The sequence below is a fragment of the Hippocampus guttulatus genome, chromosome 8 (assembly GCF_054856545.1).
Source record: "Hippocampus guttulatus isolate MCC_2025c chromosome 8, RoL_Hgut_1.0, whole genome shotgun sequence".
Lineage (NCBI taxonomy): Eukaryota > Metazoa > Chordata > Actinopteri > Syngnathiformes > Syngnathidae > Hippocampus > Hippocampus guttulatus.
The window spans coordinates 14,014,191-14,299,825 of NC_141268.1; the positions used below are offsets into that span (position 1 = coordinate 14,014,191).

Genomic DNA, 285,635 nt, shown 5'->3' on the forward strand with positions numbered 1-285,635 from the left:
GGCAGACAAATCACCTTCAGTTGTCTTGCAAGATGCCTTGATAAACTTGGGAATTCATTTTTCTGCCAGTGTTAGCAATGCGTCCAAGCCCTGAGGTAGTAATGCAGTTCCAAACCACAACTCCCACTCCATCATACTCGACAGTAGGGATGAGGTTTTGACGGTGGTTTCTCTCCTCACATACTGTTGTGTTCCTTGCAAACATGTCCTGCAATGACATCCATTCTTGTTTAATGTTCTTCTTATCATAGCTTTGCCAACAGTGATGCAAACGTCCATCCATCCATCCATTTTCCGAACCGCTTGATCCTCACTAGGGTCGCGGGGGGTGCTGGAGCCTATCCCAGCCGTCTCCGGGCAGTAGGCGGGGGACACCCTGAATCAGTCGCCAGCCAATCGCAGTGATGCAAACGTGTTTCAGAGAATTCTGTGAGTCTTTAGCTGACACTCTGGGGCTCTTTTTTTAGCCTATTGCGCCTGTAGTCAGGGTTGCTGATGGTGGAGTGCTCCACTCTCCTGACTTGTGTGTGGGAGTGTGGGTTCGGTTCCCACTCAGTGACAGTGTGAATGTGGGTGTCTATGGTTGTTCATCTCTACGTGTGCCCTGTGACTGACTGGCGACCAGTTCGGGGCGTATTCTGCCTTCCGCCCGAAGTCAGCTGGGATAGGCTCCAGCAACCCCCGCGACCCTCTTCAACACTGCTTATGTATTTATGGATGGATGGATGGATGGATGAAGCCTGCAGTCATCTTCATCGGACAGGAGTGCAACAACAGCACTGAAGACTTTCCATTCATAGAGAGAGACTCAGACAGTCTGACGGAGCATGCAGTGATGCACAGTAATGTTTTGGGAAATATTTGTGGCCCTTTCCAATTTAATTCATGTTAATAAATCTTAATTGCGTGTCTTTGGAAAACTTCTTTGTGTGTGGCATAGTTCACATCAGTCAATGCTTCTTTAAAATAGACAACTGAAACCTGGTGTGTGTTATTACACGGCAGAGCAGCTTTAACTAAGACCTCCAATCTCATTAGTTTGATTGGACTCCAGGTTGACTGACTACGGATATGCTCTTGGAGGGAGGAGTCATTAGTGAATGGGTTCACAGACAGTACTGTACTTTTCCCACGCTGAACTATGAATAGTTACATGGTGTGTCCAATAAAACATGAAGAATAATTCTGTAGTAAATTTAATTGTAATATATGTTCCTGGTTTTGATAGGTTGACAAAGATACTTTATTTGATATAGATAAATAATTTTCTGATCAATGAAGTGAAATTTGATATTTCCTATGGCACGCCTTTAGAGCTCTCACAACACACGAATGTGTGTGTGTGTGTATATATATATATATGTATGGGTGTATACATGTTATGTATACATGTGGACAGAAGGTATGTTGTTGGGAGTGTTTGCATGGCATAGAAAATACAGATTCTTCATTGGAGATGCATATCTTCTGCAGGTTTACCTTATTTTTGGACTTTCAATAGTGCTGTGGGGCTGCCGAATTTGTGCGAAAACGTGACAGCAATTGAGTGCGTCTTGTTGAATAGCCTACTTATGACGGACCTTTTGTGCACATGCATGATTGCCACCCGTAATTTTAGAGAGGGGTTGGGGGTGTATAAATTATGTCCGGGAGCCTGAAAGCAGGCGCCGCCGTGTGCTGAACGTGCCCAGCCTTGCTCTGTTTGTGCCATGAGGAGACCAACGTGACAGGCGGCACGCACCGCCTCATGACAACACAAACACACTCGTCCGCACACGAGTGCACGTGTCTGCACGGGAGGTGTGAGCCCTTGCATTTGATAATGAGGATGAAATGGCCTGCTGATATTGCGTTTTAGAGAGGAAGAGGAATTGGGAGTTGAACGAGTTCTCAGTTTCACTGAAACCTTTATTTTAAAAATGCCGTGTTATTGTTATATTTGGGTTTCCTGTCAGGTGAGCGAGTGTTTATACGTGGCTACCCTCTCCACGCTCCACTCGCGTCCAAATCAAGTTACAAAAACTGGAATAGCGGGTTTACCGCCCGCCATCACGTTTCGTTCGTCGTGGTTTTCCCTGCCTTGTTTCCACACACTTCAGCATGGCGGTACACGGGATCGAGCTCACCACGCCCAGTCTACTGACGTCAACCTCCTCCGCCCACTCAGGCGCCTTCTCCGTAGTGAGTAGGCGGGGCTTTCGACGAGAAGACAGCGCCGTTTGACACGTGAGCTTCATGTGACAGAGCTGGGTCAGGCTGAGCGGACAGAGTTTATTTCTCTCGTGGATCCCTTCAGCCCCAACTCCCTCTTGCTACCCATTCGGCCTGGAAGAGCCGCCTTTACACCTCTCAGCGCTCGGCGTTGAAAAAAAGAAAATATTTATTTATATATATCTTCCGCTTTGAATGACCGAATTGACGTTTATTTTAAGGAGCAAACTTGCCGCGTGACTTTTTTTTTCCGGCTGCATCTCATTTGTAAGTAAAAAGCGTCTCGAAAATGGAGCGAATCCCAAGCGCACAACCTCCTCCTTTGTCCAAGGGTGATCTAGCAGACATGCATGGGTAAGTAAAAAAAATAAAAAATACTACCTCCTAACTTGAATGCACATTCCGACAAATATTTCTTTCTGCAGCATGGATTTCCCGATGTACGCGTACAAATCCAGGCGAGGAATGAAAAGAGGAGAGGAGAGCAAGGTATGTTTTTTTTTTGTTTTATTACTGGAAAGCAATCGTACAATAAGAACAGAGTAGCGTTACTTTGAAGGGCGTGGGAGAAACAGGTCTGGCAGCAGTCGTGTCCTGTCATGCAATAAAAGCTTGACCTAATTCCCGCTATGACATAACTACTCATGAATCTTTGGGGGGTGGCGAGAAGAAGCCGCTGACTTTTGTGACGTTTTCTCCTAGGAGACCTACAAGCTGCCTCATAGACTCATTGAAAAAAAGAGACGTGATCGGATAAACGAATGCATTGCCCAGTTGAAAGATCTGTTGCCGGAGCACCTAAAACTTACGGTAAGTGTTTTTTTTTCTTTTTGATCTATCTCAGCCTCTGATTCATAATGGGCTTTATTCTGTTAAGGCGCCACCTAGTGGTCCGGCATCCGTATTACATTGGATGTGCAGCGTGCACTTTATAATAATAATAATAATAGATTTTATTTATAAGCGCCTTTCAAGACACCCAAGGACACTTTACAATAACAAAAAACACAAAACAATACGGGTTGAGCAGCGGCAGCCAAAACGCGCCAGCGTTCACTCAACCCGAAAGTCAGAAAGAAACAAGGGAGGGAGAGGGATGGGCCTTATATTTATACTCCACATAATTTCATGTGGATTTCGCATCATCTCTCCCCCAGAGTGTGGGAGCATGTCATCTCATACGAACCATCTTTGCAAAATGTGCTGATATGGTGTGCCTTGGTGTCTCCTGCAGACTTTGGGCCATTTGGAGAAGGCCGTGGTTTTGGAGCTCACACTCAAGCACATGAAGACGCTGAGCACTCTTCTGGAGCAGCAGCAGCAGAAGATCCTCGCCCTTCAGAGTGGCATGCATATCGGTGAGCAAACTGCATTCATCTTCATCATTTTTGACAAACCAGCATTTGAAAGGACACTGAGGAGCAACCAAGAAAACAGCATTCCAAATAAATAAATACATTTAAAGAATAATGAATTACAGAGCAAAAAGGGCATTGATCACGTATGAAACGAAGCGGAATCTCAATTTTCAGTAGCCAGTAAATGTGCAGAAAGGTTTGGAAATATTTGCATTGATGTGTGACAGTGGTGTCCAAACTATGGCTCGGGGGCCATTTGCAGCCCACTTTTTCTATTCATTTTTTTTAGCATATCCCATCTTCCCCAAATTCATTTTTGGAAAGCTAATTTTTTTTAATTCAATGAACATCTATAGACCATTTTCAGACCAATCTCAAACCTTAACTCTTGGAAAAAAAAATACAAATACCTATATGTACCTGGGATTGAATGTGTGGAGTCTGAGAAGACATAAGTAGGTCTTTAGGGATGAATGAGTTTTAATGATTCTAAAAACTGTCAACTTGGGACATACAGTATTTCTCTTGTTTTGATTTCATTGAGGAGATCAACATAATGCAGGGACGACTCTTCTCGAGTGGGTCACAGGGCTGCTGACCACCCCTAAACTGACTTAACTCCACGAAACCAAAAGCTGCGATGTAGTTTTAATTTTTTTTTTAAACAGCTCCAATTAATTAACAATACAAAATTACTTGATATATTGGTTTTATAATTGTTAATGTAAGGGAAGAATACCAAAGAGACCCTTTCATGCTTCTATTTTTCTGTGTTTGGACACCCCTGCCTGACTACGAGGCTGTGAAATCATGTGACTTCTCCCAACCAATCAGCACTCAAATGTAATACTGGTTTTATATTTATGAATTCAATGTAATTACCACGAGTAGTAATAGTAATGAAAGCGCCCTTAAATGAGTGTACTAATATTTTTCTTCTGTTAAACAGAAGAATCCACAAGTATTTTAACGAATGCCCTTTAGAGGGCTGAAAACTTTCCACGAGACAATGGCACTGTTTGTTCAAGTAAAACTCCTTAGAGGATAATGGTGCAACCTCATTTGCATATTACATGATGCGTACACTATTTGGCGACACATTGCAGCTGAGCAACTCAGCCATTTACCAACCCTGTGGCCCTTGGGTGACAATTTGGCCATTTGGTCAAACAAACTGGAGTTACAAAATCTAATATTACATTTGATGTTGTAATTAAAGTGTATATTGCACATAAAGGTGAAAATAAATATAAATTATACCTGAATAAACGTGTTCAAACAAAAAAATTGTCCTGAAAAGTTAAATACAACTCAAGTGTACTGTACCGGAAGAAAAGTTTGAGCCAGCATAACATCATGGAGTGTGAACATTTAAATCAGCAATTTATTTGTTTGTCACACCAGTAGAGAGAATCAGTGGTGGTATGCGTGCTATACTTTACCAACCAATTTAAATCAACGGCCATTTGGGGAAGGTCTAAAAAAGATTGCTTTTTGCTGTGCTTGTAGAGCAACCTTTGGTCAGCCAAGAGAAGTCGGAGATGTTCCGCTCGGGTTTCCACATGTGCGCCAAGGAGATGCTTCAGTATCTGGCCAGTCGCGAGAGCGACGGCAACTTTGCGCCATCGCACGTCATCAACCACCTTCACAAATTAGCCACTGAAGTGCTCCAAAGTCCAAAGCGACCCCACTCTCCCCTCAGCCCTCCACCTGAGGAGATGCCCACATACAGCCAGCACCAAAGCCACAAAGAGACACCCGCCAGCTTACCCCCTAAGCCTAGCGAGGGCTACGGGAGGGTGCCGGTCATCCAGCGGGCGCACGCTGTGCCCAACGGCGAGCAGAGCGGCAGTGACACTGATACAGACAGCGGCTATGGAGGAGAACTGGAGAAGATCGAGTGTGGCGCCTCACAGAGGCATCCTGAGTACTACAGCCAGGAGGGCAAGCTGTTGAAGCGGAGCGCAGCCGAGAGACAGAATTCCGACGTCAAACGGGAAGACGACGAGCCTAGGCACAAACGAGCCCGGGCGGAGTCGTCTGAGGATGAGATGCTCTCGGGCGGAGAATCCTCAGCGTCGTCCTCCTCCAGCGGTTACGGTAGCTACATGAGCGTCTCCCCCAACCATCCGCCTCCGCCCCCGCCCCCCCTCTGCATGCCCTTCTACCTCATCCCCCCTACTGCCGCCACCTACCTGCCTATGCTGGAGAAATGCTGGTACCCGGGAGCCATGCCCTTGCTGTACCCCGGCGTGGGCGGCGGCGCCACTGCCGTCCCCAGCGAGAGACCACCACAGATGGTCATGTCTCCAAGGGGAGGCTCTCCAGCGCCAGCCATGTCTCAGACGCCCATGGACTCCCCAGCACTCCTACAGGCACTAAAGCAGGTACCCCCCCTCAACCTGGAAACCAAAGACTGAGAAAACATGATCGCCGAGTTGCTACATGAGGAGGGAAAAGATGACTACGCCGTCCTGTCGTCCATTAAGTCATTTCTCGACTTCGCTTCTCATCTTGGAATTCATGAGAGACAGCTGGCGAAATGGTCCACGTGTGGATGATGAAAATGATTGAATGTTAAGTGCAAACGGACCTGCCCGACACACACACACACACAAGCACACACACGTTTGAATGTAAAGAAAGATGTTTCAGATGCTGCTGTTCGAGTCAAAAATGTTGACAACACTGGCGCATTTCACTTGGAGGTTTTGTAGTAGAGACATGACTTTTTTTTTTTTTTTTTGTACAACCATTGCACCAAATGTTAAGATTTCACCCAAAGTTTATTGCCTATCATCTGTCACCGGCAGCAGTATCACTTTAAAAAAAAAGTCTCAACACCGTGATGACCGCGCTGAATGCAAAAGGCGTTCATTCACACCGGTATGGATTTTAATGTAATTATTGTGGATAGACTTCTTGTACATTTCTATTTTTGATACCTGTTCACGCACTCTTGTCCACAGAGCTAGGGAGGAAGGAAGGAGTGCGAGGGTTGCGTACTCAAGAGTGTGTACATACTGTAGCACAGTGCTGGACCTGGTCTGCATACTCAACATCTGTTTCTGCTCAAGTCAAACCTGGCGTTTGTTCTTGCTGTTGCCTTTTTACTTGTGAAAAGCTGAGAACTCTCAGATGTTTATGCTCTGTAACTCATTTGAATCCCAGAACGTGGCGGCGAGGGGAAAAGAAGTGAATGTAAACAGATGACTAGTTTTCTAATAGAGAGAGGTACTTGAGATTTTATATTTTGGGACCTACGTGAAAGATGTTTGCTGTTTGTACATATTTTGTCTATAAATGTTGATATACATTATATAAGTGTATTAATAAAGGTTTTTTTTTCCTGTGGAAAATGTGTTGGATTCTCTTGTTGTACGAGTGGCTGAGTGACGCCATTCTGGCGTGGCCGGTGCAGCAGGCCCAGCACGTTCATGTTACGGAGGGACGCTTACGTAACCGTGCATTCACAGCCCGGATCTCCTGATCAACCGTCTGTGGCCACTAATAGAAGTGCGAGAGAACACACATGCTTGGAAACTACAACAAAGGCCTCGTGCCTTCATTTGACTTCTGCACTTGTTGACGTGCACAGATACGACTAGTGAAGTGCCAGATGGTATAGTTGCCAACTAGTGCAGTTTTGCCTCACAAGTAACACGTATTTTTTACCAGTGCACTAAGATAGCCTTAAGAAGAGCATACATCCACGGGCTATTCGGTGCACAATTACAATGTGGAAAAAAATGCAGCCTACGTCACCATTTTTCTCCAAAACTGAGGGGAATTTCCCATCGTGCACTCATACTAGAGGTCACCTTCTTTCTTCCTGTCATGGGACATAATTTTCATGCTGATTTTAATTGTACTTAATTTGATATTTAATTCATGTGTTGCCATGACACAGGCGCACTTCATACCTGTCATTTAGGTTCCGTTTCGATGGCAATTTTGTAACTATTCGATGGCTTACTCTGCCTTCTTGTGAAATACTTTTACTAAAAGTACTGTACCATTTTTTTATGGGTTTAAAAGATTCTGAGAAGGTGGCGCTCTCTGGTGGAGAAGTTAAACACTTACATTTAGTTTCTCAATCTCGAATGGTGCAAGGATATTTTGTGTTGCTTCCTTCATAAAGACAAAAAATAAGCCAAGAAGACAGGCCCCTTCCCAATACAACACCGAATTGCATTGTAACCAAAAAAAAAAAAACGCCACACTGACAGGTTTAACTAACTATGTTGCACCCCCACCGCCGCCCCCAGATCTAACTCCGAAAAGTAACTTGTTACTTTGATTAAATTGAACATAAATGGACACTCGTTTTTATAAAATGGTCTATATTTTCACGATATTTGTTATATTTTGACCTGACATATTCATGTTGTTATGGCACATTTAAAAGCTTTAAGCTTGCATGCGCTGCACTTTTTTAAAAAAACATACTAGCAGCGTACTTCAAGCTAGATAAAGCTTCATCAACAGTAAAGTGTGCAACGTACCTTAATATTTTCTTTAGCTGACTCGAACTCAAAATAGTGACTGGATTTCCAGCTTGAAAAGTTAAACACGACTCTCCCCTTCCCGTCCATTGTTATTTTTCATGTGGTCAAATCGTGAAATGGCACGTTCGTGACGTCACTCCCCACAGACAGGAATGCAAATGGTGAAGTCCCACAATGCTCCGCTTCAAGCTGTAAAGGCTTTAATTCCTCTTTCGTGTTATATAATGTAGTAGTTAGCGGTGTGTCTTTCTCTAATTAGGAATGGGGTCTCCTCCTGTATTTTCTTTGTATTAGTTTTGTTCCATGTAGACACCTGAGGGACCCTAATTGAAAAATGTGATCGCTATTCCTCTTCCGTATCCTCATTATCGCAATCCCTCCTTCGCTTTGTATTCCTCGGCTTTTGACTCAGCATGAGACTCGATTTTTAGTTTTAGTTTTTGTGCTTCCTAATGTCTGTTATCAATTTATTGTTTTATAGTTTGTTGTTGTATGAATTATTTTTGCTCCGTGTACAGCACTTTCTATACAGCGGTGGTTGTTTTCAAGTGCTCTACAAATACAGTTGAGTTTCTGTTTGAAAAAAAAAACAACGAAATATTAGACGAACGCGTTGCCCACATCATTGAACTCCATTTATTCAAAATTCTGTGATATTCTAGTCAAAGTAATACCTCTCTTAAAGTTTTAATCAAACTCGAGCATTATCTTTCTAAAAGTACAAGTCTTTTAATGAAATCTATTATAGATCGCGATTGCAGAGAAAATATTAGTTGCCTGAGTATTTAATAGTGTCGTATGCCGAAAGGGGGGGGGGGGTCATTTTATCAAATTTGAAGGGGAAAAAAAACCACATCCTGTACATTGTCATTTATATCTGGACATAGTTTGCATATAACGCTGCTTGTGAAATCTATAACTAGACTCAATTTGAAAGGTCTCCATAGGTTTTCGATAGCTCGGCAGCATATTTGGCTGCATGCTTGTGAGCCGCAGCATGGGGAGCTGATCCCGACAGAAAGAAGTTGCCCGGGCTGGGGGCCGGTAACAAGGCTCGAAAAAGGTCCTGGGAAGCAAGGACTTCCACAGGTGCGCTCCATGGATTGGTTTAATTGGAGATGTACATACAAGTGAAACACTGCAAGGGAGGGTGGTGCGAGAAAAGGGGACGCTCCGTTGGGCCAGTGGAGTTCCGCCGATGCCACGACTCACACTCAAACACTGGGGTCTCCTCCTGGGTTCAGCGTGGTCCTCCACCACGTGTCGTTCTGGTACCAAACCGGCATTGCGAACCACTGCTCTTTCCCGTTGTTCCCTCCTTGGAGGAGGTGTCTGCTGCTTCTTCTCCGGGGAAAGCTGCTCTTGTGCCTTGTCGCATGACTTCACTTGATGTTTACTCATTAGTTCATTGTCCTCGGAAGAACTCGTGTGGCTTCTTGCAGATTGCGTCGAGCGAGGCTGAGTAGAACGAAGCCTTTGTCTGCGCTTTGTAGATTTAGGCTTCCCGATGTGGTTTCCTTCCACTATTAGGTTCACTCCACTAAATTGTGGGGGTTCAACAGCAGGCTGACGGGGCGAGAAATCAAAATACAAAGAAATGGTATGCTCATTAACCAAAATATAAGTTACCCATCTGTTGATTGTGTGTCCAAGCTTGATATATCTATATTCACAATTCTCATATTCAGTTTTGTCAAATTTTAAGATGGACCTAAAATGCACTCGGACCTTTGCAAGTGAACTTCATTTGACCATCTCGTAATGTCTTTTGAACAACTTACTTCTGAACTTATTTTAATACTTTTGTTTTATTTATTTAAGCACTCGTGTGTCCTCTTGGGGGGCCTCCGCCCTGGGAGGTGTGGCGGCTGTCACTCAGCATGGATTAACTCCCCTTGGGTGCTCTCTTTTCCTCATGTGGCTACTCTGTGCCTTGCCACGTCTTTTTGAATCATCATCAGGGTATGCGTGCATGTTTTGTATGTTTGTTTGTGTGTGGGTGTGTGCTCAGATGAGAGCGGAAACGTTTTCTAAGAAAATCACAACAGCCCAGTTGCGACTGATTCAACGCCCCAAAGTGGAATGACCCAAATGAATGAGAATAGTCACTGACAATTGACTATGTCCATTCAAAAGTTTAAAGAATCAAATATAGTTCACTTGTAAAGATTGGAGAAAAAAATTGGTTTATCCGAAAACTTAATCCAAATTTCTCTAACCTTTGGTGAGTGCTGTAAGATTTTAAAAAAACCCACTGAAAACAGTTTTTTTTTTTTTAAAGGTCAAACTAATTTTTGTCTTTCTTGATACACTTCTTGTATGAATCTTATCGTAGACTGAGCGGTGTACCAAATCTTATGTTTTGTTCTGTGCCATATCACACAGTATTTTCTTGGCCTTGTAAGCCTGATGTACTTCGTCACCTGTTTGTAGATCAACCGGAAGCCTCCCGTGAAGGCGTTGGGGTTGTTTCGTCTGTCCAGCACCACCTTCAGCGTGTCCAGCTGCACGGCGGGGCAGAGGCGAGCTGTGACAACGCTGGTGCAGGCCATCGTGGGATTGGCGTTGACTTCAAGGAGCCAAGGTTTCAGATCATTTCCCAACATGAAATCGGCACCGTATAACTCAAAGGTTGCCTTGCGGCGCTCCACCTGGTCCTGCGCTGTTTGCAGGACGTGGACCACAGCTTGTTGCATACCCGGGACCACCACCTTGTCCCACTGCGCCCCACGGCTCTGCTGCTGTAGAAAGGCTTTGAAGTCGGAGCTGGACCACATGTTGTCCCTTGGCACGCTTGGATGGCGCTCATTTGATGGCTGGAGGTGCCTCTGGATGGCATTGTTGCACAGATGGACCGAGCTGATGAGACAATGATGGTGAGCATTCATTTAAAATGACACTTCAGTCCTTATTACATTGGTAATTCCAGAATTGGAGCGCTTTCTGAAAAACGGCAATGACTCAGCAAAAATGACGCCAAGCTAATTGCTTTAACCATATCAATGTCTATTTTTTCATATTTTTACAATACTTTCAACCACAACTTGAGAAAACCAAGACTAAAAGCACATTTTTGAGCTCCGTTTGTTCTTAACCAGTTAGCATAGCAACTAACCCAGCTAACTTGTAGCGTTATGCGAAATTTAAATTCGTATTCAAATCAAATGAAATGTTGTATATGTAACTATGAAGAGTTTATTCAACATTTTCTCAGAAATATTTTTTTTTCAGGACCGTGAGCGTCTGTAACAGCAAAATACATGCTATCACAAATAAAATGTCATAAAGCGCGCATTGTTGATGGTTGAGCTGGATACATTTCATGACCCTTTATGATGGTTAACGCCCATTACCTCACTTGAAAACTGCAAATTTCTGTCAAATAGAAAGTCCACATTTTAAAAAGGTAAAAATAACAATCCCACGAGGAGACTGAACAATAGTATTGATTTGTTGAAAAAAAATGTAATTATAATTGACCAGATTCACACATATGGTTTCAATCTGTCACAAATGAAATGTAAAATCATTCATTGTTCGTGTCCTGGCTGACCTATCAAGTCTCTTTGTGGAGTAAGGCTGTGTGGAGAACCTCAGGTAGCACTCCCTGTAGAACCAAACGGTCAGAGGGTTCCAGTCGGTGACGAGAAACCACTGACGCAGGTCAAACTTGGTTCCATTGACCAACAGAGGCTGTTCCAGGTACTTCTGAACCACCCACTTGCTATCTTTCACCATGGCTTTGTCTGAGTCTACCAGTGCTAAAATCTGATCCAAGCGATTCATGCAAACAATACCTGGATGGTGCCATGTAAAAGAAGAGATTAGATTGATTCGATTAGATTATTAGGATTTGGGGTTTCTTAATACTGTATACAGCAGCGGTCCCCAACCTTTTTTGCCCCACGGACTGGTTTAATGTCAGACAAATTTTTCAGGGACCCTTACACCAAAATAATATGTGACCTGCATGAAAACGGTGGTATTTTCTAAACATAATAAACACGAATCATGACACGTCCTATCTGTCCGCAACGCTCTCCGGTCGACATGTTTAAACATGCCTTCAAAATAAGATACACTGCAAATACAAAGTGCATGAAAAATACGACTCACCATCACCGCATATTACGCAGAGTGGGCTTGGTCTCTGAGAATCTCCCGTTGAGATAAATCCGTATTTTAAGTAGGACTCCTGATACTGTCGATTAAATGTAGCCCTTTTCTTGAAAGTCGTCTGCTACTCTTCTGTCTTCTGGCTGGGCCTTTTCCCCTTCCCAAAGAAACTTTCCAAAGGTGGTGGTTGTTTTTTTTACTTTTTTGCTAGCTCCTGGGTTTCATTTTAGCGGTAACCTATCACGTGACCGCGAAGCGTGTCAAACGTGACATACTGCAGACGGATCTAATAGAGACTCTGGTAATTTTCAAAATAAAACATCTTTCAGATTCCGAAATGAATAAAACAGAAATAATACACGTTATTTATTCTTTCTGTGCGGCCCCGTACCAAATGACCCATGGACTGGTACCGGTCCGCGGCCCGAGGTTGGGGAACAGCTGATATACACGATACATATACTGTATAGTGCCTTTTTCAAATAAAAAAAAATGAACTGTTAATATAGAGCAGGAAGAAAAGCCTCACCTCTTCCTCTTGACATGGCACCAGGTTTTATAATCCAGATGTTATTGACTCCATCCGTGTCCAGCTGAGGACACACTTCCTTCAGTCGGACCAACATGGCCTGGCAGCGCTCCACAAAACCAGCACTACTTCTGATCGATGCACCTTTACTACACAGTTAAATTATCATTGTTAGCGAACAAACTTAATCACAAAAAATGAAAATACGGTGGCTCAAAACCTATTCTGCTTAGACATTTTTGAAATCTGTGTCAAAAATACACATATAGCCACCCTTGATTAAAACTTGCTGCTGCCCAGAGTATTTAGCCAATTTGTAGATTCACTTCGAGGCGGCAAGGTGGTCAACTGGTTAGCACGTCCGCCTTGTAGTGCAGAGGTGCAGGGTTCGATTCCGGCTCCAGCTTTCCTGCATGGCAAACGTGCATGGTAGGCTAATGGAACACTCTAAATTGTCCCTAGGTGTGAGTGTGAGTGTGAGCGCCGATGGTTGTTCGTCTAAGCATGCCCTGCAAATGGCTGGCAACCAGTTCAGGGTGTACTCTGCCTACTCCCCGAAAACAGCTGGGATAGACTCCAGCACGCCTCGTGAGGATAAACAGATTAGAGACTACAAAATCCCTCAACAAAATACAAACCTGTATAATTAATCCTATTGGACAATCACAGGCCTTAACTAAGAGGAACCAATGTGTTGAACCCATAAAGCCGTATTCAAATGCACTCACTGCACAACCAAGTAGTACTTTTGCAGAAAGTGATTCCATTGATTTTCCTCCACGAAAGGCAGAGGTTTCACAGTCACATCGATGTCGCTGTGCGCTAAGGCACTCAGATACTCCTGACACCTCTGCAAGGCTGTGTTGATCACTCCTGCACTCACTGTAGGGGATAAACAACATCGGCCTCAGTGGCAAATGGCCGCATTCTTTGTTGCGCGTGTCAAACTCAGCATTCAGCCACCCACTTTACCTGCAGAGACGGTGCTTTCAGCTTTCCCCTCTACATCTTGCATTGGATCATTTGTCTTCATGCTCGTCTCCACAACGTGCTTCAGCAGACTGCTGCACGCCGTCCTTCTGAAGTCCTCTTTTGGCCACACGGAACAAAGAGCACGCGGAAATATTGAGGAAACAAAAAGGAAGTCTGCTTGTGCCAGACAAGTGTGACGGCAGTGTTGAGCAGACCGATGAATGCATCTCTCTCATCCTCGGCCCCGAGCCTGTAACATCTCGGAAAGAAGGTGTCAGGGTCTGCAGTGTCATACCACCTAAGGTTACGCAGGTTCACACAGAGACCCACCTCAAACAGCAACACAAAATACCGTCACTGGCACTCATCTACAAAAGGTTATGCATCGCGCATGTCTTCGAGGGTATGTTTTAAGAATTCAAGGGGACACCTTGGTGGTGAAGTTTGCGGTGTTGGCATAGTGGTTGGTGATTTGGTCCTGTTGAAGCGAACGATAGTGGGTGGCATCGTAGCGTGGGCTCCAGTAGAAGAAAGGCTTTTGATTTCGAACCAGGCGAGACTATAAACAGCAAAACAAACAAACAAAAAAAAGGTTGCCACAGTTCAATCATGATAATTAGATCACATTTTATTATTATGTATGACAGTACATACTGGCCAGCCCTTTTAGGTTTCCTGTATTTAGGGAAAGAGTCCTCACAAAAAGTTCATTCACTGTTACTGCTTTTTTTTGGGGGGGGGGGGCATTAATAAATTTGTGGTTCTTACTTTTTATATACTCACCACAACAACAATGAACAATTTGACACTGAAAGCATATAAAATAATTTTTTGTAATGTTTACTGCTCCTATCTCATCAATAAACTATGAAAAACCATTGAAGGATTTTTACTCTTTGAAAAAAAGAACATCTATCTTGTAACATCAAGAAACATACTTTTTATAGAATTATTTGGAGATTGTTCTAGATTTCGCATTTGACAATGTAAAATATACACCAATCTAGTTGTGTTCCACATGTACCGGTACTGTATTTTTAGTGGTGAAATACTGGCAGCTGCGGTGGCCAGGAATTTACCAAAATATTCACATTTCTGTTTTTAGTTATTTACCAGAGCAGGGTTTATCATTCTCCTGCTAAAATCTTGATATTCCAACTATCGTTTTTACAAGTAACTGTAAAAAAAATGGATACTCATTTTTTTAAAGTTAATTACAGTACAAATAATTGCAATATTGTATTTTTTAACATGATTTTCAACGAACAAAGCTGTTTTTACTGTAAAATTTAAGGCTGCCACACCGGTATATATATATATATATATATGTATATTTTTTTTTTCTGGCAACCACAGCTTTCAGTATTTTTTGTGGTTTTTTTTGTTTTAGATGTGATGGCCCACAAAAAAAAAAAAAAAGCGCAACAGGCTGTAGCCAAGTATGCTGACAAGTGTGCCACTAGTCTACACATTTACAACACACAATTAAAATTCTGTGAACTCTAAAGAGAGAAATAGGAGGTATATTGGGGGGTTCATGCAAACGTTCTCTTACCATGAATTCATACATGTCGTCAAGGTCGTCTTGCTCAGTGTCATCCCCTCTCTCTGAAAATTGATCAGGAAAGAGGTTGAACGTATCTGTAAAAGCACGATGAAACCCCCGCATCTTAAACAGTCTGAAAAGAAATGGCTGGATTGGGTTTGCCTGTAAATGGAACCGCGGCTAAATCATTGAATCACCCATCAAAAAAGACTCGTTTGGGTCTTTTTTTTTTCCATGAACAAGTGATGAAACTGACCTTTTATCTCACTGCAATTATATGCTCCAGGACTGGCATCATCTTCATCCTTGTCCTTTTCACTCTGGCGGGGAGACGTTGCATGGCCTGCGTTGGACAAATAACGCTCCACCCACCCTCTGGCCCGTAAGCCGGCACGGATCACAGGATAGCGCCCCTGCACTGAAAAGACTTTTTGCGCCTGAAGCCAACGGGGATAACAGAGGCGGTTAGTATACAGTCAAGTTTACGCGCAGGCTGTACTGTGGATTCATTCCATCTTTGTCATGACCTTGATTGCTTTCTCCACCAGGGCTTTAGCTGCTTTCATCTTCTCCAGCTTGGTAGTTGGAAAGCTACAACGTGCCTTAACCTCTACTGGAACCACGTCTGGAACAAAAAGGTCAAGTTAGCGTTTAGGACTGGATTTATGAAAGGTTCGCACAGGCAAAAAAAACGAGCGCAGAATTGATCGCTCACTCAAACAGATGTTGAGGCTGATCTACTAAATGAGCACAGTCAGGAATGCATCTGCCAGATGCGCAAAATTGCAGCACAGTTCATTTTGCGTGTTCTTGGGATACGCAGTGTGATTTATCAAACTAATGATTTGGCATATTTCACTGATGCAAACCAGCACTGAAAGAACGTTCCAGCTTAGTGCAGGATAAATAAAAAGATGCGGGGAGACCTTTTCTGCTGGTGTAAAAATGTTGAAAATGTCACGAATATGACTTATTGTTCATTGAGCAATGTAGTTTTGGGGTTTATGATGATGATTATTATCTCTGGTCTGAGCTGGAGTATACAACATACCCTCACCGCTTTAAAATAGAAAAAGACTTACAATTGCCTGTCAATGGTACAACATGCCGGCAAAACACTACATGAAGCGCCTCATTGTATTTTAACATAGTTCCTTAGCACTAAAATGCCACTAAAGCAATGCTTTAAAAGTACATTAGAACGGGCTTTCAGTAACGGATATAGGTAAAAAACATAATCAAAAAATAAAAATCTGCGTATAGGTCAATTTGACAGTAGCGAATCATGAATATGTATTGTGTAAATGTGCAAATATACGGTAAGTCATCGGGGAAAACACGGCAGGTCGCTCTTACCTGACATTGTTAGACAGGATTTCTTTGCAGGGTTGAGGTTTGGGGTCCAAAAGTCAGTTTTTTAAAATGGGGACAAACTAAAAAGAAGTATGTTGTTGTGAGAGTATGACGAGAATACATTCAAGCCATTAATTTAATATGTACGATGTAGTTGGATTTTGTTTGGTCAGAAAGAGGTACAGCGGGATTTATCACTGAAATCACATGCAAACATCATTATTGAGCTTCATGCTAAATACATTCATACAAAAAAAATCGGTCTGTTTTTCTGTCCGTTTCCAACCCATTTGAAACTAAATCCGCAGAGTCTGACATGAACACCTTTGTCACTCTTCCAGTGGGACTTCTCCGTCCTGCTGCCCTCATTGCGCCCACAGACTGTCACCATAACAACCGTGCTTGCACCCACTGATTTAAGTTACCAAGGCAACCGTACCACCCATGCACGTTTGACTCACTTTTTGCCTACACTAACAGCATCTATCAGAAATATGTTACACACCGTGGCAAGTCAGTGGAGCTTCGAGGAGAGAGTCAAGAGAGAGCAAAAACCCCCAAACTGTTACGCAATTAGCCTGATCGGGCCACGTGGCTTCGGATCGAAGGTCTTCCCCTTGCGGTGAGACCTGCGCGACACATGTGCGAACAGCTGCTCAGTTGGTCACCTTCTGATTCAATGTCAACTCATCATCTGTGACAACAAATCCCGTCTGATCGTCTAATAACGCGCAGGACGTATTCAAGCCAAATATTTCTCGTCACCGTCATACACGCGCATGAGCTGGATGCTACTTTGTGTAATTCCACATTTTTACGCACGGTGACAGCAACGCCCTCGGTGTTTTGCATTCTGCTGTCTCTTGACTGTATTGGATCGTTTTGACAGTCTCTCATGGTTAAGAAATAGCTAATCGTTTGAATGATTGTATTGTCATAATAATAATAGTAATAATGTGAAGCAATCGGTATACAAACTGTGAGATTCATATTCATTGATTCCGTATTACTCAATATAACTCTAGAGAAAACCTTTTTGTCATCTGAAAGGTATGTCTAAAATGTCGGCCCAAGTAAGGAACGCGATCAAACACCAACCACAATAATAAATTAGTTGTTAAATACATTTCGGTGCCATGATGCAGTTTGTGCAAGTCTTCCGTTGCATTTGGTTAGATTCTGCAGGCGTGAGTAACAAACACATTTGCTGGTAAAATACCTGTTGCACTACTTCGATATTGCTGGATTTGTGTAAGATGATGATAATGATGATGATAATGACGATGACGACTGCCCGAAGACAGCTGGGATAGGCTACAACAGGCCCAAGACCTTTGTGCGGATAGGAGGATTAAAAAATGTATGTACAGCTAATAATAATAATAATAATAATAATAATAGGCTCCAGCAAGCCCCGCGACCATTGTGAGGATAAGTAGATCAGAAAATGGATGGATGGCTAATAATAATAATAATAATAACGTACAGCTATTTATTGTGATTGAAATAAGAGACTTAATGTGATGCAATGCAAGATCGATACAAGTATCTTAATTGTGATTAGACGAGAATCAATAACATTCTAATAGTCTCTATTTGGCTAGGTAGCAGCGGTCCGATTTATCCTCACTGTCATTGGCTGGAATTCTGATTTCTTTGCTCCGATTGGTTGAGGCTGAACAGCGCCCTGTATGCTGAGCTGTGATTGGCTGGACCCGCAGCGACTCTCTGCATCCTGTTCCCACAGCCAGGACCAGGCACAAGAGCGCTGGGAGGGGGGAGCTGCAAAGCGCGGCCGGGAAAGCATCGCACTTGGAGGATGTGCAATATCATTTTCCTCATCCGGAAGAGATGTTGACACGCGACATGTTACCAAAGACCGAAGCGACCGCTGGGACCAATTCTCGAGGGTTTTCTTCTTAACGTCTTGTGCAGCAACAGAGCGAAGGTCCAAGACGAAGAAAGTGTCACCTTTACCTCCTCCAGGTCACAGCAAAGGCCACCAACATGCCCGTCCAAGAACCCGACAGCATCCTAAGCTACCAGGTACAGTTTGCCGCGTGTTATATGCTTTGCATGCATGGAATGTGTTGACTATTAACCTGCATGCGCACAACTGGTAACCAGACATGTCACCTTCATGAGATGTTTTTCGGCAACTTTTTAAGGACACTTCATAATTGCTCCATCAAGATTCGCCATACCTTTAAATGTTTTCTGTCCAAAATAAATGCTCATAAATCATAAGTTTAAAACCGACGCCAACGTGTCGGCTGCGGAGGACATTGTTGTTGTGCCACACGCACTCAAGTCATGCAGGTGTTATCGCGTTGCAACACGGTGACGTCACTGACGCTCGTTAATTGTCACGTTCTGCAAACGTGGTCGCCAGCGCAAAAACGCGGATTAACCAAAGTGGCTCGTGTCGTGGCGTGTTTCACATTACCCTCAAATGACCTTGACGCCATTCTCTCCCGCCGTCTGCATGTGCGTCCGGATTATTAGTCATTACAGCAGTGGGATGATGAAGTGGGGTTCTTAAGCATACTGCAGCATGCTGCACGATAGGATGCGTGATGATGTTTGATCTGAGCTGCGGCCAGGTGCTGATGCGAGGGTTTATTTGGTGTAACTGCTTTTAGCACGAATGATGTCACCTTATAGCCTGGAAATATATGAAGTCAGGAGATAATGAAACTATAAGTGAACTCATCACTGAAATCCATATGTGAAACTATTTTATAGAAATATCCTGCGAATCCCCCTTATAGTTGCAGGTGTTTGGGAGCCTATCTCAGCCGACTACGAGTACATCCTGGACTAGTCAACATCTAATTACAGGTTAACTGTAGACAAACAACCATAACAACCACCACCGAATAATGTGTTTTTATTATTGTGGCAATAATTTGTAGTCATGTTGAACTACTTTGCATGATAATGATAGCTTTTTTTGGAGGGGGTAATATTTGTTTTAGAGGAGGAGGAACCATATTTGGTAACATATTCTGCAGCCCGGACTGCTGGGAAGTAGGTAATTTCCCACTGGGAACCTCTATGAGCTGACCAAAGACTTCCTTTCCTTTCAAAGCAGAACAAGAAACACGGCCGATGACGGCCTTTGCCATTTGAGGTGCATTGCAGGCACTTGTGATGAAAAGTCCATTTACTTTGGCATTTACTTTTCATTTCTATTTAACATTTACCACGGCGCCACTATTGTTGTGTGACGTCAGATTTCTTAGGCTCAATCAAGCCGATTGTATCGTTGCTTCAACTTCTACGGGAGTTGAAACTACAAGAATCAGAGAAAAACACTCAAGTCAAGTGAAGTAAATGTTGTCACCAGACTGTACTTTTGAGTGTTAGAAAATGAGGTCAGAGGAAAGCCTCTCTGGAACTGAGACAATGTAGAGTACATTCACAAAAAAAAAAAAAGAAATAAAACTAATATGAATATTTGGACTGACTTTAGGTTGAATAATAACAACAGAATATTCACTGTGAGTCTCAGAGAGAAACAATGTATTGGTTTGCATATTGCATTCCGATCAATTACAATCTGGCATGATGCGTCGTAAATTTGTCCCCGTTTTAATTACCTCAGCAGTCACAGCTCTTCGCTCCTATTAAAGTAGCTCCATTTGGCATGTCTCCCAATAAACTTTCATTTTAATCAGTTTGATGACTCCGAGATGGGTTAATGCAGCCCATTTGGGAATTGGAATTAAATGTAAAACATTGCAGTAGCATGGGACAATGCCACTAGTGACATTCTGTTTTTTTTATAAGACGCTGTACCGCAACCAAATAACTTTTTCATCGGCATAGTTTGTCTTTCATCTAGCCATAAATTCACCCTTCATCATTTTATCCTTGCAGCAATGAACTCCGTACTAATTGTCGAATCGAGTGAAGCCGTAAGTCAAAGGGGGCCATTGGTCACGGAATCGTTCACAAAGCTGACTTTCATGCAACTCCAAAAAAAAAAAAAAAAAGCTAAACCGTTACGGCGTACTATTTTTGATTCATGTTTTTTCATCTGGTGGTACCGTGGTCAAGTGATTAGCACAACCCGCCTACAGTTCTGAGGTTGGGGAGTTCAAATCTGGGATCTTGTTTCCCTGTCTGTAGTTTGCATGTTCTCGCCTTTCAATACATAATCTTTTCTGAACCCCCCCCAAAAAAACAAAAAAACCCAAAACACGTTCTTGTAAAAACATGCTCAAGTTTTGTCGGTACCAAGCAGACGAATAACCTCTGATTGCCTGTCACTGATATCGCATAAAACGAAGTGTATTTTAACACTCCTCCAATTCTCAGTCACCGTTTCAATCCATCATGCAGCCACAAAATCCAACTAAACTAATCTTCGTCGAACTAAACCAATTAGAGGTGGAAGGCTGGAGAGCTGAATGGAACATGAGGCTTTGAGCGAGGTGCATGCAGTATGACTCATTCTGCCTGTGGGCTGAAGCAGTCGCTAGAACGGCAGCTCTCTCCTTTCCTGTCTCGCTGTTACATCCTGTCACGTATTGATGAGCGGGCCACTGTCACACGTCTCCAGTTATCAAACAGCTAGTGTGTAATGGTGTGATGTGAAGTGTGTGCGTGTGTGTGTGTGTGTGTGTGTGCGTGTGTGTGTGTGTGTGTGTGTGTGTGTGTGTGTGTGTGTGTGTGTGTGTGTGTGTGTGGCTGTGGCACGGAGAGGCCGTCATGGTTGTCCTCAGACATGAACCTCGGTCTGGAAGTGACAGGTCCAGTTGTTTGAGTCAAGATCTGCGTCCCCGCTGTCAAACCAGGGTGCTTCGTTGAGACGAGAGGGGCGGAAGACGTCAGCACGGATTAATTTAAAACACGTTCGTCGAGTGCTGAATTAAATAGAATCAGATCTGCCAGATACAGTTGGGTCAGCTTGTTGCCAGAGGAACGTTTTCTAGTAATGTGCTAGTCTATCTATTTAGTTATCAAGCTGCTATTATTCCTATAATTTACTCAAATGTGTTGATGTGTTACGTAATCTTTTTTTTCTTTTTTTTGCCAAAGGGAAGCATAACATCGACTTGCAATGGAAGGGCATGTTACGTGCTAGACCAGGGGTGTCAAACCCATTTTTCTCGCGGCCCATATTTTAGTTACTGTTTCCCTTGGAGGGCCGTTCTGACTGAAACCAGAGAAAAGGCGTCAAGAAAAACGCTTTATTCAACTGTTGTGTAATTCAGATTCAGAAAACTTTATTTATCCCCGTGGGGCAATTAAGTTACTGTAATGAGAGATTCGGTCAAAAGAAAAAAGCTTACAATATCTCTCTTATTTGTTACATATGAGAATTTGAAATGTTGGTACAAATTTTAATAAGCCACATGGAAGTTGATTTGCTTTCACGGGCCACATAAAATGATGTGATGGGCCAGATCTGGCCCCCGGGCGTTGAGTTTGACACCTGTGTGCTAGACGCTCAAACATTATTTGAGAAAATTCAATTGAAATACATAATCTGGAAAGTGGGTTTGGACATGGAACATAAAACCTAAAGAGGAGGACAAAATGGAAAAAAGTGACATGAGCGGTGCACTTTATTGAAGATTTGTTAAGCTTTGTGAAATTGATCATAAAAATCTATGGTGCATAAATCTATGATTTTGGTGCATAAATGTCTTCCTTTTCATTGCCCGATGTGTAGTTAGTCAGACAGTGAAAGAGTAAGCTGTCACGTAAATTTATAACATGACATAAATCATTTTGTACCAGCCTCCTGGATGAAAAAAAAGTTTTAGTATGTTTTTTTTCCCCCAAAAATGTTTCCCTTTTTAGTTGAGTTTTTATTAGTTTTAGTTTTTTTGGGGGAGTGGGGGGGTTCCAAGAATGAAAAACAAAACAAAACATTGTGCAGTCAAAACAACAGTCCGTTCAAATTCAATCCACAAATCAAAAATCAAGGTACTGCAAAACAGTCCACAGACTTTGAAGTCCAATAGGTGCAGTGAATAATATTGCCTCTCAAGTTCGGTGCATCACAACGCTAACGTCTTAAATGAACCTAGGATGCCCTCGCATTCCATCTTTTGTTTGACAAGTTGCCAAAGTGGATTTGTGGCTTTCACATAACACTATTAGACACTTTCCCACTGGCTTTTAGATATGAGTCATGATCAATCTGGAAGGATGGATAGATCGATGGGTAGAAGTGGTGATGCTAATTAGCGCTTTGGAGCGTTTAAGTTTCAATGCTTCATTTGTGATAAGCTTGACACAAAGTACAGGGACTTGAGGTGTTTGTTGTGCCTGGGGGGGGAAGAAATGAAAACAAAAAATGAGCTTCCGTGATGCAATATGTGCACTTCATGGCACCCAGCATGCCTCACGCCACCGCAGTCCCTAATGGAGCGACAGGGAAAATACATTGATTGACCTGCCTAATGGAAGAGGGCTTGGGGTGATTGGTCGGGGGCGAGTGCGACTGAAATCAGTGCTGCTCTATTTGTCCTGACAAATTCGATGTCTCTCAATGACAAGAACATTCATACATGCAGATGTGTGACAAGCTTGCTTCTAATCTATTCATTGTGTGACAAAAGAAATTCAAGTCAAGAATTTCTCTCGAAAGATGTTTGGATGTGAAGATTTTTGTCACATACATTTCGGTCCTTAAAAAGATACAGTGTTATCGGTACTGCTCTGTGCGTAGTGTGATGATGTCATCTAAATGTGGAAAATATGAGATTTCATTTGATCTTTATTTATTATTTATTTATTTCTTTATTTTGAGAGCCTGGCAATGTGATGTTGGCGATTCATTCGGCGTGGATGTGTCTCTGCATCAAATGGTGGCTTAACAGCATCCTTGAATAACTAGGACACTGTGTACGGCTGTTCTTTTTTTTTCCTGTCGTAAGAGTCGTAACATCCTTCCGGGATGCATTCGAAATAGCAGAAGACTTAAGGCATCTGACATCAGTTTGTTTATCAAACAAAAGGCGAATGATATCGCCAGTCTATTTTGGGCTTTGAACACTTCGGCTTTTATAACTCTTTTCAAAGAATTTATTAAAACAGTAAGACTCCAGCACTATCCGTGTCATCACTTGAGTGTTTTGTTTTTATATTTTGGGAGTGGTTATCTTCTTTTTGTACGTGTATGGCGATTGAAGTTGAGAATTCTGTGTTATTTGTTCTTTTAACCTAGCTACCACTAGAATTTATGTAGTGTCTGTGTGCATATACAGTGTCAAACCCTTTGGACTTTGCTCGATTTTTATCCAGGAAATGTTCATAAAATGTGACCCCATCCTAATGTGGTGTTGCTTAATTAAAGATGCCATGATGTATATAAAACACAAACCAGTTTCTCTTCTCAAAAAGCGTTGTCCCCTTTTAACCTAGCTACCACTAGAATTTATGTAGTGTCTGTGTGCATATACAGTGTCAAACCCTTTGGACTTTGCTCGATTTTTATCCAGGAAATGTTCATAAAATGTGACCCCATCCTAATGTGGTGTTGCTTAATTAAAGATGCCATGATGTATATAAAACACAAACCAGTTTCTCTTCTCAAAAAGCGTTGTCCCCTATAAACCATTCCTCACAAAATTGTTACGGTTCCAGAAGGGTCCGGAACAGAATCGGACTCTCAAAACATGGAGTCCGATGGAATTGAACAAAGAGTTTATCCATATTATCAACGGAAATAGGTTGTCGTGAAAAGCAGTGTTGTGTCCAAGGACCGGCAACCCGAGGCCAAGGCCAAGGCCAAGGACTTGACTCCGAGGCCAAGGCCAAGGCCAAGGACTTGGAAAATTTTCCGAGGCAAGGCCAAGGCCAAGGACTTGAGAAATTTTCCGAGGCCAAGGCCAAGGACCAAGGACTTGCCTCCAAGGCCAAGGACCAAGGACTGATTTTGAAGCTGAGGCCTAGCCGAGGACATGTATAAAACAATGCTATCATACCACTTGGCAGGTCTTCATGATTTGCAACACCCCTCCATCATAACCCCTTGCACTCCCTAACGCTTGAATGATGTGTTTTTATTCAAAGAGTAGAACAGTCAGGGTACGTGTTATTTATACTGAGAAAACTAAAAATAAAAGCATATGATATACATTTATGAATTAATGTTTTAGTGCAGTAGTTTCTTAATATGAAGTAAACCAACACTCAACAGGCATGACATGGCACGGAAGACAAGTTGAGAAATGACTTTGCATAGAAGTCAATCACTGAGTGCAGAAAAAGCGGTAATCTCTGCAGTGATAATTTTACAGTTTACCGGCAGCGAGTCTCAGGGACTCGCTGATCAGAAAAGTACGAGTCCCATTATGCATTGAGAGAGTCCCAAATTTTGAATTCTGAAATGGTCTACTTATTCAATTGCATATGATAATAACACAAACAACAACATATACATACAATTATAAACAAATGCTGCAAAAATTTAAATAATTCAGGAGCAGGCCTGAGGATTTCGGAAATTCATGGTAACCGTTTTTCGGTTCCCTCGGATTACCCAATGGGAAACCACGGTAACTAATGTTGGGTTCCGTAAACGTTCATCATGGGAACCCATTTTTCTATTTTGACTGATATTCATAATCAAGAATTCTGACACTCAAAAGTATAATGTTTCAAGGGTAAATGTCTCAAAACGATGCATTAACAATGAACATTACATCAGTAGCTGTGTACTCCAGGTTTATTCCAAAAAATAAATGGATCAAAAACTGGTGTACTCATGTGGCATCATCAGAGTTTTTTTTCTTTTTTTCTCACACTGCAAAGATTAATTTACTGGTAATCATTAATACAGGTAAGTATTGATGTGGCTTGACATCCTCTTCCCAAGACGATGCATGTGTACTCTACGATCAATTTGACGAAAGAATTTAACACACGTCATCATGAGTTCTACCAACAGTTAACATTAGCATTACTACACCTTGTGACGAAGGATTTATTCATAAAGTTACCATGCTCCAACCAGTAAATTATAGAATAACCAATACTGTTTCATAATATTTTTCATAACGATTAGCCTACAAATCTAATGACCAACTTGCCTCGTAATCGTGCCTCTCGTCGTATCTTGCTCTCGTGTTCTGTGCATACATTTCAGGTGAGTTTAGTGATACGCCCTTTGGACCATTCATACGAAAAATCAGACTGGCATTCCCATTTCTTAAATGTCGTAATTAGTAGACCTTTGTGAGTTTTTTTTTCGCCGCCATCTCAAACTTTCATCCGCGCAATTCCTCAGTTTGCGGACTAAAATACCCAGTCAGCAAAATTGGTCTGGCCCAGCTCTGGGGCAGACACGGCACGTACACTCGGCCCACATACCTCAATGAATGACGGTCCTGCAGTGGCCCACGTCTGGCATCCATGATGTGGGCCGCATTCGGCCCAGATCTGAGCCGCATTGTAAAACCATATCTGGCCCGACTCCGGCCCGACGCTGGGCCAGAACAGGTTCCTGATATCAGCCTGAATTCAACCTCAACGAAGCCACATCTTTTATGAGCCATATTTGACTCACATTAAAAAAAAGTCTCAAAAACGACTGTTATAAAAATATGTTTATTGTCATAATTTGTGAACCTCACATATAACTCCACATACACTGGAAAAATGCACTTTTCTTTATTTAACAGTGAACACCAAGTCCAAATTGGAATGCAGCTTACTCTTGAACGGTATTTTTCTGTCCATCAAATTGTTGCGCTGTCCATGTCCTCTTTTCTTCTCATGCTCTCCTTCCTGTCACCATCCCGATCAGGAGCCAGATGTAGCCATCTTTTGATTGTGACATCAATTTCCTGGTCTGAGGCCCAAGAGGTTAGACTGTTAGGTCTCACAGCGGCTGTAAGAACTGTTAAGAAAACAAGAATGGACAGTGTGTTAGGAAAACAAACATTTGTACATGTCATGAACAATGAATAGTCAGTAAAAATAACCCCTGAAATTTCTTATAATAATAATAATAATAATACATTTCATTTATAAGTGTCTTTCAAGACACTCTAGGGACACTTTACAACCAAAACTAAATTAGGTGTGACGCTGTTGGGCGGAATATTTGCCACCAAAAACTAAACGTGAATACATTTTAAATAGTTTATACTGAATTTGAATTACGTGAATTGAAGGTCACAACCATGAATAGTAAGGCGTTTTAACAAAAAAAAAACCCGACCATGTATAGTAAGACTGTCTTTTTAGACGAAAAAAAACGACCATGAATAATAAGGTGCTTTGAGCCGAAAGAAAACACCATGAATAGTAAGGCGTTTTAACAACAAAAAAAACGACCATGTATAGTAAGGCGTTTTTAGCCGAAAAAAACGACCATGTATAGTGAGGCGTTTTTAGCCGAAAAAAAAGACCATGTATAGTAAGGCATTTTTAGCCCCAAAAAAACGACCAATTATATTAAGGCTTTTTTAGCCCAAAAAACGACCATGTATAGTAAGGCGTTTTTAACCCAAAAAAAACGACCATGTATTGCGGGGCATTTTTAGCCCCAAAAAACGACCATGAATAGTAAGGCGTTTTTAGCCGAAAAAAAAAAGACCATGTATAGTAAGGCGTTTTTAGACGAAAAAAACGACCATGTATAGTAAGGCGTTTTTAGCCGGAAAAAATGACCATGTACAGTATATAGTAAGGCGTTTTTAGCCGAAAAAAACGACCATGTATTTAGTAAGGCATTTTTGGCCGAAAAAAAACGACCATGTATACATGGTCGCCGAAAAAAATACATTTCGCCGAAAACCCCCCGGTGAAAATGGTTTTCTTGATTGGCTGTCAGCCGGGTGAGGGTGCCCCCTTCCCTCTGCCGATGGCCCGAGGACAGCCGGGGGAGGCTCCAGCACACCCCCCGACCCCGACCCTTGTGAGGACAAGGGGATGAGAAAATGGATGGGAGGGTGGACGGACAACACCCATGCCAGCAAGAAGAGAACACGCAAGCGCGACAGGCCGGAGCTGGATTTGAACCCTGGACCTCTGCGTTCACACTCCAACGCACTAACCAGTGGGCCACGGAGCCAGCCCAGCGTCACACTCAAATGTATAAATGGCAGCATAAAACACCTTTATTTATTTTTTAAAAAAATATATAAGATCAACACAACACATTAAAAGTCATGATACTCTTAATTCTCTCTGTGTTGTCATTTCTTGCTCTTGTGCAGCTTTCTTGGCTTTGATCTTCTCCACCAGTTCATGTCGGAGAAAGGGGATATGTCATCTGACCATCTCAATCACAACAGGACATTTCTACCAATTCAAGTGGAAAGGTTGTCATTGGGTGCCAAACTTCCACTTGAATTGGTAGAAATGTCCTTTTGTGACTGAAATGTCATCAGCCATCTAAGTCACAACAGGACATTTGCGTTTTTGGCCCAAAAAAACGACCATGTATAGTTAGGCGTTTTTGGCCGAAAAAAAAACGACCATGTATAGTAAGGCGTTTTTAGCCGAAAAAAACTACCATGTATAGCACGGCGTTTTAGGCCAAAAAAACGACCATGTATAGTAAGGCGTTTTTAGCCGAAAAAAATGACCATGTATAGTAAGGCGTTTTTAGCCGAAAAAAACGACGATGGATAGTAAGTCGTTTTTAGCCGAAAAAAAACAACTATTACTATAAGGCGTTTTTGGCCAAAACAAACGACCATGTATAGTAAAGCGTTTTTAGCCCAAAAAAACGACCATGTATAGTAAGTTGTTTTTAGCCGAAAAAAACGACCATGTATAGTCAGGCGATTTTAGCCGAAAAAAACGACTATGTATATTAAGGCGTTTTTAGCCCAAAAAAAAGACCTGTATTGTAAGGCGTTTTTAGACGACAAAAAACAACCATGTATACTATAGTAAGGCGTTTTTAGCCGAAAAAAAGACCATGTGTAGTAAGGCGTTTTTAGCCGAAAAAAACGACCATATATAGTAAAGCGTTTTTAGCTGAAAAAAATGACCATGTAAAGTAAGGCATTTTAACTCGAAAAAAACAACCATGTATAGGAAGGCATTTTTAGCCGAAAAATACGACCATGTATAGTAAGGCATCTTTAGCCCCAAAAAACGACCATGTATAGTAAGGCGTTTTTAGCTGAAAAAATCGACCATGTATAGTAAGGCGTTTTTAGCCGAAAAAAAACGACGATGTATAGTAAGGCGTTTTTAGCCGAAAAAAATGACCATGTATATAGTAAGGCGTTTTTAGCCGAAAAAATTGACCATGTATAGTAAGCCGTTTTTAGCCGAAAAAAACGACCATGTATAGTAAGGCATTTTTGCCCGAAAAAAAAAAGACCATGTATCGAAAGGCGTTTTTAGCCGGAAAAAAACGGTGCAAATGGTTTTCTTGATTGGCTGCCAGCCGGGTGAGGGTGCCCCCTCCCCTCTGCCGATGGCCCGAGGACAGCCGGGGGAGGCTCCAGCACACCCCCCTGACCCCCCGACCCTTGTGAGTACAAGGGGATGAGAAAATGGATGGGAGGGTGGACGGACAACACCCATGCCAGCAAGAAATGAACACACAAGCGCGACAGGCCGGAGCTGGATTTGAACCCTAGACCTCTGCGTTCGCACTCAAACTCACTAACCAGTGGGCCACGGAGCCAGCCCAGCATCACACTCAAATGTTTAAATGACAGCATAAAAAAAATAAAATTTCTACCAATTCAAGTGGAAAAGTTGTTGTCATTGGGTGCTAAACTTTCGATTTTTTCGGCTAAAAACGCCTTACTATACCTGGTCGTTTTTTTGGCCAAAAACGCCGTGCTATACATGGCCGTTTTTTTCGGCTAAAAACGCCTTACTATACATGGTCCTTTTTTTTCCGGCCAAAAACGCCTTACTATACTGTACATGGTCGTTTTTTTCGGCTAAAAACGCCTTACTATACATGGTCTTTTTTTTTTCGGCCAAAAACGCCTTACTATACATGGTCGTTTTTTTTTCGGCCAAAAATGCCTTACTATACATGGTCGTTCTTTTTCGGCCAAAAATGCCTTACTATACATGGTCGTTTTTTTTTCGGCTAAAAACGCCGTGCGATACATGGTCGTTTTTTTCGGCTAAAAATGCCTTACTATACATGGTCGTTCTTTTTCGGCCAATAATGCCTTACTATATATATATACATGGTCGTTTTTTTTCGGCTAAAGACGCCGTGCGATACATGGTCGTTTTTTTCGGCTAAAAATGCCTTACTATACATGGTCGTTTTTTTTTCGGCCAAAAATGCCTTACTATACATGATCGTTCTTTTTCGGCCAAAAATGCCTTACTATACATGGTCGTTTTTTTTCGGCTAAAAACGCCGTGCGATACATGGTCGTTTTTTCCGGCTAAAAACGCCTTACTATATACATGGTCGTTTTTTTTTCCGGCCAAAAACGCCTTACTATACATGGTTGTTTTTTTCGGCTAAAAACGGCTTACTATACATGGTCTTTTTTTTTTCGGCTAAAAACGCCTTACTATACATGGTCTTTTTTTTTTTGGGCTAAAACCGCCTTAATATACAGTACTTGGTCGTTTTTTTCGGCTAAAAACGCCTTACTATACATGGTCGTTTTTGGGTCTAAAAATGCCTTACTATACATGGTCGTTTTTTTGGGCTAAAAATGCCTTACTATACATGGTCGTTTTTTTTCGGCCAAAAATGCCTTACTATACTTGGTCGTTTTTTTGGGGCTAAAAATGCCTTACTATACATGGTCTTTTTTTTTTCGGCCAAAAACGCCTTACTATACATCGTCGTTTTTTTCGGCTAAAAACGTCTTACTATACATGGTCGTTTTTTTCGGCTAAAAATGCCGTACTTTACATGGTCGTTTTTTTGGCTAAAAACGCCTTACTATACATGGTCATTTTTTTGGGCTAAAAACGCCTTACTATATACATGGTCGGGTTTTTTTCGGCTAAAAACGCCTTTCTGTACATGGTTGTTTTTTTCGGCTAAAAACGACTTACTACACATGGTCGTTTTTTTTTTCAGATAAAAACGCCTTTCTGTACATGGTTGTTTTTTTCGGCTAAAAACGCCTTACTACACATGGTCATTTTTTTCCGTCTAAAAACGACTTACTACACATGGTCGTATTTTTGGGCTAAAAACGCCTTACTATACATGGTCGTATTTTTGGGCTAAAAACGCCTTACTATACATGGTCGTTTTTTTGGGCTAAAAACGCCTTACTATACATGGTCGTTTTTTTTGGCTAAAAACGCCTTACTATACATGGTCGTTTTTTTCGAGTAAAAACGCCTTACTATACATGGTCGTTTTTTTTCCGAGTAAAAACGGCTAACTATACATGGTTGGTTTTTTGGGCTAAAAACGCCTTACTATACATGGTCGTTTTTTTTGGGCTAAAAACGGCTTACTATACATGGTCGTTTTTTTCGAGTAAAAACGCCTTACTATACATGGTCGTTTTTTTCGGCTAAAAACGCCTTACGATACATGGTCGTTTTTTTGGGCTAAAAACGCCTTACTATACATGGTCGTTTTTTTTTGGCTAAAAACGCCTTACTATACATGGTCATTTTTTTGGGCTAAAAACGCCTTACTATATACATGGTCGGGTTTTTTTTCGGCTAAAAACGCCTTTCTGTACATGGTTGTTTTTTTCGGCTAAAAACGCCTTTCTGTACATGGTTGTTTTTTTCGGCTAAAAACGCCTTACTACACATGGTCATTTTTTTTCCGTCTAAAAACGCCTTACTACACATGGTCGTTTTTTCGGCTAAAAACGCCTTACTATACATGGTCGTTTTTTTTTTCAGATAAAAACGCCTTTCTATACATGGTCGTTTATTTTTGGGCTAAAAACGCCTTACTATATATACATGGTCGTTTCTTTTTGGGCTAAAAACGCCTTACTATATATACATGGTCGTTTTTTTTTGGCTAAAAACGCCTTACTATACATGGTCGGGTTTTTTCGGCTAAAAACGCCTTACTATATACATGGTCGGGGTTTTTTTCGGCTAAAAACGCCTTTCTGTACATGGTTGTTTTTTTCGGCTAAAAACGCCTTTCTGTACATGGTTGTTTTTTTCGGCTAAAAACGCCTTACTACACATGGTCATTTTTTTTCCGTCTAAAAACGCCTTACTACACATGGTCGTTTTTTCGGCTAAAAACGCCTTACTATACATGGTCGTTTTTTTTTTCAGATAAAAACGCCTTTCTATACATGGTCGTTTATTTTTGGGCTAAAAACGCCTTACTATATACATGGTCGGGTTTTTTTTCGGCTAAAAACGCCTTTCTGTACATGGTTGTTTTTTTCGGCTAAAAACGCCTTTCTGTACATGGTTGTTTTTTTCGGCTAAAAACGCCTTACTACACATGGTCATTTTTTTTCCGTCTAAAAACGCCTTACTACACATGGTCGTTTTTTCGGCTAAAAACGCCTTACTATACATGGTCGTTTTTTTTTTCAGATAAAAACGCCTTTCTATACATGGTCGTTTATTTTTGGGCTAAAAACGCCTTACTATATATACATGGTCGTTTCTTTTTGGGCTAAAAACGCCTTACTATATATACATGGTCGTTTTTTTTTGGCTAAAAACGCCTTACTATACATGGTCGGGTTTTTTCGGCTAAAAACGCCTTTCTGTACATGGTTGTTTTTTTCGGCTAAAAACGCCTTTTTGTACATGGTTGTTTTTTTCGGCTAAAAACGCCTTACTATATATACATGGTCGTTTTTTTTGGGCTAAAAACGCCTTACTATACATGGTCGGGTTTTTTTCGGCTAAAAACGCCTTTCTGTACATGGTTGTTTTTTTCGGCTAAAAACGCCTTACTACACATGGTCATTTTTTTTCCGTCTAAAAACGCCTTACTACACATGGTCGTTTTTTCGGCTAAAAACGCCTTACTATACATGGTCGTTTTTTTTTTCAGATAAAAACGCCTTTCTATACATGGTCGTTTATTTTTGGGCTAAAAACGCCTTACTATATACATGGTCGGGTTTTTTTTCGGCTAAAAACGCCTTTCTGTACATGGTTGTTTTTTTCGGCTAAAAACGCCTTTCTGTACATGGTTGTTTTTTTCGGCTAAAAACGCCTTACTACACATGGTCATTTTTTTCCGTCTAAAAACGCCTTACTACACATGGTCGTTTTTTCGGCTAAAAACGCCTTACTATACATGGTCGTTTTTTTTTTCAGATAAAAACGCCTTTCTATACATGGTCGTTTCTTTTTGGGCTAAAAACGCCTTACTATATATACATGGTCGTTTTTTTTTTGGCTAAAAACGCCTTACTATACATGGTCGGGTTTTTTCGGCTAAAAACGCCTTTCTGTACATGGTTGTTTTTTTCGGCTAAAAACGCCTTTTTGTACATGGTTGTTTTTTTCGGCTAAAAACGCCTTACTATATATACATGGTCGTTTTTTTTTGGCTAAAAACGCCTTACTATACATGGTCGGGTTTTTTTCGGCTAAAAACGCCTTTCTGTACATGATTGTTTTTTTCGGCTAAAAACGCCTTACTATACATGGTCGTTTTTTTCGGCTAAAAACGCCTTACTTATTATACATGGTCTTTTTTTGGTCGAAAAACGCCCTACTATACATTGTCGTTTTTTTCTTCGAAAAACGCCTTACTATACATGGTCGGGGGGGGGGGGTTCGGCTAAAAACACCTTACTATACATGGTCGGGGGGGTTTTCGGCTAAAAATGCCTTACTACACATGGTCGTTTTTTTCCGTCTAAAAACGCCTTACTACACATGGTCGTTTTTTTGGCTAAAAACGCCTTACTATACATGGTCATTTTTTTTGGGCTAAAAACGCCTTACTATACATGGTCGGGTTTTTTTTCGGCTAAAAACGCCTTTCTGTACATGGTTGTTTTTTTCGGCTAAAAACGCCTTTCTGTACATGGTTGTTTTTTTCGGCTAAAAACGACTTACTACACATGGTCGTTTTTTTTTTCAGATAAAAACGCCTTTCTGTACATGGTTGTTTTTTTCGGCTAAAAACGCCTTACTACACATGGTCATTTTTTTCCGTCTAAAAACGACTTACTACACATGGTCGTTTTTTCGGCTAAAAGCGCCTTACTATACATGGTCGTTTTTTTTTCAGATAAAAACGCCTTTCTATACATGGTCGTTTATTTTTGGGCTAAAACGCCTTACTATATATACATGGTCGTTTTTTTTTTGGCTAAAAACGCCTTACTATATATACATGGTCGGGTTTTTTCGGCTAAAAATGCCTTTCTGTACATGGTTGTTTTTTTCGGCTAAAAACGCCTTTCTGTACATGGTTGTTTTTTTCGGCTAAAAACGCCTTACTATATATACATGGTAGGTTTTTTTCGGCTAAAAACGCCTTACTATACATGGTCGGGTTTTTTTCGGCTAAAAACGCCTTTCTGTACATGGTTGTTTTTTTCAGCTAAAAACGCCTTACTATACATCACTGGTGTCAAACTCATTTCACATGGTGGGCCACATACGGCCTCGATAGTTGTCAAGTGGGGCGGACCATTAAAATGATACCATACTTTGCTATAAACAACCAAAACAACATGTCTTTCCTTTGTTTTTGTATAAAGAAGCACAAGAACATTTGGAAAATGTTGAAATTTAATGAACGTATCTTTTACAAAACATTTCATGAAGCACCTTGCATTTCCTTCAACAAATGTGCAATTTACTTTTATCATTCACATATATGCATTGCAACTGATCCCATTGATTGTACAAACTTTAACAAGTAATTGGTATTGAAAAATATAGTAATGCACTTTATGATTAAACAAGATTTATCAAGAAAGTAAGTTTTAAACCATTTACACGTGCATATAAAATCTAAATGTAATCCCTGCCTACACCTTACAAACTAAGGAGAGTGCTATTGATAGCGTCTGCTGTCATGGGTCTGTCTCAGTGACGGACTGAGCCTACTGTTGTCTTCTTCTCTGGTCAAAACAGTGTCCCCTAGCGGATACTCAATGATCTGCACCTTATTAAAAATAACTTAAAGATATTGCAAGCATTATCTCATTACATACTTACGACATTAACTTAAACAATGGCTGAGCAAACCATTATGCTTGACTTCTGATTTCAAAACTAGTCATCCACCAATTTGTTGTGCACTGAATGTATAATATGTGGAGGTGATTAAACATTTATACGGTTTCACCAAGTTCATAGTCATGATCACCCTCTCAGGGAAACCGTAACTACAATGTGGCCCACGACAAGAATGAGTTTGACACCCCTGGTCTTGGGAATTCAACACTTGGAGACAAAGGCTTGGCAGCTTGATAGTCCCTAAATACATTGATATGAACATTTGCAGCAGGTGTGCATGCTGGAGGGAAGGCCCTCCTCTGCCACCTGCTGGAGACACGCAAGAACAGAATCATGACAACAACTAAGAGCGATTAACTTGCGACAGAGGGTCCCAAATCATATCTGAAAGCCATGATGGCCATCATTCCACAGTAAAACAGATTGTCTATGAATGTACAAAGTCTAGCACCGTTGTGTCTCTTCTCAGAGAAACAAATTTCTCGTTACATGACAGGATTTTCTTTTGCCTCGTCTCACATGATCTCTTTTCCACTTCCTCTGGCACTTGAAGGAGACGCAAGGACAAGACAGCCATTTTGCATCTGGCTGAGAGCCCTTTTCATGGAGGAGTGTCTCTAATCTGCATGGAGAATGAGTTTTTAGAATCATCAACTTTCCTCGGCCGCGTGTCACTGTAGTTCAGGGACAACGGCGTAGCAAAGGGTCGGTTGCCCGGAGATAGAAGCAGGCAGCCGAAATACACAGGATGTGCCCTGTCCGTGGAAACGCGTGCATGTGTTCACAGAAGTACGTGTACTCACCTGCAGAGAAAAACCTCTAGAGTATCTTGCCAGCCCCTAATTATGTGCAAGCGCCTAAACGTGACACAAGGGAGGTGAGTGCTGAATGATAGGGAACTATTAACCTGTGGATAGGAAAGAAAAACAAAAATGCTTACGTGAGTATGCAATGAGGCAAATCATAGCATGCGGACTAACAAAAGATCAAAAATGGCAACGTGGTCACGTGGGCTTTCATGTGTGTGTGTGTGTGTGTGTTTGAACCAAATAAATGCGCACTTGATGATCTGATGGTGCATTGCTATTTTTGGGACAAAGAACTTTCATAGTCTCCCTCTCATCATGTTCTCTTGTTTGGTGTTGATATGTTTGGTAAAGTTCCAACTCTAATGGTGCCTGCAGCTTGAGCCACAAACCCACACGCTGCATCGAGGCTTTCGCTTCAAGCCACAGCTGCAATGACTGATAGCACTGTTTGTTTGTTTGTGTGTGTGTGGGGGGGAGTGCGCACAAAATGTGTGGGAGAGAGCGAAACATCTTATCTATTTTAGACAAGAGATGTTATCCACATGAGAATACTGACAACAAGATCACAGACCTTTACTAAGATTTCTCAACTCCCCAAATCAATTGAGTGAGCACCTTTGACTGCGGTGTTGATATTTTCATCTATTTGCTCCAGAGGGAATTTTGAATACGACTAGAACTTTTAGGCGTGAGGATTATACAAAACATCAACAAATTGGAGCCTGAGTTGAAAATACTTGAATTAGTTTGCCTCTGCATAACATGACAATAGATTTTGAAATGAAGCAGTCAAGATATGACCGACTTGCAAGTAATAGTAATAGTTTGAATTCGGAACCGTAGAGGATCATTCTATGCAATGAAAATTCGAAGCCAATGGAAACAGCGTCGTAAAAAGAGCGCACTTCACATGACGCATGTTGCAAGTGAGCATCCTCAGCTGAGCGGCTTTTCGCGGCATCGCTGGGTTAACTGCACAATTCTATTTTGGTGAGAGAACATATTTCATAGCCGTTTTAGTCGCTGCTCACACTTCACCCCCTGCTTACACCAACTCAAATATTAAAACTAGGAATCAGTGGTTGGCCTCAGCGTGGCTTCTCCAATGAATGGCTTTTTTAAACACTGTTCTCTTTGGGATAAAGTCAACGCTTAGTCACAGACTGAATGATACGCTGGATTAAAAAAAATACATATCTATCACACATCTAATTGGCTTTTCCATTCAATTACCATTGACTTTTGTTCTTGTGACATGTAATTGTGACTTTCCGCGCATGAATGAGAAAGCATGTTTTCCACCGAGGTTTAAAAGCGGAATCTTGCGTCTTGACGCGACAGCTTCAAATAGTCTAATTTCCTCACTAATTCAGACTCACAGGCCTTGCTAATGACATTAGGAGGAAGATACATTGTGAACATTGCCCCCATTGAGCAGTGCATTAGCTACTCATTTAATAGCGGAATGAAGAATGACTACAACAAACCGCATGAAATAGGCCTGCGCTTTTGAATTTTGGTAGTTTAGTCTAAAAGTCTCCTGATTTAGCGCGGTATTTTCTATGCACAAGTTGGCAGCAAAAAAAAAAAAGTACCTGTTCAATGCCCTGAATGCCAGCTCTCAGAAACATTATTCATTAGGATTCATTGTTGTTGTGCGTGTTTGTCTTTCATTCAGCGGCCAGATGAAGAAGTGGTGATAGACCAGGGTGGCACCAGCTCAGTGCTGAACATCCACTATGAGAAGGAAGAACTTGAAGGTGGGTACAAAGAGGACTCCAACAATTTTCATTTGTGCCCTCTTATTGCTGAGACACAAGCTTTCCCTCTTAATATTTCCTGAAATGATAATTCATGATGTTTGATGTCACAAGGGCATTGACTTTTCTCAACGCTGATCAATTACAAAATATTTGGTCGATGGTGAGATGACAGACAGAAATATAAAGGTGTTGGACTGTCGGGACTTCAATCGCTTAGCTCAATCAAAAACAAAACAAAAACAAACAAACAAACAAAAAGATCTTGGTCTGTCTCTGTGCAGCCCGGTACCAAATGGGTCGGTGGTTGGGGACCACTGATCTTTGAGAAATATGGAACTCAGTCCTCATTTCCTCAACGCACATTTTCTTTCAATTTATTTAATAATACTCATATTATGAATGCTATGGTTAGACGCATTTATCTATACAGTGGTACCTCTACTCACAAAATTAATTGGTTCTGGAAGAAATTTCTTAACTAGAAAATGTTGTAAGTGGAGACGTGATTTCCATGTAAATGACCTAATCAGTTCCAAGCCCCCCCCCCAAAATTCAGACATAAATGCTTTCTAAAGCATAAAAATGCATCAAAATGTGTAACAAATACATGCTACAATTAGATTATTACAAAATAAATGAGAGTTGTGCATAATGTAAAAAACATCGTTTTTTGCCCTCTTTAGTTCATGTTCTCCATCAGAAGTGTTTTTTGCCTGACGTTTTGTAAAAAAATGATCCAAGGACTTTTGCTTTTGGCGGATTTTAACAATCCGTCGAAAAAGTCCAAGGCAAAACATTAGCATAGTGACCGATTGCCCGACTGGTGAACATTTTTTCTGTGTGATTCACAGTTACGTGAAATTAGCGGAACATCTCATGGCCCGAGGGGCGAATGACGAGGACGCTGCATAAACACATACCTATCCATCTACGCACATAGACACATATGGTAGAGCCCACCCCCCTCCTCCCCCCTTAGCCAATGGGATGACAGGATGATGCTCAGGAATAGCCAATGGCAGAGCAGCTATGTTGCGTTCGGGAAACTCGGAGCTGTGAGTAGTAGCCCATACTGTGTTTTTTACCTTTCGTATCTTGAAATTTCGTTCGTAACAAGAGGCAATATTTTCCTGTTGAGGCATTTTGTCACTTGAAAATTTCATATGAAGAGATGTTCGTCAGAAGAGGTACCACTGTATACATGTAATAATAAGCATTGTAATTCTTCATCCATCCCCCCCATCCATTTTCAACACCGCTTATCCTGAACTGGGTTGCGGGAGGGTGTTGGAGCCCATCCCAGCTGATTTCGGGCAAAAGGCGGTCTACACCCTGAACTGGTTGGTAGTCAGTCACAGGGCACATATAGAGACAAACAACCACTCAAACCCACATTCACACCGTCACTGAGTGGGAGCCGATCCCACGCTGCCTGCACACAAGTCAGGCGAGTGTGCCACGACACCATCAGCGACCCCATTATCATTATTACCTCTGTCACCTCCTTTTCAGGCCACAGGACTCTCTTTGTGGGTGTTCGGATGCCCCGGCAGAGCCATCGACACCACAAGGCTCATGGCTCTCGGCATCGTAAGAAAGACAGGAGGACGGGAAGCATAACAGTGCGAGAAAGCCAAGGGAACGAGAAGACACCCTGTCACGGTACGCGCAGAAACACATTTCCTCCATGGAATTACACACTGTAGGATACAATCTTAAATATTTTGGCACAAAGACCTACCAATAAATAATGTAAAAGTTTGACAAGTCATCTCATTTCATAGAAAGGCAAAATTGTGACTCACGTGCTGTCACTTTATCAGACACGCCGTCCCAGAGGGTGCAGTTCATTCTGGGAACAGAGGAAGATGCTGAGCATGTGGCCCACGAGTTGTTCACTGAGCTGGATGAGATCTGTGTGAAAGATGGCAAAGATGCTGAGTGGAAGGAAACAGCCAGGTCAGTATTTTCCCCTGGGATCCATTGGTAACAAAACCTGCTAATAAAAGCTTCTGGCTGCTCGGGCGGAGACGCAAATTCACATTTAGAGCCTACGAGAGCATTTCTTGACCAGGAAGAGCTCAAGTCCTCTCTCGCATAGAGGATTTCAAATATTTAGCTATTGGTTTATGTTTTGGCAGTTGACATCATTATCAGTCTAAAATGGACCGTCTTTCAAAAACAGACGCTCTCAATTTGCTTTGCGATGTGCTTCTCATTTGTTTAATCACCTTGTCTAAACTGTGTCTTGGTTTCAACGATGTCCTCTTCGTCTGTCTTCAGGTGGCTAAAGTTTGAGGAAGATGTGGAGGATGGCGGCGAGAGGTGGAGCAAGCCGTACGTGGCTACGCTGTCCCTCCACAGTCTCTTTGAGTTGAGGAGTTGCATCATCAATGGGAGCGTTTTGCTCGACATGCACGCTGACTGCATTGAGGAGATCGCAGGTGCGCATAAATATGACAACTCCATTTGAAATTCATCCAAAATGGACTCCTTTCTCTGTACCCGACAGCTACTTTAAATATGCTAGTACAAATACAGTGGTACCTCTACTTACGAACGTCTCTTCAGACAAAATTTTCAAGTTACAAAATGCCTCAACAGGAAAATATTGCCCCTCGTTACGAAAGAAATTTCAAGATACGAAAGGTAAAATGACAGGATGGGCTGATGGTCGTTGCTCTGAGTTTCTTTGAACGCAACATACTTATAGCCGCTCTGCCATTGGCTATTACCGAGTATCATCCTGGCATCCCATTGGCTAAGAGGGACCTCTACCGTATGTGTCCATGCGTGTCGATAGATAGATATGTGTTTATGCAGCGTCCTCGTCATTCACCCCTCGGGCCATGAGATGTTCCGATAATTTTACTCAGCATAAGTTAGCGATCGCTAACCATGCTGATGTTTGACTTGGACATTTTCAAAGGATTGTTAAAAGCCGACAAAAGCAAACGTCCTTGGATAGTTCTTTACAAAACGCCAGGCAAAAACCACTTCTGGGAGAGAACATGGACTAAAGAGGGCAAAAAAACGATGAGGACGCTGTTAAAAGTTAAATGACTATGCAGAGGCAATTATTTTTATTCTTTACTCAGTTTTTTACATTATGCACAATGCACAATTTATTGTGCAATCATCTAATTGTAGCATGTATTTATTACACATTTTGTTGCATTTTTATGCTGCATGAAACATTTATGTCTGAATTTTGGGGGGGGGGGGGGGGGGCTTAGAACGGATTAGGGCATTTCCATGGAAAACACGTCTCTACTTACAAAATTTTGTAGTTAAGAAATTTCTTCCAGAACCAATTAATTTTGTCAGAGGTACCACTGTATATCATTAACTAAGTGCTTGTGACTGAATGACCACTGTCTAGTTATCCAGACACACACACACACGCACACACACACACATCCACACCCATTCTCCGGTGAAGACACTGTTCATCTTAATTATTTGTCGCAATACTCATCAACAATGATTTAACAAGGTCGGAAACAATTAACCGGCATGAAGATGCAACACATTATTTCTACACTCCTCTTCAAGTGTTTGCAGTTTCGTATGATTGCTTTGACAACATTCAAAGGAAATCACAACACAAACTTAGGTGTGAACTGTGGTGTATTTTCAGCCTTGTTTCAGCCGTGTACGTGGTGGCGGTCCAATTAGCAGGGCTTATTATTATACTGGCACTCAACTCAACAAGTCAGCACTGGCCTTGAGATGTGCTCAGACTTAATGTGGGATGTGTGCGTGCGTGTGCGTGCGTGTGCGTGTGTGTGTGTGTGTGTGTGTGTGTGTGTGTGTGTGCGTGTGTATGTGTGCACATGCAGATTGTCTGACAGCAGTAAAAAAGTTGTCTTAATGACTCAGCATCTTGGAAAAGACAAAGTGGAAGACGAGGCAAGAAGATGAAGATGAGCCGGTGATTTGTTGGACAGTCTCATTATTTAACAACGTCTTGAGAAATATAACACCAGCAACAGAAATGAAAGAAATGAGTTCTTGTTAGAGGATTTATATCTCAAGTTAAGGCAAGCTCTGCATTCTCGCCTCTTCTTTCTGTGTGGGTCACAGACATGGTTCTGGATCATCAGGAAGCGTCTCACGAGTTGGACGACAGCGTGAGGGTGAAAGTGCGAGAGGCCTTGCTCAAGCGGCACCACCACCAGAATGAGAAGAAGAAGAACCTCATGCCCATCGTGCGCTCCATCACAGAGGGGACTCGCAAACAGTCCGAGCCTCACTTAACAGGTTGTTTTTTTTTCTGTACAGTTGATTTATAGTCAGCCATCGCAAGTGTCGGCCACCAAAGAATGTTATTGTGAGCACGAAACTGCAAACAAGTTTTATTGAATAAAAATTTGCTGCGTTTGTAACGGTCGTTGAGATACCAACATCGGCCAAAAATGTCGATTTAAATCTGTGGTTCTTTGTAAAAATATGGGATTTTTTTTCTACATTCAAGAGACCGTTTTCACTTGAGTTATCCTTATTATTGTCGACATTCGGCTAAATTCCCATGTGTCCATCTTGTAGACATATCATGCACTCCATCACAATTTCATAAAATACCATCAAAAGTACTGTCAAAGCTTCTCAAAATGAACAGAATGGGTTACCAAAATCGTTTCTATATTATTTATGTATTTTCTTTCCTTATTTTAGGCTTGAGGTTTTGGGGTTTGGGTATTTCTTTTTATATTTTTAATTAATTTTTGTATATTTTTCATGTTTCTGGAATGGTACGTACAAAAAGGTGAATTCAGTTTGACTTCCTGTTCGCCTGTTGTTCGCACACAGCTGTGTCAGCCACATCTCCTCAGCCTGCACCCCTTACAGAGCCACCTAAGAACGGCGCAGGACCGGAAGGGCATCAAGTGGACCTCAGCAAGGTAAAAGAGCAATTTGAGCAGACGTGCCAAACTCATTTTTGTCACGGGCCACATTGTAGCTACAGTTTCCCTTGGAGGACCATTATGAATTTTGGGAATTTTTTAGCAAGCATCATAGGACTTGACATGATTGATTTGCTTTCGCGGGCCACAAAAAATGATGTGGCGGGCCAGATTTGGCCCCTGTGCCTTGACTTTCACACCTGTGATTTAGAGATTTTTTTTTTGAATGGTCACGTCCTCCATGAGTGCTAAGTTCATATACACTGTATTCTTTTGTGTATCCCAGCACTTGTTTGCATATACAGTGTGTGAATAGAAAATTTGAGGTCCACATTTTAAAAATGAGAATTATTCGTCTGCAGCTCATCTGTTTTGTCGTCTTGTCATCAATCAAATGAATCCTGTGAAAGTAAAAAAAAAAAAAAGATATTAAGAAGCTTTCACATCAAAATAAAACCAAAACATTGATGTATTCTACCATGATGAAAGGGCACGTCTCTTAAAACAATTTCCACTCAACTGTTATTTATCAGGTGGACCTCCACTTCATGAAGAAGATCCCAGAGGGAGCAGAGGCCTCAAACGTGTTGGTCGGAGAGCTGGACTTCCTGGAGAGGCCCATTGTGGCTTTTGTTCGCCTCTCCCCCGCTGTACTGCTCACTGGCCTCACCGAGGTCCCGATACCCACCAGGTTGAGAGCAACGCCTTGTGACACTCACGTGCACAACACTTCCAATGGTGTACATTCGGTATAGTGTGGACATGATAGAGTTGAAGCTGTCACCTCATCCCTTTAGGTTTCTTTTCATTCTCCTGGGCCCAGATGGAAAAGCTCAGCAGTACCATGAGATCGGACGCTCCATGGCAACCATTATGACGGATGAGGTAAGGTTTGCCTTCAAAACAATCCCTTTGCTAAAGCTGAAGAACTCTGACGCAGCCGATATGCGTCGTGTGTCTTTTCTCCAGATCTTCCACGGTGTAGCTTACAAGGCAAAGGACAGAAGTGACCTCCTGGCTGGGATAGATGAGTTCCTGGACCAGGTGACTGTCTTGCCACCAGGGGAGTGGGACCCTTCTATCCGAATTGAGCCACCCAAAAATGTCCCATCTCAGGTACACTGTGGGGTTTTTTTCTGCTTTGATTGGTGAACTACAATCGCAATATGCTGAAGATAGCTGGCTTTGATTTTATGTGATCGAAGGAGAAGCGGAAAATGCCCGGCGTCCCGAATGGCACAATTTACCAAGTAGAGGAAGAGCAACATGCAGAACACCATGGACCGGAGCTGCAGAGAACCGGAAGGTGAATCCATGTCTGCCAGATAAACCTCACTGTGTTTCAAATTGTTACGCAAATGATATTTTTCGTTTGTGTTTCCCCAATAGCGATAGCGAGAGTCAGAATAATTTTCAAATCATCAACCTTTAAATAATATCGTGGGACGCACCCTTTAATCCCACATCGCTATTTTTCTAACTGTGTGTAAACAGTGGGCGGAAGGTATCGTTCTGTTCCGGCATGGCTGTGTCCCGACGCACGAAGCGAGATCCCAAAAGACGCGCTTAACGACCTTTGGGTTTCACTCAAAACTAAATGATTCCCACAGAGACACTCCAGAAGCTTGCACAATCTTCAGAATCTTCTTCCCCAGAAGAGGCACATTTTCCCTTTCTGCCATTGTAATGACCGCATGTCCCATTAGTTTTGTCCGTATAGTGTCGTCAAAAGGTCTTAGAGAGAACAAATGATGATGTATGTTGCCGGCATAATGTTCTCCCTGAGCACTTTGTTCCCTTTGTGTTGTGACCAGGTTATTCGGCGGTCTGATAATGGACATCAAAAGGAAGGCTCCGTTCTATCTGAGTGACTATAAAGATGGTCTGAGCCTGCAGTGTGTGGCCTCGTTCCTCTTCCTCTACTGTGCCTGTATGTCTCCTGTCATCACCTTTGGGGGGCTGCTCGGAGAGGCAACAGAGGGACGCATTGTAAGGGCAAACACTTGCACGGAATGTCTGCACAGAAACACATTTTTTCTAATGTTAATACATATACATATTTCCAGAGTGCCATTGAGTCCTTACTTGGTGCATCCATGACTGGAGTAGCCTACTCACTGTTTGCTGGCCAGCCTCTCACGATTCTGGGCAGCACAGGACCCGTGTTGGTGTTTGAGAAAATCCTCTTCAAATTCTGCAAGTCTGTATCAAATTAGCTGCAGTTCTTAGTCACTTTTTTTTTTTTTTTTTTGGTATGCTCTGCCTGATATGTGTTGTTCATTTGACTCTTTAGGGACTACAACCTGTCCTACTTGTCGTTAAGGGCCTGTATTGGCCTGTGGACGGCACTGTTGTGTCTGTTGCTCGTCGCTACAGATGCTAGCTCTCTGGTGTGCTACATCACTCGCTTCACGGAGGAGGCCTTTGCTGCCCTCATCTGCATCATCTTCATCTACGAGGCCTTGGAGAAGCTGTGCCACCTGGGAGAAATCTACCCCATCAACGCTCACAGTGATCTGGACAAGCTGACGCTAGCATAGTGAGGAACACAGTTTGTGGTTGTTTTTCTCTTGGCAGACTTTTCAGAATTGCGAACAAACTGACAGATAGAGAAGTGTAAGTAGAATTGCACGGGAGCAAGAGGGTGCAGCTTCTTTGAAAAGTTAGAGCAGCTGTCAGTTGTGACATTACACGAGTCTATTGGGGATTTTTTTGCAACGCTTACGGAAAAATAAATGGAAAAATTGTGGCTCGGAAATTAGGTGAGCATGCTCACATTCATATGCAACCTAGCTTGTTAGCATTGAGTAATTTTATTTTTGTTTTGACCCCTTTGAACCAACAGTGGTCAACTTCTTTTTACACTTGTTTGTGTGACAACTAGAAGCAGTAAAAAAAGAGAGGTGTGTGTGAGGTGCATTTGAAACGTGACCCGTTTACATCATTTCTGTACTAGAAGTGGCTAACTTCAATTTTCACTTTCACTTGAAACATGGACCATGACAACTTTTATACGATCGATACTGTACTTTCTATTCCTTTGATTTGCTATGGATTTTTTTTTTTAATTTAATTCAATTCGACCAGCATCCTGGAACAGATTGTCTTGGAACATCAAGAGCTTCCACTGTACATGATTCTTATTGTTATTGTGCTCTCTCTGACTTTAGCTGCCGGTGTGCAGAGCCTGATAGTCCGAGCAATAAAACTTTAAAACTGTGGAGCGAGAGAAACATCACAGCTTCTTCTGTTCCTTGGGCCAATCTTACTGTCAAGGTAACTTCATCGGGTCAAAGTATATAAACACACACACACTCATGCAAATACACACTAACAAGCAGAAAATGCATTTGTTAGCAAGCAACCTATCCTAACCTCTCTGAAGGTTAACGGCGATAAAGACATTTCATCGATTAGCTTTTCTTCACGGAGCACGACCAAAGTTTGTCTTGGGAACGCTCAATGGGCCTGACCGGCGCTCCTTCGGTCACTCATTCACTCACCGCAGCTGCTGTTTCACGTATTTCCCCGCCCCTCAGGAGCAACACAGTTCCTTGCAGAAGTCTTTGCTCAAACGACCTTGAGACAAACTTGTCCTCATTCTACAGGAATGCGTGAGTCTGCAGGGGGACTTTGTAGGGACGTCGTGTGGCCATCATGGCCCCTACACCCCCGATGTCCTCTTCTGGTCCGTCATCTTGTTCTTCTCCACTTTCTTCATGTCAGCATTCTTCAAACAGTTCAAAACGAGTCGCTACTTCCCCACCAAGGTAATCCGCAAAACGGTGATGGGGGCTGCGCACGCACACGCGCGTGCGCGCACTAAATTCTATTCATCAGATTTCGGCATAGGCGCAGATTAGTCATCGCTTTCCTTTGAGGGGTCTTTCCATATGCAATCAGGTGCGATCCATGATCAGTGACTTTGCCGTCTTCCTCACCATTGTCGTCATGGTATTGCTCGACTACATCATAGGAGTACCCTCCCAGAAGCTAAAGGTGCCCAGCAAATTCCAGGTAAATTGGGGAAAAAAATTCCTGTTAGTAAGATTCGATGGGGATTATATTTGCAGCTTGTGCGTATGTTTCTCCATTAGCCCACCAGAGATGACAGAGGGTGGCTGATCAGCCCAATCGGACGCAACCCCTGGTGGACGCTCCTGGCAGCCTCTATCCCTGCTCTTCTCTGCACCATCCTCATCTTCATGGACCAACAGATAACCGCTGTCATCATCAACCGGAAAGAGCACAAACTGCTGGTATTTGATCATGTTTGATGTTGATCGAACAATCCCATTTACGCATACAGTGGAACCTCAAGTCCAGATTTGTTCAAAACAGTTTTTTTTTCTCATTTTCCCATCGGGAATAATGGAAATGGAAATAAGTTGTCACCGTAATAAAAGCTTTATTAAATGTAAGTATTATTACTTTGTTACTTTTTTTTTTAGCTCTTCATTCTGCAACCTATTTTAGCAAGTTGCAAAGCAGCCCAGGAGCTCCATTTGATTCCGCCGGCAAAGCTGCTTATTAAATGCACATTTTGGGCCAACGTCTTCTCTTCTAGCTTCACACATTTGAATAGACTACTTTTGTAAAAAACTGTTTCAAAAGGCTAAAGCTATTACCCGCACAGTCTAATTTTTGATCTCGACTAAGCTGATCCCATCTAAGGTATGCTGAGGCCCTGCGTGACATTATGATGATTCTTGTGACGTAATGCTTGTCAATTTCGAAACCCTGAAGTTTAAAATTGAGCGAAAGACCTCAAGAACATTTGACTTGAAATGCTCCTCCATTTGTTTCCCAGAAAGGTTGCGGGTACCACTTGGACCTCCTGATGGTGGGGATGATGCTGGCCGTGTGCTCCATCATGGGTTTGCCGTGGTTTGTCGCCGCAACTGTCTTGTCCATCACTCACGTGAACAGTTTGAAGCTGGAGTCGGAAAGCTCAGCTCCAGGAGAGCAGCCTCGTTTTCTGGGCATCAGAGAGCAGAGGCTCACTGGCCTGGTCATCTTCTTGCTGATGGGATGCTCTGTATTCATGACTGGCGCCCTTCAGGTGAGTGCTGCCACCCTTTGGTTGGCACATACATTTCATCCAGAGCATTACTTGACTAAGATTTGATGAATATCTTTTCTTACTCAGTTCATTCCGATGCCTGTGTTATATGGTGTCTTCCTCTACATGGGAGCCTCGTCATTGAAGGGCATCCAGGTAAGGTGTTATGTGACATATACACTCAGCGAACACCTCATTAGGCACACCTGTAGTCTAAGTGGATCATCTACACAAATTCAGACGTTGACAAAAGTAGACTGTGCAAAACGCTATTGCTAATGCTAAAAAATTTGTTTGAGTTGTGGAGCAACTCATTGAAAATAACAACAATACTTGAATTCTTTTTCTGAAATGAAAAATATTACAGAATATCACTTTTAGTAAGAGAATAATAGCAATAGAATTATTCTCCATTTATTTGACTGTACTATACTGCCTCCTGGTGGCTAAGGTGGACACACCAGAAGGCGTTGCATTAAAGCATGACGCAAAAACTGTTTAACACTTTCCATTTAGTCATGTTATTAATCTACATTTTCCATAGAAAGTACAATATTATTGAGTGTTATTTATACTTATTAAAAAACACGAACAAAAGTTTTTTGGTGGGGTGGGGGGTGGGAACAAATCATTCTAATTTCCATTCATTTCAATAAGGAGAGATGATTTGAGATAAGAGTGTTTTGAGTCACAAGTGTGGTCCTGGAACAAATTAAACTCATATTTCAAGACACCACTGTACAACGCAAAAGGTGTACAGTGGTGTGGTAAAGAGTTGCTTTAAGCCCATATCTCGCTGAGTGGTCGAATGTTAATTTTTTTCGGGTTCCCTCAAGATCGCAAATGTCGCAAAGACGTGTGCCTGACATTCGCCAACAGTTTTGATGGTCGCAAACACTTTTTCTTCTTGCAAAGAAATGTTGAACATGTTCAACAATTTTTTTGCGCAAAAACTGGCATACGGCTTGCACTCATGCATTTGAAAACCTCATTGCTTGGCCACAGTTCTTTGACCGTCTGAAGTTGTTTGGGATGCCGGCCAAGCACCAGCCAGATTTCATCTACCTGCGTCACGTGCCCTTGAGGAAGGTTCATCTATTTACGCTCACACAGCTGACCTGTCTCGTGCTTCTCTGGGTCATCAAGACCTCACCCGCTGCTATCGTCTTCCCCATGATGGTGAGCTGACTACTCACGATGGACGGAAAAGAGAAATACTCTATTGTTTTCTGAGGGCCCTTCGACTCAAATTGCATGTTTTTCCTGCTCTATTTCTGCAGGTCTTGGCTCTGGTATTCATCCGCAAACTGCTGGACCTGTGTTTCTCCAATCGGGAGCTCAGCTATCTGGATGATCTAATGCCGGAATGGAAGAAAAAAAACCTTGATGATGCTTCCAAAAAGATTGAGGAGGTAGTTAAAATGCAAAATGTAAATGCTCCGTTGAAACACAAAAATAGATGCAAATATTGATCTGTGCATGTTGATGCAGGAGGCGGAAGTTATGCTCAGTACAAAAAGTGAAGACGCTCCAATTGTTCACATTCCTCTGGAGAGCAGTAAACCAGTGCAGGCCTCAAATGCCCATGACCCCAGGTGAGCGTGGTTATCGGGTCGATACCGGCCTTATTTTAAGGTACTCGTGTAGAATGCCGATACCAACCATCGATACTTAAGATAAATACATGAAAAAAAATCTGACAGTCCTCCTCGGCAGTAATTGGCTCTATATGTGGCAGTTTGACACATAGGTGAATCATCTTTATCAGAAGGAAAAGTCTTTGTTCACATTTTCTTTCTCGTCGTGTTAAATGAAATTTTAAATGTCAAAAGAACAAGAGGTGTCAGTCCTCTTTATGTAGGTTCAAGACCCAAAGCTATCAAAAAGGGGGGGAAAATGACGTAAAATGTATCCAGTGCTCTTTAAGGCATAATTTTCAAAAGAATTTCAACTGTGATATTCACGTCATTCCACATCTGTTATTTAGCTTGTCTTCACATTTATATTGCAAGTGAGCCTTTTTTGGAGATGGGTTTTCTCTAAGCTAAATGCTAAAAATGGCTTTGCAGCATGGGGTGAGAGCGCCACCTGTTTCTTTGGTATGCAACGGGCAGCCCGCAAATGTGTTCCATGTATGATTCAAAAAAAAAAAAGAAACAAATATAAATGTTTCATCCGTGTTTACGTGGACACAGTCTTGATTGCCTTTCTTTTCCTGTGCGTCATGTACAATATGTTGCTCTGTTTTTGGGTGCACCCTCTTTGTACTTAACACTGTGACACTTAGCACTCCCTCTCCCAACATCGATTTTGAGCTTCTTCTCTCCTTCTCACCTCCTCGCTCCCTAGGTGTGATCCCTCTGATATTAATATATCTGACGAAATGTCTAAAACCACCATGTGGAAATCTCTCAGCTCCAATCAAAAGGACTCTCGTCCTGTTTCCGCTAAGAAGGCAAGGCTAGACCCTGCGTGGAAACGCTCTCACCGCACTCACTCTCTTCCCTGTCTCTGCCCCCTTCTGTTATTTTCTCAGCTCCTCAGCTGAACTGTGCACACTGTTCTCTCTAAACCTGATTTGTTTGCTTTTGTAGGATTGAAGAGCTCGCCTTCATTGATGAGTAAAGATTCCTACAGTGCATGCAACTGTGCCACAAGGCAGTTAAATGTCCAGCTGGACCCCTGGGATGTGATTTGTCTGTTTGGGACCGTTGGCCACCGGAGCGATTTGGGAAAGTCTCTGTAATCACTATGAGCGCCACACAACACACACACACACGCACGCACACAGGAACACAGCCATCCAGGTAGAACTAGTTTTAAAGCAGGCTGACAGCAAGAGAATTCACAGTGGACCCAGAGCCTTTTCTGTTTAGAGTGCCAATGGGAACAATGACATGTCTGCAACATTTATCTGGATGTTAAAATCAAATTGGGTCTTCCTTGGCCATTGTGCCACCTCTAACAATTTTAAGGAAATCTGTAGTTTTTGCCTGATCCTGCTAACCTGACAAATAAAGCAAAAGACAACGACGAGTCGACTGATTGGTTAGTGTCGGAATCCGCACTTAACTTCATGTATTTCAAGATTACTTTTAAGTCTTGTGTCAATATTAATAGAGTATTTTATTTTGATGGTAATTTTATATTTGTAAAAATGGGAGAAAAAAAAAGTACGTTTTTATCCAAGTGCTTCACTTTCCATTAGAACTGTTGATCTCGATGCATCGTCGTCCTAGAAAATCCGGAGGGTTGACGATAAAGTTGGGACTTCACCAGAGAGTTTCACACTTTGTGTACAGACACGACATGAATGAAATTGTACAAAGGTGAAGCACAGCGAGACGCATTCCCAGCTTTATGCATGAGTGGATTCGTCAATACAACACGTCCACACTCCACAAAATTATATATTTGTCAATTCTATAATTTCATAGCTGTGAGGGTCAGAAGATTCCAGTTACCGGTAATTATTGTTTGAATCGATTTTTTGGGAGTAGATTAAAAATCAAAGTATAATTACTATGCGTCACTTTAAGCCTACATGTCCGTTTTGTGTCGCCTGAATATTACACACTCGGCATCGATGAAAACAGCCAAAAGTATCTATTATGTCTGTGCCCCAGACAAGCTTGTTAAAACTCCCGCAAGGCACTTTGGTTGGAGGATTTTGGATGTGTTGGAGGCTTTGAGTTGCAGAGCATTACTTTTGGAACTTTTGCTTGATTTTTGATGAAGTGTGGGAGGCGGTAGTGGAGGGGGTGGAGGATTATATAAGCAATAATTTACCCAAAGTCCATCTCGAATGAACTGTATGGATCGCAATTAATAAGTTTTTGTTAATCGGGGATCCCTTGGCACCATTGAACCCTTGATGAAACTTGAGTGACATTTTTAATTACATTCTGAAACAAGTCCACATTAGACCAGAGGCGCATTTTCATCCATCACACTAATTCTTCAATCACATGCGCTTCGTGTAAAGGTGAGGTCATACTTGATCCACGCTTAGACCTAACACTTTATTTATAGTAATATGACGTTTCATTTTTATTTTCAAGAGATCCATGAAGCAAAATGACTCTTATTGTAATGATTTATTTTCGCTAATGATATTCCAACCTGTTCTCCTGATTCTCTGTATATAGCTCGAGATGCTCGGTGGCTTCATCGAAAAGCTGATCGAGGCATTTCTCTGCCTCAAAATGACCGTAAATTCAACACGCTAGAAGAGTAATGTGAAAATGATGTTATGTGTCTTAGAATCTGCTTTTAATTCTCCTGTAAGTAGGAAATGCAATTTATTTTTTTGGTCTTTTGCACTGTGTATTTAATCTTACAGATTGCAGTGCATCGGCCCAGTAATCTCTCACTGTATCGTGTCGTCATGTTGTGACACTTTCTTCTTGGCCTGTGCGATAGTTTTTTGTCTATTCACGTCCTGTACTTTCAAGTATGTGTTGAAACATTTGAATGTTAATATTCTGTGTCGTCTACTGTACGAGGCGGACCGATAGCTGAGCTAATTGATGGTGTGCTGTAATACTCACACTACTGTACAGTACCTATATTCAAAGCCAAGACTGAGTTGAAATGCAATGAGAAAATAGTGATATATGGATAAATGTGAATATAAATATTTTGAAAAGGATCATACGCCAAAGCAAACTGTTCGGTGATGTGTGCTCTGAGCACATTTCTTTTACTCGTGTGTTATGTATCCCGATTTCACGACACAATAATGTATTTGTGAATGTATGGCTGATATGCAGCAGAATGTCATCAGATGTACGCTACTGGAGATCGTATTGTGTCGAACTACCGCCACCTCCCGTAGCATCATTATTGATTGTTCTCGAGCATCGCAAACTAAATCTTGTCACAATTAACTGGACTCTTCTTTTTCAGCATATATTACAGTACAGTAGAGAAGATGATCTGCTGATGAGCGCGTGTAGTGAAACTGTGCACCGTGGCCCTCTGCTTAACAGGCGACCAAGCTTCAAGGTCAAGGCAAGGTCGAGTGAAGTTTTCAGGGAGATGAGCGAGTGTCCTGCAATTGAAATGGAGCCATATAGAGCGAGTGCTCTCTCTACTTTCAAACACTCAAAGAATGTCTTAGAATAAACGACATGTTTTTATATGTACCTATATATAATGTTGATTTTTGGATGATGTAAAAAGAAAAATAAAGTATAACACAAAATAATCTCGTTTGTCTAAAGAAAAAAAAAAGCTAATTTTAAGTACATACAGTATTACCTTAAGTCATAATTTCTTGTCAACTGATTTCACTTTGAGGCAGCACGGTGTATTACTGGTTTGCAAGTCCGCCTCACAGTGCAGAGGTACCGGGTTCGATTCCAGCTCCGGCCTTCCTGTGTGGAGTTTGCATGTTCTCCCCAGGCCTGCGTGGGTTTTCTCCGAGTACTCCGGTTTCCTCACACATTCCAAAAAGATGCACGGCAGGATAATGAAACACTCAAAATTGTCCCGAGGTGTGATTGTGAGCATGAATGTTTGTTCGTCTACGTGCGCCCTGCAATTGACTGGTGACCAGTTCAGGATGCACCCCGTCTGCTGCCTGACGACAGCTGGGATAGGTTCCAGCACGCCTGTGACCCCGATATCATATCATGAACGTAGGACGTTTAAGTAGAAGGATGCATTGGTGATTTCCTCATCTCAAACAATTCATTGAAACAAAAGTTAACAACGGTGGGTACACCACAACAAAATATTTCAAAATGTCAATACTGTAACTCGTCATGTGCCCTTGAGCATCAATTACAACTTGACAACGACGTCTCACGGCTGTTCTGGGGTGCAGAGTTTCTAATCTCCACGGCGACTCAACTAATCCCACAGGTTTTTAATCGGATTTAGGTCTAGAGAAAGTGAATGCTATTCCGTTTGAGGTACACCAGTCTCCCAACAGCCGTTCGCTGATGATGCGACCTCAATGAGCAGGAGCATTGTCGTCCATGAAGATGAAATTGGGCCCCGGTTGTTCATGTAAGGGCACAATCACTGGATTAATCATGTTATTTAGGTCGTATGGGCTTGTCACTGTACCATTCACAATGTGTAGGTAAATTCTGTACTGACTGGACACACGTGCCCATACTGTAACACCGCAGTTTCATTCTTTGTGGATTTGGGCCTTTATGTTTGAGTGCTTGCTTAACAAGATAAAATAATGTGGAACATGCTATACTAAAACAAATGCAACACTGACATAATATATAAAGATAAACTTGGCTTTTAGAGAAATATAATTGCGTAAACTAAGTTGACAAGAAAATAATACACTTTAAGACAGTCACTCTATTTTTTATCGAGATTTTTGGAGGCGATGGGGGAAATTGATTTTTAATATAGTTCAGTTTTTTTCTGCCCCACTAGGGGGCAGCCGCAATCCTTTCAAGAACATTTTGTTCACAGACTGGGAGGTCATCGTTACGATCGTGTCCATTTCTCGCCTACCTAAACTGCAAGATCTCCTTCCATCTGCTTCCCTCCTTCCTCCTTGTGTCGCCCGCCCTCCCCCACATTTGATCCTTGAGGTGAGAGCATTGTGCACATCTGGAGGTGATCCTCGCTGCCGAGGAATAGCCTGTGGGAAGGCAGGCCTACCGGGTTAAAGATGCACAGCACCCTTTATGTATATCTAAATGTGCACGCCGCCAAGCCCGAGGGTGTCATGTGATCCCCACTCCCAATACTGATGATTACAAACAGCTGGCGGGGCTGTGGCCTCGTCCAATTACATGTGAAGTTGGCGGTGACATCACGGCGGAGGAGTGGGGTGCGCGGGACATTTTGGATGGCTTTTCACCTCTTGAGTTTAAACAGACACCGGCGAAGTGACGTGATTGACACTTTTGTTGCTGCAAGCCCCGTGCATACTCGCCATCTATCTATTTATCTATCTATGAAAAAAAAATAGATTTCACCTCACTTGAAAGCGGTTGTTGGGCTGTGTCATGATCATAAACATCCGACTTCTGCTTTTTGCTTTGCTTTCAAGGTGATGACACGTATTTGTGACGTCACACAGCATCAACGTTATTCTACCGCGCTCAGAAGACAACATTGCGGCCTCCCATCCAAATTAATCTTATTTGCCTCTTGTTCAATGTTGGACCCAGTGAGCTGTGGAGGTCCTTTCTCAGTGAACAGAGGCAAGCTCAGGGCTGGCCCTCCCCTTCATCAATCTCTGTCATAAATCTGTCACGCAGAGAAAAAAGGAACTGCTGAATACAGATTTGTCAGCAATTAATCTAAGCTCTATTACCGGGCCGGGATATTGTGTCCTCTAAATCGGAGAACAATAAGCCACTCTTAACATGGAGCATAACAACGCTGGTGGTGTATGTGTTTAAAAGAGAAGAGCACTCTTGCAAAGAACAAGGCCATTTTGTTGATGAAACACAGTGATTCAAAACTTCCTTTTGCCCCCCCCCCCCAGCACAATTCTGCCTGCTGTCGTCTATAATTGGAAATCATAAGAGACAGACCGGTGCCATTAAACCTCGAGGAGACGCAGAGGACTTGGCGAGTGAGTTCAACTAATTGACATTCTGCACTTGATGATGGGGAACGTGCACAAGAACGACATGGGCCTTATCCCGCACACGCGCTGTAGTTTGTGCACATGTTTGGATAATATGTATTTTTTTTGAAATACATATTTTTTAAGAATGGAGTTCCTATTGTTTATCTATATATGTAGTATTGTTTTAAGAATACAGTTCCTATTGTTAAGATATTTCAAACAAGCAAAAATAGAGATTTAATTCAGAGAGGAGAGCATATTTATTCTCTTTATGCACAAAACACATACCGAAATTGTACTGAACTATGGCCCCAACGTATGGACCGTATCATGCACTTTATATATTGAATCATGTTATTCGAGGTGTTCATAAAACATTTCTAAACGGCCTTATCATTTGACTGCAGTGACACAATGGCGCATTTCCGTTACATTTCCTCTTCGTTTATCAGGTATCCTGTTCCTGTTTGCTCGCTTCTTTTCTTTTGTTGTTGCGCACTTCACCCTTGACGTCACTTCATGTACAAAGACCGAGCCGGTGGGCACGATATTTGCGTGCAGGCGGCAGGTCCAGTTCAGAAAAAGATTTGTGTGTCGTGTTTAACCCCCGCCTCACCCGTGCACACGAAGACACACGCCGCCCCGCCCGCCCCCTTATTATAATTACTGGGACAGTTCAGTGGAGCAGTGGGCCAGTGCTCAGCTGCTTGAGACAGAATTAGAGTGGCAAACAGCTGAGCTTCTCTAGGGTACTATCATGTGACCTATCCCACCCACAGGGCCGATAGGACCAAGGGTTGAGTTACCATGTGCAGTTTCCAGCATGGCCTTGTGTGTGTGTCACTACATGTGTTCCAAAGTGCGTTTGCAGCACAAGGGCCACACCAAGCAGAGACAATTTGTGCTATGAACTCCAGCCTGCTGATAGGTCTGTCTTCGTGAAGAGGACATACCGGTACTCCTTTGTAGGCTTTATTCCCCCCACGTCCACCCAGCTTGTTCCACTGACCCGCTTTGGGCCACATGGCGACACACGGAGGTGTTTCTTCTGTAACAAGAGAGCACATCTGGAAGCTTCAGCTCAACGCTCCCTTATCTACGATGAAAAGAACAGCCCCTGCAGCACATTGTGGGATTGTTTAGATGCATTGTTTCCTTCCCTGGAAAACAACTGTGTTGCTTTTTTTTTCCTTTCTTTTTTCTAGTGTCTGTCAGCAAGCATGTAAAATGTGAAAGGTCTAATGGCAACCCAACACTTCCAAAGCTTTCAGTGGCGTCAGTTCAAGTCAAAGTGCTTTTGGACAAAAGCATGACATGACACATTGAACAGCCCCCCCACCCCACCCCCAATCAGGATGTGATGAAGACTGTAACTTGTAATTATTCATTCATTCATTTTCCGATCCGCTTAATCCTCACAGGAGGTGCTGGAGCCTATCCCAGCCGTCTTCGGGCAGTTGGCGGGGGACACCCTGACTGGTTGCCGGCCAATCGCAGGGCACACACAGACGAACAACCATCGACGCTCACACTCACAACTAAGGACAATTTGGAGTGTTCAATCAGCCTGCCTTGCATGTTTTTGGAATGTGGGAGGAAACCGGGAGTACCCGGAGAAAAGCCACGCAGGCGCGGGGAGAACATGCAAACTAAACTCCACACAGGGAGGCCGGAGCTGGAATTGAACCTCTGCACTGTGAGGTCGACGCGCTAACCACTGGACCACCGGGCCACCCAACTTGCAATTAGTGAAGTGATAAAAGAGTCTACGTTTAGACAGATTGGTTTCAAAATGTATTTTTACCAACAAACTGAATAGTGGAATCCTGCACTCACACAATTGCAAACCACAGTTTAATTAACTCATTCACTCCCAAAGACGTTTCTAAACATCTTTTTAGACTTGGTCTAGAATCGTCTGGTACTGAATGAGTTAAATACACGTAAATAATTATGAAATAGCCATCCCAGACTTCATTATAATACACGAGAGTTGGGCAGGACTATTACTGGTACATTAATGAAACCCGAGGCAAACACTCATATGGTGGTCAATATTACATGTTGTTGATATCAATCATGCTGGTGGATTGTTGAAAATGAGGAGTGTGACCAAATTCAATTTGCCCTTGAAGGCCACCATACTTCTTGGTTGATGCACACACTCTACAAATCGGGGGTGAACATTGAACATTTTACAAACTCGTACTATTACGATTTTTCAGCACTGCCAGAAGGTCCGTCAGTCTGTCTCTGACGGATTCCCGTTTTGCTGGTAAATAAAAAAACAAAACAAAACAAAAAACCAGGAAACGATATGAATAGACTGGGTAGATACGATGTGATCTTTTTGAGCTGCATGCGTACAGAGATGCTAAACCAACGTCTGTGCTTTCTCTGACCTTTGATAGAACTGTCGCCCCCGCTAACATGGCCGCCACCTCGACACGTGTTTTAGCCTGCTCTAGTCTCCTCTAAGTCTGAGAGCAGAGCGACCTGGAAACATGTGACCAGTCTCTGTCTGTCGATGGCACCGCATCACCGTTTCTGGTGAATTGCGGCCAATTCTGGAACTAACCGGTGGTTACTTAAGAAGGGGTGTTTTCAGTGGATACAGTTTGCATTAGATCGAGGTGCCACTGCATGTTCTAAATCCCTCTGGTAGCACGGTGAATGAGTAGTTAGCAACTCTGCATGACAGATTTGAATTTTGGGATTCAAACCAAAAGTCAGATGGCATGGGCTCCTGCTTACCCGTGACCTGAATGAGGACAAGCAGTGGCGGAAGTGAATGGAGAGATAATTCCCTCTTCCACCAATAATATTTTTAGTGGTGCAAGATTACATTGAGCAGCGAACATGGACGGAAGAGTGTTGACATACCGTTGAGCAATGACAAACAATGCTGAAATTAAAACCCTGCAGTGGCCGATTGAATGGAAATAATCATCTTCTGAAACAAATCTCAATTGTGTGTGCGCGTGTGTGTGTGTGGAGCGTGTACTGCTGAGCCGTGACCGTTTACAGCGGAGTAACATGAGGAGTTGACCGGCTCGTCCCGCCTCCACCATAACTCTAAATGCAGAAGGCACAGCTGTGTTTCCACGTTTTGAGGCGCAAGGCAAAATAGACGCCACCCGAGTGGGCTGAAGACGTGAACACGATGGAAATTAAACGCGGCGTGTTTACAGATACGAAGGGGAATGGATGGTGAGTTACAGGTGAGGAAATTAACCCACATTCAAGTCAAATGTCTGAGGCCAAAGCTGGGGGTCATTTGCTCTTGCCCGTGCATGTGTGTAGGTGGTGGGGGTGGGGGGGGGGGGGGATACATCAGGAATTAGGTAATATCGATCATGCTTGTCGCAACCCCACCCACCCGACAATACTAAGATCAATGCTACTGATCAATACAAGTTATTGACAAGAACTGAACTTCTCACGTGGCCAGCCGGGGAGAAAATTCACTATTTTTCAGTCGTGTATGTCCCCGTTCATGCTCATTCATCAAAGTGTTCAAAACAATAGGCGCGCGCGCACACACACACACACACACACACACACACACACACACACACACATGCAAGCATGCATATATTTATGCACTGCAGTGGGAAGGTGGCTCCTCTCTGACATAGCATGATTGCTCATTTCTCTCTCTCTCTCTCTGTTTTTCCTGCTGAAATAGTTTTAACAAAAGAGGGGGAGGGGTTTTGCAGTTGGGGGAGGGGATGTGTGTGTTGCTCTGTTGTCACTAGGCCGGAGAGGGAGGGAGGGAGGCTGAAGGGCAATCGAGGGAGTGGAGGAGAGAAAGATATGGTCCCACAACGGAGTGCACACGCACACACACTTCGCACACTCTCGGGCGCCCTGCTTGTTTTGTGGAATAGTGGATTACTTTTGAAATATTTGGCAAGCAGATCCCGGCATGATCAGGTCGGTAATCATTCGTGAACTCAAAGCATGAAACGGTCTTTTTCGGCTTGGACATGTTCTGCTCTGCACTCCTCTCCTCATGTGATATGATTTCTCCCATGTGTTGTAGGATTCTACTTTGCATGCTGTGACTTTTTCCGCTCGCAGAGTGCATGGCATTCCCAATAGTTTGCCCTGTGCAGGGAAAAGAGTTGAGATTGTAACTGGAAGAATTTACTCATGTTTTGCACATTCTTTAAAATGTCACTTTGTCATTTGCTTGAAAAAAAAAAAAGGGTCGGACGTATGAATGCGTTGTGGTCGTGTCGTGTGCTTTGCGGTGCGCTCGGTCTTTTCAAGGATTAGAAACTTACCTGCCGGCCGGCCGTGCGGTTTTGTGGTCAGAGTGAATATTACACACTCAGGACAGAATTGACAGAAACTGAAAGCATCAAAAAGGCTGCGTGCAGTTTACAAAAGACAATGTTACAGTCACTTTTGGAATTGTTTCAGAAAGCAACCCGCGTGCATATCTCCATCCCGTTCTTCCCCCGAGATCGTCAAAAACGCTTCACGTATAAAAAGCTAAAGGTCCACAAACTGCGATCAATCATCACTCAAAATTTATGTGCACGTCTCTCCTCATGCCCACTTCGACCTCCGAAAATATTCGAACGATCACACCAATATTTTGGATTTCCTCGACATCAAGCCTTTCGCCGTCTCGCTATAAAGAAAATGCTTCACATCACTTCACGTTGGAAAACGATGACCAATCGTCACCAACATATACGTGCGCGTCTGTACTCATGCCCGCTTCCGTCTCTGAAAATATTCAAATGATCCCCACAGCATTTTGGAATTTATGAGTGTTGAGTGTTTTCCTCACCGTAGAAAAAGCTCAACTGCGATCGAATCAAAATGTATGTGGACATTTCTAGTTATGCTCTCCAGTTACCTGATAATTGATCGCAGTTCTCTGACATCAAGCATTCCCCCGTTCCCTTGCAACGACCTGCGTCAAACCAAACTGACCAGCCCGGCTCTCCGTGTGTATGACGACTCTGACACTGGCCTGCGCGCGTTCCTCAGGTGGCCGAGGGTCCCGGCGGCCTCAAGGTGTGAGATGAACCATGGAAAGGTGCGGGGGTCCGCTCACTAGCCCAGCTCGCATCCGCCCAACCGACGGCAGCCCGGGGGGGTCCTGCGGCATGCAGCTGTGCTCTCACTAGCACCAAGTGGACCCGGTCCTGTCCTCCTTACCTGGGGCCAGGGCTGCAGAATGCTCAGTCCTGTCACCCCTTACAGTAAGTTTACACAAATACTTCCAAATAGAAGCCCCCACCCCCAAAAAATCTCTTAAAAACAAGCAAGAAAAAAAAAAGCGCTTTAGTTTTGCTCATCATCTGTTTTTGACCGTTATCTCATCCTGTGGCAGCAGAGGACATCAAGGGGTGGGGGGGGGGGGGTCATCTGGGAAGTCCTGTAGAGTGGACAGACATGCTAATGGTTTTTACAGCTGAGTCTCCAGGCTTTGCATTGAGGAATTTCACAGAAAGTGTGCAGCTTCTCTTTTTTTGCAGCCCCTCCGTGTGAATACGGTGCCGTTTGTTTAGACACTCACTCGCACAATAAGATGTCTGTCCTCGCAGGGAGGTTCACAGCAGCGGGTCCTTATTTTTTCAGGGGAGTCGGTTGTTTACTATACGGGGAAGGCTAGATTTAAAAAAAATAAAAATAAAAAAACGGATTTATTTTCTATGCATGTACAATCCTATAAAATCGAAAGCACCGTTCAGTATGCGCTTGTGTTAATCAGAAGAGGTTGCTATCCAGGCTGATGAATATGCTTCTATTGATTGACTGGGCTATTGATTGGGGTTAGCTTTAACGGGATTACGCTGCTAACCTGATTGGAATACTGCAACAGGAATTTATTTTCACATTTTCATTGAGCAATGCCAAGGAGAGGTGAGAAATGTAAAATGGTAGAAGGCTGCTTCAGGGAGGAGGGCCTTTTTTTTTTTTAGGCTAAACACAAGTAGCGCTAGCGTGCATCTGTCACATTCCTCCCTCCAAAAAAGACTCACATCTTCTTGTTAGATTTCTTCTCATTTCTTTCTTTTTTTTTTTTTTTTTTAGCCCTCCGCTTCTGTTTTAATTGCATGGTTGCACTCCTGTGCACCACCGTGCAGCCTCGAAGACTCCAAATTCTCAATGTGACATCGAGAGAGTGATGTTACTGTAGCTCCTTTTCGTGGCCATTTCCCAGGGCTGAAGCGCTTGTGTGACTGCAAGCTGGATTGTTAGTAAACTGGTGTCAACAGTATGTATTGAAGCATACATTAACACGCCCCCCCCCCATCCCTCTTCCGCCGCCTACACAAACACATTAGGCTTCTATTACAATTAAAGCAGCTTGTTAAGCAAATTGTAGCACATTTTAGGTCCTCATTAGGTGTCATGGCAAAGATGTGGCGCTGAAAGAAGCAAAAAGAGCACAGTGAAGGGCAGATGGAGAGGACGTGAGGAGGGACTGGTCAGCTGCAGCCTGATATATGAGTGGACACAATAAGCAAAAGGGGGCCAGGCCGGCCTCTGCCACATGTGTGTGTGTGTGTGTGTGTGTGTGTGTGTGTGTGTGTGTGTGTGTGTGTGTGTGTGTGTGTGTGTGAGAGAGAGAGAACTGAAGGGATGGGGGAAGGGAAAACTGACCACACAGGCTCGGACACGGTCGTCTTTTACAATAGTGCAAAGAGAAGGAGGCTGCTTTAAGAAAGGAGGGAAATGAAGCTCAAGTGGAAAATCGAAGCAATGGAAAGCAGTATTGATTGCTGTGAGTTGAATTTGGGGCCGTTTAAGTGCAAACGTTGAAATGATAGAGGCCCATGTGGAAAAATCCCAGGATGACATAATACTGTGGGAGTTTGGAGCAAAAGAGGAAAGTAGAGGGAGGTTGTTTATGCTCCTTCACTTCATTGGACTTTGCTCATTGCGTCCATAATCCAGCCCGCTTCACAAGCAACCAAAAGGAGATAACGCTGCATTAATATCCCAATCCTCCCCATTGATGTCTTCTATATGGCTTGACACAGTCGCGCAAAGTCTTTAACTAGCGCAAATGACCCGGTAATGTGCAAACTACGGGTGGGAGGTGGGGTCATTTATCAGCACCGTGTACAAGTACAGTCCCTCTCCGTCCGTGCAAGTGGACAGTACGTGCGCGGCGCATGGACACAGAGAGGATATGTGCTGTGTAAATAGATCGCAGGTTAGATTCCTGGCATTCCAGCAGCCTGACTCATCTGAGAGATGACCAGAAGTCTCTCTCTGCCTGTTTGCCGGCCGAACACTACGCCGCACCAAAAGGCACACTGCACTTGAGCCGCGCTTTGCAAATGTCCGTCCAGTCGGAGATGGAAGACTTTGTTTATCGGGAGTGGAGGACAAGCAACAACAACTTCCCGGAGGCTGTGTTTTTTTTCTTCCCCCCCCCCACTCCCACTTCTTTCCACAGCTACTTCTGATGCTTCACAACCCCCCAAATCCCATTCCCTTTCAGGCCCTTCCCCCCACATCTACTTTCATCTAATTAGCCCCTAATTACTCAAACTGACCATGCAGTGGACTGCGGGTCCAGTTTACTTCTGCAAACATCCCCGACTTGCATAACTTATTTGCTACTTAAGAGGAATTGTCATTTCAATAGACGTAATTAGCAGATTGCGCTTTAAAAGAAGTGCTTGCCTCGGTCTTTGTCGATCTCTGTCATTGAATCAATCACACGAGCAGGACGATTTAATGTGGTCGTATTAACACGAATGAATTGGTGGTCCGACTTGTATTGATGACTGCTATCATTCGCGCTGAGGTCAGCCTTCCAACAAAACCGCATGCGATAATGTAAGTGCAACTCTTCCAGCTCATTGAAACCGTTTCTGCTTCTCCTGCCTCAACATGTTCTGTTATCTTCTCAATTGTTGTAAGGCAGACGACAGGCTCGTACTGTTGGTACTCGTAGTCGTACGGCTGAACTGGAACTCAAGTCACAATAAATCGCATTGACGTGATTGCGGCTCTCGGTCTTTGAGGCCTTGATTAATGTTACGTAAAGGTTAACTGAGAACGCAAGATTATTACAAAGTATTGAATTCATGTCAATTCATTGTGTGAGGTGTCAAATTCAAGATCAAACACTAACATGAAACGTTTTTGAAAGGATTGGTTACGTAATATCACTGTTGTAACACCCCAAAAGTGAGAACGTTATTTATTTATTTATTTAATAAAATTGAAAACTATGATGTAGTCATGTGATCTGCAGCATGGATTAATAATAATAATAATAATAATAAATTTTATTTGTGATTACCATTTGTGCAGTGATTTAAAAAGGTGTATTTTCAATACCCCCTGATCAAATTTAAGAAAACATTTGGGGCTCATATTTGTGAGCCCAGTGCAAGCCTGGCACGAGGCAGCCTCTAAATCTGCGCAGGGGCAGACTAGACCGGATTTGGGGATTCTTGCAAAACCGTCCAAGTGGCCACGGCATGGTACATTTTTTTTTTTTAAAAAGGGCGTTTTGCGCCGTCATGGGCGTGAATACAGCCGACTTGATTCGCCGCTAATCAAAGCGCCTCTTCTCATTCCCTTTAAATGCAGCTCACAATCAACCCTTATGATGAGAAGCAGTCTAAAAAATGAATTGATGGATATCCATACTGTTCAGAAGTTAATTATCAACGGTCGGTTTATTTTAACAATGCATCAATCACCATGTACATATTTGTGTCTTTCTTAGAAAAAAACTTTAGAATAGTCAGCAGGATGTAGGTATATGTCAACAATCATAATTAAAAGAACAGAAAAAAACTATCAAAATAAACAACTTCTAGCAGGCTGAATGGTCAGATATTTATTATGACCTCCTCTTTGACTTTCATAGCAATAGTCGAAGCGCGCCTGTCCGAATCATAAATAGAATCCCGATGAAGCTTTTATACAGAAATTGCTGAAAGAAATGGCCGTTATAAGATTGAGCCCCAGAAAATGATCATATTATATTCCAAGAAAATCGCACAGCCGCTTGTACGCCCCCTAAATCCACGAACTGGAAATGACCGGAGTACACCGTGCGCCATTTAGTTCAAGTTTGCTGAACCATGAGTGGGTATTTCCCATAAAGGCGTCATCCATGCGCCCATAGATGTGTGATGTGCATCAAACTGGCAGTACGACTGTATGATGATCACACTGATTAAGGGAAGCTGTCACAGTACCAAGCCGGCTTAGTTCTCATCTTTGTCTGCTGCTAAGCCAAGCGTGGCCAAGAATGGAGGGCTCTCTACGAGTTCCAAGCCAACACCAGTTGCTAGATTAGGGCCGGGGCTCCCTCACTCATCCCTCCTAATTCCTGGGCTAACCCCCACCAGTCCCCCCCCCCACACACCCATACGCACCCGAATACCCTCCCTCCGACACAGATGTCTGATGCTCCAGCACACATCGGCACTTTTAATGGGTCACTGAAATGCCCAATACATTTCGCTCGAATTGGAAAAGGAGTGGATTCGAGCGAGAGAGTGCAGCTGTGGGAATTACAGTCTTAACGGTATAGTTGGTCGTTTAGGGAGAAAAACTAGAGTCAGGTCATCATGTTTCTTGACTTTACAGAGATCTGATCAACTGGATGGGAGCGGCGGATATTTTGCATTTCATGCAAAACACCGGTGATCGTTTGTAATGTCATAAGTTACCAACAGTCAATGACATCATTGATTTGATCTATTTTTGTTTTTCATTTGGGTAGGAGGGGTTTCCTCTCTTTCCATTTTTCCTGAGTTTCCCAGATTTCTGAGTTGAATTCTTTTTTTTTTTCCCCCGCGAATTTCGGCTAATCGTGGATGGGCCGGTCCCAATCCACTGCGATCGGGGGGTCGACGTTACAGCAAAATAAATAAAGTTGTTTTCATAGATTGGTTCATCTTCTGATCAGTCACTGATTGGTGATCAGTTAATCTTGATCATGTAATGCCTACTTTTTTAACAATTGATCAGGCAAGAAACGACAACATAAAAGGTTATGAGGGAGATTCCATTCAAGACGTGAAACAATTTGGCTTTGAGAAAGATTATACTGCCCCGTTTTGATTGTCAGAGAGGTACAGGTCTTTGTTAAGGTAACTGTTGTCATGGTGATGTTTTGAGCGGTTTTCCCTGCCTGCTAAATCTAGCGTGACATGATTTGTCTCCTGGTCACAGTTTGAGTTATATCTGGTCAATCTTTTAGCTTGAATCGACTGTAAAAGGTTGTGTGTGTGAGGCACATGCTAAGACAACAGCGCTGCGATGTAATGGTGATAATAAATATATGACATTAGATAATAATTGTCAAAGGCTCACTTGAAGTATTTGAATCAGTATCCAAGGGATCATTTAATGCTGCTAATGTCGATCCCTCCAATCGATCGGCGTATGTTGTGTTGTACCGCAGCATGATTCATATTTTGCCCGAGCTTGTCGCCATATCTCACAATCGCTTGATGGAGGGTTGCAAGCCCTCTTGTGGCGCTGGCGATGTCTTCAGTTTGTCTGTCTGAATGTCAGATTGGTGACACTATTGGGATAAAGAGCGTGTGCGCTAATCCTTTATTAGTCTGCTTTCCCAATCTGCACACACTCCAACTCCATCTCCCGGTGTCTGAGCTCTGCGATCCACTCCCTGTTAGTACATTCCATTCTGCTGAATTTTTGATGAGGATTCCAGGATCGCACTAGATTACTGTGCACAAATATGTCTTTTAATTGATTATGGGCAATCTGTTGAAGACCAGATGAGATTGGGACCTCTTTAAACTATTTGCCCGCAAGTGTTGATTAAATTTATGGATGAAGTACTTCGCTAAAATTTTGTATAGAGCTACAAAGTGGGACATCAAATGATAACCACTCAAAGCAATATCATTTATTTCGCCATCTTGCTCCCCAACACTACTTTTGTTCCTTTTTCTCTGTTATCTCGACTAATATATGCCCATTGAATAAAGACGATTGCTATGTGTAATACAATTGGACATGGGATGCAAAACACGTTTGCTGTGGACTTTCACAGCAAAGTCAAGTGCTGAAGTTGACTCAATCAATTCACGGTAATGGAAATGCGAGAAGACATCGAATATGAATGTCTCTTTTAATGGGGGGTGGGGAAAGGGTAAAGTTATTTTCTTACTCTATACTTCTGTTTGTTTGTGTGCATTTTTTGAGATAATTGTGCCCGTCTATCCGTCAGAGCCATGATCAGGAATTCCCTAGAGTGCAGGGATTTCTTCCATCCTGGGCGGAGCTTCCTGATGGCCAAGAACGCTGCCATCCTTGGATGGGATGAGCAGGATTATTGGGTTGAAGGATCATTTAATTTAGGGATCAACATGTGGACCGTTTAGAGGCCCATCTGGTGGGCCTGGTGGACATGTGACACGACCAGCACTAATCTGCATGTAGACAGCGGTAAAGTAGAATGAGCAAGTGTGTGTGTGTGTGTATTTATTAATGACCAGACTGCAGTTAAATTCTTTTTGAAAAAAAAAAAGCAACAAACTAAAAGTGGACTTCAGACACCCTCCAAAGTCAAACAGTCCTAATTGTGCACCTTTGTAGATAGCATGTATTTTGTCTTTCAGATTCATGTACAATTAGTAATTGGGAGGTTCACATGAACAAACTTCTTGGTAGAGATGGAAAAAATAAAAAATAAAAATTGCCAAATTAATTTGGGCACAATGAGTAAACATATTAAAGTACTCATTAAAGTGTAAGTAAAACACATGTACACAATCTTAAAGGGGAAGTCAACCCCAAAATGTTCTGTGTGATAATATGTTCCATGCGCCTTCACTACTCAAAAGAGGGCATTCTGATTAATATTGCGTATGTGGAGTATGAGTTAAGCAGCAAAATCCACCCATTTTTACCCATCTCAGGGGGCAACCATTTTGCCACTTTCTGTCAGATGAAACTGACATTGCAGTTGGTCAGGGCTCAGGCAACGACCAATCATGGCTCACCTGTTATCTGAAGCTAAACTGGGCAACCCCCCCCCCCCCCCCGCCCCAAACGGTGGATTTTACTGCTTAACTCATATTCCACACATGCAATATTAATCAGAATGCCGTGTTTAGAATAGTGGGGCTGCATATTGTAAAGAAAATTTTGGGGTGGACCTCCCCTTTAATAAGGCTCTAGTAGTATAATACGTTTACTTTAATAGTTACATTTACTTTTTCCTGTCAGAAGTCACCCGAGCCCAAGCCCGGGGTCAGTCCAGATTAAAATACTTCACAATGCCTGGAATGTCAGCCAAATGCTAGTCATGGAGAAACCAGTCACGGGTCCCTCTGCTTGTGGAAGTGTGTATAATCGCACACGAACACACTTTTTGGACTGCTGAATCAAATGCTACTGTCAGCATGCAGCATGACAAAGTACTGTGGTTCCCCTGCTACAAATGACCCCGCCCACCCTCGGCCCCCTCTCCAGCACACCCCTGAGGTTTGGGTTCGAATTAGATCATACGCTCGGTGGGGGTGGTTTTGTTGACTGGGAGACTCGCTTAGCGACAACAATGGCCTCAATGTGAGAGAGGCAAAGGCAGAGGACAGAGTTGCGGCCAATGGAGGCTTATCGCCGTGGAGACCAGGCTGGGGGCTATGTTGGCAGCTTCTCATAAAGATTAGGACAGTTGTCCCCCCCGCCTCAATGAGGTGTTGTGGAAGAGCACAGGCTACGCGCCGACATGATGCTCAGCTAACCATGGTGACTCTTTGCCTCCTAATCTCTCTGAGAGCAAAATATTTCCGTTTTAATCTGGAAAATTGAACCCTGGAATACATTTATGGTGGCCCATTGCAATTCATTATTATTCTTTTTTTGCAGAACACATGTCACAGCTTGATTCACACCATTCTCCTTTTTTTTTTTTTCATTTTGTGTGTTTAGTACATCCAGTACCTCAGATTTTGCCACGGTCAAAAATGGTATTTCCATCTTCCCTTTTTTTGTCATAAAGTATACATGTGAGTTTTTCCACCACGTTTGTATAAGTGTTTACAACTACCAGTGTATATAACACCTTTGTGAGGAGAAATCTTGAAATATTGCACACTATATACTGTATGGGCGTGGACATATTAATCATCAGGTTTAAAAACTCCATATGTCTCTAACACATTCACAATTGCAGTTTTTTAATATATTTTTTAAATTGTATAGTTTTTAGTTTTGGGCCTGCTATTGGTTAGCTAAACCGTGATGCTAACTTAGCTAGTGTACTGTAGCTGCATCAGTGGGTTTTTAAATGACAGATTAATTTAGACAATGTATTTGTTGTCTCTTATTTTTGAGTGGCAAACCTTTCATGCTGCCATTATGTTTTTCTTTTTTCGTTTAAAAACAATCCTGGAATCTCAATGTAATCGTCTTTGGAGCTTCTTCCATGATCCTTGCTTCATGAGGTGGCCTCAGCAAATCGCCTCATACGGTGCTTTGAAAAGAATCCACTTCTTTAAAAAACAAAAAGCTATTGTATATTTGATCATTCTGATCGATGACTTGTCATCTAGTGCAAGTCAAAGTCAAGTCAAATCTCATCAATACCAAAACCATGTCAAGTTTTTCATAAATTTAAGCAAAGCAAGTACCAACACCTAAAATTCGCTCTCACGTGACTCGAGCCCCCCCGCCTCTGCCAACTTTCCCAGCGACTACAAATACTCACACTTGCACGTTAGTACTCAGGTGTGATGTGTACAAAGATAAGTCGCATGCTAATGCAGGTATTTGTTATCATCAGACCAAAAGTTGCGTTGCAAAAAAAGATCTGCCCAAAGAAGCCAATGACAACATTGGTGATGTATCGCGTGACCTCACTCAAAATTTCAAAACGATAACTGCGTTGTTCAAATCCACCCATCCTTTTTTTTTTTATGTTCCTTATCCCAGTTGACTTTGGTCAATAGTTTGGACACATATTGAACTGGTCACCAGTGATTCACTGAGTGATCAAACTAAACTCCAGCTGCCAGAACCAAAGTCAAGCAAGTGTATGTCATTGAAATGAAACTAACTGCAGCGTTCTTCACAGGTCTATTGAAGATGCACTGGTCTCCGGATCACACCGCCCCTATATCTCAGTGGCCTGAGCAGCACCTTGATGTCACCTCCACTACTTCGCCCCCGTCAGTCCACAAACATGAGCCCTACGCCTCCGCCGCTCGCCGCAATTACGCTCACACAGGTTACCCGTGGGCCAGTGATGACATATCAGCCCTTACCGCTTCTTCGCTTCTCAAGCGCTATGCGGAGAAGTACTCGGGACTGGAGCTGCCCTACGAGCGTCCCGCTTCAGGGGCCTACCCGGAACCTGGAGCCTTTCTGAAGACTGAATCGGAACCCTGGGCTCTAAGCCAGGGCATTGAGTGCTACCCCGGTATTGAAGCGCTAACCGGCACCAAGGTGGGCTCCGGATCCGCGGGCATCCCGACCACAGGAAGCGTGACTGTCGTGAGCAGTAATTTAGCCTCGGACCCGGGCTACAGCGGTGCTGGCTCCTGCGGGGCCCCGTCGTCCCAGGACTACCCTCCTGCCTACAACAGCACCTACCTGTCTTCAGGATACTGCCCTCAGTCAGGCACAGCACTTCCCCCTGCCCCTCTTCACTCTTTGCAGGCCACACCCACTCTCGTGCCCAGCTACGGCGCTAACACTCCAGTCTACAACTACCCGCCGGGCTGCTACCCCCAGAACAGCCTCTCTGCCAGTTACGGCCACCCCAGTGCCTCCTACTTACCTCCGGGGATTAGTGCCCCGACCCCTCTGGCCCCCAGACCCACTATGGTGGGGAGCGGTTACAGCTACCCGTCGCACAGCCTCGGTGGGGGCGCCGAAGCCGGAGCGCCGCTGAAACGCAAGGCCTTTGAGATGGGAGAAGACGGACAAGAGGGAGGCGAGGTGGAGGGATCGCGCTACAGAAAATACGGCAACGGCCTCAGCAAAGGCAACGGCTACGACATAAGCGGCTCCGGTTCTGATCAGCAGCCCTATAAACCCGGGAAGCCCCTCATGTCACCCCCTTATCGCGGAACAGGGGATTACAGCCCCCCGTCCGGCCTAGCGGTGGAGAATGCGTCCGGGGAACATAGCTTTCCTCATCAGAGGATGCCGATGAAGATACCGCCATCGCACACGCGAGCCGAAGATCCCACCGGGGGCCACTGACGACCCTCTTGGCTTTCAAGACGATTTCGCTTGGATCCAAACACTTGCAAGTATCCCACAGACGTGTTTGAATGTCACTTGCAACCACAAGAGGGCACAAAATGAAGCTTGATTATACCTCATCTTTTTTCATGATCAATGTTTTCCCAAAGATACACGGGGGCATTTTTTTCTTCTTTTTGTCATGTGAGCTTGGAGAATCGGTGGAGTATGGTTGGAGCATTCTCTACATAGATAAAGAAACTCGAAATGTATGCATCTCTCAGGATATATTTATTCCTTTCTGCTACTGTGGCAGCACCGTGGAAATGTTGCTTTTTTTTTTTTTGTAGAAAATGACATAATTGTATGTGGCCGTGTTACCAGGCCCATGACTGCAATGTACTCTAGCAGCCCACAAAGATCATTTCTGACCAAAAAGTAAGGAGAGCAATAATTCAAAATTGCCGTACTACTTCAGCACAATCATACAGTAGCTGATTCAGAGGCTTTAGGAAATGAATGTCCTTATATATGCCCCCCCCTTTTTTTTTTGCTTCCTGCCTCTTGTTTTCAACGTGTTCAACGCTACTGTTGTCCTCTTTATCCAAATCATGCTGCTTATATAAAGCTGGCCTTTAAGTTGTTTGAGTACAGGATCGCAGTTAAAGTGTTTTTTGGCAGGATACTTGATGTATGCAACTTTGGGGCTCGTTGTTTACATGCAGATGCTCAAAAGAGACTTACTTATTCTGAAGCTTCCACAAGAATCCATCTTCTATTTTGTCTTAACTATGAGCAACAATCATGCAACATACTGCTGAATTTCCTGCAAGCCAGCGCCTTGTGGTCATGCGCACACGGTCATGTAAACGCGTGCAAAATGGGGCCTGCTTGGATTGACTTTACTGATAGTCATTGTCTTTATTTTTTGCCTCTCGAAAGGAAGATTTATCGTCATGTTACTGAATACTCAGGAAGAATATTGTTACCTCAGAATGATGATGAATAAGAATGTATGTTATTACCTTTGGAGTGCTTGTGGGGAGCCCTTTAGAGCAAAACTGGAGATGTCGAAAAGCAAAGCATACTCTGAAATCTTCAGGGAATTTACACGGCCTTTGACAATAACGGTAAAAATGCACACACGCACACACACACAAACACACACACACACACAGTTTTGTTGCTCTGGGAATAAAAGTGACGATAACTGTACCAGGGCATGAAATGTTGAATGTAATTCATATTGTCTTTTTTTTTTTTTTTTTAAAGAAAGAACAATACATGCCATAATGTACATCGACAACCTTTTTAGATAAATGAAACATATTTTCTTCATGTATAGATTCCCTTATAGATTTTGGTGGCGAGATGAACGATGTTATGTGTTAGTCTTTGTAGTTTGCAGCAAGACGAACGATTTTATGGACAAACCACGCAAGATGGATATCTGAAAAACAAACACGTTTCAATATATGCTCTCGATATGTTTTTCAAAACGTCTTAATGTCTGTTTGGTTTCTGTTTTCCGCAGCATCTGATTGTTAAATTGGCACCACCAACAGAGGAGGTTTATTGCGACGATATTGCTTTGTGCCATTTTGTTAATCAGCAAAACCAGATTTAAGAGCACGACTCGCATCGATTTTTGGATTTTGGTGATGGAGTATCTTTAAAAGAGGGCACAAAACGTGGATGAGATTCCCTGTGGGGAAACTTGTGACACACGACCTCGTCACACAGCTTCAAATTAAAATATGAGATTGGTAAGGTGATACACAACTAAACCCCAGTGCTTTAAAAAGTATTTAAGCGCTTAGCTATAAGAATTGAATGCTCTTCAGTGTCATACAAGCAATATGCTACACAAGCTGTTGTTCTCATTCAGCTAGTTCTGTTGAAACCCAAATGGATTTCAGTATTATCTTTTTTTTCTCTCTCGATGTTGTATCTTGTGCATTCACAATAACCATTTCTACCTCATTTTAAAGACAGACTTGGAAATATTTATCTCATGTCCTATCATATGACAGATTCTAGGAGCAATGTTTCTCTAGTTTGACTTGTTATAGTCTACCTCTGTAAAACTGTCATGTCATGAAAATTAAGATATCGTACCTGCACCCCCAAAAATCAAAATGTTGTTTTTTTTGTTTGTTTTGTCTATCGAACCAAAAATGTGTGATGTTTGAGTGTTGTCTTTCACTAAAATGTACAATGTTGACAACTACATGTGGCACTGGTGGTTTGTCTTCTCCAGCTTCCATTACATATTTTCAGAACATGTCATCACCGATCTTATTCTTGCATCGACCTTTTGTTTTTATTCCTTTCATCTAATGTCATAACTTCAATGATAAGCCCTTTAAATAAACACAAATAATAAACATCCAAAGTGCTATTCCAAAAAAAGCGTCTGTTTGATCACTGACCAAAGTCTTTTTTAAATCATCAAATTCACGTGGTCATTTGTCCAAGTTGCATGTCTCTCCTTTAAATCCTCACCTTCGTGCACTCCAAGTAGAAGCCAGATAGCAAGTATCACAGCGACACCCTCAGGCCACTATCGACCTTTAATTGGTGATTTTCCAACTTCCAAGCCAAGAAAAGAGGCAATCAAATTGCTTTGAATAAGGTATGCCTTTGAAAAGATAAGGCTTTTTGTAGAACAAAGTGTTTTTATTGCACTTGTAATTTACAGGATAGTAGTACCGGTATATCAAATTGAGAGTTTTAACTCCTATTTCGTTTCCTTGTTGAACCCCACGCCAGTACGTTCACTTCTATCTACAAGTTACAATGCAATAATCATCATTTTAATACCTTTCTGAGAATGTTAATCAAAGCTGAGCGTAGAAGTGTCTTAAAGTGAATGTATTTGTTTCAAAATACCACAAGAGGGCGGTAGAGACCTGGACAAAGAAGAATGATAAACCATGACCTGGCATAACGTAGATGCCAGACTAGGGCAACATTGCGTCTAGTATTGCTGTCTTGCAAAGGGCCCATGAAGTTGATAATGCAAGAATTCAAGATGACTTCTTACAGGCACTGTTGAAATGCTCTCACACACACCTGTGATCCCCAAAGCATCACTTACACACTCCCGAAAAACATTCAATTCCATTCATCCATTCCAGCCTCCCCAAAGAACCCAACAACAACAAAAAAGACAATCGTAAGTTAGAAAGAAACATAGTTTGAAACACCTTGTCCTCCTCCAAACAACTCAGAATACTGCAATATAATTTGGATCAGTTCACAATAAATGTTTATCTAACAACATGACAGAAACATTAGAGGCAAAAAAAAAAATCTATTTTCTTTTTCTTTGCTGACCAGAACTTGTTCATTAACTATGTAGTCGGAGCTACTTTAGCGCGCTCGGACGCACTTACTCTGAAAGTGCCCAACAAATCCTTTTCTGGATGATGACCAGTTACATTGTTGGGTGACTGACTTATCCTAACAATGTCCATTTTATTCATGAAAAGTCCGCCGAATGAATGAAATCTTCATCATGCGTGACAATCTGCCTCCTCTGCCACCGATTTTGCACATCGTGAGACTATTTACCTCAACCAGTCGGAGGATGGAAAAAAAAAGCCAACTTCACAGTATTCCTTTGCGAAGGCCAAATTTGGCGAATTTGAAATCTGATCGGTTAAGAAAAAACATCAATTGCTAATATAGTGAATATGTATTCAAGCAAACTGAGGCTTCAAATTTATGTTTTAAATTTTATTTTCACTTCACGGGGTCTTTAAACACTTCCTACTTTAAAAACCTAACTCCAGGGGGAAAAAAACTACTCAAAACCATAACCTTGTATAAAACCCTACTTTAAAACTCCTAGTTCAAATCCCTACTTTGAAACTCTAAATCTAATTTAAAACAATAACCCTAACCGGAGCTAATAGCCTGCTTTGAAATTCTAACCTGGGGTTGAAAACCTATTTTGAAACCCTAAACCCAGTTTAAACCCTACTTTAAAATCCGAACCGTAGTTTAAAACCCTACTTGTTTGCCGTCACCCTAGCTAATACCCTACTTTGAATTCCTGACCGTTGTTTAAAACTTTACTTTGAAACCCTACATTGAAACACCCAACCTAGTTTGAAACCGTACTTTGTATGCCGAACACTAATTCAAAACCCTACTTTGAAGTAGCAGCAATTGACACTAATCTATAGACATGCATGTGTGAAGGGCATGCCCATAGCACCCTACGCACAGTGTACTGGATTTCTTTCCATGCCGTTTTTCCCCCCCTCATCTTGAGTAGCAGTTCCCTGTGCTTGCCGTGGGAGGAAGGGAGTGTTAAAAAGAGACGGTACACTCTGAGGCTGCTGATTCAGCCGGGGCCACTGCATTCATACATCTGCACTGCAGTGCTGCTCCCTCTGCTTAACCCCCTGATGCCTTCCCCCAGTCCCTCCTTAGCATTCAGCCATTTTAGTGGCTGAAACGCTGTTATCATATGCCATTGCACTATGTCAAGAGTGTACACGTTACAAATTAACATGTGGTGAACCGGCAGCTGGTTTTACAGTCGTACCTTGACTTTCAAGATTAATACTTACGTTAGCTAACTTGAAGCTTAAATCAATTTTCTCTTGTATCAATTCAATTTTCCTTATTGAAATTACTGAAATGCAAATCATCTATTCCAGCCCTCGCTTATTTTTAATAAAGAACAACCTGCGCCTCATTGTATAAAAACCGACTGAAACATGTAAAGAAATTAAATGGTTAAAATGGTTATTGCACAGAAAGTTGCAACGGTTTTTGTGTTTCCCCAATTCGTGCAAATTGGGTTGAGAAATTCGATTTGATGCCCTAACTCTACACTGAGAATATAAGACTGCGAGTGTTTCGAGAAGCTTGCTTGGGTATTACTCTGTTCTGTGTATATCAGGGGTGCCCAATCTTTGGTGCTCTCTATTTTTAGAGCAATCAACCCCGCGATCGTGATGGACCCGAACGCATAGACACACACACGCGCGGAAACATGCCACAATGAGCAACAGCGACAGCATCCCCTAACATGAACGAAATCGAATAATAAAGTAGATGCAACAGTCTGTGAAAAGGAAATTACTGCCTACCTTGGTAGAGACTTGACGCGGAGGCGTGGGACACACTTTTGCAACGTTAACTGCATGAACAACACGATCGGAGCTCACGTTACCGTTTTAAAAATGCTTCTCCTGGCGCTCGATTCCTATTCTTTACCAGTGCCACCGGTGAATGGCAGATGAAACAAACTTTGGATGAGAAAAATAAAATAAAATAAAACAAGACATCGAAACAGGTCTGATCGCAAGCTTCAATTGCAGACTTCTGACCGCTAACAACTTCCGGTATCGCAAGTCACGGGCCACCGTCGGTGAAAGGTGACCTGCTTTTTTTGTTTTATTTTTTTTAAATACTTTTTTTCGTGAAAGTGAAACTGATAGGATGCTTAGGGTGCAACACATAAATGTATCATATTAATAACACGGACACAGACACACAAATATTTTTTTCTCCTCCTACACGTTTTGCGATCGACTTGGGACCAGTCTGCGAGCCCCCGATGTACAGTATATGAACACAACATCTTTAAAAACGTTCAAAGCATTCCTTAAAAGAGGAAATTTTAAAAAATGAAGCTATAGGGAGGCAAACCCTTCGAAGTACGTAGGAAGCTCACGTTGGGAAACTGTTAATTCCTGTGACAATTCTGTCGCTCCGCCCCTCTGTTCCGAGTCAACCAATCAGTGGTGGTGTAATAGTTACCTGTCGATGTTATTGGTCGTGATTGCGTTGTCCGCAATGAAGCTGAAGCTGGTGTACAATAAATGTTACAGTGTTATTTAGAAGCAGCAAGAAATCATCCACATTGGTCCAGGCAAACTGCTCGTCACTCCATTAAAAACGACACTAGTCACAAGGCTAACTGGAAGGCTGCTTTATTGTTTGGAAATAGGTTCGTGCTGAAATGAAGACATTTTTCACTGATTCGAACTGAATTGTCTCGTGGTTGTGCAACATGTTCCTCTCTCTGGCTGCATTAGTGGCAGGAGAGAATGACATTCAAAAGTTGTCCCCCGGCCACAACTACCCGCACCCAGTCAGCCTATTTTCAGCAAAAGAAAACAAAGCTTATCCCAGTCATGCTTAATCAAAACAATGGCCCCATATAGTGACGATGCAACTTTGACAGAAACCTGTAAAACAGAAAGAAAGCTTTTACCAGCCCAAAATCTTGTAAACTGAACACAGGGGACAACGATCAAGAGAGAGAGAGAGAACTTGTCATTTTATATGATTCTACAATATGAAGTTAGTCCAGACAATCTAACGTACACGGTGAGTTAGCAATATACCAGTTCATTTTGGACTGAATACATTGCTCCTATCATGCTCTGTTTTGAATCCCTCCAGTGGGGTTTTCGAGCTCCGTGTTGCCGACTTCAAAGAGAGACTAAATAGGAAGCTAAAAAGGCACGTGCCATTTAGGGATATTGCACCAGAAAGAAAAACACGGGCAACTAAGACGACCAACCCTGGGGTCTTTACACATACTGTATCGCAATGGAGGTGCTATCAGTGTGTGACAAACATGGCGGAGGGTGAGAGTTGTATTGCGCCAATGCTTCACACACAAGTGAGGGTCATACTTGATGCCAGCGTTATGAATGCGTGCGCGCAATGAAAATAAGGGGCAAAACATTGTCGCAAACGTACAAAACGGTATGCTGGTTAGTGCAATCCTCCCACCAAGCCAGGCTCCCCGATTCTCAGCAAGCAGCCAGTGCAACACCATGCATTACGCGCTGGCACCTTTGGGTGCTGGTAGGGCCACAGTTTTTGGTTATTGAAGGACTATACACACACGAAGAAAGCTGCATGGTAAATTGTGGTTTCACACCCTTGCAAAGAGTGGACAGGCGAGTTGCATCACAAACATTGTTCTAATATGCATACAGTGTATGTGTGTGTGTATATCTATTTTATGCATATATATATATATATATATATATATATATAGCTCTGTATATGAAGGTATTGATTAGTAATATAGATTTTTTCTATTAATCCCTTTTTTGTGTGAAAAATGAATTTTAAAAAAGTCTACTCTGACAAACGTGTCACAGCCTAACGAGTGTGACGGGTCAGAAGCTCGGAGCCATTGTATTTATGCTTATTTATATTTACGTGTAAGATTAATAGTTGTGGTGGTTTGTGTTTGTTTTTTCTGTAGTCCAGTATTTACCAAAAAAAAAAAACCTACGCGTGCCATTAAAATAAATGCATTAGGTTCTCATGAATGTTCATTTTTCTGCTTCAGAATAAAGTTTATACTTTTTATTTTCTTCTTTCAAATGAATCCACTTTTGAGAATGGAGTACTTCTTACATACACGATGAGGGTAGAGAGAATTTTTATGCTTATCATTCATGGTTTTATTAGGTCAACACCCACATTGATTTTGGAGCGCACATGCAGAAAGTGGACCATTTGCAGGACTTGGGAACACATGGGAATGGGGCGGGGGGTGTTTATCCATCCATAAACAGGAAGTGACATCACTGTACAGTGCTTAAGCTCTGCTGCGGCATGTGTGCTCGCACCGTGAGATAACGTCCAGTGCTCTGATAATTATTTGGTATTGAGTGCGGCGCGGATAGGGTCAGAGCGTGTGTAAAATCGTACAAATCTGCAACATCGCCTCCCAGTGTTTCCTGTGTGTACGTACTACTAGGGTGAATCTGGTTATTTTTGTTTTCCAGACATGAATGAAGAATTGAATTGAATCCACAATGACGTCCTCCTAAATGCAATCCACGAAAAATTTAACCAGCGCCTCTGCAAGCGAGAGCAAAAAAAAAAAAAGGGTTCTTTTTCCACTGAGATGCTTCTAGCCCTATAATTCTACGCGTCATAAGCAGGAAGTCCTACAACAAAATGGACCATGACTCCTATTGAAACAAGGCTGCCGGTTTCCCATCATCATCATCATCATCATCATCCTGGCATTAAAACCAAAGGCGTAAAATGTGATTTAATAAATGCGGCCATCACATTCACTTGCATTATGTAGCAGAGCTCGAGTATAATATCTCCTGAGAAAAAAGGGGAGGATTTTTTTTTTTCAAGCATTGCATACAATTCTCGGGTCTCTGTTCAGAGAAAAATGAAACAGTGTCATCAAAAATGAATGGACATCTAGTCATAAACGCAAACCCTCTTCACCGGTGAAGAACAAACAAGGCGGATCTCTTTGGCTTCTCCACACACTCCAATGGTCGCCTTTCTCATGACTCAATTTAAATCGGACAAACATGTTTCCCTCTTCTGAAATGAGACTTATAAAAACGAGAAAACAAGGGGAAGAACGCACACGCACGCGCGCGCGCACACACACACACACACGCTCGCGTGAATAAGCTTAAGATCTCCTTCCTCTCGGCCCTTTCGGAAAGGAAATGCATCACCAATAATTTAAAAAAAAAAAAGGCCATCCTTGTAAAATCTCTACTGACCACTTATAAACAATAAAAGCAAATGGAGCATTACACAGGTGCATAGAAACGTTAAATATAAGCTTCAGATTTTCTGACATCGCGTCCATCGCTCTTTGCACATCTTCGAGAGCAGCAAATAAGTATTCACATTACAACTGCGATCCACTAGCGCGTGTGTTTTAATGTACCAGCATTTTCCAGTCTATTTATAGAGGCAACAGTTGTGATGTCTTGAGTGATGAGACAAGGTTTCCGTTTCGGATGATCGACCCTCGTATCGCGCCACTGCAGTGTTAGTGTCTTGTGGACCATGAAAAGTTCATGCAAGAGTTCTGGTCAAAAAACATGCCATCATGCAAATCATTTCTATGCATCGAACAAGCACAATTACCTATGTAGTTGTTTTGGAAATTGTGTAAGTAAGTAAATGTACGTAAGCCCTTGGCCTGAGTTCACCCCCGTAATAGACAGACCCTGAACAAATTAGTGTGAAAGCCCATCATGTTCCAAACAAAAAAATAAATAAATAAACATTCGGACGTGGGTATAAATAATGGGACTTAAGTAGCATGGGCAAAACGATAAATAGTGTTCCTTTTATATTGGTTTGCATTTTTGCTGCTCACATGAACAATTTCTAGCTTGAACAAAAGGAAAATACTCCTGATGCGCTCGCCGATTTGTGTCTTTCGCGCAACCGCAGTTTGCTCCGAGAGACATTCCAGTCCTTGCGCAGTGCAACTCTGGCAAGAGTTCCTCATCGTTTTGTCCTCCGTTTGGAGCTCCTCGTCTCCTCTGTGGACGGGACTCATCGAGATACAATGACGTCCCAGCTGATTAGGAGAGGAGTTCAAGAGCCTTCAAAGCTGTCAACGGTGTGAGCGCTCCCCTCAGAAGCCTGCAACTAAAAAACGGATTCTTTTCTGTCTTGCAAATGAAATAATCTGTACATCCGTGCGAGTGTGATTTTCCTCGTGTTATAATTTGTGGTGTTATCTGCGTGATTATTACTATCCCATCGCCTTAACATTTGGATTCCCTGACGTCCTTTAGGTTTCTTCCTCTCTCGTTCCTCCCGCCCTTGCCCTCGTTGTCGTCGTCCTTCTCCTTGTCGGGTTTGGTGACGCTATCGTACGAGGGCAGGGAGGCGGTGGAGGGCGTGGCTTCCTTCTCTTGTTCCTGATTGTTGCCGCCGTTCTCCACTCTGTTGTTGGTTGGGATGCGCTTGCAAACGAAACCCCGCCTCGCCAAGTGGGTGCGATAGGCCCTCTGGATGATTCGGGCGGACACGTCCTCCTGCTTGCGCCTCAGAGTGGTGGTGATGGGCTCGTAAGAGACCTTGGAGGGATTGGCCGCCACAAATCGCTCCTCCATTTGCTGCCTCAACAAGTCCAACTCACCGCTGTCGCCCAGCACGCGTTTGGTGAAGGCAAAGAGGATGTCCAGGCAGTGTATGCGGTCCCCGCTCACCATTGGCATGTCCATAGCAATGAGTTCAATAGTGTTGGGCTTGGGGACTCGCAGAGGGTGCTCAAGTGCGTCCGCAAAGTCGGAAAGCTTGGCATAAGTGATGAACTGGGAGGCAGTGGGGTCAAACTTCTCCCAAATTTCATAGAAGGTCTCAAAGTCATCTTCGCTGAGCGGGTCGGCGCTCTCCTCCGTGGCCACGCTGAAGTTCTCCAGAATGATGGCGATGTACATGTTGACCACGATGAGGAAAGAAATGATGATGTACATGACAAAGAAGAAGATGCCCACGGATGGGTTGCCGCAGTTTCCAGTTGAAGGAGTGCCAGAATTCTCCAGCAAGGGGTCGCAGTCCGGAGGGTAGTTAAGAATGGGCAACAGCAGGCCGTCCCAGCCAGCTGACGTGGTAATCATAAACAAGATGATCATGCTGTTGCCGAAGGTCTCAAAGTTGTACATGTCGTCGATCCCGGCCCCGTGTTTTACGTAGCCAAAGTTGGACATGCCGAAGATGGAGAAAATGAACATGACCAGGAAAAGCAGCAGGCCGATGTTAAACAAGGCCGGGAGCGACATCATCAAGGCGAAGAGAAGCGTCCGGATGCCTTTGGCGCCCTTAATGAGGCGCAGGATTCGCCCAATACGAGCCAATCGGATCACCCTGAATAGTGTTGGCGACACAAAGTACTTCTCGATCAAGTCGGCGAGGAACATTCCTACAGTTGAAGGGACCAAAAATAAACAGGCATAGTATTACGTCACTAAAAACAGCACTTGAACTTCCTTGAACTGTAAATCCCAATGACGTTTCCTACCAACCGCTGATTTGTGATTGGATAGCTAAAAACAAGATAGAGCAGGGGTAGGGAACTCCGGTTCCTCGAGAGCCATATTCTGCCTGTTTTAGATCCCTCCCTTCTCCAACACACCTGATTCAATTGTTCATGATGGTTTTGGGACTCTACAGAGCTTGCTGATGAGCTGATCCTTTGAATCAGGTGTGTTGGAGTAAGGAGGGATCTAAAACAAGATTTGGCTCTCGAGGAACCGGAGTTCCCTATCCCTGATATAGAGCATGTATTCTCCATTGACCAGAATTCTAAATATTTATAAACAATTTAATGCCATTTGACATTCAGCTTCATCTGTTCATTGGTATAATCAGGAGAATTATCAAAAGTCTTCACATTGACCCCTGCGGTACACCATACCGTATGTTGTCCTTTTAAATGAACTGTATTACTTTTGTGAATACTGTAGTTCCTCATATAGTAGCCGGGGGTGTTTATTCAGTCAACTGCAGGGAAGAAGGGTCGGGGCTTTGTAATGCTATGAAATAATAATTCATCCACTCTCTAATCTATTTATCCTGCTAAGGATCAAAACGAGCTGGAGGTTGACGGTTCCGTTGAAATCAAAATGAGACGAGAGAAAATAAAGACCTCAAGTCTATTTGACAAATTCCAATCGAAATACTTCAAACGTGCACAACAACTCTTGTGAATACTTGCCCACGATGGAGAGGATGACTACCACGACGTCAAAGATGTTCCAGCCGTTGGTAAAGTAGTAGTGACGCAGCGCAAAGAGCTTCAGTAAAAACTCGCCGGTGAAGACAACGATGAAGATGAAGTTGACCCAGTAAAGCACATACTCTGTCTCTTTTGACTGATCGTCTGTCTCCACCATCATGGTGACCATGTTGAGGCAGATGAGGATCATGATAGAGATGTCAAACACTTGCTGGGTCACAAAGTCAAAAACCATTCCCTGGATTTTGTTCTGAAACCAAAAAAAAAAAAAAAAAGTTTAAAAGCAATTTTAGCGGAAAATGTACTTGCAAAGACTTGCTTTTATTATTGATTGATTGTTTTTTTTTTAACCTGTGGTCTGGGTATAGGCTTTTGTGGTTTCTTTGAGCCAAGTTTCTTCATGGCATTGTAGTATTTCTTCTGTTCTTCTGTCATGAATATATCCTGACCGCCAAAGTAAAGGGGCAAAAACAATGCGGTTACAATCGTGAAGTGGACAAGAAGGTGCACAAGCGAGGAAAATTCAACTTATCTTTTTCTTTTGCTGGTTGAAGTTATCAATGATGACACCAATGAAGAGGTTTAGGGTGAAGAATGAACCAAAGATAATAAAGATGACAAAGTAGATGTACATGTATAAGTTGTCCTCATACAGCGGCTGATCCTCCACCTAGAAAGTTGCAAAAGGGAACATGAATAATTGAGAAGGTTTTTAAAGTTAACGAAACCTGCCAAAAGAAATCAAAATAAAATTACAAGATATTTTCGTTAATGGAATAATGTAAAAGCAAGAGTGCTTTAAAAAAAACACAAATTAAAACAAATTATAATTAGAGCAAAAATGTCCTTTGTTTTCGACTTTGTCAACTAATTTCATAGATGAACATTCATGGTTTATTTTAAAAGTTTTTATTTCAGTATGACCGCATGGGCGTTTGGGAATTGGAGTTTACTTTATTATATGATAGCATTTATTTTATTTTATCTTGGACTTGACACATACTCCATTTCTATATGAAAACCCAAAAAACAAAACTAATACTAAAACAAATTTTTAAAAAAAAGCTAAAGGAGCATTAAAAAAGTGAATTAAACAAAAACTAACAAACCCACTCTAAAAAAAAAAATCTAAAACCTGAAAAAAAACCTAAAGTCAAAACTAAATCAAAACTAACGACAATGACAAAATCCTAAAGTGTTACAAACCAGCAAACAGCCCTACCTTTCTCGAATCTATTGCCGCATACATAATGTCCATCCACCCTTTGAATGTTGCCTGCAAGGTTGAGACGCAACATGTGAGAAAACACTTTGGCACCAGGAGAGACGACGCGTCGAGAGCGCCCCACTCACCACTTGCAGGAGGGCCAGGTAGCCCGCCCCCACATTATCAAAGTTGATCTTGACATTTTTCCACCTGACTTCAGAGTGGTTGTCGTTCATGAGCGCAAAACACTGCGTTCGGTTGTTCACCTCGTTGGGATGGAATATTTCCTCTTGCGTGTCATTGTAGCAGAAGTAGTACTTCCCAGCAAAAAGGTTCACGCCCATGATGCTGAAGATGAGCCAGAAGATGAGACACACCAGGAGCACGTTCATAATGGATGGAATGGCCCCAACCAAGGCGTTCACCACCACCTGAGGAGAAGAAGTGAGGACACGCTCAAATCACGTGCATTTGGCGCTGACCAGCTCACACAAACACTGGGGACGTCAACACACGTATAGATTGAAATGCACACAAGGGAAAATGTTTGCAGCAGTCTCTCGAAATAACGGGCAAGGTTATTTCTCGGCAATTTCATTGTATATGTATATAAGTAATAAGTAATGACTTTCTAAATTGCCTGCCATGAATTATTTCATTGGCCAATGCGTCAGGTCGAATTCCAGGTTGCTGCAACTCTGAATTTTTATCCAAACAAATCAGACGAAGGAGGTTGTTTCCTTTATTATCAGATTTATAGTTTTCCACGTATGTAGCCTGTCCAGTGGTTGGTACTGTATCGATTTGTGAACACACATGATCAGATGTTTGTATTGAAACCTAGCGTTTCACCTCTTTGACATGCAACTAGCTAAATCCAAACAAAATGTTGTGGTTCATGCTCAGATTGCACTCAAAAATATTTGTTGGTCTTGATAAAAAAGAAATTTCAGCATTTTTTGGCCACGACATTCATCAAGGGGGAGACTCTGTGCTTGGTGGTTGCGCCTTCTCGGCAGCATGGGTATACCAGCACTGTTTTTGACTGGGAGGAATGTCGGCGCCATTTGACTGTCGTTGCTGCACAGTCCCGGGGCGCTTGTGTCTTGCGCCTGAAATGGGCAGCATTTTTCACAACCCCGCTGTAAGTCTTGAGGAGCCGACGATGAGAAGAAAGGAGCGTTAGCGCGGCGCGCCGATGCGTCTTTGGAACTGGGAGTCGCGGCTTGGAGTTTGAAGCGGATTACGTGGGACAGGAGAAGTGAACTAATCTCTTTTCGTCAATGGACGCTACAGCCTCGTGTTTGCTTTCAAAACTTAGCTAGTAGCAGACGTGGGCACATTTTCAGCATGACGTCTCTGACCCACTGGTGAAAGGACACTTTGATCCTCTTTCATCTATAACTGCTTCAGACAACAAAGCGTAGGCAGAAAAGTGGTGAAGATTGCACGCCTGTCTGTGTCCTATGTGTTGTGTTGTGTTATTTTGACTTCAAAATGGCGCCGCGAGAGTGGCTGCCTTTCCAGCAGCTCCTATATTTTGTTGTTCTACTTCTTCCTTTCATAACTTTGCTGCTGTGAATTGGGAATTTCTCCATTGCGAGACTAATAAAGGTTTTCTTATCTTATAAAAAAAATAAAAATAGCAGGAGCTACAGCAAGTTGTAGGTAACATGAAAACCTTTAATCCAGTGTATAAACATTGTTAGAAGTTGTTCAAAATCAATTAAAGCAATTAGCAGAATCAAGAGACGAATGTGCATTTTAATCAACACAGGCTCTGTGATTACACAACCAAAGAGCATTAGGGCTACACACACACACACACACACACACACACACACACACACGAAGTATAATACTATGGGAAGTAAGTTGTCATACTACCAGAATAAAGTGCTCATTTTAGAAAAACAGTTGTAATATGATGAAAAAAAATTTTTTTTTCTTACGTCATTAAAAGAAGGAACATTTTTCAAGCATTAAATCAGAGATCTGTAGCACCGTATTGGTTAAAAGTGGTAGAAATATAGGATTTTAATATTTTAACAATAGAGATGTTAGCTTAAAGTAAAATATAGCATATTTTACTTTTTGCTATCTGCGTCCCTTGTAATACGTCTCCTTAAATCTGACCTTATTATACTGTAAGTAAAGCCAGGGTTTTCTGTTGTGGCTAGTTTATGCCCAATTCACTGGACACCGGACTTTATCCTGGTAACAACTTTATTCTCATAATTTTCCTTTTGGGTGTTGCCCTAATATTCCTTGAAAAACAAAAACAACAACAACTCGGGAAGCACAAACAGGAACGCTAAGAGCTTGCCAAACATGACACAATGCATCCGTATGAATAGCCATGAGATGGATGCCGAGCAAAGATGAGTGGGAGAGGGGAGCATGTGCAACCAGAAGTTTGGTGGTCTTCCAGTGTGGCGATAACCAAAGCCAAACTGCCATTAAGATCAGTGAACAGCACATTTGGTGACGGAGTGAACAGGCAAAAGCTTCTGAGCCTAACACATTTGTTTCCCCTTTGGCCCCAAAAACAATTGTGAGAAGCCCCACCCGCCCCCTCTTTCGTCACTGAATCAGGCTCAGAACATCTATCAAAACATTTTGCTGGAAACTGTCATGTATTATTTTGGGGAGCAGCAACCAAGTTCATGCACAAGCCAGTTTGGAGTTTATTTTGATCGTATAGGATGTCTATAGAAGTAGTTTGACCATCGGAGATGATCTGCGTCCATGCAAAAAAAAAAAAAGTTTACAATTTGCTCCATGTCATTTTCTAGCCTTTTCTTCCATCGGCATGCAGAAGCACAAGCCGCCTGGTATCTTGGGCCTTACCCTCATCCCTTCAAAACGTGACAGGGCCCTGAGGGGTCGCAAGGCCCTCAGTGTCCTGAGTGACTTAATTGGGCCAAGATCGGAGAAGCCCAAGGCATTAGCTATAAGGCTGACTATTGACACCTACACAGATAGGGACAGACAGGGGGACAGAGCAGAGGAAGAGAGGACCCACATGGTTAGAGGGGACAGAGCGAGAAGGTCGGGCCCTACTCAGACTGGAATTGTCAAAACATCAATCGACACACATGAACTGCAGCTTCTGTGTAGATACAGCTATGTAACTTTTGCTCAATTAATTGTATCAAACCCGAGCTTTCGTCTGTTTTTTTTTTGGGGGTGGGGGGTAGCTCGACGGCACACCTGGAAAGAAACTTGTGGTTGGCGCAAGTGAGAGGGAGAAAAGATAAAAAGAGTCCAACCAAGGGAGAAAATAATCGGAGGAGGGATGTTCTCACAGACACTCAACCAATAGGACACGATAACATACAGACAGGTACAAAACAATACGGTTTCAATACCAGAGGACATCTCACTTAAAAAGGACAAAGAGAAGAATGCGGAAGATTGAGGAGTTTCGGGGTGGGCACAGAAGAACCTGTGAGAGTCCCAGCACAGCAACACAAGCCTTACCGTGGACCCTCTGTCACGCTTTAACTTAAAGTGCATACGGGTGAGGCACCTGCTGTGAGAGACAAGACATTAGAGCAGAGAGTTGCATGAAATGTGAAGAACTGTTCCCGTGACAGCACAATTTGGAATGACTCAAAGGCTTCTAAATATGGTTGAAACCACACTTGTTCCGCAAGGCCTTTGATTCGTTCGGATTTTGAACTCCCTAGCGCCATAAAAAAAAAAAAAAATTAAAATAGAAAAAGACTGAACGTTGGCAATCCTAAAACAGAGTAACAGAGAGAAAGTCAAATTAAGTTCCCCTCTAAAGGTTACAGTGCATTTAAAGTTCATTCTGAAATTTCAGCCAAAGATGAAAATCCCTAACTTGTTGTGAGTCGTGAATACATTATGTATGAATCCCCACAACAAGGCAAAAAAATAAAAAAATAAAAATCCTGCTGCAACACGCACCATCAACATGGTGGAAAGGTTGTGCCGATGCATATTTCAAAATACAACATTCAGTAGTCCGGAGCTTAAGTCAAGGAAAAGCGCACGAAAAAGATGACAGTGGGCAATACTGTCTACATTGTTGATTTCTGCCGGTCGCACACAAATGTACTTACATCCACAATGAAGAAGTCCAACCAGCACCAGGCGTTGGTGAAGTACTTGACAAAGCCGTAAGCCACCCACTTCAGCAACATCTCCAAAATGAATATGTAGGTGAAAACCCTATCGGCGTACTCCAGAATAATACGGATGGTCTTCCTCTGCTCAATGTAGACGTCCTCAAAGGCCTACGAAGCAGTCGACAGGTTTTACATACGCTGCATGGACTGTGATCTTTTTCGACATTTCTACCCACATTCTATTCTCATGACCATGTAGAATAGACCATGACCATGTAGTTGGCCACGGTGCATTTGTTACGTATCATGGAGAAAGAGGAAGGAAGACCAACTTTGCACCATTTCTTTTGCATTGCAAGTGAATACTCGACAGCATTGAAGTGTTTTCATTTGGCCACAGGCGTCCTCCGGAAAGCTGAAACTGGATTTTGTCGTATTAAAGCATTAAGGCGGCTGCGTGGCTGTCCATTAGCAACAATCAGAATGTATAAGAAGCAGCTGTCAAGGAAACGCAGGAGTTGGTCTTCCTTGTACATCTCATAGAAAGGATGATTTGCCTTTAACCCTTTCTAAAGTGGACATCTCATCATGTTATCAGGTTACAGGGTGCATGAAAGGGTTTATCAAAGGGGAGCAACAGACCCTGCCCAACAGGTGCATTCCCTTAAATAAAATTTATTTGAAGGGGCAGTTTGCAGCCACCCCCCCCAAAAAAAAAATCACTAGTCCGTCTACTCTGGACCCATCTTTACCTCCAATTTAATTTTTAAGAAACCGCCATGCCCTCAGAAGAACATGCAAAGAGGGACAGAACATTTCTGCTCTTCAGGTAAGTTTTTTTTTTGGTTGCCCCAATTTGATTTTTAATTGATTTCACATTCCGGAAAATAAAACTTCAAAGTACGGTAATAACGTTTTGTGCTGTAGGAACAATTTCATATAAATATGTCAGGCTACCAAGATAACGTGGGTTTGTTTACAGCGCTAATGCTAGCTTAGTATTTCTAGCGCTGCTATTTCATTAGACAGCATTTTCTTTGACGACTATTTACAATGTTCAGTCCCACGCCATCATGAACAACAATGCGGAAAACTGCAGACTCCCCCTGATGTGATGTTTAAGCATAACAAACAGATAGCATTGGTAGCTTACCAGAGCTCCACTGCTAAGTAAGATCATGAAGATGATGAGTGTTTCAAACCAGTTGTGTTCCACAATCAGATAGCAGGTCTTCCTCAGGAACCACCAGTGCTTCCCCCAGCCGTGAGTGATGGGAACATCACAGCACTTGTATTTTGCCACACATTCTGGATGACAAATCGGGAGGCGAACCGTTCAATGTGTGTCACTGAAATGGCCAATCAATCTTCCTCGACGGTGTTTATATCACATACCGTCTGTCCAGCAGGCCTCCGGGTCAAGGTACTCCTCCACAACCTCCACGACTGCCACCTCCTCCACATCAGGCTTAATGTCTATTGTGCTGCCCTCAGATGAACTGGTGTCATCCAGCTAGGAGAAAGGCCCAAACACAGACACTTATGCGGGTGAGGAGTGCAGTCATTTTAATAAGGCCAATATGTGTTTGGATGAATCACTTGATTTATTGCTACTATGCTCTAAGTGTTGTAGTATTGCAGACTGCGCAGTGATCCAAACTCGCCGTGACTCTCTACTTCTTAGCGTAGAATCAAAAGGAAGCAATCAGACGAATGCTTTAATACTGTTATTGTGCTGTACAGTGGAACTCCACTACAACAAAACCTACATGGGCGAAAATACCCCCTAGTGTGAAAAAATCTTCATGCATTAACACCACTCCCACTCTCCTGCCCCCATACAACGAAAAAAAAAACCCTGTTGCGTTATACAAAATCTTTTTCTCTGCTCTTGCCTCGCGGTGCGATTTACTACAACGAAGTCTAATCCAACAGCGACCTCTACTGCTTCGTTCGGAAACAGCAAGAGCAACCACCACACTGGTTTACACATGCGCAGTAGTCCAGGAAGTATTTGTGATTGTTAGTTTCAGACGCAGCAAGAACGTTGCATTGCTAAAATGGCTACAAAACGGACCTTTGGATGTCAAGCAGCTAAGACAAGAATAGCTCTGACGCTGGAAGAGAGGGTAAAAGTGATCAAAATGAAAAACGGAGGAAGCAAAATAAAAGACATTATCCAAGAAATTGATGTAAGTGAAAGTGAATGCTGATCGTAAATTTCGCAATTTCTTTCCCTTTTTTTCTTTCTACACTGACTATATGAAGTGTCAAATAAGTTTATGCTCCTACTTATGCACTATTGGAATAAAAATAAAGAGTACACATACGTTTGTGTGTGTGTGTGTGTGTGTTTACATCTGATATCAAATTTGCTACAGTGAAAACCCCTCTGTTGTGAAAACTTTCTAGCTGCAAACATGATTTCGTTGTAGAGGAGTTTCACTGTATTCATAAATATCCAGCAGAGATGAACAGATTTTTTTGTTTGAACGAGTTGAAGGCAGTGCTAAAACACATGCTTGTTCATTTTCTCTCTCACCAAGAGTTGCTCTGATAATTGATAGAAATGAATTCAAAACCAGCACGCTATGAACTTAAAAGTCATCCTACACGTTTGTGGACCTGCAAACGCAAAGCTAATTCAATTCACGGGCAAGTCATACTCCACTTTGTAATCTGAATTTGTCAGCAAAAAGCTACATTTAAAATTGCTTCTGCGCTCGCTCTCATCTCGCTTGCTCTACAAACATCCGGACGAGTCGTTGCTTTTCTGATTGGTTGGTGGTAGTTTTGTGTGGCGTCGCTTCCTGCAGTGGCTGGCTATGGTGCAGCGAGAGGCTCAGGGAGCTCGGTGGAACATAAACCTGATACATCCCCGGGGGGGCGACCTGGTAATATCTATTTAAAAAAAACAAAAAACTGAACACTAGTGTTGGCACCTTAAAAAAATTACGATTGGAAAAGTATGTGGGAGTCCACTGTATACTTGACCTTGCGCTGTCCATTCTCACATCGGTGTGTCCGACTTACATCCTTGCTGTTCTCCACATCCGATTCACTGCTGAAGTCCTCCGTGTTAAGGTTTTCAAAGTCCGACTCTCCGACGGCAATCGGAACACACACAGTCAGGTTGGGGTTGTGGATGAAGGACATGTAGTCTTCATCAATCATGTACTTTCCGACGCTGCTCCCGATGCCGCTGGTGGTACCGTTGCCATTTTTAGCAAAGTCCAGTTCACGGTTGATGTCCACCGAATGGTTGGCTATGCAGTTCAGCTTTTTCTCATACAGTTCATCCAGAGGTTTTTGTTCATCCTCGACAGGCTGTAAGTCAGAGTGACAAAAAAAATCATTTGTATCACATAACCTGCTGTCTACGCTTTGTGGCTCAAATTATGGTGTTTTTTTTGTAATTACTGATTGTACCTTTTCTGACACTATGCGTCAAAGCCAAAAGGCAAGCAGAGCTGCACTGGGTTATGTTAAATACAGAGGTTAGCATTTACTTCTTATTACGGCACATTCTTGATAGTTGGGTGAAGGTGTCGTGGTGGTGGTGAAGATTGAGGGGAGGGGGCTATTTGTCACTGGCAATTAGTCGGGTGCATGCACCACATACACAGATCCACATGACAAAAGTAATTGGGTGTCGTGCTGCTATTGTGGAAGCTTTCATGCACTTGCTTTTTTTAGACTCCATCTCAACAAGTTGCCCTCTCCTAGCTCTACTGCCCCTAGTCATGAAGTAAACTAAAGCCACATAGCATTGTTCTCGCAGTATAAGTACATTGGGAATAAAGTATGCTTTAATTTCTTTATTCTTCGGCTATTTTAAGAAAAGCATGTCCCAGGGCATGTTACTCAAACATCTCGTGAATGTTAAATTCACATTGTTCTTCATTTAGCGTTAGCTCACAGTGTCCACAGAGATTTTGTGTGTATGTGTGTGTGTGTGTGTGTGTGTGTGTGAGAAGAACGCGAGCCACTTTTTTGTGTAAGTACATTTGTCCTCATAGTTAAAATGCCATTCAAAAAGAGTTTCATTTGAGCTGACCTCAATATTGAAACCTGATTGATGAATCTGCTGACTTTTATGGTACATACAGTGTGTGACAGTATAGTATATCATCAAGAGTTAGGGGAAGGCAGGGTGGGATACATTTGAGCGCGCTACGTCTTTGCATACCTTCTTGAGCACCGTGGCAACAAAGAGACGCATGTGGACCTTGATCCAGGCAATGCCTATCTTGATGCGAGCGACAGCGAGCTGGAGATTGTTGGGCTCGCCGTCATCATCTGTGGCGGCGAGGTTGTCCGCACTAAATGAGCTCAGCAACAGAGCCAGGAACAAGTTCAAAACCTATGAATGATTGAAACTTCAATAGGTTGCGGTCTTTCAAAAGCTTCGACATGATATCACTTGGAGAGCTTTTGTTTTTTTTTTCCAACTTACCACCAAGTTCCCGATGACCATGACCATCATGAAGACTATGAGGCACATTGTCTGTCCCGCCACCTCCATACAATCCCACATGGTCTCAATCCACTCCCCACACAACACTCTGAATACAATCAGGAAGGAGTGGAAGAAGTCATGCATGTGCCAGCGAGGCAGCTTACAGTCATCCGCGATCTTGCACACACAGTCTTTGTAGCTTTTGCCAAACAGCTGCATGCCCACCACAGCGAAGATGAAGACAATGATGGCCAGCACCAGGGTCAGATTACCCAGCGCCCCCACCGAATTACCAATGATCTTGATCAACATGTTGAGTGTGGGCCATGATTTGGCAAGTTTGAACACCCTCAACTGCGAGAGACACGGGAAAACAAAATTACTCCAATGTTTGGACAATCACGCCTGCCTGTATCCCTCATTGATCACGTAGCTGCCTAATGTTCAGAAAAGGTGGGGACAGAAGAAGGCTCGCACTTACCAATCGGAAGGACCTGAGCACGGACAGACCCTCCACATCTTGGAGTCCCAGCTCCACTAAACTCAGAGTCACAATAAATCCATCAAAACAATTCCATCCTTCTTGAAAGTAGTAGTAGGGATCCATGGCGACCAGTTTGGCAAACATCTCCCCGGCAAAGATGCCTGTGAAAACCTGCAGGCCCCCAGAGAAAGTCAGATTGGTTTGAATTAAAAAAGTTATGCAAACAACAACAAGAATGCATACAATGTTAAGCATTGGTCAAGATATCACTGCTGTACAAGGTGTGACGGAAAAGTTTCAGGATTGGTGTCACACAAGTGATATCTCGAGTTTTCGCCATCAATGTGGACCAGTCGATGGTCCAGCACGTCCATCAAGGGATAATGCAGCATTTGACAACTAGTGCCTGCTTCACCATGACGACGCGCCCGCTCACAATGCCCTGCCGCGGTGAAGCAACCCAATCTAGAGCTGTGTGATCCCCCCCCCCCCCCCCTTTCCCAAGCTTGAGAGGGTCATCAAGGAGACCTGTTTTGAAGATGTGGACGAGATCAAGAATGTTCTCAATCAAGGGAGCTGCTGAGGATCACGTAAGAAGTGCGTTCAAATACAGGGATTATTTCAAAAATTTGGGTTTTGCATTTGAAATATCTGAATATCTTTCATGACAACAGTCTTGGGATTTCTCTGACACACCCGTATTTATCCCTCAACACATTTTGGTTACCGGTAATCCCATTTCCACCAAGCAGAACACTTTGGTTTACCTCTGTATGGATACACCATGCTCACACTCTCATTGTCAAACATTGTGAGCACACTAAAATAACAATTCTATATATTTTTAAAAAGTGATATGTGTTACGTTTCTGTTGTGTGACACGGGATTGTTAGATTCCCATTGACAAGGACCAGTGAAAACAATGTAATATTCATGCCAGGGCATTAGTTGATGGTGCACGATAGAAAAATGATTTCATGAGATTGAGGTCAGAAAACACTTTGGTCACATAACTCACATTTGGCAGAATTCGTCCGCACCTTTATCACATTTTACATCACAGCGCTTTGTTACAGCCGCACCTGTTGTGAAAGTACTTTATAAATAAAGATGCACTGTACTGTATCGTATCAATACAGAATCCTGTGGTGAAGAGAAACACCCACTGAGTCATACTGCACCATCCTCCACCAAGCTGACCTAATTTCCTGCACTGACACTGAGTCAGGGCTATTGCCAAAAGAAGGCTGTTGCTATCTGACAGACAGACAGAAGTGGTCGTTTGCTACAGATTCAGCCAATCAGACACAAGGTGCTTTTTCTCCCCTCTCATTATTTCAAGGCTTTAGACTGGGTGCTTGGTATGAGTGTATAACAAAGACATTCCAGCAGAAGTTGAGGTAAGCAAGACACAACGGAAATTGGAGCCTGAAATGAGTGTGGGGGGGGGGGGGGGTGAGTTGGAGAGAATGCGGCCTGGCTACATTAAAACTGAGCTAAATCTTTAATGAGCCCCCATCAAAGCCCTATATACAGTATGAATGTGTGGTCTTAAGTGCACATATCAAATTGACGCATGCGCAAAAGGGGCTAACTTGCAATATTTCCGCCAACTCGGCAACGGGCCGATTAAGAAGGAATACGAAAATGCGTTTCTTCTCACCAGATTGCCTACGAAGAGGACGCCCTCAAAGTGTTCTGTCATTGGATAGTGCTCCATGGCCATGAAAAGGGTGTTGAGGACAATGCAGATGGTGATGGCCAAGTCAACAAATGGGTCCATGACAATCAAGTAGACGATATGCTTGATCTTCAGCCAGTTGGGATGGCACTCCCAGATTAGAAACGTGTTGGCAAATTTGTACCAACAGGGGGGGCACTTCCGCTGAGATTCTTCCAACTCTGCAAAATTACAAAGATGGAAGAAAAGTGCAAAAGTGACAGGATGCATGAGCTGGAAACCTGAGGAGTAACTTTTTCTCGACAAAACCGACATTGGATGTTTGACTTCTAATTCTGGTTTTATGAGGCTACACTAGACCATGAATGTAGCACAACACAGGCAAGCCATGATAGAAAATTGTTGATATACCCTCCAACAGAGTGTTGGTGACGACGCTCATCTGACTGTTGGCGCGGTTTTTTCCTTTGAAGGAGTTGAGCTGGTCCACAGATAGCATGAGAGAGCCAGAGTGCTTCTTCTTAATTTCCACGTCTGTGGTCTGTACTCAGAAAAAAAGACAAACGCGTCTACTTATGAATAAATACACTATGACAGATAAGGATGTCCTGATTAAAGGCTTTCTCTATCAAAGAGCCACCAAAACTATATTTCAACCCGAACTGATTATAATGAAACGAATTTAAGTTTATGTATCATCTTCGTTATTTGTTGGCACGATTACACACAGTGTCAAAGTGTAGCATTTCCTTTTAGTTAGCGATTTTTACACTAACCTTGGCATGCGCATCCAAATGCAAGGTCCAAATTTGTAAGTAATCTGAACAAGCTAGCGCCTCATGTTTTACACTCTAAAGCAATGACGGGCAGCACAATGCCAGGAAAAGTCACAAAAAAAAAAAAGAAAAAAAAGAATGAACTTACTTCAAAGCATTGGGTCATGACTACAAGAAATTGTTAGCCTTTGATATGTAGTGTAGCAGCCTGCTTGGTGTCGCCTTCTTCACAGCCGCTGATGTTAATACTCTACATGCTTCGACGTACTGATACGTCAATAACCCCTATAACAAAGCTTTAATGTAATTCCTTGTGTGACTGACTCTTACGTGTAAATCAATGACGATGAGAACGAACGAGCCAGGCTAGCTTGTTCAGGTGACTACAAACGATAGCTTTTTAGCAGTGAAAACCTGCAACATATCGTCATTTAAAGCCTAAGCCCATCATTTACTCGGCATAACATAATGACAGTCTACATGCAACGGCATGCAAGTCATGTCGAGAGAGGAATTCAAGTCATTATTTCCTGCGATATACCATGCTACATTTGGAGAGAGTTAAAAACAAACAAACATACATGTAGGTTGGTTGACAATACAACCGAGCTCTTATCATGCTAGCTAGAATGAGCAGGGATATTGTCATAGAGGGGGAAGTATCATAATTAATCTTGCACCATCCAGTGGTTCAGCAGCAGTGGATAACTGAGGAAAATGTTACGGGACTGCCTAAGGAACAAGAGGAGAGCAGGAAGGGGAAGGAGGTAAGAAGACAGAGCTCAAAAGAGGGACAGATTGAACTAGCATGACCTCAAACCAGGAAAGACGCTACAACTGAGGATGAAGTCAACTTAGGAACGATGCTGCCTGCATTTACGATGACTGCGGCGTAACCAACAAGTGAGGAACAACAACAATCGATTCATCGCCGGACGTCGATGTTTTCCTTCTTTGGATGCAATGTCATTAACAATGAATCAACAGAGCCTTTCTTGGTTGCAGACAAGACACACACCCTATTTTTGCGACCTTATGACGTCAAAAACAACCACCAATTGCACATGAGAGAATTCCCAACGACCAACATGACCTGCACTCAACAAAAGTGTTGAAGTTGTTTGGGAAACAATGAGGGCTGGATATGATGCGGGTAAACGCCAAATCTACATTTTATTCAACCTGACAACCTTGTGACAGTTTTTACAGCTCAGCCGTCTTTAGCTTGCTCAGCTGACTCCGGCGCTTCTTTGACAAGCCATTTCTGCTATGTGAACCACTAGACTAGCCAAAAGCTGCCATACGGTAGCTCTTCAAGAATCTGGTTTGACAATAAAAAGGTTTTATGAGATTTGAATATATTGTATTGGTCGGGAGTGGAAGAATAGGAAACGACAGAATTCAGGAGAGAGAGAGAGAGAGAGAGAGAGCGCAGCAATTGCCATGGGGAAAGGAGGTTGTGAAGGAGAAGCTGCGGTCGCCACCATCATGCCTAATCTGTATCGGTGTCCCATGGACGTCCTTACACTGTCATCAGTGGCTGCCTTATCTATTTTCACCTCAGGCAGAAGCCGTCTGCCAGCCCCCGGGCCGATGAGAGACACCACGCCATTGCAGTCCACCGTGCTGTTCCTCTTTCCTCCTGAATGAGGCGCCAGCGGGTGGATGCGTGACGAGCCTTGGCTGTAGCCGCTGTAGCTGTTCCGGCGGAAAGGGATGAACAGGGAGCCCCGGCGGTCCTCACTCTCCTCCACTGTACTGTGCTCGTCGTCGGCAAACTCGTTTTCCGAGCCGATGTCCTTGGAGCGGCCTTTGAAGCTGAAGATGCTGCTGCGGCTGTTGTGGCGTGACATGAAGGGCGAGCCCGGGATGCTCAGCAGTGACTGGAGAGGGACAGAGACAGGCAGGCAGGAGTCCTTGAATGTTCATGTTTGAAAAAAGGAGAAGTTGAGGAGGGCGGTTGCAGTTCCACGTGAACACAAAAGTACAATCAAAGAAGTAAACACTGTATATACCCGTGCAATGTAGTAAGTAATGTTTGGTTCATTCACTAGCATCCACCCATGCATTGATTAATACTACACGATTGACTGTATGCATAAATTGGCACTCTCATAGTTGTTTTTTCATATCCAAGCAGGTACTGAGACAACAGAATGATAACGATGAACAGAGAATTTTCCTCACGAGGGTCGCGGGCGTGCTGGAGCCTATCCCAGCTGTCTTCAGGCAGTCGGCGGGGTACACCCGGAAACGGTTGCCGGCCAATCGCAGGGCACACGTTGATAAACGACCATCCGCGCTCACACTCACATCAAGGGACAATTTCGAGTGTTCCATTAAGCTGCCATGCATGTTTTTGGAATGTGGGAGGAAACCGGAATACCCGGAGAAAACCCACTCAGGCACTGGGAGAACATGCAAACTCCACACAGGAAGGCCGGAGCCGGGATCGAACCCACGACCTCTGCACTGTGAGGCCGACGTGCTAACCAGTCGACCACCGTGCCACCATGACAAAAATTTGTTTTGACACCCCTGGTCTAAAATAGTCTCTCCTCCAGTGCAAGGCTCTACACTCCTTTTTCCACTGGAAGCACTGATGCAATCAACTTTCCCCACGTGATTTGGTCGCACCCTTTTTGGGCGTAACAGCATGATCATGCATGTTTATGAATAGCTGTCTTAATTGGAGGACCATAGTTTTGCTCGTGATATCTGGAAACAACTGTCACTATGATGCAGTACGGTTGTACGCCGCTGCAAACTACAACCAAAATAACACACACATTGTTGAAGAAATACCGCTGTTTCAATCAGAAATGAGCAAAATGTTCTTGGAATTTGTGGAAGTACTCTTGTCTCGACTCTCGTTGGATCGTGCAAGGGTAGCTAAATGTGCGGTCGATGTGAATCGTACAGATTGTATTTATGTTCCTTCGTACTTTACCTGGTTCATGATCGACGTCTTCCTGCCCAGACGGCTTCCCGGGAAACGAAGGGTACTTCTCTTGCTGCCGTCATCCGACTCCGACTTGACAACCTTCTCGCTGTCCCCCTTCTCTTTCTCCTGCTCTTTCTGGCGCCATTTCTTCTTGCGATTGCGACGCTCCTTGGCACTCTTGGAACTCAACTTAGAGACTTCAGAGGAACTGCGGGACAGATGACCGCCTCCCTCATCCTCCAAAGCGACCTCCGAAACAGTGCCCGCAGAGGTCACCATGGCCGCCGCCTGGATGGGATGAAAAAAATCCAAGATGATCAACTGTGGATCGCATCAGAGGCGCACAAGGCATCCCGTGCCAACCTGTGTTTCTTCCTGCTGCTTTTTGAGCTGCTCCAGCATGGCTTTGAATTCGGCCTCCTTTTGCTCAGCCTCTTCAATGGTGGCCTGGTTCTGTTCCTCGTAGGCCATGGCCACCACAGCCAAGATGAGATTGACCAGATAGAAGGAGCCCACAAAGATGACCAGCACAAAGAAGATCATGTAGGTCTTGCCCGCCGCTCGCAGAGTCTAACACAAAACACAGACAAACAGTGATTTCCCTTTTCCAAACTCAGTCTTGTCTTGTATGTAGTTGATCTTTTTTCAGTTTGGTTCATGTCAGGGTCCGTGATGGCTGTTGCTCAGCATGGCATGCGCGCGAGGTGAACGTGCTTTATTCTGTTCAGTTGTGGGTAAGCATTATTTCGCATCACAAAATAGTTGACTGGATGTCCTTTGTACAATTTAAATCCCGGAAAACAAAAACTCAGATTCAATTCCATTTCAGATTTGTTTTTCCCAGGAGCATAACACACGAGGATTGCAACTTTGATCTGTGGCGATCTTGACGAGACCGTGGCCACCCTGTTTGATCGTAAATCAATCGCAGGGCACGTTTTGAGACAGACAACGCTTCACGCTCACGTTTCGTGACGCCATCACTCAGTGTGAACAGAAGCCTGCTTTATTACCAGCATGTAGAGATTTTCCCAGAAGTCTTGGGTCATCAGACGAAAGAGGGTGAGGAAGGCCCATCCGAAGCTGTCAAAGCTGGTGTAACCATAGTTGGGGTTCCTTCCGGCTTTCATACATGTAAAGCCTTCGGGACATCGGCTGAAAGTGAAGCGAGGCAAAACAAATGCATGACCTTTACATCGCAAGAAACTGATACCCACACATCAATTCAAAAATGATGGCGTGTTGGAGGTGGGAAACATCTAAAACATGCGGGGGAGCAGGCCTCGAGGACAAAAATTTGCCCTCTGTACCGTACTCTATCAACTGAAGCTCTTTTAATAATTGAGTAACTGTATTTCAATGTGGGGCAAAAATAAATTAGAAACAACTGTCAGTGCACTTCTACAGCACTCTAAAACACAACCACAATAATAAACAACAGTTACATTAAAAGCTCTGGGAAAAAAAAAAGAAGTTCTTTTGAAAGGCTGGATCTAAATGAATTTTGCAAGTACCGGTAGTCAGTTTATGTCGACATGCATCAAGTGAATGAAAATACCAACTTACCCCGAGTCCGAACTATTACCACATAATAGCGCATCACCCTGACCTGGGTAAAAGTAGAAGTTAGCTGTGGGAAGATCAAAAAATAAAATGCCGTCATTAATTACAAGTCAAGTACATCCATGCTGCGTGTGACCTGAAATGGCAAAATAATATTCGGGAGAAAAAAAGAAAAAAAAGAAATAAGCATTGGCGGCTATATTGTTGTCATAGTATTTCATGAAGTAATAGTGTCATGGTGACTCACTATCATTCATAATGTATTCGTCCCAGTCAAAGCCCTTGGAGCCATTGGCCAGGTCCAGGTTGGTCACATTGACAGGCCAAAAGACACATTTTTGCCGCAAGTTCCCCATGAAGAGCTGCAGGCCGATCAGAGCAAAGACGCTGAGGCAGAAAACGGTCAGGATCATCACGTCGGAGAGTTTCTTCACAGATTGGATCAAGGCGCCCACAATGGTCTTGAGGCCTGGCAAGACACAAACAAGAACACGCATACACACGTGTGCACAAGTACGCTTACATTAAAAAAAAAATAAAAATTAAAACAACTCAGGAAAACTCAAAGATACAAACACACAGATAGAAATGAAAAAAAAATGCTCATATAAATTACCGTACATGAAGTAAAATGCTCTTTTGAACACTTGTGGCTTTTGTGTCAAGAAGCGAGGTCATGGAAACTTGTCATGTACGCTCTCATTAAGCGATGCAACCACAAAGGAAACACATTTTTGTTCTGACAATCTAATTGAAGTTCTGCGGACTGATCGGAGTTAGGGATGGGTACTGAAGACGGTACTTTTTTGGGTTGTGGACTGATTTGAGTCAGGTCGACCAAGCACCCCTTTGCGTGAAATTAAACAGTGCCATATTTCGGTTCTGAAGTATTCTGAGGTGTCACTGTCCGTGAGTACAAGAGTTGTCGATTTTCCACGGCGCACAGGAACGCAACAGTGTCCGCACACCAACGTAATGACGTCACCCAGTTCACGCGGGCCTTCACCCATGCTAAAAATACATTTCCATTGGAAATTTTCCAAGTCTAGGAGGGAGTGAGATTTGCCCGCCACTAAGACAAATAAATAAAGTTTGTGAAGAAGTTTCTTAGCATGCTTTTGTTGACTGTAGATGGGTGGACTTTTCAGTCGCTGAGAGGTCCGTCCGTCTACCCGAATCGAATCGAATCACGCTGGAAGGTGCGCGGCTTTTCCCCAGTTACAATCGGTTTACATTGCTTTTTAGAACGATACTTACCCATGAGCGCATTTCGAATTCCATGCGCATCAAATAGCGAAAGATTGTGGCCAAAATGTAGCGACCATTATGTACCGTTTAGGGTACATTGAAAATAATGAATTAGATCCAATTATTCTCTTTGGTCTCGTTCACGTCCTCCACTAATTTCGTCTTAATTTTTTTTTATGTTTCAGTCAAGCTGGGTTCAAACTCATGGTGCATGCCCTGCGTTCTTGAAAAACAACTGGACAAAGGATCGAAGACAACACTAATACAATTATTTATCTTATTTCCTTGTTTAACTTCATTCCTTGTGTGTTGTCTATTGCAAAGAACTTTGCTTCGTACTTTGTAGTTTGTAATATTAATTTATTGTTTGCCGTTTCCTGCGTCCTTTCATGATTTGACTGCATTTTTTTTGTGTGTGTGTCTCCATCTGTTCTTGTCAGCCGTGTTCCTTGTAACAACCAATCAGCTTATGTCACATGAGTTGCAACTTCATGTTTCCCCCTGTATCGGTGATTGTTTTGGTTTTGAGTTGGGTTTGTTAATTTTGTGTTTGGATTCTTCAATGTGCCTTATTTATTTTCTGGAAAAGAAATACTTTTCTCCAGCTTCCCTATTTTGCATTCGCTGCATTTGGGTCCACTCTAACTTCCACAACACCACCACGAAAACTCCACAGCCGTGACAGTAGTCAAGTGTAAAGATGACCAGATTTTGATCACTGAACAAGAACGTTAAGAAGGTATCAAGTTGTGTTGTTTTTGTTGTCACTAACAAAGATGCCGCTACACTGGGATGAAGCAGGGCTGCACACAACAGAGAGGTTATAGATGGAAGCACAGAATCTTGTGAAGCATCCAACATGGAAATCTCTGATTTCTAACCATAAATAATGGAAAGAGAACAATAAAAGCGTAGCCTGTGGGTGTGTTGGCAGCTTGCGGGCTTAATATTTGAATGCGGGTGTGACCGCATGCAGTCCTGCTTCTCAAAATCTTCAGTTTGTTTCAGGAAATTGTCCTTAGCCCATATTATTTTGGAAGTGTGCACACGAGCGTTATGATAGTTTGGGATTTTTCTTTATCATTTTTTCATGTTATTATTATTTTTTTTCAAATTGTCTTAATTCGTTTTAGAGTCAATTTGTTACTTTTTATTAGTGTTTTTTTTTTCGAAAATGCTTTGTTTTGCTTTTATTTTCAGATGTTTTCAGTTTTTTAATATATGGAATATTTTTCGAGCAGAGATAAAGTGACTATAAAAACAATCACTAGGTATTGTGTAATAGAGTAAAGTCTAAAAAACAGTAAAGTCAATTCTCAAATTGCCTCTTTTTGGATGGAAGTAAAGCAAAACCGAATAAATGCAATTTCACTTTTATTGTAGTTAGCTTTAGTTCGCTTGATTTTATAAAAAGCATTTTTTGTTATTTTATTTCATCAACAAATTGATTTTTTAAGTTCAGTGTTATTTTGTTGGTTTTCGTTCACTATAATAACCTAGGTGCAAACAACATAAGAGAACATGTGCCAAAGTGTCTTCACTTTCTATATATGACTGCGTGTGAACATTCAATCGACAGTATTCAGTTGCTTTTAGGTTAAAACATACAAAACCAAATAACTACAGCGATAGGGGATGTTTCCTCGAGGAGAAAATATCTTTTTCCTCCGTATGCGCCTTGAATGTCATTTGAATTGCTGACCGGGCCGATGGCAGTCAATGCGTCAAATAAATCAGTGGATCGTATTAGGAAACATCCCTTATGAGTTGCAAGTGAACAAAAATAAACTCCATTCATAATCACAGCGAGGGGGCAGAGCAGGAGGTGAAGACGAGAAAGAGAGGAAAGGCGAGGAGGAGCAATGACAAGGTGTCATGCAGGTCATTTAAACGCCAAGGCTGAAGATGCTCACTGTGTGTCATCCGTCTGTAAAGTGGAATTAGGAATGTGCCTTCCACAAACTTTTCACACTCATGCAGAGGCCCAAGGCTGATTTTGCTGGATCCACTGGTGATATACGGTGGATATAAAAATTAAAAAAAAGTCGACATACACTTGTTCAAATGCCAGGTTGTGTGATATTTCAAAACATTTCCCACCACTGATGTGACATATAACCTTTCCGACTCAATTGAAAAAAAAATGAAATTAAACAACTGAGATCATCTGGATGTACGTGAATAACTGGGGATGTGCCTATCATTAGAATTATTCTACATTCAGACTCATATTGAATGAGGGTCATCAGCACACGCCTGCCACTGCTTGAAGTGCCTCTGATTCACCCCCAAATCAAGTTGTTATGTTCTAGTGGGCTTTTTCTGACATTTTTGTGGTCACATCTTACAACACAAGCCCATCGTCCACGAAGAGTTTCCACTGCATGGCAGGGATCTCAATGTTTAAACGCGCCAGTCGCGAGAAGGCTACAAAATAATTTCAAAGGTATTAAATATGCCAGTGAGGTCAGGAGTCGTCAATCGTAGGAATTATGTTGCATTTCCAAGAACTGACCGATTTTCCCGAATTGATGAAAAGAAAGAAAACTGGTTCGTAAGGCTGTCAAGAGGGCGAACGCAACATGAAGCCTTTCAGGGACAGCGGTTACTACAGCGGACGGCTTATCACGTTATCAGGTTACATGGTGCATGAAAGGAGCTGCGGGAGTTTCTAACGAGTATTGGTTGATGAGTACATGTGACACACCCGTCTTCATCATATGTCTGGATTAAGAGGAAGGGTGGGGTGGGAAGACGGAAACCTTGAACTCTCCCAAATGCAAAGGGGAAAATGTGTGATGGTCGGATGAAGATAAGGTTGCAATGATGGACCGTAACTGTAAAAGGTATGTTGGGCGTAAACACAAGACCGAAAGCCTACTCGAAAACATGAACTGTATTTGGGGTTAATAGGAGGCGCGTTAAATTCTGGGAAGTGTGTGCTGACTCCTATTTAAAATATCTTTGAATGTGATTGACCAAATTCCGCAATTATAAGTGGGTGTGGACACTTGCGCAATGACATTTTTTTCAGTTTAATTCCACTCACAAAAAAATGTCTATATATATATATATATTATTATTATTTTTTAATTCAATTGAGTCGTGCAGTGTAGAGATCACATTATAGGTGGGAAAAGGTTTTGAGGTGATTTAGCCTGGCATTTGAACAAGGGTGTGGAAACTTTATATATGCACTGTATATATGTGCGTGTGTGCCTCATGCTGAATTCATCTCATCTGTCATGACATTTCTAAAAGAGTCTGCAAAAAAAAAAAAAAAGGCAACGTTTGGTGTCTTGGAAATAGCTCAGTAATTGCTCTTGAAGCCAAACCTGTAAAGAGCATGTGTCTCCAAGCATCATGCGGCATTGATCTGCAGTCACATTTAGGCTTGGCAGTCTCAAGGAATGTCACAGTCTTTGGAAAGAAGGTTAAAACAAAACAAAAAAAAAAGAAGAAGAAGAAGAAAAGAAAATATGGGAGTAATACGGTAGATTTCAACTTCTCAGACGGAGCTGAACAGCGGCGTCATACGACGTCAGAGGAAACAGTGTTATTCCCAAGGCACATTTCTAGTCATCAGAAATGGTCCCCAGGCCACCGAAGCTGAGATTAACATTGGAAATCCCACATTGGTGTTAAAATGTTCCGACTGCCAGTAGACTGCTAAGCCTATCAAAAATGTATTACTACCATTTTTGATTCGTAAAAAAAAAAAAAAAAAAGTTATCCAAAAGTTGTTACATTCGCCTCTCATAAATAAAAGAATGAGAACATGAAGATGGCTAATAGCTAAGCTCAGCCTTAGTGTTTAAATGCGAGTCTCACCTGGAATGACAGAAATAGTTTTCAATGCTCGGAGAACCCTGAACGTTCTGAGGGCCGACACATTCCCAAGGTCCACAAACTCTGTTATATATCTGTAATGAGGTAGGACGACACAAAGAGCAGAACTCCATGACACACAACACACGACACACCAGAACGACACGCACGCATGGACGTGCAGGAGCACGACAGCATCACCACCATCGAGGACCAGGAGGGGACACCACAGCGTGAAAGAAAGAAGGAAAGAAGAAAGAGAGACGCCCGGTCCAACTCGGGCTGAGGAGGAAGACGAATGAGCGAGAGGAAAGGAGAGGCAACCCAAACAAAACCACAACTAACATCAACCCGGCGACACGCCCTCCCGCCCACACAAACACCTCTTACCTGGGATAACCGATATTGTTTTCAAAGCCCTCAGAACCCTGAACGTACGCAGAGCTGACACATTGCCTAGGTTTACAAACTCTGTTATATACCTGCAAGGTGGATCAGACACAGGCATTCAGCAGTCGTTCCCAAAGACTGGAACCACAGAGAATGTTCACATCATAAGCAGTACGCATTTGGCCGCATGGACAGAAGTCCCGAAAAGAATATTTTACAAAACGGAAAAATTGCGCCGAACAAAAGTGTGCTGTCCCCCATTGAGCCAGAACAGAGTGAGGAGAAATTGGCTGAAAAGTTACAGAAGAAAAAAGTCTGTTATGCCTGTAAAATGATATAAGAGTCTTAAATGTCAAACTCACAATTTTAAACAAAAGCCGATTTGAAAGGGAAAATCGATTTTTCATTAAAAAAAAATAAAAATTCATAAGCCTCCAATCAAACCGAATCGTTACACCTTGAAATATTCGAGTTACGTTCGAATGTCCTTTTATTAAAGAGGTACATCTAAGGCAGAGGTGTCAAACTCATTTTTGTTACGGGCCACTTTGGAGTACGTCTTCCCTCGGACGGCCGTTAATCATCACGTTGTGTTGTTACTTAAAAAAAGGCGCACTACTAGTTTTGAAATCAGTCAACTATTTGTTTGTTGTTTGTTCAATTAGTATAGTGAGTGTAAACCAGGTCACAAAATGATTGCAAAATGTTACCGTTATTTATTACGTATGACAAATTGAGATTTCGGTACAGATGTAAGCAAGGATCATGGAAGTTGACATGGATGATTTGCTTTCGCGGGCCACATAACATAACGTGGCGGGCCAGATCTGGCCCCCCAGCCTTGAGTTTGACACCGGTGATCTAGGGTTTATATAAGTAAATAGCACATTTACAGTACTGACGTGTTCATTCAAATGGATGCAAAGTGTCAACAAAACAGTCATCGCATCATACCGTCTCAAAGAAATGTACCATCATCCCCCTGGGTCGAAGCAAATCGAATATACATTTGTTTCTCCAAATCCTCCTTTAAAAGGTCGTAACACTTACGCCATTGAAATGACCATGAAATCCAGCCAGTTCCATGGATCTCGAAGAAAAGTGAATCCATCGATGGCAAAACCTCTGGCAACAATTTTTGTGAGTGACTCAAATGTATAGATACCAGTGAAGGTGTACCTGGAAAGAAAAGAAAAAAAGTAAAGGTTATGGTAAAGAGACAAGATGAGTGTATTTTTTTTTTAATGTTAAAATTGAAGTGTGGTACTTACTCCACTTGTTTGGACCACTCTGGTGGGTCGCTAAATGTCATGAATATACAGTTGGTCAAAATGGTGCACATGATGATCATGCTGAATAACGTGAGAAGGCGTTAAGGCTCAATAGACACAAGTTCGTGCATTGTCTGCGTGCATGTCAACTTATCACACACGCAGAGCAAATGAAGCATTTAAAGCCACAAAAAACCTTGACGTTGAAAGGATATGAATGTATCAAAATCTTAATTGCTATTCGCCTGAATATATTAAAAGGGCTGATGATGTACAGGGAGGGCGTGGCACTAAAGCGGAAGATTGTTTTCCCTTTGTTTAGCACTATGAATGTCTGCAGAAAGAAGGGAGAGAGAAAAACAACGAGTGTGGTCATTTGGGCAAACATATGGCATGTATTACAATATTTAGGTCCAACATTTTTTTTTCTGAAGGAAAGATCGGCTGACTGACTCATGAGATTATGTCTGAGTCACGAGCCTCTGCTGCATCGTGTTCCCCCCTCCGGACCCAAAATGGCTTTTTCCAATATACATGACATGTCTAAAGTGTGTATAGATGATGGAGATTTTTTTTTCCCTGAATGTCCCCCCAATGTTACTGTTTTACACATTGTATTCTCCCTAGTATTTACCCTGGCTGCTGTGAGAAAACAGAGTGTGATGTAATGGCCCTCCCCTTTAGAAAAGAACGCGGCACAAACACAGCACAGAGGTGCCGCTTGCATCAGTCCTGCAGTGCTTCCACCGTGACAGAGGCAAGAAACGGAGGCATGTGAAGCTCCGCTGCGCGCTTGCCAAATGAGGCTCTTCAGCCCAGGTTTAAAGCGTTTACTGGAAGAGAACTGCAAATGCTGTCATTGATCAGTGGCAGATCTGCTGACTCCATGCTCTCGGCAACCACTCCCCACCCATAAACGGCAGTGGGCCAAGTGGAGCTGGGCACTGGAGTGTGAGTGTGCATGTTTTTGGGGTGCGCTGTGACATGACAGGAAAAGAAAAAACATATGACCATGATAGAACAATTATTTTGAAAAATAAATGCAGTGGTAGCTTGAGACAAAAGTTGAATCGACCACGCTTGTCACATATAAGACTCCTGACTCAAATCATCTTTTGACAATGAAATGAATGGAAATGCCAATAATCCGTCCTAGCCTCCCTGCCCAGCCCCCGCCCCACCGCCCCGAAAATGTGTTGTTAATGTATATTGTTATGCGGAAGAGCACTCCTTGATATTGTACCTTAGAAAAACATACAGTAAATACATAATAAAATTGAATTACAAAGAATTCAACCACATCAATAAAACGGGGCCCCTTCTGTGCCCCTTGGCCGCTTAGTGGCAGTATGAGACAGACAGACGGTTATACTGGTCCTTGCAGCAGGGCGTCTCTTGCCTAGGGGGGATGTCTCACATCCTCTCTGAGCTCATCAGTACAGCACTGATATCAGTCATTCTATAAAGAGGATAAAGAGTTAAACACTGAGTACTGTTTTGTTGTCCATCTACATGTTGCGGAACCATGTGTTCAATCCATTTTTAATCGGTGTTAAGACAAATGCAAACAGTTTTAAAGAAAAGGTCAAATAAAATGTGAAGCAACTATAGATTGCTGTTCTCACGATGACAAAAATCCTTGATCCACAATCTGGATTCTTGACCCATGCCGTACTACCATCAGTTTCATCATTTCAAGCGACTTTGCTCACACACACAACAAAGGCAGGCAAAGCAATAACATCCTCTCATGAGCTGTGTGAACGTAATAATAAAAACTTTTTTTTTTCCGAATATGCAGCCAAAATACCAAATCTAGAGGTTTGCTTATAACGTCAGCTTATAACGTCCCAGCACCTCTCGGCTCACCTTTCATATACTCTGCTTCAGTCTTGGCACACGATACGAATAATACTCCACACAATCAACACATGATCGAAATTCATGCGTGTGTGCTGTGCCCCAAAGGTCAGAGGAGTTTTGATGACGAAGCAAATGCAGTGTGTGCATGGAAGGAGACATGAATAATGAGCAATTTTAAAATGAGCAAGAAGATATGAACTGAAGGTATAAGCGTCTTTGGCATCATCAAACTAGATTTTTTTCAACAACGAGATTTTTTTTTTTTTTATTGTTACTAGAAAGTCTTATTGTCACTGGCTTTATTTGAATCACTCCCGAAAAAAAAAGATCCTTTGGATTTACTTAATTCGAACATGTACATGGGTTGCACATGATGAAAATGGTGTAAACTAGTGCAATTTTCCGAAAAACAAAAATAAATAAATCAACTCATGATATCTGTTAGTTTAAGACGTTTTAATCATATGCCACTGAAAATTAAGTACCGGTACTCCAAAATGGGACTGAACAACAAATTCTGCGATTTGTCAAATACCAACACTGCTATCAAACAAACATCTGTTGCGCTCGACAGAAGTATTTCCTTATATTTTGCTCAAACGTCATCTTTGCTCGGGCTACTTTTTTTTTTTTTTTTACACACTGTCCAGGTCGTCCACGGAAGTTTTGTAAATTCATGAAAATGCCAGGATTTAATTTCTTCTCACGGGATCAATTAGCATGTGTTTAATTCAATCCCAGCCATTTTCACTGGAGCAACCCCCTCAATCCCAGCGTTTTACTGGATTTTGACTGATCTTGCAAGGACCATAGAATATTTGGTTCTAAGGCTAAACATGGTATATAACCCTACCAAAATAAAGTTTGGACTCTCTTCTTTCAGCAGAAAAAATAATTTTGTTTCTATCTTTTTCCATTCTTCAGCAATCGGCATTATAAAATGGCTAAATTTCATGAAAATGACGATTCCTGGGCAAAAAAAACGGAGAAAAAGAGCTTTTTGTAAAAGCATGCATTTCAAGCACGTGAGGCACCACTGCCACCTACTGGTCGCTTTTTTTACATGATTTACAATGCAAACGCCTTATTCTCGTTCACAGATTGCATCAGACTCTCCTCCTCTCTATGATGCAAAAAAAAAAAAAGACTTGGACGTACAAGTACATCCTTGGTAGGTGGGGCCTAACTTTAAAAAGACCTACAGGTACGTCTTGTGGAATGAAAGAGGTAATTTCACTGACAAATGAGAGGTGGTGTGCTTTTTTATTATTATTATTATTATTATTTTTTTTTTTTGAATGAAAGGCGGAGTGCATGGTTCTCGGTGTGTGTGACGTAAGGACTGACGCGTGGAGAACCGGGAAAAGAAGCCAGTGGCGGTAAGGACAAGTGAGTGTCAAAATATTGGCCGCTGAAATGGGACGCAACGAAGCTCCAGTTGAATAAGCGAGCAATACGAAATCCCGTTCATTCGTCTGTGTTTCACCACTGTTGATGAAGTCGCTGGGCCGAGAGGTGCGTTAGGATTACGGTTCGGGGCTGAGGACAGTGGCGACACACGTAAAAGGTAACGGTGTGCAAAGCTCGCACGTATATATTTCAATGTCTAATAAAGGTGCCTTTCGGTGATCCCAAAGCTCATTTCGACACAGAAAAACTTTTTTTTTTTTTTTTAAAGCTGTATGAGGAGAGTTTCTCTAAAGGTGACCGAGTTCCTGAATTGTCAGACCCCGGAACACAATTGCGAGGAAGAAAACCAAAGACTGAAAGTGACTTTTTTTCCTAAAATTAATTTGATGAATATCTTTGTGAGACTACCGTTTTATTATTTACATTATTACATTGAGATTATTTTGTTAAATATGTATAGATAACCAGTGACAAGAACAAAGGCGCTCAATGAGGGAGGGGTCACTTTTGCCTGAGGCCGAAATGCGTCACCAGACACAGTTTTAACCACGCCCCCCAAAAAACGTGAAACAAACCCCATTAATGCTGTATCTCTACAATTGAGTACAGTACAGCACACCTTTTCAGCAATTATCTTCATACTGTGTCATCTATTTAGAAACAAATCTCTGGAACTTCACGAACAAATCTAATTTATTCCAAATGATACATTTTAAATAAAAGCAATATTTTGCTTTTTAAATAAATAAGCAGCTGAAGCTACAGTAGCTCATGCAGTTTCATCACAATACACAAAAAGACATCAAGGTTGCCTTGTCCCCCTGTCCTTCAACACTGTATGCGGTGACTCTGTGACTAATATTTAGCGGTAAGTGTCTGTAAGTGATGAATTCTGCACTTATCTCATTTAAAGAATGTACCCTTAACAAAGACATTCCATCAGAAGGTCAATCTTTATCAGCCTTATTTGTTGCGAAGCAGTCAAATTAAATTCTGCATGTAGCATTTAGTATAGAGGGACAATTCAACAATTCGTGGGCAAAATGCAGCTTGCAAGAAGCGGAGAAGGGTAACAGAGAGGAGCTTTCAAGTGAGGTGGGACAGCAGGAAAGCGGTCCGAAAAAAAAAAACAAGAGGTAGGGCTGAGATAAGTGTTTGTGATGCAGAGCTGTGGAGGGGTACGAGTCAAATGTGGGATGGATGGATGGATGGATGGATGGAACGTGACCGGAGCCTTTTCGAATCAGTTAGCCTATTAGCATTCATCATCAATACATATCTTTTCAAATGATGAAAAATGTCGGCGCGCGTTTAGCTCGTCGTGACTCGCAGCATCGAATGACCTTCACAAAAGAGTAGCACCATGCAAATAACTTCCACACAAGCCCGCTTTGCAGAACTATAACATGATGTATTGGAAAGCATCGACATGAGTTGGATTGGAGCCCATGCTGCCATGAGTAGCTGACAGCGGTTCCTTAAATCAATTTTGCAGGCAGCAAAAATTCAACATGGTGGGCTAAGAATGCTTTAAACGCAGAGATGGATGCTTCCGACGCTCAGACTGAATATACGCCGTGCCTGCAAATGATCTAAACATTCATCCGTCTAAAGCGTCACCTGAACAATTTGATGCAAAACCCCGCCCTCCTTTGTTATACCAAGCACCTAGCACGCAGTCACAGTCACACGCACGCACACACACACACACACACACACACACACACACACACACACACACACACACACACACACACACACACACACACACACACACACACACACACACACCACCCCATCCCTCCCTCACTCAGTGCAGCAGGATGCTGTGTCATCAGAGACTGAGGACTCAGACAGAGCACTAAAGCCTGGCCCTTGCTCTAATTTACTCCACCCTGAAAAAAAAAGAACAGAGGTGGAAGAGGTGGGGGGGGGGTGAGAGAGTAAGAGACGACGACTTTTGATTGTCAGGTATTGTAAGTAACGTGCTGAGAATAAAACATACTGTGACCAACACTGGGCTTTTCGAGAGCTGTGTCGTTCACAGGAAGCAGCGCAATTACCGAGTCGGGAGCCTTGTTGTAACTCTGGATATCTGAATCTTGTGCACATGAGTTAAAAAAAAAAAGCATGCTGCCACATCCATCCCACCCGAGCCAGCTCGGCCTAATCACATGAGGCGTTTGAAAAGCCCAGGCTGTCTAGGAGGCATCACAGGGGGAAAAAACCGAGAACTGCAACGCTGCATTTCTCCTCCTCCTCACCAATGGCCCCTCTTCCTCTCTTTGTGATGCACGAGTGCTGTGATCAGGTTTCTTGCATCTGACCGACACACACACGCACATGCACCGCACACACACGAAGACAGAGTGATGCTGCGCGATAGGACGACTGTCGGTCAAATGTCGAAGATGGTCATCCCAGGGAAGTGTGAAAACAAAGGGAGCAGTGGGTGCTTCATTTTCATTTAATTTAATTGTATTAATTTGAAGGCCTCGAGGGGGAAATGACATTTTACACACGGCGGTATATTTTTGTTTCACCGCCACGCGGACAGCTCGCTCAGTGACCGCATAAGCAGTGACAGTTACACATGAAGTTATTTAGTCGTCCTCATGGTCTTTAGCATTTTACAGGTAAAAAAAAAATGCATTTGGAAGTATTTCAATTAGCAAACTAAAGTAAATGAGTTATTTTAACCAGAATAAGTCGGGGTATAATTTTGGAAGGCTAAGTAAGCTGTTACAGTCATATTATTCATCTGCAGCAGGACTCGAGCGTGCGACCCAACAGTCCTCAAGCAAACAAGACCGAGCTTCTATCCAAGTTCCTGCCGCCCACATACGTGTGAAAAAGTCAGCGGCAGCGGCAAAAATAGAGAAATATGAAACAATATCTTTTGAAACCACACCAGCGCAACTGGTCCAAGAAGTATTTGTGCACTGCATCTACGTTTTGAAGTCAGGACTTGATGTTCGTAATAAGAGCTGGAACTGGAGCTCTACCTAAGAGAGAGTCACAACTTGTGCTGTGCCGTTAAGTGAAAATACATTTCTGTATGTTGAGCCACACATTCAATGTGATTCGCATCTTGAGTTGAATGGGTTGTTAATTGCTAGATGCATCACTCTTTGAAAAAAAATTTCAGGCGAGTGTATGTTGCTTTGTAGCATCATGCCTGAGCAACATTTCATTAGCCTGATAGTTTAATTGCTTAAGTCAGATGGACTGACGATTACAGTGGCAATAAAAAAAAAAAGATACCAATGGGCTGGCTAAAAAAAAATGCCATTGTCCGAAATCTTTAAAATGCAATTTAGGCCCACTATGCTAGTAGGCTAATGATATCGAAATCTTTCCGACAAATGCTAATCGAAACAAAACCTCACAACTTTGTACTTGGCAGAAGAAGTAAGGCAGGCAAACTGCAATCAACAAGGACTACTTCCTCCCATGGCTCATCTGCACTAAAAAAAATTCCAGGCACATGCGTCTGTCATGACCTTTCCAATTCCTATCCACTATTTTTTCATGTTTTCTCCCTCACTAACATACATTCACTAAAGTCCAAAGGCTATCTTCTACATTTCAATATTCTTGCCATTACGTTGAAACAATATTTTCCATTTCAAAGCGCCTACTCATGAAGCATGTTAGATTGAAAACCAGTCAAAATGAGAAATTCAATCTATCATCCAGTGCTCCCCCCCCCCCCCCCCCAAGGTTTAGCTCAACTTTCTGCCACCAAATTGTCACTCCGCCAAGCACGTCATACAAAACTCCCTCTGTTGCGCCTGCTCGCCCAGTTTGGCGGAAACCGGTTGGCCATTTTTTCAAACAGCGAGCCTTACGGTGATAAGAAAATCGATATCCGCCTGCAGTTATGCCACGGCGGTGCAGATGTGCTGTCCAGATGTGTGTCGGTCTTTCCATTTTAATAATAAATGTGGTGAACTGCTCTTTACACTTGTGTGACAGTTTTAGTTAAAGTGTATTGTATTTTCCGCACTATAAGGCGCTTCGGAGTATCAGGCGCAGCTTCAACGAATGGCCTACTTTAAAACTATTTTCATATGTTGGGTGCACCACATTTCAAGGCGCATAGAATAGAAGCTACAATAGTGGCAGCGGTTGCGCTATGCCTCCAGTAGATGGAGCTACGCTAAAGGGAATATAATACAATACGACTTTATTTATGTGGAGTTTTCACAACCGCTGCAGCTGTAACAAAGCACTTTTGTGTTTCTTGCAGAACACTTAAAATACGAGGTCCAAGAAATTAGAATATTGATCCGTATATAAGGCGCTTCGGATGATAAGGCACATTGTTGGCGTTTGAGAAAATGGAATGCTTTTATGTGCGCCTTATAGTGCGGAAAATACGGCACCTTAAAAAAAAAAATAAAAACTCCTGTGCAGTCAATACGTTTGATGATGTCAACAGTGGGATTTGAAATGTATTTCCTGCAAGAGACGGCGGGGGGAAAAATAGACAGCATAGGCCGCAATGGCTGAATGTGAGTGAGTGCTTAACTAACTTTCTGGTTGATATAGAAGGGGTCCAAATCCTCTAGCGGTGTGGCCACCATGCCAGCTGGAATATCACCGTAGATGAGCGGCAGGCTCTTGCCAGCCTCCAAGTCCCTGTTGGGCTTGGGCTCATTCTCGTCTGACGTGTCGCGGTGACTGCTGTCCGACCTGGGCTTGGCTGGTTTCTTGTTCTGCTCTTCATTGATCCGCTTCTCGATGTTAGCGAGCGACTCCGGGGTAAACTTCTTGAAGCTGTCAGGTCCTGGGGGTGCAAGAATGGGTGCGGCCATGTTTTCATCCTGCAGCTATTTCTTCTTTATTTGTTTTCCATAGCAGACATCCGGCTCTGAAAGACAGAAGCGTTGATTAAAATGAGAAGAATTTACAAAGATCAGAGATTTGTTTTTGAACACACAGGCAAGGTTACGCGTATGACCCCAAGCCATTCAAATCAGCTGTTTGTTTCATGTTCATAAAATACATGTATTCAGTATGTTTGTAAACATTTCTTGAAAGTGATTTTTCTTCAATTATACATGTTAAGCCAACCTAGCAAGTTGTTTTCTGATATTGTTTTAATTATAATCACAATGCGGAGCAGTGGTGCATGCGCATGCAGGATCTCTGTTTGAATCTCAGCTCAGGCGCAAACTTAAATTTTCTTCCTGTGCTTGCGTGCGTTAACTCCGGGTACTCTGAATTACTACCGCATTCCGAAAACAAGCATGGTTGGTGAATTAAAATCTCTATTTTGCCAATTAGCGTGAATCTGAACAGCTTGTATGTCCATTCATTCCCTGTGATTGATTGCCGACCATTCTGGAACGGACTGTACCTCCAGCTAAGAAAGGCTCCAGCTCACTCGTGACCCGAAACAGGATACACAGTAGAGAAGGGAACGATATATTCAAGTAGCTCCCTTTGTGAGAGAATGTTCTCCTTCGATAAACGGGACTGAAAACTGAAAACAAGTCAAATAACTTGATTCCTGTAATTAGTCTTGTCCTGTAGGACAAGGTAACACTTCAATCATAGCATGGGATACAATTTTTTGCTACCCTGCAAGGTGCCTTAATTCAACAACACAAAACACAATATTCATACGGACTGACACTCAGTGTCACATAATTTTTTGGCGTATTATATAATGAATGTACATGGCCACTTCTGGGGCAGGACAACCCCAACATGGCTCACGGCAGCTCATGTGGGACTGTCACAAGGAACGAAAGCATCTTTTATTGGTGAGATGCACACCCTGAGGATGAATGCATCTTATATCATGAAAAACAGGCCACGGGGTGTATTCTACTCTCTGGAATGACTGATGAGACAAGAAATATGGTAAACACACCTGGTTCATATTTGTGCAAGAGATGATCAGGAGTACAAACCATTTGATAGAATTTTTTTTTCCCACACACTGAACAAATGCAATGTTGCAGGACCCGAAATTCAATCTGCAAGAAGGAAGTCCACGAGCAGATTGATCCGACAGTTGAGTACTCGACAACCATCACCACCACCCGGAAGAGGAATGAACTGTGCTTCAAGTAACCCAACCTCGGCGCAACCTCCAAATATCCTTCCGCCCATTGATCTACTTCCAAGGTGATTCCAAGCAAGGCGCAGAAGCACGGCCAGCAGCGCATGTACACTGTGCAACTTTACACCATTGTGGAAGTACGGAAAGGCTAGTAGGCTCATGCTTTTTAAAGTCAATACGCTCATTCGTCCAGAGGACAACACGTCACAATGCAATTTGACCTCTGCCTTTTTTGATTACAACCTGGGCAGACGGATAACTCTACAATGATTTATCAATAAAAAGCAGTCTTCAAACAAAACGTATTACCAGTCATGTTGGTCGGAGACGACAAAGGGAAAAAAATTGCTGAGTCTCGTTTGTCTCCCAAAAGCTTGTCGATGTTCTGTGAGCCGCTGTGTCCTTTGCGCAGGGAAAGACACACAGGCGCACCCCGCTGTCTGCATTCCATCATTTGACATATAGCCACTTCACCCACCACCCCCACCCCACTCCCCTTCGTCTAATTACCTAACAACTGATTGGAGTTGGTCCGATTTGGTCCAAAAAAGGAAGATGCGCCATAGTCACTTTGATCAGAGAGACACACACACACACACACACCGCCCGCAATATAAAACGCTGATCTGTCATCTCCTGCAGTCATTTCTCATTGCTGCTGCCACCAGAAAATGCAAGCAGTGAAGGGCAAACTTAACTCAAGTTGTGGACTTGAGGATTGTGTTCCTAACTTAAGTCAAATTCGCATTTGGCTTATAATTGAATTTAGCCTCACAATCATGAGAAAAATTATTCACATTTCACTTATGAAAAGATTGAGAACACATTTTGTGTACTTGAGACTTGTTGTCAAATTTGCACATATTGGATCCTTACATAGTCCAGACAATTCCAAACTTGACCAACAATTTGTGAAAGATTTGCCTAAAAAAAGATTTTTAAAAACAATTGCAAGTCGACAAGATCATCACGTGAGACATGGGCAAATTGCACAAGCCCTTGACAAACCGTGCATAACTTCTGTTTTCGCAGGTGAAACCGTTTAAATGAGATTTTATCATTGTTCTGAACTCCTGTTTTAATGGTCAGGAAGGCATAATGCTGTCAAGAGGAGTGTGATCCCACGGGCTTTGGTGAATGTGGGTTCGATGTCGATTGTCGAGAATGAATCAATAGCGCCTCTGCTGTTGCAGAAAGGTAGTGCACTGCATTTGCACTTTTTTTTCAAGGGAAGTGAACATTTTTCTTTGTATGTACAATGTGCCACCACTAGTCAAAACATGGTATTTTGATTAATATTAAGTTTATGGAGTATAAATGAATGAGAAAAACCCACCCGTTTTCATGCATCTCAGGTGGCGGCCATTTTGCCTTGTACTGCCACTTGCTGTCGATGAGAAAATGACATCATAGTGCCTACGGGCTCAGGTTGCGAACGTCAATCCCATTTTTTTTTCTGGATTTGCTCACATAACGTTCGCAGGAGGAGCCCTTGGGCACTGTGATGTCATTTTTAATCGGCAGCAAGCGTCAGTACAAAGCAAAATGGCTGGCCGGAGATGGATAAACACAGTTGGATTTTTCTGCTGAATTCATATTCCACAAAGGCAATATTCATCAGCATATATCTTATCTTATCTTATACCGTGTATAGACTAGCGCGCACAAATAAAACATATTATTGGAAAGACAATTTGTGACTTGACTTCTCATTTAAGGCACAATTAATCAACCATTAGTGCCAGGCAAATGACAAAAATCTTGATGGGCAGAATGATCAATAAATCAACCTTGGCGGTTTCGCAACAGTTACGACAGCTTTCACAACATGTCATCATTAGTAAACAATTAGATCATAACCAAAGCGCAGGTCATTTCAATCAATTATTCCCCCAACCCCCCAAAACACACACACACACACACACACATTTCACTTCTTCAGTCATCACACCGCTGTATTTTACTTAAGTCTAACAGGCCTGTGTCCAGCATCACTGATAAGACTGGCTGCCAAAAATTAAAGGCCTCATCTAACCTCCCATACACACTCATATGTGTGCATTTTCATTCATACACAAACCAGAAGCTAAGTTCTGAGCATCAGAGAACTAACATACATGACGTGAAGCATTAGGACATTATCGTCCCCTCGTCAGGAATGATAACCATCTCCTCACCTTTAATCTGTACCCAAACAGACATTCGATAGCGGCAAAGTGTCATACAGCTCAAGTGGAAAATGACCTACTGCAGTGTGGTACAGTACAGTATATTGCTGCTATGGGACCACACTAACTCATATAGGGCACCGATTACATCCTGACGACTCAAAGCAGCCCAAATCAGCGGAACCAGCTCCACACCGCAGAGAGCATACATTTATAAATAATCCTCCTCAGGGCTATTTACCACACCCCAGCGGAGAACATGAGAGAGAAATGAACAAAAGGGGCTGCCACTGTCCCTGTGAGGACTCCCAAAGTAAAGACGCATCTTTTTTTGGGGGGGGGGGGCACAATGGTGCAAAGATGGAGTGCTGAGTTGCATCAAAAAAAATGAAAACTAATAATGATTGAAAGGCATCATCTAAAATGGAAACAGGAGAGTCACTGTAGCCAATGGGAGAAGTTTGATCACACTTTGTATCTGCGTATGTTGTGTGGACCAGTCTCGTGTCTCTCCAAACATGCAAGGCCAACACCCCAAACAACATGCTGACTCTCACTGTATCCCCGGGAAAAAAATAGATGGCCGGCAAACGCGCGCTCGTCCAAGCGACGTGATTGTAATTGTAGTATAATAAGAGAGTTTCGTGGGAGCCGGCGCCATTCCTCCGTGGGAGCCAGGAAGGATGCTGAGAGGGGGAGCGCTCTGCGGCAATGGGATGCAGTCAGTGGCCAAAGTAGAACTGCGACCCGCGCGGCGACCGAACGATGACACAAAGCGCCAAAAACGTGTTCGCTACTTACTTCCCAGCTCTTTAACAAGAATCCGCACGCCGTCCGGAAAAATGCAGGTGTAGCAATGAGTGTGGGGCAACTGCGGCTGTCGCCATATTGATGCCGCCGCCGCTGCCGCTGCTGCTGCTCAAGCCGCTGCCGCTATCTTGGCTCGGCGCGCGCGAGGAAGCCCTGCATAATTGATGACTCTGGGCAAATTGTTAGGGAGTGTCGGCAAATGCCTGCAGTCTCAACAACGGACGGAAGACCGCAGCAACGCAGGCGATACAAGTTATAAATGCGCTGAGTACTCTGGACACGGTCGGGAACGGTCAACGTAAAGATGGATTTGGTTTGAGCATCCCTCAAAAACGAGTCTTACAAAGTTAAGGATTTGATTTAAATGTTCTTAACCAGGCAACAGCGTTACAAGGTTGCACCTCCCTGGATCAAAGCGTGCAGACTTTCCGTACAGTAGAGGCTCTGCATTAACATGCGGGCGATGGCCCACCAGGTGACGTTGTTTGCCTTTCTTCTAATTTGCATGTTTTATTTAATACAGAGCCTGTCACCCAAAGTCATCTTGAAAAAAAAACTTTAGTCACTCGCGAATAAAGATGAGCCCCAAAGAAAATGATTGAACCCAGAAATTAAAAAATACAGAAAAAAGGAAAAATAACTGAAAGTTACCGATTTAACAGTTAATTAAAATCTACGGGTTCTTTTTTTTAATTATTGCAAACGAGACATTTTCTCGTAAAATTAAAAATTTTACATGACAAGGGCAACATGGATGAGTAGTTAGCATAGCCGCTTCACAGTTCAGAGGTTAGTGGTTCCAGCCCATCCATGTGGATTTACTCCAATTTACATTCCCAAAAGATGCATATTAGGTTCATGGATGACTCGGAATTAACCAAGTGTGAATGGTTGTTTCTCTATACGCACTGTGAGTGACAAAATCAGCTGGGACAGGCACCAACTCAATCGCCACCCTCAGAGGACAAGCACTCTACAAAGTGTGTGGATAACTGGAAATGTTTTAAAATGTATTGTTAAGATTATTAGATTTATTTACTTAATCTACATGGTGAGGATAATGGACGGATATTTAATTCAGAACAGTGAAAAACAAATATCCCAAAATATGTTTCGATAGCATTCAACCTCGTCTTCACCATATCGGCGGTAACCTTGTGGAGTTACACTCGAAACAGCACAAACCCTGATGTTTCCATCCATCCATCCATTTTCTGATCCGCTTCTCCTCACAAGGGTCGAGGGGCGTGCAAGTGTACATACACACACACACACACACACAATATATATCTATAGATAGATAGATAGATAGATAGATAGATAGATAGATAGATAGATAGATAGATAGATAGATAGATAGATAGATAGATAGATAGATAGATAGATAGATAGATAGATAGTGGATTCATGGTCATGGTTTATCTGAGCTCTTTCGCCCTCCAGTGGCCATAAAGAACAGTACACTTTTCAATTTGACGCTTCCCAAAGAGCTTCCGATTGTAGTAGTGGCGGTAATATTATATTATATTTAACATTATATTAAATGCAGTATCGATTGCTGCAGTGCAAAACATACATATAAACAATCTGGAATTCTTTCACAGTGTAACCAAGCAAAGGTGGTGAGAAGTAACATTCCTATAGTCGTTAACGTGTTGTAGTGTTTTCTTTTGAAATGTCACGAGCATTTGCGACATTGTTGACGGGGTTTAACTTAACTGCGCAGCCATCTTTTGACAGCAGGCGAACCGGACTGGTCTGACACCGACAGGCTCTAAATGGCTTTTCTGATGACATTTTGTACTTTAGTCGTCAAAGTGTTTTGTCTGCCTTTGTACCTACTGCATGCCATAGGCTTGTACAAACTCTACAAACGTGTCTTTCCGTGTTGCCTTTATCGTTTGTCCAAGCTGTACAACAAGAAGATGCACGAGAGGAAGAGGGAGCTGTTCGCGTGTCTATCCGAGTTCAAGCAACCCGGAAATCAGTTAACCATCTTGGAGGTCGGCTGCGGCACCGGTTCCAATTTCCACTTTTACCCAGCCGGTTGCAAGGCAAGGCAACTTTAGATGTATCGCGTTATTTCATACACATGGGAGTTCAGTGTGCGTCATCTAGTTCAAAATACAACATACAAAGTCATTTACAAACAAACCAAAAAAATTGAAAGAAAGTACATTTAAAAGCAAAGTAAATAAATAAAAGTCGTTTAGTTAACATATTACAAAGAATGTACAGACCCCCCACTAAAAAAAAAGATTTTGAAAACAAATTACCATAATCGTAGGCTGCTTTGAAAGTGCTCTTTAAATGCAGTTGAGTTGAGTTGAGAGTAGATATGAGTTTGGAAAAAAAGCTTAGTTTTTAACCTGGAATTAAACTTGGGGCTGCATTCATCTCACTCCATTTTCCTACGGCGGAGCTACGTTCTCATCCTCGTGAGAAACATCTTTCCCCGCTACCGCTAGCTTATTTAGCTTCCTGTGAACGGTAATATAATAATAATAATAATAGATTTTATTTATAAGCGCCTTTCAAGACACCCAAGGACACTTTACAATAACAAAAAACACAAAACAATACGGGTTGAGCAGCGGCAGCCAAAACGCGCCAGCGTTCACTCAACCCGAAAGTCAGAAAGAAACAAGGGAGGGAGAGGGGGAGAAAAAAAAAACCACGCTCGAACTACCCTCATTTGAGGATAATTTGAGTGAGGCAAAAAACTCCTGCACAAGCATATGACAGTTACAACAGGTCACAAGACATAAACAATGAAGACGGTGAAACAAGGGAATGTATGAGGGAGGGGGTGACGGACTAGCTTCCGTGCGTACTTTCATCAGGTAGTCTATTTACAGCCTGCTTCCGACGCCAAGGGGTCGGCATGGCAGTCCTTTTAACAAAACAAAACAAAAAAAAAGAGCCAATAACATGATGACCAACAGGTGCAATGCTGGAGGAGAACCGCTCTAATGCCACCTGTTGGTCACAAACCGAATGGAACCATGACGCTAAACTATGAAACCAAATCTTATCTAAACAAAAACAGATTAATGACAATTCTACAGCTGACATGGACCCAGTGTTAAGCCTGTAGGACCTCAGTAATAATGTATGTTTGGATCTCTCTGTGTAAGGTGATCTGCATGGACAACAATGCACACTTTGAGAAGTACCTGCACAGGAACATGCTCGAGAACCGGCACGTCACTTATGAGAAGTTCGTGGAGGCCTCGGCGGAGGACATGCGCTCATTCGAGGACGCGTGTGTGGACGTGGTGGTGTGCACGCTGGTGCTCTGCTCCGTTGGCAATGTCCCGCAAACTCTGAGGGAGGTGCGTCGCGTTTTGAGGCCTGTAAGTCCAGCTCCTCTAATAAGATTATAAACTTATATGTCTTGTGATATTACATATTCCTGGATTTGAGATAGTATGTTCAGGGTTTCATTACGTGCGCACAAGGCTCATTTGAAATAAAAGCAAAAGAAGAGGGCCTTTCCCAAAATGTCCGCCCATCCATTTTCGAATCAGCTACTTGCTTTGCAGTTAGTGAATATAGCATGAGTTAAAATGCTACTTTCCAGTGTTTCCCCTTTTGTTTAAGTCACTTTTTGAATACTGTATGAGTGCCTCCTGTTGGTCAATGCCGAAGAACCGATCCAAAGACGACATAGTACATGTCACACTATGCGCCAAGACGAACAAAAACTCTGACATGCCAGACTTTGGGCATCGTGGTCGTGAAGCATCCCAGACGCCTCACGACCAATCGTTTAGTATGTCACACTACACGGGCTACAATGAATCAAGACACTCAAAATGGGTTACGAGACACCATGTTTGTCGGCGACACCTTGTGTCAGCTCAAAATCGGGCTACATTCGTGTAGTCTGACGTCTGCATTAACCAGATGTACTAAATTGTCTTAGTAGCACAACTTGGAAAAAAACCCAATAACCTTTCAAATAAATAAATGATTTACGCTAACCGATATTTGCCTTGCAGGGTGGAGCCTTCTTTTTTCTCGAGCATGTTGCCGCACAGCCGTCGACGTGGACATATTTCTTCCAGCACGTCCTGAAGCCTGTGTGCTACTACTTGGGTGATGAATGTGAGGTCACCCGGGAAACATGGACACATCTGGAGGCTGCCGGCTTCTCTGACCTCAAACTACGACATCTGAACGCGCCAATTATCTTCTTCAACAAACCACACATCATGGGCTATGGTGTAAAATAGATTTGTGGCCCCCCTCACCTGACACTAGAGGCCATCTATCGTCCATTGCCAGGCACTCTGATGTTTGTTTTATTTTTCTAATCAAGGGATTCAGAGCACTTTTTTTTTGATGCACTACAAATCCTACTCATCAAATCTGTCTGTAACTCGGCTCTTTACAGTATAAGGCAATGAAGCATATTTGCGAACACGTCCTAATGGAGGCCACACATGTAGAATGTGATTTTTTTTTTCCTCCTCAGCCAATACGTGAAGAGAGTTAATAATAATAATGTAAATAATGAATGAAGTATCTTTTACTGGACCCTGCGGCTGACTTTGGGGGATAAACAGGGTACACCTGGGACTGTTGAAGGATGTACCACAAAAAAACTCAAGAGAACACCTCTGAACTGCGAAGCAGGCATCACGTAACATTTCTCATTTGCACCCTGGATCCCCACACTCTCATTTGCTGCACGGCAAGCAAGAGGGCCACGGATATACCGTATGTTACCCAGTGTTTAAAAAATAAAATATTGTGTTTCAACTAAGTACTTTATGTCTTCACACTTTTGAGGTTTTTAAAAGAAGGCCATGGTATAAGCAACGTCACATCATTAAAATCTTATGGATGCTTCAGGACCCCCCAAAAAACAGCAGTAATTGCACTCACTGAGGCAGATCTCAATGCTAACTTTCTATCTCAACTTCTGAACTTTTGTAGATTCAATCCAAACAATTTGTATTTACAATGATGGGACTGATTGTGAGAGATTATTTTGAAGCCAAAGCACTTTTGTCCATACTCTTATTTATTTTTATTTTGAAGGTGGGCAACGCAGATTGTTGGTATGTCTCGTAAGCAACCGTTGTGGATGCTGGCTTGACTTTGTCGTTTACTCTGAGGGCTGGCCTGACGTCAGTGAACAAACAAATAAATCAAGTTTGAACTCCAGTCAAAATTTAGTTTGTTAACAGTGATGGCAAGGTGCTATCGCGTGGTTAGTGAAGCGCGTCACACATTAGGCGATTAGTTCGTGAGTAATCTCTTAAGAGGCATTATTTTCTTTCATTCTCGCAAGTCTCTCAAGGGATGTGAAGTCCCACCAAACATGAAATCTTGTCTCTTGAAAGCGTGCAGGTTCCTTTGCCTGTTCTTGATTTTGCCTTTGCGACTGGCCGATGCACTGGGTTTACGCGGCGTCTACAAACGTCTCTTTCCACTGCTCGTCTACAACATCACATTTTCGTATAACGACAAAATGAACCGCGCGAAGAAAGAGCTCTTCCGGAACGTGTGCGGTTTTGCCAACAGAGACGGTTCGCTGCGCCTACTTGAGATCGGCTGTGGCACCGGGGCAAACTTCCAGTTCTACCCGTACGGATGCACGGTGCTCTGCGCGGACCCCAACCCGCATTTCGAGACTTACCTGCGGAGGAGCATGGACGCCAACAAGCACCTGAGTTATGAGGCCTTTCTGGTTGCCTCTGCGGAGGACATGAAGGAGCTGGATGACGAGTCTGTGGACGTGGTGGTGTGCACGTTGGTGCTGTGTTCTGTCAGGGACGTGAAGCTGGTTCTTCAGGAGATCCGGCGTGTGCTGAAAACTGTGAGCGCCCGCTTCTGCAAGAAATCCAGTTGTCACATGAAGTCTTTTTTTTTTTTTAACTGGGCAAAAGTTTATCACATTTGGCATTTAAAAAAAAATTAGAACACATTTAAAAATACTGCTTTAGAATGAAATCACAAGCCATGCTCACAGTTTAAAAAAAAGCAAAACAAATAAAGCACAAATCATGACTTTATAATGGAGACGAAACAGGCAAGCCTGCTTGAACGACTTCCATGTTTAATTAACTTTAGCATTTTAAATATTCATATGCAAATCTGCATGTTTAAAAAAAAGAAAAACATTCTTTTTGTTTTTCAATTGAGTTGTACAGATCATGGTGGAAATACCGCTGAAATTATTTAGCTCTTTGAAAAGGGGTGTGTAGACTTTTAAAAACAGATGGACAAACTGATACTCTAGAAAAAAAATCGTGGGGTCATAACCTTTTTGAAATCAAGGGCTAATAATGATTCATGTGAAAGGGTCAGTTTGATACACACTTGTGAAATAACACATTTGCTCCAATTAACCTTTAACAACGTTATTTTGTTATCAAAAATAATGAATATTCATTTCCGTGAAGCCACTCATCTTGTCAATGATTTCTCATGATGATTAGCAATCAGAAAAATGTCTGTATGCAACACTTTTTCATATTGGCCTTTGCCAGTGTTTCCATTTGAAAATGGTCATTTTTCCAACACTACTGGACAATCACTATGTCCGAATTAACTAATAATCACCCCAGTGGCCATCAAATCTGATAACTTTTTTTTTTTAATGTAGAAAACAACCACAGTTTTTCCACGATCTTGACACTGAATAGCCCGAGTGGTTTGATTAACCTTTGCCATCAACACGAGGTTACTTTAAGGAACAATAAAAAAACTGATTTCTGACTGCCTTCTACAGACAAAGCTCAACTTTATTTCATTCGGTGATGGCCTAAATTCTGTTTGCATCAACGTCTATTCCAGCTCTGTGTGAGAGATGTGTGTGGGGCGGGGGGGGCATCTTAGACTGGAGGGAATGTCAGGACTGACAGACACTCTCATTCATACCCAGTGCCAAATGTAGTCTTCAATGCAACCAAAATCTTTGTTGGCTTTGGACCGTGGCACAAAAATCACACAAGCACAACATGAATTCAAAGGATCAAAAACATTTGGTTTCGCATAGTATTGTGAAGAAAAAAAAATGTATAAACACGAATATTGTATTTGTCTTCCAGGGCGGAGCCTTCTACTTTATGGAACATGTGGTGTCAAAGCCCTCAACGTTCACCTTTTTCCTCCAACACACCATTGAACCTTTGTGGTTCTATATTGGAGATGGCTGCGTGATTACAAGAGCGACGTGGAAAGATCTCGAGTCAGCTGGCTTTTCTCAGCTCCACCTTAACCACTTTGAGGCGCCGGTGACTTCAGTGATACGGCCCCATATTATGGGCTATTCCGTCAAGTGAAATTTCAGACTATTCTCATCCCGAAAGTTATAATCAACAAACAAACCTCTGAGCATTTTATCCACTCCACTATTCAACTTCTACACACAAACAAAAACTTGGCTAAGCAGCAAATCATTTGACTCCAAAATGCTCATCTTACTGACGAATACACCGATTTATTTATTTGTCGATACGTTTTGTATGACTTTCTGAAAAACGGCCCGACAGTAAAAAGTTGCCTGGCCCTCGCTGAGATGTTCACTTCTGTCAAAAATGATTAGCAAATACAGTGTGAAAATATATATTATTTACTTACATAAACAGCAACATTTCATACACTGTTCCACAGCCCCCTCCCCTTTCCATGAGGAAAGAAAATATCACCCTCAAGACACTGTGCAAAAAAAAAAAAAAAAAAAACGTGGTCCAGATTGTCTAAGACAGTAAAGGTCAATGAACAATCACACATTATTTCGTTTACCCTTTATGTCCCTTTGCACAAAGATAAGGAATGAAAACTGTAACATTTCCTTATTGGGAATACGAGAAATTTCTGTGCAGCAAACATGTTCTCATGGAACTAATACAGTCAATTCTGTAAATGCTGTTGGTAGAAAAAAAAAAGGAAAAAAAAAACACACACACACACACACCAAACAGCATTTTTTTTAAACAAGAACATTTAGAAATTCAACAACAACTTTTAGAAATTGAGAGTCAAAAAAAGCAAAAGCTCATCATTTCAAACCTCCCAGTTTAAAAATATACACAACTATAAATGTTATAGTATTAGTTAATAAAAAAAATAGCTGGAAAAAGTCCAAATTCGTTTAGATATAGGTATATATCATTGCTATATCGAGCCGAGTAAAAAGATCGTGGATCTCAACCTGAAGCGTTCCCAGAAACATGAGCGTGTCAAAAAAAAAAAAGCCGAGAGCGGTTCCCGCTGACACACAGTCTCTGCACCCGCGCAGCTTATCCCGTTTTCACGCAATACAGTTCCTTTAAGCTTTTGAGTTCCTCAATCAGGGTTTTGTTTTGGTTCTCAAGCACTGCCACTCGATTCTCAAGGCATTTGACGTATTCCTTTTTCTTCCGCCGACACTCCCGGGCCGCTTCCCTGTGACGAGCGAGAAGGGGCAAAGTAGTAAGTCCAACTAAAAAGATCCTCCCCGCCACCCCAAAATAAGCAGTGACCAAATGTTTTTGGTTGTTTTGTTTTGTTTTTTTTTATGTAAAATGAAGTACCTGTTTTTTGCAAGCCTTATCTCCCGCTTCATAGTTGGATCCTCGCTTTTGCTCTGAGGCAGTCCCAGAGACGAGGCCATCACCAAAGCCTGGGGTAGTGAGCCTGACGTGGGCGTGGAACGAATCTGGTACGTTTGCACTTCTCCCCCTGCATCTTAGAAAAAGAGCAGCGTGACTGTGGGCACTCGTGTGACGGCTTAAGAACGGCTGACATTTTTGGTACGCTTGCGCGGGATGCAAACAAATCATTTGAATATGTCATCCTAGGACGAAATCAATCAATTCATTTTCAGATGAGGGTAATGCAATCAGCTGGGGGGTGGTTAATTCAATCATTCTGTTGATTAATTTAAGTTTTGGGAAAAACGTAAACAATTTGAGCAGCTTCCGTTCAAAGCGCAGCCTCGCTGATGTGCACTGCTTTCACTAACACAGTCCTTTTTAATCTCGGTGAAAGTCCTGAACCCTGCAACCTTTGGACATGTTACATTTTTTTCTCCCCTTTTGCAAATTCAAATCAGGTACAGAATGTCTCAGTGCACAAAGTGAACCAGGCCCAAGCTGCAAACCAAATCACCGTGTTCAAAAACAAATTTACTCCAACGCATGCTGACTGCAAGTCAATGGGAATGTTTGCTTCCTGCTAATGTTTGTTCAATGCGATCTCACTTGCAGTGCTAAGTTTGGAAATGCGCAACTTCAACGTGCTGAATGCCACTCAGATCATTTTCACAACAAAAATCGTTTCTCTTGAATTCTTGTCTAACACCCTCAAAAAAGGAGTGCTTACAGAGATGGCTTTGTGTATTGAAAGCGCAAGTCAAAATGTTCTGTGTGCCCGCAACTACCGGTAGTCTAAACACGGCATTCTGATTCTCTATTGCATTTGTGGAATAAGAATTAAAGAGACAAATCCACCCTGTTTTCAAGCATCAGCCACTGCCACATGCAGTCAAATGACATCATGGCTCACCCTGTACAACCACCTGGTTACTTGGTACCAATATCTGCTGGCCGTCAGGGGTCTGAGCATACTGGAGGATCGTCGTGCCCTGCTGGCCTCCGGTAGGGTTGGCCATGGCAACCTGAAGTTCCTGAATGCCATCGGGTCCGGGATTCGTCAACTGGATGGTTCCATTCGGAGTTACGGTAACTGGAATGACGGCAAAACGTTTGCAATCAAAATCAGGAAACGTTTTGTGGCGCAGTCGAGCTGACGTGTTGTGCAATAGAGGAACGTTTCATACTATACTGGCCGGTGGTGGTCTGATAGATGGGGGCGGGTATGGTGACGCCCGTCACTCCCGTGGTTGTCGAGCTGTCCTTCCCCTCGCTGTGCGTGACGCCCTCGGATGAAAGTTCATTTAGGATTTTCCTAACGAGTGATGAACCAAAGGAGCATCAGACAGTGAAGCTCTTCTGACCGATCGCGTGTCGAGTGGGAGGTGCTTTTGGCTTTCTCACCTGTATGACGGTCGCCTGGCCAGGAGCTCTCGGGTCTTTTGCGGTGTGGTTCCACTTTCTGACGAATCCTGTGAATCCTCACTATCTGAACCCTTTGGCAGAAAAGCGTGGGCGAGTCGTCAGCACTAAGAACAAGACTGATGGTCTGCTCGAAACCAGTACTGTACATTGAACGATTTTGTCTTATGTATTGTGTTGTATTATTTTGACTTCAAGATGGCGCCATGAGAGTGGCTGCCTTAACAGCAGCTCCTATATTTTGTTCTTCTACGTCTTCCTTTCATAACTTTGCTGCTGTGAATTGGGAATTTCTCCATTGTGAGACTAATAAAGGTTTTCTTATTCTCTCTCTCTCTCTCTCTCATAGTGCCATATTAAAAACCTCATGATATCATCGAAGGCCTTTGCAAAATCATAACGGGCCACCGTTTTGCCGATGAAACACAGACACAGTGTTATTTTCGTGCCACAGTAAAAGCTGTTCACTAGGTATAGGCCGGAAGTAAATGGCATGCGCGGTGGGGTGAATACTCTTCTCTGTGAAATTACCGTATATTCCTTATCTATCCTCTCGGGTGCACATTAACCCTTTCAGGGACAGCGGTTACTACAGTGGACAGCTTATCATGTTATCAGGTTATTTGTGCATGAAAGGATTAAGATGCAACGTCTGTCAGTGTGTGTACATTTATGTTGATAAAGTGTACATTCGTGCTTAGACAGCATTATAGGTGTGTTGCTGGCAAAATGGAGACATTTGCCAACTCAATTTGGGTGCAAGAATGGCTCGGCACGGCTGACACAAAGTTATTCGGTGGGTATTGCATCTTTTTCCGTCCTCTCATATTCCCGTTGAGATGCAATGTCCACAAGTATATATGTCGGACGAGGATTCTATTCCTGCTTAGTATGCATTATTAGTGCTAAAATTGGCGTTTCCCGTTTCAGATAAACTCTTTCTGTACTGTACATCATATATTTCAAATGCAATTTTTACATGTTTTGACGTATGAGAAAGACAGCTCTCTCTCTTTTTTTTCCCAAGCAATCACTTCCTGGCAAAGAAAATGACTGGGTCGAAGCAATTTGATTTTATGCTGAAAGAAATCCCTGCCTGTAACTTCATTCATTATACTGCTTCTGTACTGCTGACATTTAGAGCCTAAATTTAAAGACAAACTCATCAGTTGAGGCGCCTTTGCATGTACTTGAAAATTCCTCTCTGGTGTAAAGCAAAACAAATACAAAAGTAAAGCTAAAAAAAAAATACAAATCAATCAAATCTTCAACCTGTGATTCATATGTTGGGTTGATAGAAGAATTAAGGGTCCATAAAATTTTCTTTGGTAAATAACAGGCCAACTGATCAGATTTTTTTCTCGCCAAGTATCAAAATTGCGGGCGCCTAAATAAATAAATAAATAAATAAAGTAAAACAAAACAAAAAACGTATCAGTCGGGCCCTAGATCAAGTTACCGGTGTACTTATTCAGATGTTCCTATCTCTGTTTTGAAACCGACAGTTTTAAAGCATATGTATTGAATACAAAACATACAAAAATATTCCAACAATTTTTACTCAGCATTACAGCAAACGTAGATAATTACAAACGACCAATGAAGTGTAGGAATCAAAAAACGTATCACCATGATCGACCTGAAATTTAGAATGATCACTAATCAGGATCATAACAATCGCTGCTCGTGCGCACAAAAGTTTGCCCGAGTCTTCATGCACTCCCAAGTTTGTGATTTTTGGTATCCCGAGTGATATTTGATGCCCTTCACCTCAAGGCACGAAATGAACATTTCATAAACAACGAATGAAGTAGGACGTAACTTCGTGGTAGCAATTTTATATCGGCCACTCATTTACGGCACTGTTCGTGGAGCGTGAATGGAAACGGCATGACAAGACGCGGAGCTTAGCGGACAACCAAGTGGAAACTCAGCCCAAAGAGTTGGCGCTGAAAAGAGGAAAAACAAAATGCCACGGTTTGGTTTCTTGCAACTCGGAACATGTCTTTTTTTTCTATGACCTAAAGACAAAACAAAAGAATTGTACAGAGACAGTGTGGAGTTGCAACAAAGCAGCAAAGTTATATAAAAAACACAAAGTGAAGGAAAAAAAAGTGGGGGGTGGAGGATTGTCTTTTAATCATAAAGTTACGCATCAGTTTGTTTCCAGCCTGTCACTTGAAGTACTTTGCTGTTGTTATTTAATTGTTTGTCCTTCTTTCCATTCCTTGAAAAGTGGTGCCAGATATTTTGGTCATTTGGTATCCTTTCCTATTTGGTTTATTTATGTATCTTTCTTTTTTTATTATTATAGTTTTTTTTCAATTTGTTTATAGCAATAATTGTCGAAAATCAAAGCTTTCCATTCATTTCATTTCACATTAAGGAAAAGACTATTTTTGGATCGATATTGTTATTGAGATAAAATAAGAGGAGCTATATTGGGATAGAAAATGTTGGCATGTCAAAGTAGCCATGGTCTGACCTGGGAAGTCTGCGTCTGTGGAGCGTGAATGACCGACGACTGTGGAGACTGGATCACTCCTTGAACCTGTAGCTGGCCCCCTGGCAGCTGGACGAGGGTCACAGGAGAACCACCAAGTGACATCTTAAAAAGAAGGGAAAAAAAACAAACAAACAAACATCCTTTGTCTTCAAAACCTCATTGATTACTTTGACACTTTGTTCAAATGGTGTGATGAACAGTTACCAGTTTACCAATTAACCGTGATAACGTTTCGGACTGTCTGCGTGTTTTTCAACGTTTAGTTGTTGGTATTGTATTGAGCAATGAGAGAACTCCCACAACAGCACACAAACTGAAATGAGGAAGACGTGAGTCGTTGCATAAGGAGAAGAAAATAAAGAATTTGCGAATGAGGCCGGGAAGCAGTGAGAGGAAAGTTATATTCTGAGCAACCCAGAAGACCGCAATTATTTTCATCTTTAGAGTAAGTCAAACGTTTTGTTTTCAGTGAAAGTTGTATCTGGTTAAAATAAAAACCAAAACAACACTAGCACTTGACAACCATCATTATTGTTCTGCTTCGAGTGTGAAACTCTTTGCTTAAGGACAAGTTATTCTTCCTTTCGAAAAAGTGTCAAACAATCCAGGAAGAAGCATAAACGAACAACCATTCGTGTTCACACTCACACCTTGGGACAATTTCAAGTGTTTCGTTAACCTGCCATACATGTTTTTGGAGTGTGGGAGGAAACCTGAGTACCCAGAGAAAATCCACACAGGCTCACTCCACACAGGAAGGCCGGAGCTGGAATCGAAACCAGCACCTATGCACTGTGAGTCGGACATACTAACCAGTCACCTCACCGTGCAGCTCACTTCAAAGCATGAAAACAAATTTAAGAGGTATTGATTTAACATCTTTATTGATAGATTGAGTCGTTCACCGATGGGAATAATCATTAATGTTCAGGGGCAAAAGTAATGGCAATTATTTGTTTTCCATGAATGTCATGCAAAAAATAAATAAATCGTACAACTCTTGAGGTATTCAAACTTGGAAGCACCACTGGAGTGGAAATTCTCCTTAAGGGAGACGAAAGGGTAATTATTTTGGTTGAAGGGTCATTTGGAAAGTTTTGGCAGACCTGACCTTTGAAAATAATTCTCAAATCACTAGGAGCTTCAAAGCACCACAATGCTGAAGTTCACAGTAGTAACCAGATTTGAAGAAACAAAATGGATGGATGCATGCGATAATCTTTTGAGGGGAAATATTATTGAGGTTGTTGTGTTGGTTCAACTTAAGACCATTTCTAACAATAATATAATGTTGTACTTTAAGCAATAATCCAAGTAATAGCATGCACCACTTTCAAATTTGGCACAAGGGCAATTTTCCAACCACAAAAAAAAAGGTTTTTGAATATATCGGCAGTTACCGGCTATCAAATAAGGTGTTGCCCATTCGATTAAGTTTAAGTATTGATCGTTTTGACCCACAAGAGTGCCTTCCTCATCGGGCGTTCTGGGGAGTCTATTTTTAATGGTCAACTCCGGACCCTTACATCGGTAGTAGGCCCTACACTCTGTGACGTACTTTAAGAAAACCCCCCTTCGCCCTGTTGACAGTTGGTGTGTCCAACATTTGAAAAAAAGCGGACCACAACAACTGAAAGAGAACGTTCGCAGAGAAGCTTTCATATAATCTTGTGACGGCGTCGATTTTGCCCCGCTAACGTTCGTTGCAAAAAAAAAGGACAAAACAAAAAAAAGCAGATGTTGACTCTTTAAAGCGCTCAAATCAACAGTTAGCGAAGCACGCGCAAGACAAGTCCCGCCACTGTGCTTCACAGGACGGACGAACTTGTGTAAGTCTCTGGTGAGCCAATGTGTGCAACTCTGTCACTGGCATTCGGTTGGCCGCGTCAAGAGACGTCAGCGACACGGGGGAGCCATTAAGCGAACTCCACCTTACCTTATTCGTGAGGCGCAGCGGAGTTAAACGAAGCAACAGCCGCCATTACGACCACGGCGGAGAAGGCGGCGACCGAAAATGCAACAGCCGGGATCGACTTACCTTTCAAAGGCCACCGAACAGCTCCCGATCACGGGGTGGGCTTCGGAGAATTCGTATTTAGACTTTTACACAATCAACACAGAAGAAAGTTACTCCGCGAGTTTGGTCAAAATCCCCTTTAACACAAATTTATAAATACAACCAGATACACTAGGCTTGTATCCAGCCCGAAAGTGTTCACAAAATATCTATGATCAATAAGTGTCCGCCAGGAAAAAAAAAACTGACGTCATAAATTTAGGCCTCGTACGGCAGAGTCTCTGTGACAAAGTACGTCACAGAGGATGGATCACGTCACCCCGCCTTCCGCCCGCCTCCTTTTCTTGTTCCTTGCCGTTGAACGGCAGCTCACGCCCACGAAATTGCAGTAGCGCCTCCCTGGATTAACTCCGTCACTACACACGTCATTTGTCAAGTACCATCCATTCATCTCACTCCATCATTGATCTGAACCGTTTATCCTCAATGCTTCCTGATTGAGCCAAGGCACGAGTGGTATAACAGTTTTGGGTCTTTCGTTATTTTTTATTGTGTTTTGACTTTTGTTTATTAAAATTCAGTTTGCTTAAATTCATTTTTAGCACATTTTTATAAAATCGTATGGAAAAAACTGCTTCGTTTAGGTTTCGTTTCTATTAATTTTAATACGATGTTTGTTTGTATTTTTTTTAAATATATGGAGTATTTGTCAAGTGCAAGAATTAAAAAAAGTATTATAGTAAAGTAAAATACAATTCTCATATGACAGTTTGGCCGCTATACATTCTTTCAGTAATTTTATTTATGATACTTTGATTTTAAATGTCTTCAATTATTTTGCCTTTTAATATTGTGTTATGCCTTTATTTTAACGGCGGCATGCAATGATGTGGGGGGGGGGGGGGGGGGAACTCCAGTGAAAATGCTTTGTTTTTGCCATACTACAATAAAGTGTAATGCACATCCATTACAGCAGTGACGCATTTAATTATTTTTTTTAATTCAGGCAAATCCAGGCCCTTCAAATCTTTTCTAATGTAGACTAAAAACTAATGTTAATAAAGTCATTCTTTGTTATAAATTGATCTGTAATAAATTTTTCTTTGTTTTCTTTATTGTTAATACGGATACATTTTTATGCAGATGTGTACTTACAACAATTTTATAGACATACTATTTTTAGTTGGGGAAAGAAAATGTTTTACCTGATGGCTTATGCTGAGCAGCTTTGAGGGGATTTGTGGAGAGACTGATGCTGCTGCTATTGCTGCGAAAATGAGAGAACAGTTGAGGAGGCAAGTATTGATCGCAGAAAGTATGCAGTGGAACTGGCTCACTGTGAATAACCTGTTGTACTTCTGATGGTTTGAAGCAGGGGCGGACAACATGCTAACCTCATCTTTGTCCAAATTATTTTTAATGTATTGAGAAAAAGCATATTGTTTTGTTTCATGTGTAGAGGTATTGTTATACTTATACAAAAACAACTGATCAACACAATTATAAGCACTGCATGTGTCAGCTCTCTAACTATATTGTAAGCTGTTGATGGCACTCTAAAAACTCGGTGGCTACATCCTGTTTGAAGCCTCATAATGTTGATCACTTGTCAGGTGTGGTCTTGGTCTCATTATGCTAACATATAAACAGCATGACAAACAGGATTGTTTGAATTCCAACTCTTAATTGAACTTGGATTGCGCGGCTCGTGGATCAAAACACCATTTGTGAATTGTTGCCATTTAGCTCTTCGATGGTGAATGGCAAGTTATGCAAGAAGTACTGAGAGATTGAACAGTTGGTTTAGAGAAGGTCAAATTAAGTTCATCTGTCAAGGTAAGAGCGCATATTTGGTTCACCTTGAAATTTCACCAGAAACACTATTATCAGTAGCTTGTGGTGAGTAGTGTTCCATATATTTGCTTGAGCAAAAGATTCATTGCTGAGATTTGTCAACTGCAGTTTGGAGATGGAAATACTAAATTTAACATTCAAAACTTAATGAGATCATATGAATGATTCCCAAGCACGGCGTTGCGGTACATGAGTGTGTCATGAGAATCTGATGTGATTCCGGAAACAATGATCCTGTTTCATTCAATCAGTCCGAAATGATTTAGTACAAATGAGTTCATCCATGCAAGGGACAATGACAGAACGATTAAACGCTTTTCCACTAGATGGCAGAAGGCAGCAGTCCCCAACCTTTTTTGCCCCAATGGCCGGTTTAAAGACAATATTTTCAGGGACCGGCCTTTAAGGTATGGCCGATAAATAAATGACCTGCATGAAAACTGTGGTATTTTCAAAACATAATGATAAACAAGAATCATGACGGAGGAACGTCCTATCTGCCCGTAAACTCTCTGGTCTCTGTGGTTACGTTTAAACATGCCTTTAAAATAAGATACACCGCAAATTCAAAGTGCATGAAAAATACGACTCACGATCGCCGCATATTACGCAGAGTGGGCTTGGTGCGTGGGAATCTCCCGTTGAGATAAATCCGTATTTTAAATAGGACTCCTGATACTGTCTATTAAATGTAGCCCTTTTCTTGAAAGTCGTCTGCTGGTTGGGCCTTTTCCCCTTCCCAAAGACGTTTGCTTTTTATTGATTTTGCTAGTTCCTGGGTTCCATTTTAGCGGTAACTTATCACATGACCAAGAAGCACGCTTTAACTTGCATGAAGAGTGACATACTGTAGATGGATGTAACAGAGAATCCGGTAATTTTTCAAAATAAAACATTCCAAACTGAATAAAACGAAAGTAATGTAAGTTATTCATTTTTTTTTCTGTGTGGCCGAATCCAAATAACCCACGGACTAGTACCGGTCCACAGCCCGAAGGTTGGGGATCGCTGGCATAAGGTACCATTAACCTGTGTATCCACCAATTAGCTGTTGATACAAAAAAAGATAGCTTTATGTTCTTGAGACATCCTTTCAGCATCTCCCTCTCTCTCTATATATATATACATATATAGTTTGTGTGTGTGTATATATATATATACACACACACACACTCGTGTTGTGACTTTTTTTCCTGTGTTGTGCCGTGAGATTTTGGTCCTGAAAAATATGGAATGCCAACAGACGTATCACTGCAAATATCAGGACTGAACATAAGTACAGACCACTGCACAGGATCGCCATACATGATTAAATGTTTTTCTTTATTATTGTTTTGTTTCGTCCAACTCTTACAGTATAAAACAAAAGGACAACTGAGCAACTCATAAAATAAGAACAAACAAGGGGTGTACCACCTGGATTTCTAGACTACACTGACTTCAACTGCATCCTTTCGTGTCATCACATTTTCATGGACCAGTTAAGAATTAATCAATATTTAATATTTAGACAACATGCTGAGGGTGCATACACAATATCAACAGAACAACTCGAGATTAATACCGCCTTAAGTACTCTTGAAACGTGATCAGTGACTTCATAGTAATTAAAAATTTATGAGCATCGTTGACCAGACTGTGCAAGCTTGAACAAAACTGCACAGTCATCAGGTTTGCATAGTGTGTAAGAACTGACAAAGAAGAGCAGGAAGTCAAAATAAAACATGTTGATACCTTAGCAATGCGGGTAGAATGTATACGGACAGTATCTGCTCCTCTTTGTTCATGAACTTTATTCAAAATTTAATTATTTGCACCAAAGGACCACCTGGTCCATCCCTGTATTAGCTGAGTTTAGTTCCCTGAATATATACGTACATATCCATGATAGCCTGACTATTTCTATATCTCGTTCGCACTTCTGTCTCAAGATGAGACGCAGCTAACATTATGTTTGTGCCATGCAAACATTCTGCTGCCACAATGGCACACATTGTCAAAGCAAAGAGTGAAAGAAGATGATTTCTTCCATCTGGACTTCAACATGAGGTGAAGCCGAATGACAAGTTTTGCAAACTTCGAAACGCATTCCATGAAACATGAAATGGGGGATGAAACACATGTTATCGACAGTGCAAAGCGCTGCTTTTCCAAGGGCATATCTTGCAGTGATATTGCCAACATTGTGTTAGGCGGGTTGTAATGCGACGTCGAAAAACATTATCTACATGTAAAAAGTTCATCACCAAGATCATATCGTCCAGGACAAAGTTGCTACAAATGATGGCAAAGAAAAGCACACAATTGCAGATCATTGGCACACGCCTCTGAATGCAAATAATGTCCGTCCTGCACCAGTTCAACGGATTTTAGTCAGGCTTTGCCACAATAGCGCGTACAGATCCAGATATTCGACAGTGAAGAATACATGACTTGCTGCTGACCACCCCAATAAGAAACGTAACGGAACTGCAAATAAACCTTCACAAAGTTCCACAAAGACGACACATTGAAATGACTTTAAAGTGGAGGAGAAAGGGTGCCGTCCTCGACTGTACTAATATATAACACACGCTCTAAATTTGGTGCACTTATTTTGAAAAGTAATGACAAAGTAACCCGGCAGCCTGTAAACCGTCATTCGATGGTTTCTCCCATTGTCGTGACCCGTCTGACCTCTAATTGCTCCTGATGCCGCGTCATCAGCGTGTGCACAAGTTGGTTTGTTACCTCGCTCATCGTCAGCGTGCGATTGGCTAAACGAGGCGATGGCGGAAAGCGCTTTCAGTGCTGGGAAGGTAGAAAGGCGCATTTTTAGTGTTGCTTGTTTATAAATTTTAAAAATACTTTTTTTGTTTTTTTATGGCCTTAAAGCAACAGCCCTCCTGGTAAACTCATGAGCCACTCATGTCGGATAATATGTTCCTGAAATGGTACTTATAATGCTTTATTGTTGTAATAAAATAGATGTTTTTGAAGAAAGTGCAACGTTACAAGTATCGTGTCTATTGATGATTAACAGGTATTTATTTGGACCCTCTGTCACGTGACTAATATTGCAAGTTCCATCAAATTGGTTCACTCTTATTTACAGTCTTCTTTCTGCGACCATCTTGCAGCCGAGTCAACCATCGAGGACATTTTTTTTTATACATTTATACACTTAAAAGTATCTTTACAGTTAGAGTATCGAAAATACAAAGAGGCTTTGAAGTGCAGTACAGGCCTCTTATTTGAATCCTTTGGCTGTCTATCAGGATTGCCAATAAAAGCCAAAGGAGAATAAACAGCCATTCAAAATAGATTTTTTTTTCAAAGGAAGAAGAGGAATGTATGGCTGAAAGTCTATAAGGCAGGAAATATCGTATATCAGGGCAGGAAAGCTGTGAAAACATTTGGCTTCAATATCATTTCATCTAACTAAATGAACACACAAGCGCTTTGTTACAAATGCTGTCAAAGCTTAATTTTAAAAAAAAATCATTATTAAGGGAAATGACACCGGCTCAGCACATGCATGTGTGTGCATTTTTTTGAAAGCTGCATGTAAAAAAAGATTTCAAGTTGAGTAGTAGCTCTTTCAATCAGTGTCACCACTATGAGGAACGTGTTTCGAGAGGTTTGTGGACATTATTCTCTTTTTCTTTTTTTTTTCTGAAAGGCAATAAACAGAATTTCAAAAGTGGCCTCATGTGGTCGGCCTAACCAAACTTATAAGTCAACGAGGACTTTTTGTCGGGGGGCCCTTTGTAATCAAACACTCCTGGCAGCTTGGTATTGCTGCTTCGGAATGATATTCATAAATCTACCAATACAACACAGTGAGGATCCAAATATGACAGGTCCAGTCACAGACATGCAGTGGGGTGTCACTCGGGGGGTTCTGTGACGTGCGCGCCAACCAGGCCGAGATGGCGACAAGTGCTCACATATTGTAGGCAACATAGATGGGATCCAGCTGGTCTGCCAGGAACGAGTCACGAAGGTGCATGCGTTGCTTCTCCCCCCTGGAGTTAATGGGTATGACCCCGGGGTCCACAATGACAACCACGCCCACGATGAGGTGGTGCTCCTCCAGGACCACGTTTGTGATCAGAGGCACCAGGTCCAGCGCGTCCTGCTCTGAGCCGCACAGCTCCGACACCACCACCAGCAGATTGGTCCATGTAAACACAGCACTGGGAACAACGAGAGTATACTTGTTTGTTTCCTGCAGTCCTCTGACTAAGGCTATGTAGACATCCACCCATCCATCGTCGAATCAGTTTATCCTCACAAAGGTCGCGGGTGTGCTGGAGCCCATCCGAGCCGTCACCGGGCAGTAGGCGGGCGACACCCTGAACTGCTTGCCAGCCAATTGCAGGGCACACAACCATCCGCGCTCACACTCACACCTAGGGACAATTTAGAGTATTCCATTAACCTGCCACACATGTTTTTGGAATGTGGGAGGAAATCGGAGTATCCAGAGAACACCCACGCAAACACGGGGAGAAGATGCAAACTCCACACAGTAAAGCTGGGGCCGGAATTGAACCCCACACCTCTGCACTGTGAGGCCGACACGCTAACCGGTCGAAGAAGCGTTTCACAATTCCTTTAAGTAATATTTGCAGAGGATAAAATAATATATTCCAGTGAATATTATTTGTCTGTCGCCACCATATATATGGTATTTGTTCACCCATATAAGGGAGTTTTAAATTGTTTATTAGCATTAAGCTAAGTGGAAACACTATGTGGTTCTTATAAATAGACATTTAATTATTTTTCTTCAGCTTTTGTTTTCTTTTTAAGAAGTGTTATCCACCATATTGCTAGGGTTAGGTAAATCCTGTAGGTCAAAGGCCTTCTCACCTCTCAGCGATACTGCGATGGGCACGAGAAACCGATGTCTCAATATCGATGGGGTGGTAGCGAAGCCCTCGAAGCTCCAAAGTCTCGTCCAGTGAGCCCACCACAAAAAGAGCATCATGGCGATCTGAACATGCAGACACACGTGTGTGGTATGATATTATCTTCATGATGTATGTTGTTAATGGTTTTCAATGAACAGTGTGAGTGACTATTTTACCCCCACTGGCATCCAGAAGCTCTGTCCTCTTTACAAAGCCCAAGTATCCAGTTCTGGCCCACAAGGTTTGCGGGTCTCCGAAGCTGAGCTTGGTATTAAAGTGGTCAGCCTGTAGACTCTCCTCTCCATAGATGGTGTAGTAGCCACTGGCATTGTGAGGGCTGTTCACCCAGATCTGTGAAAAAAGAAGCTCAAGATTGGTCCCAGGTCACTTTCATTACCAGTGGTTATTAGAAAAACTAAAAAATGAAAGTTCAGGCTACTTCTCCGAGATGCGAGTCTCCAAGTGGCCCTCTGGTCTCTGGATTTACGATTATGACACGGACGCCTGGTAATATCTGGGGGAAGAAGAGAAAAACATGGTCATAAAGTGCATCATTTTGAAGGATTTTTTCTCCAGGGCTCCCCCAGTACTTGTGTAGTTTGATTTCCTTTGCGAAATCCGACTAACTCAATAGTGGTAAACATAGTGTGTCATTAGAGATCATCCGGAGTGCCCGTAGGAAATCATCCAATTTCATTTAGATGTGCCAGGGTTCAATAAAGTCTAGGAAACAGTGAACGAGTAGACAGGAACTCACTCACCTTGCCAGACTCCATCAGCGGAAGACTTTGAGGTGCTCCTCTCTCCACCAGCCTCACTCTGAAACGACATTGACAATATACTGTAGATGGCATTTACGGTGATATCATTGTCAGATATGAAACATGTTGCCAGGGCTGTTGAATTAGTGTATTGAAAACAAATCAACATTAACGTTTTTTTCAGTGCAGGTTGAAAGGCTGAGATTATCCCTTCATAAAATCAATGTTATGTAACTGGCAGTCCACGTGGATGAAAACGCAATGCTGATCATGGCAAAGGTTTAAGTTGAGGGTCCCTTAAATTGCAGGGGCCCCAAAAGGGCTGTTATAAATAATCCTTTAACTTCAATGTACACCAAACAGCAAAAAAGCGAAGCTGAATTTCGATGAAAGACGAATTGATGACATCTGACCGTGGTTTGCCTTTCAAATAGTACTGTGACAAAATACTACGTGTGACTGAAGCCTGGGGGTTAGTGCTGATGTTACCTGTCATGGCGGAGGGACTTCATGTCCACATACACTGTGCAGGGATCAGGACCAGTGGTACCCTACCACAAACACATACACAGCGTTACATGAGTTCCATGACGCCCCAGATTGTTGTTGACTGAAGAAATGGCGCAGATCTATTGACACCGGGTGAAGTTGACACACCTGCAGGCAGACAGCCAGGTTAACCCTGGAGCCAAAAGCAGTGCTGACGGCTCTGGTTGACAATCCCAGATCTTTAAACAACTTGGAGAAGGAATGCGTGAGAGCCAGGCGAGGGCGCTCCTCTGCAATCACGACGCAACTCCGTACGCATGACAAATTGACCCCACGGGCCTGGAAAAAAAAAAAAAAACATGCAGAAAGTCTCTCAGTTCTGAACACAAGCACACGAGTTGTACTCTTCTTCTATGATATGGATGGCGGCCTGCACCTTAAGCAACTCTGTTTGCGTGCCAAGCCCTTTAGTGCAAAACTCCATGACGGAGTAAGAGCAGAAGGTGTCTCTGACGCGGTACTGACTGAGGGTGCTTAGCCACAGAGACAAACAGCTCTCCAGCTCAAAAGGAGGTATGAGGATGGATTGGTGACCTGAGTAAACACTGCAGGGCAAGAAATCAACAGGGCAGCGTTAGAGGATGGCTCACAAGACCAACTGAAGGTGTCCGACAGGTTTAATTTACTGCACCTAGCGAGGCACCACAAGACGAAGCCCAGACCGCAGTAAGGATCCAGGCAGATGGCAATTTGGCGAGAAGAGTAGAGCTCACACTGCAGCTTTATGGAGCGGCACAGAGCACTGACGGCTACATGCGAGATCTGAACAACAAAGAGACAGCAGTGAACAACACAGCACTAAACGGATGTGTCTATTAATAGTGATATAGATTGGATGGGCCTAACAATTGAGCTGCATTGTGGCTCTGCGTGCATTTGTGAGTTAATAAACAAATGACTGAACAATTAGAGCACTAGCCGCAATCTTTTTCCATTTGGATGACTAGACTCAAGACTGGTGGGTGTGAATGGTCGTTTGTCTCTATATGTGCCTTGCGACTGGCTGACGACCACTTCAGGGTGTGGTCTGCCTCCCGCCCGAAGTCAGCTGGGATCGGCTTCAGCGACTCCCCGCGACCCTGTTCAGGATAAGCGGTGTTGAAGATGGATGGGCTCAGACTGCACCATTTGTCATGAGACTCAAGAGTACAGATTCTTGCACTAACCGAGGACTCCTCAACCAGATACCACCTTAAAAAAATACTTAACTCCCAGGTGTTCAACAGAAACAAGGCACCACCATCATACTATGCACAGTTTGACCATTGACACTGCAATTAAATACAGGAAAATACAAAAAAAAAAAAAAAAAAAAAAAACGATTTAACTGAAATGTATTGTACATAGACTGTACCTAAATAACAGTTTGAAAAAAACACAACGCTAAAAGATTCACTACTACATGTATTGTACTGCACCAAACTTGACTGAACAAAAGTGGTTAACTGGACTGAAGAAAATGCCACTTTAATATTCACAGGGAACATTTAAAAAGTGATTCTTTGAATACCACTAGAGGGCACCCGCGTACCATTAGTGTGACACAAACTACACTTGACGAATCACTGCAACTGGACAGAATATTGTGACAACTGTCCATTACACGCACAGGAAGTGAAAAATCAATAGCTTGTGCAAGCTTTGTTACTACAACAGTTCCCTTTGGACCGTGAGACAGCCTGTGCAATTTATTTTTTTATTTTTTGGTCCATTCATCCAGAAATACTCATTCATGTTGGACCAGAAGGGACCTAGCTCAGGATTTGCCTTATAATTCTTCCCCACAAATCCTTCCGAACGCATATTTGTCCACCATTGGAAGAAAATGTCGTCTTGTTTCACCTTGACCCCAGTGAGCATGCCTGTTGTGGAAACGCTGAAGTCCAGATACGCTATCATCTCCGCTGTGGGCGGCTTATAGATTTGAGGAGGCCGACGGCGAGGAAGGTCGTCTGCGAACAACCACAGACAGAGAAATTTCGCAAATACGATACGACCGAAAATGAAATATCTTAAATGTGGAAATGAACTGTTGATTGTGAAAAACTATGGTCATTCAAAAGAAATAAATAAATAAAAATAAATTTACATTTTTTTTGGAAATTTAATTGACTGTAGGAATCAGGCACAGTTGCACATGCTTGGGTTGCATGTAGCTTACCGGTGTCAATGATTGTTGGCCATGTTTTAATGTTTACAGATGCAGCAGCCTCCTTGGAGCGCAGTATCCGCATTAGATTTTGAGTGGTGAGGATACATGCCGCTTTACTGACCTGGTGACAACCAGATGTTAAAATCAGAGCTAAATCCATGCAAAAAAGATCTTTTTCAAACTTGAACAGAGTTGAATTTATCCTTTATCTAAACACTCACCAGTTCCAAAACTGTTTAGTTCTACACAAGCTCAGATCAAAGATAAAAAAGGCCGTAATGGAGAATTACAGTGCAAGCTTAATTAGCAACAGTTAATCAGATGTTATCTTAGAATTTCTTGAAGGGAGAGGAAACTTCCCATTCACAAATGGTTGGCCGTGTAAACCAGCAGAAACGCAAATGAACACACAAACTAACTTACATCAATGATCATACGGACAGTGGGCAGCGTGGCCGCCAGGTTCTGAGGGTGTGGAGGTCTGACGTTTACGGGGACGCAGCCAGCGTAGAGGCAGCCATAAAATGACGCGATCAACTCAATACCTTACAGAATGAGATGAAGAAAAGTCAGCAAATCAATCCATCAATCAAATCAATTGGGATAACAGCAGCAGGACCTACCAGGAGGATAAAGCAACACCACGTTCTCGCCAGTGTTGATGCTGCCTTTCTCCATGAGCGCTGCGGCAATCTTTTCGGCTCGCTTGTGAAGTTGAACGCAGGTCGCCGTGCTCACTGCCACACCCTGCAGGATGGGAAAGAAATCACAGAGAGAGAGACAGAAAAACAAAGTTGAAGAGATGTAAAACAGGTTCATTATTATCATATGATTTGTCAGATCAAATAGTTTACCTTGGCGTTAAGAAGCACGTAGAGAACATGATCTGCATCCGTCTGCGCCCGCCACTGTAGCGCCTCTGTCAAGTATTGATGCTGGGGAAAAAAAAAAAGGTTTTCATTTCACTTGTAGGTAAGCCTTCTTACGTTAAATACAGAGGGTAAGGACACTCACCAGCCACGACATTAGGTACATCGGCACAAAATAATGCAAACTTAAATTCTACAACGCATTCAGTTTTGGGGTGCACTGTCAGAGCGGTATTCATTGAACAAAATGTTGATTATTGTGGTTGAGGTTTGCAGTGGTGTAGAACGACATCATGTAGCATGTAGCTACTGTATGAGAAGTACCAAAATTGAATGCACGACAGCGGTATGATACCGTGCAATTGATACCATTGCAGACTGCAACCGCTATATTAAACATCATGTTAAACGAGGACTTTTCTGAAAGCAAAATATGTGCTTGTCTCGGATCCCGTTCGAATGTGGAGGCGTACGAAAGGAAGTGTCCAGTGAATCTATAGGTGGGGCTTTGGCCTGGATGGAACTAAACCTTATACACCTACACAAATAAAGACTTGCTGCATTCCTGAACATACAGCCACATAGCAAAAACAAAACAAAAAAAATCCAGCTTTTCAATAGAGAATTGAAAATATAAAACAAAGGTTATAGTACATGACATGAAAATGCACCTAGTTCTGCATGTGTCAGGCAAAAACACAAAGCAACCAAAATTCAAGCACAATACAGCACTGGTTAGAGCGTGAGAAAAAAAAATAAACGGGTATGAGGAAAATAGTGGACGGGGCCATAATTCTTACCATGACGGTGGGCCACATACAGAGCTAAATACACAAAGACAAGTAAAAACAGAGAGAGTAGTTTTTTGTTGTTGTTTTTTTACAACTCAGTCTGACCTGTGGCCTATAACAGTATCTCTATGCTGAACCATCAGACAGCACTCTGAGCATACTGCGTTGAACATGCATGTAGTCGATCCTCGGAGGATAGGTTAAAGACATTTAAAAGCAGGCAGCTGTTTTAAAAGTGGAAGGCCAAACTACCTTCCGGACGAGATCCTGGTCATCGATCATGCCAAGCTCTCTGCCCGCCGCCTGAGCAATCCTCTTCCCTGCCACAAGATTTCCCACCATCACAGAGGCTGGCCCGACACCAACTACCGGAAATATTTGAATGAGTCAGTTACATCATGCGGTATTTCATGATTGTATTTTAAATGCTATTAAGTCCACGATATTTGAAGGAGCCGATGGAAAAAAAAAAAGCTTAATTATGAGCATATATTTTTCCATTCAGTGCACATTAATTAGTTCTAAATTTTCAAGCTGTCTGGTATTAATGTGCTGTGTGAAGAATCTATTCTCAAGGGCATCCAAGCTCAGATACTTGAGGTCGTTGGGGTCGAAGTAAAAAGTACTTTTCTTACGAGTACTTTGCTCCGTAAATGGACCAGTTGTGTTTACTTTGGCACAAAAAGAAGTTACTGATCATTTCCTTCAGCCAAGTTAAAAAAAAACAACACACACACACACACACACAGACACACACACACACACACACACACACACACACACACAGACACACACACACACACACACATTTACCTGGCTGCTTCTGACGGGGTTTAGGGAGGTTGGTGACACAAGTGTGAGGACACATGAGGATGTTACAGGGGTGGAGGTTGCCCTCTAAGAAGAACTGCTTGGTGTCTGAGATGTGGATGCCCCCAAGAGGTGTTTTCGGTAACGTGTTGGCTGGGACCAGCGCCAGGCAGTAGAGGCCCACCTGGTGGATACTGTCAATTGCCTGTTACAGTAAAGACGGAGAGAATGTTGATCACTCTTATCTACAGCGGGCTCGATTTTACAGAACATGTAAATCAAGACAGACTCAAACATCTGGGCTGGGCTAATACCTGAAGTACTCGGCTCATCCACTGGAAACTGTCCTCCTCGCTAGCGTCTGGCCTCTGCTCAGCCACGATGACGACTCTCTCATCATAGAACACAGTGACTGAAAACACAGCAATCCTGATACAAACAAGGACACACACACACACACACACACACACACACACACACACACACACACACACACACACACACACACACACACACACACACTAAGTGGGAGTACAATCATCAGAGTCCTGGTTTTAAAATGATTCAATATTAACAAGCAAGCAGCTTATTCCCAAATTGATACTGCAGCGAGCATCTTCCTGCCGACTCGGTCCACGGTGACCCTTAGATTTTACGGCTCCAAACCAACACTGTTAAGTGTAATATTTCATGGGCAGACACACATGACAGCACATGACGGAAATGTTCTTTTCCGTAGCCTCTAAGGTGAAAACGATTGAATGGGGTGCCAGAGGTTTTGTGACTCTTCTGACTGTGAAACACATGCTGTTGTTTTCACATGTTTTCACATAAATCAGCTACTTTGAAAGCTTTGCAGAGACACCGTGTGCGGTCATGCCACTACCTGGCTCTATTCAGCAAGGTCGAATGGAATCAAACGTTGGACTGGCGAAACCGAGTTACGTGGCTGTGCACGAGGCAGAAGTCTCTGACAAGGCAAAATTAAATAGATGGCGAAGAACAATAGAAGCAAGGGGGGTGCAGCTAAATGCCACAGGATAAAACGAATGGTTCTTTGTCACAAAAGTGAAAATTGTGTTGCATTAGAACTACTCTGACAAGTAAAATTTATCCCTGAATGTACTGATGTAAAAGTACTGGAGTAAAGGTAGTACGTTCCTACCCAACTCTGTTTTGTCTAAAACATTCCAAAGAGAATTAAATGATGTTGAAAAGGTCAAAAGAAATTAAAAAGCGCCTGGCGGACTTGGACTTATGTCTGATTCTGTACAACGCAGCGTTTTGACTCCCCTCCTGCGCACGTACACTATAACATCGCATGTACAGTAATCCCAAATAGCATTTTAGTGAAGCAAGTATGGAGAATGCTCACTCACCTCCCACGATACACAGTCTTGACCGGCTCCACGGCAAGTGCGGTGGCCACTAAGTCGTCAGCGTTGTGTCTCCGTCCGCTCACCTGGAGGAGACCCTCGATTTTGCCGACGACAAAGATCAGACTGCCCTGTGAATGCACAGTGGGGTTGTTAAAAAAGTAAGCAAGGTTTGGGTCATGTAAGGGCAAATGTGATCAAAATAGTCCAACTTACCGGCCCAACAAAACCCAGGATGCCTGAGCGCACAAATGGGATCTCTCCGATGGGAACGCCGTTAGCATTGACTGGTATCACCTAAGCACAAGGACAGAAGGGCTTGTAAAACACTCTGTCAAATAAATGAAGTCATTTATGCAGGAGGAACTTTCAACTCCGGTTTTATACCTCAAAGGTGTTTTTGGTGACCCCTGGCAGGCCGTAGTACATGGTGCCACCAGCCCTCGAGTTAATTATGATCTCCCCTATCTCGTCTGTTTTACACAACTGCGGGGGCCCGTCTGGTCTGACGATGCACATCAGAGCTGGACACATACAAAGAAGAGAGGGGGAAAAAAGTTCATTTTCATAGCTTCCTTGAGCTTGTTCTCCTGTGCTTTAATCTCACCTCCTGGCATGACGTGCCCTACGTCCTGCACGGTGAGGGCAGAATTTTTGTCCTCTGTGTTGACCCTGATGACACCGTGGCTCAGACCACCCAGGGAAAGGATGGCACGGGCAGGAAGTGGTGCACCCGGTAATCCAGGTCTACATGAATGAGCGTTTGATCAAATATCATTGGTTTGTCAGTAGCAATCAACTAAATCACTGCCTAATAGAGAAATAAAAATTTGAATTGAAGCAGCATGATTTAAATTTGTGCCCCGAAGGTCATTATCAGTTATCAATTACGTGGGTTGTAAAAACTGGCACATCAATATTTTCATCTAAAAAGATGCCAAAAGTAGGGTGGCACGGTGAGCAACTGGTTAGCATGTCCGCCTCACAGTGCAGATGTCCAAGGTTCGATTCCGGGTGTGCCTGTGTAGAGTTTGCATGTTCTACCCGTGTCTGCGTGGGTTTTCTCCGGGTACTCCGGCAACCAGTTCAGGGTGTATCCGACCTATTGCACAAACTCAGCTGGGATAGGCTCCAGCAAGCCTGCGACCCTCGGACAGAACATTGTCCAAGTTGTTGGCACCTACGCCTCACAGTTATGAAGTTAGGGGTTCAAATCTCAACTCTGGCCTTTGTGTGTGGACTTAGCAAGCTTTTCCTGTACTCAAGTGGGTTTTCTCATGTACTCTAGCTTCCTCCTGCAATCCAAAAACACACAATCTACTATAGGGTGAATGTGAGTGTGAATATTTGCTAGTCCATAATGTATGTGCTTTGCGATTGACCCTGCCTCTCGCCCAATTTCACCTAAGATTGGCACCAACTTATTCGCAGGTCGAATGAGGACAAGCGCGACGGAAAATGGATGGATGCAAATGTGGGTCAGTCAAATCATACCTGCGTATTGCCACTGTCATGGCCTCGGGGGACGTGGCACAAGGACAGATGACCTCAGGCTTCAGCCCATGGGATTGAAAAACGTTCAAGAAGGCATCGCAGGAAGAAACGGACCCTAAAATAACGACACAAGGCAATGGGCAAGGGCAAGGCTCAAGGCATGACTGTGCTGTTTGAAGGGGAAAAAAAGGATTTCTCACAGGGGTTGGCGCCATCAGCAACAATCAGCATACGCAACGACACCAGGCTGATGTCTCTCTGCTCCCGGTGGGCCATCATGGCCCAGTGCAAATCCCGACACTTGACCAAAGCTAATCGCGCTGTGGACCAATAGTTTACATACTGTCGCACCTTCAAGCGTCTTGAGCAATTAATTCTCAAAGGGGGGCTAAAAGCGCTTTTACCTTTGTGGATGTGAACCCTCTGTACCCAGGAGAGAGGACACGCCTTCATGACTGAATAGGGAACACTGATTGTGTGGATCCTGTTCATCACGGCCTGTGAGCAAACCACATTTGATCAAGCACTTAACAAAGCACCCAAATAAAAATCATAAATAAGGTCAAGAATTAGACCGATATGTATATACAGTATTATGAACAATGTATTAGCGACAGAAAACCAGAGCAATCAAAATAACATGTTCTTTCTAGAATTATTGTAAGACTATAATTTGGTCAATTTGTTCATTTGAATTATTGACATTGATAAAAAGCGATCCGCTGTTTGTGCGGCAAACACTTGCACATCTAATGAAATCAAAGAGATGGACCCAAATTTCTGTTAAAGGATATATTATGAAAATAATGTGAAGTTTTAACAATACGTTTGATACTGTGGTCATCTTATTTAGCAACATGAGACAAACCACTCAGAATAATGGAGGGAAGTTGGACAGCGCTTGATCAAATAGCACCAGAGAATAACCGTACCAATCTATAATTTAAATATTAACGACAACAACAACAAATGATTAATTATTTATAATAACACATCCAGAACAAGACCATTTTTTTTCCTGAACTCCACACGTCATGCTTCTGGTGCAATTGCGCATAACTGTGAATGGACAGGTTTCGGCCCTGTCATTTGTCATCAAGTGCACATTACTGTACCGTATACCTGCATACTCACCGTGAGCACCCCATGCCAGAGACCCATGTCCTTCTTACAGTCTAAGACATTCACTAATGTTTCACCTGTGACAGACAAATATCGGACATTTAAAACCTCGGACAAAAGTAGAAGATTCAGAAAGTCCGCGCTCAGTCACCCTCGCAGTAGTTGCAGGCCTGGGTCAGCGCCTGGCAGTGGGTCAGCATGGCAACCTTAGACACCGCCACACCGACCACGGTGCCCTCTTTATTTGCCTTGTACTGAGTAAGGAGGGAGAGAAGGAAGAGCATAACATTTCTGATGAAGAGGGACTCCTATTTTTGCACCCGTTTATTGTCAAGTCTGAGAGGTTTTAGCCCTGCAACTGAACAAGAGCTAGAGAAAATGGACACATGGATATTTCAAGAAAAGCGACTTTGTCACCTCGATATAGGCGGGGTCTGTGTTGGCCGTCGGGATGTGCGGCTGCCAGTCTTTAGAAGGTTTGGTCAGGTACTTTGAGTCCGTAATCACCCACTTCATTCGCGGCCAGCCTGGCAGACAAGGGCACCAGTGAAGGTAAATGGATGGAGGCGTCATTTGAAGATGATGACATCAGACTGAGATCATGCCCGGCTGGAGTCTGTTTTTCTTGCAATATTTCTTGGTTGAAGAATTTGGTTAATTGTGTGGAATTGCTCGGTGACGCAGCCATCAGAGGTGCGGCCGATTCAGTCCCGACTCGTTTGTGGCGAAAGAACAGCAACTTGACATCAGCTAATTCCTACATCCACACGCACTTTTGCTAACTAACCTGGACAGCATTAAACTGCTCAGTACGACACCGACATCGAAACGGGAGTTCAGAATATATACAGAGACTCATCTATGATTACAGCTGACATGTCATTGGTGATCAATAGAATGTAGTCAAATAGTCTTCTTTAATGCCATTCTGACTTTACAACCTTTGAACTGCATTATTTCTCCAGTGGGGGTCTTGGGTAGACCCTTCAGACATATCTCGCTGGTCAGCGCAAGGCCCACACCACAGCTACCGAGGAGAAAGCCCACCTGGCTGATGCCCGCATCCTGCATGTCCAACGCGCACACAAACAAGCACACGAGTGCAAATGTTACAAGTGTTTTCATTCTTCAGGGCCAAGAAGCATTTACTGGAGAAACACCTCACCTTGCGAGAGAGTGGCACCTCTATCGGTACTGGTATGACCTCAGCGAGGAGGCAGCCATAGAAGGCCACCCAGAACATCCCGGGGTCACTGTTGGGGTACACGAGTGCCACCTACAAAGTCATTAAATGGACATTGTGTTGTTGTTTTTTTTTTAAAAACATCAAAGGCTAGTTAGCTGAATCGCGACATTCTTCAAGCGGATTTTGGAAAGCCCTATTCTGTTTGTTTGTTATGTGGAAGGGAACCTGTTGTGTACTTCTTGCGTAGTCGTGCAGACTAACAAATCAAAACAATCGAGCAATCAAAACACCTCCCACCTTCTCACTTTATAGAGGGAATATCAATTTGTGGTTGAGGTGATGCTTGCGTGACTCCTTTGTGTCCTCACCCTGTCTCCAGGTTTAAGAATCTGCTCATTTTTGGTACCCAGCTTGTTTAGGAGAGTGTAGGCAAGTTTCACGCTGCGACTCCAGAGCTTCCCTAAAAGATGGATTGCACACTTAAATGCTGCCAAAAAGAATTTATTCCAGAGTCGATGAAAATTCGGAGCCAACTTTGAAGTCTTTCACCTCGGTTGCTTGTTCATAGTTATTGCCAATTTTGAGACATCGATACAATCGGCTCTCACCATAAGTCAGCGTGTAGAGCGGTTTGCCTGTGATGTCGAGCGCCGTGAGGGCGGGGCTTTTCCCTTGCGTCGCCCCCCATCGGGCTAACGCAGCCTGCAGGGCTGGGGGCCAATTACTGACCACCCCCAAGGGTTCACCCTTGACCGGGATGATCTGACGACCTTCTGGTTTGGGTGTGTTAGGATCCGGCCGGGGCACTGAGAACAGCAGAAGGGCAGTACTGTACTACAGTGTAAGTGGAAAGCGAATGTGGAAAAAAGAGCAACAAAGTGGAAATACAATAAAAAATCAAAATGAACAAGCACTTGTGCAGAAACGCCGTTGAGCACATCTACTGTATCGTATGCGCGGAAATGTACACGAAAGGATTAACAGATGGAGTGTCTCACCTTCGACTATCTCCTCTGAGTCATCAGTGAAAAACTCAGTGAGGGGGGGCCTCTTTGGTCTCTTCAGCGTGTTGAGCAGTTGCTGGATCTTGGTGGACACCCTGCTGTTCACTGGGACCCCTGCAAGGCCCAAGGATGGTGGAGGGTTGTCGTGAATTTGCAAGACACGATCACACGCACTCTGATCGTGCACAGACTAACAAAAATGTCGCTGTTTGGGCATCATATCTTACTCACAGTATGCTGCTCTTCAACCCACAAGATGTGACTAATCAAATATTTGGAGTGAATCCACTGGTGTCGTGTTTGGGAATGAAAAAGCAGCAGCACACGTTGAGTGGGATCATCACAGGGAAAACAAGGTGAGAGAGTTGGGGCGAGTGTTTTTGGACGGGGACTGAATGTCCACTGTGTGTATTGATTTCGGTATGCATTTATTTCAAACAAGAGGGAGAAATAGGGTAAAACCAGCAAAGACACAAGGCTGCGGACAATACATGAAGGCATTTCCTTACTCTGGAGATTAATTCTTCCTACCGGCCCGTCAAAAACATGTGACAGAGCAGAAAGAGAGTGAGAGCAGAAGAAAGCAGTACAGGCCGATTAATGACACAATTGGAATTCAGTCGAAAGAAAGATTCCGAGAGGCTGCCATGCGGCATACAAAAACAAACACTCGCAAGGTAGCCGATTACCGTCTGCAGTCTCCATCATGCTGGAGCGACTCTGCCCTCGACTCATCCCACGGACCGTCGCGTTAGAGGGCAAGTCAACCCGCGGGCCTCTGGCCGGAAGGATGACTGAGGTCACATCTGAAGGTGGGGCGCTGTTCTCAGGCGGGGCTGCGTGGAGCCAAACAAAAAAAATGATCCGATCGTAAGGAGTATTTGTGAAAGTATATTAATTCTATGATGATTATGATGCAGCTCTGACACAAGTCTAAAATAGAAGATGCTCACGACAAGGTTGATCTGGATTTAGTCACACTCAATTGCATGCTTGTTTCCTCTTATTAATTCAGATTGATTTTTTAAAAAATATTTAACTGACATAATATTCCTCAAAATATCAAGCCAAATGTGAGACTTTTAAGTATGAAATATGACCACTGGAGGTGGGATTTATGGGCTCAATTAAAAAACTCTGCAGTATAATTGGTACTGTATATTATATATGTATGAAACATTGGATAGTTATTTTATAATAATGACAAATTCTCTGGAGCAAATGCCTAACTCCAAATGCCTTCAAAAAGGTTTGGGTGAAAAACGCCGGCACAAACCGTGTGCTTATTTAGCCAATCAAACAGATAGTATGCACAGCTCGATCCCATCATGGACTATCATGGACCTTTTTATTTTTTTTTTTTTTTTATGGCATCTTTATGAATTGTGTTTTTGTTTGTGCTCATGTTTTAGGTAAGTTCCCACTTTTTGTACATAAAAAAAACAAACATAAAAATCATGACATTGCTTGCCAAGTTTTAGTGCGTCTGTGGTATCGTTAAGACCATTCAACAGCAGATTTGAAGATTATTGCCTAAAACCTTTATACTCAGTACAGAAGTAGCATTTGAGCCACATTAACAATAAAATCATATGAATAATGACTCTTGGAATATTGCCTCTTTTTTGTCTTAAAACTACTTTACTTTTTTTTCCCGGTGTGCCCATACCTGCTCTAAATTATCACAATTTATTCAAAACTATGAATTAAACTATTACCTAATTTGTTGAAAAATAACCGTACAAATCCTAGACATTCATCACTGTGTGCAATACGGGATGCCCTTTCATAAACCACAACCTATTTTGTTTAAAAAAAAAAAGGCTACTGGCTCACCAATGCGACCGTGAGCCATTATATCGGTGATGGCAGCAGGGTGCGGCGGAGGCGGCTGGTGCTGGGGCTGGTGCTGCGGCGGAGGCTGGTACTGAGGCTTGTACAGAGGTTGGTGCTGAGGCTTGTACTGAGGCTGTGGCTGGTTGTGAGGCTGCGGCTTGGGCTCTCCGTGGGACAAGGTGGAAGAGGCCGACGAGGATGTGGACGAGCCCTGGGCCGAGCGGTTGATCCAACAGTCGGGGTTCTGTAGGCTGGGATTGAGCAAAGGTGCAGGGAGGACCAGCGACGACTGCCTGCGAACTGATGTCTCATCCTCAGAGGCCGACGAGGAGTCTGACGGGAAATGGGGAGCCATTAGAATAAAAAGCAACTTTCTACTTGGTAGTTGATGTGTATGAAGGCTTGCGTTCCCTCTTTTCCAACCTGGTGGCGTGCGCGTTTCGATGGGGGACGGCACATAGGTTGAACGCCGTTTAGTAGGCATGGGCAGTGCCATCTTTTCTTCTTTATGTTTAGCCAGAGCAGCTTGTACTGCTTCAGAGTGAATATCTGAAAAGACAGGATAAAAAGACACTGATACATAAAAAAAAAAAGAGTATCGACTAGTAATCAAGTAATAATTAAGTAAAATATCTTTGTCCTAGGGCGGCCCGGTAGTCCAGTGGTTAGCACGTTGGCTTCACAGTGCAGAGGTACCGGGTTCAATTCCAGCTCCGGCCTCCCTGTGTGGAGTTTGCATGTTCTCCCCGGGCTTGCGTGGGTTTTCTCCGGGTGCTCCGGTTTCCTCCCACATTCCAAAAACATGCATGGCAGGCTGATTGGACGCTCTAAATTGTCCCTAGGTGTGAGTGTGGGCGTGAATGGTTGTTCGTCTCTGTGTGCCCTGCGATTGGCTGGCAACTGATTCAGGGTGTCCCCGCCTACTGCCCGAAGACGGCTGGGATAGGCTCCAGCACCCCCCGCGACCCTAGTGAGGATCAAGCGGTTCGGAAAATGGATGGATGGATCTTTGTCCTATTGCAACCTTCGTACAAATTTGCAGCATTGTCATTAGAGGCAATTCTAAACTTTTTTTTAGGGCGCATCAATTACTCGCAGTTTTTCGCTATTCACGGCAGGGCTTAGACATGGACTAGCATTGTTGTAGTTTTGTTCCTCTGACTACATACCACGCCAGAAAAGATGGCACTGCCCATGCCTACTTTTTTTGTTGTTGTTTTTTTTTCTTCAAAAGCTGTCCTTTTTATCATTATACATTTACTACTGGTCGAAAATAATATCTGCATTTTCAAATGTTTTGTCATAAAAATCCTCACTATGGAAATTATAATCCCGAATAAAGTCCCATGCTTTTTGTCAATTCAAAGGACAAGAGTAGACCTGCATAGCATAACACATACATTTGCTTTAAACAAGGTAGCCTCAAAAGATGTCCACCCTTTTCACACAGCAGTCCATTTTTTTTCCCACGAAATAACTAGAAATGTCCTTAAATTAGCTGGTTTTATGATCGTACTCAGAAAACAACAAAGAAACCATTTTAATCTGCACACAAAGAGCTCTATAAAAACACCGTGTAACATTTGTAATCATTTGTTTTGCGAAATAATCGTTTGGCAAGGAAGGAACAGAAGAAAGGCCACGTTTTCTCGCTGAATGCGTCATCACAACAAGAGGAGGCTAACTGTTCATTAACCCACGCACATAATTGCAGATCCTTTCGCTTGATGACACCCACAGGCACATTAGGAGGACTTCCATGGGCAGCCACACGTTCACAGTGTGTATGGAATCAACCCACTCGGTGACACAAAGCATCGACTGACTTCATTCCGGTATCAAAACGTTAAAGAAAAAAAAAAAACATCAAATGCAGCTCACACTGAGCATCACACTTACATAACTACTGATCTTTTGCACACATTGGCGGCTCGCGCAGGAGAGAGGCTGATTCCTTTCACGTCTGCGAGGTTAAATATAATGTCTCCATGGCGATAACAGGGTAGGGGAATCACGACACGTTTTGTTTTACCGAAGCTGAATCACAGCTTTTAGAAATACTAGCTTTTTACTTTTATACTCTCAAAGTCCAACAAACAAATAATTTCCCAACAGGATAGATCAACCCTATTAATATTCGGCTTGAATACTTGTAGAGCACATTTTCAGGAAGTCTTAACGTGATGAGCCCGTAAGGTCAATTGTGTCAGTCATGAGGGATTTTTACGCCCCAGTGGGAATTAATAAATACATTTATCCCCATTGTTTCGGAACAAAAACGGGTCAGTGTGATATTTGAAATGTCTTTTGGCCACAAGAGAGCTCCTAAGAAGAGGAGGAGGATAGGACTGCGAAGAGGTGTGTATCATTCCGGAGAGAGCTTCATTTCACAGTTTCACATCTTCTGACTGCAATCTGCTGCTGAGCTGCCCCCCCCCCACCCCAAGAGCTGCCCCCCCCCACCCCAATAGATAAACATTCCTGTGTTGTCCAAAAGGCCGCCTCCTACATGCAGGGAAGTGATGTCATTTTGCAAAGGGAGAGTCCTCCTTGAGGGGGCTCCCCCCGGCAGCTGCTAAATTGTCCCCGAGGAAAACATTACTGCACTTTTCTAAATTGTAAATCAGAAATGGGTTTGAGGGAAGCGTCACACAATTCCATGTTCACACCTGATCTGTAGCGGTCATCCCTGGTTCCGCCATTGCGATGTGTCCTACGGGAGCGTCGTTCACGGTAACGGAATGAGCTGGAGGGGGGAGGCCCATGGCTGGATGAGGAACTGGGAGCGGGCGGCTGTACATTGTTCTTCGGGGGCGGTTCTACTGTGGGGGAAAAAAACAAAATATACTCAAGAATTCATGTCCATATTGAAGTCTGAGAACTTTCCTCAATGGTTTTGTTGCTGAAACAGACGATGTTTTTTGTCCATCTGCAGATATTTATTTCGGAACTTTTGAGTAAAAAAAATAAGCACAGTCAATTATTCTTTCATTCCATTCAGTACTTTAAAACAAGAGCGTGCAGCCAAATTGGGCAAAGGAAGTGAGAGACAATTAAAGTTACCGGTAATCCATCAATTAATATTTCATTAGTCAGTTAATGCTTTGGCTTATCAATCCATTTCCTATAGTGCTCTTCTTCATTATGGTGGCAGTAAATGCAGTCAATTGCAGCTATTCATGTGGGAGGAAGCCGGTGCACCACAAGTAAAACACTCTTAGCTGAGATTCGAACCAGGAACCTCTTTGACGCCGAGGCAGACTAGCTAGCCGCAACTTTACCATGCAATACTTTGGCGTAAAATGTTTTGAACTTTTCACCTTGTAATGAGTACAATGAAAAAATGTATGTCGCCAACTTTGTTGGGATATATTGGCAAAAGCCTTTTTTTTTCTGTGCGGACGTGACAGTGCTTAGATAGTTTTGGTGTTGAAGAAGTTATGAGCCCTGACCTCAACCTCATTAAACAACTTTGTGGTGAATGAAGATTGCAAGCCAGGACTTCTTGTCCAGCAGCAGTAACCTCAGAAATGTTCTTCTGCATCAACGGACAAAAATTCCTACAGACACGTGTTCTTTTGTGAAGAGTTGAAGCTGTTACACAGCTGCAATCGAGTAGACCAAGTCAATATTCAGTTTTAGCTTTGAACTTTTTTGAATTTTCCTTCATAATGGCAGTTTCTGCTGTGGTCATGAATGATCATAAACTATAAATCTATGGAAGCCTATCCCCCAGTGGTAGGTAGATATGTGATGTCACTAGGGGGCAGCAGTCATCAATGCCGTGCCTATTAGATGATTCGTGTGGACTTTGACAGCCATTTGATTGAAACGCTTTTTTTTTTTTTTTTTAATGTCCACTTATAAAGCTGACTAATAAAATAAAGCCATTCACCTGGGGTGTGGATGATGTATGGAGCCAGAAGTTTGGTCCTTTTCTTCTCATAGCCCTTCTGTGTAATGTCACCTGGACAAGAAAAGACATCTTGAACATCTTTCATCGGCAATGTATGTGAATGCCGTTTATTACAACTCATTTTATAGCGGGTGCAGCTGACACACATTTAAAAAAATAAATAAATAAATAAATACTGAAACCTCCAGAGATGGTGTCAAAGTTGCGCCTCAGACAGTGTGCATTTTAATGCGACCCGGGGAAACAAAGCAGCCCTAAATTTGGAAATGTACAGAGTGGGTAAAAATAAGGATGATTCAAAGGTACCCTGAGAAGCAGTGGATGAGAAAGGCGAGAAACTGAGATGAAATCACGAGGACACAAGAGAGATGCAGGTGACCAAAGCGAGCCATGAGACGGAAAGCAGGCTTGAAAGCGGGAAAGGTTGGAATCACTTTAAAAAGAATTCTAGGATGTAAACACAATTTGTCAAGTACGACTATGCTAAAAACAAAATGACAGCAATCTGTTAGAAACAATACCAAATTATCTGGGCAGGAAGTATCAGAAAAGATTTAACTCCCACTCCATTTGGAAATGTTATGTTCATTGCATTCATGGGGGAATGGGTCAAGGATAGTGTGAATTCGTGATAAATAACTTGTGTGACAATCGCCTGTTCTTTGCAATGAAAACTATTTTTAAGGCTCAAGTTAGTAATAATGATTATTGACAGTATTTATCATCAAGGGGGGGAAAAATCATTTTTAAATATACACAACTGTTTGTGTGTGTTTGACTGAATTTTACCATCACAGCAGTAACTGTATTGCTGTCTCAATACACTGCAATGAATGTCTCATGGCTTGTTTTAACATGACGTGAACTTTACACACAAACTCGGGTGATGCCAATCAAGATGAACAAGTTGGATTTTTGTTTTTGTGGGGGGTGTTACTCAGCCTTTCTAACCACAACATGGAGGTTCTGGAACAATTTAATCTGTTTCAACTGTTATAACGGTCAGAGTCATCTCACATTTTTGAAGGTTACACCATCCCATCTCGCTATTTTACGAGTTATTGAGCTGTCATTCAGAATATAAGGGGGGGGGGGTAAGACTGCCAATATTTCAGGGAATAAAACAATATAACTGCCATATATTTCCCCTTATTGACACAATTAAACCAAAACAAGGTTTACCCTTTAAAAAAAAAAGCAGAGAGAGAAAGGTAAACAGTACCATAAGTAATGCATGAACAGAATGGTTGGCCTTGCTCAGTCACATGATTTATTTTTAGCTCATGTGAACAGGCAGTTTCACTGCAGAAGGAGAGCGAGAGATGGCGGCTTTTGGGGGTGGGGGTGGGCGGGCTGGACGAGCATTAAATGAAACTCGATGTAATCACTCTTCCATCTGGATGATTTGAAATTCATCTGTTCAGTATGCCCCTTCCATTATGGTATCCTGGTTGGGTCAAACCAATCGGCAAACAATTGCTGAGAATGGCTAATAAACGTTAGGTTGAACATGGTCTGTATCCAGGTGGTGGTCAACACCCTGCCAAGGTAAGCAGAGCTGCACTGAGTTTTGCTGGATGCAGATTAAGGTTCCTAACGGCATTGGCTTCTGATACAGCACTTATTTAATTGCTTTGTGAAGTTGATGATGCAGTGGCGGGGGGGGGGGGGCGTTGAGTTTGTCCATGTGCCACATACACCGAGTATAGTGTATGAACTTCTGCCTTCATATGGTGAAGGTCGCTCACATTTTTTCCACAGTCTGGATTCTACTTCCGCCAATAAAAGCAAGCAGCCAGCCGCCGTGCAGTCGAGTTACCCTGCACAACTCTCACCTCTTCTCGCTCACTGAATGACATGTCTCCTTCAAGAAACCTATTTTCTCAAAAGTTGTTCCACAAGCGAACCCTTCGATTTTGAAGATTCCCTCTACCCGGGTGAATGAGAATGGCCTAGCCAAAAAAACAAACAAACTCGCTGAATGATATAATAAAAGAATCAATTTGTGTCTACTTGGGAGGCAAAGCGGGGTGATGAGGCCCCATCTTGTTAAACCCAAATTCCCCCGATGACCGGGCGCATCCGCTCTCCACTTGACAATAACATGTTTCCAAGCTACAGCGTGCATTCATCCCAACCGCAATACTGAGTACGACTCTGTTTAATTTTTAACAACCGAAAAGAAAGAAGCCTGAAAGCAGCGCAGTTTCCCAAGGCTCACTCTTTGCCCAGCTGAGATGATTTGAATTGCAGCCACTCTCTTTCCCTCCACCCTGCAGGCACTCAGTCTGAATTGTAATTAACTGCTGACCATGATCCCCCCCCCCCCCCCACCCTTTTCTTGTTTTTCCTTCATCACACACCCGCTTGCTTACGTTCTCTGCAACATGATTAAATCGCATCGGACACCTGCACAATGAAACAGATCTGAACGCATGCCTGAATTTTACAGCTGTTATTTCATCGAAAACAGAGCCTTCCTTTTGATGAAGAGATGCTCTGAGGCAGCATACAAGAAAAACAAACGCATATTTGTGTCCACGAACAGCTTGTCTGACTTTGATTGTGGTTAAAAAAAAAAAAAAAGCAACAGACTGAATTTTAAGGAAGCAGAAGGTAACATGGTGCTCCCTGCTGTGATTGCGTCAAACAAAGCTCACCTCCCCTTAAAGAGGAACCTTTTAAAACCAAGATCAACAACATTGAGTACTACTTAATACTGCCTTTAGTGACCTTTCCTCACCAGCAATGTCACACACTCAAAATATTGCCCCCCCCCACACACACACTGAATGCATTACGAAAGAAAACAGGCAATTGTCATGGTCCAGAGAGCCAAAATACTTTTCAAAATTCAACAATGTTTCATATTTTTAAGCCCCACAATTAAGAGCTGTTTTTTAGCCCTAGTGAGTGAATAGCTTGCCTTGACTTCGAACCTAATAGTTTGAAGAATATTACTTGAAAACTGGTGAACACACCCAAAAGCTCAACAGGGAGTGCAAATAATGGTTTGTTTTCATCTTGGCTGCATTCACTCTCATGAAATTTGGAACCTATTGTGATCATAAAATCGTGGGGTTTTTTTTGTTTTTTTTTCCCCTGCTTTCTGTCTCCTGAACAAATTGTGTGTACATCTGTGTGTCACATTTCGGAACTCAAAGCAAGTGTATAATTCCGAATAATAATTTAGAGTTTTACATTAAGCCTATTTGGGTGGTGGCCCTGCTAGAAGTAGCACAAGTCCTGCATATTCATTTTGTATGACGATGCGTTTCAATGATCATTTCACATTTAGCGTCTTTATACAGTTTTATTCAAGCCTTTGAGAAATACGATTCCTGTGAGGTTACCGGTACTTTTTTGCAGGTTATGTTTTTTTTTTTTTATTGCAGTTTAAAATTTGACAGAATATTTCAAAATTGACATTTTCTGGCATTTATATCTTATCTAAGCCTTTCCTAATGAAATGATTTAACCTGATACAAAAAAAAAATGTGCAGAGTGCGGTAAAAAAGATCAATGATAATTGATCAACTCTCTCGCGGTCACCTGGCCCGACAGCTGTGGGTCCGCCTCGGGGGCGGCCTGCTTCTGGAATCGCCAGAGTGCGAGGACGTCGGAGAATGATGACAATCGATGCCTTTTTAACTATAAATTTACCTTCATTGCTGGCTACAATAATTGTGTGGGGTTAGGCACTGGATGATTGCACAAATTGACGAGTTCCAGCGATTTTTTCACCGCACTTTCAACATCGTGGGCGAGATGGCGCGCGACCGGCGAGACCTCAGAGAATTGTTGTCGGATGGCGTCGTACGTGGCCAAGGCAACGTCAAGATAGTTGAGGGGATGTGGTTGTTTTGTATCAAGTGTATAAAAATGAGTTCAAATGGTGGCTGTGGAGGATTAAAAGATATCAAAAACAATTTGAGTGGAAAATGAACGCTTTCTAAAAGCAATGATGACACTCGAGCAAGATGGAAAGGCGTGAGTGTGAGGGTGTGGCTAATCCAGGTAACACTGTGACTCGCGTTTCAGTCAGCACGCTAGACTTTAAATCAGCTCAGGATAGGAACGTTGACACCCCATGCATAGTCACGCATACACACGCACACACATACACACGCACATGCAAAGGGCCTTGGGGGAGCAGGAAAGGAGTGTCGGGAGTTAACGGAAAATTAGACGTGACTCCACTTCAACTCCTCTGCAAGGAGAGACAAGAGGTGTGGTTGACACACGACACTTCACACACATCAACACGCTGTACGCAGCCACATATTTTCATGTGGGGAATCCAAGCAAGCCGTGGCATTTGCAAAAATGACAAAAAACAAAACATGTCAAATGACACTTAAAGCAACCTATTTAGATAGTGTGGCGCAACAAAAGAAATGCTGCTAATATAAAAGGCTGCCCTTGCTTGCCCTTCCTATTGTTTGTCATGGACACTTAAGCCATTCTAGTGGCTAGCCAAATTCATCTGTACAGTTTCTGTGTTGACAGTTCAACTGTTTAAAAGCAAATGTCAATATGGCCGATCTGTTGATGAAAATGTGTTCACATATACATTTCGGGATTATGTCAGAGAGTTAAAAATGGATACACACCGAGATTGAAAATGTCCGCCTTTACTTGTTAATAGCCTAGCAAAGCCTCCAGTTGCGGTACATCCGACATACGGCTGCTCTAATTCAGTGACGGCTTGTACGTAAGAGCGAGGCTGGGGGCTGGGCACGGGGTCCATAGTGACAGGCACAATGTGGTGCTGACATGTAGGCCTGCATGGCTCTACAACGATGCACATGCTCATTGAAGGGATTTGTCCTTAAAAAAACTGCTGCAGATAATATGCTGCCGCCACACATGAGCCACTGAACACGCTCCAAATCAAATCAAATAACGCTATGGTGTCATGAACACAGTCAGACGGATTATTAGTTTCAGTGTGAAGTTTTGATACGCCGCGCTCGTATGTTGTACCCGTATGTTGGGATGCGGGAGTTGTGGTATTTTATAGCCATTTATAGCGTCGAAGACGAGATGAGTCAGCGATGTGATGAGCCACAAAAGGGAGCAGTAAAATGAGGAGAGGCTCCGTCAGTTCACCGTGGAGTTGAAAGCAAGTAATTTCAGTGACCCGGCTGACAGTGTGTGTTTGTGTGGAGCGTTCGTTTAAATTATTCAGTCTGTCTTGTCCACAAAGCATCCATGCATTCTCCATGGAGCCTGTTGGTACTGTCTTTATGTGTGGCTGTCCGCATTTAAGTAAGGCGAAAATAGACAGTTAAGATGTTCGGTAACACCCCGCATTCATTTCCCAAAACCAGTACGTGCCTGTGTGACATACGGCGAGCAGCAGAGGTCCGCCTGGTGGCCTCGAGCGGCACAGAGATCATAGGAACAGCTCCTGCGCAGCACCTAATGAGCTTTTAAATGGATAGGCTAAATTAGCTTCGTGCCTGTGGTTCTGACAAACTCCCCCACCCCTCCTACCCCCAAAAGGTTATTTTCCATCCTATCAGTCAACAATCTACTGAAAGGAAGCAAGAGGATAGATTTCACGATCTTATGACCTCGAACATGTAAAAGAGCACTGCTGCGGCTCTGGATCACGCATTTCGTCATTACAATGATTCGGCCCGCTCATGAGTCTCCATTGCGGTATGTATGAGGGCTGAACACGGCTCGTCGATTCGAATTCCACAGGGAAAAAATTTAAATCGACTTAATCTGTTCCAAAGACAAAACGGTCGCCACGACAGAACATTTACTAAATTCACAGGCAGTGTTCGAAGTCAGTGGTCTGTAAGCGTTGGTCAGCGGACCGTTTCCATTTTTTTGGTTTATTTGATTGTTCTAGCAGAACATATATGTCAGATCATTCATGTCGAATCAAAGATTGAGTTAACATCGTTGTATTGTGAACAAGGTTACTTCGGATATTTGCTACTTGAAGCAGATTTCATTTTTTTGCAAACAATGCATCTGGAAAATACACTTCAATTTTTTTCTACATTTTGTTTTGTTACAGACTTATTTAAATTACAAATTGCAGCCTGATACAAAAAGGTGTCACCCCCCCACCCCCACCCCCTCGGTCATCAAACGTTCATGCTTTCATTATGGTGTGTTGTGTAAATACATTGATTAAATGTGGGAAAAATGAGACTGAATACTTTCCGAATAAGTTGAAAATTGTGCGTGTCAATACATCAGAGGCAATGTTTTTAGCTTCTGTACTGACGGCTCACATGCCAACAAGTTTTTATTTTTTAACTGTTTGGCTTGTGCATTTCTATGTGAAGCTTCGAGCGATTCCGCTTTGTTTTGTTTGGTTTAAATAGTTAATATTTAATTGTCAACATATCATTGCAATAAGAGGAACAGGCTTTCTTTGGTGGTTTGAGATTTAAAAAAACCAAGATTTCTTTCCCCTGAATGAATAAGTTTGCAGTCAAAAATGTCAAATACAAACCAAAATAGTCCCCAACAAGCACACCATTGTGGAGAACAGAAAGAAGTGATTTTTTTTCCTGGGATTTATTGACAACAGGATATATGTACAATGGTAACCTTCAGGACGACTGTGGAGGAAAGTCACGTAAAGGTCAAAGAGAAGAGCAGATATAGACAAGGCCTTGGTGATCTCATGGTGGTCGAGAGATCCGTCGCATCCTGGCCCAGTGTGGCAGGGCTTGTTGCCCCCTGACGCTCTGTGACCTAGATTAAGAGACCCAGCCAGGACTGTAATCTTTCGTTTCTCCACCCCCTCTTTCACTATGATACAGGCTGCTAACGGGGAAGGATAGCCTTTCCGCCACAGCTTGAAATGTTAGCATGCTAACATGTAACCTCTGTGTATGTACTGCAGCAACGGATGCTGGATTAAGAGATTGTTCTTATTTTATTGGATGGACAAAAAAAAAAAGGTTCATCAGGGGTGATGAAGAGTTAAAGATGCATCCCGCTGTGTATGAGTAAACGTTTGTTTTTCATTCTACACCGAGTGGCAACACGCATCCGAAAAAAGAAGTGTTAGACACCCCTAACAGATTTGAAACTAAATAGTTTTAAATTAAGTTATGCATTTCCAAAATTCTCCTGTCGACACTCCCTGCACAGATATCAGCCAAGTCAACCACTGCACTGTCAAGAGGACTTGATGAAAACTCAAAGGACGAAAAAAAAAATGGTTCCCACCCACCCCTGTCTGACTGTCTGTGTGTGATTATATATATATATATATATATATATATATATATATATATAGTCGAAGGCGGCCCGGTAGTCCAGTGGTTAGCACGTCGGCTTCACAGTGCAGAGGTACCGGGTTCAATACCAGCTCCGGCCTCCCTGTGTGGAGTTTGCATGTTCTCCCCGGGCCTGCGTGGGTTTTCTCCGGGTGCTCCGGTTTCCTCCCACGTTCCAAAAACATGCATGGCAGGCTGATTGAACACTCTAAATTGGCCCTAGGTGTGAGTGTGCGCGTGCATGGTTGTTCGTCTCTGTGTGCCCTGCGATTGGCTGGCAACTGGTTCAGGGTGTCCCCCGCCTACTGCCCGAAGACGGCTGGGATAGGCTCCGGCACCCCCCGCGACCCTAGTGAGGATTAAGCGGTTCGGAAAATGGATGGATGGATATATAGTCGATTGATGGCAATTCCATCAATTAAGTGCATGTATTTTATTTTTCCAAAACACTTTGCAAGGGGTGACTGAATTTTGTGCTAATTTTTGCAATTATTACTTTTAATATTTTTTAAGTGACAAATAAATAATTAAGTATTGAAACAAAAAATATGATCAGACATGCATCCAGAATTGCTTCTCATCAGGCTTTGAGAAAAGTTTCAGCAGAGTTCGGAGTCTTAATATCTAAACAATCAAGTGCACAGATGCCATAAGGGCTGCACGCTACCAAGTTGAGCAGCTTGCGCACACAGCTCGAAATTCCAGTCCGACTCAATCACAAAGTCTTTGATCCCCTCAATGGATTTCTTTGTGTCCTTGCAGTCCATGACGCTCAAGTGGGCGGTGTTTCCCCTCACTCTACTACACACACACACACACACACACACACACACACACACGAGCACATGCTAATACACACGCAAACTACTGAAAACAACCATTTCTGTGATGCATATTTTCGTCTGCTTATTACTGCGTCCCGCTCCAAACAACAATGGGAAGATTGTTCCCAAAAAAAGATATCCATGAGAGAGCTCTCGAATTATTGGAACGCCAGATGCTGCTCGGCCCGTCCTAAGCAGAGCACACCACGGGTCCAGACGGCCAACGCATTTGACGGTTGGGGAACATGTGGCAGCATAGCGAGGGCATCTGGACAGCGCAGTGCCATTGGTGTAAAGTTGCAAGCAAAGACACAGGCGTCATCCTCTGAGGCCTGGGACAGCCACACTTGGGGAGTCACCTTACTACTCACACTCCCGAGTGAAAAGACTAAAATGGACATAAACTGGGATTCATTCTGACAAGTTTGGATTTCTTCACACATCTGCCTAGACGTGAAGGAAGATGAAAAAAACAAATCAAGATGTTTCCCTTTATCTCTGATTTTCTTTACATTTTGAGGCGTGGTTGAAATGGAAGGAAAAAACAGAGCACTAATCCAATCCTCTTAATCAGAGCCCTATAGATGGACAAACTAAGTTAGACACCCCTGAAGTACAGACACCTCTCAACTTTATTTATATATGTAGAGTGCAGTATTTCCCTTTCTGTTGCTATTGTTAATGGATTGCTGATTTACAAATGGACATGCACATCATAGACAGTTCTCAGAAACCTTTACAGTGCCCTCCATGATTTACAAAGAACCCCCAGCCCCCACACCCTCTAAGTATCTAAAATCTTACTGAAAGAGGCAGCCCGTGGCTCAGGAGGTAGAACAAGTCGTCCAGTAACCAAAGGGTTGGCCACCCAAATCCCGCTCTGTACGAGATTGTCGTTTTGTGGGCAAAACACTTCACCCACCTTGCGTCCAGTGTCACAACTTTCTTTCAGTAGAACAAAAACACTGAACCAGTGAGTGGATGGAGTGCTCCAGTGAGTCTCATCATTGACAGGCACAGAAACGTGACGCAAACAAAAAATGTCAGTGAAGATTTATTTACAGCCTGTAGATTGAATTGCTGTTTTAGTACCACTTGCATCCAGGGGACAAATCGAACTATCTAATGGGCCGTCTTAAAAATACATTTGTCTGTATATGATGCAATAATGATATTGCATTTAAGTGAGCACAATCTCTCTTTCAGCACACCACCAGTGGGCCCCAGTGTTGGGCTCTCCATGCCAAACATGACATTACTCATCCACCCTCGGGCACCTGAGAGCTGCACAGCACCAATCAGGCTGCTGCACTGTGATTCACTGACTTGCATAACAGTCATCACCACCACCACCATATTCCATTTTGTTTTCTTGCACTCACACAACAAGTACCCTCTGCTGTACATTCGGGGGGGAAAAGAGCTGTGATGTGCATACAACATCATGCCTGAAGATGCATACAGCATATACAGTAGATACGCGCTGTAAACACACAAGGCCCCCAGGTTAACTCACTTGACCCATTTTCACTGACAAGTGTATGTATGCTAATGTGTGATGAAACATAGACAGGGAAAACATGTTGCAAAGAAGAAATAATTACCTGTCTACCATGAATATTGGCATACAGTAAACGATAATAGAATGTTACAAAATGTAATGGTTAAAAAAAAAAAGAGGTCAGTAAGTCTACGAGGAGGATTCGCAGTCGTGTCCAGATCCAAGGGCAACACTACACCTGCTGCACATCCACCTCTTGGTAAAGCCGTCTTACCTTCGGACAGCTCCAGGTCCAACTCCGCCAGCTGGTCCCTGACCTCTTTTGGCAGAGCCGACAACTCGACGCCGCGGTCGGCCATGGCGGGAAGCTCGAGCAGCCTGCGGTGTGTTTGTGATATCTCAGCCGACGGAGGATACAGTCCCGCATGAAGGTAGCGAGAAGGACTCAAAAGGCTGCTGCGGCGGTGGTTACTCCATCCCCGAGACTCCCGGACACCGCCATGACTACTGAGGGAGCTGGGGAACAAGTCGACGTCGGCGGTCACGTGACCAAGCAAAACAGTCAACGGCGGTACGTCCACGCAGCGGTCCCTACTGGTGGCTTTGTCACATAGCAAGTGCCGTTGAGTCGACTCGCCCGATTGGACTATGCAATCACAGATTGGTGACGTCATTATCGGGCCGCGTGAGCAATATGGGGTGGGCGGCGGACACGGGCCGTATATTGTTTTTTCCCGCCCCGAAGTGTTAACTAACCCTTTAACAGTTGTGTATACCTAATCGTTAGCAATGCCTTCTATGATGTCTTAAATACCATCAGAACCACGAATATTGAACTAAATTCTCTCTATTGTCCTCTGTAGGGTGAGGGGCAAGTTTCTCCTCCCAACAATTTAATGACATGTATAATATTTATCTTGGAACCCGCAAAAAAGAATACTGTATAAAAATCATGCTGCCGTGCACAAAAATCTGAGGAAATACATAAACATTCCACAACAGTATTATAAGACAATACAGTGCGATAATTTCACTGTTTCACATACTTGCTGTCAGTAAGTTACAACTACTTGTATTTAAGCAGCTGTCCTAACCCAACATTAACATTTATCATCAGTCATGGCACTTTGATTGGTAGGCTCAAAAAAAACAGCTGCAGAATGTTCCAACAAAACATAATTTACAATAAATACAGCTGTGATTTGGTTTTGTAAAATGTAGAGGGCTTGAGTGCAGGGAGACTAAAGCGGAGTTAAGACAAGATGATGAGTCTATCTTTTTTTCATTAAGTTATTTTATTTGCCCATGATAATTAATTCAGACTATACACAAGTAGTTCTCCCATCTTGAGGCCTGAGTATTTGAGAAACTCCTTCTGAACAAATATTTTCTGGAGACATGTGTATGCGGTTGAACATTTGTTAAATAGATAAAAGGCTGGTTTGAAAAGAAAAGACAGACACCAGCACTTAAAAAAAACAACTGAAAAGAGTGACAGGTTGTTTTAAAGGCGACAGTGACAAGGGTAAATAACAGGACAGTCTTGGAAGTACAATGCAGTATAAAATCTCCAATTAAAAACATAACATTTCAAAAGAAGCACCTTGCACAACCACTTTTGTCTACTTCTCAATACATAACTGCTTTTCAAATGTTGTAAAGCACTCAGGGAATCTGTAATGCTCCACAGACATGTAGAAACCACCAAGCTCACTCATTCACGAAAACACATTCACATTTTCTCTGGTCAACTGCATTAGACCACACCCCTTAGTGGCTGGGCGAAACTCAAAAACATTGATACTTAATAGAAAAATATATTGCACTACTCGTTCTTCAACTGAAATGCCTGGGGAAATGGTTTCATCTCTGCTTGTTTTCATTTTTCCTTCTTAGAGGTCATCTAAAGCTAACCGTTAAGACTGTAACGTCACATAACTATTAAATTGCAGATCAATAAACTGACGCTGTGACAAAAAAAGCGGTGCACCTCAACTTTGAACAATCCATGCAGTCTTAGTTTTTTTTTTGTATTATCTATTATGTTTTTTGGAGGCTGGTTAAAATAATAATAAAAAGGATGGTGGTGCAAACTGCTTGTCACGCACTACGTTATTCCGTCGCACACTTCCTACCTAATGAAAAACTGCCTGGCAAAAAAGAATTAAAATAAAAATCACCAACTGGCTTTGACCAGAAAAAACGGTATATATTATCCATTGGATAATTAATGCAGTGATAAAAAGGTTTCAGGTGGCAACAAGTTGCTTAACCCAATTAATGCAGTGAGCAGTGTTGGGAGACAAGTTCATTGGAAGTGGTAGTGAGGAAAAAAGATAGCACTCCGTTTAAGAGTAAAAGTACCGGTAAACATGAAACAACTGTGGTGAATCATCATCACTTTCCAAGAAGAAAAGTGGTTAAAGTACAATAATGTAAATATTTAGTCAATTCAAATATTTAGGGGAAAAAAAAAACAAAAATAAAAAAAACCAACTAAAAATTGTGGTTAACTTCAGCAGTGAAATAACATTTTCATGAATGATGTGAAGAAACTCTGGGGATTGGGACTTTATTAAAAAAATAAAAACAAAAAAACTGTATGGCTAGGAAACAAATATTGATCCCAATGCAGACTGACTCTGTTCCAGAGTAAAGGGTGCATAGGATAAGAAGAGAAGGGGATGCAATGACGCAATACCCATAAATCTATAATCTTTGGGATGTACGAGAGAAGACTGAAGTAGTCATCTCTTCCATTATCAAAGACATTGGAAGCAAATTACTGCTGCTAAGGGTCAGGACGGAAATGAACGTTTAGGGCATCACATAAGCTTATCCGTGCCAAGGCAATGTATTCAAAGCTAAAAGCAATCCAGCTAAATATGACAGTGACTTTTGTGGTGGGGCCGGGCAGGGTAGGTAATTAAAGGGTCAGATTAACAACTAAAGCAAGGTAGAAAGCCATAAGAGGCTGCAACAAGCCAGACATGTCACTGCATCAGTACATCGTTTGAGCACAAAGGGGGGAGTTTGCCGAATCGGGCCAGTGAGTGATATCTTCCAAATATTTAGTCAGATGCATCAAAACCTGCTTTGTGGGTCACGCACAGACAGGCACTGAATTTTGTTTGGGACTCAAGTGATCAGAGGCTGATGAACACGGTTCATTCATACTTGTCATTCAAATACAGGATGTGACCGAAGACTCCGCATCGTGTTTTCCCTATTTATATACACAGAGAGAAGAAGGGAGAGAGGAGGCCTGATGCAGTGTCTTTATGTGATTATCATTGGCCGTGAGGGAAGGAGAGAGTCTTACTCTGGGGGTAGTGGGAGTGAGGGAGACTCCCTCAGTTTAACACGTGCCAACAGTCCAACCTCCCAAATGCCACCCGAGTTTATACTGGCTACCTGCGTCAGCACATCATCTCGGCGTTGACTGGGACTGCGTCACCATGACAACCCCTCCCGGCTGGCCCGATCCCATGCCGGCCAAGACAGACATGGCCACCGCCTCTGCGGCACGGACGCTCATGCCGTTGATGGTGGGACCCGGGCTGGAGGGCGGGGCCGAGGGAGAAGGCCGATGCTGGATGACTGCTGCTGGCGATCCGATGGGTTCGGCCGACATCTCCCGGGACGCTTCCTCTCCTCCTGCAGCTGAAGGCAGAGAAAGAGACATTCACCCTTAGAGAGGTGAGCGAGTAAGGACACATTAGATGGATGAGATGATGGATGGATCCGACAGGACACAACACGCATGACTGATGGTTTGGTTTTGCAGAAGGCTTACCTAAGAAAGCAGCTTTCTTCTGCATAACAGTGACGGGGCAGTCTTTGTGGGCGAGGAGGAGCTGCTTCAGCTGAGCCACCTCATTCCTTAGGAGCGTTACTTCGTTCTGGCAGCAAAACAAATCCAAAAGGCAGATTAATGCAATTATTGTCCTGTGTCTTCTCGTTCTTTGTTTGTCCTATATGTATTGCTTTGATATATCACTGTAGTGTTCATTTTTTAGAAGTTTTGTCTAACTCTGAAAACATGTGACACACACACACACACACATAGGCGCGCACACACGCAGGCACGCGCACAGATGTTCAGAGAAGCCTTTTGACAGATTAACAGTTGGTTGGAAAAAAGACAAGAAAGTCTGGGCAAAAAGGGTAAACAGTTGTTCCCCAACTATGTGACTGACGTGGACCATTGTCCAGTCTCTTACCATCAACCCCTCAATTAATCAGGCAAGTTTCTTTTGTTTTGGGCACACTTATAGCACAAGACATATACAGCACACAACTCAATAATGGACTTCGATTGTTTCAGATCACCATGTTTTCATTAAAAAAAAATAAAAATTAAAGAAAAAAAACAACAACTAAAGAGCTGCTTGCCCATAAGTGCTGTGTGTTTTGTTACGAAGTGTTTGAGATACGATAGTTTCATGTACGGTATTCAAAATATACTCAAATGTGTGTATACTCAAAAATAAAATGAAATGAATACATAGTTGAAATTATTTGTTCTAACTGACTGCGAGCAGGGTTTCAAGGTGCTCCCACAGACGCACACTCGCTCTCATCCTTTAGTGTTAAGTACACTGTTACTGTCGCGCTGCATTAGCTTGAACAAACGACCAGGAGGAGCAGTGAGCTATCAACAAATTCTGTATTTCACAGCGATGTCATCTCTTGCTTCCTTTCTTGCCACTCCTCGACTCCCTTATTGAATCATAAATCACACTCTGTTGACTTCATGACCTCCCAGACAATCGTAAATTTTCAAAAACTCAAGAAGCAACTGCAGGCTTTCATCAATACGCAATGACTATTTCGCATACCACCAGTGAGAGCCGCCGCACGCCAGTTTTAGAATCACTGATATAGAAAATGGGGCTTTGGAAATGTGATCTAAATGACTCATGAAAAAATCATTAAAACATTTTTTATCCACGTGAAATCCCTTAAAGTCTCTGAAAAGCAAAAATCTAAATCTGACACACCACAGAAAATAGTGTTGTTAACAACCCTGGCAAATTTCAATGATTTAAAAAAAGAAAAAGAATTGCCATTTACATAAAATGAGGCTTCAATACTTTCAGCTTTCCTTTCGCATGGTTCAAAGTAAGTGGTCAGATTTACCCTCCAATGGCTGAACGCTCACCGTCAAAGAGACATTCATGCTGGCAAGATCGTCCGCCTTCTTCTCCAAAGAATTCACCCACAACTTCCTCTTCTGCCTGCAGCGTGAGGCGGCTGCTCGATTCCTTTCGAGAAAACGCTGTCTCCTCTCATCGGGGTCCATCTCAGAGGCTCGCCGCCGCCGGCCTCCAGTTGGCTGCGCAGGGGACACCTGGGGATGAGGATTGTCTGCATAAGAACTGAGTCAACCTTTTTAGCATCTTAGTTGCATCCGCAGTGCAACCTTGGTTCACAACCTGAATACGATCAGAGACTGCGGAACTTCCCACAAAAGGAACAGAAGTTGATTTAATCCATTGCCAGAAATAATTATAAACTATAAGAACCCTTCTTTGGGTCCAGCGTAGTCAAAATAGTACATAGCCTGAACACGGTGCATTGAGAAGCGGAGAGGAAGCTTCCTGCCGAGCCACAGCACACCCACCTGCCGGATGACCCACGTGTACCACAGCTCTGGCTGCTCCCCCAACAGATGGTAGATTTCATCAAACAACCAAAGTGCATAGCGGGATCAGAAACATGAGCATCATTCTCATGCATAGGCAGTATTTCCTTTTTTTCCTCACCCCCAACAGCAATATGGTTAAGCTTCATTCTTGTATAACCACTTAACTTTTCATTTCCTGGAAGCCCCCCCCCCCCAACCCACAAACACCCCACACACACAAAAACAAGAATAACTGAAATACGTGTTGCACAGAGCAAACAAAGTTGACGCTGCACGAGAGTAAACAGAGCCGAGCGTTCTGCATGGATGTGACTGTTTCGGAACTGAAACATAGTTTGTGAACCGAAGCAATATTTGCTAAAAAATGTAAACCGTTAACAAAGTTGCTCACGAACAGGGGCAGCCAAAATGTGATTAAAGGTTCCAATTGCTGAGTGGTCCACATTGTTCGAAGATGTTAATACCTGTGGTTGGGCAGGTGACGGTGCATCCGAATTTTGAGTGGGCTGCTGGCTCTGTTCCTGCTTCTGGGGGACAGCTGGGAAGGATCCTGCCCCCTCGGCACCACCACCATCATGTGCTCCTAAGCCTTGATTACTTAGGGCTGCCTTCAAGCGCTGAAGACAGACAAGCGAGACTTCCAATGAGTGCCAAGCTATTCAGAAGAATAGCCGCCAATAGGTCTAACGTGATGCAGCTTATGTAAGTGGGCTCATCTTTACACATCTCACCATCTTGGTCTCAGGTTGCAGGTGATAACCTGATGGGGAGGATGAATCACTGCTGGCCCCGCCCACCGGGGGTCCTGGGATCCCAGGAATGTTAGGCACTGAGTTCCCGGGCCTCGCCAGCTTCACAAAGCAAACAAAAACAAGGTGAGGTGCTTCAGATTAAGGCACAGCAATAAAAGAATATGAATTAATATTTACATTGAGAAAGACTTACAGAAATGACTGAGGTAATCTGCACAGGACTGTGCAGCAGAGGGACTGTTTGCCCATTCGCAAAGTGCCTTACGAGGGGATAAGAGCTTGTTGGTGAGCTATGGACAACATAAGACATAGTGTCCCAATCATAGACTGAACATGACTAATGAGCTGGATTCCTTCCTAACATTAAGCACGTAAAAAAAAAAAGAAAAAAGGAAAACCTAAGTCGAATAACTATTTGCATAACATGAACTACAATTTGATAACTGTATTTAGGAATGAGTTGGGGCTCTAAAGAGGACAACATTCAGTGTTGTAAGGCATAAATGTGTCCCTACATAACCTAATTTTTGCATTTTATTTTTTTTCCCTGATAGGTCTTCAGTGTGGCGGTTCATTGCCCAATACTGTACATGTATGCAATAAGTTCATTTATTTATATCTATTATATATATATATATACACACAGTATATTATATATTATCTATTTATATCTATTTATACCTCAACAGTCACAGAGTTCTTGGGAACGCAACCACAAGTCTTGAACACAAAGAAACATCAGTTTACCTAAGCTGTCGGTTCGAGGGCGGCGCCTGTGTGATGACAGACGTTGGAGATGGCAGCGTAGGGTGAAGAGGATCATTGCTCATGTGGAGAGGCAGAGAACCTGGACGCACAATGGTTGGAGTCGGGGCAGAACTTGCCACTGGCTTTGTCAGAATTTCCTGTTGTCAAATAAAGCAGTGGCATTTAGTTTATTTCAACAAGCTGGAAAAAAAACAGTTTCTCCATGTCGTCATAATATAGTTGATAGAAAGTCTTACACAGCCTGTTGAAAGGCCTGTTTTTTGTGATTAAAAAAGAGAGAGACCTTTTCCCAAAGTTTTGAAGTATAACCTCTGTAACATAATTGTTTGATCTTTTTAAAGGGGAAAATTAAAGGATAAAACTGTACAATAGACCAGTTGCCTTCATATGTAAACCCACAAGTCACTAATGGTTTGTTGCAGCACCTTTACATTTTATTACAGCACTCAGTCTTTTAGGGTGGGACGCATCTTGATATGGCAATATGGGCTCACTCTTCAATCCCCAAATGTGTCAGACTTCCAGGGCAACTCCTGTGCACAGTTGTCTTCAGGTCCCCCACATACAGAGCTGTTCATAATTCGCTCCACCATGACTAAAGGCCTGAGCATGATGCTGCTACCACCATGCTTCACTGTCATTAGGTACGATGTTCTTTGGGTGACGAGCAGTGTTGTCTTTACATCATACACAACATTATTTCATTTTTTCCCACGTGAAATGTACAGGTTATAGGTCATATCAATGGTGAAATAGTTTTGAAATAATTTATCTTGGCCTCATTCTTTATTACATCACAAAAACTTGGTATCTTAACAGCACTGTGTGGACTTCTTAGAACCATTGTCAGTCTTACTTAGTAAACGTCTACTTAGGATCTTATCGAAGTAGAGTTTGTGGTTATTGAGCTTTGCCTCTCACCCTTGAATCTTTACTTATGTCTGACATGCTGGAGGAAGAATCTGGGCTATTGGGAGGAGAAGAATCCACTTCTAAAGGATCTTCATCTTCATCCTTTGCTACACATTGTGTTTGTAAAGCTGAAGCCTTAGTAGGAAAGAAAAAAACAACTGGTGAAAATGCCCTTAAAAAAACAATGACAAAAAATGATGACATTTTAGGGGAACTAGCAGCTCATTCATTCAATGTATTTTCATTTGAATTCTCACTGTGTTTTTTGTCCTATGCTCCTCTTCCTGTACTTTACAAAAGTCCTGTTCGAAGGAATTGGCCAGGTCATTGAATAGTCCAACTTCCTCACAGTTCTTCAGGAAACGTGTGGGTGTGGGTGTCTGGTCTGTGGGTATTGAGGTAAAAATAACACAATTAACTATTATATCAAGTTTCATAGTTTACTGCATATAATAGCACAGGCCCAAATGTTATTACCTGCTATAATAACAGAGTCTGTTCTAGCAGGACCGAATTTTAATGTCATTTCATGTTTGTGTTTATGCACAGAAAGATGATCTTCGTTGGTGAATCTCTGCAGTAAAGAAAAATGTAAAAAATAAAATTGCAGTGAATTAGTTTACATTAAAAACATGAACATGAATTAAAAATAAGCCATAAGAATGCAGTAAAAGAGCAGATGACATTACCTGCCCACATCCAGGGGCAGTGCAGACAAATGGGCGGTCATCCCCCATCTCTCACATAAGTTCTGGAAAATGTTTCAAGATAATTATTCGATACAGACCACAGCTAATGACCTAAAGTTAAACGAGCAGTAGTCAGAACTTATGTTCATTAGATATGTATTTTCTTGCCACAATGCAACGAATACCAAAGTATCTACGTTCGGCAATTCATATTATTGCTGAAATACTAGACAGCTCATTTTTTCACTCCAACTACGGATGCCGAGGCGTCAACTTGGGGACGATGAGATGATCGACATTACCACTCTGACATTACACCTTCATAGCGTACAATGACAAGATTGAAGTGTTAATATTTGTAAAGTGTAGCAACCAGGGGTTTAAAAATGGTGGATAGTTTCACATCAAATGCCAAACCTATGGCTACGTTAGGGACAGGCCCATGGCTAACATATTACGCTTCTCTGAAAGCATTGACGTTACTATGAACGTGAAAAGTAAGCCGATGGACAAGTCCAACGCACTGTCAGGAACCAAATAGCTTTTATAGGAACCGACGTTTCCATTATTTCATTTCGTTGGTCCGCTCAGGACAAAACGACAGCTAAGAAATGCTAACAACTAGCTTACGCTCGTTAGCTTCTACCTTTCGCGGAACATTGCGGCTAAGTTAACAAGTGAACGTTAGCAGTCTTCGAATTTGACATGACATTGAAAGACACCTAGAAAAATCACTAGTGTTAAAACCGTCTCACACATCCGAGGATTCAGAATAGGGCTCACCCGACGTTCGAGCAGCCTTGTCGCTCCCCTCCCTACTCCGTCCGGGCACCAACGCTGCGGTGCTGTCGTCTCCTCGTTGTTGACACTTGACATTCCCATTTCTAATCTCGCGAGAGTTAAAACCCGAACCCAGGGTGTTACATAAAGGTTCGCGGCGCCAGCATGTAAAGACCACCGTTTGTGGCATTTGTGGTTCAACGTACATTTTCACACATCCACATGCAAAGGAAGTCAGTGACAATGACATGACACGACACAGTTCAAACGCTACTCATTCATTGTTGATGAACCCAAAATCAGACAGTGGGAAAGTACCATGCAATCAGATTTAAAAAGAAAAGAAAAACTCGAGCTCCCTCCCCAAAAAAATAATTAAAAAATCGAGCTCCAAAGTAAATAATTACATGCCATACCATGTGTTATTTTCATTTACTAATGCTTCATAGGGACAAGTCTATTAGACTTAGACGATTTTAACCTACAGCATCAAGAATTTCTGTTATAATGGGATACACATCTAATGAAACAAGTAAGGCACTTGAGGTTGCTGACGTTGCTTTTAACTTGATTCCCATAACTTATAAACAGAAGACAAAACCACAAAGGCATGAGTTTTATCTGTAGGATTTACATTAACTCATTCAGTACCAACCAATTCTGGACCAATTCTGAAAAGACGTTTAGAAACGTCTTTGGGAGTGAATGAGTTAATGATCTGCGAAATATTGCGATTCCAAATCCTCCATCCGTATTAACATAAGCCCACTTCCACTATCAGGTACACTTATGGTTTATAAAGGGCTTTAAAAAAAAGTATTGATAAGTCAGGCCTCGAGATCAAAATAGTAAACTGGAGCGTTCAGTACATCAAAATACTTCTCTGCTAACATGATCGATATGGCCATTTACAAATATTGAATAAAATCTGAAGTTAAACATTGAATAAGACAAGAGGAATAATTGCGGTAGTTTAAAAGGGCTACTATATAACGACAAAGCCTAATAGAACAGTGATACACCACTAAGAACATACATTCAACAGTAAAATCAATCAATGGCTAATTACATGGACAGTTAAACCTCACAAACAAGTCAATTACGTTTACATTTGATGTTTTATGAATGTCTTTTATAACCCAGGTTTGATGTTAGTCCGAATATTGTTAGGTTGAATATGCTGGAAAAAAATAATTCTGATAAAAGGATGTAGCTTTCGTTAAATAAAATAGGGGAACTGGACACATTTGGCTGTATACCACAATGCCTTTGCAAAACACTGAAACCTCAGAGAGGGCATTTAAGTTTGATTTTGGTATACACCTTCTACAAAGTGAGTATCGTCATTTTCATTGCTTCAGTAAATGTCATCTTACACAGAATGGCCTTAAACTGCTGACCAAGTAAAAGTTGTCTTTGTCACATACAAAAAATGACTGCTTGCTATGTTCCAATCCCCAATGATTAGCTCACAGAGATATTCTTTACTTACTCTGCATTTGACATTAACAGGAAATGCTATTTTCCAGACTATTACAATGACTCACTGATCACGTCAATGTTGTTTTTGTAACAAACTACTGGAAAATAATGTGATATTTTGCTCATCCCCAATTAACAGATTATTCCGATTTTAACCAGTATTGAAAATGAACATGCAAAACTGCAATTAAAAACTACAAAACATTGCGAGACATTATTATTATTTCCCAGTGGAAAGACAACACCTGAGAGAGGGGCAAAACACTTTGTGAAGTCCATAAGCATTATTTACAGTTCACGACACCTTGTTTCAGAAGTTGCCTGCTACCGTTTCACTGCAAAACCGGACACCAATTCGTAGTGAAAAATATTCACAAAGGACTACCAGACTTTGCAAATAACACTCAGCTGCATGCCTCCAATGTCTCCACCTGACAAATTTCTGTACCATCTCATGGGCAGCAACAATTTAACTCCAACTTCTAAATTCTGTCACTCAAGAAAGCATCTCTTAAGTTCCCCATTTTACTTTGCCATCTCTTGTTCAGTTGCAGTTCAAATTGCTGACATCAGACGTTGCATGCCAGACTGAAGCAGGGTTATATAATAATGTTGGGGTCTATCGACCACTCACATGATACATTTGAGTAAGGGCATATAAAACAACATAGGTAGTGCGGGTGTGAAAACCCAAAAGCTGAGCAAGGCTGATGACCATGTAGAATTAAAACAACTCGCACAAGCTACGAAAAACATCTGTCAGAAGCATCTTGAACCTAAAATATTCCTATTTACAGTTTTTTTAAAATGCAAGCTTACAGTGAATATGTATTTACACACATTTGTGTCTCAGTTTATCGTGATTTAAGGATTGTTCCGCTATTTTGGTGACCTTGGGGGAATGTTCTGTTCCTTGCCACTCCTTCTGATTCCACGCTGAGGAGAAAAGGTTTTGCCTGTGTTTCCGCTTGCATTTCTGGGATGCTCCCAAATCTTTAGCCCTGCACCTCCGCTTCGGCCAGAGCGCTTATAACCATAAAATGTGCGAGTGGCTTGCCGGGGAGGGCAGCTGTCTCCACGTTTGTCCGGTGTATTTGCAGCATCCCTGGTATTGGCACGAGGATCCTCCCCTCTATTAACCTTGAGCTCTTGAAGAGGCTGGACGGCCGTAGAGACGGGTGGTGCCGGTGAGGGTGTCTGTGCTGGTGGTCCATCTTTAGCCAGTCGCTGGCAGACTTCTGCATAGCTGAGCTTTTTTGGCTCCTGGTTAAAAGTAAAAAAAAAAAAAAAAGGAAATGGATACATGTCAAGGGAAACATTTGAGACCATGATTGCTTATACAGTACTCAACGTCGTTAATATAAGTCTGTGGGTTGGACAGTTCTGTTGAAAATAAATTCCTGTTTCCGCATTAAAATTCCTGGATGTTCATTAACTCACTTAATGCCAGCCATTTTTGAACAATTTGACACATTTTTGAAGGCCTCCAGAAAATATAGGTCTGTCGCTGTATAAGCATTGAACGTACCAAAAGAAAGCTTTAAACCTCTTATTTCATTAGGAATAAAAAGACAGAGAAAAAACATTTCTACCTTTTACCATTCACATAGTAAACAGCAGTTGAAATTGCTAGTTTTCTTGAAAATACTCGTTTCTCAAGAAAAACTCTGAGAAAAAGAGCTTTTTGTGAAAGGACACATTTCAAGCATAACTTTCACTTTACCTGTTCTGAGGTGTCAAACGGGGGAGTTGGTACTTCAAGGACAGTCTGGCTACACGTGGAAGATGCGTGTTCTGTTGGGCTAACAAGCTTGATGCAAGATGACACGTTTTCCATTGGAAGAGTAATGTTGGCCTCACCCACATCCTCGACCGGTGAAGAAATTCTAAAGCACAAGGGATTACATATAAGTATGTGGTAATTATTTAACTCGTGTTGAACACTAGGTATCCGGGAAAATTGCACCTTGTAACAAGTAGGGTTGGTTTCTGAGTGACCTCTGCAGTAGGTGTCACATCTGGGCTAACAGGACTTGAAGCTGAAGGTTCTGAGATGTTTGATGGTTTTGTTTCATTTACCTTGTTGCATACAGCCTTAGAAGAGGGTAAACATACAGTTGACATGAGTCTCCAGGTAGAAGTTGGTTATCAGAGGAATCATTAGTAGTTACCTTGTTGGTCACTTTAAGACCACGTACGACATCAGACAGACGCATCTCCGGTGTCTTCTCTTCTGTTACACTAACCACGCATCCTGGCAATGGAGGGAAATTGGAAGCTGCCAGGTCAAACTTTGGCGGAGGCGGCACCTCGACTTCTGTCACAGGACTAGGCTTCTGTTGTAGTAATTTAGGTAAATGATCACATTTTAGATGCATAAAAGCGTTTTAAATATAATTATTATAAATTATACAAGGTGCTGACCGTGTTATGTTCGTCATCTCTTTTCCTCCTCATGCTCCTGTAGTTGTTAATTCTCCTGAAATAAAAGCAACATTGTCGATTGCTTTCCCCACTTTGAGAGGCACGTAAGGAGAGAAATGACTAATGCTGCTGTTGTAAAATCTCAACATGAATTAAGAGGAGTTTTACAGACCTAGTTCTTACATCCCCGCTCAGATCCCCACTGGGCATTGTGTCCTTCGGGGAAGTGTTTTTTGGGCTTAGGGAGGGCAGGCTGGCTGAAGTGGTAGCAATTAAGATCCCTGGTGCCTGAAGGGGCTGTGAGGTCAAAGGCCTCAACCGACCATCCATCAGTGCTGGGGGAGCCATTGGAGGGGTTATGAGCGTGTCACCAGGCCTAAAGTGTCCCTTTAAATGATTCCTGGGGACACAGCAAGGACCCATTTATTGAACAGCACATCCAAATGTTACACATGCATGCACAGAAGACAGTTATCAGGGGATAAATCAGACATTAAGGGGTTAAAAAGTAGGTGTTGAAGTGTCGGTCAACGAGTCGAAATTTAAATTTGCTAATCATGTACAGTATATTTGACATTTTGCCTTCCAATCGACTAGTTTATGAAGAGCATTTTCATATCGCCTGACTGCTGCTATTGCCCGACTATCATACTCGAGTCGCAAAATGTCCAGCCAACAAGGCAAAAGTCTTCATACATTGGCATGGGTCAAAGAGTTTCCAAATAAGTTGGTTGTGGATGAGGGGAGTGGTTTGTCTGGTTCGCTTTGGCTTTTCTGATCACCACTCCTCTTAAAATACCAGTGGGTTCATGGCACTGGCAGCTGGGAATGACAGCAGCAGTGCAAAGACGCTCCATCTTCGGCGTCATAATGTTATGTCACTTGCAAAATATGCCACTCTACCCCCAAATACAATGAAAGTGTATGTGAAACAGAAAATGAGAACAGTGAAATGATTTTTTGAGGGCGGGGGGGAACATGTTTAAGATAAGATAAGATATCCTTTATTAGTCCCATGCTGCCCCATCTTACAATACGCAATACTGTACAACACGAGACCTGCTGGCTCATTGGAAAAATATGAGCAAGGGTCCCACTAGATAAAAGAACTACATTATGTGGGTTTTTTGTTTGTTTGTTTGTTTGTTTGTTTGTTTTTTTGCCATGGCAGTGGGTCAAAATGCATTTTTATGTAAAACCTTTCCGTGGCACAAGAAGGGTTCGGGTCTGCTGAACTGTGCTGAAAAAATAACAACACTATCATTGAATAATTAACTTAAACTTTTTTAACATTCTTCGACCACTAAAATAAATCTTTTAGCCGTTGAACCCCTAATACAGACCCATCTTAAAATCATGAATATCACCTACCGGTTCCTGCACAAAGGCGGATTAGAGCTTGAATTTGCTTTATAGTTTCCCACACTGTTGTAAGCAGTCATGAATCCATTGTTCGGGAAAGGTGCCTGGATGCCACAGTGGTAGAGTCAAAGTGAAAGAAAATTAAAATCAACAGTTTTAACTGTAACATACAGTACATGTTCATTTATCGCTTAAACAGAGAGTGAGTACTGGAGATGACGACTGCACCTGTTTTAAGCTTCTTCACAACCTGTTATTCACCATATGCTGTGATGTAAACTAAAGTACTATGTAACTTTGCAATAGTGTACGCTTCTATTTTCCATTGTCTTTAATTTTGCTTACTTTTACTGTGCTCTCTGCTGCCAGGTCAGCAATGCAAATGACAGAATCGATTTTATAATTCGCAAGGTTAAATTAAAAGAAAAACAATGTGATGATTGCTCTTACCAGAGGAGTTTCAAAGTAAGGCATTGTTGTAGCATTCCAGGACTGGGTAAGACCTGGATAGACCGGGTACTGCTGCTGAGCACTGTACACCTGCTGCATGTACAAAGGGGATCCATATGCAACTTGAGGCGTGGCCTGCTGATTGTACACACTGGAGTCCACGCTGCTGAAGCCCGGCTTACTAAAGAATGTGTTTATTGCCTTGATGCGAGCCTGGAAGGACAAAGCAGAAATGATGAGACTAGTGTTTTAAACGTGTCAATCATCAGCAATTCCAGCAAAAACATTGTAACTGTCGCCTTCATCCCCTCAGATCTCATAATCTCACGGTCATTAGGCCATAAAACACTGCACTGACTGGAGGGGGGGGGGGGGGGGGTGGTATTAAGGGAAAAGATGGGAAGGCGAAGGAAGATGAAGAGAACAGAACTAGAGAGGAAAAAAACTGAAATGCAGAAAAGCAATGTTCCGCCCTAGTCAGTGTCAGTGCATCTGGGTCCTTCTAAGCGCGATACTGATCATCACCGGGGGATACAGCAGCAGTATTCAAGGGAGGGAAAAAAATGGGATGCAATCGATGAAAGCACCACTAAACAAACTGTCAAAACACTTTACCAGAAGTGACAAGGTCTATTTACTAATCAAATTAACACTCAACTTACCATTATTGGTTTCCCCTGAAATATTTTCACTTCCTCCCGTAGATATCTGTAAGCCTGAGGACAGAAAAGATTCTTGCACTCAAAACAAGTACTATCCCTATTCCACATATAATCCTTGATATGTCCTTTGCCATTAAGGGATTTTTAAAATAAAATAATGTTCATCAATCAAACTCAGATTTTCGTAAATAACAAAAGCAATTGCATACCTTGAGTGCATCCATATCTGACTGAAACGTTATGTACCAGTTGCTGTTGTGTGCAAATTCAGCACTTAACATTTTTGGGCACTGTTCACTTTTAAAAAGAGCCTCCACCTCCTGTAAAGGTTGCAAAACATGTTTTACAGCTCTACTTGTATTCTCAACAATGAGCAATTTCATTCAAACAACACAACTTTTTCTTTCCCCCAAAACAAATATTGATCTATGCAAGCAGGTAAAATGATACACGTTACAAGTGTGGGAAGTGTAAAAGTTGTCGATACAAGTACATTTATTTGCAAAGAGGGGTCGTCTTTACCTCTACTGGTGTAGTCTCTGGCACCTCTCGCAAAATTATAATGGAGCGACTGTGATTTGGACGAACTTTCTCTCCAGCTTCATCCACTTGAACAAATTGCGATTCTGTAACCGAGACAAAGATGAAAGGAAAACCCAATTCAAGCAATTACTGAGGTACTTTGTTCACCAATCAATGATCTGAGTTTCAATTTATAATTTACATGCAAAAGGTTGAAAGTAAGTGCTGCCATTAAACAACGCAATGCTTTTGATGTAAAACTCGTACCTCTCAGCACATCCACGATGAGATCCATGTCGTTGGTGAGGGCTTTGATGTCCTCCATGCAAGCGATGGCCCAGATTGGAACAAACTGCTCACTGTCCATCTCGGATATCAGGTATTGGTCAAGTGATAAGTTCTCTCTGGAAAAGCAAGTTTCTGAATAAAATCTGAAGACAATATGGGAGGAGAAATACATGAATCCCCTCCTAACAACGTCACGCAACCCACCTTGAAAAGCAGAACTCCAGTTTTTTCTTTAAAGACTCCCTCAAACTCTCAGACATGGGTTGTTGTTTTGTGTCATCGACAGTTGACTCGCTTTGGGGGTTTAGGGCTGAATAGCCTGCATCAAATGGGTCAGTATCATTCATACTGCCTTGTGTGGGCACACAGGCATCAGTGTGACCAGGAAAGTCAGAGTCGCATCCTTTTCCCCCAAGAGAGAGAACATCAGGGTACTCTGAGATGGGAAGGCAAGGAGAGACGGCATATCACGATTTTTACAAAAGCAAAATATACAATTTCCTTTTCTGCAAATAAGAGTAAAACACTTCCGTGGCAGGACTAAACTTGAAAGACTATTAAAACAATCTCTTGTTGTCTGGTTGAGAGGGAGGAAATGTCATCTGTGCTGTATGTTGCGCATTTCACATTAAGTTGTACTTGACTTGACAACTCATACCTTCAGTCATGTCAGTGTTGTGAGGATAGGTCTGCAGCCAAGAGGAATTATCTGTCCCCTGCGAGATGTCATTCTGGTGGGCGGGAATCTCCTGCCACACTTTGGCATTGGGGTTCAGAACTGTTTCCTTGGTTGTCACCTATATTAGAAAAAGAAATGCACAGTTTGTGATGCAGATATTGTATTTATGAAAGACTGATTATCTTTGTGTTTCATCAAACTAAGGTACAGTCCTGCAAACCATTATTGCACCTATGAAGTTAAAGTCAATAAGTGGAATACCTTCTGGGGAATAAAATTAATCAAGGGAAACCTTTTATTTTCTTGAAGTAACTTGTGTCTTATACTAAAGAGAAAATGACAAACAAGTGAAAAACAAAAATGGAAGAGAAAACTTAAAATGTGTTGTGCAGGCACACCCTTTCCTCTAAATCAGAATGCAAACGCCTTGTGACTCACCTTTGGTAGATCACAAATGAAAAATCACCTGCTCTAAGTTGTCTGTGCCCATGATATAAATTTACCGAATAAATGATTTTCGTTTTTTAAAAAGCCATAACTTGCAAATATAAGACCAACAAAGGGTGTTGAGCTATCTCCAAAGACCTTGACATCCATGTTTCAACGGTGCGTAATGTGATAATGAAGTTGGATAAACTGTCAACAACCTCCCTGGACGTGTGTTGGGATGGCTGGGTAATTTATAACTGAAGTCTTCAAATGTTGGTGTAAAATAAACACCACATCAAACATCCAAAGACCTGAAGGCCAAAGTGGCACAGTCTGGGGTCATGGCTTCAACAAGTACCATACGTCACACACTGAAACAAACAGGGCTTCATGGGCGAAGGCAAAGGAAAACACTATTCCTGAGGCAAAAACACAGAAAATGCAAGGACTAATCTTTACCAAGTAGTGCCTGAACAAACCACAATCCTGGGATTAAAGGAAAAATTGGGAAATTCTTGGAAAATGTTCGATCGCAGATGAAACAAAAAATTAAGCTTTTTGTCAATGCACACCAACAGTTAACCTGAACCCTTGTTTACAGACGACACAATGAAAGTAACAAAGAACAGCCTCCCAACAGTTAAGTATGGTGTAATGGTGACGGTTTTAAAATGGCCATGAATGAGTCCTGATCTCAAACTGATTGAAAATCTTTGGAATGATATGAAATCTGCCATTGGGCAAAAGAAACCTGAAAACATTTAAGAGCTTGAACTAGTTCCAAAGGAAGAGGGGGAGAAAAAAAACAGCTGAGAAGTACAAGAATCTTACAGATGACTACAAGAAACCTTTGTAAGCGGTCATAACTGCCACAGGGTGTGCAACCAAATATTGAGAGGGGTGCCATTACTGTACTGCTGCATTTTTTGTTTCTTCTTTGGAATTAAAGTATGTACGTTGAAAAAACAATTTTCTTTGTTAAATTACATTGGACATCCAGTTAAAATGCCCTGATTATAGAAATCTGGTACATTTACATTTATTTCAGATGATATTGTACAGATCATGCAAAAAACGAAGGTGTGCCAATAACAGTAGGCACGACTACTAAATATATATATATATATATATATATATATATATATTAGTTTGTACTATTTTTATTATTTACTGACAGAACCAGTAAATGAATACAAGCAAATTGTGTATTTTCTGCACTTTTAATCTGAAATGTCCCCTTTTCGATTAAAAAATGGGGGGTCCAAAAATGGTTAATTTTAAAAGATTCTGAATAATCGCCTTTTGAAGCAATTTTCAGTTGCACTTGGGAGCCTCAATATATGAATCACAAAACTATAACGCCACGGCAGTGAACAATCTGAAAATTTCATGTTGACGTGACTACATACATACCAGTCATTCACTTTTACATGCAACTTCCATCAGCCAAGTAACATCCACGTCAACCGGTAAAGGAAGGGAAAGGACTCATTAACCTGAGCTCCAATAATCCGGTTTGGTTCGCACGCCTACTACGCACACACAAACCTGATCCTCATTGGTTTCCGCATGCCGGTTCGGCCCGCCTATCAGACGCTCCATTCAACGCGAAAGCCTTTCATCCAGCCTAAAACACGACGGGCGTATGCATTCGTCATGCACACAAGCATTTAGGTCATTTTTTTAACATTTCGGATTGTATCCTAGTCGTCATGATATCAAACGGCCAACCGAGAAGCCACGGTGTGCTCAGCCATTGACTTGTTTAAAGCGCGGTAGACCGCTGTTGTGGAGCTTGTCGAAACACATGGCGCTGATGTTCAACTAACAAAAAGGTCTCCAAACGTCTTCACTAGGCCGTTTAAATTAATCCAATGCGGTCGTGTTAGATAGCAAATGCATTTCAGGTGCAGAAATAAATAGTCAGAGGTTAATTTCTTTCAATTGTCACACCGTAACCTTCAGCTCTACGCTCTTAGATAGCCAATTAGCTCCATACCTAGCTTGAGTTGTGTAACGGCTACCACTGCGAGTCACGTGTAGGCCTGTAACACGCTGATCATTACGAATATATTCCAACTCCAAAGTGAATAAAGAAAACGCCAAGTCACCGGGATCGTGTCACCTTAAATAAACGTGTTCATAAAATAGAGTCCGTCCATAAACGACAATTTGTTTTAAGACGCCGTTTGCCAAGACAGGCGAACCCCACGGAGCCGCCGTGGCTAGCTAACTGGCTTATGTTTACTAGTTGACCGTGACTTCTTGTTCACCTTTCAAAGGTTACACATCGGGCATTGCACGGGGTTGAAATTATTAACCAAAACATTCCTCGTGCTTACAAAGCCAACAGCAAGCGAAGGGCGTTGGTATAAAGTTACAAGAACCGCTGGGCAGTTTAAGTGTAACCGATGAAGGTGATGTATTAAAAAGGAGGAACAGGTTGTTGCCCGTTAGCTAGCGTCCAAGCTAGGCCAAAAACTTACCATGTTTGGAGTGAATATTAAGACGACCTCCGATTCAGTTCGCAGTTGTACAACAATGTCCAATTGGTTTTAGACTTCTGAATGAGGCTCTTGAGACATCGACCACACTTTACCAGAGTGCGGCTTTTCCCTCAACTACCGTCTCCCCGGTAACACGCCAAGCCCAAACACGAGGAGCAGCGTACACCCCAGACTCCGACTTTTAGGCACACGGACAGCTATCTTCTAAATTGTTCAGAATTAAAAGGAAATTCCCATGCTACGACCTTATCCTCATTTGAAACGAGTGGCTTCAAATATTCGTGCAGCATGTGACAGCTACGTCGTCTGCCTACAACTCGCTACCTGCAGCTTCATAGGGCGCCACTTCGTCTCCATAGCGCCATCTATGGTCAAAATAAGACTATTCAGAGCGTGTTCTCCAGAACAGTGGTTCCCAACCTTGATTGAGCAAAGGCACATTTTTTTTAATTCGAAAAATCGCACGGCACACCACCAAATAAGAATGTCACAAAGGAGGATACATATATCCATTTCATACATTTTGCCATCTAATAGAAGATCATTTATTCGTTCTTTCTGTCACTATGCAATGCTGGCATAGATAGATGGACAAAGATACATTATTTGGTATTAATAAATACTTTTCTCACCAATTAAGTTAAATCTGTTAAGTTTCCGCGGCACACCGTGAGAGCTCTCACTGCACACTTCTGCCCCGGCACACAGGTCGGGAATCACTGCTCTACCCCGCTCCAACCACAATCAATCTGGACAGGGTTACAAAGCCATTCCTAAAGCTTTAGGACTCCAGCGACCCCTGGTGAGAGCATTTCAGAAGAGGGCAAACACTTTTTCAAAGCACTATATCGTATGTATGGCAATAGCGACACAGGTCCATCAAGATCAAAAGTGTTTGTGGAAAGGAGTTTTTATTCATGGGGATGGGGTGATAAATACTTGTTCAGCGTAAGCAATTATAGGACACAACATTAATTTCTTTCGTGGTGAGGAAAAAAAAATACATCCAGTTATTTTCTGTGGCACTAATCCTCACTGGGGTGAACTGGAGCCTTGCCTACCCCATCTTGACTTGAGGTAAAAGGCAAAATAAAGCCTGAACTTGTCGCACATACAAAGGCTTTGATGTGCAAATGATGTCATGGCATTTATGTCCAACTGATCCAAGGCAATATATTCATGGTATCTCGCGATCTCTATATTAATTGTCATTGGCATTTAGGTCAGCACCAAACACGCACATTGCTGTGACGTACTCCCCTTGCTGCCCACTTCTTTTGAGTTGCAAAGTGATTCTTGTCTCATTACAGTATTTCAGATGAGCAATTCATAATAAAAAGAGTTTCAGAGAGATGGGTGTGGCAGCAATGACAAGCATGTGGATTAACAGTGATTTCACATAACTGACCTACAGTATATTCTTGTTGTAATTCATATTGCAGTTAACACTGTAAATTTTCCAATTCAACCTTCTCTACTGATACGGTTTTAGGTTAGTTTAAGTTCTTTATCTAGAGTTTAAGCTCTTGGCCTGAGCAATAATTTGTTTGTATTTACGGTGTGCCATAACCTCGAGCTGCTGAATTGTTTCAGTTGCTAAACTGCATTCCACTGATAGATGTTGTTGGAAAATGTTTACAGTGACAATTTAGTGTCTGTATCTCATCTTTATCTTTATGCTGTAATGGTTTGAGATGCTTTGTTGTTGGGCTGTGTAGTCAAACAGTTGTGAGAACACAATCAAATCGTGTAGAACTCAGTCACAATACAGTACCCTGGTGTATTGGTGTGTTGTGTGAATCAAAAAAGTGAAATGATCCAATTTCACTAAATTGGTCTACAAAATATGAGTCACTACAAATACGGTATCTTTCTTTATCTATCTTTGCCAGTGATGTCTAGTTGACAGGCAGAAATGTTCCATTATATGGTAGAAAGTACACGTAACCTGTGGAAGAGGTCTAAAACGCTTGATGAAAAAAATGAACATCTTTGCGGCTTAGTGTCAGAAAGCGATGACCAATCGTTATCAAAATTCACAAGCACATCTCCACTTCAATCTCAAACAATCGACCCAATATTTTGGATTTTATGGGCAGTAAAGGTTTTCTTCTTGGAAAAAAAAAGATTAACGTCACTTGATTTCAGAAAACTACGACCAATCGCCACCAAAATTCATGAGGACGTCTGTCCATAGCCCACATCAATTTACAAGAATATCAAAACGATCCCACAATTTGAGATTTTATGGACACTACAGTCTTCCTCTCCATAGGTGACTGCTGAAGCTTTATGTTGCTTCATGAGGAAAACTTTAATGTCCATAAGATCTCAAATATTGAGGCGATTGTTTCGATATTTTCGGATTGATGTGGGCACAGGTCGAAATGTGCACATGAATTTTGGTGACACTAGGTCGTAGTTTTCTAACCTTAAGCCACAAGGAGACTACAGGTAGTTGGAGTTGCAGTTTGAATCAGGTGTGTTGGCAGTTGGGAGACATAAAACATGCAGGGCAGCGGCCCACGAGGACCGGAGCTGGACATGCTTGTTTCAAACTGCCCCTGTGTAACCACCCGTTACGCGTCATACAACAGAATATAGCTTTGTCTTCAACTAAACTCACCTCATGCCACGTTAGTAAATTTGCTAGTCATCAATTTTCCAGTACCTGTGTAGACTACAACTACACAGAACCTTTTGTGGCATTGTTTAGTGGTGTGCCGTGAGGATATTTATGATGTAAAATGTGTGCCATGTCTCAATAACGGTTGGGAAAGACCAGAAAACTAGTTACACGCAAAGCTCTTTTTCTACTATAAATGTTGTGCTGCTACCTTCTGAAACTTTCCAAAAATAGAAGGAACCTTTCCCGTCAACACACCTTTTTAAAATTAGGAGACAGCTGAAAAATATGACCTTCCAAAGATTTCTGTACACTCTAAATTATACTTAACTCGCTCCTGCGGGCTGGGATTGTGCTTTCTGTCAAAAGGTTCTCTTCCCCCGGGCAGAAAACTATTCCTTCCCCTTGAAGGACAATGTCTTCGCTCTGAACGGTCCCAGTCAGTCACACTTGGAACCACCCCCACCAATCAAGTGAGTCTTTGAGCTACGACGTCATCAATAACTGAGCCCCTCCGCTCCATCACGTCACGGCCGTTCAAAGGCTGCGCCGCCTATTATACTTTACATATTTCCCTCCGCCAAGGTGACTGTGCGTGCGTCACTGTTTGTCAGCAGGAATACGTAAACAGTACAATGAAGGGGCGGGACATGCTAACACACAGGTGGTGCTCTCACACTATATTATTTACTGTAAGTAGAAGTAGCCTATCATACTTGTCCAAAAACAACATGGCTAAGTCTCCGTATCGATGCAACGTATTTACTTAAGTATAAAGTTATACACACTGAAATGTGGCTCACTACGAAACTAAAAATAAAAATAATAATTTCTTGGGTCCATAATGTACAACATCGTTCGATTCTAAAAATGCGCAACCCTCTCCCCCACCGTTTCTTACTGACTTGGATAGCCATTTACTTACTCGCACTGGCAGGGATAAAAAATCACTGGAGGCAAGTTTTGCTAGCAAGCTAAATACTGACTGGATAATAGGGACTGAACTAACAACATATTTGGTTGTTTTCGATTTTGTTTCACTTCTGTTTGTAGCATTTGACATTTGTGTTTGCAAGGAGCAAAATGAACAAAAAATGTTTTGGGGAATTCTAAATGCTTGTGGGCTTTCGGCAGAAAAATACACAAGGCATTCAACATGTACAGTATCATTCTCATAGTCGACAACATTATTAAACAATTCTCTTGAATAAGGCCACAGATGGGGAATATCTTGTTTCTCCCACCTGATCTCAACCTTAGTTGACTTTACCGCTCTATTTGCCTATTGTGACAAAAGTGAGTCAGTTCTTGGTGTCGTCACAGCTCAAAGACTCGCTTGATTGATGGATGGATGCAGTTCCAAGTGCGGCAGATGTATCGTGGGTGTCAGTGAACGTATGATTTAGTGACAAACCATCAGGTTGTTCGGCACGACTGAGTTTTATTCGAGTTGAATATGCAATCACGAGAAATGAAAACACACACAGACCAACACAACTGTGTAGAACAGGGGTGGGAGAGCTTGTGCTCAAGGGCTATATTTCATTTTTCAATCCCCCGTGGGGTACAATATTATGTTCAATGTGCTGTGCTTCTTCCATCCATCCATCCATTTTCTAATCTTCTTATCCTCACGAGGGTCGCGGGCGTGCTGGAACCTATTTCAGCTGTCTTTGAGCAATAGGCAAGGACAACTTACAACCTCTGGAAGCTAATGTTCACTGCCTCTTTATTACCAAATCATGCAACAAGTCTTCATAAAGGTTAGTGCAGGACATTTTACAGTTCTTTTTCACACACACACAGTAAAGCATTAATTTAAGTGTCGTCATGATTAAGCCTTGGTGCTGGACGCCTGTTTACTTTGTTGTCGCTGTTGGATCTTCATGTTCATGACTTCAACCACAGCTGCAAGCAACCAAATATAAATGTCAGCAACTGTGGGTTAAAAATTGCAAGTTACTCTGCCACGATAAATTAAACACAGAATGGGACCCAGCCCAAAACTCGACCAAGTCAAGAAAGTAAACCAAACTGCGTTCTTTGGCTCACAATTGGTATTTACTCTTAAATTTGTGAAGACTGTGGGTGGACTCACCTTGTTTCATGGCATGTTTTTCCTGAAGGGCGGGCTGAATTTTCTCTATCTGCTTTGTCAGGAAATCTAGTTTACGTTTGAAGAATGCCTTTGAATCTGCTACGTTCTAAAAGAGCAGCAAATACAGGTTGCACCCTAAGTTATCAGATTTAAATTCAACTGCACTCATAATGAAACATCAGGACCTTATTTAAAATATCTAGAAATACAATAAAAGCAACCACTTACCTTTTCAACATAATATCCTGTCCCCACATCCACTAGAACGTGCTCCACATCATTTAATGTTCCAGGCACATACATCTAGAACAAGTCATGTCAAGGACAATGTCCCTCAGAGACAAAATATAAAAAACACATTCTAAAATATAATAGGAAATGCATTCCACTCGAATTCTTCTGGATTTTCTAATTATGTCTTTCCTTTTCATATGTTAAGGAGAGTACATTTAAAAAGAAACTCAATAAGGTATTAACAAAACAACCTGTGGACAACAATGAAAATGCCAGAACCATTCATGTGGAAAAACATGCCTCAAACAAAACTATGATCTGTGTTTGGCAGAGAGAAGATCTATCTTTCGATCTATGCATCCAAGACACAGACAATTACAAAAGTCCTGGTGCTGAATACCACTCAAGGATACAGAACTTGTAAGTGGGACGAGTAATTCTTTACCTACGTGAAGAGAAAAAAAAAAGACAGTTTAGTTGCATGATTTAACCACGTCGACTAAACTGGCAACATCAAAACTTGTGTGTAACATTCACCCCACAGATGCAATTGCATACATTATATTACTCACAAAAAATTAGGGACATTGAGTTTTTGGGTGAAATTTCAGGCTTAACCAAAAACTGCACTGTAAACTCAATTACAAGTTTAAAGGTTCCGTGGGAACTTTCGCCGGTCCGTTTATCTTTGTTCTCGCTTATCATAACACTAGCTACTAGAAGACTATTTATTGTCAGATAAACTATTTCATGGATGCCCAAAAGACAAGTACATGGCCGGAGAACCATTTTCTGTCAACAGCAACACGAGGGCCTTGCTCAACTCTCCGATCTAATTATGTGTGCCATACAGGCCAAACAAGGCTCATCCCTATAACCACCCAAAACCGAATATCCCTAACTGGGAGTTCATCCAGTGATGCGTTGGTCGCAAGAAAAGATGGCGTTGGCCAATTGATAACTCCGATTACGATATGTAAACGCACATAATCCGTAAAGAGACGATACCCACCTTGATTATTTTTGTTCAAGGAATTCAAATTATCTTTTGCTTCGACATATTTCGCCTGGACAACTTTGAGCTGGCTTATTGAGGACGTCAGGAACTCAATCTCCTGCAAAATAATAAAATATCGCACAACACGGTCAATATTGTCCCCCAAGCAAACGACACGCTCGCACACATATTTACATCAATTTGTTAAATGTACAAATATCTATGTGAGCTGAAATGATTTATCTAGTTTTGAATAGTGGGTGTTAGCGGTAGCAATAATGTTGAAAGAGCGTGAACTGCGTCTAACAAAACCCTACTACCACTGTGTGCATTCAATTCGATTACCGTCAATACAATAATATTAAACTCAATACGCAACAATTATAAAGGAAAGCATACTTGCCTGGTCCAATTGGCTTTTTAGTCCCTCAAGCTGAGGGAGCGACAGGTCCGCGAGATTGATCGCCATTTTGGGAGTGTGACGCTGGTAACCGCTTCCGGTTGAAGGAAGGGTGGGGGGTCGTTTTCGTAAGACGCCCCCCAGAGGACGTTAGAGGGCATGCAGCTCAAGTGTTGCACACTCGCGTTGAAGTGAATGTTTGCAAACATTTAGCCGACACATTTTACTTTCACGGTAGATCACCCCAAAATGTCGCATCATCATCATTCGCGTTTGAGCATTTACTCCATACCAATCTTAGGTTGCCTGGACAAGTGCGCTGTTAGTGAGGCACAGTACACCCGTCATTCTACGACTTCACTAAAATGTGGTAATAGTGAGAACACATACTAGTAAAAGTGGATATAGAGGTTAGGAATACAGTGCTCAGTGGTTTTTCATCAATTGTAAGACAACTTCTGACATCTAGTAAAACAGTTTATTTGTTCTGCTTGTCACTGTCCATTACTGTTACGATTAAAATGAACCTTACATTACGTGTAGTAAACATTGTTCATACCAGCAAAGTGAAATTCATTTCCCAGAACACACCTCATTTCTCACGGCACACAAGTTTAGAATCACAATCCAAACACCAGACATCACATGCTTGTAAAGCAGAATAAGTTGTGGACGTGACAGGTTTCAAAAATCTGTGAAAATGCAAGTTGATGAGTCAATATCTACTCAGCCCAACTAATATACATTCAGAGTTCAATATGAACATTGCTCTAACTTTCAAAATGTTATACAAATTCAAATAAAATCCAACAGCTTTATTGGCCCTAAATGTAATTGTTATATTTTGCAGTTACAAAGAAATTAAAAACTTGTCATTTGTACTGCAATAATAAACACTGAACTTAAACGTATCACTATTAACTGGGACAGACTCATCAATCAAGATATCCGAAGAACATTTATTTGAACTTTAGTCAATCAAAAGTGCATTAAAACACTCAGCAAAAGTGGGGGGGGACAATGGTTTTAAATTAAAAGTAAATTCTTTACAATTAACATTTCAAGTGAAATGAAAACCATCTGATAAAAAAAAGGCATAGACTGCATAGACGTGGAGGATGTCATTCTAAGTAACAGCTGATTGGCCTTCACTACCGTAGCTGAATTGGTAGACCATAGACCACAGGTGCGGCTCCGATGAGGTGTTGTAGGTAAGTGGCCTGCCGTGAAGGGCCCATATAATCCAGCATGGCACTCCCAGACTCGGATGATAACCAAGATTCCAGCAAGACTTTGGTGAAGCGATTAATATCCCGATCCGTTACATCCCACAAGTTTCCCAACACAAAGGGGCTGTGGAATTTGTGTGCGTCACACACACACACAACACACACACACACACACAAATTTAGCAACTTAACGATTGTTGAACCTTTTTATACAAGAGTATTTTGTACTGAACAGAATACACAATGCATCAGTCATTCTTCTCTCATTATTTTTTTTCATTCTCTAAAATTCTGTGTAAGTTGTAATGATTATAAAGTCAAACTCAACTCACCAGCCGGCCATGAGGTAGTTAAGGATGATGCCTTGTCCCTCCTGATCTCCCCGCACAGCCAGAGCAGCGCTACTGCAGCCGATAAGCAGAGAGGCAGCTCTCACTGGTCGCATCAGGACCACCTGGCTGTCAAGGAATTGTGCGCCGGCACCGTGGCCCACATAACTGAAGCATTCAAAGGGGTGGAGTACACAATACACAAAGGGGAGGGGGGTTGTATTTAATACAAGGTACCACTTCACCAACTGTATTGTACTTTATGGTATAATGGAATATTCTATTCCTGTAATTGCAAGTACACAGTATCTTAAGTTGTCCTTCACCATCAATTTTTAGATTCTTATAAACGTACATGTATAGATCCTTAGTGGCAACGGCTTCGTCCAGCTGTCCGGATTTTGGAGCATGCCCACACACACCATCCCAACCCGGTTTGCTTAAATAAAAGAAGTGGAAGGTGAGGAAACAAAGAGAAGCTTGCAATTGTCGAAATTGTGAGTATTCCTCTCACCTGCTGAACCACTTTTCGAATTGTTCCTGTGCGTGTTTTAAGTTGTTATTAGGGTCCAAAAGATAAAATGTATTCCTGGGGTCCACACCATGCCTCAAGATGGACCGATGTTCATTCTGAAGAAGGATAACGACATAGTCCTGATGACTGATTTCACACAGTGCATTGATGTAATCTCATGGGATACATCATACCTCCTTCTGAATGGTCAGTCCAATTAATGACTGCAGAGAGGGCATGCGGCTCACAGAGCGGAACCTTAAGATGGAGATGCTCTCCCAGGGCAATTTCTGGAGGTGCTGTGGAGGAAAAGACGGTTTGTGATCCATAATGATTCAGTCACAGGCAAGACACACTGTTCCATGCAACAAATAACAGATAGCAAGTTTAGTACCTTGTCCAGAAGGAGAACCACATGACCACAAGGCTTTTCTCTGTTTGCCAACTGCAAAACAGCGGATTGGAGAAGCTGCTCACAATCGTCGTCCCATTCGGGCCAAACTCCCAGAGCGAAGCTTTGCAAGTCTTTTTGGGACAGTAGAGGGATTGCAGATAGGACAACCTAGACAAAAGTCAAATTAGGTGTTTTGTTGCCAACAGAGTCGAACACAAAAAGAAAAAGGCACACCTTCAACATCTCTTCACTGGCTTTCATTCCCTTGGCACGCAATGTTTTGCAAAGGTGCTGGGCCTCTGCAGAGAGCTTGGGATCTGATGAAAGAGGCAGGAGGAGGCTCTTCCAGCACCCCAACAATTGCTGCATCTCTCTTAGTAATTGCTAAAACATAAAATAAACAACATTAACTGGATACGTTTGGCCAAATCAGCACAGCACCCTTTGTGATCCACACAAATACAGTGTGTGTGTAATTACTACCGTACTTACCTTGACTCGAGAGTCAAGTGCCCCGCGGCCCTCCCACCACAGAGCTTTCTCAGACACACTGTTCAAAGCCTTTTGATCCACCAGAATACTGTCCATCTCCTGGACCAGCCATCTAATTGAGTGCTATAGAACAGAAGACAGTTGTAGAGAGGAATATGCATACAGAAACGTAAAAGCTTATTGCTGGAGCGGTGCGGCATATTCTTTTTTTTAAATGAGTACTAAATGGACTGTATGGTCAACAAGCTGCACAGGCTAATGTTTTCCTGAGGCCACTGATGATTTTAGCAAGTAAAATGTTTCCCTTAGGCACACAAATCTAGTTTAGTTTTTCTAATTTACATTACCCTACAATTATTACAGCTGTACCAGTGCTTTGCCTTCTCAGATGGCCATTTTTTCACGTTTACCGGCTCTGTGGAGGTGGGGATGTGTACAGTCACAGGAGGAGATCCCTTTTCGAGTCGGGACAGTAGGATGCCTTCACCCATTTCCCGAGCTTTGACCCCAACCACTGACATTACACACACAGTCACGCCTGTGGCAAAGAGAGAAAGAAGCAGTTGGAAACATTCTGCTTTCACCCTCATGAAGAAAGAGGCAGAGTGAGTCTTAACAACACTGTATGTCACCTGAAGGAAGGTGTTCAATTTGCTGAACAAACTCTTGGCAGTGGCTCTGAGGGAAGTCTGAGCAATCAGCTGTTGGAAAGGAAAAGATGTTCTCCAACTGAGATATCTGTTTCATACTAGTAGTGGGACTAGACTCATCTAGAGTTAAGCTGTCCATTTGATCTGATAGCTCGCTGGATGCCCTTTTCAGTTTTCTATTAAAGACACACAACACATGACCAATTTAAAGAACATACTAGGATACATTGTACATCAGACTTTGCCAGCACAATACTGTATGATGTCAGAGTACATGGTGAATCTACTTACCTCAGAGAGCTGGCTAGGTGTCTGATGGTGCGATGCCGGCTAGTGATACCCAAAGACTGGGAATGAAGCATTGCTGTAGTGATGGGATCACGGTGACCCATAGATAATGCCAGAAGGGCACAGAGGTTTGGAAAAATGGCTGGAGGGGGGAAGTGCTGAAGGGCCAGCCAAGATGAGCGAAGTAACACCTGAATATCTTCAAATGAAAGATTGTCTACAAAACAGAAGAAAATGATCAATAAGAGAACAAAACACTTCTTATACATTACTCGGTCGGTGTTGCCTTTGCAGTCTATTGAACACAATTGGAAGAAGAACAAAAAAAAAAAAAAAGAACACATTTAAGTGTTCATTAAAGTAATCTGTATTATTATTTCAGGTAACAATTTCCATAACATCTCACCCGGTCCGGGGTCCGGATAAGGAAGATGGATTTGAGGGCCTCTTGCTTGATGGTCACACTTCTTGTTACGCAATTCTTTCCTCTCCAAATCACAACACAAATCCCTCCGCAACACTTCGACAAAATTGATGTCTTTGAAGATGAAAAGAGGAAAAAAAAAAAGTTCAATGTCAGAGATGATTGCTCAAATGACGGCCTCCTGTTGTGCCAAACTTAAGTCAGTTTCAGATGAAATCTGTCCTTATTACCAGTCTCATATCATCAGCTGAGTAAACTGGTACTATTGTATACATTTCAATGATCCATCAGTTTAGTTGAACATCAATGATTTTACCTGAAGCAGCATAGTCTTTTGTTTCGGTGTCTGACGCCCTCAAATACTCAATGCTCATGTCTAGAACGTCATTAGCTTCCTCCTCATCGGCCCTCATTTTGTCTGACTCCTCCTCTAGCTCCAACTTCTTTCCGGATACGTTTCTGGATCTTAAACGTCTTGTTGAGGACCCTCGACACACCAAAGTTTCGTCTACGGACAAGGTGTCTCGAGGTAGTGCACTGCTCTTCTTCCTCGTCTGTCTTGTAGGCGGGATCTTCTCAGCGCGGGCAGCTGAGGCAGCCCTACTTCTGCAAGTAGCTTGTCTTGTAGTGCTCTTCTTTTTGGGCAGTTTTTCAATCAGTTCTTCCAGAGCTAAGTTCTCTGCATCACTCTCGTCACTAAACTCCACCTGTATTGAGACAGTTCAAATTCTTATTAGTCCAAAAACAAAAATTACCCAGTTCATAATTTATTCATCTGATTTTATGCCCACCCTGAATCGTGATTTATTAGTGCGTCTTGGAGCAGCAGGTACAGGCTGAACTTTGTCTTGTGCGGGTAGGAACTCATCAAACACCTGAAATTGCAGCTTAGAAGCGGTTTTCTGTGACTTTTGTACTGTGGCCGTTGCTTTGGCTTTCTGAATTGGCGTGAAGGCCAACGGGGATACCTCTGTGTTGAAGTCAAAAGTGCTAAGTTCCTTTGCAGAGAAATTGGACTTGATCACTGGAGTCATCGGAATCATAATTGGAGTCATAGGACCCTTCCTTTTGGCTGCAGAACTTGGGACTTGGATCTTTGGCTTGGAGACCTTGAGTTTTGTCTGCTTATGTTTTGCAGACCGAGATAAACCTTCAGGCTCCATGAGTGAGGATTGGTATGATTTCAGAGCTTTCAACTGCTTTGGTGCCTTCCAAGTCCACACACTTGAGAAAAGTTCCTCCGGCCTGCACTCTTTTTTCCTAGACAAGTTAACCAACGACACAATGGCTTTGGTTGCACTGAGGCCTGCTTTCACAGCATTGAGTTTCGGGGAGCGCACTGAATCAACAAAGGCTAAACCAGCTTCAAGTACTTTCCATATGCTGCAAACCTTACTGTGGCTGGGTTCAAGACCAGAAACAGCCATGTGAAGGTACACCCGACCCATCACATCATGCATAAGAGAGGGCTCAGTGGACCCTTTTGCAGGGCCACCCAGTGGGAAGAATTCAGCCAATTTAGTCGCAAGTTTGGCAGTGATTGTCTTACAACGAGCTAATGTTGCCTGGTGAAGTTTAAAACCATCTTTGGCTTCAGAATGGTCCAACTGGAGAATCATATCAGCCTGTGCAGCTGCCCAACGGGCGGTGGCGCGGCTCAGGAGGGGCTCCGAGCAGCAAGGGCACTGGCAGGTTGGTTTGTGTAAGAGGCATGAGAGCCAACGACGAGGTTTGGCCTTGAGAGGTGGAGAGCTGCCTTCATCCCTCACAATTGGTTCTTTGACACTCCACCTTGTACTCAGGATGTCCTTCAGGTCATCCTCCATTACAGGCAATGGAGAACGAGATTTTAGCGATTGACGAACTTTCCTTGGTTTGATTTTAACTTCAGACTTGCACTCTGATTCTGCAAAATCTGAACGGACAAAGCTGATTAGAAAACTAAACATCAAAATAATCAAAGAAAAGGCATCAGAGAAATATATTTCAGATGAGTGACTCTAATTAAGTTGCGACCAATTTATGCGAACCTGTGTACATTTCCAGAAGGTTTCTGACTTTGTCCAAATCAAATCCACTTTCCGCTATCTCCCCCTGCATTAGTTCCAACTCAGCTTTCATCACCAACAGCTCAGCACATCTAAGACAATCAAAATAAAATGCATCATGTTTTTGGAATATTATATGAGTGCCTCATGAGCATGACTTGTCATTGAACTAACAGTGCAACAAGGTCCTGCGAAACGACAGCAGTTCTGCCATTTTCCTGCACATCGGTACACAATACTGGTATTGAAGGCATGCACTTACTGGCTCAGTGCTTGCAACTTGATGGCAAGTTTCAGGGCTTCTCGACACTGCAGTCGAGCATCATTGATAGAACCACAGCTGACTCGCAGCATAGTCACTTTCATTGAGCAGGTCAACAGTTCCGACAGCAGCCGCCATTTAAACAAGAGATTATTTCCTGTCATTGATCAAAAGAAGGGTCATAATACCACCAAGGACAAAAAAATTATAATTAAATGTTTACATTGATCACTACTCTTATATAACACACCTTTGTCAATGAAGCGCACATCTGAGCCATTTTCATTACTGCCATAAAAGCCTTTACCCACAAAAGTGACCAGCAGGCTGCTGAGGAGCTTCATGCTTGCACACAAAGCGGTATCTGGGCTTTTGAAACCTGAGATACAAACGCAGAAATCAACCATGTTAAAACGGAGGTATTCAGCTACACGACACCATAATGATGAAAGCAAAAAAAGTTAGCTGGTTTTGTGTGTTAGGTGTTCAATAGCCTACCATGCTGTGTAATGCGGTTCCGCTGCGTTTGTGGCAGGGAAGTTGTGTCCAAACTGAGGTAGGAGCTGCAAGTTTGGAGCGCTTGAGCTCGCAACATATACCATCCCTTGGAACGTTTCTGCTCATTGGCCTCTTTAAGCACAGCACACAGATAGGATACCCCACAATCCACCTATCAAAGTGGAAATACCATTACATGAAATAAAAATACAGATCTCATCTCTCTAACTTCATGGCAACTATAGCTGGGCATCTGTTGCTTACCTGTCCAGTACTGTAACAGCACTGAGATTTCAGCAAAATGATGAAAAGAAAGACAGAGGAAGGTCCTTCAATGCTTGGATCAGGGGTGAGCATTTTTTCTGCTTGTTCAGTCTGAATCTGAAAACATCATCACTCAGGAAGTCATTTCTGCTCAATGAAAAATGATCTGGATGTATAATGTGTGTTGCGTTTCATCATCAGAAAATTGCATTACCAAAGCCTGTTCAGTGGAGCCCATTTCCAAGAGGAGGCTGGCTGACTGACAGAGGGAATATGCACATCCTTGAGTGTCGCCAAGTTGGCGGGAAAGCTCAACAGCAAGTTGATATGCTTCCAAAGCTTTAAGAGGCTAAATTGATGAACACACACAAAGTAAAAATACAGTGGTGAACACAAATAAAAACATTACAAGCAACCAGATTAGATCATACAAAACGTTTGATCAGGCTGACTTGGCAACTTGTTTAAAACTTCACAGGTCAAGTGGGTAAAGTCTCCTTAGAAGGGGAGGAGAAATGCGTTGTCTTCTCACCTTTCCCATTAGTTTGAAGAGAGATGCAGTCATCACAATAGAGTTGCATGTCTGTTTAGGATTCCTAACAGAAGGCAAAACTGGAGCGCGCAGAATAGAGCCCCACTCAGCCAGCGCTCTTTCCAACGGTTGGCAAAACTCTTTGTGGAACAAAAACAAAATTGCCATAACATTAAGAATGTTAAGATTCTAATTTCACAAATAATATGTATAACAAAGGGGCGGCACAAATTCTAATTAAAATGAGATGCAATGGTGTACATACTGTTCTGTGCAGCCAAGCTGAATTTCAGACCATCATATACCAAAATGTTGCCCTCATTCTTCTGCTTGTCTTCAAGATCAAAATCATTGGTCCCAACAGGATTTTCTACGCACGGCGACTGCTTACGCATTTCTCGAAGCTTCACGTCCCTTTCAATTGCCTAGCAAGAAAGATACAGAAAAAACACCACTTAAACGTCATAATAATGAAAAAAGAGGTCTTCTTGCAAGCCGAGTGGTTCTTAGTTTTCTCGGACATTGGACACGCCAGTCAAGTAAAACTAACAAAACATTACAGTCTACAGTGAAAACAAATGTTGAATGTGTAACTGGACAAACTGTACGGTTTCTATGGGAACATGTTATTTGCTACTACTTTACTAATTGCTGAACTAAACTATCAACACTACCGTAATTTCAACTTTTTTGTGTGAGAAAGTACAACACAAAGATTTCCTTAGTAACTCAGGCCATGCGCATCTATCTACCAATGCACACCTCCTGAAGGTTCTTCTCAAGAGTGCAGATAAAAAGCCAAAGCAAAGCATGGGCCTTGTTGTCCTTCAGTCGGCTTGTGTTTTCAGGAGTCTCTATTTCCCCTTCCAGGAGCCGTAAAGCTTCATGAGTAAAATCAACTGCCGTACTGTTACAGAGAAACAAATGAAAACGAAAAATGAAATTGAAATTTACTTTGAAATAACCCGCCATAGCAGAAGTCATCACATTTTATTCTCATAAGGCATCACAACGAGAGTCAGCTCTTTAACTGTACTTAGAAATTGAACAGAAGAAGCTCTTACCAGTCAGTCTGTTCAGTGAAGTCCTGAAAACAAACAACCTGGGCCATTTCGCAGAGGTAGGCAGCACGCAACTGGGTGTGAGAGCTCTCTTCATGACAGATGTCCAGCAGATCGCAAAGAACGTTGTAGCGTTCCTGCGAGGTGTCACCTGCCTCCTCCTTATAGATGCGCAACTCCTCATCCAAAAGGCAAAGCATTATTCTTTCATCCGGAATGTCAGGACCAAAACCATCACGTATCGTCCTGTGAGATTACGATCAACGTGGTCAAATAAAATATTAACTGGACTGAAAAAGTTACAACTATTAGAACTGGTGCAAACCGGAGTCGAATGTCCTCTTCAGAGTTATCTGCACTATCCATCTTGGTTTTCACCCACAAAGAGATTGGCTCCGTCATATGCAAAGCCATTTTACTTCCCAACGCCTTTAGCCACAGTATGACCCAGTCAAGGGCTCGTTCCAGGTGCCCCGCTCGTCGCAATGATTGCACAGCTAGCATGAAGGGTCGGTTGAACTGGTGAAAGTCAAAATAAAGAATTACCTTGCTGATTATTATCATCATTTAATTCATTAAAAAAAACTTACCCTATCAACAGAGAGTGAAACAGGACAGTTCTTGCTCAGATTATGACACAAGATCTCAAGAAGTGTGAAGGCCTGGTCATACAGACGCTGATTGTACAAGCCACAGGCCAAGTTGCTCACCGCAATTACTACACAGGAATAGCAGCAGGAAAACATTGTATGATTTATAAATCTGTTGTGCTCTTCAAAATCCACCCCACACTTTTTTAAACAGTGGTTCAAAGCACCTGCTTTGATGAGAAGGTCTTCGTTTGACAGTTTGCGCATTTCAGTCATCATGTGCCCAGTTGTAGCTTGGCAGTAGAGCAGCACTCTGGCCAGAGTTTCACTGTCCTCCAGCTAACAAAGACAATTTGAGAAATCAAGAAATGGTATCCATACATACACACACACACAAAATATATGGAGCTGCACTGCTAGAACTTTGGCAACATCACGTCAATCTTATTTAAATACAATTTATGGGAAAAGAAGTGTGTGTGTGTGTGTTCTTTTACCTCTGACTCGAGCAAGCTCTCATTGGCAAATCCAAAGCCTAGGTAAATACTGACACAAAGTGTCTGTTGAAGTCTGCTGCACTCACTTTTTAATATTGAGCTCTAAAAATAAAAATATAAATTAAAGGATCATCCTCAACACAATAGATATACAGGACAGTGATGCCTTGTGATAGGTCAAATCATTTCCAATTGCACTACCGTAACTAGAAATGCCAATCGTACCCCCCCCCCCCCCCCCCACCACCAACATTTTATTAAAAACGGTAGGTTTTTGTATTGTGTTTTTCAAGAAGAAAAACATCATGCTATAATGGTATATTTCATAAAAACAAAGCAATGATAAAAAGAAACAATTCGAAGGAAACACTTTTTGTCACATTTTGTCCTTCAATGCCACATCGTGCTGCCCATTCTGGAGTGTGCGTCTTGGCCACCTCGGGGCAGTACAAGACAGACACAGATACAGTATACTGTCCTGGAGGCTCAGCTGGGTCAGCTCCTCTCTCGGGTTCCCAGAACGGCAGCGATGTACGTCGCTGAGCGGTAACAATACACAGCTGTAGAAGAGCTGCTATCATGTATAACTCTTAAATTTTAAATGCTTCAAACTATTTCATCTGTAATGAAATCACAACCAATCATTTCAGATAATGTATAGATGGATGACATGGCAACCGCCAAACACCAGACCAGCACTTAAGCCCATGTTCATAGCCAGAGATATTACAGTATGTTAGCGATAAACTACCGGAATCTCTGTGGTTATTTTAAATACACAAAGTGCAAATTCTGTTTGTTTTATGGCAACCTTCACAGTGGGAATCTACAGCTTCAAGTCACTTTCTTGAAGAACATCACAACATAAATTTTATCTTCCAATTCACTGCTGCTTGTTGTGAATGGAGTTGAGTCATTTCCCACTTCATCTTCAATACTCCTAAATCTGGTCACTCGTATCTCAAGGCATCACTGAATAAACAATAGTGCTCATTGTCTGTGTTATGGCACATCAAAGGTGTTGGATAGGTTAAAAGGTCAGAACTGCCACATTTTCCCACACCAAAATCAGTTAATTGACAGTAAAGTAGCAAATACTTAAAGAGCACCAACCTTCAGGATCTTTATGATCTGGTCTTGGTGCTCCTCAAGAAAAGCAAACCAGGCCAGCAGCACAGGACCACTGAACGGCTTCTTATGGCAATTTTCCACCACCCACACCACTAGTCCACATCCTTCGAGGACAGAATGAGCTTCACTTTCGCCCAATTCTGGGGGAAGAGACCTCAAGGCCCTGGAACACTCTTTCAAAGGCTTATCACTACACTTATGGGGTGCTGCCATAGAGTGGATTTCGACAGCCCATTTCCCAAGCTCCAGAGCTGCAGCCAAACCATCAGTCTTATTATTCACTTTGACCCCAAAATCATTCAGAAAGGTGGAGGCCAGACTATGATGCCCAGCTTTACACAGCATCTTGATTATAACAAGCGCCATTTCAAGAAGCGTGTATATGCTTGATGTAACAATAGGCGTAGATCCATCAATCTTGGAGACTTGACTATCACTCCAAGATCTGTCGAAAAGAGTGTGCATTTCATGGAGAACGAATGAGGAATGCTCTTCACTCACTGCATCACAACTTTTTGCAAATTCACAGACGGCACTCTCCATGTATGCCAGCGCTTTGGAAAGAATCGCAGTTTCTCTGTCCAACAACAGAAGGAAGTTGAGAGCTTGAAACTGGCAATGCAGTTTGTCTTTGGCATTGAGAACCTTCTGATCCATGTTAGCAGAGAGTCCATTCCACAAAACAGAGAAGCAGCTCCACACAAGAACATAATAGTTCTCATCCTAACAACAATATGGAATAATGAGTGTTAGTAGTGCACAAGAGATATACGTATTGGAAAATGAAAATAAATAAATCGCAGTACAAACCTTCTGTGTTGATGTAAGCCTGGTGTAAAGCAATGTAGCAATATGGCTGCAGAGATTGTGGACTTGCAGAGAGCTTAGCTTCTTGACTATATGAAAAATGATTTTTTCCATGTATAGAGGACTGTTTTGGCTTTGAGAATAGACATCATAGCCATGAACGGCAAGCTCCACAAGTTTGACCAACTGGCTTATGTGATTGAATTCCAGTGAGCCAAGTCCAAGTTGATGGTGACAGGCTCTGATGACCTTGTCACACAGTGTGCGACCATAAGATGGCACACGCTTAACAAGGCTCTGCAAAATGGAAAACAAAAGGTTCAATCTTCAAAGAAAAAAATCAAGGACGTTTTCACATTTTGAGGAAGATTCCAAAAGGCACATCATGTTCAACAATCAAATTCACCCCGAGTAGTGCTGTGCTAAGATATTAAAGCTGTTTTCTGACAGCAAATGAGTGGAAACTTTTAGATATGTTTATTTATGTAGCAACCGAATGATTCATTTCTGAAATGGTTCGGTTATTTATTCGTCTACGGACGTTAAACGATGGTTGTAATTTTAAACAGTTCCTTATGCAAACCTCGAACTCTTGACATAACAACAGCGCCTCGTTGAATGAAGCAGTCCGCTTGATAAACTCGTCCTCGCTCAAACACTTCATGACGTCTGCAGACACCTGGAGGAAAACACGTTCACTAACTGAAGTCAAATTTGTCTCTTTGACTAACGACCAGATATCGAAATCACATGACGATACGTAACGCAACTGACTAACATTGTGAAGCAGAGGTAACCAACAACTTACTTCAACTGGATATCCTTGGCGACAATACCTGTAATTACATGAGATAGAGAGATATATCGTTGTATATGATTACAGAAACAAGCAGCATAACGATAGCTTCCAACAGATCGCCGAAAAGGGTGAAATCATAAAATAGCTACCGCGCACGCTATTTCAAAAAGCATTTGTTAACCAATCATAAACTGCATCCGCCTTTCCCGGAAACGCAAGGTAACATGGGTATTAAAGTTTTTTCCTCCTCAGTTATCAACTCACGTACTGTTACAGTATTTGTTTTGGCATTACTTGATCCTCATCTATGCACTGCGTTTATGATTAATGTTTTGATGATTTAAATTCGAATTCACCAGGCATCACTTTTGAACAGGGGCCACCAATCCTTTTTCAAAGTTAGAGCTACTTCTTGGGGAGTAATGGAAAGGACTACTGTACTAGTTTCAAACACACTTCTGAAGTAACAACTTTATTAAAATTACATTGAATTATACTGTATGTTACTAATGACATTTATGTATGTCAAGACAATGATTAGGTCCATGCATGATTTCTCACGATAATTATCAACAATAATTTAACATGGTAGGAAACAGACACTGTAAATTTGAGTGTATAGCAGTTTTATTTCTATAAATCTATGCCAATGATAAAATTTTCAAATGGTCACTTCATTGGTGTACTATTTTTAGAACAGGTACGTGGGCAACTCATGTGGTCCTTCTTGGAGGCGACCTGATGCCTGCGGACACCGCACTGGTGACCCTTGCTTTAAAATAATATTAGTCAAGCAAAAGGAAATTGGAACCCAATTTTACTCATACACAATCTAAATTAGTGTATAGTAAGAAGTCTACAATATTCTGTTATATATATATAATCCAATATATCTAGTCTTATGTAAGAATGTTGAAAGTTTAAAATGGCATTTCAGTTTCCAGAAATGAGCCAACCCATCCAATTTCAACACCGCTTATCCTGAAGAGGGTTGCAGCTGACTTTGGGCAGAAGGCAGACTATACCCTGAAGTGGTCGCCAGACAGTCGCAGGGGACATATAGAGACAAACGACCATTCACACCCATATCCACACCGTCACTAAGTGGGAAACAATCCCACGCTGCCCACACATAAGTCAGGCAAGTGTACCACGACACCATCAGGGACATATGAGTCAGGCTTGGAAATTGTTCTTTGCATTCAAATGTTGTCTCAGTGGATCAGAAATGCAAACATTGCAGTACCACGCACATTTTCGAACGAATGACATGACTTCTTTTATGCAAATCGTTTTGATTTAAAGTTAATACAAACACAGAGGGTAGGACAGCAAGTTGCTTTTTGGTGCCTTGGCTGTCTGCATTCAATAAAAAATGACTTTTCGATTGTTTATTGCTCTCTTTATTTTCATTTCATCACAATCTTTAAGCTGCAACTTCTGAGTGCCACAGCCAACACAGGACTCATGTGGAGTGCTGATGGCAAGAATAACTACAACCGAAAACTATTGAGCAATTTGGCCCGTCTTCTTGATGACATGCTCTATTTCAGCCATGTTGGAAGTGTCGAGGCGGGCGTCATACTTGGCCAGGATTTTTAAGACGGGCCTCAGCCTCATCCACCATTGTTCTTTTGGAATTCGATGTCTGCAGAAGAAACAAAGTGCCAAATGGATAATCAGAAGAATACATTACTGTCAAATACTGGCAATAACACCTAGACAGTAATTGACAGTCACACAAGCACATGCCGATACAACATCAACGATTTTGCAGGGTTCACTTTGTTTCCCACCCGCCTGAAAATCCATGCAAAGTATTTTGACTGAAACAATAAAATGTCTCACTCAAAGTCGACTTGTTCTCTAAGGTCTGTCAGAGGCTGGAAAATCAAAGATCTCTTCTTCATGCCCAGCACACAAGCGGAATCATTAGAATTGGCGAAGATGCGACCTGGAGATTTGAAGTTTAAAACACATATTAGCACATGGATAACATATCAAGCTCCAAAAGCTTTCAATTTCTTACAGTCCCCACCATGTCGATAGCATTCCTTCATTTTGTCCGTCAACCATAAGATAGCCTTGATCCCCATCTTGGTGGCAAAATTCCTATCAAAGGGGCTTGGCGTTCCACCCTAAACACAAAGTATTGTTTTTGCTGTATTCATGGAACTGAAAAGGAATTCACATTGAACTCTTTCCTAAGAATGGCGCACCTGCTGCATATGTCCGAGTACATTCTTCCTACAGTCAAATATCCCCTTTCCTTCTTCAGAGTACAGATTGAAGAGAACATCTGTGGTATAGTTTTCATTGCATTTCTCATTTCTGGGGAAGAAAAGAAGGGCAGTAAACCCCTTGAAAGTGGATTTGCTGGGATTTGATTCAAACCTCAGAACAAGTCCTCTCTTCACTGTTGTCTTCATCTTCTCCGTCAGATGCTCCACATTCACCTATAAGTATGTTGAGAAAAAAAACGTGACTTACTTGTGATTCACCAGACTAATTCAATATGTGCAATGCCTTTTTTTCCCGATGGTCATGATGGCTTTATTTTTTTTATACTTTTATGAAATCCTTGCCAAAATGAGTCAACATATCCAGATGAATAAAGACGTGGAGGATCACAACAAGAGCAAATTATTCCCAATTTTGCTAATACATTTTACATCCATGACAGCGCATGCTGCAATTCTTCCACACACACTGTGTGTGTAGTCCACTCAGACCTTCAGGTCCTTAATGTTAAAAGGTTCCTCAAAGATGTAGGCATTATCAGCTCCTGCTGCTAGGCCGGCCATAGTTGCCAGGTATCCACAGTATCCTCCCATAGTCTCAACAATGAACACTCTTCGCTTGGTACCAGCTGCAGATTGCTTGATCAAATCGCATGACTAGAAGGGGGAATTGGAAAAGGGGAGGGACATTATGACATGGTTAAATGTTTGCTTACTGTTTAGGTTTTGTGTGTGAAAAGTACACAAAACTCCCTTGAACATAATAACTGTGTTGTATGAAGATTGATTTCTTTCTTTTTTTATCTACCTTATTTTCTGTCAAATTATTACTGTATATATGTTTTATGTTCAATAAACAAAAAAAAAAAACAACAACAACAAAAAAAAAAGAAGTATACAGAGGTTATGGTGTTAAGAGCTGTATCCGAGCCGATACTGAAGGCAGAACCAGGAACATTGTTGGAGACTGTCGCAGGAATGATGACGAAAGGGATACAGAATTCTTCATAGTTCTGTCTGGCCTCCAACATCTCCAGACCGCCAACAAATGTCTATGTTGGGAGCAAAAAGACAGCATTACAGTGAAATGTAATTTTTATGGCACGCATGTTGGTTCTATCTTATGGATGATTATATACAACAGTCCACAGGGCAACATTAGTCGAATAACAATACTGCAGTACTACCCACCTCAAAGCCTCCAATGAGGATAATTGCATGAATGTTGAACTTTGTGATGTTCAGACTTATCTCCTGCAAGAGTTTACGTGGCAGAGTTCTTCACAAAAAGAAATAGGAAAGAATCACGGTTGGGCAATCAACATGTACTGTACCTTGTAAGTGCAGTTTTAGAAACACGACAATTGGTATTGCTGTCTCACCTCTTGGTACCGAGGAGCGAGCCACCCTTTCCAATCCATCCAGCCACGCCAGTCCAACCAATAGGCTCGATCTGTGCGCGGAAAGCACATTAGTTCAAATTCTCTCATAAAATATATACTGTACACTAGCGGATAGGCAATGTGCATTCATCATCAGACTCAAGGTGTGTAACATGAAATTACCTGCCCATAAGCTAAACCTTCAAATCCATCGTGCACTGCCAGCATTTGATGACCTTGGAGGAGCCCAGTTCTGACAACTGAACGGACTGCAGCGTTCATTCCAGCACACGGTGCCCCCACATTTACTACTGCTATGTTGATATTGCTCTGGTCGGTGCAAATTCACAGAACCATTTGTCAGACACGCAGGATGAAGTTGGTCATATAAAAATTGTGATACACATCTTGCCTTTGTATCTGGAGGATGAATGTGCGACAGCATTTTATAGGCGTTCCAGTTATTCTCGAAGCTCCTATTGTCAAAAGGTTGCACACATGCGCAGACATTAATAACTCAATGCAACATTCAGCATTTTTCCAAATGTACAGCATAAACATGGATGACTCACGTTCCTCTAAGCTTCACTGCATCTTCAAACCTTTTTTCAGCCATTGCTTTGGTGACGTCCTTTGTCTAAGAATGTGAGAATACATACTGATGTTATGCATCTATGCGTTTCATATGTATGCGAGACCGATGATGTTTGTTGTATAAATATTTTGTGCGCTCTGGCTGACATACCACTTGCACACACTCCATCAGAGGCAGCCTGACAGCCATGTTTCCGGACAAGCTGACCACACTCGCAGGAGTTTCGGGTGTGGCCTCTAACAGTGCCATCACTGCCTGCATACCCATCCTGCTGGCCTGATTGATCACATAGCAGACTTAGAGAGTCCAACAAGCAGTACTTTGTAAAAAAAAAAAAAAAAAGTATTGGTTCGTAAATATTGTATTTTAGGTCATGGATGAATACCAGGATTCTGTCAAAGGCAGACGGTGTTCCGCCTCTCTGTACATGTCCCAAGACGGTGGTACGGGTGTCGAAGCCAAGCCTTTTTGACACCAACTGAATAGAAATATGTTGGATTCATCATCAGTTGTATTTTTCTAAAATTAAAAAATGTCTGGTAAATTAAAATGATATCACTGACCTGCCTGATATAGTCACAGCTGATGGGTTGGCCACTGAGGTCTATTGCTCCTTCTGCTACAATGATAATATGCAAACGGTTGCCAAGCTGTCTTTGCTAAGAGGAACAGAAAATAATAAGCTTCACCAGCAGTATTTTTATGAATTGGTCATTTGTGCAGGACCAAATCCAATTTACCTGAGCCAGTCGTCTGCACAGATGATCTTCCCAGTCCTGTTCTGGGGGCATCTCTGGAATGAATACCCAGTCAGCAGCGCAAGCCAGAGCGGTCACCAAAGCCAAGTACCTGTGTGTGAAAGGTCAAGAGCTTGGATCTTGTTTGTAGAAACCCTTACACAAAGACGGCCATTCATAAATGGATTAGATGTCCAGTATTATGATTTTGACAAGTTGTTTGGACAGTAGTAGGCTAAACATCATGGCCGCATCTGCTCACACAGAGGCTTGACTCACCCACAATGCCTGCCCATCACCTCCAGGATGAACGTCCTTTGGTGACTGCATAAGGATACAATTACGATAGAAAGCCTCTCGCAATGCCACGTGTCATATATGGTGTGAAGTATGTCAGAAATATTCCAGGACCAGTGTGACAAAAGACATATCTGAAATCCAAATTACAAACGCCAAGTTTTTCCCTGAGAAATAATCTACCTGGAGTATAACACATTCCCCCAACTTTCTCTGCCACAACTTAATCCATTCCTGAAAGGATTTGTCACAGCCTTCCAGATGTTGCCCATCGCTTCAAAGCATGAACCCTCCTATGATGTTTGGAAAAAATCACACAGAGGCAATTCGGGTGAGTTGGGAGGTTGCTCCAGTACTCCAATGTTGTTCTTGGCCAGGAATTGTCAGATGCTCAATGCATTGTTAATTAAGAGGCATGTTGCCTTGGTGAAGCAGCAACAAGTTGTATTGCCACAACTCTTTCTTCTCACATACTGAACAAAGAACCTCACTGGATATTTTTGGTAGATATGGTGGATTGTCTGGGCCACAGTGAAGGGAAAAACGTGGCGTTTGTAATTTATGTTTACCATACATCTTTTGAGACACCAAGAAAGGAACTTTTCTGAAATGTGGTATGGCATATTTATGCATGTATTAGTCGACCTCTGTGCTGTTGTGGCAATGGCATCCACTATCTCCATGATGCGATGCAGGGCAGAGTCTGTGCCTATGGTCATGTCCGTGCCGCAGAAGTCATTGTCAATGGAGCCCACCATGCCGACAATGTTAAGGTGGGAAGATTCCTTTGCTTCATTTGCTGTGATCTTACCTGAGCACAGGTTTTAAGTGATTGTAGTCTTAGACATTTTCAATCACCAGTACACCCAGTTTAGACATTTTTGAGCATATCTATTTGAAGTAATTGTCCCTCACCAGCTTTGATTAAATCTGCCAAAAGTCCACTCCACTCAGTTCTGAACTGGTTGGCACCTGTGAGACTGCCATCACCTCCAATGACACACAGGTTGGTGATGCTCAGCTTGACCAAGTTATAGGCCGCCTTGGTACGACCCTCCCTGGTGCGGAAGTCCTGACAACGGGCACTCCCAATCACAGTTCCACCCTGAGAAATGTGCAATGGTTTACAACAGGATGAAGGTAGAGCAGAGGCAGAAGGGTCATCCTAAACTCCACGACTGACTCTGGCTATATAATGAACCCTGGCATTTAAATGCCCATCTCACTGGCATACAGAATTACACTGTCTGGGCTAATGTTTTGCTAGAATTACTTATCAGGAGGTTAGAGTGTGACCTGATGGTCACGGGTTTAAAAATAGTGGTTAGGTAAGTTTTATATTTAAAGTCCCTGTGAAATGAAAATAAAATGTCACACCACAGAAAAGAGTGTTTAGAAATCGGACAAATTTGAATGAATAAAATCTTGAGAGACCTCCACCCAGCTTTCAGACACTGAAAACACCCTGCTGTACCTTCAAATAAATGTGTTCCTTTGACCATTATGTGCTTATATGGCTATATGCGTGGTCCACAGACGCAATAATGTCTGCCACTGTGTTTAATAAATAGTCATCATTCCCTGGAGTTGTCTCTATTATGTGGACCCAAACACCAACAGACACCAACCGAAGCACACCAACGCCAGTCTGCTCCCAAGCTAGCCAGCTCGCTAGCTTGCGGACTAGCGAATGTCATAAACAGTTAACTTTCCCTGAAGTGTCTCTGTTGTGTGGATATACAGTAAGAGTGGTGCGTGAAATGAGGTAAATTGGACAGCGCCAGGGGCTGGTCCGCCAGTCCGCATGAGCGCAAAAGTTTGGTCCCTCTACGCTATATTTAGTGGGGAAGGGCTGACTCATGCCAGAGCGCATTCTTGTGCTTGTTTTTAGCCTTTCCCAAAAAATCTGGACAACTGAAATGATGAAAAAGAAACACTACAGAGCATTATTAAATTGTTCTCCAGCTTTGTACATGTTTTCAGCACTTATCCTCCAACATATTTAATGTCTTTAAAAACAAACCACTAAAATCACTTCACAGGGTCTTTAAATTTGCCTTTTTGTTTCCTTCTCACCAGCTGCAACATCATGGACACACTTTCCCACGTAGCAGGGCGGATGTTGTCTCCCCCATCTACCAGGCCCTGATAGCCCTGTCAATACACAGAGAGAAAAAGAGAGAGCACTTTATTGCCTTTGACTTGCGGAGGTTTTAGGGTCTCATTCCTGGTAAAATAGCCTTGCTAGCCAACACCAAGTCATGGCCTTCATCTCTAGGAATAGAGCACTTCCAGTGTCCAACGCCCCTGCCAAAGTCAAGTTGTCTTTGCTCTCATGCACCATCTTTTCCCTGTTGTTTGATGGATTCATTTGTAACAGGTCCAGTGCTTTTGTTTGCCTTACTCTGACATTGAGTTGCTTTGTGTCAGAGTTCCAAGATTTGTTTGCTAAATGACAATTATTTTTTGACATTGGCTATAAATTTTAGCAATAGTCAATAACATAAAACAATACAAGTGCAATTTACCTCATGAACAAAAAAGACTTTGGCTCCGGTGTACAGTCCCATTCGAACTGTGGCCCTCACAGCTGCATTCATGCCTAGAGGACACAGTGTGCAGTCATATTCACTAACAAGCTTTTGATTAGACTGAAAAAAACATTCAGGAAAATAAGCATGTCATTTTGTACACAAAATGTACATGCACAGGTGTAATCGTTAAATATGATTTGGTTTATATAAAGTACAATATATTGTGAAATAGTATAATGCAAAATACTACTTTTTCATCATAAGTTACTCACTACTCTATTTGGCAAATTATTACTATTTATTAATTACAAACACATCTTTGTTCATCTATCTGTGCTAGCTATGTACAGTGACAGGTTAATCCTCTTCCATTAGATGGCAGAACGTACTATAAATAGACAAACCCACCTGTTGCCATTCATGTAAGAAAATAAATTATGGCTTCTTGCGAGAATATTTTGTGTTCGATTAAACTGGGCTTGATTCATTTTATGCAAAATGGGTGACTTCGTTCAATAAAGGTTGTGAAACACATCTATAGAACATGGATGGATGAAACTTTTCACCATGGAGTTTGAATTCAATCGCTATGTTTGCATTGGTTTTCTCCAGGTAGCTCCTTTCCACCGAAAACATGCATGAAATGTTATTTGAAGACTCTTAGCCACAGGTGTCAAACTCAAGGCCGAAGGGCCAGGTGCTGGCCTCTGATTTCGATACTAGTTATTCATCAATTTGTTCTGTAAACGTAATATGAGGTGTTCATATATTTATTTGGGTTCACAGTCATAACGGCTCTTCGACATGGCCGGCGACAAAAATGACTTTGATACCAATGCTTTCAGCTCTCTTCTCCTTCAGTGTAAATGTGAGTTTGAACTGTTGTTTGTCTTTATGTGGCCTGCGACTGGCTGGCGAACAGTCAAAACCAGTCCAGGGCCTCTCGCTCAAAGTGCAGTTGGCATCACCCGTGGCCCTAATGAGGACAAGCTCTGTTCAAAGTAGCCAATGGGTATTTTTTTCATTTTTTTTTCATCAAACAAGACATAGTTGACTCTTGTGACAATCATTCTTTAAATTTTTTTTTAAACGATATAGAAATGAACAAAAGCAACAGCAAGGGCTGTTGCTGCAACCTCATTACTCAGGGGACACTTAAAGGGCAAGGTGTGGATACACTGACGTTGCGACTGCCAAGAGTATCTTGTCTTACGTTACAAGCAAGAGCAGAAAAGACTGGCATTGCTCACTCACTTTACTTCACAGATTTGATAACACATGACAGAGAGGTCATGATTCTATAATTAGAGAGGAAAATAGATCCTGTGTCACAGGGAGATGAGCAAAAGAAGCTCTGTAGATATAAGGGAGGGGGTGGGGGTGAACAATTCATTGAATTGAAATGAACATAATGTAAAATTCAATTTTAGTCACAAAGTCGCAAAGCCTGTAATTTGGGGGAAAAAAGCATACTTCTGCTTCATTTCGGTTGGTCAAAAGGCTTTATTTTTTTATGGATGTATATTTTATTTACTTTTGAGTGTCTGGACAGTTTCAGGGCTTAAGAAGTGTACTCCCCATTTTTACATATAATTGTTTCATAACACAAAAAGTTGAAATGATAAAGCCACAGATTTGTTTGAATTATTGTTGTAATCTGTTTTATAACAAGTAGCTCGGAAGAATTTTGTGAAGATGTCATTATGAACGCTTAAAAAGTCAAAGTGATTTTCGTAACTTAACAACTCAAATTGAAATAGGTAAATAAAGTGTCATTCATTCAAATTCATATTCAGTTTGCACACTTTAGCATAAGTCTAACCTATAAAACCAAGCCATTCATGTCTAATGAATCTGATATTGTCAGTTTTAATACAGATTAAGTTAGTGATTGTGTTTGTTTAAAAATAAGATAAGAAAACCTTTATTAGTCTCGCAATGGAGAAATTCCCAATTCACAGCAGCAAAGTTATGAAAGGAAAATGTGTGGTAAAGGGACCTTAAAAAAACTTGAAAGGGAAGAAAAACTTAATTAATTTAAAAAATTGTTCAGCCCTAGGTACAGGCAGATAGAAAAGATTTTTGGGGATGTGAAAATGAATCACTGTGGAGGATTGCCAATTGAGAATGTCTAGTAAGAATTCATTAAGGCTGGAAAAACTGAAGAGACATTGCAGCATCGCAGACTTCAGCTAGAAGAAGGTCAGAGGGGAAATCAAGTTGAAATGTCAGTAGAAAATTGGCCTCACTTTCTGAATTAGAAAACTATTCAAAATAGTTGCGATTTATTGCTGGAAAAAACAAAGATAGAGTACAAAATGATTTCCATGAACATCATTTATACTTGTTTAAATAGTTTCATGCAGATTCCGTTATGCTGGCATGTTTAACACACATTCAAATTAACATCCGCTTGAAAAGAGACTTGTCTTGACATCAACTGACCATTTATGCAAAAAGATGTACTTTAGTCTCAACCTGACTTTCCACACACACGCACACACATACACACGCACACACACCTTGAAACCCCAGCACTCACCCTGGGCATCACCGCCCGAGGTCAGCACTGCAATCGCCCGACCCTTCCCCATCTTGGTAGGGTCAACCGAAACAGTTTCTGCCATTGTCCTGGAGCTGAGGTTGACCGAGGAAGATAGTCCTTCAGAGTGAAAACCCCTGCAGCACTTCTGCTCAAGAAACCTCTCACACTGACCTCAGAGAGTAACAGCATTCGCAAATGTTGCACAACTTGACATACGATGAGGCAGACATAATTGCCAACGCATTTTGACACACACACTTCAAGCCCGTCATTCCGGACATCCGAGGGGATACATTGGGGTTATTTTTGTAATCACATATACAGTTTCAACTACAAGTTATTTTGAACACTTCATTGGCAAATCTCATGAGTCCACTGTGTGTCGCAAATGGTGCATGAGTGATTGCCGTCTACTATGAGATGGACTCATTGAACTAAAGTTGCCTACGTTCACATTCACAACAGTAAGAGAGTATCTTCCAAAAATAATGAACACTAACAACCCAAAAGGGAATGCTTCAATTTGCTTGAAAGACCTCAATTTCATTGCACACAAGTGAAACAGAAAATACAGAAAAGCATTGTTTTTAGTGGTTTCAAATCCATACTTTATGTATTCCTGTTCTGAAAAACGAATCTAATTTTAATTAGACACAAAACACAAAAAAACAATAAATTACAGCTGCACTTATAAAATGCTTAAAATGTCTCATAATAAGATGTAATAGTTGAACATAAGAATTACATTGAAAATAATGTTGATAGGTGAATTTAATAATAAATTGATACCAGCAGCATGACCCAAAAATGTCAGAATTTTTTTTCTATTATTCTAAATTTCTAAAGGGGGCGGGGGGCTCTACTTGTACCCATCCCCATTCTAAACGTTCTGTAATCATAAAAACATGACTAGAAAAAACCCAAATCCAAAACTACATACATTTTGGCCACTTGGGTGCAGCAAAAACAACATCTGTGCTCAAGTCCTGGATGTCTCCTGTTTGAATCCTCTGCTTGTTAGACACTGCATTAAACATTGACAAGTAATTACTTTTCATTTTGAGATTGATTGATGATTGATTGGCCTTTTCATTCGAAACAGATTGCAGCGATAGAAAAGAAAGAAGGCAGTCAACAGTGGGCTAGAGTCACAAAACCACCTAAATCTGCGGTGTCACACTCATTTAGGAGTTACGTCTTCCTTGTAGGGCTGTTATGACAGTGAAACCACAAAAAATTTGAATCGTCTCATCGTATCATACTTTGTACAAATTGGATGGATGACTATTTTTGAACTCAGTCACCTATAATAGTTTGTTCAATTATTGTTCAATTTAGTGTAAACAGGGTAACAAAATGATGGCCAAATCTCAATATTATTTATTAGACATGACAATTTGACATTTCGTTAGAGATTATTATTATTATTATTATTATTATTATTTTAGCAGGTATCATGCCAGTTCACACACATGATTGACACAAATTTGGGGCACATTTTAGTAATGCCTACTGCATTACAAACTGTTTTTGGATACAGGAATAAAGTGTTTATACTTCAATACTTCCTTCCACATAGATACATCCCAATAATGTAAAAAAAATTTTATCATGCAATTTCCCTCGCCCTCTACAATTCTGAACATCACGATCTGATACACCCGCACTGTAAGAAGGAGAGGTACGGCTGCTGTCAGGCTATTAAGTAGACGGTCCTGAAAACCTGGACCCATCCCCACTCACCCATTTTGAATATGCTTATATTTATATTTTAGATTTTAGATTTATATTTATTCATATACTTTTTGTCTTCTACTTTCACCCTTTCATAATGTTGCTGCTGTAAATTGGGAATTTCTCCATTGTGAGACAAATAGAGTTTTCTTATCTTATCTTATTTTATTTTATCTTATGATTATTATCGATTCTGAACTTTTGAATAAAAATTCCAGTTTTGTCCTTAAAATGCAGGTACTGTATGTGAGTTTATGAACCAATATAATTCAGAACCATTTACAGTATAGCGTAAACTTAATGGTACATTTTCAGTTTATGTCCTCTATGGAGGTTGCAATTCCTTATCCCTTCAGGAGAATAATGTCTGCGTCACTTAAGTCCCTGTGGACAAAAAGACTTTCATAAAAACACAGCTCAGCTTGGGATTTCACTTTTGTGTGTGTGTGTGTGTGTGCGTGTGTCACGTCTATCCAAAGCGAGGCACGTTGAGGGACAAGCAGACCTCTCCTGAGGCACAGCCCCGAAGCGATCAATAAGGCCATTTCCAGATAATCACCCCTCCTGTCTTGCTGGACAGTGTTAACACTTGCACAGCCTGTAATAAACCATACAGATCAATACAACACAATTTCTACACAGAATTTTTCCGGCTCAGTTAATGCAGTGAAATGTGAACTGGATTTTGGTACAATCTGACCTTCTTTCTGCTCCAGTTATCTGAATCCTACTAAACCTGTCAAGATCACCAAGTGAAACAGACAGGTCTTGTTACATAATCACACACGGTCCTCACGGACATCTCCATCGGGGTATGTTTTATTCAATGTGCTGTATGGCATTTTGAAATGGCATAAAGCGTTTTGAAATGACATGAGTTCGTTTATTCCAGAAGGAATCCAATTTCTGTTCAGCAACTGAGATTGAATGGAACTTGGTCGCTTCAGATCACATCCTTCCTGACTTTTTCTTAACCCCTCAGACTTATAATATCATGTTGTCTAGTACCCACTGTAATTACTACATTCGAGCACAAATAACATATTACAGTGCAATTTAGTTTTTGATAGTTGTCATGGATTTTTTTTATCGGGTCCCCTCTTCTTCCCATGAACCAAATTTGCTTACAATATATTCCACATTACGATTGCATCTATCCCTCAGTTTGCAAGTCTCTCACTTTGCAAGTAGGATATATATACCGGTATATATTCATTGGCCCTAATCCTCTTCCGTATATATCTATATATCTATCTATATATAGGAATATATATATATATTTTAGGAAGCTTCACCCTTGTATGGCAAGAACTATGTTGTTGACACCATGTAAACTGCAATATCTCCCCTTGCGGATGATGTAGTCAGCTGTGCATGTGAGGTGGGCAGTTGGAGACCGCGTTGCACTTACGGCGCGTGGTACGAGACCGCAGTAAAATTAAAATACTTTCACATATTTTAGTGTTAATTGATGATGTTGTTATTGCTACGTACACATAATATTGTACGTTACATATCAAACTTGAGTCTCTTGGTGTCAACTGTCGGGGTGGTGGCCATTTTCATGTTTATCGATGTTGGGAAAGCGCATACCAAGCATTTCCCCTCATAAATCACTGAGAGTGTCGCTGCAAATGTTGCCAGGTTTTATTGCAGTTTAATCAGCTCAATGAATGTTTTAATAGGCTGATATTTCAGAGGAGAGAATGACACTGCAGTGATAAATGGTGAGGGGTGAACTTTTCCCCTGCCTCCAACGCTTCTTCCCTGCCAAGCCTCACTAAAGAAATGTGTTATCTGGAAACTCTTGTATAGCCAATACCCATTTATTTCAAAGCTAACAAGACCATCTACAAACCAATCATGTTGTAATTGACAAATTAGTGAAGCGGTGGGGTTTTTTTGTCTGCTTGTGCACCATTTTCTTCTAAATATATTATTGAAAATATTTTTCCACCACCCTTCCTTCCGCAGGTCTTTTATGAATTCATCAGAAGACCTCATCTCACTCCCTGGACTCCTATTCCATTTAATATGTATTTTCCCCTCCTCCTCTCTGAGGATTGCACTGTTTCCCAATTTGTCATCCCTGATACCCCCTTCACATTATGTACATACCTTAATCAGCCCGTTTTCCTCCTCTCCTCCATTTCATCACTTTTTCTATCGTTCTTCTTTTGACCTTCAGCTTCCCAGCTTCATTACTCTCTTCCATCTCTGTATTTCCTCCCAACTCCCCTGACCGCAAGGTTGTAATCGAATGTAAAATCAACATGGTTGTGACATTTTGGCATTTCACTGACCAACCATTCCACTCCTCCCCCCATCATGTATAATGTTGTCTTGTCATTCACATCTATATGACACGTGGTGTGACTCTGGTAATAAGGACACGGATGGGATGATGGGTAAAGCTGGGGGCTTTAATTAAAGACCAAAGGGTCACAGTGAATAAGTCGGGTTGGGTTTTTGGTGAAAGGGAGGGGGACAGATGGTTATCTGCCACTGGAGTGATAAATCAACTTGCCCCTTCAGCTGCCCTCAACACAACATCACGCCACTGCATTGGCCCCCCCCCCCCCTTTCCAAAAGCAATTCCGTCATGTCTTGTTAGCTCATTCGTCTTCATCAGTAGCAGTGGGAGGCTCAAGCCCCCGCACCCACACCGCCTCACCGTGAGCCACCAACCCCCACGATCCACAACCAATGCCAAGCCCCACTGATCAAAGCTGAGCCAGCCTGTGCATTGGCATGGGCGTCCACAAAAACACAAATTGTGTGTGTGCAAATGCTTAAGCAGATCACAGTAAATAATGAAGGCAGGGCAACCACACACTGTGCGCTAATGGCATTTAGGACCAATTAAGGGATGACTAATTAATGAGGCATTTCCAGTAAGACTTTTGTTTGCAGTCACATAAATCACTGAATTGTATTCTGTCCAAATAATAATATCGTCATGACATGTAATGATGCATTGTTGATACAGTGGAATGCAGCAGATTAATGTTTATGAAAAAGCTGAATGAGTTAATGGGAGGTATTTCAGTTAAGTGAACATCTATGATGAAAACATGAAGTAAGATGTATTTTTTTTCCCCTAAAAGTGGAATTAATGTAGAACATAGATTTTTTTAATGTATGCCTACAAATGAGTCATCTTTTTGGCGTACATGAGTGCCCATCGAGTGTGAAATTGAACAATTAAAGTAAAACCTTTTACTTTTTTTTACGTTTTCTACCCATTTTAGAAAATGTTTCCGTAAGCGAGCCAGTCTGCACTTCCACCTCACTATGATAAAACAGCAAGGCTCTTTAACCACCCCCACACCAAGTTTCCTCAATAACTCCGCCACAGAGTTAGCAGTGATTAGCGTTAACATTCCATTTCTATCGATATCATTCCACATCTTTCCGCATGATTACATTTCTTATACGATCATTGTTCCTTATGAGTCTACATTTTTCCTTCAGCATTCCAGCATTCGCCCATGATTTCTCCAGAAATTTGCATTTTGTAGGCGATAAGTTTAGTTTTGGTGATTTGGTAATGAAATGCTGTCCCCACAAGTGATAATAAAATGTCATCTAAATACATCCAGTCATCCATTATCCAAATCACTTATCATACACAATAGGCCATTTAAAAGTGGCTCTAAAGAGGAAATTATTAAATAACCAAGTGGTGGCTTTACATAAATTTTCTGTGGTCACAGATTAGTTTGACCAACTTGATTGCTTGGTAAAGTTTTCGGTGCAGAAGGGGCCAGGGGGTATTTGTGTTTCATGACGTGTCCGTGCATATGCACGTTCGATGAGGACTGGCTCAATTGCAGGACTCACTTGCCACCTTCTGAAAAATGTGTCCCTCATTCTTGTCGCAGACATGTTATTAAGACACTAAGGAAATGTTTTAAAATGTGAAAAATGCATTTCATGCCTCTTGTAATGATCTAGAACACAGTAAAGTTATGTGGGTTTTTCCTCTTGCCTCCACTACTGCAATGGTCCAAAAAAGATTAATTCAATGAAATTGTGGTGGAAAATTGCATTTGTTTATTGAAACAAATGTTGCCAAAGGAAATTAGAGAAATAACATCATTATTAATAATCTTGTGTCAAGAAACAATCTACATTGAAGATAATAAATGTACGATCATTTCAGTGTGTGATTTTTCTTCTCTTAACACAGCTTGTTGGGCTAGTCCTTCTTTAAGAATAAACATTGCAAAAGAAAAACAAATTTTAAAAAGGCTTTTATCTTTTTTCACAGTAAAACAGAACATTGCTTTCCACAAAAAGCCACCTAACAAGCAAATTACCCCCACGGATTTCATCCATTTGATGGTCTGAACTGACATCTTGTGAGCTATGTTGACATCTCACATGACGTCACAAATAATAGCACCATATTTTTCTGAACTTTGGTTTCCGAATAGGATGACCTCAGGTGTGTTTGAGTGAAGTCGATCCACTGTAGAATTGAATTTCATTTCATTTCGTGTTGACAGTAGAAAATAATTACCGCTGGCCCAAGACATCAAATTGCCGCAGCTTTACACAAACTGGTAAATTGGCATGGATTGACAAATTGTTTTGAGGAATAAAACATGTTTAAAATGTAAATGATACACCCAGTGTATATTTTATTTTGCTTTAGAAGAGAAAGATGTAACAAGGTTGGGTTCGTTTTTGTTTTTTGCCTCCCACCTCATTGCCTTATAGTTGCCACCATATCTGCAAAGTTGTAGAATGCTGCGAAAAGATGGATTTGATCTGGATGCTATGTCATTAGTACTTTGCAAGCAGCAGAGGAACAATAAATACAAATAGACAGTGGTTGTGTCTGTGCCGGTACAACAAAGAAAAGTTCACGGTGCTGGCTGTCCGCCTCTAACAACAACACAAAGAATCATTCCGTGTTTAGCAGGCAGCACACAAATGTGACATTAAATGAGCTGACTTTCCTGACTATGGCTAATTATAGCATATTGTGCATGCTCACGTGTATTAAAAAAAGATGGGAATTGGGTGCTCTAGAATATTTATACATGTAATCACAGAGTGGTTTGTGAGTTCCATCCATCCATCCATTTTCCGATCTGCTTCTCCTCACAAGGGTCGTGGGGCGTGCCGGAGCCTATCCCAGCTGTCTTCGGGCAGTAGGTGGGGGGACACACTGAACCGGTTGCCAGCCAATTGGAGGGCACACAGAGACCATCAACCATCCACACTCACACTCACACCTAGGGACAATTTAGAGTGTTCAATCAGCCTGCCATGCATGTTTTTGGAAACTGGAGTACCCGGAGAAAAGCCACGCAGGCCCGGGGAGAACATGCAAACTCCACACAGGGAGGTCAGAGCTGGAATTGAACCCGGTACCTCTGCACTGTGAGGTCGACGCGCTAACCACTGGACCCTGTGAGTTCTATTTTTGAGAAATTTTATTTATCTAAGGTGGTGGGAAAAAAATGTGACAGCGCTGACATTTCAAAATGATGAGCATACTCTACATAAGTAAACACACCAACACAAACTGTCCATAATTGTTCCCTCAGGTCACACAGCAGCCCCGACGTTGATTGACAGCTGTCAATCTGGGAGATGAGGGTTGACTGAGGGGGTCAGTCATTGTCTCAGGGGCCCTCATGTGTCATCAAATAGGGCTAGGGCTGGAAGGGGATAGAAATAGACAAGGTCTGCTGTGGTCCACTGAGCTTTGCCACTGCGCCCAGCAAGTGGAAGGGAGAGACATGGAGGGATGGAGGAAAATGGAAAAAGTCCCCCGGGGATGTTAAGGAACCATTTAACTTTGTGACAGCAAGAGAGGCGTCTGTGAGGGCTGCACATGTCTAGATTCATAATAGTGTACTGCAATACTACATATTCAAGTAGAGTGAATGAAAAACAAAAATCTTTGAAAGATCATTTCTTTATGATGAGATTTTTGGACAAAATGTGTAGCACCAAAATAAATGGAAGATGCCCATTTTGGGCATGGGGTAGGAGATTACTACGTCCCTGATTAGGTTGAAATTGATAAACCTCATGGGGCGACCGTGATGTCCAGGTCCGTCTCAGAAATACATTGGCCGTTAGTGAAAATTAACATATTTTCCTGAAAATTCCCAATGGCCACCCTGCCAGTTGTTATCATTATGTTGAACCAAGGCTGTCGGGTCGAACACGAGCTCTCCTCAAAAAGCAGTGATTCTTGCCGGCACCATTGAAGCAACTCCTGCGCAGTCAAATGTGCATTCTTTTGTACCGGACTGGAGTGCTACGATCATTTTTCATCAAGGATTTGAAATGCTTTTAAAGTCTTTTGGCATATAGTGTTTGGTATTTTTATGGCTTAAACTATTAATCAAAATATATTACACTAACTTTGATGGAAGCAGTTACATTTTTTTTTCCCAACTGTTCATCGAAAATTCTCTTTGGTCCCTGTCCTTCACAAACCGTAGAGGTCCAATGTACAGTATATCTGCAATCGTCCTTGAATGATAAATACTATAAATGCTAGGCAGGTGTGACTAGCAACTGTACATGAATAAATAAATGCTATATATGACGACATTGACGAAAAGAGTATGGGTGGGGATTGCTGGATCAATATCATACAACGTGATATTCTGCCTGGGGGCTTAAATGAGAGAATGTTAACACACACACACACACACGTCCCAGCACAGCATCACCTTTTCACCAATTCATTAAAAACAAGCTCACCGCGCGTCATTAACATCAGAGCACACAGTGTTGCATTCAAAACCACAACCCAAAGCTTTTCTTTCTTCTTAGCATCCGCTATCTATCTATCTCTAAATAACCATAAAACCACGTAGGGGAAAACAATGTCAGGTGGAAAAACCGACAAAATGGGTAAAACAGCAGAGATGCTCCACTGCTTGCCTGACTGTTTTAGGTCTCTGCAGACTGAACGGATGCTAGAGAGAGAGTTGTGTGGTGCGTTCAAATCCCTCCCCTGCGCCCCCACCCTGCAGTGAGAGTATATGCTTGGCTTCTCCTGGTTCCTTAACATTCCTCGCCACCCTCCCCCAAAGCCTGGGAGACGACTGAGGCAGACAGCAGTACTTGTTATAGTCACAGCCCTCAATCCAGTGTATGTGTGTGTGTGTGTATATATGTACACGCGAATACAAATTGTGGAAAAGGAATTTGTATTTAACCACATTAATTTGGGTCTGACTCCCAAGATATCAGCTAACGTCGTGTTTTAAATCATAATATTGACATGGAAATTCTTGTGGGTAATATTACAAACAAGCTTGTTGTTAATTAGATGAATATATCTGAATAGATCATAATATGAACAATGCCAGAAGCCAAACATCAAGTTTTAGGCATTCTAATCAACCTGAGGCAGTGTTTTTTTTTTTTACTAATCTTTATTTTATCTCTACTGATTGCTACTATGTCTTGGGGAAGTTGACATGGGCTCCAGCACACCCCACGACCCTTGTGAGGATAAGCAGATTAGAAAATGGATGGATGGATGGACTACATTCAGGTCATTCTGACAATTTCAATAAATAACAAAACGAATAAAACAATAAATTGTAAACCTCCCCCTTTAATGCAATTAATATTGGGACCCGCTCATTGCTAAAAATATCCCCTGTGAATTTAACTCAATACCATACAAGTACTTTGGAAGAAGTTCGAGTTCCAGAGGTGCTTTTCTCGGTGCACCGCTACCATGCAATGTGTGTGGGATGTATAGACAGTACAGTATTCCAATCCTGAAAAACTAAATTCACACCAAGTGGGAACTCTTAAATGGTAATGGAATGCACATCAAGATATACGAGTTTATTCATCCTCGGGGTATACTGGAGGTGCAGATTTGTGTGTTGACTGTCAGTGAGAATGAACTGGAGGGCTTAGCTGGTGGGTAATATTGGCAGAAAGGCCCCAGCGACTCAAGAAAGCTTAAAAAGTCTCACCTAGGACCTCCGTTTGGACACACGCAGGCTCTACCGACATTCGCCTATAAATTATTCACCAGGTCTCCTTGATGGGACAGACATTCTAATGTGAGAAACGTTACAGGGAGACTCATCCGTGTCTGCGCACATGCAGTAAGTGTAAAACAGGCATCGCGAGAAGGCATAGGAGGAGGGTGTTTGCTTGGATCTGCGTGCTACAAAAATGCTAATTGGCTTGAAGGTTGCTAGACATGACGAACAATTAGGGCTTGTGTAATCAAGTCTTGGCGGGAAAATAGAAACACATCGATTTCACTGAGGTACGATTAAAAGGTAAACAAAGTTGTTTCAACTCAGCTAATAGCCGTACAGGCAGATCTACAATTTTTTTTTTCTTTATATGGAAAATAAAGAATTCGTTCCACAATAATATACGTTTGGACAAATAAAACAGTTTCAACATCACTTTGAGAAGGACAATAGCGCCTCTGTTATTAGCATAGGCAGTCTAAGTCATTCTGATATGCGGATTAACTATGACCAAGGAGCATTTAATTTTTTCCGAAGACCATACTCAATATCTGCACATTATACATCATCCACATATTATTCTTAATGCTATGAGAATTTTTTTTTTTCATAAACAGCTTGTCTTAAGTTCATAGATTCGCCACATGTGCTTTTTGTGCCGCACAATCCTGACTCAAAACTAACAGTATGTCGATGCAAATACATTTTAGATACAGAGAAAGCCATCTCCTTACGATCCGTTTATAAAGTGAAGGAAGGTCGTTCTAATGATCTTAAAACAGGCTTTGACAACAACTTGCGTTTTTTTAACACCATGATCGATCTTTGCTTGTTTTGCATTATGCCACTGTATTTGCGCGGGGCAGGTTTGCCGTGGGACACAACTAAGCAACCACACAGACGCACAGATGACACAAATATGCTCCCATCTCCCTTTCCTGTCGACTTTTTGCTTCTCCTGCTAACAAGCCCCAAGCCCCGAGCGCCGAGAACCTCACGCTGTCTCCCTCTCCGTTACCTTCGAGTCTGGCCGTCATGCTCCTGTGGCTCCACTCGAAAGGTTACGCTGTGTACCCACCGTCACTGCCTGTCACCCCATCACCATCAGCCCCACACACACACACACACACACCGCACACACGTATGTAAACACTCACACAATGCTCCATCAGTCCCAGGCCCTGTCAACAACATACTTAACGTTAAGGCTTTATAAAGACAAAAGTCGAATGAGGTAGAAATCTCTTTTCAAAGAAACCGGAGCGGCAAGTGAGAGAAATTATAACCACTTATTAAAAAAAAAAAATCCATTCTTCTGTACTAGCAGTGGTACTCGCCTTGGCTGACTAACAAGTTCAGCTTTTCTATATTTTCGACAGTACCTCTCTTTTCTGCCCTTTTTCATGATGACAGCCGAAACTTGATTCAAATGATCAGCTCATTAACAAGCCCTGAAGAAGCCTGATAAGGGTCCTGATCATTTGAATCAGGTGTGTTGGAGCAGGGAGACGTATAAAACAGGCAGGAAAGCGACCCTCGAGGACTGGAGCCGGACACCGCTGCCCTTAGAGCTAATACTTCCTGTGGACACTACGACAGTGAGAGCGCTGCTGCCAACTAGTGGATGTGCAATCACAATTTATCCGAGCACATTCCCTAAGGTCACACGACCAATCTACAACCCCGAACCCTCCTTGGGGGTCCGCCCCAGTATTTGACAAGGACCGAGTCATTTGAAAGTGATTAGTAATAATCAACTTGCGTGAAATTCATGGTGAGGCTTCTGACGTTACCAACTACACATTTTTTGACAACTACTGTAGTAATTGTTTGAAAACACATTTTCAAACTAACCCCCCTAACCCTAACTTGTCTTTTGTCTTGCAACTGACCGCAGAGCATTCCAGGGTGAACCTACCCAGCAAAAAATGGGTGGATAGCTTCCAACTCACCTGCAACCCTAGTGAGGATAAAGCGGGGTAGAAAATTGAGAGATGGGTAGAGTATCGTCAAGTATGGCTGCACGAATACCAAATTGCATACAAATATGGTCTTGCTCCCAATTTTAATTTAAAAAAAAATTCACATTCTTGTGCTTCTGCAGCCAAACAATGTTTCTCAGCACAGCAGGTCTGTCATGTCTGTGTTGTTGCATTGGTTTGGCGTGCTCATGCGAGTATTAAATCTCTTCCTTTTCCTATTAAACTCTGGTGCGAACCCTCGGCAAGGTTTGATATCCATGTGATGTTAAGTTCCTTTTTTAAAAAAAATAAAAATTTCATCACTCATCTGCTTCTGTCTTCTTCCCCTTATCCCGCCTTCTGTCTCTCTTGTTCTCTGCGGGCCGTCTGTGAAGTGTTCAAGCGCTCTGACGGCACGCACCGCCGACTCCTCAACATCTTGTCCCGTCATGGCAATTACACACGGGCGCGCACGCGCGCACATGCACAGGACGCAGCTCTCAAAAATATTAGGGAACAAGTATCTACTCCCCAGTATGTTGTTACAAGTTATGCGATTTAAATCTGTAAAATAGTGCAAGTGGGTTTAACAAAGGTCTTTTCAACTGGATTGACCTTGCCCATTGAAAGCAGACAACCACTCACACAGACACCTCCTGCTCCTGTAGCAAACACGCGAGCTGAGACCCGAAAGACTGAAGGAGTGAGCAGCTGGTTGGAAAGCTCGGGGCACGGACCAGTCACTGACCCCATCCACATGACAGCAAGAGGATAAGGGTTAATTAACAGCACACTTTAAGAGTTTAATAGTTTAATGAATGATTCATAGCTTCCCGATCTATACCCAGTCTTGAAAACACATGGACAGAGTCAGAGCCTGCATGAATTATTCACTTAGTGTGATACTCACCATTTCACTCACACGAGAGCCAGGACCAAGCCGAATTTTAGCCGGCGCGAGTCCTCATGTTGAAAAGGCTCAACGGATAACGTGAGGAAAGGTGGCAAAGAAACAAGTTCAAGAGGGTTGTGCCGAGATGAAGAAATCACGATGCAGAGTCTCCTTAAATGACAGAAATAAATCAAATTACACTGGACCCTCTAAGATTGAACACAGACCGTTCCTGCATGCAAAAGCTATTTGAGCCATCCATTCCAAAAATCATCCTGTTAACCTCCTAAACACTTTAACTGTAGAGTCATCTTGAAAATAACATTTCAAAATACTACCAATGGTGTAGCTCAAAGTAACAGCATAAAATTAATGTATCTTCTTAACAAAAATGCTCTCATGAAAGTAAACAGTATGTTGGATTAAAACTACTCTGACTTTCAGTGTACAACTCTTTCCTTTGCTTACCCTGGTCCATGTTTGTGTGGTACACACCATGTCGCCGAACAGCAAAGTGAGCTAAGCAACCTTTAAATTGGCTAACTGACTGATTACTAGTTTGAAGACACCTGTGATGCTAATTAGAGGTGACACCTTGTCACCTCTAATTAGCATCACAGGTGTTGAACAGGTCGAATGGTCAAACTATTTTTTGTTTATTCTTGGGGTACCATCATTTTGGCCTTTTTCATGAGTGAAAAACAAAATGCGTTGAACCATACTCAGAAGCACTGTCTCATTTTCTTTGGATTATTCCCATGAAATATGTATTTATTTTGACTTTTGTCAGATTTATGTTCCTTCTGTGGCCACTTTGGATTTTTGTTTCATGATGCGTTTACTACCCGTCTATGATCCACACACTACAAGAGCAGGACGCTCACCATTCTGTTCTGATGTTAAAACTTGGTAAGTTTGTTTCGTTGCTCATCTACCGCAACTCTATGTTCCGCGTGCCCTCTTGTTTCTCAGTGACCAGAACCGGATATATTATAGATACATTGTATAATGTGCTATGGATTAGTCATGTCGGCTAAATTGCCTGTCCATGTGATGTCGAGTGTTACAATACATGTATGGTTGCAGATGGCCGCAATGTATTCCTATTTGTGAGGGGCCAAACCTAAAATCAGAGTGTAACTACTGTCTACAAGACGTCAAGGTGACGTCACTAGACCTTATTTCAAGCCAGCATCAAAAGAGACTCCTGTAATCACATTGAGGCTTCAGTGCTGTGTGCCTGTATGTTTATCAGACACTACTGTCCGATATATCAGACAGCTGCTGTCATGTTCATGTCGCAGCAGGCCGCTATAGGCAGTCTTCTTGTCTTTTGAGTGATGCCATGGCATGAACAGCATGGTTTAAGAGCTAAAAGAAGGTCATCGATGTCTTGCTTCACTATCGCTCACTTCTTCTCTCGTCTCTCTCTGTTGCTCCCGTCATCCCGACTGGACGATCTCTCTCTATCTCTCTCTCTCTACCCTCTATAACCTGGCTGTCTTTCTGTCCTTCATCACTGTCCTCCACTCCTTCCCTCTCTGTATTGAACATCCATCCTTTGAGGTTGTTTTATCTGTAAAGCATTCAGGATCGGTGAAAAATAAGTGCAAATTAAAGGCTAGCCCCTTAAAAATTCCTCCTTTTGAATATCATTGCTGTTCAGGTTCAGGAGAGCATTGAGGGGGAAAAATAAGAGGTTAGGATATTTTCGAAGAGGGTTATTTGCGCTTCACAAAGAAAAATCTTGAATTCTATTTTTTTTCTCCACCATTAAGTATCTGAAGTAGTTTCATTTGTGTTGAAAAGCATCACTCATGTCACTCTCCAATTCATCTCTACTGCATCCTCCTCGGCTGACACTGCCAGCTGAACTATTACAACTGGCCAGATCGGCTGGCTTTTTTTGGCATTACGATGTTGGTTATGCACGTTCGGTGTCACATTGAGAAACAATTAAATCTTTTGGTAGGTTTGAAAAATAAACGTTCCATCTTGCCGTCTCCTGTTTAACACTCTGTTAGAATAACCCGGTTAATTTTCCCCACAAAGCTCCGACAAGTTTGTTATCGTAAACTATGTCTGCACATGCCCAGTGAGAAGATGGAAAAGTCCATTGAATTATAAGGGAAAGGTGATACGCGAAAAAGTCATGATCGCTTAATCATGTTTTTAAACGGGTGATTTGCAACAAAAGCAATAATAATTGCTTTAAAATAAAGAAAACTATATTTATCAGTTTTAGTGGGATATTTGGAGCCCACGTGAAATTGCCTGTGTTTGCCTAATGGTCAGTCTGCCCCCGGCTGTGTTTTCTGTTGCGACAGATGACCTCTTTCGCCGTGTAGACAAAAATGTCAGACAATATACAATACGGTACACAAAAGTGCACTTTCAGACCTGTTTGAGCATTTTTATGTTCCCAAACAAAATGTTTTTAAAACTTTGCATTGATAAACAGCATTGTGGCAAAGGAAGCACAGCAAACAGTACACATGAAAACATTTCCTGCACACAATAAATACAGCACACGATGATGTGACAGTGATATTTTGACACGCTGTCAACTTGCACAAGGAGTGAGACAAATTGGCCACACACAAACTGAAGCAGCATGGGAGTATATTTAAGTACGGAAAAGACACCACATGGATCGGAAAAGAGACTAAATGAAAATAATGTCTGGACTGTCACCATGCATCCTCGCGTATATGTGAAATCACCATAGTCAGACATGAAATTGAAGGAAATTGAACAGGTCTGGGTAAGCATAATAACATTTTTTACATTTTTTTTTCTTCATGCTGTGACCGGATGATATGGTGTTGAGAAGACCATGCACATTAACAAATATTCAGCACAACAGGTGCAAAATGAGCTAGTCCGGGACAGGTTCATGCACGGTGATACCGGTTGGAATAGTACATGCTGGCTTTCTTATCTATGGTGACACTAATCTCCTGCCTGCGAATGAGAGTCTGATTAAATCCCATCATATCAGCCAGCCAGATCTGATTACAAATATCTCCATCTGGAACTGCTGCTGAACATTGTGCGGAGCAAGTTTTGGGCATGCAGTTGACTTTTTGAGTTGACCTTTGAATTGTACCATCCTATGCAGATCTTCAAAGTCGGTCAGGCGCCTGCCATAAAACAGCATTGATTTGGAATGTTGGGGCGGGGGGGTTGATGTGGACAAAAAAACGTTTTTGATGAAAATGGACGTTTTTGGCAGCAGATTGCAAATGTACGATAACAAATGGGAACATTGTTTTAAACTTTTTGATGGCAGAAAGCCGAAATTCTGTTTTGACATCAAATATGACTGTCATGTTTCGGTTTGTGACCAACAGGTGGCACTGTAGGGCTCTCCCTGCAGTTGCACACCTGTTGGTCGTTATGTAATTATTGCTTTAAAAGGACCCCCGGCACGCCCACTCGGTGTCGGGTCATTGTTTGTTTGTTGCTGTCATGTTTGTGGTCATGTTTCGGTCATGTTTCTGTTATTGATAGTTTTGTTTTGTTTTTTTTGCTTCAGTCATGGTTTGATTTGCTACTTTGGATTCTTTTTGTTTTCCAGGACTTTGTTTAGGATTTAGTTGTCTCTGTGTTTTTATCAATACAACTCGTCAAGTACAACCTGCTCCTCCCTCCTGCCTGCTTTTGGGGTCCTCCACCACCACCACCACCACGTTATGTGACAATGACAATCACAAGCGCTCAACATTTCAACTTTTAAGAAACGTATTTACATTGGTATATGATTTTTTTTTCCTTTAATGAAAATAACGCATTTTAGGTCAGTTAAATGTATAGAAAAACACTGATATAGATTAAAAACTGTTTTTGCAGACAGTGCGTCGGCGCCATTTTGTCCCTTGCTGTCGGCTGAGAATGACATCACAGTGCCGAAGAGCCCAGCTTGCAAACGTCACATGTCAGAACTCAACTCAGAAAACAGGTGAGCCGTGACGGGCGTTTCCTGAGCCCTTCGGTACTGTGATGTCATATTAAGTTGAGTGCAAGTGACAAAATGGCCACGCCCTTAGATGGACAAAAACAGCTGGACTTTTGTGCTCAATTCTTAGTCGGCATACGGCATATGCTGACTTTAGAGTGGCGGGGGTGCATAGAAGATACTATTTTAAATATGTTTGACCTGATTTTTGACTTTGTGTTATTCTTATGTCAATTGAAGCATTACGTCCCTTTTTCAGCACAAAACATAAGTGATCATAACATTTTGGCAAAGTACCTAATTGCAAAGTGCAAATCTTGACACGAATCTGAGCGATAATTCATTATTTACCGTTGTGAGAGTGCTTACTTAACCTTGGGGAGCGAGTAGAATTAAAATGTGAATTTCAGGGCTAAGGCCCACTCAGTATGCCTCACCATGCTGTGGAGGGGGAGCAAGACACGAGGGTGGGAAAAAAAAGGAGTGTGAGAGCTCAGGATGGAGATGCAAGTTAAAAAAAACGGTGGCAAAAGGAACAGGTGCAAGGGCTGCAAATTAAGAGGAGAGTATTGTGCAGACACTATAAGCGGAGGTTAGTCAGGAAGAGCTAAATGAATGGGATGGAATGGGAATCTAAGAGACAGGTAGAGGGAGGATAATGTGGCTGGGAGGGGACAGAGGAGAGCAAGGGGCGGCAATTTTGGAGCACAACACAGATGACAAATTGTGATTAATAGATGGGGTCCGGGCCAGCAGTGTGGAGAGCAACTCATTAATAGAGAGAATTAGAGAGGCTGTGCAACTCAATCTGCACACTGTCACTCGCAATCAAGGCCTCTAATCAGGTCTGCATACAAACAGAAGGCAGGAGGGGCATTGTGAAGCATTTACACAACAAAACTTCCACAACAATTCATTCTGTCCCACAAACTCAACTGTCTGAATGGTTTCTTTTCACCAAAAAGACCATTTTTTTCATGACTGCTAAGGAACTGCAGGCAGTACCTACGTGATCGAAAAAGGTGGTGTGCGTTTTATACTATGGGCTCTCGTGTTTAATAAGAAAATATGGAAATTAAGCAAAATATTATGAACATCCATCCATCCATTTTCTAATCCGCTTTTGAGGAACCCTTTGAAATGACCTGGATTTCTACAATAATTGTTCATAAAATGTGATCTGCACTCCCAACAAGCACAGTTTTCTTAGCCTAACACCACACTTGATCGTGTTCCACGTTTCCATGTCTACTGTTTAAGAAATGACCACAACCAAATAGGAATGGTAGCAATTCTGTGCGCGGGTATTACATGTGCAAAGCATGGTTCACCTTAGGTAGTTTTTCTCAGACTAGAAAACTCAAAATGGTTTTAACCAACACCACCAATCTTAATTTAGTTTCTGGAGAAGTCATTCATTGTGGGGTTCCCATCAACGTTCTACTCCGCATTGTGAATGTTTACATGGTGTGTCCAGTAAGAACATGAAAACTTTGAATTGCTCAAGATGAGTTTGAGCAGACTGTGCTTGTCCATTCTGATGACGTAGATGATCAGAAATCCAGAACATTTCAAGGCGCACACATACTGTACATTTTTTTTTTGCAACTGTATAAAACTGTCCACTTTATGCTTCTTCATTGTATTTTTATTCAGTATATACAGTACAATGGATCATAACGCTGGTATATGTGGTCACTTCCATTAAATCAATGACGTTTGCATCCTCAGAAAATAAAAAATATGAATGCATGAAAAAATGTTTTTTAATTTTATTTTATGAAGCACATTATTTTGCCCATTAATCTGATTGCATATTTAATAAATACAATTTAAAACATAAATTTCAGCTGCCTTGAAAAATAGCATTTGTTGCCTGTCCCCGTTTCCTGTAACAATTTTAAACAACTCGCCACCTGGAGACACGTTTCAATACGATCCACCTCCCTAATAACACATACATAAGGGCAGTCGGTGTGACTTTTTTTTTTTAACTTACAATGCCAAAACAGATTCTCTGACCCCAACATTTCTATTAGCCTCCCAGCCTCAATGTGCCCCATCCTTCTCAAGGCTTCTGCTCGCTCCTCCATGTTTACTCTCTGACCTGTGTTATTGCAGGTCAGGTTGAGCCCTTTCCACTGCCACTTACTCGGATATCAGTTTGTTTCTTGCCGCACTCGTAGCACATCTGCAGAAAATTTGATTCTGTGGAAAACTCTTTTATAAGATGATGGTTTTCTGTCTGTGCTCCGAATGTACTCCAGTCTATGTACAGTGAATCATTTCCAGCAGGCTGTGACTTAATACGCTACTAACTTACTTTTCTTTTTTACCCTATAATGACAAAGATTGTTTATTCAAATACAATGTTTATTCTATTCAAGTATAAACTTGAAACCTTCCTAATTTTGAAATCTTATGGTCATCAGACTTCGCCAGGCTCGTGTTAGTTATGCTGTGTCCCTCTCCCTTTCCTCTTCTTTTTCTCTTTTCAACATGCTTATAATAAAATCACAGCTGCTGTTGTTAGCTGTGCTCATTAGATTGCGCATGTGTCTCTGTAATTTGACGGACACTCGTAATATTTAATTCAATGATAAAGTATTTTACTGAACTGAAACTAATCGCAATGGGGTCAGGTGTCTTATTGCCCTGCATGTTTTGATCACGTAATTAAATAAACAACACCCATCCTCAAGCCTGCAAACGAGCATCTCATCTCCTGGATGGCAATATATCCTCCACCCATTTCCATTGTACGGCCACCGCTCGGACATTGAGACAGTCAGAAATGTCAAGGGCGAATAAAGCATCAACCAAAGATCCCAGTCACAAGTAATAACGATCATTTTGTCAAATTTCAGTTGTCAAAAAATAAGGACGTACCCGAAACTCTTTCTTCCTGCCAACATTTGCAGTTATTAATTTGATACGTGAATGGTATACCACAATATTGTATCACATGTCATGAGGAAACTGTCGAGGACTGATATTATCACCTCTCATGTTATATATTCATCGACTTAGTTAATATTTTATAGGGCTCTAAAAACCTCATTCTCTCTAAATTGTCTTCCCTGCTTGGCAGTAATCATTTGAATTCAGGGAGGCACCGTGTGTGTCGCCGGTGTGTCAGAGTCACGAGTAAATGATGTGCGCGTCCGGATATGTATGCATGTAGGCACTCACATGGAGGCCACGAAGGCGCATAAAGAAGACGTTTGCCCATAGAAGTAGTGATAAGTCTTGCACATACTGACTTAGGCGGACTATTTTCACTTCTCTCCTTCACATTTGCACATTTTGTAAAATATACAGACCACACAGTTTGCCACTTTTAGGCCAGTCGCGCTTCTTTGGCAACTTCCAATGCAAATGTGAGTGGAGGCTTGGCACATGCCTCGGGGCGCTGCGGGCTGACAGTACGCATCCTGGGGAGTGATCTATTGATCCATATTCAATATCTGCTAGACACTCCTGCTCGCTAAAGTTGGGAGATGAATAAATGAGGAGCAGAACTGACAGCACATACAAGTCGAGTTTTACCCTGGAGGGCTGCCGCCTGACTAAATGCTCCGAGCCCCTCTTTCTTGTGCAAAAAAGCGCCCATAGAAGCATTTTTAATTGATCTGAGCCGATGCTGGATGGACAGGGTGGCGGCACAAATGTGTCTCACAGATCAGTTGACTGCGATGTTATAAAAACAATGTGCTATTTGACAAGGTGCACTTATTTCATTCATGTCTCCCATGAACTGTGAAGTCAGAGCGGAAGAAGATAGAAGGTGTTGGCGCTGTTGTGGTGGGTGTCAACAGCGATTTATCTTTTATCTCTAACGAGGTCTGAAAGACATACGCATCTTCTTTTCACAACTTGGCTCCATGTGCTATGTCCTCGGCTCGCTCACAGTACTTGCCCAGATCTTGTCACCCTGCAAAAGCTCGACATCTTACTAAGCTTTGTAAGCTTTTTAGGATTGCCACCTGGCCTTCTCAGGAGGATGGTGAAACCCGTAGTGCAGCCTACTGTATATCTGCCGCTGCACCGACAATAAATGTTTTTTCTCAATCCATTTTTGATTATTAAAATCCTGAGAGAGGTAAACCTTCACCTGTAATATTGATATTGATTGTAATGATGTCACCCTTAAAACTGATGGTTTAAAAATATCCCAATATATGTTATATGAAGAAATATATATATATATATACTGTATACACACACACACACACATGCATAGCCTTGACTTTGACAGATTAGATCCACTGTGCTTTCCCAATCCTCAACTTGTTACAACTAAATCAAAGTGTGTTGTGCCTTTCTCAGACCTCACACTTAAAATGTATGCAATATTTGATAATTTGGGTGAAGTCAAACCCGAGCTCATAAAAAGAAAAACACTGACGTGACAATGATGCTCTCTAAATGTTCAGTAGGTTCGTCCCCTTCGCCATGCAAGGATTTTTTTTTTAAGTGTCGGGTTATAACCTGTATTTTTGTCGACTGTTCCGATTTGTTTTTTTGCCCCCCGCGAGGAATTCAAGGTGGTTTATGATGAAAATCTGATGCGACTCAAATGTATCTGAATCTGTTGTAGTCTATCATTAGCCAATGTGAATGCAGTAGTAAAATCATAAGTATAGTAAATGGTTCAATGAAAAAAAAATCCAGGACATATATATTAAACAATCAACTGAAAAACAGTAGGTTGGTGGTAGCTGAGTGTGCCTTCTTCAAACTGATTCATTACGTTCATGACGTCGAAACGTCATTGTGTGGCGTCACACCTCACATCCTCTGTACTCTTCCACTGCAATTCCAATTTCAAGTTATTATTGTTTAATATGGCTTTAACCAATTTTAACAACACAACCATGAGCATCAACATGAAAAGATGAACATGTGTGGCTTGTTTGGATGGATTAATTATTTTTCTCAACCCAGATACTCATTGACTCTGAAAAATTGGAATTTTAGGCAAGTGCCTCCAAGCTAAGGTCATGACAGAAAATCAATAATGATGTCCTTGGAACTGACAGAAACATGCTATTTGAGGAATCAACTCATTATGTAGATTACAAAACATCAAAGCAAGTTGAAATGGCACTGTGGATGAGTTATGTGCACATCCACTTCACCATTCGGAGATTGAGGGTTCAAATCCGTCCTCTGGCCTTCTTGTGTGGAGATTGCATCTTCAACTCAGCTTTCTCCCACATTATAAAACACTTTGATGTTAGGTTCATTGAAGACTTGTGTTTTTTGTGGCCTGTGATTGGCTGGCGATCAGTCCAGCATCTCGCCCAAAATTAGCTAGGAGAGTCTCCAGTGATAAATGCTGTTGAAAATGGATGAATAAATGATAGACAGAGACCCTGAGATCTGTTTTTCCCCTTTTTAATAAATAATCATAAATACAAAAAAAGTGTCTGTTGTTTTGTTAATTGTGGCCGTTAAGAAGCTAACCGTCTTTAGTCATGCTCAGTACCAAACTTCCAGGTCATTTAAACAGGACTAATTAAATATTCAAATCAAACTCAGTCCTGTGGCAGGTCTCTTTTTTTTTTTTTACATAACTCTAGAAATGATTTATGTAAAATCTGTCATTTCTTCGTTTCTTTGTGTTAGATTACAAACCATTAAAAAGGTATCCCCTTTTTGGGTTTTTTTTTCTAGATAGCCAATTGAAATTACAAAAAAAATAATAAATCAAACAATGCGAAAGATATCAAACGCGTCTGCATTTTTTGTCACACTATTTTACATACTTACTTGTCAAGACGAACTCTAATTGAGCTTTCCGGAATCGGGAAAAGGTCACATGTGGGGGGGTATGCGCGGGCATGTGTGCGCTCGCACGCGTGCGTGTGAGTGATGGCGGAGAAGAAGGGAGGTACGGAGGAAGAAGTGAGGGAGTCGTAGCCGGCTTTGTGGGGAGCAGAGAGGAGCCGCGCACAAAATACAACAAGTGAGGAAACTGTTGCTCTGGGCGCAGGCTCGCTCTGCGGCGGAAGTCTCGTCAAGTTCACTTGTCAGAATTTAAGGCTTGTCGCTTCCGTGCGACTCGGTGTCATTAAAGTGACACTGTTCTCATCATTTCCGTCGTGTTTCTTTTTGTGTATGTATGAGTGTGCTTTTATTTTATTTTTTTTTCACTGGCAAGCAAATAAGTTTGCATCGTCTTTGGATGTTTTTTTTCTTTCTGCAGCATGAAGAAACAAACTAAAGACGCATTGACGGTGAGTTTATCTTTACTTGGCATTATAACTCTGCTACTTTACTTTATTGGAGCGCATGATCCAAATGAGACTAATTTTATGAAAATGACAACACTTCGTATTGAATTTCGAGATTTTGCGAGCTGAGTTTGTCGAGTGTAATTGTTGAGGTGAATGAAGACCCCGAAAGATCCCGATACATTGATTCTATGTGTATAATAATAAAGAAATGTATTTTGTTCTCTGTTTCGTATCACATAAAATACAACTAATGTGATTATGAGTACATTTTCAAGGTGAAATATAAATGTTTAGTCTCAAAAAATCTAACATATCCAAGAAATATCTTGTCTGTACAAATATGATATATGCAATGCTTGAAATTAAAAGTGATCATTTTATTGCTTTGCATTAATGTGTGTTTAACTGTTGTTTTCCCCCTGCAGATTGTGAAAACCATCTGTGCTGTGATGTCCAAAATGTCTTTAAAACTAAAATCTTCCCGTGCGCTGCCTCGTTATGCAGAATCCGGGTGTTTCTGAACTGTAAGAGATCCCCATTTGAAAAGAAAAACTAGAGGACAGCATAGTAGACTGATCTCACACAACGGTGACAGACAGTCAAACTCAAAAGAAAACAATTTGGGTGGAATAAACGAGCACATTTGTCAGTTTCCAGTGGAGAGCCAAGTGAGCGCCATCCCCCCAAATGTGGTGGGTGAGATGAACCCCAGTGGGAATACTGTAGACCCTACCTGACAGCTCTCTGCCTCAGCACACAAGAGCGCCGTGCCGTGGAACAAAACACCAACCCTTCAGGAACTCTTGTCAGTGCCAAAGTTGAGACTGCTCATACGTTGTCTCATAAAGAGGAAAAGATTGACAGTAAATGTACTGACGCAAATAAAGGTCTGCCCCGACATTACCAGTCCCGCACACACACTTGCAATATTGCATTGGTGACGTTCCTCCCAGAGTTCAGCCTGGCCGGCACAACCATTCCAGCCAAGGGGGAGGAGGACTTCCTCACGCTGGCCGCCTCCCGCCTCAGCCGCAAGAAGCGCGTGATTGGGGCTGGAGTCGGCGTGGCCATGGTCCTGGTACTGCTGGTGGCCATCCCCCTACTGGTCCACACCACCAAAGGTGGCGCATCCGGAGGGGGCACGCATTACGAGATGCTGGGGAGCTGCAAAATGGTGTGCGATACTTTCACCCCACCTCAAGGAGAGCTGACAGGCTCCTCCCCTCAACCCCCAGACTTGGCAAACCGTAAGGGCAAACAGGGTTTTAGAGGAAACCCAGGACTTCCTGGTCCCCCGGGCCCTAAAGGTCCCCCCGGAGAGCCTGGGAAACCCGGTCCACCTGGGCTGCCGGGACCTGGGCCTGGTGGCTATGGCCCCTCCTTGTACACCCCCAAGATCGCATTCTATGCCGGCCTGCGAAAACAACACGAAGGGAGTGAGGTTCTGAAGTTTGATGACGTGGTGACCAATGTGGGGAACTACTATGAGCCCACTACGGGCAAGTTCACCTGCCCTCTGCCCGGCATCTACTACTTCACCTACCACGTCCTGATGAGAGGAGGGGATGGAACGAGCATGTGGGCTGACCTCAAGAAGAACGGGCAAGTGAGTGTGTATGACCGCCACATGTCTTTGTCATGTTTGTTTTGGCGCATTGAAACATCTGCCCACATCAGTGTAACTTGGTTGGCTCGATATTTACTCTCAGCTGACAGAAGATGAGAAGGAAGACTGTTGTATTCAATCATAATCCAGATATTTAAAAAAAGATGTTCGTCAACATGTTTCAAGATCAAACTGCAGATAAACCCCTGCAGAATTTGTGAATCGATAGCAGACTATTCTGCACAGAAGTCACGATCAAGGTATCTCAGGCCTCTAATTCAAGGACGTCAATCGATTGTCTTGTTTCATTTTTTTTTTTTTTTAACAGATATGACTGGAAAGTAAAATGTGTTTCCATTATCCTGCTGAGGGTCTCAGTGGAGGTGGAGCCTATCACAGCTGAGCAAAACAAAAAAAGGCTGACTACACCCCGGACTGGTCTTCAGTAAATCTAATACACGGGAAATATTTGACCACCCACATTATTTTATGTGGCCAATGAAAGCAAATCAAGTGTGGCTACCTCTTGTTTCTTTCTAAATGAATTAATTTCATTTTGACAGGGAAATGTGCACCAAATTCACAAATTGCCTTCCTTTTTAACAGATGTGACAAGTATTTTGTTTCCATAGGAAAACTCATCACAGTACCGTATTGCTGCTCCAGCATAAAAAATAAAAAAAGAAAAATTCACATTGTAACATGATCAATTTCACGTTTGAACGTGACAAATTTCCCATGATGTGATAAATTAAATGTTTGAACAAGTTTAATGGGAAAAGTGATTACATTCCAAAGTGACTTACCCTTTCAGCAGAACAAAACGAAGCAATTCCTTCCGGTGCCGGTTACTGGCAGAGCCCGATTTGGGTATGAGCTTTCTTTTTGTGTCTTGTAGATCAAATCTATGAGCTACGTAACACTATAATATTGTAAAAAATACACCAATACACTTCTGTACTTCTTCACATAAATTGAACCAAAGTATTTATATTTGGCTGTCACTATTTACCGTGAACTCATATTTCAAATTCAACAAGTTGTTAAGAAAAAGGGCTAAATGTCTTTTGATAAGAATAAAATCTGATGTGACTGCTACTCCTTTGGAAAAACAGTCAACAATAACCAAAGAGAAAGCAAAACGCTTGGAGTGAACCCTCACCAAAGTTTGGTAAAGGCTATTTTAGAGAATTTAATGCGGTCCAAAAAAGAGCCACACAGGGATCGTGTCACGTGAAGTTCACTTGGCCTTCTTTAGTGTGTCAAGCGCGTGGTCCCGAAGCAGCTTCATGTGCCAAGACGCTCTTTATGTGAATTTAGAAGTAACATGGAATCAAACTGAAGTGGGAAGCAAAGCTGCTGAAAAATTGACCTTTACTTGGAATACAAAAAGTACAAATAATTATACCGATCGCAAGCAGGAGGAGAGTGAAGCTGTGATTGACAGCCAAGCGTCTTGGTGGAACAAAGCTGGCATGGAACAGCTGGCAACTAGCCTCTGAGGAACTGCGACTTCAACGCTAATAAATAAACAAGTAGCCTACAATTGTCGAGCAAAAGCCTTGAACGCTTCCATCTGGAAATCGGTGACAAGCTTGCCGTACTAAACCCTCATTCTGTTAAGGAGCTCTGATTCTGGCATGTGTAGTGGCATATAGAAGAGTGACATCCTGGGGATTACCAGTGGCAGACCCCCCCGCCCCCCCCCAAAAAAATGTGTGTGTGTGTGTGTGTGTGTATATATCCATCCATCCATTTTCCGAACCGCTTGATCCTCACTAGGGTCGCAGGGAGTGCTCGAGCCTATCCCAGCCGTCTCCGGGCAGTAGGCGGGGGACACCCTGAATCATCCATCCATCCATCCATTTTCCGAACCGCTTGAACCTCACTAGGGTCGCGGGGGGTGCTGGAGCCTATCCCAGCCGTCTCCGGGCAGTAGGCGGGGGACACCCTGAATCAGTTGCCAGCCAATCGCAGGGCACACAGAGACGAACAACCATCCACGCCCACACTCACACCTAGGGACAATTTAGAGCGTCCAATCAGCCTGCCATGCATGTTTTTGGAATGTGGGAGGAAACCGGAGCACCCGGAGAAAACCCACGCAGGCCCGGGGAGAACATGCAAACTCCACACAGGGAGGCCGGAGCTGGAATTGAACCCGGTACCTCTGCACTGCGAAGTCGATGTGGACTACCTGGCCGCCCCGTGTGTGTATGTGTGTGTGCGTGTGTGTGTGTGTCAGTATATATACATAGTGCTATGTTATGTTTCACTACATAATTTACTTGGTGCATCAACTGACAACAGCAGCCAGGCTGATGGGTTCTTGTTCACCGCTCTACTGATTTGCATACTTGAACAAGAAAAGGAGACTAAAGAAATTAGCGGACCGACTGTTTCACTGTTTGCATACCTTGTGAAGTGGATCCTTTTTACAATTTAAACCAGCTGCTCATTAAGTGTGTGTTGGACGCTATTGGGGGTAGAATTTTGAACAGTTTATTTTCCGATTGTTTTTGCAACGGCTTTTGGGGAATGGAGTCCCTTATTTTATAAAACCCAATTCTTTTTGCTGACGCTAAATTAGGAAAAATGCTTGAATGGCAACATCACTGCTAATTTAGTCAACTAATTCTCTCTTTACTGCATCGATTTAGTCTAAAAATGATAGCTGGTCGAGCTATCGGCTTGAAGCTTGGCAGGAGGCCTTGTTCATATTACCGGTACTTAAACTGTATATGTCTTATACGCAACATACATTGTCGCACGCCAACAGGGTCACATAATTGGCTCAGCCACTACAATTTAAACCAAACTGTCTTCATCTCATAGTTTGGTGGAATCTCACACTTGTGTGCTGAATATTTTTTAAAAATTGTTTAGCGAGTTGTTGAATTAGCATTCCACAGACGGGTGTGTCGGCGTTAGCAAACAATTATAAAGTACCACAACACTGGGCAGAGGGTTAGAAGCTTAGGTTTTTGACAGTATATGACAGAGGTGGGGCTTCAAAGGTTGCATTTCACAATTCCTTCTGAACGGACCATTCTCGATTGTAATGTAGATCTGTGAAAATTGGGCGACCTCTGTAGCAGCCCAAAGACCTACAAAAAAAAGTAGGTGAACCTGACAAGAAGTCGGCCATTTTGACTTTACTTTGGAATTTGGTGCCATTTTTGACCTTTTATAGAGGTTGTATTATAACGAACCCTTCCTGCAGAATTTATATGATTGTCGTCTAACTTTGGGTGTTTCATCGGAAGATGAAAAGTTATTGAAAGCTTTTTAATTTGTTTTATGCTGTTGTCGTGGCGATGTGCTGTTTGTAAAAAAAAATATGTTTTTGCTGGTCTAGACCTGGGCAAAACTTACACACATCAGGTGTGGCAATTACATTTCTATTTTTGAGGGTTATTGTCTTATGTGTAGCCTGATGTGGCCAGGGAGGCAAATAGCTAATTGGAAAGGAGTCGTTGGTGTTTTTATCGATCGTGAAGCAACAACAAGAACTTGTTTGTATATTTAGCAGCAGCCAGCCATTGAATTCAAAGAATGGAGGGCTTTGTGCCACTTGAAGTGACCAGCTCTATTTCTGGGAATTGAATCCAAAAATGAATCTTTCTCCTTAAGCTAAATGTAGCAAGTATGCTAAGCATAGCAAAATATGTTGACGTGACAATCAACCATGCTAAGTTTCTGCCAAGCGGTAAAGCTCAGCTTTGCTAGTCGAAGGACAATTCGTAGTTGATTGTAACCTGATTTGTTCCAACACTGTGCGTAGATGTGATGGCAATAGATGTGTCAGCGACGTCAATAGTGATGTCATAGCACAACGACACAGTGTAACTCATCAATGAATTCATCAAAGAGAAATCTAAAACAAACCATCTAAAAAAATGAACAAAGGTAAATGGTAAGGATCATAGATATGCAAATGTATCATCTATGTCATAATCATATATATGACTGTTAGTAATAATAGTGGCAATTTACATGATGAATATTTTCCACAGTTGGTTTTGAAGATACGCTGGAATCAGTGCCAGCTTTTATTTGGTTTTACAGATGAAAACATGCCTTTTTATAGAGCAGGATTTATGTGAGCCATAAAGTCTGCAAAGAAATCAAAAAGATATTCCCTTTTTCATGGACGTGGCAAGATGTCCATAAAGCCCAATGTAAAGGCGCGAGGGCAGTTCAATCCCACATAAAATTAGGAGACTTCAAATTGTCATTCCCGTAGTCTCCAGCTGTTAAATCTTTGATAGCCTTTAGATGAGATCTTCTCCACTCAACCTGTGCCCCCTCCTTAGACATCCCCCTTTTCCAGCCCACATTGCCTATTGACTCTTTCCCCATTAATTATCTTTTCCATCAACTAAATTATTTAACCCAATTCAGCGCTGTTCTTTCCCTTCCATTTTACTGTCTATTTTTGTGTACACGTGAGGTCAAAAAAGGCAAAACCTTGAAAACCTGATCAACTAAAAGGACGCAGTCATTACAGTTGTTTTCTTTTTATCTTGTACTGATGTTAATATCATGGTTTTCTCAAATGGACATTTTTAGCTCGGGGATTTGATCTTTCCAGTGAGATTTGACCAGTACATTTGGAATATTGAAACACTGACTTTCCTCATACGAAAAAGCAAAGCTGCTTTTGGAATTCATAATAAAATCCACTGATGACCTGAAAGAGAATCTATCACATTTAATATCAATCTGTTCATGGTCTTTTTCATAAAGTATGTTTTAAAATATTTTGCTAGGTACACATTCCACACGAATGAACGAAAACACCACAAATATCAGCACAATTTCTTGCATATTTTTCCTGGGAGGTGAAATCCTTGGATCTTTAAAAATGCACACCAAAAAAAGCCTATTGTGCTCACATTACCAAACGGTACATAATTCAAGTTGGTGTATTATCTTATTTTGTATTAACATTGCTCACCATCATCAATTTAACACCAAAATCATTTTAATTAGCGAATGTAAAATGCTGAAACAAAAAGCGCAACTGATTAAGTCGTCATTCATTAAAATGGTAATGGAACATGGCACCACCGCCAGCCGTCCTCATGGAAGTCTGCTCTCACGCCAACCCCCGACGAGACAACAAGCCTATACTTCACAAGGCGAGCAACGGTGGTTACATCATCGTCACCAAACTCTTTTTCAAAAGTCTGTCAGCCACGTGTGATGCAAAAAAAAAACAACAAAAAGAACAATGAGTTGAGTAGGCTGTCTCTAAGGCAGAAATTTATCTTCAAATTTACCTTCATGGCTAGCATTTGCTCCTGTGCCAACGAATTACAGCTATCAATTCTTAGCAATCCCATTTTACTCTAAAGCATCTAACCAAACTATTTTCACTCATTATTGTCGACACAAATAGCCATATTTTAAAAATTGAAGTGCCACAATGCCCAGGTGGCTCGCAATGCTTGCTTGACATTTTGCTTTGTGTTGAGAGGTGCTCAGGTGAAATGAGGAAAAAAAATGTATAATTTAGGTACAATACAGCGCTTACGTGCGGCCAAGTACAGTCCCCAATGCATTCTTTGTTAATTGAACCAGACAAATAGTCAAACACAGAAATACAAAATGATTATAGTAATTACAGTACAGTACTCATTTTCAAATCACTTTCCTTCTTTACATTGTTTTTAATGTTTATTGTCTAGATACAAGACTGTGCTATTGTTCTCTATTAAACCGCCACAAAAAAATTGTGCTATTTCTTGGCTGTGCTGGAGCATTTTAATGCCATTTTATTGGCCTTTAATTGGGAACTTGGATTTCATATCTGAGGAACTCGCAAGCTTGGTGACAGATTTGCCATGGTTTATGTATTAAAACTCATTCACTGCCATTGACTAGTACTTGTTAACTACATTTTTCAACAGGGATGTGTGGGGGAGGGTCGAATGCCGCCGAACTGTAAATGTCAAGATTGCAAACAAGTTTACTGATGCACAAGCACCAGTAGATGGCAGCGTTTCACCCTGTATGTGAAAAGAAATTGGATTAAATAGGGCACTACAACAAATGCCCCGTCAGTTAAATCACCAATAACCAAAAATATCCCAATAATTTTTTTTTACGACTAGTTGTTCATCACGTAATAAAATTTAACTGCAATGCTTACCTTAGTCATTGGTTGGGGCTTGAGTTTTCAAAGTAGGCGTAACGTAAAATACCGCAACAAAATAATAAGCATTAAAGAGGGCTGTAATCATGTGCACGTATTTACAGCAGCAGACTGGTGATGATCACAGTGTCGTCAGTGGGGGACAAGAGTAAGACACGGGCTAGGGAGGGACGCCTGCAGAGACAGGCAGCAGTCAGACTGGTCAGAGATGGATGGCTTTCCACACGACACTGGACAAAGAAGGAGCCTGCAAACACGCCAGGAAAGAGAAGAGCTATGCAAGAAACAATCAGAAACTGTGCAAGAAGTGTCACCGTGTGAAAGATGACTTTTTTGGTCTCAAGTAGAAGAAATTCTCCTCTTTCTCCATGTCTCGCCATAATTCAAGATTCAGATAGGTGTTGAAGAAATCGACCTTTTCAATTGATATATAATTCACCATCCAGTTGTACTTTGCCCTTTACACTGATGAGCATGGAGCGATAATAAGAATATTTATAGCTGGTCCGAAACAGGCGCACAAGGTTGGTCATTTGGCTGTCCGGTAGCGCCCACGCGCTCCCGTCTTTCCGTGACATCACCGGTCAGAACATTTCTATCTCTCGGCCAAAAATGCATCTCTGCTGTTGACATTGAGTGACCTCATTATGTGACTGTGGCAACAGGTTGAATCAAACATGTACAGCACAAGGAGGCTGCTGGATAAGCCTTGCCTTTAATAAGGCAGCGGCCTTATTAAAGCCAACAAAATGCTCTGACACGAGTTCCGTGGAGACTCAGCCTTAACAATGCAAGGTGTAAAAAGTTGGAGGGAAAGGAAAAGATTGGGTGTGTGGGTGAGGATAATATATGTGCCGTGTCTGCTGCAGGTGTCTTTGTTTCGAAAGACTCATTATTCCGAGCGAGGGCCGTGTATGTAAAGGGTTGCCTTCAAAAAGTCAACGATAACTGAAATGGCAAAAGAAACAAGATTTTAATGATTTCCACTGTCGTTGATCAGTGGGCGAAACGGTTGCCATGAATGTAAACAGATGGTCAGTAAATGGAAAAAAATAATATAATCATCCTCAGTTTCCAGAAACATTATTAATGCTCCAGTAAAACCAAGATGATAAAAATGTCAAATTAATACCTCTCTCTGATTCAATCAAAATGAGCCTGACTTCTTGCAGTCTTCCACATCGATGGCATTGTACTGATGTGCCTGAGCCGCCCGTGTGAATATACGTGGAATTAAATGTATGACCAGAAGTTGAGGGTTGGACAAGTGTGAACTTGGAATATGCAGTTCTCACACCGAGAAGATGTGACACGTGGAAGGTGGTAGCTCCTAATTACAATTTCTAAGATCGGGATCCCCAAGCACTATGCTGGTCGCCTATGTTAGTGTGCCCCTGGAATATTATTGATTTTCACTTCATTTCTTAAACCCCTTTCATGCACCCCATAACCTGATAACATGATAAGCTGTCCACTGGAGTAATCGCTGTCCCCATTTATTTATAAAAAAATTTTAATTGAATTTTTGTTCATCTACCTGCGAGAGACGTAGAGTGACAGGCCAAAAGAACTATTACATGCTCTTCTCCATTTTTTTTATCTTACATTTTATATGTGCGACTATAAAATAATTATAGCGCAAATTTCTAATTTAATCGATTGATCCGATAGTTATAGATTTGCGGTCCTGACAGAAAAAATTGTTTTAGTGGCATAGCCTTATGGTTAATAAATTTCTTGCGGAATTGATTTATTTTTATTTTTTTCAGAAAAGCCCACTGAGCCGCATCAAATTTGGGTGGGGAAAAATATGCATGCAGTTCAATTTCTCATTCCTGGTTGAAATGGTAAAGTGTCAAGAGCTACGTAAAAAAAATTGAAGGAGCCTACGTTCAAGCATTTAATGATGCCGGTGCTCTAAAAAATGCGTACGTGGTGGAGCAAAAACAATGTAACGTAAGATAATAGTACATTTGCTTTAACTCAAGTGCTGGCTTTTTCCATTTCGCGTGATTAATTTTTTTCCTTTACCCTCAGAGGTGTTCAACTCCAGCCAATTAGGGACTTTCTAATCAAAATCTTGACACCAAGGGTCTTGAGTGCCAGGGAAAAAATATTAGCATTTATATGCCAATTAGCGAGTGCGGGAACGTCTCCTTGTCAACCTGCATAATGGAAACAGGAAACCTCTGACTGGTACATGTGGATAGAGGCAGAAAGAACACAGCACCTTTAACCAAATGAAAAAAAAAAACACTTTTCAATTGACCTTCTCATCCATTTCACCCTCGGAATTCCCTGTGGTGAGTTGAAGAGACCGCCGTCTCAATGGCCTCGCTCCACTGTGAAAGATCCGTACATCACAGTGAACGAATCCTGTCAGTTTTATGACCGGTGGATTAACAAGCACTGTGAAATACAACAAAAAGGAAGAAAATATCATTCCTTGTGGACCCTCTTCTCAGCCTCGATCCAGGTTTTAACCAGTTATTCTGATATAGCAGCAACCAACATTTCCTTGCCAAGGAAAAACAGCTCTGTTTACCATGCAAAAATAAACAGTTTACCCCAAATAGCTATCACTTCAGATGTCTAACCGAGATGCTTCAGCATAACCCCAAAGCAACAAAATAGCAACTTCAGTCAACTAAAACAGAAGTTTTGTTATGCCTCAGCAAAGTGTGTGAGGGGATCGGGACTGCTTTTAAATTGCTTGCCTACAAATATTCACCCTGTGTAGTGCTTGACCACCCTCCAAGTGTGAAATTACTTTTCAGGTTTTTGTTTTTTTGAGCTGCCTAGAGGTCAAAAAATGTCTGTAATCAAGTTGTTCAGATTTTTGGTTAATCCGGGAATCCACCTAAGGCATGTCCATCACCAATAAAATGTGAAGTGGCATCCTGCTGTGAGGGCATACTATAAATTTTTCAGATATGAGTCGTTGACAGTCATGCAGAAGGGGCATCAACTTGGTAACCCCCCACCCTTTGACAAAGTATATTTTCAGTAAATGCTATTGTGAATTTGCCATCCACTCTCCTGTTACTTGAAAAGTGGAGGGAGCCTAATCTTCTCTATTGTCCCTCGGGTCCCCCCTTCTTCCCAGCGGCGAAGGATCAAGCACAACTTCAGACCCACCAACAGAAATCCACTCCCTTGTCACAATCACTCCACGCCGTTGTTGACAATAATCCTGATTTGCCTTTCCTCACTTGTTCTCACTGCCTAAGTCTCAGCAGCCCCTGCCCACTTTAAGGAAACAAGCACTTTCACTGTGATTGGAAATGACAGCCGAGGCTGAGATTCATCTGCACTGCACACAGGCCCACAATTCTCTGCTCGAAATGTAGCAGGAGTGGTAGGATAAAAAACAACAACAAAAAACGTCCAGTTCATTTACTAAATGGAAACAACTGCAAACATTTTAAGAAAAAGTCTTCTGAGGTCAGCATCCTCCACATGTGAATGAACATTTTTAAAGGTCTTGACTAAATCATGAACCTGACCTAAAGAACCATATGCAGCACATAACACTTGAAAAGGTCTTTTGGTTATCCAATTCATTTATTTACATATCGAGTAAAATCTGCTACCAGCAAACCCCAATTCGGTATTAAAACTTCAAACGCAGTAACTCCTTAAATAGGGCTACTTTATTCAAATGAATATAAATGGAGGGAAACTGGTTGTAATAGGATAGAATATGTGCATAAAATATAGATATAATAGTCACCCTTTTCCCTGGTAAGAAAGCAGCCATGAATTAATCATAAAAATAGAGGGGGGAAAAAAAAACACATTAAATGTCAGCATCTCCACTGACCGAGTCGAGGCTAACTAAATACGCATGTTTCCTCGAAAAAAGTCAAGCATAAAAAGCCGTAAATAACAAAGTGTCCTTTTAGGCCTGCTAATATAATTAAATGATGTTCCTTTTTGGAAAAAGGTCATTTTCATCAGCCGCCATTAATATCGTTGCTTGGCTTTCCTTCTTAGACACAAGCCATTTGGGCCAGCATGTAATTGTGACTTGGTTTCCATTATGTTAAAAAAATTTAAATGAATAGAATCAAATTTATGATTTCTAATTAAAATAGGTTCATTTCCCAAAGCTGTGTTTTTGAAAAAATGACATTGAACACAATCACTTCATTCGATACAATACATCCTGATTTATATAGCGCTGTCACAACAGCTGCAACTGGAACAAAGCGCTTTACAAAACACTTAAAGGTAAATAATAAACACAACACGGACACTCGTGCAATCTTAACCACTTTTCCCTCACACGCTTTGTTGTTTGAAGCAGTTCTAGATGAAAGAGGAGAGAATCAAAGTGTCTATTGTGATCTCACAATCATTTGTTGTTTATTTTTCTTGTCATTTGCACCTCAAATATGCCCATTCAACAGAACGAAAAAATAAAGACTAACTCAAAATTTGGCCGGAAATGAATACACTGGGTGTTAATTTTACAACACAAGAAGAGGTCTCAGAGCATTTCGCGGCGCACTGTAGGATATCTAACAATGTACAATCATCAAAAGTTACATTTTAACCCATCTCTCTTGAACTAAGTGTCAATGCAAAGAAGATAAATTGAAATGGTGTCTTGTTGATATGCAGTAAGTTCCAGCCGCCCGTCTGGCCTGCAACTCAGCAGAGATGCGTATCAGGGGGGATGGTATCGTTCAACCTTATGGACAGATGTTGGATGTACAAGATGTCACAATCCCCTTCTATAGTTCTCCAAAAACCCATTAGGCCTCCTTCGGGGAATTCCTAACAAAACAGTCTCCTGAATAAAATAAATAAAAAGCTACTCCATATATCCTGCAGCACACTTCATTGTAAAGGACACGATGGTTGAGAGCGGTTCCTGTAGCACTATGTGGAACGTTTTCTTTTTTTTGGGGGGGGGGGGGGGAGTGGGGGTTGATTGTTTTGTACCTCTTGCCAGTATTTCATGGGTCCATTGCAGCGTATCCCACATTTATTGTGATTGTATAGCGTTATTGAGGGGTTGGACCTGTTAGGCGCTGAGCTGCCATGGCTGTCCGACTACCAATTACTGAAGCCTGCGTGTGTGTGGAGCCTACCCCGGTGCATCTGGACGTAAGGAGGACTGGGTGTGTGTGGGTGTGCTGTGGTCCCCGGGAGACCTGTCACAGCAGCACGCCGTTAATCAATCCGATTTAGACCGGACAGGGACATGCTTAGTCGCTGCTCCCGCCAACAGCGCCATGGTGACGAGAGAAAATGTGTGCGTGACCGGCATCCCACTGAAGTGTAAGGACACAAAAAGATGGATAGATGGGCCCAGAATGAAGAGGGAGCGACGGCGGTGCAAACCGGTGAGGGATGACGGGGGGGGGGGGGGGGGGTGAGGTGTGGACGAACAGACAATAATTAGTGTGGTGTGTGTGCGTGTGTGTGTGTGTGTGCGCTCCGAATGAAAACAAAGGTGATGTATTGATTTGAATGAAATTACTCATGTTTTATTTTTTTTTTAAATAGAGCAATTGTCCCCCTCAGAGAAATCGATTGTGTAATGAGTTAAAATGATGAAATGAGGAGAGGAAGCTAATCATTAAATGGAGGACTGATTAGATTTTTCTTTGTAATCGCATGGAAGTCGGAAAAGCTTAATGACTGCTGGAGATGAGCCGAAGCTTCTCTACGTTCCAGAAAAAAAATGGGAGTTGTGATGTTTTTGACTTCTCATTAAAAAAAAAAAAAAAGTGTGGCGGAACCATCGGGACCATCACAAAATGTAAGAAAACAACAACATGGCAGACAACTAGAATAAGGGAATGTGTTGTTCGTTAAATTGTGACTAGATTATTTGACTTGATCAACCTTTCCGAAAACAAACCTATAGTGGAGAGAAATTTACTGACGTTTTTTTTTTAATTTAATTGTATATGTATATGTATTTATTGATTTATTTTTGTGTTAGTTGGTGCTATCTATGGTGGATATCCTATACACCAATATAGTTTGTGAAACACCAGGTGTCATACAATATATTACATTTGCCAGTTTTCAAGAATGCAACATTAGTCTGCAGAGTGGAGACAGGAATGAGTAGTAGTAGTAGTTAAAATATCATAATTTCAGTCATTAATACATATGTGCTTTTATTCTCCTCCACAATCGTGTGCTTGGAGGGCTGTTTACTCACCCAATGACTCTGCAATTCATTATAAACCGATTCGCTTACCGAGGAAGGACCGCTCATTAGCATAATGAATACAGCTGTCCGATCTGCCGTCGCGGTGACAATTTTTTTTTTCTTCTCCTTGAAATGTGTTCAAATAAATCCTCGGAGGAAATGTGTCTTGATTCTGAGCGGATGGAATGAACACGACAATACATTTAGCAGCTGCGTCGGCGGATTCCGGTGCCTTCACACAGGCCCTAATGAAAGCTTTTTCTGGCGTGTGAGCCCATTATGATCTGTGGAGAGATCATTAGATCTCATTTGTTCGCAGTTGTGTAAACACGTGCCTTGATCATCAGTTGACGCTGCTTCTTTGGTGGTTATTAATGTGTGAGATCACAGCATGATGAATGAATGCTCACAACTGATTTTATATTCTTTAGCAGTTCACTCGTCTAACTTCTGTGCTGGAAGGGTGTAGGGTGATGTTCCCACTCATGGCCAGGGAAGGGTTAATTTGCCTTTTGCCCAAAGTCAGCTGGGATAGAGGCCAGCTCACCTCAAACCTTCAGCAGGATAAGTGAGGTAGAAAATGGATGGATGCACCTTCTTTGGTCCTTCATGAGTGATCCCACAAAATTTTAAGAACAATAGATCTCATTCATGGACAAGGTGGCGTGAGGTTTATTTGTATTGTTTATATCGTAGTGAAAAACCATTGGATTAATATATCTCAATAGCTGAAAAAATGCTTTGAATATACTTAGTGTGAACATGGACAGTGCATCAGTTGCACATGATTAAAATGTATTAAACTAGCATACATTATTCCGTGACTTTCGAGAATTTGTGTCACTTTGCCACATTTTAATCACGTTCAAATGGAAATGAAGTACTTTTTTGGAAGTGTTGAACTCAAACCTGTGCCTTTTTTTGGACACTTTGGAGGTTTCAAAATAATTTCACACATTGTAAAAGTAATATCTTGGACATATCGAAGATTATCATATTTGGAAATGCGGATTTACTTATTTTTCTACATTACGTTGGATCATATTTAATTGTAGAACAGCTGTATCTAATGTTATGGCTGGTGGGTGTACAATGTCCAGAGGTATATTTTTTGTGGCTTGACTCTACCAATTAATTTTTTTTTTTACATGGGCAGGAATGCAAGTGAGATGAGGCCACTCCAAGATTTCAAAATGGATTTAAAATGGCAATGTTACCTTGGTATAGATGGGAGTCGTCAATGTCTGTTGAAAATTGGAAAACACTGCAGCATATATATTTTACAGCATGTAGTAAAGTTGTTTCGGTCACCTGTTTCTATTTGTTGTGACACCACCAGCGAGAATTGTTTTCATCAGTGTTATTTTTTTTTTTCAATCCCCATCTTCTCCCCCATTTCCCCAGGTGAGGGCCAGTGCCATCGCCCAAGATGCAGACCAGAATTACGACTACGCCTCCAACAGTGTCATCCTGCACCTGGACGTGGGGGACGAAGTGTGCGTACAGCTGGATGGCGGCAAAGTTCACGGCGGCAACACCAACAAATACAGCACTTTCTCTGGATTCCTCATCTACCCCGACTGACACGTTGCTCTCGCTCATCCCCGTTCTGCATCTAACAGGCTGCCATTTCATCATGCCGAAGGTCGGGCCAACTCAAAAGAGAATATCCAGCAAATGAATATCTAATTGTATTTTCATCAGTTAACATTTACCTCAGACAAACACCTGGTTCGTTGTAATTCTGTGCCATGAACAGTGTCTTTCATGTTTGCTCAGACAAACACACACACACAGGCACCCACATACTTGCCTACACGTTACACAAATGAAGATATCCACCCATCAGGAGTGTGTGTGTGTGTGTGTGTGCGTGTTAGGAGCCTCTGACCTCATCATATGATGATACATTTTCAGCATAGACACTACATTAAAAAAAAAAATATATATATATATATATATATATATATATATATGGGAGCTGATAATGTGTCTGACTCTGTTGAAAAAAAAAATATATATAAATAAATTAATAAGGTATGCTTGTGTTGTATGCTTAAATTCAAAGTCCAAGCACATTTCCATCCAATGTTTTAGTTTGACCTTCACCATCACACATCACGGGTAATAGATCAGTCAATATTAAACATTTTGGGGTGTGGTAGGGGGGCTGATCAAAATATTGAAATCAAGGCAAAAACATATTGTGTTTTTGTGCCGAAAATAAAACAAATATGACACAAAATGTTCGCCATGTCTATTGATTGATTGATTGTCTTTTTGGTTTGATATTTCTCCACCAAGAATGTAGCAGAGAACAACATGGTGCCATGGAGATGTTTTTTTTTTTCAAATGCCATGTTAAAGGGAATGTTCGGATTGAGATTGTTGTTTTCTGAAACTTTAAAAAAAAAACAGTCCACTTTTTATCAGGTCGTTGTAGTGAATATGTGCCCTCAGTTTGTGAATGGTTTGTGTGCCTTCTTTTGCACAAATTCAGCAACAATGGCAAAATTTCAAAGAGGGTAATATTTGTTTGAAAGGTTCATCGAAAAATCCGTGCAAAACCGAAAGATTCAAAATTGTGTTCACTATAGTCGTCCTTTTGTAGCTTTGAACAGAACTTACTGACGTTACTTTGCTTTATGCTGAGCTAAGAGTTGTATTGGTCACAGTTGCGGCATCTGTTTCCTCATCGAAATCAAGCAAAGTGAACACTCGACTACCTATTTTCATTCATTTTGCTTGTGAATGTACTTCAGTCAAGGTGTTTTTCAAATGCAGATGTTTCGAGCATACACAAAGGGTTTCTGTGCCTTACGCGCTCTGTTTCCCTTTCATCTTTCATGCATGAGACTGTTTCTCAAATCCAAGCTGTGCGGACAAAGCTGGTCCACGTGATATAAATAGCTATCCGACAAGGATTTTTTTTCGGGGTGCAGTCCGTGCCGGTGTTTGACATTTGGGGGGAAAACGAGACATTAACCAGGGACTGTGGATCTTTGAATGTGTATGGATGTCATTTGTGTCTATAAACCAGATGAAAAAAAGGATGGGGGTTCTGTCTGTGTAGTAGCAGAACAACAGAAGCATGTCATATTTGAAAAATTTGCATCAAAAAATATAAGATGCCAATGTATCCAAATGATTACATGTAACTATGAAAACCAAGTTTCATCGCGACACATGCGTTGTGTAGCACTTGACGTGCGCCAGAGACTTTTGGGGCGCGTGATGCTTAAATAGCCTGACTGTGGATGTGAATCTGTTCTGTCGAAAGTCACCATTCCGCTGTGAGACGGTGGAACACAAACATTCCTCTTTGGTGCCATTCCGGCGGCGTCTTCTGCCGCCGTCACCTGTGTGCGTAGCCATTGTTGTCACAGTACTTTGTAAGCTTCGTTCTACGTGGCAATCTCAACACTTGAACAACATGAAACACAATAATAAAGAAAATCGTAATCTGAACACCTGTTTTCCTTCTCTCTTTTTTTTTTTTTTTGCATGTTACAAGGTGAGGCTTACTCGTCGGGAGTTTTTTCATATTAGTTCTGAAAAAGCGACAAGCATTTGCCCAAACTTACCAAAGTACAAAACAAAGTAAAAACAGGAGTATCCCACTCCTTGAAACATGTCCACTGTTTTCTTTTATCTGTTTGAAATTGAAGTATTAAAGTATAGAGTCAAGAGGTTCTCACATTTTGTGGAGGGGCTAGCCATAAAAACTAAATATGACGATCAATTTGTAGCTGCACTTTTTATATGAAAAAAAAAGTTCTTTGCTATAAATCATTCAGACAGCAAGATCTATCGCTCTCTCTTATTTGTCAATTAGCTCGCTAGCTTTATCCCTGTATCTTGTCAGTTAGCTAGCTAGCGTTGTTTGAGATCACATTGCGTCTTGCGTTTCCTTTTTGAACGGCCTTATGCCCTATTTGAGTTTTGTCCTTTGTCCTTTCTACATGCTTAGAAACAAATAAAATCAAGACAAATGAAAACAAAGAGATGGATCTTTAATCCCAGTCGAGAGTGCGAACCATTGTGGGCGAGGTTTGAATGTAGTGCAGATGAGAGCTTTCTGAGCTGTTGGTCATGGGGGGGTAGGGGTTGTCATGCCCCCTCCCTCCCTTCAACCCTCTGTGAATCCCAATGCTCCTCCTTGCAGATTCCAGCGTTAAGTTAATTGGACAGGGAGTGAGGGTTGAGGAGGGAAGCGTTCAGCCCCATTAGCAATCCCTCTGTGGCAGGTCGATCCGAGAGGATCACAGACTCACAAATAGACGGATTAAAATAATCAATAGGCCTCTCTCTCTCTCTCTCCCTCTCTGTCTGTCTCTCTCTCTCTCTCTCTCTCACACTCACACACACACACACACACACACACGCGCGCGCACACGTACCTCTGCGAGTCTGAGGAAAACCAGTTGCACTACACCTTTCAGTGTTGTCTTTGGACTTTTGCAAATTGGCTTTGGTCACACTAGTTTTCACAATCACCCCCTCCACGCACATACACAGACACACACGCGCACACATGCATATACACACACACACACATGCATATACACACACACACGCACACACACACACGCAGTTAATTTGAGCCTTGCATAAATGAAAATAAATGAAAAGGTCAGTGAGATGAAAATAATCAGACTTGTCTTTATGCTGTCTACATTTCTTTTTATTTCATATTTCATGCTCAGAATATTTCAAATAATTTATAGTTGCATACAGTATGAGAGTACAGTTTAGTACATTTGCGAAAATGCATATATGCTGCAATACAATACAATACAATACATCCTGATTTATATAGCGCTTTCACAACAGCTGTAGCTGTAACAAAGAGCTTAACAAAACAGTTAACATAAAGTAAAATCATAAACACAACACATAACATCATACGCTTTGTTGTTTAAAGCAGTTTGAGATGAAAGAGGAGAGAATCAAAGTGTCCTTTCACCAGTGGATCAGAAGCGTCATGCTCAGAATGTGCACACGTCGGCTACAAGCTAAGTTTCAAAGTCAACAAGAAGCTGTAGCGTCCACTGACGGAAAAGAGATTGTTTCACTTTTCCTGTCCCATGTAAATCCGTTTCAATTCCAAGCGGCGACTCTCAGTTCCAGATACGCATCTGCGCTCCGCGCCGACGCTCCTCTCTCCTCATCCTCAACTTCAGCAGCAATCCATCCAGCCACACCAACACAGACTGTCCACCACCGCCGACATCTCCACTGAACAAAACGGGGCTGTGAAAAATGCTGCCCCTTACAGGCGCAAAAAACACAAGCACCCCGGGGCTGTCCAGCACCGACAGTCAAATGGCGCTGACATTCCTCCCAATCAAAATCTGTGTACAGGTGTGCTGCAGAGAAGGCGCAACCACCAAGCACAGCAATGATGAAAGGTTTATTACTATACAGTATGTTAAGAGATCTCATCGGTTAAAATGTTTTATAATTGGTCCATAGAGGTTTTATTTACTTTTTGAACTGCATGACAGGTTAGATCAAATGCTCCTGAGGGGCGTTTCTCCCCCATAGGCCCTAAGTTCCTCACCCCTGATTTAGAGCATTAGCATGAAATCTATCATAATGTATTATGTTCTTTCGGATCACAATATGTAATAATAAACCACCATAAATTATACTGTATACCACTTGTGTCAGGTGGAATCCTCATACCTCCAAAGTCATCACTTTTCAGGAGACCCAAAAACGTCATGATTGTTCAACCATTAATATTGCATCGTCGAAGAGAAAAGGCTATTTTCCAAACTTTCGATTTGTCAATAATTTATAAAAAGAAATTGGCTTGAAAATGGCTTGCACTCTTTGACGGTGAAATATTAATGGATGAACAAATGTGATGATGATGCGAATCATTCATTGATCAGGACAGTCATACACACACACACAAAATAAAATGACAACTCCCACAAGGGGATACAGTAGGCACATAAACAATACTAAAGTTGTTATTTTTTGTGACTTTCAGCTTGTTGTAATGTACAGTAATTACACTTCATGAAACCAGTGATTTTCTATACATTCTCATATATTGTCGTCACTACCAGGTGTAATCCTCACAGCTCAAAAACCGCTATTTTTCAGGAAATTAAAGAAATAAAACCACCAGGATGATTGAGTTGGTATTGTAATTGAGTTGGTTATCATACACAGTTGCATGCCAACATTAACACAGCACCATCCCATAGTCATCGCTAAAAGAATGCTGTTGATTGATTAGACTGTTGCGGACCTCACCTCAGCCAGCAAGAACATGCAAACTCCACACAAGAAGGCCGGAGCCAGAATCGAACCCCGCACCTCTGCACTGTGAGGTTTATGTGCTAACCAGTTACCCACTGTGCTGCTTTAGCGACCTAATTATTATTATTATAATTAGCATTATTACTATTATTCATTAAAATACAAATGTGGTTATTTGAGAGAGCGTGGGAAAAACGGATAAATGCTATTTTAATTAATTTCATTGGTGTAAACTGATTTGATACAGGTCAAAAAGTAAATTAAATTACAGGATTGGCCCGGGAAATAAATAATCTTGCAAACTTGTCTTGAAAATGCATTGTTCACAGCTGCTTTTTAATAAAAAAAATAAATATTATTTTAATACCTTGCTTTTTTTTTGCGATTTTAAATTAGTTTGATCATTTTACTGCTTTTGTGTTGAGGTTTATCTTGATTCCCGTCTTTTAATTTAATCTGATGGTGCTCGTGAAAACCACATTTTTGGACTACAACAGCGACTCTTGGTGGACATTCCGTTGTATTACAGCAAATGTGCTGTAGTACCACCAGGCTGCCTCTGGGTGGCGGCCGACGTCGTTCAGTTGTCTGCAAGCAAAGATGGCGGTACGGAAGAAAGACGGCGGCCCAAATGTCAAATATTTCGAAGCGTCCGATACAGTCTCTCAGTTTGATAATGTGCGCGTCTGGCTGGGAAGGAATTACAAAAAGGTACTGGCAGCATGATTTGTAGACTTCCATTTTTCACGCCGAAGACGTGGACACTGAGCCACGGGCATTAGAGGCAGTGACAAAGAGGAGGGAGGGTGCTCAGCGTCCAGCTGCTCGCTGGCTTCACTCGAGTCAGCATACAAAAGGATGCTGAGCTCGTAGCGGCGCCAGATGCGTCCGCCCGTGCCTTTATCCTCGCGTGTTAATGCGATGGAAATGACGAAAGGTGCGGCGCACGCCCTGGCTTCTGAGCAATAGCTTCACGCACTGGGCTCGGACGCTAGCTAGCTAGGTTGCTAATCGGCTAACGGTGCCGGAGGGAGCAGATCCAGATGTTTGCTGGATGTGGCGCGCGCCAACTGGATCGGGTGCTGCACCATGTTCACGCTGCTCGACTACAATTCACAAATAAAATCGTTATTATTCAAGCCATTCCAAAAAAAGGCAACAAAGCCAACTGCTTAGTACACCCCCAAGGCTCATCAGTAATTGTAATGCTTACAAAAATGGAGCTTCCAAGACAAGCCGTTGGAGCATTTATTAAATATATTCAGGATATTGAATAAATGCTCCAACGACTTAGCAGAGCAGCTTGATTTTTAAGCATTAGAACAACTGATGGGGCTTAAGCATTAATTTGATATCTGACTTGTGCAATGAATTAAGAATGAATACTAATGTGCTACAAATATGTGCTCAAACAGCGACTTCAATTTTTAAAGACCCCTGAATGAAATAATGTCCCCTCTCTCAGTACATCCAAGCAGAGCCCCCAACCAACAAATCTCTGTCCAGTCTTGTGGTCCAGCTGCTCCAATTCCAAGAGGAGGTGTTTGGCCGACATGTCAGCAACCCCCCGCTCACCAAGCTGACTGTATGTCTCCACCACATACAATATTAACTTGTAACTTCACCCCTAAAGGGCTTCGTTACTAAAAATAATATTGCAATATTTGTCTCCAGATGAAATCTTTTCTAGACTTCAAGGCTGGAGGCGCTCTTTGCCACATCCTGGCAGCTGCATACAAGTTCAAGAGTGACCAAGGATGGTAAGAGTTTCTTTCCAGTTGGCATCACTATAATATACAATGAACCTCCATTTAATTGCGGGGAAATACATTCCAGACCCAAAAGCTACAGGTAAAAATTCACAATAGTGTGACCGTCTAATAATTTTGGGGCGTTTAATATAGAGTACATATTTTCCCCCACCCATTCACACCCACACTTCAAACACAATTCAACTTCTTAAACTTAAACGCACATATGGATGTTGGCTATGCTGCAGTTTCATGTGTAACTCCAGTCTAATTTCCTCGCAGGCGCAGGTTTGACTTCCAGAATCCGTCTCGGATGGACCGAAATGTGGAGATGTTTATGACGATTGAGAAGTCCTTAGTGCAGGTGAGTCTTCCTCTCTTGAACCTTTCATGACACACAAGCCAGCATGACAAAATGTTTCCCGAATTCATGAAACTCTTCTTGCTGTAACATTTTATTCATTTATTTATTTTTACTCTTTTCGCACTGGAAATGGATGTGTGTCATCCTGACTTATGCAGACGGAAATAATGCAATTCATAATGATTTCAAGGTTTTCTTTGTACTTCAGAATAACTGCTTGAGTCGACCAGTCATCTACTTGAGCTCTGACATCGAGCCAAAACTGCTGGGGAAGCTCAAAGACATCATCAAGAGACATCAGGTGTGTTTTCAACCACATTGTTTATGACAGAAATTCCTCACTGCTGTGCTGCAAGAGATCTTTACTGTTGGATATGATCAAATATTCACTTAATTAGTCTGAAAATTACTACTTTTTCACAACAAATAATGTGTTTTTGTTCATCTGTCTATGCCAACAATGACTGGTGGTTGGCTGAACAATTCAAATCTCTTTTAGTTGATTCCACAAAGCTCATAATTAAACTGTGTGCCCAGTTTTTATTTGTAAAAGTAAAAGTATTTGCCTTTGTTTGCTCGGAAAGTTTGGAACACATTAATGGTAGAGTCAAACATGGCAAATATGGATGCACTCTCTTGCAGGGCTCAGTGACTGAGGACAAAAGCTCCAGCTCCCACATTGTCGTTCCAATTCCCGGCAGCTTGGAAGATGGTGAGGATTCAAATGTTTTTGAGGGAAGGGACAGACTTTGTCTTTTTATTCTTTACTAAAATCTGCTCTGAGCGCAGCTACAAAAATCGGAACTTTTTTCCCCTCACTTATCTATGTTTATAAGCAGTACATATTACGTGTGTTGCTTCCTCCAGTATTGTGGCATCAATTAATTTACCCCAAGCTCATGTGCAGCGGCTCAATTTTAGTGGCCAGTCACTCGATTGCCGGCAATTTGAAGGCTGCGTCGTAGTCATTGCATCTCATTTTCTCCATGATGATAAAGGGAAAAGCAAAGCTGAACACCGATTCCAAATACTTTAATGTGTACAAATTTGAGGGCTTCTTGAAAAATTCTGGAACAGTAAAAACAATGTTGGTGAATTAAAGAGAAACTTAAAATAGACGACAACATGATGCTTCTGTCATTGTGGAAATCCGCCAATAATCCCCCTCCCCTTTTTTTTTTTTTTGTGGTCATAGCGGGTGGGAAAAGTCATGGCTTCACGTCTGAATATATGGTCATGTTGTTTGTTTGTTTGTTTTTCCAGAGGAGTGGGTGCGCCCTGTGATGAAGAGGGACAAGCAAGTTCTCCTTCACTGGGGATATTTTCCTGACAGGTTTGTTCCCTGTTTGAGCTCCATTCTAGAGATGTTGCACATTTTGTAGGAGAGAGGAAGCTTTGAAAGCACCGTTCCTAGTTAACAGAGCATCTTTTTCGTTCTATGGTCAACCTGTAGTTATGACACCTGGATCCCAGCTAGTGAGGTTGAGGCCTCTGTGGAAGATGCCCCCAGCCCGGAGAAGCCAAGGAAGGTAGATGAGTGCCAGAATTTTTCATACACAACTTTGGAACCCTAACTTAGCTTTCAAAATCCTTGATGCTGACGGTATATTTTTGGTCCTCAGGTCCACGCGAAGTGGATTTTAGACCTGGACCAGTATAATGAGTGGATGAATGAGGAGGACTACGAAGTGGGGGACGGTCACCCCAAGAGGAAGAGGATATCGGCCAAGACTCTTACGGATGAGGTGACCACTCCGGACGAGCGCAGAGATAAGAAGCCCGCGGGTGCCAAGAAGAGGAAGCGCTCTCCGTCGCCGTCTCCCACGCCACCACCGCAGGAGAGCAAGAAGAAGAACGCTAAAAAAGGGTCTGTGACAGTAGCCGTTTTCAATTGAGAAGGGAATAGCCATGACACCACATGCAAAATTAAATGTATGCGCGTGATGGGACAGGCCGACGACACCATACACCAAATCCAAACGGGGCCAAAGGGAAGAGGAACAAGAGGATCTCAGTAAGGATTTGGATGAAGCATCACCTGTTCCGGCATCAGAAGACGGAAATGCAGCCAAAACAAGTGCGCAAAACTGCATGCATTTGAATGAAAAAACTAAATACATACTGTATATTTGTAAACTGCCAGCCAAGTCATCCCCTTTTGCCTTCTGTTTCTAGATAGCACCAAGAAGGATTCTGATTCCATACCAGTCAAGGGAGGAGCAGATATAGGTGAGAGTGAAACAGCTGGAATTTGTCGAAACTTGTGTTGGTCGAACAACTTTGTAACTTTTGTGTCTATCTGGACCCATCTGTGTGTGGTTATATCTGCGATTTCTAACAGATGAGCAAGAGGATGAGTCCATGGAAGTAACAGGGAAGGTAAGATGGTGTGCAAAGTGGGATCCGTACATGCTATTATACCTGCATAATTTCATGGGAGCCATAGAAACAGCAGATGTGTCAAAAATTCTTGCCTCCACAAAGGTTATCTTCACCGGAAGCGTGGAGCTGCCAATGTGGAGTAAAAATATTTTGACTGGCAAAAACATTAGAATGTATCCGCGAAAACTTTGAACGTACTTGTAGGCGGGTTTGTGCGAGTCAAAAAAGCATTTTATTTTTTAACATTTGGCCTACATTATATCAGGCCATTCAAAAATTAAATAAGTAAACATTGTTCATTCATACTTTTATGGTGTTATTATGTCTGCAGTGCCTGATTTACTTTTGGCATTTGTTTTCCATCCAACCATTCATCTTCTATACCGCTAAAATGAATATTACCATTCGTATAAAATCTCCACATCAGATTGTGCAGATGTACCTAATTTTGTGGCCCATCAATGACTATTTTATGTTCCCGTAGGAGGAGGAAGAGAGCTCCCCTAGTGTTAAGGGGGAGCCAGTCAAAGGCGCGGACCTTCACGAAGACAACGTGACGGAGCAGACACATCACATCATCATACCAAGCTACGCTGCCTGGTTTGACTACAACAGGTAACACCAAATTCAAGATCACCACATATCCTGGGATGCTTTCCTTCTTGCTGTAAGCTCACCTACTAGTGGACGTGACTCATTCTGTCATCATCCTCAGCGTTCATGCGATTGAGCGCAGAGCCCTTCCAGAGTTCTTCAATGGAAAGAATAAATCTAAAACCCCGGAGATGTAAGTTAAATTGTATTTGTAACTCATCTTTGGTTATGAGGCTTGCAATGTGCATTCGACGTCGTCATATATTTTATAGCTGAATTTTTCTCTCTGTTCCCGTCCGCCAACAGCTACCTGGCATACAGGAATTTCATGATTGACACTTACCGACTAAACCCTCAGGAGTACCTCACCTCCACCGCCTGCCGCAGGAACCTGGCGGGAGATGTCTGTGCAATCATGAGGTATGCGAGAAATAGAAAATGTCATTATCCCGTCATTTTTATCCACTATAAGTGAGGTTACAAAGGATCAACACCCCCCTAATTAAAAAAAAAAGCTCCTACAGTATTATTACTTTAAACCATAAATATGTCACAAACTATAATCTGCAGTTGTAATGTTATTTCATACTTATCTTGCATCATAAAAGAATCCACCTTAAGTGTGCATGGGTATGCACATGTGGTGAGACTCTCCTAATTTCCACTAACAATCCAGGCTAAACCTCCTTCCTCCCTGTGATACAAAGCTCGTTTTTCAGTGCACATGTATCACTGTCCCAACCTCCTTGAGACCAGTTCCCATTTAGACACGGCTTTGGCGTCATCAGTAGAGTGTTATAGAAAAAAAAAAACCAACAAAAAAAAATGCAAAAAGGAGAGTTGTTCAATGAATAACGGACTATACAAAAAATGCAAAATGGTCATTCTGCAGGTAGGCAAGAATTACTGTAATTTATCCATCCATCCATCCATTTTCCGAACCGCTTAATCCTCACTAGGGTCGCGGGGGGTGCTGGAGCCTATCCCAGCTGTCTTCGGGCAGTAGGCGGGGGACACCCTGAATCGGTTGCCAGCCAATCGCAGGGCACACAGAGACGAACAACCATCCACACTCACATTCACACCTAGGGACAATTTAGAGCGTTCAATCAGCCTGCCATGCATGTTTTTGGAATGTGGGAGGACATTTATTTATTTTATTAATTTGGGCTGTGGGAAGTAAAGACAGCTGGCAATTGTGTTTTGTGGTTTCGGTCGCAATATTAACTAATCTGAATCAAATGTTCCATGTCATGAAGGTAATCATTTCCTACTTAGATTGACTTTTTTTAAAAACAATTGAACTGTTACGTCCCCATAAATCCAATCCAGTGCACTTCTCATTTAAATGAATTAAATCGGGGCATCTTCACGTGCAGAGTCCATGCATTCCTGGAGCAGTGGGGACTAATCAACTACCAGGTGGACTCCGAGAGCCGGCCCACCCCTATGGGCCCCCCACCCACTTCCCACTTCCACGTCCTTGCAGACACGCCGTCCAGTCTGGTGCCCTTACAGCCCAAGACATCCCAGGTCTGTACACAAATTGAAAAACACACACACACAAGCACATACACGATGGCCTTATTTAACATGTGGGTGTTGTAGACTCCTGCGCCCCAGCAGATGATGTCCTTCCCAGATAAAGTGAAAGATAAACCAGCAGACCTGCAGAACTTTGGGCTTCGGACTGACATGTACAGCAAGAAGATAGGCTCCTCAAAGGTATTCACCGAAAACAAGTCAGATGTGAATTACAGAAACTTGGCTTGAGCCACCACATTTATGACAAAATAATACTTTGTCCACAGAGCAAGAGTGCAACAAGTGCTATGAGGGATTGGACAGAGCAGGAAACACTATTATTACTTGAGGTACATCTGTATTTTTTCAGTCATCACAATGTCATTACCAATTAAAGAAAAAAAAGTGCTGGATATTAGAATTAGAATTCAAACCCTTGCTGTTTTCAGGGATTGGAGATGTACAAGGACGACTGGAACAAGGTGTCAGAACATGTCGGCAGCCGCACACAGGATGAGTGCATCCTGCATTTCCTTCGTCTGCCTATCGAAGACCCCTATCTGGAGGAAAGCTACTCGTCCCTGGGACCGCTGGCTTACCAGCCAGTGCCTTTCAGCCAGGCAGGAAACCCCGTAATGAGCACAGTTGCGTTCCTTGCCTCGGTAGTGGACCCTCGCGTGGCCTCAGCAGCGGCTAAATCCGCTCTGGGTGAGATGTTGCTCCTTTTTTGTGGCTTTAAAGAATGAGGGCTAGTCTTCAGAACAAATTCCTTACATGTAGCCTTGTTGATAATATTACATCAATAGTAGGACTGAAATGATGAATTAAACTTGAACAATTCCATTTCAAAAAAAGTTGAAGCAAAATTTAAACTGGCTAACTGGCTAGCAGTTAGCCAGTTAATAGCGAGCCACTAACCATGGCTCACAGCAACATCCAACTCTTCACTCTGACTCCCATGTCACCCACACACTCAAAGTCACAGCTGCTTTATTGTGGAAAGTGACGATGGCGAACCCAGGTCGACAATAATAATACCTACACTGAACATGCAGAGTTAGATTTTTTTTTACAATGCGAACTCAACTTGTACCTGATCAGTGGACAGGATAGTTGGTAGAATTTTTGGTTGTAAAAATACTGGATAGCACCAGCCCTAAGTCAGCATTAACTTCACCTCTCCTTCTCTCTCTTTCTCAGAGGAGTTCTCTCGTATGAAAGAGGAAGTTCCTGCGGCCCTGGTTGAGGCTCACGTGCGGCGGGTGGAGGAGGCAGCGAGGGCCAGCGGGCGACAGGACCCTCTGTATGGCCTCGAGGGTAGCGGCATCGCCGGCACCGGCCTGGAAGAAGGCGAGAGAACGGGTAGGGCGGAAACATGTGTTTACAACACAATCATCCAACAAGGCAAATTAACAAACATTAACGGAGGTCTGAACGGTTTCCGGCTCAGATGAGAACAATGACGAAAGTAAGAGTGACAGCCAGTCAAACGAGGAGAAGAAGGCTGCCAAGGTAGGATGCCTTCTTGTCACGCTTTTGTTTTGTTACGTGACGGTCGGAAGACTCACGCTTTGAAGCTCCTCCCACAGGACAGCAAAGATGGAGCGAATGAGGAAGAAGACAAGGTGACAGAGAATGGGAAGAAAGAGGAGGAGAGAGGAAGAGAAGCTGAGGGCGAGAGGGAGGCAGACAAAGCCGACTCGGAAATGGGTAGGAAAAGGCTATAGGGTGCCGAATGGGTCAAAAATAACCTCTCACGCACATATAAAAAACTCACTCACCCTACGCCTAACACCAAACCCTACTACCTACCCCTACCCAAATCCTAACACTTAACACTAGCCCCTAACCCTAATGCTTACCCCTAAGACGAACCACAAATCCTAAACCCTAACCCTAACGCTTAACCCTAAACCTAACACTAGCCCTAACCCTAAGGTACCCCATAACCTTACCCCCTGTCCCTAACCTCTGACACCTAACCATAACCCTAACCCAAGACAACCCTAACCTTAACAAATACCCTAACCCCTAAACCTAACCACTCAAAAAACTCAGACGTACAAAAGAACCTCTCAACCACAAAAAAACTAACCTACCCATACAAAATCCTCACATATCCAAAAATAAACACTCACTCACGCCCCAAAGACTCTCTCTCTCTCGCATGCACACACACACACACACTCACACACACACCAAATGCACACGTCTCACACTTGCGAAACAAAAGTCTCACCAAAAAAAACTTGTCACAATCATGTAAATACTTCACCACAAAAAAACCTCTTCAGCCCACCCAAAACACACACATTAAAAAATACTCACACTCAAAAAGATTTGTCTAGAATCTCCCAAAATAAATCAGACATGCCAAAACACCTCATGCTCACACCATAAAAATTCACACTCATGAAAAAAAAATATATACTCTTAAGGTGGAAAACTTTTCTTCCTCAGGTGACAACGAGAAGGAGACGGGTGGAAAAGAAGGCGAGGAAGGGCAAAGAGAATCTGAGAGTGAGGGAGAAAAGAAGGCCAAGGTGGAGCGAGATGTGGGCGAGGGCAACTTGGCCACCGCCGCTGCATCAGCGCTGGCGGCCGCAGCCGTCAAAGCCAAGGTACGTGAGGGCCCAAAATCGTTTGACTGATATTTAGGGATAGGCATTCGGATAATCAAAGACAAGTTGGTTAAAGTGCAGACAAGTCATATAATAATACTCAGTCTTATATTCTATCTAATCTGTGTCATATAAAGTTAATTTGCAACTTTTTTCTTCTACTCTTCATCTCATAAATTTGTACCTCATGCATGCACGGCACCACACCGCCCCCAAGAGGCCAAAGTGCATAGAGCCAAAACTTGCAATACTTATTTGTATTTCTTGTTTTTTAATTGCGATTCATTTAATATGTAGCTATTCCTCTTCACTTTTCAAAATAATGGTGATTATTTTTTTCCACCCCATACTGAATTGTAGAATCTACTTTGACTGTCATTGTCATTTATGTCATGACCAGCACTTGGCTGCAGTGGAGGAAAGGAAGATCAAATCTCTGGTGGCATTGCTGGTGGAGACCCAAATGAAGAAACTGGAGATCAAACTGCGACACTTTGAAGAACTGGAAACCATCATGGATCGAGAGAGGGAGGCTGTGAGTGGTGGACCGTGGGAAGACGTGTTGTTCTCTAAGAGAGCAGTTCTAAGTGTTTGAACGCGTTATTTTGGTATTTCTCTGTGCTTCCAGCTGGAGTACCAGCGACAGCAGCTTCTAGCTGACCGTCAGTCCTTCCACATGGAGCAGCTCAAGTACGCCGAAATGCGAGCTCGCCAGCAGCACTTCCAGCAGATCCAGCATCAGCAGCACAGCCAAGCCGGGGGTCCTCATCCCCCTCAGACCGCGTCGGGCTCTCAAAACTCGGCCTCGGCTCAGCAATCCGCCAGCACGCCGGCGCCGCAGCCTGCACCCAGCCCCGCGCCGTCGGCCTCCGCGGGGTCAGCCTCGGAGTCCCATCCGCCTCCGGGTGCCCACGTGTCACCCCCGTGCCCCCCGGGCCAGCCCGTGACCGGCCACTCGGGCTCTGGCAGCGCCCCTTCACACCACGGTCAGTGAGACGTCAAAATCGCATCGCAGCAGCTAACTGACTTAACTGCCATTGAATCCTTTGAATCGAGTTGCGTGCTCTTTTGTTCTGATTCACCGAAGCTGTGTGACTACAGTCAATCCAATGTTTTCTCCTGTTGCCATCACCGCCACTCACAGAATCCAACACTCCTCTACCCGTCGAAACGCTTCACACCTCTGCTCCGGTTCCAGCTCCACGGTAATAGATGAAAAATTGCCATGAAGAAAAAAATCATTTAAATTGTTCTTATCCAACTGGACAATTAATGTGAGGAAAGACAACATGTTTAAATTGGCTCAAGAAGGTTTTCACACTACATGATATTAGATTTCTGGTGAGCTATGAGGGTCTTGACATGTTTGTGCTGAAGGAAACCAAGAGTCATCTTGTTGCTTTTATTTTTTCCTGCAAGATTCCATAGCAGCTAATTCACTCTCAAGTCTTTTCGATGTCTCTTGAGTTCCCCGTCGGTACTAATTGACATTTACAAGTATGTAAGGAAAAAATGCACTTTTAATCTTTCCTCGGGTCTCATTTTAAGACTTGAAGCATCCATGAAATTGAACTTAAGCACTTATAAACCTTTTGCTGTCTTAAATAGCGTTTCATACCGAATGATTGATTGGAACTCTCCTGTCAATTGCGTGGACACTCCGAAGGACGCATTTTCATCGATATGTTACCTGACATTAGTATGGATGCCATTTCAAACTATGTACTGTAAACTGGGTCTTCTGTTACAATTTCCATGTATTTGTATGAAAACTGATTTCAATTACTGACATTGTGTCCGCCAGTTGTTCCTGCAGACAAGAAAAACACTTACCTTTTGAAGTACTTTATTAATAATAATACAGCACTTGGGAGAGTTAAAAAAAAAGAGTGAGATCGTGAGGAGCTTAAGATGTGAGGAATGTACCGGAGTGCTGTCTGAAAGGAATGACTGAAGCAGCAACCGCAAAGTTTGTCATTTGCGTCTATCGCTAAACCAAAACGTTTTGTTTTTGAAATCATGTTCTCTCACACTTAGTGAGTTTTATTGGTGTTGTTTGTGGAAATGAAGAGGATTGGCCGGTTCATTTGAAGTTGCAAAATGAAGGAGGAAAAAAAAGACGAAAAGAATCCTTTCATATCTGCAACAATATCCTCACTTTTTATCCAATCAATTTTTATATTTTTTACTGTTTTTTCCATCATCTTTCTTTGATATCAACATCGTAACGGAATATTGTTAACTTTGTAGCCTCTATTTACTCTTTGTGTGATTGTGAGGATGTGTGCGAAGGCATGCCTTGAGAATCTGTAAACGTTTCTTACTATCATGCTGTTTTATTTTCGGTGCCATTCCGTGTATGTGTGAATGTGCCATGAAGTATAACCCTTTCATCGGGTGAACTTGTTTTGTCAGTATTTCACGTCTCACCTGAGCTGTGAGTCAAGTTACCGGCATCTGTGTTATGACGACATCGCGTGGACTTTGTGAAAAGATGATACAGCGTTTTTGTGCGTTCGGTTCCTGTATGTTTTCACACAGCTGAAGGAAGCAGCTCTTGCAATTATTCTTACAAAATGTCCAAATGTCCTCAGTGACTCATCACTTCAGTGCGTCCTCAATCTGGCAGTTTGGATCCCCCAAATCTGAAGAGGTTTAATGTTGAGGGGGGGAAAAATAAATAAAAGAATTTGAAAGAACACCATATATTCAGTTATTTTGAAATGTACTGAGCAGGAAGTGACTATTTTGGTCATTGTTTTATTAGTCATGATAGTCATAGTTTTAACGCAGCATTTTTTTTACACTGATAGTTTTGTGAAGAAACGCTGCTTGCTTACATTGAGTTACATTGTGTTCGCCGCTTGGATTTCTATCTACACGTATTGCGACTGTCTCAAAACTTCACTTGGATCTCGACAAACATACAAAGAGGCTGTCTCGGCTCAAACCAGCAAATGAAAGTAAATTGCAATTTGTCTGGTGAAATCAGAACCATGAGAGCGGTTTTCCTTGCGATTGAAAAGGGTTGTGCGCTAGCGGGGAGAGAAAGCAGTCCGCAATGTATGCACAACGCTGGAAATAAAAGATGTAAATCGGCAGAAATCACATCATTTTGTTAGTAATGAAACACAAACGCAGATGAAGTCACCCGTCGTCGTTCAGCATTATCAGATTATTAATAATCCGTGGGGCGAGCCTACTTTAGTCATTTTAAGAACATTTATTGTGACTCCATTTGCCATAGTAATTCATTTAGAAAAAAACTGTTGTCATGTGATGTTGGGCAGTATTGAAATGAGCAGATTCCTGAAATTGGAATGCAAAAGATTTCTGTAGATTGCATTTAGTGGCATGGCTGTTCAGCAGTGTTGTGTCCAAGGACCGGCAACCCGAGGCCAAGGCCAAGGACTTGACTCCAAGGCCAAGGACTTGGAAAATTTTCCGAGGCAAGGCCAAGGCCAAGGACTTGAGAAATTTTCCGAGGCCAAGGCCAAGGACCAAAGACTTGCCTCCGAGGCCAAGGCCAAGGACTGATAGCTGAGGACATGTACAAAACAATGCTATCATACCACTTCGCAGGTCTTCATGATTTGCAACACCCCTCCATCATAACCCCTTGCACTCCCTAACGCTTGAATGAAGTGTTTTTATTCAAAGAGTAGAACAGTCAGGGTACGTGTTATTTATACTGAGAAAAATAAAAAATAAAAGCATATGATATACATTTATGAATTAATGTTTTAGTGCAGTAGTTTCTTAATATGAAGTAAATCAACACTCAACAGGCTCAACAGTTTTTTTCAGTCATTTTTTTCGGCTAAAAACGCCTTACTATACATGGTCATTTTTTTTCAGCTAAAAACGCCTTACTATACATGGTCGTTTTTTTCAGTCTATTTTTTCGGCTAAAAACGCCGTACTATACATGGTCGTTTTTTTCGGCTAAAAACGCCTTACTATACATGGTCATTTTTTTCGGTCAATTTCTTTCGGCTAAAAACGCCTTACAATACATGGCCGTTTTTTTCGGTCAATTTTTTTCGGCTAAAAACGCCTTACAATACATGGCCGTTTTTTTCGGTCAATTTTTTCGGCTAAAAACGGCTTACTATACATGGTCGTTTTTTTCGGTCAATTTTTTCGCCTAAAAACGGCTTACTATACATGGTCGTTTTTTTCGGCTAAAAACGCCTTACTATACATGGTCGTTTTTTTCAGTCCTTTTTTTCGGCTAAAAACGCCTTACTATACATGGTCGTTTTTTTCGGTCAATTTTTTCGGCTAAAAACGCCTTACTATACATGGTCATTTTTTTCGGTCAATTTTTTCGGCTAAAAACGCCTTACAATACATGGTCGTTTTTTTCGGTCAATTTTTTCGGCTAAAAACGCCTTACTATACATGGTCGTTTCTTTTCGGTCAATTTTTTCGGCTAAAGACGCCTTACAATACATGGTCGTTTTTTTCGGTCAATTTTTTCGGCTAAAAACGGCTTACTAAACATGGTCGTTTTTTTCAGTCAATTTTTTCGGCTAAAAACGGCTTACTATATATACATGGTCGTTTTTTTCGGCTAAAAACGCCTTACTATACATGGTCGTTTTTTTCGGCTAAAAACGCCTTACTATACATGGTCGTTTTTTTCGGCTAAAAACGCCTTACTATACATAGTCGTTTTTTTCTGTCAATTTTTTCGACTAAAAACGCCTTACTATACATGGTCGGTTTTTTTCGGCTAAAAAAGCCTTACTATACATGGTCGTTTTTTTCGGCTAAAAACGCCTTACTATACATGGTCGTTTTTTTTCTGTAAATTTTTTCGGCTAAAAACGCCTTACTATACATGGTCGTTTTTTTCAGCTAAAAACGCCTTACTATATAATACATGGTCATTTTTTTGGTAATTTTTTTCGGCTAAAAACGCCTTACTCTAAATTGTCATTTTTTTCGGTCATTTTTTCGGCTAAAAACGCCTTACTGTACATGGTCGTTTTTTTCGGCTAAAAACGCCTTACTATACATGGTCGTTTTTTTCGGCTAAAAACGCCCTACTATACATGGTCATTTTTTTCGGTCAATTTTTTCGGCTAAAAAACGCCTTACTATACATGGTCGTTTTTTTCAGCTAAAAACGCCTTACTATATAATACATGGTCATTTTTTCGGCTAAAAACGGCTTACTCTAAATTGTCATTTTTTTCGGTCGTTTTTTTCGGCTAAAAACGCCTTACTATACATGGTCGTTTTTTTCGGCTAAAAACGCCTTACTATACATGGTCATTTTTTTCGGTCAATTTTTTCGGCTAAAAACGCCTTACTATACATGGTCATTTTTTTCGGTCAATTTTTTCGGCTAAAAACGCCTTACTATACATGGTCGTTTTTTTCGGTCAATTTTTTCGGCTAAAAACGCCTTACTATACATGGTCGTTTTTTTCGGCTAAAAACGCCTTACTATACATGGTCATTTTTTTCGGCTAAAAACGCCTTACTATACATGGTCGTTTTTTTCGGTCAATTTTTTCGGCTAAAAACGGCTTACTATACATGGTCGTTTTTTTCAGCTAAAAACGCCTTACTATACATGGTCGTTTTTTTCGGCTAAAAACGCCTTACTATACATGGTCATTTTTTTCGGTCAATTTTTTCGGCTAAAAACGCCTTACTATACATGGTCGTTTTTTTCGGCTAAAACGCCTTACTATACATGGTCGTTTTTTTCTGTCAATTTTTTCGGCTAAAAACGCCTTACTATACATGGTTGTTTTTTTCGGCTAAAAACGCCTTCCTATACATGGTCTTTTTTTCGGCTAAAAACGCCTTACTATATACATGGTCGGGTTTTTTTCGGTTAAAAACGCCTTACTACACGGTCGTTTTTTTCGGCTAAAAACGCCTTACTATATACATGGTCGGGTTTTTTTCGGTTAAAAACGCCTTACTATACGGTCGTTTTTTTCGGCTAAAAACGCCTTACTATACATGGTCGGGTTTTTTTCGGCTAAAAACGCCTTACTATACATGGTCGTTTTTTTTTCGGCTAAAAACGCCTTATGACACATGGTCGTTTTTTTCGTCTAAAAATGCCTTTTTATACATGGTCGTTTTTTTCTTCGAAAAACGCCTTATTATACATGGTCTTTTTTAACGTGTAAAAACGCATTACTATACAGGGTCGTTTTTTTGGGCTAAAAACGGCTTACTATACATGGTCATTTTTTTCGGCTAAAAGCGCCTTACTATACCTGGTCGTTATTTTTCGGCTAAAAACGCCTTACTAAACATGGTCGTTTTTTCGGCTAAAAACGCCTTACAGTATATATACATGGTCGTTTTTTCCGGGTTAAAACGCCTTACTATCCATGGTCGTTATTTTCGGCCAAAAACGATTTCCCAAAGTTTGGCATCCAATGACAACAACCCTTCCACTTGAATTGGTAGAAATGTCCTGTTGTGATTGAGATGGTCAGATGACATATCCCCTTTCTCCGACAGGAACTGGTGGAGAAGATCGAAGCCAAGAAAGCTGCACAAGAGCAAGAAATGACAACACAGAGAGAAATAAGATTATCATGACTTTTAATGTGTTGTGTTGATCTTTTATTTAAAAAAAAAAAAAAAAAGTGTTTTATGCTGTCATTTATACATTTGAGTGTAACACTGGGCTGGCTCCATGGCCCACTGGTTAGTGCGTTGGAGTGCGAACGCAGAGGTCCAGGGTTCAAATCCAGCTCCGGCCTGTCGCGCTTGCGTGTTCTCTTCTTGCTGGCATGGGTGTTGTCCGTCCACCCTCCCATCCATTTTCCCATACTCTTGTCCTCACAAGGGGTCGGGGGCGGGGGGTGCTGGAGCCTCCCCCGGCTGTCTTCGGGCCATCGGCAGAGGGGAGGGGGCACCCTCACTCGGCTGACAACCAATCAAGAAAACCATTTGCACCGTTTTTTTCGGCTAAAAACGCCTGACTATACATGGTCGGGTTTTTTTCGGCCAAAAATGCCTTACTATATATACTGTACATGGTCGTTTTTTTCGGCTAAAAACGCCTTACTACACATGGTCGATTTTTTCGGCAAAAACACCTTACTATATACATGGTCATTTTTTTCCGGCTAAAAACGCCTTACTATACATGGTCTTTTTTTTCCGGCTAAAAACGCCTTACTATACATGGTCGTTTTTTTCGGCTAAAAATGCCTTACTATACATGGTCGTTTTTTTGGGCTAAAAACGCCTTACTATATATACATGGTCGTTTTTTTCGGCCAAAAATGCCTTCCTATACATGGTCGTTTTTTTTCGGCCAAAAATGCCTTACTATACATGGTCGGGTTTTTTTCGGCTAAAAATGCCTTACTATACATGGTCATTTTTTTCGGCCAAAAATGCCTTACTATACATGGTCGTTTTTTTCGGCTAAAAACGCCTTACTATACATGGTCGTTTTTTTTGGCCAAAAACGCCGTGCTATACATGGTCGTTTCTTTCGGCTAAAAACGCCTTGCTATACATGGTAGTTTTTTTTTTTTGGGCCAAAAACGCCTTACTATACATCTTGTTTTTTTCGGCTAAAAACGCCTTACTATACATGGTCGTTTTTTTCGGCTAAAAACGCCTTACGGTACATGGTCTTTTTTTTTCGGCTAAAAACGCCTACTATACATGGTCGTTTTTTTCGGCTAAAAACACCTTACTGTACATGGTCTTTTTTTTTCGGCTAAAAACGCCTTACTATACATGGTTGTTTTTTGGGGCTAAAAATGCCTTGCAATACATGGTCGTTTTTTTTGGGTTAAAAACGCCTTACTATACATGGTCATTTTTTTCAGCCAAAAATGCCTTACTATACATCAGTGGTCACTAAACTACGGCCCGCGGGCCGGATCCGGCCCGCCTCCACATTTGGTCCGGCCCCCCTGAACAATACCAGAGAGTCTTTTGATTTATTTTTCATCTATGTATATTTGTATTTTATCATAAAATTCAGCTTTTGCAATACAATATTCCTTAGTTATGAACTATTTTCATGATTAACTGTTAGCTAGTAACAATTTCATAAACACATACAGTATAACGTGACATTTGTTCCATCCTTCTGCGGTCTGTGCCGTTATCTGGCAACCCCAGAAAAAAAAAATCCTAAACCCGTCCCTCTCAAAGAGAACGTAATCATGGCGAAAAGGTGAGGTAAGAGAAAAAAAATTATTCAGAATACAGGGAATTTAACCCAAAATGGAGAAACGATTTTTTTTTTTCAATGCAAAGAAAAGATTGTCTGTCTCATCTGTCGGTGGCGGTATTCAAAGAATACAATCTGCGGAGACACTATGAATCCCGTCACAACAACAAGTACGATTTTTTGCATGGGCAAATGAGAGCAGACAAACTGTCAACGCTAAAAAGAGGAACGTTAGCTCAGCAAAATACATTTGTACGCCAAGCTCAGCTGAACCAGCCATCTGTTTGGGCTAGCTTTCGGTTTGCTCAACTGATAGCAAGCAGCGCTAAGGAGAGTTTGTCAAGAAATGCATGAATGCTGTCGCAGAGGTGGTGTGTCCCGAGAAGAAAGACGTCTTTAATACCGCGAATGTATCAAAAAAAGTTATTTGATTTTGTGTGTGTTTCTGGGAAACAATACATTTTTACGTCTAGGTACTCTTGCAGTCACACTTTTGCTGTTACAAACTGAGCCCGGCCCCCCCATCAGAGAAGTGAAAAGTTATGTGGCCCTCACAGGAAAAGGTTTGGGGACCACTGCTATACATGGTCGTTTTTTTCGGCTAAAAACGCCTTACTATTTATGGTCCTTTTTTTCGGCTAAAAACGGCTTACTACACATGGTCGGTCGTTTTTTTTAAAATCTAAAAACGCCTTTATCTATACATTGTCCTTTTTTCCGCTAAAAACGCTTTACTATACATGGTCTTTTTTTTCGGCTAAAAATGCCTTACTATTTATGGTCCTTTTTTCGGCTAAAAACGCCTTACTATATATGGTCATTTTTTTCGGCTAAAAACGCCTTACTATTTATGGTCCTTTTTTTCGGCTAAAAACGGCTTACTACACATGGTCGTTTTTTTAAATCTAAAAACGCCTTACTCTATACATGGTCGTTCTTTCGGCTAAAAACGCCTTACTAGACATGGTCGTTTTCTTTTGCCTAAAAACGGCTTACGAAACATCGTCTTTTTTTTCGGCTAAAAATGCCTTTCTATACATGGTCCGTTTCTAAAAACGGATTACTAGATATGGTCGTTTTTTTTCCGGCGAAAAACGCCTTTCTATACGTGGTCTTTTTTTCGGCTAAAAACACCTTACTATACGTGGTCGTTTTTTTCGTCTAAAAACGCCTTACTATACATAGTCGTTTTTTACGTCGAAAACGCCTTACTATACATGGTCGGTTTTTTCGGCTAAAAACGCCTTACTTATACATGGTCTTTTTTTCGTCTAAAAACGCCTTACTATACATGGTCTTTTTTTTGTTTCGGCTAAAAACACCTTACTATATATATGGTCGTTTTTTTTCGGCTAAAAACACCTTACTATACATCACTGGTGTCAAATTCATTTCACATGGTGGGCCACATACGGCCTCGGTAGATGTCAAGTGGGCCGGACCATTAAAATTTCCTTTGTTTTGGTATAAAGAAGCACAAGAACATTTGGAAAATTTAATGAACGTATCTTTTACAAAACATTTCCTGAAGCACCTTACATTTTTTTCAACAAATGTGCAATTTACTTTTATCATTCACATATATGCATTGCAACTGATCCCATTGATTGTACAAACTTTAACAAGTAATTGGTATTGAAAAATATCGTAATGCACTTTATGATTAATAATAATAGATTTTATTTATAAGCGCCTTTCAAGACACCCAAGGACACTTTACAAAACGATTAACCAAGATTTATAAAGAAAGGAAGTTTTAAACTATTTACACGTGCATATAAAATCTAAATGTAATCCCTGCCTACACCTGACAAACTAAGGAGAGTGCTATTAAATGTGTAAATGTGAGAGTGCTATTGATAGCGTCTGCTGACATGGGTCTGTCTCAGTGACATACTGAGGCTGCTGTTGTCTTCTTCTCTGGTCAAAACAGTGTCCCCTAGCGGATACTCAATGAATTGCACCTTATTAAAAATATTCATTCTGTCTTTTATGCTTTTTTTTCATTTTTAAATTATCCTGCGGGCCTAATTTAACCTCGTGTGTGTGTGTGTGTGTGTGATGAATGGAATTCTGCATCGGTGTGCAATTGTAAAACAAGGCTGTGTGTTGAAAAAATAAATCTGAAACTGCATTTAAGGGTGGCTCAATACTGGCTGGCCATATACGGGCCGGAGTTGTAAATTGATTTCTGGCCCAAATACTTCACTCCACAACTGGCCCTCATCTGGTTTGCCAGAGTCAAGCCAGTGCCTCCTTTGCCACTCCTGGACCGTGTTCGGCCCACATGCATTATGCCAGTGCCGACTCAAGGCCAGCTGTGCCAGCTTCATGCCGAATCCGGGCCAGAGGCCTTTGCTGACTGGGTATACATACAATTATAAACAAATGCTGCAAAATTTTAAACAATTCAGGAGTAGGCCTGAGGATTTCGGAAATTCATGGTAACCGTTTTTCGGTTCCGTCGGATTACCCAATGGGAAACCATGGTAACTAATTTTGGGTTCCGTAAGCGTTCATCATGGGAACCCATTTTTCTATTTTGACTGATATTCATAATCAAGAATTCTGACACTCAAAAGTATACTGTTTCAAGGGTAAATGTTTGAAAATTAACATTAGCATTAACAATGAACATTACATCAGTAGCTCTGTACTCCAGGTTTATTTAAAAAAAAAGGATCAAAAACTGGTGTACTCATGTGGCATCATCAGAGTATTTTTTCCAATCTCGCACTGCAAAGATTAATTTACTGGTAATCATTTATACAGGTAAGTATTGATGTGGCTTGACATCCTCTTCCCAAGACGATGCATGTGTAATCTACTATCAATTTGACGAAATAATTTAACACACGTCATCATGAGTTCTACCAACAGTTAACATTAGCATTACTACACCTTGTGACGAATGTTTTATTCATAAAGTTACCATGCTACAACCAGTAAATTATAGAATAACCGATACTGTTTCATAATATTTTTCATAACGATTAGCCTACAAATCTAATGACCAACTTGCCTCGTAATCGTGCCTCTCGTCGTATCTTGCGCTCGTGTTCTGTGCAACCCGCATGCGCATGTAACGTTATCTGTTGCATTCCCCCCTCCCCCAACACTGAAAACAAAACAAAACGAAAGTAAATTAGAAGAAAGACACTCACGCACCACACCACACCACACCACAAACACACATACAGGCACAGTGAAATCGCGTTGATCGCACAGTCGACTCGTGTGCGGTGACTTTTATGGTTGAACTATTTTTCGGTACCGTTAAAATGACGCCACGAAACGACACGCTACCGGTCACGATTGTTACCGTGAAATCCTCAGGCTTGCCGTAGTTTTTTTTTGGTTTGTTTATTTGTTTTGACTGAGAAATTTCCTTGCGTCGCAAAAACGCACATTATTTGGAACTGTGCGTCCCGTGGGAAAATTATGCGTCTAGGACGCGGGATGCAGAGATAACGAGATGGCTGAATCTCTAAACATTCTCTGAATACTACTATTATTGCCACTACCACTAATACTACATTAATTATTACCTTCAACTTCACAATAATAATAAATAGTTAAATCAACCATGTTTTTAAACTATGTATTATGAATATTCATTATTCCAAACATGAGAAAGCATTCAGCAAACATAAATGGAATCGAGCAAAAGGACTCCAAATCCCAACGGCCAAACCCGGAGGTGAAGTGCCGACATTATTTACTCCAGCTGTAACGCAAATTACTTGGTTCAAACAAACATTCTAGTGCGACCGCACAAACGTGACGACTGTGCAAAAATAACTAAATAAAAGACATCACTGTTAGAGAAAGGCTTTACACGCTATTTAAACTGCCGATCGCGAACGGAACGAACCGTGATTGAAACTAACTGCGATGCCGCTCTTTACACGTTCTATTATGGATTGTCAGTGGCAGCCCCGCTCCTTCTAAAGCGCCAGATAAGTCATCATCGAGGGTTTCCCTAGATGGATTTTGTTTGATTTTTTATGATTTTTACGGTCCTCTGGCACACTTTATACCTGTGGACAAAGGATTAGAGGCTCTAATCCCTCGTTGTGTCCGAAGACCGGCAACCCAAGGCCAAGGACTTGACTCCGAGGCCAAGGCCAAGGACCAAGGACTTGACTCAGAGGCCGAGGACCAAGGACTTGACTCCGAGGCCAAGGGCCAAGGACTTGACTCCAAGGCCGAGGGCCAAGGACTTGACTCCAAGGCCGAGGGCCAAGGACTTGACTCCAAGGCCGAGGGCCAAGGACTTGACTCCGAGGCCATGGCCAAGGGCCAAGGACTTGACTCCGAGGCCGAGGACCGCCCTTCGGTCCTCGAGCCGGTCCTCGAGGCCGAGGATCGGCTCGAGGAACACATCAATGCTGTTCAGCATCGTAAGGATTCAACAAACTAATATCCATGCACTGTATACAACAATCAAAATACTGGAAATTGACTAACAAATGAAAAATGAATGAAAAGCAATGAAAAAAAAAATGCTTCCAAATAGAGTTACATTGTAATTTTTTTATAATTTTTGGTACTGTGCTCCAATCGTCCTCACCTCCCTTTGTCCAGAGTGGGAAAAGTACATTTTGCTAGGGGATGATGGACAATGAAAAATGATTAACAGTAAAATTCATGATGTCTCAAAAAGAAAAAGAAAAAAAAGAATTGAACATTTCATTTTGAAACAAACAAACAAAGAAAATGTGCCATCACTTTGTTTCCTCACCAGTGCTCTCTCCACAGTGAAACCTGACAAAGTCCAGCACTCGAGCCTGCTGACCCTTGAGAAACTGGGCTACAGTCCTGCTGGGGTCTCCCAGGAAGGTCTGAGGCAGGAGGCGCGTCTCGCTTTCACCGCACGGCAGGTCATCCATGTTACCAAGCGACGTGGGCGCCTCCCCCACAATGTGCTGTCCCAGTTTGCGCCCCAAACTTTGACGTTGTTCTTCTTTTCCACCCTGGAACACAACCAGAGCGCCGTAGCGTCCCATGGCCACCTCGGTCTGTCCCGCCACGCCACCGTGAACGTACGAGCCAATGTTCCACTCGGCGGGGACGCTTACTGTGACTGCCCGCCTCACTGACATGTTCTCACCCAGGCGGCCTGATAGGACAGGACACACAGTATGGTTACACTATTTCATGGACAGTAAATAGTAAATGTATATGTCGTACTGGTCAGGGTAGTATTAATGCAACTTACTTGACTCAAGTACCCGTATTTTACACGCTATAAGGCGCACCGAAAAGCCTTCAATTTTCTCAAAAGCCGACAGTGTTTCTTATAATCCGATGCGCCTTATATATGGATCAATATTCAGATTTCTTGGATGTAGTATTTTAAATGTCCAGCTGCAGCAGTTGAACAGCTGCAGCAGTTGTGAAAGCTCCACATAAATAAAGCTGGAATGTATTGTATTCAATTGGCTCCATCTAGTGGCTGCACAACGCAACTGCAGCCACTATTGTAGCTTCTAATGTATGCGCCTTCTCATGCGGTGCACCCTAAATATGAGAAGAGTTTTAAAATAGGCCATTCATGAACGGCGCGCCTTATATGCCCTATAGTGCAGAAAATACAGTATTCTTAAACTCACTTTTTCTGTGACAATGGAGCTCCATTCTCTCTACAAGCCAGTATAACCAAGAGCAACATTTGACTCCATTCTCACTCATCATCAATCAAGTCCCTGCACAACTAACCCCACCACGGAAACGACACCTAACCTGACCATAAACATCCCCTTTTGCAACTAGCATAACGTCCGTGCATCGAGTTATTGTTTTACAATCACTGTCACGCTACTAATTGTAAACAAACTTACTGATGAAACAGTCCAATGGTCTTGGGACAAAGCAGGAGAGTATACGGTCATTACAACCATTTAATGAAAGCTATCAATTGCAATCTGCATTACTGACCTATGCTTAAAGCCACCTTATCGGCGAGGGTGGCTCCATCCGACACGCTCAGTTTGCTCAGTTCGTCCGATGCCAGGAGACTCTGGAACACACGCAATGACAAGCGTACTCAAATGCATCTCAACGAATTATGGTGGGAAAACTGGATTTATTTCAGTAGTTCAGTTAACAAAGTCGGCCTCGTATTATATTTTATAACTTCGTTTGTAGCCCACAACTAACAAAAATCCCAAATTCTTTAAGTTTATAATATTACTGTATATACGAAACAATCTATTAATAAAGACTTTTCATACAAATCAGTAAGTCTCCTGAATAGCATTTTTTTCATCCATCCATCCATCCATCTTCTACCGCTTATCCGGGGCCGGGTCGCGGGGGCAACAGCTTTAGCAGGGAAGCCCAGACTTCCCTCTCCCTAGCTACTTCTTCCAGCTCTCCCCGGGGGATCCCGAGGCGTTCCCAGGCCAGCTGGGTGACATAGTCACTCCAGCGTGTCCTGGGTCTTCCTCGGGGTCTCCTCCCAGTGGGACATGCCCGGAACACCTCACCAGGGAGGCGTTCAGGAGGCATCCGAATCAGATGCCCAAGCCACCTCATCTGGCTCCTCTCGATGTGGAGGAGAAGCGGCTCGACTCTGAGCCCCTCCCGGATGACCGAGCTTCTCACCTTATCTCTAAGGGAGAGCCCGGACACCCTGCGGAGAAAACTCATTTCGGCCGCTTGTATCCGGGATCTCGTTCTTTCGGTCACGACCCATAGCTCGTGACCATAGATGAGGGTTGGAACGTAGATCGACCGGTAAATTGAGAGCTTCGCCCTTCGGCTCAGCTCCTTCTTCACCACGACAGACCGATACAACGTCCGCATCACAGCAGACGCTGCACCGATCCGCCTGTCGATCTCTCGCTCCCTCCTGCCCTCACTCGTGAACAAGACCCCAAGATACTTAAACTCCTCCACTTGGGGCAAGATCTCTCCCCCGACCCGGAGGGGGCACTCCACCCTTTTCCGACTGAGGACCATGGTTTCAGATTTGGAGGTGCTGATTTTCATCCCAACCGCTTCACACTCGGCTGCGAAACGCTCCAGTGAGAGTTGGAGAGCCCCGTTTGAAGGAGCCAACAGCACCACATCATCTGCAAAAAGCAGGGATGCAATACTGAGGCCACCAAAACGGACGCCCTCAACGCTTCGGCTGCGCCGAGAAATTCTGTCCATAAAGATTATGAACAGAATCGGCGACAAAGGGCAGCCTTGGCGGAGTCCTACCCTCACTGGAAACGATTCCGACTTACTGCCGGCAATGCGAACCAAACTCTGACATCGGTGGTATAGTGACCGAATAGCCCGTATCAGGGGGTTCGGTACCCCATACCCACGAAGCACCCCCCACAGAACTCCCCGAGGGACACGGTCAAACGCCTTCTCCAAGTCCACAAAACACATGTAGACTGGTTGGGCGAATTCCCACATACCCTCGAGGACCCTGCTAAGGGTGTAGAGCTGGTCCACTGTTCCACGGCCGGGACGAAAACCACACTGCTCCTCCTCAATCTGAGGCTCGACTTCCTGACGGACCCTCCTCTCCAGCACCCCTGAATAGACCTTACCAGGGAGGCTGAGGAGTGTGATCCCTCTGTAGTTGGAACACACCCTCCGGTCCCCCTTTTTAAAAAGAGGGACTACCACCCCGGTCTGCCAATCCAGAGGCACTCTCCCCGTTGACCACGCGATGTTGCAGAGGCGTGTCAACCAGGACAGCCCCACAACATCCAGAGCCCTGAGGAACTCCGGGCGGATCTCATCCACCCCTGGGGCCCTGCCACCGAGGAGCTTTTTAACCACATCGGTGACTTCAACCACAGAGATAGGAGAGCCCACCTCAGGGTCCTCAGACTCTGCTTCCTCCAAGGAAGACGTGTTGGTGGAGTTGAGGAGGTCTTCGAAGTACTCTGCCCACCGGTTCACAACGTCCCGAGTCGAAGTCAGCAGTGCCCCATCCCCACTGTACACAGTGTTAGTGGTGCACTGCTTCCCCCTCCTGAGACGTCGGATGGTGGACCAGAATTTCCTCGAAGCCGTCCGGAAGTCGGCTTCCATGGCCTCACCGAACTCTTCCCACGCTCGGGTTTTTGCCTCGGCGACCACCGAAGCTGCGTTCCGCTTGGCCAGTCGATACCCGTCAGCTGCCTCTGGGGTCCCACAGGCCATAAAGGCTCGATAGGACTCCTTCTTCAGCTTGACGGCATCCCTTACTGCTGGTGTCCACCAGCGAGTACGAGGGTTGCCGCCACGACAGGCACCAACCACTTTACGGCCACAACTCAGATTGGCCGCCTCAACAATAGAGGCACGGAACATGGTCCACTCGGACTCAATGTCCCCCGTCTCCCCCGGAACATGGGAAAAGCTCTGTCGGAGGTGGGAGTTGAAACTCCTTCTGACAGGGGATTCCGCCAGACGCTCCCAACAAACCCTCACAATACGTTTGGGTCTGCCAGGACGGACCGGCATCTTTCCCCACCATCGGAGCCTACTCACCACCAGGTGGTGATCAGTTGACAGCTCCGCCCCTCTCTTCACCCGAGTGTCCAAAACATGCGGCCGCAAATCCGATGATACAACCACAAGGTCGATCATCGAACTACGGCCCAGGGTGTCCTGGTGCCAAGTGCACATATGGACACCCTTATGTTTGAACAAGGTGTTCGTTATGGACAGTCCGTGACGAGCACAGAAGTCCAATAACAAAACACCACTCGAGTTCTGATCGGGGGGGCCGTTCCTCCCAATCACGCCCCTCCAGGTCTCACTGTCATTGCCCACGTGAGCATTGAAGTCCCCCAGCAGAACAAGGGAGTCCCCAGCAGGAGTACTCTCCAGCACACCCTCCAAGGACTCCAAAAAGGGTGGGTATGCTGAGCTGCCGTTTGGTGCATATGCACAAACAACAGTCAGGACCCGTCCCCCCACCCGA

General features: G+C 42.2%; 17 protein-coding genes and 2 long non-coding RNA genes across 32 annotated transcripts in view; 8 read left to right on the plus strand and 11 right to left on the minus strand.

Moving 5' to 3' along the window:
- The first annotated feature begins 1,328 nt into the window (after window positions 1-1,328).
- LOC147201293 (class E basic helix-loop-helix protein 40-like) lies at window positions 1,329-6,928 on the plus strand. Its single transcript, XM_086117934.1, has 5 exons — window positions 1,329-2,565; window positions 2,637-2,700; window positions 2,914-3,021; window positions 3,446-3,569; window positions 5,079-6,928. The coding sequence occupies exons 1-5, from the start codon at window positions 2,501-2,503 to the stop codon at window positions 5,987-5,989; spliced, it is 1,272 nt and encodes a 423-aa protein (XP_085974060.1). The 5' UTR covers window positions 1,329-2,500; the 3' UTR covers window positions 5,990-6,928.
- LOC147201294 (uncharacterized) lies at window positions 3,150-8,164 on the minus strand. Its single transcript, XR_015101617.1, has 2 exons — window positions 8,075-8,164; window positions 3,150-3,625 (listed from the first exon to the last, which is right to left on the minus strand). It is a non-coding gene; the product is annotated as an uncharacterized LOC147201294 (long non-coding RNA).
- A 747-nt stretch (window positions 8,165-8,911) lies between these two features.
- Window positions 8,912-17,912, minus strand: ttll3 (tubulin tyrosine ligase-like family, member 3). The gene is made up of 12 exons (XM_086118901.1): window positions 16,597-17,912; window positions 15,768-15,865; window positions 15,497-15,677; window positions 15,250-15,302; window positions 14,125-14,253; window positions 13,910-14,024; window positions 13,695-13,811; window positions 13,451-13,604; window positions 12,723-12,871; window positions 11,631-11,874; window positions 10,501-10,936; window positions 8,912-9,643 (listed from the first exon to the last, which is right to left on the minus strand). Exons 1-12 carry the CDS (start codon window positions 16,601-16,603, stop codon window positions 8,945-8,947), a joined length of 2,382 nt encoding a protein of 793 aa, XP_085975027.1. The 5' UTR covers window positions 16,604-17,912; the 3' UTR covers window positions 8,912-8,944.
- Window positions 17,913-18,089: 177 nt separating this feature from the next.
- On the plus strand, window positions 18,090-52,098 carry slc4a8 (solute carrier family 4 member 8). Of its 2 annotated transcripts, none has more exons than XM_086117142.1 (24): window positions 18,090-18,639; window positions 37,156-37,237; window positions 38,753-38,902; window positions 39,064-39,199; window positions 39,524-39,684; window positions 41,327-41,503; window positions 42,053-42,144; window positions 42,681-42,838; window positions 42,945-43,032; window positions 43,117-43,263; window positions 43,353-43,453; window positions 43,962-44,136; window positions 44,214-44,347; window positions 44,441-44,686; window positions 45,318-45,423; window positions 45,756-45,917; window positions 46,051-46,164; window positions 46,245-46,406; window positions 46,958-47,209; window positions 47,297-47,365; window positions 48,215-48,388; window positions 48,490-48,621; window positions 48,701-48,804; window positions 49,804-52,098. In XM_086117142.1, the coding sequence occupies exons 1-24, from the start codon at window positions 18,601-18,603 to the stop codon at window positions 49,832-49,834; spliced, it is 3,192 nt and encodes a 1,063-aa protein (XP_085973268.1). In that variant the 5' UTR covers window positions 18,090-18,600; the 3' UTR covers window positions 49,835-52,098. The 2 variants fall into 2 exon arrangements, with proteins under 2 accessions (XP_085973268.1, XP_085973267.1); XM_086117141.1 differs by lacking the exon at window positions 49,804-52,098 and adding an exon at window positions 49,559-49,796.
- Window positions 24,300-24,541, plus strand: LOC147201297 (uncharacterized). The gene is made up of 2 exons (XR_015101695.1): window positions 24,300-24,329; window positions 24,368-24,541. It is a non-coding gene; the product is annotated as an uncharacterized LOC147201297 (long non-coding RNA).
- Window positions 52,099-58,585: 6,487 nt separating the features above from the next.
- Window positions 58,586-72,313, plus strand: LOC147201298 (fidgetin-like protein 2). Its single transcript, XM_086118917.1, has 3 exons — window positions 58,586-58,703; window positions 59,775-59,989; window positions 68,824-72,313. Exons 2-3 carry the CDS (start codon window positions 59,965-59,967, stop codon window positions 69,954-69,956), a joined length of 1,158 nt encoding a protein of 385 aa, XP_085975043.1. The 5' UTR covers window positions 58,586-58,703; window positions 59,775-59,964; the 3' UTR covers window positions 69,957-72,313.
- Window positions 72,314-75,876: 3,563 nt separating this feature from the next.
- On the minus strand, window positions 75,877-117,862 carry scn8ab (sodium channel, voltage gated, type VIII, alpha subunit b). Its single transcript, XM_086116762.1, has 28 exons — window positions 117,718-117,862; window positions 113,211-113,548; window positions 105,615-105,733; window positions 105,400-105,489; window positions 105,179-105,307; window positions 103,742-103,833; window positions 98,910-99,131; window positions 98,666-98,729; window positions 98,113-98,254; window positions 97,463-97,669; window positions 97,106-97,387; window positions 95,715-96,038; window positions 93,791-93,920; window positions 93,362-93,600; window positions 91,695-91,868; window positions 91,211-91,567; window positions 90,944-91,117; window positions 89,788-90,081; window positions 88,150-88,267; window positions 87,908-88,062; window positions 86,749-86,922; window positions 85,508-85,630; window positions 82,804-83,088; window positions 82,673-82,726; window positions 81,983-82,120; window positions 81,802-81,906; window positions 81,430-81,700; window positions 75,877-80,634 (listed from the first exon to the last, which is right to left on the minus strand). Exons 2-28 carry the CDS (start codon window positions 113,490-113,492, stop codon window positions 79,475-79,477), a joined length of 5,904 nt encoding a protein of 1,967 aa, XP_085972888.1. The 5' UTR covers window positions 113,493-113,548; window positions 117,718-117,862; the 3' UTR covers window positions 75,877-79,474.
- A 1,171-nt stretch (window positions 117,863-119,033) lies between these two features.
- On the plus strand, window positions 119,034-122,497 carry LOC147201300 (thiol S-methyltransferase TMT1A-like). Its single transcript, XM_086118821.1, has 3 exons — window positions 119,034-119,780; window positions 120,864-121,082; window positions 121,731-122,497. Exons 1-3 carry the CDS (start codon window positions 119,505-119,507, stop codon window positions 121,962-121,964), a joined length of 729 nt encoding a protein of 242 aa, XP_085974947.1. The 5' UTR covers window positions 119,034-119,504; the 3' UTR covers window positions 121,965-122,497.
- Window positions 122,498-122,864: 367 nt separating this feature from the next.
- LOC147201301 (thiol S-methyltransferase TMT1A-like) lies at window positions 122,865-128,068 on the plus strand. 2 transcript variants are annotated; one of them, XR_015101612.1, is made up of 3 exons: window positions 122,865-123,556; window positions 124,791-126,385; window positions 127,188-128,068. XR_015101612.1 is itself a non-coding variant. In XM_086117896.1 (2 exons), the coding sequence occupies exons 1-2, from the start codon at window positions 123,059-123,061 to the stop codon at window positions 125,022-125,024; spliced, it is 732 nt and encodes a 243-aa protein (XP_085974022.1). In that variant the 5' UTR covers window positions 122,865-123,058; the 3' UTR covers window positions 125,025-126,388. The 2 variants fall into 2 exon arrangements, 1 of the variants encoding a protein (XP_085974022.1); XM_086117896.1 differs by lacking the exon at window positions 127,188-128,068 and having other exon boundaries at window positions 124,791-126,388.
- Window positions 125,299-132,580, minus strand: atf1 (activating transcription factor 1). 2 transcript variants are annotated; one of them, XM_086117894.1, is made up of 7 exons: window positions 132,284-132,580; window positions 130,225-130,347; window positions 127,722-127,813; window positions 127,505-127,632; window positions 127,231-127,410; window positions 126,258-126,405; window positions 125,299-126,129 (listed from the first exon to the last, which is right to left on the minus strand). In XM_086117894.1, the coding sequence occupies exons 2-7, from the start codon at window positions 130,345-130,347 to the stop codon at window positions 125,985-125,987; spliced, it is 816 nt and encodes a 271-aa protein (XP_085974020.1). In that variant the 5' UTR covers window positions 132,284-132,580; the 3' UTR covers window positions 125,299-125,984. The 2 variants fall into 2 exon arrangements, with proteins under 2 accessions (XP_085974020.1, XP_085974021.1); XM_086117895.1 differs by lacking the exon at window positions 132,284-132,580 and adding an exon at window positions 132,182-132,250.
- A 2,840-nt stretch (window positions 132,581-135,420) lies between these two features.
- On the minus strand, window positions 135,421-167,135 carry dip2bb (DIP2 acetate--CoA ligase B (putative)b). Of its 6 annotated transcripts, none has more exons than XM_086118679.1 (40): window positions 166,736-167,135; window positions 156,860-156,931; window positions 155,634-155,786; window positions 153,388-153,513; window positions 152,965-153,297; window positions 151,818-151,964; window positions 151,638-151,655; window positions 151,123-151,242; window positions 150,733-150,930; window positions 150,493-150,584; window positions 150,104-150,214; window positions 149,880-150,003; window positions 149,356-149,465; window positions 149,090-149,192; window positions 148,951-149,015; window positions 148,221-148,314; window positions 148,017-148,136; window positions 147,817-147,931; window positions 146,930-147,069; window positions 146,710-146,846; window positions 146,539-146,619; window positions 146,326-146,453; window positions 145,261-145,375; window positions 144,950-145,151; window positions 144,389-144,501; window positions 144,146-144,169; window positions 143,331-143,411; window positions 143,100-143,223; window positions 142,900-143,021; window positions 142,486-142,597; window positions 142,167-142,276; window positions 140,956-141,086; window positions 140,701-140,869; window positions 140,433-140,603; window positions 140,265-140,326; window positions 139,776-139,833; window positions 139,454-139,528; window positions 139,191-139,365; window positions 138,974-139,097; window positions 135,421-138,294 (listed from the first exon to the last, which is right to left on the minus strand). In XM_086118679.1, the coding sequence occupies exons 1-40, from the start codon at window positions 167,133-167,135 to the stop codon at window positions 138,042-138,044; spliced, it is 5,208 nt and encodes a 1,735-aa protein (XP_085974805.1). In that variant the 3' UTR covers window positions 135,421-138,041. The 6 variants fall into 6 exon arrangements, with proteins under 6 accessions (XP_085974805.1, XP_085974806.1, XP_085974810.1 ...); XM_086118680.1 differs by having other exon boundaries at window positions 155,634-155,783; window positions 166,736-166,964; XM_086118684.1 differs by lacking the exon at window positions 166,736-167,135 and adding an exon at window positions 166,565-166,678.
- Window positions 167,136-167,948: 813 nt separating this feature from the next.
- On the minus strand, window positions 167,949-176,143 carry atf7b (activating transcription factor 7b). 2 transcript variants are annotated; one of them, XM_086118687.1, is made up of 12 exons: window positions 176,016-176,143; window positions 175,233-175,294; window positions 175,021-175,117; window positions 174,801-174,928; window positions 174,553-174,678; window positions 173,611-173,768; window positions 173,057-173,153; window positions 172,843-172,962; window positions 172,576-172,728; window positions 171,626-171,814; window positions 170,258-170,363; window positions 167,949-170,124 (listed from the first exon to the last, which is right to left on the minus strand). In XM_086118687.1, exons 2-12 carry the CDS (start codon window positions 175,278-175,280, stop codon window positions 169,889-169,891), a joined length of 1,458 nt encoding a protein of 485 aa, XP_085974813.1. In that variant the 5' UTR covers window positions 175,281-175,294; window positions 176,016-176,143; the 3' UTR covers window positions 167,949-169,888. The 2 variants fall into 2 exon arrangements, with proteins under 2 accessions (XP_085974813.1, XP_085974814.1); XM_086118688.1 differs by having other exon boundaries at window positions 170,072-170,151; window positions 176,016-176,142.
- Window positions 176,144-176,274: 131 nt separating this feature from the next.
- On the minus strand, window positions 176,275-187,149 carry larp4ab (La ribonucleoprotein 4Ab). 2 transcript variants are annotated; one of them, XM_086118685.1, is made up of 15 exons: window positions 186,797-187,149; window positions 183,861-183,999; window positions 183,407-183,638; window positions 183,182-183,318; window positions 182,915-183,018; window positions 182,602-182,712; window positions 182,393-182,446; window positions 181,731-181,943; window positions 181,290-181,384; window positions 180,091-180,318; window positions 179,919-179,973; window positions 179,666-179,830; window positions 179,461-179,588; window positions 179,218-179,380; window positions 176,275-178,757 (listed from the first exon to the last, which is right to left on the minus strand). In XM_086118685.1, exons 1-15 carry the CDS (start codon window positions 186,797-186,799, stop codon window positions 178,374-178,376), a joined length of 2,211 nt encoding a protein of 736 aa, XP_085974811.1. In that variant the 5' UTR covers window positions 186,800-187,149; the 3' UTR covers window positions 176,275-178,373. The 2 variants fall into 2 exon arrangements, with proteins under 2 accessions (XP_085974811.1, XP_085974812.1); XM_086118686.1 differs by lacking the exon at window positions 186,797-187,149 and adding an exon at window positions 185,724-185,823.
- A 3,715-nt stretch (window positions 187,150-190,864) lies between these two features.
- Window positions 190,865-193,262, minus strand: pfdn5 (prefoldin 5). The gene is made up of 6 exons (XM_086118881.1): window positions 193,176-193,262; window positions 192,788-192,890; window positions 192,189-192,220; window positions 191,770-191,844; window positions 191,542-191,647; window positions 190,865-191,351 (listed from the first exon to the last, which is right to left on the minus strand). The coding sequence occupies exons 1-6, from the start codon at window positions 193,239-193,241 to the stop codon at window positions 191,278-191,280; spliced, it is 456 nt and encodes a 151-aa protein (XP_085975007.1). The 5' UTR covers window positions 193,242-193,262; the 3' UTR covers window positions 190,865-191,277.
- Window positions 193,263-193,636: 374 nt separating this feature from the next.
- espl1 (extra spindle pole bodies like 1, separase) lies at window positions 193,637-206,076 on the minus strand. Its single transcript, XM_086118853.1, has 32 exons — window positions 205,991-206,076; window positions 205,766-205,861; window positions 205,186-205,479; window positions 204,358-205,098; window positions 203,245-203,346; window positions 202,975-203,086; window positions 202,748-202,875; window positions 202,483-202,676; window positions 202,161-202,403; window positions 201,859-202,003; window positions 201,362-201,521; window positions 201,097-201,236; window positions 200,779-200,913; window positions 200,565-200,681; window positions 200,301-200,472; window positions 200,053-200,181; window positions 199,803-199,959; window positions 199,523-199,632; window positions 198,284-199,407; window positions 197,809-198,199; window positions 197,475-197,606; window positions 197,072-197,285; window positions 196,763-196,956; window positions 196,541-196,668; window positions 196,131-196,253; window positions 195,873-196,022; window positions 195,639-195,806; window positions 195,439-195,543; window positions 195,245-195,360; window positions 195,086-195,169; window positions 194,734-194,898; window positions 193,637-194,525 (listed from the first exon to the last, which is right to left on the minus strand). The coding sequence occupies exons 2-32, from the start codon at window positions 205,844-205,846 to the stop codon at window positions 194,324-194,326; spliced, it is 6,456 nt and encodes a 2,151-aa protein (XP_085974979.1). The 5' UTR covers window positions 205,847-205,861; window positions 205,991-206,076; the 3' UTR covers window positions 193,637-194,323.
- A 1,298-nt stretch (window positions 206,077-207,374) lies between these two features.
- pfkmb (phosphofructokinase, muscle b) lies at window positions 207,375-216,485 on the minus strand. 3 transcript variants are annotated; one of them, XM_086117301.1, is made up of 22 exons: window positions 216,309-216,485; window positions 213,761-213,834; window positions 213,309-213,386; window positions 212,148-212,337; window positions 211,878-212,043; window positions 211,215-211,259; window positions 210,939-211,047; window positions 210,762-210,857; window positions 210,584-210,676; window positions 210,349-210,474; window positions 210,176-210,240; window positions 210,016-210,079; window positions 209,787-209,933; window positions 209,604-209,674; window positions 209,413-209,500; window positions 209,121-209,273; window positions 208,714-208,878; window positions 208,376-208,437; window positions 208,201-208,312; window positions 208,011-208,119; window positions 207,830-207,935; window positions 207,375-207,629 (listed from the first exon to the last, which is right to left on the minus strand). In XM_086117301.1, exons 1-22 carry the CDS (start codon window positions 216,391-216,393, stop codon window positions 207,488-207,490), a joined length of 2,346 nt encoding a protein of 781 aa, XP_085973427.1. In that variant the 5' UTR covers window positions 216,394-216,485; the 3' UTR covers window positions 207,375-207,487. The 3 variants fall into 3 exon arrangements, with proteins under 3 accessions (XP_085973427.1, XP_085973428.1, XP_085973429.1); XM_086117302.1 differs by having other exon boundaries at window positions 208,020-208,119; window positions 216,309-216,484; XM_086117303.1 differs by having other exon boundaries at window positions 216,289-216,377.
- A 23,527-nt stretch (window positions 216,486-240,012) lies between these two features.
- c1ql4b (complement component 1, q subcomponent-like 4b) lies at window positions 240,013-255,269 on the plus strand. Its single transcript, XM_086118749.1, has 2 exons — window positions 240,013-240,689; window positions 254,429-255,269. The coding sequence occupies exons 1-2, from the start codon at window positions 240,153-240,155 to the stop codon at window positions 254,606-254,608; spliced, it is 717 nt and encodes a 238-aa protein (XP_085974875.1). The 5' UTR covers window positions 240,013-240,152; the 3' UTR covers window positions 254,609-255,269.
- A 4,620-nt stretch (window positions 255,270-259,889) lies between these two features.
- On the plus strand, window positions 259,890-271,237 carry smarcc2 (SWI/SNF related BAF chromatin remodeling complex subunit C2). The gene is made up of 26 exons (XM_086118100.1): window positions 259,890-260,011; window positions 260,766-260,885; window positions 260,975-261,060; window positions 261,334-261,415; window positions 261,624-261,716; window positions 262,058-262,127; window positions 262,679-262,748; window positions 262,869-262,944; window positions 263,038-263,282; window positions 263,368-263,492; window positions 263,591-263,644; window positions 263,757-263,794; window positions 264,282-264,412; window positions 264,513-264,584; window positions 264,698-264,811; window positions 265,771-265,924; window positions 266,000-266,116; window positions 266,203-266,265; window positions 266,365-266,623; window positions 267,116-267,277; window positions 267,366-267,427; window positions 267,505-267,625; window positions 268,376-268,536; window positions 268,937-269,071; window positions 269,165-269,522; window positions 269,681-271,237. Exons 1-26 carry the CDS (start codon window positions 259,901-259,903, stop codon window positions 269,743-269,745), a joined length of 3,144 nt encoding a protein of 1,047 aa, XP_085974226.1. The 5' UTR covers window positions 259,890-259,900; the 3' UTR covers window positions 269,746-271,237.
- Window positions 271,238-281,231: 9,994 nt separating this feature from the next.
- tsfm (Ts translation elongation factor, mitochondrial) overlaps window positions 281,232-285,635 on the minus strand; it is a 6,038-nt gene continuing 1,634 nt past the window's right edge. Inside the window, exons 5-7 of one of the 2 annotated variants that reach the window (XM_086118231.1) lie at window positions 282,656-282,737; window positions 281,797-281,837; window positions 281,232-281,691 (exon numbers count right to left, since the gene is read on the minus strand). In XM_086118231.1, coding sequence (XP_085974357.1) covers window positions 281,443-281,691; window positions 281,797-281,837; window positions 282,656-282,737 — 372 coding nt within the window. In that variant the 3' untranslated portion in view covers window positions 281,232-281,442. Of the gene's footprint in view, window positions 281,838-282,655; window positions 282,738-285,635 lie in introns of both variants that reach the window. The other variant, XM_086118230.1, reaches the window with a different exon arrangement.

Coding starts and splice junctions, on each gene's coding strand:
- pfdn5 (XM_086118881.1), bottom strand. CDS start 193,241: ATGGCGATCAATCTCGCGGACCTGTCGCTCCCTCAGCTTGAGGGACTA. Junction 191,648..191,769: donor CAGGATATTATGTTGAAAAG/GTAAGTGGTTGC, acceptor CTGCTCTTTTAG/AACGTAGCAGATTCAAAGGC. Junction 191,352..191,541: donor AAAACATGCCATGAAACAAG/GTGAGTCCACCC, acceptor GGTTGCTTGCAG/CTGTGGTTGAAGTCATGAAC.
- dip2bb (XM_086118679.1), bottom strand. CDS start 167,135: ATGACGTCACCAATCTGTGATTGCATAGTCCAATCGGGCGAGTCGACT. Junction 155,787..156,859: donor ATACATCATCCACACCCCAG/GTGAATGGCTTT, acceptor TTTCCCCCACAG/TAGAACCGCCCCCGAAGAAC. Junction 148,137..148,220: donor GAGGGTTCACATCCACAAAG/GTAAAAGCGCTT, acceptor ATTGGTCCACAG/CGCGATTAGCTTTGGTCAAG.
- LOC147201300 (XM_086118821.1), top strand. CDS start 119,505: ATGGCTTTTCTGATGACATTTTGTACTTTAGTCGTCAAAGTGTTTTGT. Junction 119,781..120,863: donor TTTACCCAGCCGGTTGCAAG/GCAAGGCAACTT, acceptor TCTCTGTGTAAG/GTGATCTGCATGGACAACAA. Junction 121,083..121,730: donor TGCGTCGCGTTTTGAGGCCT/GTAAGTCCAGCT, acceptor TTTGCCTTGCAG/GGTGGAGCCTTCTTTTTTCT.
- c1ql4b (XM_086118749.1), top strand. CDS start 240,153: ATGGTCCTGGTACTGCTGGTGGCCATCCCCCTACTGGTCCACACCACC. Junction 240,690..254,428: donor ACCTCAAGAAGAACGGGCAA/GTGAGTGTGTAT, acceptor CCATTTCCCCAG/GTGAGGGCCAGTGCCATCGC.
- smarcc2 (XM_086118100.1), top strand. CDS start 259,901: ATGGCGGTACGGAAGAAAGACGGCGGCCCAAATGTCAAATATTTCGAA. Junction 260,012..260,765: donor TGGGAAGGAATTACAAAAAG/GTACTGGCAGCA, acceptor CCCCTCTCTCAG/TACATCCAAGCAGAGCCCCC. Junction 266,266..266,364: donor AAACACTATTATTACTTGAG/GTACATCTGTAT, acceptor TGCTGTTTTCAG/GGATTGGAGATGTACAAGGA.
- LOC147201293 (XM_086117934.1), top strand. CDS start 2,501: ATGGAGCGAATCCCAAGCGCACAACCTCCTCCTTTGTCCAAGGGTGAT. Junction 2,701..2,913: donor AAAGAGGAGAGGAGAGCAAG/GTATGTTTTTTT, acceptor GTTTTCTCCTAG/GAGACCTACAAGCTGCCTCA. Junction 3,570..5,078: donor TCAGAGTGGCATGCATATCG/GTGAGCAAACTG, acceptor CTGTGCTTGTAG/AGCAACCTTTGGTCAGCCAA.
- atf1 (XM_086117894.1), bottom strand. CDS start 130,347: ATGTCACTTGGTGGTTCTCCTGTGACCCTCGTCCAGCTGCCAGGGGGC. Junction 127,814..130,224: donor CACAGACGCAGACTTCCCAG/GTCAGACCATGG, acceptor TTTCTGCCAAAG/GGTTCAGATAGTGAGGATTC. Junction 127,411..127,504: donor GACCACCACCGGCCAGTATA/GTATGAAACGTT, acceptor CCGTCATTCCAG/TTACCGTAACTCCGAATGGA.
- espl1 (XM_086118853.1), bottom strand. CDS start 205,846: ATGAAGTGTTTGAGCGAGGACGAGTTTATCAAGCGGACTGCTTCATTC. Junction 198,200..198,283: donor CTAATAAATCACGATTCAGG/GTGGGCATAAAA, acceptor GTCTCAATACAG/GTGGAGTTTAGTGACGAGAG. Junction 194,526..194,733: donor AACTACCTCATGGCCGGCTG/GTGAGTTGAGTT, acceptor CAAATTCCACAG/CCCCTTTGTGTTGGGAAACT.
- LOC147201298 (XM_086118917.1), top strand. CDS start 59,965: ATGCTCAGTCCTGTCACCCCTTACA. Junction 59,990..68,823: donor CAGTCCTGTCACCCCTTACA/GTAAGTTTACAC, acceptor CGTTCTTCACAG/GTCTATTGAAGATGCACTGG.
- ttll3 (XM_086118901.1), bottom strand. Junction 15,303..15,496: donor TAATTGCAGTGAGATAAAAG/GTCAGTTTCATC, acceptor ATCAATTTTCAG/AGAGAGGGGATGACACTGAG. Junction 11,875..12,722: donor TGCCATGTCAAGAGGAAGAG/GTGAGGCTTTTC, acceptor GGCACCATCCAG/GTATTGTTTGCATGAATCGC.
- pfkmb (XM_086117301.1), bottom strand. CDS start 216,393: ATGGCAGAAACTGTTTCGGTTGACCCTACCAAGATGGGGAAGGGTCGG. Junction 213,387..213,760: donor AAGTCTTTTTTGTTCATGAG/GTAAATTGCACT, acceptor GTGTATTGACAG/GGCTATCAGGGCCTGGTAGA. Junction 208,120..208,200: donor TACTCGGACATATGCAGCAG/GTGCGCCATTCT, acceptor CTTTGTGTTTAG/GGTGGAACGCCAAGCCCCTT.
- LOC147201301 (XM_086117896.1), top strand. CDS start 123,059: ATGAAATCTTGTCTCTTGAAAGCGTGCAGGTTCCTTTGCCTGTTCTTG. Junction 123,557..124,790: donor TCCGGCGTGTGCTGAAAACT/GTGAGCGCCCGC, acceptor TTTGTCTTCCAG/GGCGGAGCCTTCTACTTTAT.
- larp4ab (XM_086118685.1), bottom strand. Junction 181,385..181,730: donor CTTACTTTGAAACTCCTCTG/GTAAGAGCAATC, acceptor TGTGGCATCCAG/GCACCTTTCCCGAACAATGG. Junction 180,319..181,289: donor CCGCCTTTGTGCAGGAACCG/GTAGGTGATATT, acceptor CTGTGTCCCCAG/GAATCATTTAAAGGGACACT.
- slc4a8 (XM_086117141.1), top strand. CDS start 18,601: ATGCCCGTCCAAGAACCCGACAGCATCCTAAGCTACCAG. Junction 39,685..41,326: donor CTGCATTGAGGAGATCGCAG/GTGCGCATAAAT, acceptor TGTGGGTCACAG/ACATGGTTCTGGATCATCAG. Junction 48,389..48,489: donor CTATCGTCTTCCCCATGATG/GTGAGCTGACTA, acceptor CTATTTCTGCAG/GTCTTGGCTCTGGTATTCAT.
- atf7b (XM_086118687.1), bottom strand. CDS start 175,280: ATGGGGGATGACCGCCCATTTGTCTGCACTGCCCCTGGATGTGGGCAG. Junction 172,963..173,056: donor AGATTACCTCAGTCATTTCT/GTAAGTCTTTCT, acceptor TGCTTTGTGAAG/CTGGCGAGGCCCGGGAACTC. Junction 170,125..170,257: donor GAAGAAAGCTGCTTTCTTAG/GTAAGCCTTCTG, acceptor CTCTGCCTTCAG/CTGCAGGAGGAGAGGAAGCG.
- scn8ab (XM_086116762.1), bottom strand. CDS start 113,492: ATGGCCGCACCCATTCTTGCACCCCCAGGACCTGACAGCTTCAAGAAG. Junction 105,308..105,399: donor GAGTGGTCCAAACAAGTGGA/GTAAGTACCACA, acceptor TTTTCTTTCCAG/GTACACCTTCACTGGTATCT. Junction 98,730..98,909: donor CGAATACATTATGAATGATA/GTGAGTCACCAT, acceptor ATCTTCCCACAG/CTAACTTCTACTTTTACCCA.